This window comes from Camelina sativa, chromosome 20 (assembly GCF_030686135.1).
Source record: "Camelina sativa cultivar CO46 ecotype springtype chromosome 20, ASM3068613v1".
Classification (NCBI taxonomy): domain Eukaryota; kingdom Viridiplantae; phylum Streptophyta; class Magnoliopsida; order Brassicales; family Brassicaceae; genus Camelina; species Camelina sativa.
This window is the reverse complement of record NC_141899.1, coordinates 35,366,429-35,621,742: the sequence shown is the minus strand read 5'-3', so window position 1 is coordinate 35,621,742 and position 255,314 is coordinate 35,366,429. Positions and strand designations below refer to the sequence as shown.

General features: G+C 36.1%; 32 protein-coding genes, 5 long non-coding RNA genes and 10 pseudogenes across 55 annotated transcripts in view; 19 read left to right on the top strand and 28 right to left on the bottom strand.

The window, feature by feature from the left end:
- LOC104772961 (uncharacterized) overlaps positions 1-2,605 on the bottom strand; it is a 7,535-nt pseudogene extending 4,930 nt beyond the window's left edge.
- LOC104772022 (uncharacterized) lies at positions 2,433-4,309 on the bottom strand. The gene is made up of 7 exons (XM_010496664.2): positions 4,072-4,309; positions 3,765-3,891; positions 3,555-3,668; positions 3,387-3,452; positions 3,262-3,300; positions 3,044-3,166; positions 2,433-2,963 (listed from the first exon to the last, which is right to left on the bottom strand). The coding sequence occupies exons 1-7, from the start codon at positions 4,251-4,253 to the stop codon at positions 2,697-2,699; spliced, it is 918 nt and encodes a 305-aa protein (XP_010494966.2). The 5' UTR covers positions 4,254-4,309; the 3' UTR covers positions 2,433-2,696.
- A 1,383-nt stretch (positions 4,310-5,692) lies between these two features.
- On the bottom strand, positions 5,693-7,168 carry LOC147919907 (uncharacterized). Its single transcript, XM_087504165.1, has 2 exons — positions 6,691-7,168; positions 5,693-6,261 (listed from the first exon to the last, which is right to left on the bottom strand). The coding sequence occupies exons 1-2, from the start codon at positions 7,166-7,168 to the stop codon at positions 5,693-5,695; spliced, it is 1,047 nt and encodes a 348-aa protein (XP_087360291.1).
- Positions 7,169-12,438: 5,270 nt separating this feature from the next.
- Positions 12,439-14,269, bottom strand: LOC104772021 (uncharacterized). 2 transcript variants are annotated; one of them, XM_087505286.1, is made up of 8 exons: positions 13,985-14,254; positions 13,723-13,849; positions 13,528-13,641; positions 13,360-13,425; positions 13,242-13,280; positions 13,026-13,148; positions 12,646-12,941; positions 12,439-12,521 (listed from the first exon to the last, which is right to left on the bottom strand). In XM_087505286.1, exons 1-7 carry the CDS (start codon positions 14,167-14,169, stop codon positions 12,651-12,653), a joined length of 945 nt encoding a protein of 314 aa, XP_087361412.1. In that variant the 5' UTR covers positions 14,170-14,254; the 3' UTR covers positions 12,439-12,521; positions 12,646-12,650. The 2 variants fall into 2 exon arrangements, with proteins under 2 accessions (XP_087361412.1, XP_010494964.2); XM_010496662.3 differs by having other exon boundaries at positions 12,439-12,941; positions 13,985-14,269.
- An 817-nt stretch (positions 14,270-15,086) lies between these two features.
- On the top strand, positions 15,087-16,299 carry LOC147919906 (uncharacterized; annotated as a pseudogene).
- A 5,968-nt stretch (positions 16,300-22,267) lies between these two features.
- Positions 22,268-24,380, bottom strand: LOC104772020 (small ribosomal subunit protein uS19m). Its single transcript, XM_010496661.3, has 5 exons — positions 24,140-24,380; positions 23,525-23,661; positions 23,339-23,407; positions 22,962-23,068; positions 22,268-22,847 (listed from the first exon to the last, which is right to left on the bottom strand). Exons 2-5 carry the CDS (start codon positions 23,643-23,645, stop codon positions 22,491-22,493), a joined length of 654 nt encoding a protein of 217 aa, XP_010494963.2. The 5' UTR covers positions 23,646-23,661; positions 24,140-24,380; the 3' UTR covers positions 22,268-22,490.
- A 147-nt stretch (positions 24,381-24,527) lies between these two features.
- Positions 24,528-26,756, bottom strand: LOC104772019 (deSI-like protein At4g17486). Of its 4 annotated transcripts, none has more exons than XM_010496660.2 (5): positions 26,615-26,756; positions 26,018-26,268; positions 25,231-25,518; positions 25,062-25,139; positions 24,528-24,938 (listed from the first exon to the last, which is right to left on the bottom strand). In XM_010496660.2, exons 2-5 carry the CDS (start codon positions 26,190-26,192, stop codon positions 24,730-24,732), a joined length of 750 nt encoding a protein of 249 aa, XP_010494962.2. In that variant the 5' UTR covers positions 26,193-26,268; positions 26,615-26,756; the 3' UTR covers positions 24,528-24,729. The 4 variants fall into 4 exon arrangements, with proteins under 4 accessions (XP_010494962.2, XP_087362378.1, XP_087362379.1 ...); XM_087506252.1 differs by having other exon boundaries at positions 26,018-26,259; positions 26,615-26,741; XM_087506253.1 differs by having other exon boundaries at positions 26,479-26,626.
- A 2,709-nt stretch (positions 26,757-29,465) lies between these two features.
- Positions 29,466-30,003, top strand: LOC104772959 (thionin-like protein 2; annotated as a pseudogene).
- Positions 30,004-38,513: 8,510 nt separating this feature from the next.
- ADR1-L3 (ADR1-like 3) lies at positions 38,514-42,114 on the bottom strand. Of its 2 annotated transcripts, none has more exons than XR_015592912.1 (5): positions 41,068-41,202; positions 40,379-40,749; positions 39,935-40,295; positions 39,641-39,846; positions 38,514-39,538 (listed from the first exon to the last, which is right to left on the bottom strand). XR_015592912.1 is itself a non-coding variant. In XM_087505055.1 (5 exons), the coding sequence occupies exons 1-5, from the start codon at positions 41,126-41,128 to the stop codon at positions 38,703-38,705; spliced, it is 1,830 nt and encodes a 609-aa protein (XP_087361181.1). In that variant the 5' UTR covers positions 41,129-42,114; the 3' UTR covers positions 38,514-38,702. The 2 variants fall into 2 exon arrangements, 1 of the variants encoding a protein (XP_087361181.1); XM_087505055.1 differs by having other exon boundaries at positions 39,940-40,295; positions 41,068-42,114.
- On the bottom strand, positions 40,992-43,702 carry LOC104772016 (serine/threonine-protein kinase PCRK1). Its single transcript, XM_010496656.3, has 5 exons — positions 43,592-43,702; positions 42,812-43,203; positions 42,462-42,725; positions 42,213-42,335; positions 40,992-42,114 (listed from the first exon to the last, which is right to left on the bottom strand). Exons 1-5 carry the CDS (start codon positions 43,605-43,607, stop codon positions 41,632-41,634), a joined length of 1,278 nt encoding a protein of 425 aa, XP_010494958.2. The 5' UTR covers positions 43,608-43,702; the 3' UTR covers positions 40,992-41,631.
- A 113-nt stretch (positions 43,703-43,815) lies between these two features.
- On the bottom strand, positions 43,816-46,524 carry LOC147919905 (putative disease resistance protein). The gene is made up of 2 exons (XM_087504164.1): positions 43,946-46,524; positions 43,816-43,852 (listed from the first exon to the last, which is right to left on the bottom strand). The coding sequence occupies exons 1-2, from the start codon at positions 46,522-46,524 to the stop codon at positions 43,816-43,818; spliced, it is 2,616 nt and encodes an 871-aa protein (XP_087360290.1).
- Positions 44,034-50,186, top strand: LOC109131396 (putative disease resistance protein At5g47250). 2 transcript variants are annotated; one of them, XM_087505054.1, is made up of 2 exons: positions 46,693-47,043; positions 47,410-50,186. In XM_087505054.1, exon 2 carries the CDS (start codon positions 47,890-47,892, stop codon positions 49,891-49,893), a length of 2,004 nt encoding a protein of 667 aa, XP_087361180.1. In that variant the 5' UTR covers positions 46,693-47,043; positions 47,410-47,889; the 3' UTR covers positions 49,894-50,186. The 2 variants fall into 2 exon arrangements, with proteins under 2 accessions (XP_019097870.2, XP_087361180.1); XM_019242325.2 differs by having other exon boundaries at positions 44,034-50,186.
- A 950-nt stretch (positions 50,187-51,136) lies between these two features.
- LOC104772958 (lysine--tRNA ligase, cytoplasmic-like) lies at positions 51,137-52,271 on the top strand. The gene is made up of 6 exons (XM_087504163.1): positions 51,137-51,238; positions 51,316-51,484; positions 51,579-51,672; positions 51,763-51,848; positions 51,915-52,069; positions 52,185-52,271. The coding sequence occupies exons 1-6, from the start codon at positions 51,137-51,139 to the stop codon at positions 52,269-52,271; spliced, it is 693 nt and encodes a 230-aa protein (XP_087360289.1).
- Positions 52,272-52,384: 113 nt separating this feature from the next.
- LOC147919904 (lysine--tRNA ligase, cytoplasmic-like) lies at positions 52,385-53,688 on the top strand. Its single transcript, XM_087504162.1, has 5 exons — positions 52,385-52,758; positions 52,849-53,005; positions 53,086-53,229; positions 53,336-53,548; positions 53,632-53,688. Exons 1-5 carry the CDS (start codon positions 52,394-52,396, stop codon positions 53,686-53,688), a joined length of 936 nt encoding a protein of 311 aa, XP_087360288.1. The 5' UTR covers positions 52,385-52,393.
- A 1,349-nt stretch (positions 53,689-55,037) lies between these two features.
- Positions 55,038-57,040, top strand: LOC104772957 (F-box/LRR-repeat protein At3g26922 pseudogene; annotated as a pseudogene). The gene is made up of 4 exons (XR_015592316.1): positions 55,038-55,109; positions 55,232-55,386; positions 55,466-56,567; positions 56,657-57,040. The product of XR_015592316.1 is annotated as an F-box/LRR-repeat protein At3g26922 pseudogene (transcript).
- LOC104772015 (nudix hydrolase 8) lies at positions 56,987-59,070 on the bottom strand. Its single transcript, XM_087506076.1, has 6 exons — positions 58,553-59,070; positions 58,163-58,437; positions 58,003-58,068; positions 57,642-57,911; positions 57,410-57,553; positions 56,987-57,335 (listed from the first exon to the last, which is right to left on the bottom strand). The coding sequence occupies exons 1-6, from the start codon at positions 58,671-58,673 to the stop codon at positions 57,111-57,113; spliced, it is 1,101 nt and encodes a 366-aa protein (XP_087362202.1). The 5' UTR covers positions 58,674-59,070; the 3' UTR covers positions 56,987-57,110.
- A 2,133-nt stretch (positions 59,071-61,203) lies between these two features.
- Positions 61,204-62,799, bottom strand: LOC104772013 (uncharacterized). The gene is made up of 3 exons (XR_764992.2): positions 62,355-62,799; positions 61,768-61,914; positions 61,204-61,598 (listed from the first exon to the last, which is right to left on the bottom strand). It is a non-coding gene; the product is annotated as an uncharacterized LOC104772013 (long non-coding RNA).
- A 766-nt stretch (positions 62,800-63,565) lies between these two features.
- LOC104772012 (ethylene-responsive transcription factor 5-like) lies at positions 63,566-64,717 on the bottom strand. Its single transcript, XM_010496652.3, has one exon. It carries the CDS (start codon positions 64,487-64,489, stop codon positions 63,671-63,673), a length of 819 nt encoding a protein of 272 aa, XP_010494954.1. The 5' UTR covers positions 64,490-64,717; the 3' UTR covers positions 63,566-63,670.
- A 4,038-nt stretch (positions 64,718-68,755) lies between these two features.
- On the bottom strand, positions 68,756-71,838 carry LOC147919903 (uncharacterized; annotated as a pseudogene).
- A 5,239-nt stretch (positions 71,839-77,077) lies between these two features.
- On the top strand, positions 77,078-77,494 carry LOC147919902 (uncharacterized). The gene is made up of 2 exons (XM_087504161.1): positions 77,078-77,290; positions 77,339-77,494. The coding sequence occupies exons 1-2, from the start codon at positions 77,078-77,080 to the stop codon at positions 77,492-77,494; spliced, it is 369 nt and encodes a 122-aa protein (XP_087360287.1).
- A 4,112-nt stretch (positions 77,495-81,606) lies between these two features.
- On the top strand, positions 81,607-82,591 carry LOC104772011 (ethylene-responsive transcription factor 2-like). Its single transcript, XM_010496650.3, has one exon. The coding sequence runs from the start codon at positions 81,773-81,775 to the stop codon at positions 82,466-82,468; it is 696 nt and encodes a 231-aa protein (XP_010494952.1). The 5' UTR covers positions 81,607-81,772; the 3' UTR covers positions 82,469-82,591.
- A 247-nt stretch (positions 82,592-82,838) lies between these two features.
- On the top strand, positions 82,839-85,328 carry LOC104772010 (RGG repeats nuclear RNA binding protein C). Its single transcript, XM_010496649.2, has 7 exons — positions 82,839-83,320; positions 83,670-83,970; positions 84,069-84,134; positions 84,218-84,344; positions 84,447-84,605; positions 84,694-84,741; positions 84,945-85,328. Exons 1-7 carry the CDS (start codon positions 83,164-83,166, stop codon positions 85,134-85,136), a joined length of 1,050 nt encoding a protein of 349 aa, XP_010494951.2. The 5' UTR covers positions 82,839-83,163; the 3' UTR covers positions 85,137-85,328.
- Positions 85,329-93,189: 7,861 nt separating this feature from the next.
- On the bottom strand, positions 93,190-93,690 carry LOC147919901 (uncharacterized). The gene has a single exon (XM_087504160.1). It carries the CDS (start codon positions 93,688-93,690, stop codon positions 93,190-93,192), a length of 501 nt encoding a protein of 166 aa, XP_087360286.1.
- A 14,941-nt stretch (positions 93,691-108,631) lies between these two features.
- Positions 108,632-110,856, bottom strand: LOC104772007 (ras-related protein RABD2b). The gene is made up of 8 exons (XM_010496647.2): positions 110,601-110,856; positions 110,083-110,155; positions 109,812-109,859; positions 109,644-109,691; positions 109,469-109,540; positions 109,219-109,374; positions 109,017-109,120; positions 108,632-108,934 (listed from the first exon to the last, which is right to left on the bottom strand). The coding sequence occupies exons 1-8, from the start codon at positions 110,612-110,614 to the stop codon at positions 108,841-108,843; spliced, it is 609 nt and encodes a 202-aa protein (XP_010494949.1). The 5' UTR covers positions 110,615-110,856; the 3' UTR covers positions 108,632-108,840.
- Positions 110,857-111,773: 917 nt separating this feature from the next.
- LOC104772006 (large ribosomal subunit protein bL19cy-like) lies at positions 111,774-114,028 on the top strand. Its single transcript, XM_010496646.3, has 5 exons — positions 111,774-111,892; positions 111,987-112,313; positions 112,832-112,918; positions 113,012-113,145; positions 113,729-114,028. The coding sequence occupies exons 1-5, from the start codon at positions 111,863-111,865 to the stop codon at positions 113,835-113,837; spliced, it is 687 nt and encodes a 228-aa protein (XP_010494948.1). The 5' UTR covers positions 111,774-111,862; the 3' UTR covers positions 113,838-114,028.
- A 632-nt stretch (positions 114,029-114,660) lies between these two features.
- LOC104772955 (vesicle-associated protein 2-1) lies at positions 114,661-117,381 on the top strand. 2 transcript variants are annotated; one of them, XM_087506251.1, is made up of 8 exons: positions 114,661-114,972; positions 115,242-115,326; positions 115,541-115,611; positions 115,743-115,824; positions 115,918-116,033; positions 116,135-116,266; positions 116,782-116,850; positions 116,994-117,381. In XM_087506251.1, the coding sequence occupies exons 2-8, from the start codon at positions 115,266-115,268 to the stop codon at positions 117,123-117,125; spliced, it is 663 nt and encodes a 220-aa protein (XP_087362377.1). In that variant the 5' UTR covers positions 114,661-114,972; positions 115,242-115,265; the 3' UTR covers positions 117,126-117,381. The 2 variants fall into 2 exon arrangements, with proteins under 2 accessions (XP_087362377.1, XP_010495811.2); XM_010497509.3 differs by having other exon boundaries at positions 114,661-115,015.
- A 505-nt stretch (positions 117,382-117,886) lies between these two features.
- Positions 117,887-119,229, bottom strand: LOC147919900 (uncharacterized). Its single transcript, XR_015592106.1, has 3 exons — positions 118,676-119,229; positions 118,428-118,528; positions 117,887-118,323 (listed from the first exon to the last, which is right to left on the bottom strand). It is a non-coding gene; the product is annotated as an uncharacterized LOC147919900 (long non-coding RNA).
- Positions 119,230-119,622: 393 nt separating this feature from the next.
- LOC147919899 (uncharacterized) lies at positions 119,623-122,791 on the bottom strand. The gene is made up of 4 exons (XR_015592104.1): positions 122,489-122,791; positions 121,703-121,769; positions 120,547-120,599; positions 119,623-119,896 (listed from the first exon to the last, which is right to left on the bottom strand). It is a non-coding gene; the product is annotated as an uncharacterized LOC147919899 (long non-coding RNA).
- Positions 120,558-121,631, top strand: LOC104772004 (uncharacterized). Its single transcript, XR_015592105.1, has 4 exons — positions 120,558-120,695; positions 120,797-120,964; positions 121,098-121,228; positions 121,307-121,631. It is a non-coding gene; the product is annotated as an uncharacterized LOC104772004 (long non-coding RNA).
- Positions 122,792-127,423: 4,632 nt separating the features above from the next.
- Positions 127,424-127,957, top strand: LOC109131347 (defensin-like protein 141). The gene is made up of 2 exons (XM_019242214.2): positions 127,424-127,580; positions 127,706-127,957. Exons 1-2 carry the CDS (start codon positions 127,535-127,537, stop codon positions 127,882-127,884), a joined length of 225 nt encoding a protein of 74 aa, XP_019097759.1. The 5' UTR covers positions 127,424-127,534; the 3' UTR covers positions 127,885-127,957.
- Positions 127,958-154,728: 26,771 nt separating this feature from the next.
- Positions 154,729-156,125, bottom strand: LOC147919898 (uncharacterized). Of its 4 annotated transcripts, none has more exons than XR_015593642.1 (6): positions 155,911-156,125; positions 155,700-155,816; positions 155,454-155,562; positions 155,282-155,329; positions 155,137-155,193; positions 154,729-155,038 (listed from the first exon to the last, which is right to left on the bottom strand). It is a non-coding gene; the product is annotated as an uncharacterized LOC147919898 (long non-coding RNA). The 4 variants fall into 4 exon arrangements; XR_015593643.1 differs by having other exon boundaries at positions 155,137-155,197; positions 155,423-155,562; positions 155,911-156,111; XR_015593644.1 differs by having other exon boundaries at positions 155,423-155,562; positions 155,911-156,111.
- A 20,159-nt stretch (positions 156,126-176,284) lies between these two features.
- Positions 176,285-177,676, bottom strand: LOC104772954 (YDG domain-containing protein At5g47160-like; annotated as a pseudogene).
- Positions 177,677-183,153: 5,477 nt separating this feature from the next.
- Positions 183,154-185,539, top strand: LOC147919897 (uncharacterized; annotated as a pseudogene).
- Positions 185,540-187,135: 1,596 nt separating this feature from the next.
- On the bottom strand, positions 187,136-188,732 carry LOC147919896 (uncharacterized protein At3g43530-like). The gene is made up of 4 exons (XM_087504159.1): positions 187,992-188,732; positions 187,742-187,903; positions 187,286-187,660; positions 187,136-187,213 (listed from the first exon to the last, which is right to left on the bottom strand). Exons 1-4 carry the CDS (start codon positions 188,715-188,717, stop codon positions 187,136-187,138), a joined length of 1,341 nt encoding a protein of 446 aa, XP_087360285.1. The 5' UTR covers positions 188,718-188,732.
- A 1,398-nt stretch (positions 188,733-190,130) lies between these two features.
- On the bottom strand, positions 190,131-193,082 carry LOC147919895 (uncharacterized). Its single transcript, XM_087504158.1, has 4 exons — positions 192,282-193,082; positions 191,847-192,026; positions 191,447-191,735; positions 190,131-190,801 (listed from the first exon to the last, which is right to left on the bottom strand). Exons 1-4 carry the CDS (start codon positions 193,080-193,082, stop codon positions 190,131-190,133), a joined length of 1,941 nt encoding a protein of 646 aa, XP_087360284.1.
- An 11,313-nt stretch (positions 193,083-204,395) lies between these two features.
- LOC104772948 (YDG domain-containing protein At5g47160-like) lies at positions 204,396-205,784 on the bottom strand. The gene is made up of 2 exons (XM_010497504.2): positions 205,419-205,784; positions 204,396-205,346 (listed from the first exon to the last, which is right to left on the bottom strand). Exons 1-2 carry the CDS (start codon positions 205,782-205,784, stop codon positions 204,396-204,398), a joined length of 1,317 nt encoding a protein of 438 aa, XP_010495806.2.
- Positions 205,785-207,455: 1,671 nt separating this feature from the next.
- LOC104772947 (YDG domain-containing protein At5g47160 pseudogene) lies at positions 207,456-209,568 on the bottom strand (annotated as a pseudogene). Its single transcript, XR_015592065.1, has one exon. The product of XR_015592065.1 is annotated as a YDG domain-containing protein At5g47160 pseudogene (transcript).
- A 995-nt stretch (positions 209,569-210,563) lies between these two features.
- LOC104772001 (YDG domain-containing protein At5g47160 pseudogene) lies at positions 210,564-212,957 on the bottom strand (annotated as a pseudogene). The gene is made up of 2 exons (XR_015594005.1): positions 212,828-212,957; positions 210,564-212,170 (listed from the first exon to the last, which is right to left on the bottom strand). The product of XR_015594005.1 is annotated as a YDG domain-containing protein At5g47160 pseudogene (transcript).
- Positions 212,958-217,480: 4,523 nt separating this feature from the next.
- On the bottom strand, positions 217,481-219,473 carry LOC104771999 (YDG domain-containing protein At5g47150-like). 3 transcript variants are annotated; one of them, XM_010496636.3, is made up of 3 exons: positions 219,164-219,473; positions 218,840-218,893; positions 217,481-218,420 (listed from the first exon to the last, which is right to left on the bottom strand). In XM_010496636.3, the coding sequence occupies exons 2-3, from the start codon at positions 218,866-218,868 to the stop codon at positions 217,532-217,534; spliced, it is 918 nt and encodes a 305-aa protein (XP_010494938.1). In that variant the 5' UTR covers positions 218,869-218,893; positions 219,164-219,473; the 3' UTR covers positions 217,481-217,531. The 3 variants fall into 3 exon arrangements, with proteins under 3 accessions (XP_010494938.1, XP_010494940.1, XP_010494939.1); XM_010496638.3 differs by having other exon boundaries at positions 218,964-219,332; XM_010496637.3 differs by having other exon boundaries at positions 219,113-219,290.
- A 2,797-nt stretch (positions 219,474-222,270) lies between these two features.
- On the top strand, positions 222,271-223,122 carry LOC147919894 (uncharacterized). The gene has a single exon (XM_087504157.1). It carries the CDS (start codon positions 222,271-222,273, stop codon positions 223,120-223,122), a length of 852 nt encoding a protein of 283 aa, XP_087360283.1.
- Positions 223,123-228,290: 5,168 nt separating this feature from the next.
- On the bottom strand, positions 228,291-231,271 carry LOC104771998 (GATA transcription factor 27). Of its 2 annotated transcripts, none has more exons than XM_010496634.3 (7): positions 230,741-231,271; positions 229,707-230,394; positions 229,557-229,614; positions 229,361-229,464; positions 229,083-229,272; positions 228,877-229,003; positions 228,291-228,790 (listed from the first exon to the last, which is right to left on the bottom strand). In XM_010496634.3, exons 1-7 carry the CDS (start codon positions 230,778-230,780, stop codon positions 228,564-228,566), a joined length of 1,434 nt encoding a protein of 477 aa, XP_010494936.1. In that variant the 5' UTR covers positions 230,781-231,271; the 3' UTR covers positions 228,291-228,563. The 2 variants fall into 2 exon arrangements, with proteins under 2 accessions (XP_010494936.1, XP_010494937.1); XM_010496635.3 differs by having other exon boundaries at positions 228,877-228,997; positions 230,741-231,266.
- A 3,590-nt stretch (positions 231,272-234,861) lies between these two features.
- LOC104771997 (bax inhibitor 1) lies at positions 234,862-236,773 on the bottom strand. The gene is made up of 6 exons (XM_010496633.3): positions 236,459-236,773; positions 235,938-236,081; positions 235,760-235,851; positions 235,462-235,648; positions 235,206-235,361; positions 234,862-235,117 (listed from the first exon to the last, which is right to left on the bottom strand). The coding sequence occupies exons 1-6, from the start codon at positions 236,573-236,575 to the stop codon at positions 235,067-235,069; spliced, it is 747 nt and encodes a 248-aa protein (XP_010494935.1). The 5' UTR covers positions 236,576-236,773; the 3' UTR covers positions 234,862-235,066.
- Positions 236,774-237,236: 463 nt separating this feature from the next.
- LOC104771996 (light-harvesting complex-like protein 3 isotype 2, chloroplastic) lies at positions 237,237-238,915 on the top strand. The gene is made up of 3 exons (XM_010496632.2): positions 237,237-238,013; positions 238,202-238,339; positions 238,426-238,915. The coding sequence occupies exons 1-3, from the start codon at positions 237,614-237,616 to the stop codon at positions 238,677-238,679; spliced, it is 792 nt and encodes a 263-aa protein (XP_010494934.1). The 5' UTR covers positions 237,237-237,613; the 3' UTR covers positions 238,680-238,915.
- A 2,852-nt stretch (positions 238,916-241,767) lies between these two features.
- On the bottom strand, positions 241,768-248,132 carry LOC147919893 (uncharacterized; annotated as a pseudogene).
- Positions 248,133-248,794: 662 nt separating this feature from the next.
- Positions 248,795-251,504, top strand: LOC104771995 (calcineurin B-like protein 9). Of its 2 annotated transcripts, none has more exons than XM_010496631.3 (9): positions 248,795-248,989; positions 249,270-249,491; positions 249,870-249,952; positions 250,292-250,351; positions 250,447-250,555; positions 250,653-250,705; positions 250,842-250,922; positions 251,010-251,122; positions 251,203-251,504. In XM_010496631.3, exons 2-9 carry the CDS (start codon positions 249,413-249,415, stop codon positions 251,264-251,266), a joined length of 642 nt encoding a protein of 213 aa, XP_010494933.1. In that variant the 5' UTR covers positions 248,795-248,989; positions 249,270-249,412; the 3' UTR covers positions 251,267-251,504. The 2 variants fall into 2 exon arrangements, with proteins under 2 accessions (XP_010494933.1, XP_010494932.1); XM_010496630.3 differs by having other exon boundaries at positions 249,263-249,491.
- Positions 251,505-252,032: 528 nt separating this feature from the next.
- On the top strand, positions 252,033-253,793 carry LOC104771994 (uncharacterized). Of its 2 annotated transcripts, XM_010496628.3 has the most exons (4): positions 252,033-252,302; positions 252,676-253,199; positions 253,317-253,596; positions 253,728-253,793. In XM_010496628.3, the coding sequence occupies exons 1-3, from the start codon at positions 252,134-252,136 to the stop codon at positions 253,560-253,562; spliced, it is 939 nt and encodes a 312-aa protein (XP_010494930.1). In that variant the 5' UTR covers positions 252,033-252,133; the 3' UTR covers positions 253,563-253,596; positions 253,728-253,793. The 2 variants fall into 2 exon arrangements, with proteins under 2 accessions (XP_010494930.1, XP_010494929.1); XM_010496627.3 differs by lacking the exon at positions 253,728-253,793 and having other exon boundaries at positions 253,317-253,713.
- A 50-nt stretch (positions 253,794-253,843) lies between these two features.
- LOC104771993 (farnesyl pyrophosphate synthase 2) overlaps positions 253,844-255,314 on the top strand; it is a 2,614-nt gene continuing 1,143 nt past the window's right edge. Inside the window, exons 1-7 of the mRNA XM_010496626.3 lie at positions 253,844-254,263; positions 254,350-254,374; positions 254,474-254,589; positions 254,705-254,791; positions 254,887-255,003; positions 255,103-255,191; positions 255,304-255,314. The exon at positions 255,304-255,314 is cut by the window's right edge and continues 41 nt beyond it. Of these exons, the coding sequence (XP_010494928.1) occupies positions 254,015-254,263; positions 254,350-254,374; positions 254,474-254,589; positions 254,705-254,791; positions 254,887-255,003; positions 255,103-255,191; positions 255,304-255,314 (694 nt within the window). The 5' untranslated portion in view covers positions 253,844-254,014. The remainder of the gene's footprint in view (positions 254,264-254,349; positions 254,375-254,473; positions 254,590-254,704; positions 254,792-254,886; positions 255,004-255,102; positions 255,192-255,303) is intronic.

Below are 255,314 nucleotides of genomic sequence, written 5' to 3'. Positions count from 1 at the left end.
GACTGCTCAGCGACCGGTTCCGTGTCTTCGGTCTCAAGACACAAAGAAGACCAAGGGGAAGAAGACTGCATCAATACCTGTTGAGCCTGTTCCTCGAAGTGGATTGTCTGCAGAGCGCAAAGCCATCCGGTTGGCTATCAAGATCCTGCAAGATGCCTTGGACGATGGTAAGTAGTACTCTCTCTGATTGTATTCTTTTCTGGCATCTTTTATTGATGTTTTTGACTAATCGGTGCCAAACAAGCATGGGGAGATGAGTCTGATTCTGAAGCTTGAGGGGGAGTTGGGACTATGGGGGAACAATTGTTTATTTTTGTTGTTCCCTATTGCAATTTAAGACTTGTTGGTTTTTTGTTTTTAAGACTCGTTTTGGATTTGTTTGACGATCCAATTTATTTTAACAAGTCTTTATCGGTTAACCGTTTGTGTTTTTGAGAGCTGCAATATTTTGATGGTATGGTTGTGTTTTGTTTTGGCTGTTGTTGTCTGTGTATTTTCAGGTTTGATGCAGTGGGTGCTTGGGTGGCAAGATTCAGTCAAAAAGGAGGAGATTGCATCAAAGCTCTGTCGGTGACACGATGCTGTGGAGAGTCCCAGTGGTCTGATTAGCTGACGTGGCATGGAGTGCTGAGTTGGAGGAAGATTGTTGGACAAGATGACAAGCCATGGGATTTGGAAGGAAGAAGCAATCATGATATACTCGAAGATATTGAGAGTATATCTCGATAGGTGAATATGGAAGTAATATTCTTGGGGATCAAGGATATTTCCTTATCAATAGGATGCACAGAGATTTAGGTTAGAAATCAGGTGTGCGAGTATAAAAAGACGAGGGCTAGCCGCAAAAAGGTTAGCACTCGTGGGGTTAAAAGTTGTGAGATTTGTAACCTTCAAGCAATCATAAAAAAGGCTTAGAAGGAGAGTGTGTTAGTTTCTCTTAGATCTACACAGGGTGTTGTGCTAGATAGATAGGAGAGTGAGCTTAGTTTCAAGTCTTGTAAGAAACGTGAGTTTTTGTATAAGATTGAATAAGAAGCGTTTGCTTGACGCAGTTCCAAGTGGGTTTATTTGTTGTGTGTGTCTCTATACCCTTACACATCATTCATCATTAACATACATGAAACTGAAACGTGTAATGTAATAATCATCAAAAAGTACCGATCAATATGTTTTCAAGAACCTGAGATATTGCGAAAATGTTGTATCCTTGACTCAACTCTTTCATTTGCTTCACTTTTTCACATGCTATTTCTGCTTGATAAGCAAGTGGCATGAACATTGAAGTGAGTACTCCATTGCCAATTTCTCTGAACACCATACAAAAAGAAACAAGAATCAGAGATCAAATCAAAACCAAATACATCATCTTGTTCATGCTATATACAAAACAAGAATTAGTAATCACTTTGCACGTCTTATATAACAAAAATACACAACTCTTCTCCATGTCTCGATCTTTAGGTTATCAAAAAGAAGAAAGTGTTGTGGATTGACTTACACGCAATAGCCAGGAGAGCCAGAGAGGTTAATGAGAAGCTGTGTGAAGTTAGCATTTGTATCATCTGAACAATTCAGCTGTGATTCCATGACGCATTATGAACGGAACTGAAACAGAGACGTGAACCATGGCTAAGAATGCAACCACCGCCGCAACACAAGACCACTTTAAACCTTTCTCCATTGTAAACACCAAAAGTACTGCTATAACGGATGCAAGCAAGATGATATTAATGTGGTTTACCAACACTTGCTGTTAGCTGTCAAGAGAAAACTTTATTATTAGGGAGCATATTTAAGAATATATGGAAGTTATGACTAAGAAGAGTATTTAAGGGGAAACAATCATAATTAACCTAAATTAGTTGAGACTAAAGTTATGAGCCCAATCCATTCAAGTCATATTCAATAAGTACTAGTGTTTATGTATTTATGTTTCCAAGAACTTTTGAAATGGACATATATATATATAGGGGCACAAAAAGAACTTCATGTGATTGGAAGTTGCGTCCAAGTAAGAATTAGATGAAAAATGGATGATTTTGATTGGTTTTTATATATCCAGTATGACGTTGTTGACTAGTTTCTATATTCTTGCATGAGCATTTACATTCAGGCAGATCTAGAACAAATTTTTATTAGGTGTAAAAACGTATATGCATTAATATATTAAATTTCATATATAATAAGAAAAAAAAATTAGTTTTAATATAAATGAAGATTTAAAAATATATCCATTTTGCTACGATTAATTATTTTAATTGGAGTATAAAATTTATCATAAAAAACAAGAGAATGGCAACAAAAAATTAATAATAAGTATTTTGCAAATATAATGCAAAGCTTAAGCAAATATAATGCAAAGCTTAAGCAAATATTATGCAAAAAGAGTTTATTTTGCATGAAAAGTATATTTCAATTGGAATGAAGTAAAATTCATAAAAACTATTTAGATATAATAGAAAATATGTAATTATAAGTTTTTAAATCCAAATATGAAGAAGAAATATTGAATGGATGCAAAGAAATATAAGTGAATAGGTGCATAAGTAGTATCATACAACATAAACTAACTTACGCCCCCTTTGACCAACGTACAACCGCCCATCTTTGCATTTGCATTAACTTTTTTTTTGTTGCATTTTCATTAACATCTTTGGTTGCATAGTCATTAACTTCTTTTGTTGCATTTGCATTAACTATATGTTTTGGTGTTTCCTAGTTCTTTCCCGGTTCTGGAGATACGGTACGACGTGTGTGACGACATCTTGATACGCCATATCGAGGTGTCCACCGGGTACACTCACAAACTTCACTTTTCCAGCAGTATCCAATTTTTTTAGACCAATCCAGTCCTCTGTATAGAGCTTTGTCTGTTGAGCAGGGAGAACATGTTTGAAGTCACCATCCGGATAAAACCCGAACCAAGTTGACTCACTTGGAACAATAATCTTATCGTCTTGAAACTGTAAAACAAAATAGAATCATGAAGAAAGGAATCAAAAGATAATTGAAAAGTAGTCATATGGTTTTGAAGAAAACAAACCTTGACAAGAACCAGGTTGTGTAAACTGGCGAACCGGTCTTTGTAAGTTGAGTTTCTTTGGTTTGGTATCTCATTGCTAAGCTTAGGTAGATACTTTGAGCTTTCCAAGTACATTGTTATATCCTGATAAATTAAAAAAAAAATAACTTTTGTGATATATCTGTTAAAATATTATGTTGTTTCATCATTAATTACTTATGGTGAATAGAACGACATACTGTAGGGATTTTGTAATAACCACTAGGAGCAGCATTATTCTGCGCAGAGTCATTAAAGATTTTAATTAATTTGTAATTGAGGATATTTAATTATATGATCAATACAGAGAGAAAGAGAAATATACTTGAGCGAAGTCGCTATAGAGACCTCTCTTGATAATCTCATCAAACTTCTTACAATGTGGAGTGGACTTTAAATCCCCAAAAAAAAGTAAAAAGACAAACAAACGTTGTTGTTACTGTGATTGATTCAAATCAAATCAACTAAGATGAAAAAAAAAAAAAGAGCTTACATGACACATAGGAATAAAAGAAATGCCAGCATGAGGACCAGCCAAAGATATATAGTTGTAAACAGGAGGCCCACCGTCGCAGAACTCGATCAAGCCTCGAGCCACCATGTTTCCCTGTTCCATCATTCATCATCCACATTCATGAAACTGAAACGTGTAATAATCATCAATAACCGATCTTATATGTTATCAAGAAAATGTAACAAGAACCTGAGATCTTGCAACAATGTTGTATCCTTTACTCAACTCTTTCATTTGCTTCACTTTTTCACATGCTATTTCTGCTTGATGTGCAAGTGGCATGAACATTGAAGTGAATACTCCATTGCCAATTTCTCTGGACTCCATACCAAAAAAAAAAAAAAAAAAAAACGAGAATCCGATCAAACCAAATACATCATCTTGTTCATGCTATATATAAAACAAGAAAAAGATGTCACATTGCACATCTTATATATTCTACATGACCCGATTTTATGTATTATCGAATAGAAGAAAGTGTCCTGAATTGACTTACACGCAAAAGCCAGGAGAGCCAGAGAGGTTACGGAGAAGCAATGTGAAGTTAGCATTTATTTTATCAGAACATTCAGCTATGATTCCATGAAGCATTATGAACGGAACTGAAACAGAGACGTCAACCATGGCTAAGAATGCAACCACCACCGCAACACAAGACCACTTTAAACCTTTCTCCATTGTTATTAAAACACCAAATATACGAAAGTTCCGATTGGCGTGTATGTTTTTTCGTCTCCAAGAACTTTTGAGATGGGCATATATATATATAGGGGAATGAATACAAAGAGCGTCATGTGGTTGGATTAGTTGCGGCCAAGTAAAGAATTAGAAAGAATTAGATGAAACAATGGACGGTTTTGATTGGTTTTATATTTCCAGTATGAAATGGACGGTGCTGATTAGTTGATATATATTCCTGCATGAGCGTCAACTTTTTTTAATTGGTTGCATTTTCATTATCAACTTTGATTGCATTTTCAATAACTTCTTCTCTAATGATATTATCTCGTTGCCCCCTTTAGTACGTACGTGATATGTATTTTTAACATATTTACTACGGTAATTTCATATTACATTATTTGCAATATCTCATAGATCCAATCATAGTGTATTCGAACACATTGATCACAACGATCATATAGTGAAGAATACTCCAGAACATGTTGATCACAACGATCATATAGTGAACTAAGTGAAGAGTTAATTTTAAGCTCTCATCATGGCAGTGCAGAACTGTTGTAGTCATGGTTACACAAGAGTCATATTTGAAGGAGAGAACAAAGGAATTGTGGATTTGGTAAATGGTGAAAATCTTAAATTTGGAGCCTACAATTGGATCAGAGAAGTACAAGTTTGGAAGAGAATATTACAAGAGATCAAGTTTGAAGGACAATACTTGGGAACCTCTTTAATCACCTTTTTATAAAATAAGAAAACAAAATTTGTTTACATCATTATAAAATAAAAAAACTCAAACTGCTCTTTTATAAACCAAACAGATCTATAATTTCGTTCTAATTATAAAATCTAAACTCTAACCGCCTTATTTGTAAACGCAAACCGACATATAATTTTGTTATAACTGTAAAATCTAAACCTTCATCACTTCATTTGTAAACCCAAACCGACATATAATTTCATTTTAAATGTAAAATCTAAACCCTCATCACCTCATTTGTAAACCCAAACCGACATATAATTTCGTTCTAATTGTGAAATCTGAACTTAATTCTCATTTATAAACCCAAAGCGATATATAACATCGTTTAATTGTAAAATCTAAACCAACCCAATTTTAACTTTCTTTGATTAAAAGTATACAAAATTTGTTTCCTTAATTTGTTTTAATTTTTAATTTAATTTTGATTTATTTTTAAATGAAATATTAGATAGAAGATTCTGACTGGTTGAAAGGGGAGGAGGTGAATAGAAGCATTCATCTTAGGGGTGAACATAAGTATTTTTGTTTAATTGTCTTCTTATAACAGGTAAATAATTTGCTAAGAATTAAATATCATCTGAAATACAGAATAATAACCTATCATATATATATATATATATATATATATATATATATATATATATATATATATTTGTTCAAACCAAATCTTGATTACTTAAACCGGGTTCGGTACATCGAATAGCAACAAGGAGCGTTTTGCCAACGCATCAGCTTCCTTGTTGAAATCGCGAGAAACAAAAGAGAAAGTAACAGAGCTAAACATAGATGAGATAGCAAGGATATCGAAAAGAATCCCATGGAGTTCCTTAAGAGGAGTTCCCGATTTGATTGCGTCAATGATCATTTTGGAATCAGAGGCAGTTGAGATGTTGTTCATACCCCGCGAGTAGGCATCAAGGAGGGCATGGTAGATAGCACTAGCTTCGGGAACAAGTGCAGATCCGCAGGGAGTCAGAGCGGTCGACCCCAATCGGTTATCTTCCCCTTCGATACTCGTGAAAATCCAGCCTAAACCGGTGTTCTTTGTCTTTTTACTCCAGGCTGCGTCTGTATGACAGCAGGCATCATCTGATCGCATCGGGAGAGTTTGGAGTGGGGGTTTTACCTTGCTTTTGAGTAATTTTGGTTCCTGCGCAAAATTCCACTCTCGGGCTGCCCTTAGGGCTTGGGTTAGAGTCTCCTCCGGGGAAGAGCTTTTTTCCTGAAAGAGAAGCTTATTCCGGGCTGTCCAAATCGTCCATATCACCCAAGGGGATAAAGGTCCGGGTCCAATTCCACAAGGGGGAAGGGTAATGCACTATGTCGATTGTTCTAGCAGACCGCGGAAAGATGATATTGGTGCTTGATCGAAAGGTGCTTTGAATGGGGCCAGTTTCCATATCGTGGATGCGAAACAACAGTGGAGGAATAGGTGGGTAGAGGTCTCCTCAGCTCCACAGAAAGGACATTTGGCATCGGTCTGGATTCCTCGACACTTCAGAATTTCTCCCAGCGGTAAGGCTCCTCGCATGCCCTTCCAGAGGAAGAATTTAGTTTTTGGGGATGTATTCAAATTCCATATTGCATTTGACCAGTTAAAGCTTTGTGGTACATGGGGGGGGGGGGGGGGAGGTGGAGTAGCATCAGGGAGGAGTTTAATGCTTTCATAGTAACCGGATTTAGCTGTGTACTCTCCCGCTTTCGATGGTAGCCACGCGTATCGATCCTTAGCTCCATGTTTGCTTGGTTTCAACTCCAGGATTTGAGGTTCCAGCTCAGGAACCACCTGGCGAATACAGTTAACATCCCATTCCCTGGTAGAGGGGGATAGCAGCTTAGCAACACAAATTTTTTGGTTGGTTTCTGTTGGGGGTCCCATTGGTGTTATAGGTGAGTCGACTGAGATCCATGGATCTTGCCAGAGGGACGTATCTGCTCCATCTCCGATCATACGTCCTAATTGAGTCTTCAGGAGGTCTCTTCCAATGCAAATACCATGCCACCCGTGGGAAGAGTTGGTAGGTGGTGAGCACTGGAGAAAGCTAGATGAATGACAATACTTCCCGAGAAGGATTCTTGATAGGAGGCTAGAGGGGTTAGTCAAAATTCTCCAACTGATTTTTGCTAGAAGTGCGTCATTGAAACTTGACATGTCTCTAAAGCCTGACCCACCCTCTTGTTTTGACTTTGATAGGTGTTTCCACGAGATCCATCACATTTTCTTTCTTTCCATCGTATCATCCCACCAGAATCAGGTTAAGACGGATTAGATATGTTTGTATAAAGAGTTGGGGAGTTTGAAGCATGACATGGTGTAGGTAGGCATTGCCGCAAGGACCGATTTTAGCATTACAAGCTTGCCTGCAGACGATAGGAATCTGGACGACCATCCTTTAGCTCTTTGTCGTATCCTATCCACGATGCTTGTGAAAAGGTCCTTTTTCTTTCGACCAAAAAGTTCAGGCAATCCTAGATACTTGCCTTTCCCTCCTTCTTTATAAATGTTTAAAGCTTGTTTAACTTGTTCTTTCATCTCTGTTGTTGTCTTCGCAGAGAAGGTAATAGAAGATTTCAGGTTGTTTATCACTTGTCCTGATGCCGCTTCATACATGTGGAGGATCCTCTTCAAGTTTAAACACTCAGTCTTCTCAACCTTGTAGTAGAGAACATGGTGTCGTCCGCAAATAACAGGTGATTGAACCGCGGGCTTTTCTTTCCTACTTTGATTCCGGCCAGCTTTCCTTCTTGTTGGGCTTTGTGACACATTCCGGAAAGTACTTCACTACACAAGTTGAAGACAAAAGGGGAGAGGGGATCTCCCTGTCTGATTCCTCTCTGGGGAGAAACCAGTCCTTGAGCTGGGCCATTAAGCAGGTAAGAGTAGGTAACTGTTGTAATACACTGCATTATCCAACCAATCCAGGTTCTGTGAAAGCCCATTTTTTCCATGACAAGTCTACTAAAATCCCATTCCACCCTGTCATATGCTTTACTCATGTTAGTCTTCACTCCCATGTAACAATGTTGTTTTGCTTTCGAAGTGTGTAGGTAGTGGAGGGCTTCATGTGAGATTAGGACATTGTCGACTATGGACCGTTGAGGGACAAAAGCTGACTGGTTAGTTGATATCAGTGAGGGGATAACAGGTTGCAGCCTCCTGGTGAGTAGTTTTGCTATGATCTTGTAGTATACAGAGCACAAAACAATAGGCCTATAATCCTTCATTGTCCTTGGATTTTGATTTTTTGGGATCAACCTGACATGAGTTTCGTTTATTATGGTAGGCAGGAGTCCGGTAGAGAAGAACTTTTGAATCTCGCGGGTGATTAGGTTCCCTACCGTGGACCAGTTAGTCTAGAAGAAGCTTGCAGAGAAGTCATCTGGTCCTGGTGCCTTATCTGTGTGGATTGCAAAGCAGGCCCGTCTTATCTCCTCTGCAGATGGTAGAGTAATGAGCTTTTGATTGTCCTCATCTGTGACTCGTGGGAAGGCAATACCCTCGAGAAGGTTATGTCTTTCTCCCTCTATTGAAGTGAATAGGTTCTCATAGTAATCAGAAATCACTTTTAAGATATTTGTCTCTTTGTAGAAAACTCTTCCCTCTTCATCTTCAATAACTGAGAATTTGTTAATTGCTTTTTTTCCCTTTGTGATCGCATGGAAGTAACCGGTGTTCTTGTCGCCTAGGGTAAGCCGCAGCTGACGACTTCGTTGTTTCCAAAAGGCTTCCTCCTCTAGGTAAGCTTTATTCAGATCTTCAGTCAGGGAAGTGAGGTGCAAAGGGTTGGGATCCAAGCTTGTGAGACCTTTCTCCAGTTTTTGGCGGATCTCCTCTATCGCTTTTTGGCTGTTGCGATTCTTATCCTTGCTCCATTTAATGATAGCAGTTCTACATCTCGTGAGTTTGGTTTCAATAGCCTCGATAGTTTCAGGTTCCCAATGATCTCTAATGAGCTCCGAGACTTCCTCATTACACCCTAAAAGCTTATCATATCTAAACAGTCCTCTTTTTCTTTTGCTTTTGAGGTCAAAATAGGTGATTAGGGGACGGTGGTCCGAACCTTCAAAGCTGAGATACTCACTTCGACTTGTCGGGTAGGTCACAGCCCATTCACTATTCGACATTGCTCTGTCTAGTCGACAAAAGACTAAGTGATCATATCGTTTGCCACGCCATGATAAGCAGTTGCCAGAGTGTCGAAGATCAAAAAGGTCACACTCGGACATAAGGGTTCGAAGATTGATAAATGAGCCTTCAGGTCTTTCCGGTCCTCCCACTTTTTCAGAGGAGTCAATAATATCGTTGAAATCTCCAGTGAGGAACCATGGTTCAGTACGTGTTCTTCCCAATTCAGTGATTTGGTTCCATATGGCTCTTCTTTTGGTTTTCTCTGGTTCACCATAGACAAAGGTAGTTAAAATTTTTTTACCCTCAGCTTCCACCTTGGTGTCCAAAAAATTAACGCTTTCTGCTAACACCTCTGTGTTAACATCCTCTTTCCAGAGTAGTGCTAGCCCCCCCACTACCCGCACTCAGAGGGGAGACTAGTTTAGAGTTCTTGAAGTTTAAGCATTGGAGGATTTCCAGGACTTTTTCATCTTGGTTCTTCGTTTCCGTGAGGAACAAAACATCAGGGGAGATCGACTTATTAATCTCCTTTAGGCGCCGGATTGTTGCAGGGTTCCCCAGCCCACAACAATTCCATCTGGCAAATTTTAAGGAAGAGGTGGGGGTGGATTGTGAAAATCCACCCTGGTCTTCACCATTGCAGGTATTAGTTGGACCTGAGGCTGTTCTTTTGCATTTGAGGGCCCTGCTTCATTATCTATTGATTTCCGGTTTTGTTTGGTTCCATTCTTACTTTTTGGATTGGCAGGGAGGTTTGTGGAAGCAGGTTTACCAACAGAGGTTCTTCTCTTTGGAGAGTTGTGACTAATAGTTTTATTCCTTTTGCTCGATTTTGCCCCCGCCAGGCAAAGTGGGCTCCTACTACCAGGTTTTGCAAGGGGGTGGTCTCCCGCGTCTTTTCTTTGAAAGTAGGGTTACAGTGTCCTGACACACCGCCGGATGAGGGGGAAGGTCCCCAGAGAGTGTGGTCTCCTCATCTTCCCTTGTAGGGGTTGACAAAGTATGATTTGGTTTGGCTGAGGAAGCAGCCTCGATTATACCAGCAGCTGTTTCTGCCATTAGGCCTCTACTCTCGCCTTGAATGACTCTCTGTTTTCTAGCTAAACTTTCAGTTGGATCAGCACAAGAGGTATATTGGACTGTTACCTCTCTTAGTTCTCCCATGACTTCATCAGTAGTAGGAATAGGAGCTACAGGGAGGGGGGGGGGGGGGAGGAAGTAGTCTGAAATCTTTCCAGTGGTGGCCATCTGGACCGAGAGGATTCTAGTGATCATTCCATTCTAATGCCCTTGGAGTGGACCGTTCTCGCCATTGTAGGTTAGAGTTGGAGTTTGGTTTGTGAGCTCTGGGATTGCGGTGTTGATAATCAAAAGGTCTGGATAGGGTACGAGCACTCGGGAAAGTCCTTTGACTAAAGGAGCGGGAATGAGACTCTTTTGCTGAGTGGTAAGTCCTGTTTTCGAGTTTTCGTTTACCATCTCGATGACCGTTATACTGATTTGGTTATGAGTGGTAAACAAGCGATTGGGAGGGATGGGGACCTCTAGAGGAGCTAAAGTTTAAGTTGGACTCCCTTCTCCTATGGTGGTCTTGGGGGTCTTCACGGTCTTTTGGGGCCCTGAAGTTGTCTTCCGGGGTGTAATAGTTTCTGCGAATAGGTGGTTGAGACGGTTGGGCGGAAGCTACAGGTAACGCCTCATCTTCTCTTGATTTACTAAGTCTCGGACAGCTTTTAAGGTCATGAGTGAGTCTGAGACAGTGTTGACAATGATTTTTCAGGTTCTTGTATTCCAGAGTGACAAAATGATAAGGTCTGTTAGCTAGAACTCTTTGGAGATCCTCATCGTATTCGAACTTGACCTGGAAACAGCCACGACCTAAATCAGCTCCCACAGCTTTACCTCGGAGGTTCCAACGGCTAACAAGGAAAGGGAAGAGGGCATAGAGTCTTTGCACTGAAGGATTGGTCAGGCGACCCATCAGAGTTAGGTTATTTTTTGCTATGAGGATGGTGGTATCGAGATATGGTGCTCGTATGTGCTTACGAGGGGGTGGGGAATAACCCCTAGCAATGTTTTTACCTTTCTGGTGGTAAGGAATGCGATTCTCCATGTAAAATCGTAGATGTAGCGGTTTTCAAAGTTTAAACAGGTTTAAACAGGATTTGAAGCAGGGTAAGTTAAGGAAGTAAGTGCAGGAAGCAACGAGATAAGAAAATCTTACTACCTGAGAGCCTCTTAGGGGAGGGGGAGCGTTTCAGAAACAGAGCATAGAAGGGGATGGACGAGGATGTGCGGTTGCGATGTCGTCGGCGGTGAGAAAAAATGAGCGTGAAGAGGAAGGACCATTGTATCTTACCATAGTCAACCTAAGGACCGCTGGTTGTTTCCTTTTAGGGGACTAAAGTAGTAGGTAAGATCCGGTTTTTTCAAAAGTCCATTCTTCTTTGGGTTTGCATGGGGACTCGGGTCTGAGAGAGTTTTTTTCTATACCTATCATATATATAATTTGTTTTTTAAAACAAGAGAGAGAATGTATAAAAAATATATCTATTTTAGGGTTTTTAATTCCTAAATCCACAAAAATTTATAAATTCAAATTTCACCTTGTATAAAGTATAAACTAATTTTAATTATAAAAAAAAAATTCTACAAAATATATATAGAAATTTGCTCCTGTAAAGAATAAAATCTCTAAAATTAATTTTTAACTTGTTTGCTCATATATATATATATATATAGATTCTTTATATATTCAGACCTTATATGTAGATCTACAAACAAAAATTAGCCTTTTTTAACTCCCAAGTCTGCAAATTTGATGTAAAAAACAAAAATCTCTGCAAAATATATATATGAATATAATCCATACCTTATGTAAATTAAATATATATTTTTAACCCCAAAATTATTGGAACTCGTCGATCAAACTTAAGTTACAAGTCTTGTGAGGGATTGAAAATGTGAACTTAATAAATAAATAAAACATATCAAATCCATAACTAGTGAAGTAGTAATAACAGTGAAATTGTAATGGCTCAGTTATCATTAATTAATTAGTCTCGCAAGTCGTACAACTCACGGCACTGAAATGAAATGTGAACAAAAGAGAGAGGTCAACAAGTTCACGTCATTTGTCTAATCTTACAACTTAGATTGGATTTTTTTTTTTTTTTACATTTCTAGATCGAAAGAACACTTGAAATGGACCCATTGATTGACTTCCGTATGCAGACAAATATAAGTTATTGATGACTCTGATTGACTCTCATCCAAAAAAAACAATGGCAAACTTGTCCAATCTTTTGCAACGTCCATGTATGTATTGAAGAGGTTACAAAACTGGTGATGAAGATCGATCTCGTTCACCGTGGCGCTACAGATTAATTTGATAATTCATGTATAATGTATAAGAATAAGAATTCTTGTTCTATAAAATAATCACTAAGTTTTTTAGATATTTTGCATAAGTAAGTATAACGATTGAGGTACATATTTACTCTTTTTAAGGACGCAAGGGTTCTTTGGTCTTGCGGTTGAGTCTTTGTACTGAAGACGGTTTGTTCTGGAGATAAGGTACAACGTATTTGACGACATCTTCATCTGCCATTCTGATGTGTTCACCAGCTACACTCACAAACTTCACTTTTCCAGCAACATCCAATGTTTTCAGACCAATCCAATCCTCTGTATATAGCTTTGTCTGTTGAGCAGAGAGAAGAGGTTTGGATTCGCCATCCGGATAAAACCCGAACCAAGATGAATCTTTTGGAACAATAACCTTATCGTCCTGGAACTGTTAAAACAAACCAGAATCATCAAGAGGGGACTCAAAAGATTAGTTTGAAAAGTATAGTGGTTTTGAATAAAGAGACCAAACCTTGACAAGAACCAGGTTGTGTAAACTGGCAAAACGCTCTTTGTAAGTTGAGTTTCTTTGGTTTGGTATCTCATTATTAAGCCTAGGTAGATACTTAGAGCTTTCGAGGTACTTTTTCATATCCTGATACATCAAAGACAAAGATTGAAAGCAGTTGTTTTCATCACTAAGATATGTATATAATTGGCGATTTTGCTATGGTGTGAGTAGACATACAGTAGGGATTTTGAGATAACCACTAGGAGCAAGATGATCCTGTAAAGTTATTAAAGATGTTTATATTAATATGTGACTGAGGATTTAGTCCTAATAAAGAGAGAAAGAGATGATATACTTGAATGAAGTCGCTATAGATATCTCCCTTGATTAGGTCATCTGCTAACTTACAGAATAAACCAGACTAAACAAAAGAACAAAACAACAACAGAAAAAGACAATTAATTATGTTACTTTGATTGGTTGATTAAAAATCAAATATTTAGAGGAAATAAAAAAATCTTACACCACACATAGGAACAGAGGATATCCCAGCATGAGGACCAGCCAAGGATATGTAGTTGTAAACCGGAGGTCCACCGTCGCAGAACTCGATCAAGCCTCGAGCCACTAGGTTCCCCTGTTCCATCGTTCATCAATCAACATCCATGAAACTCAAAAACGGATATTTTAGGGTTTTCAAGAAAGCGTATCAAGAAACCTGAGATCTTCCGACAATGTTGTATCCTTGACTCAATTCTTTCATTTGCTTCACCTTCTCACACGCTATTTCCGCTTGCCGTGTGAGTGGCATCAACCATGAATCGGCTACTCCATTTCCGATTTCTCTAGATTCCATACCAAAAACAGAAAGAAGAGATATGGACCGTTTTAGATAGCAAGAATATTACACAACTCTTCTACAAGTTCTTTATCTTTCGGTTATCAAAACAACGAATTAACTAGTTTGCGGATTGACTTACACGCAAAAGCCAGGAGAGCCAGAGAGGTTAGTGAGAAGCTGTGTGAAGTTAGCATCTCTATCATTCGAACATTGAGCTGAGATTCCATGAAACATTATAAACGGAACCGAAACAGAGACATGAACCATGGCTAATAATGCAACCGCCACCGCAACACAAGACCGCTTCAAACCTTTATGTCCCATTGAAAAGCGAGAAAGTTGCGGTTGGCGTTTAATGTTTTTTTATGAGAGTAGTCTCCAAGAACATTTGAGATAGGGAGTATATATATATATATATATATATATATATAAAGGAATAGAAAGAAAGAGTGTGATGTGGTTGGAAGTTGCGGTCAAGTAAGAAACAACTAGATGAATTAATGGACGGTGCTGATTTGTTTCTATATCTACAGAATGAAAATATACGGTGCTGACTAGTTGATATCTTCCTGCAGCTGCATTAAATCTCTGCTTGTATGTGCCTATATATGTATTTATCACATATCATCATATACTAGCTAGGGGGGTTTCATATTTTGATCTTTAAAAAAGCTTATAAGACCAATCATACTTGATGTTACCAAAAAAAAAAAATCTAATCATAATTACTATTTAATTTTGTGAATTAACTTTCTTAAAAATATAAATATTTGCAACCCAATCTGGTAATAAAATAAAAATAAAGATATATGTGAATGTGTTGTTTTTTTTTTTTTTTCTGAGAAAGAATGTTAATGTGTGATGTTGAGGGATAAAATGTTACTAATTGTGCTTCTTTCGTTAGCCAATCACCTTTCTCGATCTTATTTTGGTTCCAACTTTCATTGGTAAAAATATCTCCAAAACTATATTCCAAGTAACATATATTTGGGAGTACTGTATTTTGTTACTAATTGTGCTTTGACGTTTGATATCTTCCTATACAGGAATGATTCTGAGAAAGAAGGACTCACGTTTAATCTTGTACTACAATTTAATTATGGTATATCACAGGAACCTAATTCTCATGTTTAATATTAGTGGTGCTAACAAAATAACAAAATAACAAAATAACACGACGAAACATTTAACGATCTGCTCATATCCATGTAAAAAGTATGATGGTGTAGGGTGTGTCTAGGGTTTCAACGGGTGTGGATCAAGATGCAACTATGGAGGATATTCGGGAGAGTGCTCGACCACCGGGAGATCCCCCTGATGTTAGGGGACCATGGGTGCAGAAAGTGATGGGTTGTACTGCGGGGGAGATGCCGAGGCCAGAGATGGTTGTGGATGATGCTTTTGTGACGGAGAGGCTCTCGTTGGAATTTCCAAACGGGGAGGATGGTGAACCGGTGGTTACCATAGGTAAGGAAGTGTTGGAGGCGATGAATGGTTTGTGGAAGAACTGTATGATAGTTAAGGTTTTGGGTCGAAGTGACTCGCTCGCATGGTTGAGTTGGAAGTTGCGGGAGATGTGGAAACCTAGTGGTGCTATGTATGTTATGGATCTCCCTCGTCAGCTTTTCTTGGTTCGATTTGCTGTGGAGGATGATTACTTGGCAGCGCTGATAGGAGGTCTGTGGAGAATTGCGGGAAGCTACCTAATGGTACAAGCGTGGTCTCCGGAGTTTGATCCTTTAAGGGATGAGATTGTAACGACTCTGGTGTGGGTTCGGTTATCGAATCTTCCCTTTTAACTTTTATCATCGATCTATCCTTATTGGTATTGCTGGAGGTTTGGGTAAACCAGTTAAGGTGGATCTAACGACTCTTAACTTTGATAGGGCTTGGTTTGCTCGTGTTTGTGTGGAGATCAATCTGACTAAACTGCTGAAGGGTACAATATTAGTTAATGAGGAGCGGTATTTTGTGGCGTATGAGGGCCTTTTGAATATTTGTTTGTTATCCGGGTTGTATGGACATGGAGTTCATGCTTGTCTTAAGGGAGCTCCAGAGCGTAGTGTGGTCGCTGTTCAGTCTGTGGGTGAAGGACAAAGTGTACATTCTTCCGTGAATCAGTTGGCCCCTGATGATGGTTTTACTCAAGTCCGTTCACGGGGACGGAGAGTGGATCCACAGGCGAAGACGGTGGCTCCTGTGGTGAATGGTCGCAAGGCAAATATGGGAAGTAATTTACGTGAATCACAGAAGGCGACTGATTTGGCTAATATTGCGTTATCTAACAGTTTTGGAAGGTTAACTGCAGATTTGGCAGGTCTACCTTCAAAGGAAATTGTGATATCTCATGGTGATAATAAGGAAAATGAATTGCCTGTTAGGCAGTCGGGAAATGGTAAGTCTGACGTGCATCCGAAAGGCACTCATCTTTGGTTCTGGATCGGGTCTGAATAATAATGGGCCTCAGGAGAGTAAGCCCAAGAAGGGTTTTAAGGCAAAGGGGATGTCGGCTAACGGTACTAGGCCTAAAACAACAACTTCAAATAAGCCCACTAGAGGATTAGTGTTTGGCCCAAAAAAAGGAGAGCTGGATTTGTATGCGAATGGGAAAAGATTGAGAGTCGAAGAGACGAACATAGGGAGACCCGGTGGCTGTTTCGGGAAGGATAGTTACCGGAGTTGTGAGGGTGAAGAGGGGGAGCCTAATGGTGTGAGGGCTGTCTCGAATGCAATGATGCCGATGGAGGATGCTTCGATGAGTGGAGCGGTGGTGTTGAGTGAGGTCCTGCCGGGGATAGAGGTGGACCGCTGTATGTCCTGATGGGTTGCCCCGGTAGTTTCCTTTGCTTGGTGTTATCCGATGATTAATTGTATTTTATGGAATTGTTGGAGGGCAAATAAACCTCAATTCCGACACTCTGTTCGCTATTTGCTGAAGAAGTATTGTACTGATTGTTGTACCCACGATATGTCATCTCGGGCAGTAGGCAAAGGGCCTAGGCCGGGCGCGTCTAATGGGCCAAGAATGTACTACTGGTCGGCCCATCAAGTCCGGAGAAAGGAAGAGAGCGCCAAGATGCTTCGTGTTGGTCAGCTCGCAGCTCGGGCTTGGTCAAAGATTCTCGCATTTAAGAGGATTAATTAGGATACGCAAATCGTGTCCTATTAATTATGCATTAATTAGGTAATAAATTGGTCGGTATAAACATGTAAGGGGGGAGTCTTTTGTAAGGGATCGAACAAATTTTATGAAATAAGCAATACAATACAAATATTCAAACACTCTCAATTCAGTTAGGAACCTCCAACGGCGATAAGCTCCTCCGTATTCAAAATCACTTCAGAAAGAGAGAATTGATCTCGGTTCTCACACTGATGTTTTAGCAGTTTTTGAGACCCATGTTGGTGGCGATAGAGCGGGCAGATATGTCGAGGTCTGGGATTTGAAAATATGTTTCGTGTGGATGCAATTGGCCAAAGCGGGGGTCTTTGGTTGTTGTGGAGGTCGGGTTTTGGTGAAATGGAGGTGGTGGAGTCTTCAGATCAGTTTATTCATGCTCTGGTGGTGAATGGCTCTGAATCTCTGAACCTGGTTGTGGTTTATGCAGCTCCGTCTGCAAGTCGGCGGAGTGGGCTTTGGGAGAAACTTGGTGAGATTGTTCGGAATGCTGTGGGTCCAGTTGTCCTGGGAGGTGATTTCAATACGATCCTGCGACTTGATGAGCGGACTAGAGGCAATGGTAATCTTTCACCGGACTCCTTGGCCTTTGGTGACTGGATTAATGATCACTCTCTTATTGATATGGGGTTTCGGGGAAATCAATTCACCTGGCGGCGAGGGAAAAGAGGGAGTCCTTTCGTGGTTAAACGACTAGACCGTGTCCTTTGTTGTCCGAGTGCTCGTTTGACATGGCAAGAAGCGAGGGTTACTCATCTTCCCTCATTGGCTTCTGACCATGCTCCTTTATATGTTCAGATGACTCCAATGGTTTCTGGAGATGCGAGTCGTAGACCATTTAGGTTTGAAGCGGCTTGGTTAAGCCATCCTGGTTTTCAAGACCTATTGTTGTCCTCTTGGGATCGTAATATCAGTACGAGTGAGGCGTTGCGAAAGCTGCAAAGGGATTTGCATGTGTGGAATAAAGAGGTTTTTGGTGATGTGTTGAAACGGAAAGAAAGTTTGATGCGGGAAATCATGAAAGTCCAACGTGATATTGATCGTGTTCAAACAGATGAGTTATTGATCAAGGAGGAGAACTTACTCAAAGAGTTTGAAACGGTGCTAGAACATGAAGAGATGTTGTGGTTCCAGAAGTCGAGAGAGAAGTATATCAAACATGGAGATAGAAACACCAAATTTTTCCATACTTCTACTATAATTAGAAGGAGGAGGAATTGCATTGAGATGTTGAAGAGTGACTCTGGGGAATGGGTGACGGATGCTCAAGATCTTGAGCAGCTCGCTGTGGATTACTTTAGTCGACTGTATTCTTTGGAGGATGTGGATCAATCTGAAGAACAACTGTCACAGGATGGTTTTGTTCAGCTTTCACAGGTTGAGCAGTCTGCTCTTAATAAGCCTTTCTCCGAGTTTGAAGTCGAGCAGGCTTTAAGATGCATGAAAGGGTTTAAAGCCGCTGGACCTGATGGGTTTCAACCCATCTTTTATCAACAGTCCTGGGAGGTAGTGGGGGAGTCAGTAACTCATTTTATTCTTGAGTTTTTCAAGACAGGTGTGTTGCCTCCAGAAACGAATGATGTGCTTGTTGTACTTATTCCTAAGGTGGGGAAGCCAGAGCGGATCACCCACTTTAGACCAATAAGTCTATGTAATGTGTTGTTCAAAATAATCACTAAAGCAATGGTGGGAAGTTGAAGTTGGTTATGACGAAGCTAATAGGACCGGCGCAGTCAAGCTTTATCCTAGGACGACTGAGCACCGATAACATAGTGGTGGTACAGGAGGCTGTCCATTCTATGCGGTAGAAGAAAGGTAGAAAGGGGTGGATGTTACTGAAGCTTGATCTGGAAAAGGCTTATGATCGCATAAGATGGGATTTTTTGGAGGATACTTTGAGAGCTGCGGGGTTCTCTGAGTTATGGGTGACTTGGATATTGCAGTGTGTAGCCGGACCAACTATGAGAGTGTTATGGAATGGGGAGAAATCGGAGGCTTTCAAATCTTTGAGAGGGCTTCGTCAAGGAGATCCCCTGTCATCATATCTGTTTGTGTTGTGTATGGAGCGGCTTTGCCATATGATTGAGTATGAGATTGAGGAGAAAGCTTGGAAACCAATCAGTCTGTCTAGAGGGGGGCATAAGATTTCTCACATCTGCTTCGCTGATGATCTGATACTTTTTGCGGAAGCATCAGTGAGCCAAGTGCGAGTTATAAGGCGTGTGTTGGAGAGGTTTTGTTTGACATCAGGTCAGAAAGTGAGCTTGGAGAAGTCGAAAATATTTTTCTCTGATAATGTGTCCCGTGAGTTGAGCCAGAGAATCAGTAAGGAGAGTGGTATCAAATCAACACGGGAGCTTGGTAAATATCTAGGAATGCCCATCCTCCAGAAGCACATTAACAAAGATACCTTTGGAGAAGTTCTTGAGAAAGTTTCCAGTAGGTTGAGTGGTTGGAAGGGACGTATGCTCAGTTTTGCTGGCCGAATCACGCTCACTAAAGCTGTCCTCTCTTCCATTCCAGTTCACACCATGAGTTCTATTAAATTACCTGTTTCAACTTTGAACAGGTTGGATAAGTTGTCTCGTGATTTTTTGTGGGGCAGTGATGGGGTAAAGCGAAAGATACACTTGGTGGCTTGGGAAAAGGTTACTCTGCCCAAGGGAGACGGTGGTTTGGGGATTAGATCCACGTGTGAAATGAATAAGGCTTTGGTTGCTAAGTTGGGTTGGAGGCTGCTCCATGATAAGGACAGTTTATGGGCAAAAGTGGTTAGAAGCAAGTATAAAGTTGGTGATGTCAAGGATACTGGTTGGTCTGTGGTGAAGGGTACTTGGTCTTCTATTTGGCGGGTGTTGGTGTTGGTTTGCGAGAGGTGGTTTACCCTGGCTTGCGGTGGGTTATTGGCGAAGGCAGGACGATAAATTTCTAGACAAACAAATGGCTGACGAACCAGTCGTTGGCTGAACTGGCAGTTGCAGAGCTTCCTAGAGGTTCTGAGAAGTTAACAGCTCGTGAGTTATGGTCCGATGGAGTAGGGTGGGATCTTCCAAGAATTATGCCTTACATATTAGAGAATAAGAGACTGGAGCTCGTTGCAGTAGTCATAGATAGTGTTACTGGAGCGCGAGATAGATTGGCTTGGGGTAATACGAAAGATGGAGGTTTCACTGTGGGGTCCGCTTATGCTTTGTTGATTGCGGACCACTCACCACGCCCGATGATGGATAAGTTTGTTAGATGTATTTGGAGAGTCGCTGCTCCTGAACGGATGAGGGTTTTCCTTTGGTTAATCGGGAACCAATCGATCATGAAAGACGCAGGCGGCATTTAAGTAACACAGATGTTTGTCAAGTTTGTAAAGGTGGGGTGGAGACAATTATTCATGTCCTTCGTGATTGTCCTGCAATGTCAGGACTGTGGAGCCGAATAGTACCGGTGAGATGGAGGCAACGTTTCTTTGAGTTGTCGTTGTTGGAGTGGCTGTTTGAGAATCTATGTGGCGCGATTAGGGGAGATGATCATTCTTGGTCTACCATGTTTTCCATGGCCGTTTGGTGGGCTTGGAAGTGGAGATGTGGAAACATTTTTGGAGTAAACAGAGTATGGAGAGACAGAGTCAAATTCATTAAAGATTCTGCGAAGGAGATTTTGGTTGCAGGGGTGAGTTGTTTGCACCATCGAGGAGCATCGGTACGGGTGCAGCAAATGATAAAATGGTCAGCTCCTCGGGCAGGTTGGTTTAAGCTGAATACTGTTGGTGCTTCGAGAGGCGATCGAGGGTTGGCCACAGCTGGAGGGGTGCTACGCAATGAGTTTGGTGATTGGTGTGGCTGTTTTGTGGTCAATATAGGGAGGTGTTCCGCACCGTTAGCAGAGCTATGGAGTGTCTATTATGGACTCTATATCGCCTGGGAACAACGGATCATGAGACTGGAGCTGGAGGTGGATTCTAAGATGGTGGTGGAGTTTTTACAGACATGAATCGGTGAGTCGCATCCGCTTTCCTTCCTGGTACGTTTGTACCATGGCTTTATCTTGAGGGACTGGTTAGTCCGTGTTTCCCATGTGTATAGGGAAGCTAACCGCTTAGCTGATGGGTTAGCGTCCTATGCGTTTTCTATACCGTTAGGTTTTCAAAGACTTGACACTATTCCTATGGTTGTTGAGTCCGTTTTTCAGGATGATTTAACGGGACCTGCGTGTCCGTGTGACATTCTCTTGTAAATTCATTCACTTTAATAATACATAGTTGGGAGAGTTTTCTCCTGGTTTCTTACCAAAAAAAAATAATAATAACAAAATAACAAAATTGATATTTTCAGTTTTATATAATTTAATTTTTAACTAATACAAAATAGAAAAAATTAAGAACAACTACATATGTTAAAGAGATATTTTCATATTTTGATATTTTAAATGTATTTTTCAGCAAATATGTAATTTCAGTTTATTTGAGCAAATTTTCAAAAAATTTAGGTAAATAGGTATATTTTACAAACATCTAAAAAAATCCTAAATATAACATTTTGATAATTAATTTACAGAAGTTAATTTTTTTTGGTTTTGTTGAAAAATACTTGATTACAAAGCTTCTCGGTGGAAAGACATTGCTTATGAAATATTTGAACGCATTCCGTAACCGTCTATAACATCCTTAATTACCCTCTCTCTCTAGCTGAGAATTTGATATTTTATGATCCATTTGTAAATCATAAACTAAAGTGAATTTTCTAGCTTAAACGACATTCGACATATAGAACACGTTGCTCACAGGTCTTTTGAGGTCTTTATTAAAGTAATAATAGCATCAAAGTGTGAACTAAATTAATAAATACCTCCCAAGTCTAGACGACAGTTGCTGAGTCAACATAGCAAATCCGTAACCACAGTACCTGTGAAAAATTGATTATACATCTAATTATTAGTCTCACAAATCTTTGTGCTAATTATTAGTCTCGCAAATCTTATGAATTATGCATTGACATGTGAACTCAAAGAGAGAAGAAGACACAATTTTGTCAGCAAGTTCACACACACCATTTGTCTCTAATTAATCTCACTACCATCCAACATCTTTAGATTGGGTTCTCATTTCAATTTCTATCTTGTTTTACATTTTTAGTGCGAAAGAATACTCGAAATGGACCCATTGACTCACTGTGTATACAGACAATATTCTTGATCGAGACCGCTTCAACAAGCACTAAGTTGACGCATAGTTTGGTTCATGAAGCTCCATAATTGATGTTGGTAAATCGAAATCGAATTCCAAAAAAGAACTTTGGCACTTTGTGGTCCACAAATACAGAGTCGACAACAAAACTGAAGACTTAGTAAAAGACTTCGTCTACACTCATGTCGTAAGCTAATGAGTTTTACCTGTTAAGAATTTATTGACTCGATTCGTTTCTAGCTTTTCAGCACAGTCCTTTCGAGCTGTGTGACCAGTCCAATCCCAAAGAAACTACTTTGCTTTAGCATGCTTCTTAACTTTTCTTGTAAACGCAAACTCTCCGAATTTGTGCCCAACTTTCCCTTCTGTGATCTTACAACGCACATGACTTTTGCCATTGTAGATTCTCACAGACGAATCAACATACTCTGGCAGAATTGTTGATCTCCTTGACCATATTTTCTTGGTCAGAGCTGCATTTTTCTTCTTCATCAGGAACGCATCAACGAATGGATCTTTCCATACAGATCGGTTCACCATCTTATTTCCTTTCGTCTCAGCTTCTTCTATACTCTTCTCATCCAGAGACAATGGTAAACTTGGCCAATCTTTTGCAACGTTCACACGGATGTTAAACCCATTCAGCTCCTAATTAATCAACCCAAAACCACAAAAGGGGAAAGTTAAATCATACAACACAACAATTAACATGATAGGTGTATGTAGTTAGATCCACCATGATTCGTTCTTTAGTTTTCTAACCTGTCCATCCATAGCTGAAATAGCAGATTTGGCAGAATCCTCAGTCATGAAGTTAACAAATCCATAACCTCTAGACCTCCCAGTCACTTTGTTTGTCATGACTCTTGCTGCACAACACAAGATACGACAAGATGCTAGTTAATAACAGAAAGTCGGAAGGATCAAATAGAATGATAGTAAAGTCACGAGGCACACCAAATACCATAATGTAAATGTTCACCAAAATCAATTATTCATGGTATAATGATGATTAAGACGGCCTAAACCCAACCACACATCCAGACATCCTTGAATGGTTTAAGCACTAACTAGCAGCAAGCAAATCCATATTATATGGAAGAAGAGTTAAAAGAAAGATGTCAAGATCAAGGGCTAACCCTCAGTGACTCCATTGAAGCTAGAGAAAGCGTCCTTCAAGGACTGCTCGTCAGTTCCAGGTGATAGACCTGGGACCAAAAATTAACAGTGACCAAAACATTAAAACTGCTAAAGAAGAAGAGAAAGCAAATATACAGCCGCAAATAATAAGAATGAAACAACCTGAGAAGGAAAGCTAAACTTACCACCAATGTAAAGTTTTGTGGACATGTAGCGGAGAGAAGTGAGCATTGATGTAAATGGAACATTTCTGGTTTGAACAACTCCTTGTTTCAAGTGACCGCCTAGTTTTGTGCAGAAAGCCATACTAGAAGATAAATGTCTGCAATAGCATAAGCCCTCTTAAGCTAAGTCTCAAAATGTCTAGACTCCATCCATACACCCAGAAAAATATATATATACCAACAAAGCCATGAAAAAAATTCAACTAGACCTAGACAGACGAAATTAGGACAATCATCAACTAAAATGTACCAAAAGAAGTCGATTTTTTTTTTTTTATAGCTTCATACTCAGTTTCTTGATCTTCAAAAGCTAAAATAACGCACCAAAAAATTAGAGACATTGATGAGGGTAAAGCAAAGAAACAGAACGCTTATAGCACTATAGAAATTTCATGATTCAAAAATGACCTACATTGGTTACAAAATTAAGCAGATCAACCTAATTGTGGCTCACTGACCCGTAACTAATATCACACATCTCTCACTAAAAGCTAATAATATCTTCCTCGATTTTAGCCCATTTTTTCAGATTTCGCAGAAATGATTAAAAAGAGAAAGGAAGCCATTGAAGCATACCAGTTATAGAACGACGACGAAGAAGAACCCTAGAAGAAGACGGTGAACAAAGTTTTACGGCTTTCAGAGCATCGTGTTCGAGGAGGAGGAGACCTGACCACTCACAATTCTATTTTGGACTGTCTGGATCTGACCATAACCCAAACTGGGCCGTTGCTAAGGCCCAATTAATATACTATTCATCGGGTAGCCCAATATTTAACTAGTCTTCGTGTGTGCTTGCTTCACTGACGAATTAGACAGCTTCAGACCCATCAATCACCATAACAACTTGTAAACTGTTGTAGATATGTATCAGTACTACTAATTAATTAATTAGTCTCCTAAATCTTATAAATTATATGATACTGAAATGTTAACTCAGGGAGAGAAGAAGAAGACGGCACAATTTTGTCGACAAGTTCACACCATTTGTCGTCTCTAATCTTACACTACAATCCAACAATCTTGAGATGGGTTCTCATTTAAATTTCACATCTTCTTTTTTTTCTATTTTTACATTTCTAGATCCAAAGAATGAGAATACTCAAAATGGACCCATTGCCTCACTTCTGTTTACAGACAACACAACTTCTTGATGATGATCATGATCAAGATCGCTTCAACAGCAACTCAGGAGATGCATTATCATCATCATCATCTGGTTCTTGGAGGAGCTCACGGGCAAGTCGCACTGGTCTGTCTTGTAGATACGCAATGTCGCTGTTTGGTGCTGTTATCAGATGATGATCCGATCCTTCTCCATCTGTTTCGTACGACACTGAAGATGCGACTGACTCTTCTGATCCATCGTTATCATCTACAATACAATGGAGGTAAGTAAAACACAACTCGTTCTTTCATCAGACATCCAATTAGCCTAATGCAGTTTTGCAACAGTTTTTCTTTTTGCAGGTAATAAGAGAAAACATGATCAACTTACCAGAGAACTCGAGGGCTTCGGGATGATTAACCGACGAGATCTGTATGCTTTCTGGAAGGATACAGTTACAGAAAGAACCTGGAGGAATTCAACCATGTGTTAAAAAAAACAAGAACCAATTAAGAAACTATGAGCTATAAGATACTTATATATAAGAAAGTTATCTTACCAACTCGAGCCATCCGATTAATCCATCCGGGAATAGGCTTTCCTGTTACCTGCAAGCATACTTCTTCTGTGAAATGGTTACAGTTTTTGGCAATCAGATGGTATGTGTCCCCATGATACTTTCTCGAAAGCTTCTCCATGAATGAGCGGAAATCTGTGCGAGACATGCTGGTGGTTCCCAACAAAACAGACCGCCTAAAGATGAAACCTGGACAGCTTCTAGGTTCAACCTCAAATACCCCACTGCTCGAATACTCATGAGCCCCATATCCATATTCGAAACCATGAGCTAGTAGTAGACATAGCAAAGTGAAAGAAAAAAAACTCCACATAAGATAAAGATTTAGCAACAATAATAATAGCTTTAGCAGAAGTATAGTTATCACTCATCAGGAAAGTTCTAACTTATTGAATGAGAGAATGTTTCAGACAATAAGTCAAGAGATTTTGAAAGCTATCCATTCTAGATTCCCAAATCTTGTCCACATTTTCCTTCTAAATCCATTTCTAATAAAGAAACCATATTGTGTAATAAACCATGCATTGTTGCCTAATCAATAGATCAAAACTTGTCAACAACAATTGAGAAGCATATTCTAAGGTTCTCCTATTCAAGATTAGAGTACTTTGCTAACACGATTGATACCTTTTCGTTAAACCAGATATGAATGAAAAGCAAATAGAAAGTACACAGGATTACAATAAAGAACAAGACTATAGAGAAAGGTTTGATGAGGTGAATAAAGTGATATAGAAGAAAAGAGAAGAAGAAGTTGGCAATTAATTACCTTCAATCCCAGAGTGAAATATGCCAAGGCCGAACCAATAGAGATAGTTGTTGACAGGAGTAAGATCATAGACGTTGAGATAGACAGGAGTGAGAACGCCTTCTCCTCCTCCAGTGATGTCTTGTTGCTTCTCCTCACCAGAACATAAGCTTGAGCTCAAACCAAGCACCCGCATTTTTACAACGAACCCAATGTCTCTCTCTCCCAATTCTTCAAATAATCATACTTCTTTCCTAAAATCTCTGCAAAAACTAAAATTAGAAAAGGATGAGAAGCTAAAGTAAAAAACATCCCCGAGCTTTGGTAGGTAGGCCCTAGTGAGAGAGAAGAGATCAACGAATCTGATTCAGAACAAAATCTTTCAAATGAATCTGGAGATTGTTAGATCAAGAGAACCCACTAATCAAAAACCATAATTTAGAGGAAAAGGAACTCAAATCTGAAACCCCAATCATACATACGAGGATGATGAGGATCGTTCCCCAAAAGAACCCTAAACACATAGGTTACAGACGAACAAAATCGAAATCGAGAGAGCTCTTAGTTAGTCTCTCAAGGAAAACAAATCCTTGGAGAGAAAATGAAGAGAGAGCTTACATGAGAATTGGCGAGAGATTGTGGAAGAAGGAAGAAAAAACGTCCGGCTGGCTGATACGAAAAGCGGAAAGGGAAAAACAAAAAACTTGGGAAAAAAGCGTTATTTTGATGAGATATGATCGACATTGCAAAAGTGTGTAATAATCGGATTTTTTAACCGAAAAATTAATTAATTAACTTACTCAAGTCTTTATTAGTAAAAGTGTAAAACTAATTTCCATTCTTGACTACATAAAATTAAACCTTAGTGTCAAGTAAACTTGGCACTAGGTAAGTCTATTTATAGAAAGCACCATTACATTCGGGATCGAGTTCCAGCTCCTACGAATGTAGGAATTTGGCTAATGGGCCGGCCAGTTGTGGCCCAATGGTTGACAAAAAAAAAAAAAAAAATTAAACCTTAGTGTGAAGTGACCTTAGTGCAGTGGCAGGAGGTAAGTCCATTTGTAGAAAACACCAACACACCCGGGATCGAGTCCCGCTCCTACGAATGAAGGAATTTGGCTAATAGGCCGGCCAGTTATGGTCTAATGGTTGACAAAAAAAAAAAAAAAAAAATTAAACCTTAGTAATCAATAAATTATATTTTTAGGGTTCAAAATGATTTCCAACTTGCATTTTCATTTTCTTGTACTTTAGATTTTGCGCTAAACTAAAACACGCGCGGAATGATTATCTTCTTTATTTACGACTTTGCTGTTCTATCATTTTATTTAATAAATTTTCAAATTATGTCAATGATACAATTAATTTTTTTTATAAACAATTTTATATTATATCTTTTAAAAAATAAAAATCACCATCATATTTTCTTATTTCATTGCATTCTAATAACAACTTGAGTAAATCTTAATACACACTATAACAACCGATTAAAAGCTGAAGTAATACCATATTTTTCGTTGCTAAAATAGGTTTTACAATGTTTTTAAGAGCATCAAAAGATTTTTCTAAACTTCAGCTTTTAATCAGTTGTTATAGTTTTACATTATCAATACTCGCTACACCTGAGCTCCTTCTTACAGGGATTCAGTGTTACATTATCAGTGATACGTATTTAGGTATGGGATGGTATTGCTTACACTCGACCGGGGACATGCCAACCATGGAAGCTGCAAATTTACGCAGGAGTCTCTCCCCTCTACACGCTAAAGTCGAAGTTTTCGTCTGTGCTATGCAGTGTATGATTGGTGCCGATAATCACGATGTAGTTTTCTTTACAAACTGTTTGGATTTGGTGAAAACTGTGTCTTCAAGAGTGGCAAGCATTTTTCGTATATCTTGAGGATATTACAATCGACAGGGAGGAGTTTTCAATCTTCTCACTTTCTCTTATTCTACGTAGTGCGAATATAAAAGCAGATTTATTGGCACCCATAGGTTTGTATACCATTTGGCATTCTGTTAAATTTGTAAACAATGTTCGTTTCAATTGGCTCTTTTGAGCTAATTTATTTACGCTGTTGACAAAAAAAAAGCGTTATACCAAGGCTTTATTTATTTACCTATCTTGGAAACTTTTTTTTTCTTCTTTATAGAGACCATTTTTATATTATCTCATATCTTTTCAAATATAAAAATGCTGTTTAGTGTAACTGATTTTCCCTTTACTTAAATCTTAATCATATGACATCCCAACACATGGACTAGCCTAACATATGGCATTCCAACTCATGGACAGAAAAGAAAAAACAACAAATGGAATCGAATGGAATTATAACTTCAAACTAATGACAGATATTACACCAGAACTAGCTCTACTAATATGAACAATTAGCAAAAAACATAAGATAAAATATGACAAAAAAATAGGGAAAGCTCCATTTTTTTCCTACGTTTAAGTACTCTAGCTCCTAGCTCTGTCTTCTATACTCTTTTAATTGCGTTCTGATTCTTCTTGCCCTGGAAGAAGATTAGCTTGTTGCGCACGTAGTTTCTGATATTGGGGGTTTTTAGCTACTTACTACATATGGGTTAATATTGGATTGGATGTAATACAAAACTGGAGAAAGTAATTGAAAAAAGTTCTACAAAGTTGAGATTTCAACACTGTAGAACTTTTTTCAATTACTTTCTCCAGTTAAGTATGTGAAAAAATGTGAAAACGATGATGGTCAACCAAAAAAAATGTGATTCTTTTAAACAAACAAAGCACGAATTTACGGTTTAACCGAACCGAAATGTGATTATGATTTTTAATTGAATAAAGGAACCGAGTCGATTGCGTTTTAAACCAACAGGACCGAAATTGTGATTCTTTAAACCAATAAAAATAGACCGGTCCGTCTTTGTGGGAGAAGAATTTCAGTATCAAAATTTTACTGGGTTGAGTGAGTCATACTCACAACACAACACAACTGGGAGCTATTGCCAAGTCAACAGATTCAGCGGAACTACATAAAACAAACGGCTGTAAGCCTGTAAATTTTAAGTCAATGCATATATATATATATGCCATAAACGGAATAAGATCATCTTCAAATGGGAATTGAATTGTAAAAAAATATATTATCCATTATCGAAATACCTCACCTTATATTCTTGTTGACTGTAGAAAATATTTGTTGGATACAATCCAAGTCCTACATCTGAAGTTTAAAAGAGATTATCATTAATATATAAAGGATTAGGGTCAATCTACTAATTGCCAATTGGTTTTTAGTTAGAAGCCCAAGACAAGCCCAAATTAACAATATTAACCAGTAAAGCAAATCCAGAGTCGTCCATCTATCATCTATGTAAACAAACAATAACAGCTCAGATTACCACTACCACCACTATAGAAGTAACACACAACTTCCTCATCAACTCTTATAAGATTTTATATATACGAAAGGGAAAAATTAAAAAGATGGAGAGCAAAAGAATGGTGATGTTTGTGACAATGCTGATAGTGATCATGGTAATGGGAAACCTTCTAATTCAGACAAAAGCTGATCAAGCTCAAGCTCCATCTCAACTTTCTTCTTTCAAAGATTGTTACCAAGGTTGTGTTTCGGTTTGTATATACGAGAATAAGTACCAAAATCCTTGGACGTGTCCACTTCCGTGTATCGATACCTGTCTTGTACATCTTGTTCCCAAAATGCCAGTGCCTTCTCCTCCTTCACAGATGGTTTCAACAAACGGAATCATTCATAATGATTATTAATGCAAACTCGGTTGTGCTACTTATCACTGTGTTTCCCTTTCTTCTACCCAAAATCAGAGTAAGTTTTATTTATTTATTTATTATGACGAGTACTTTGGTTTATTGACATACATATATGAACATAAGATTATGGTATCTATGGCTTATTTTGTTGTTGTTGTTTGTGGCATGAGCAGATGTATACAAAGTTCCAGACTGTGTGGATTCATGCTCGGACAAGTGCTCCGCCAAGAACTAATAGCCTACTTTTGCCTTTTTATTTTAATAAAGTACCAATGTAAAAATGATATGAACCGTTTAGTTTGTTGTTTGTATCATTACGATGAATTTTTATAAACAATCGATGCATCAACGTTTTATAACACTCTCTTGAGTCTTGAGAAAAATAGAGAGCAAAAGAGTCGCGACGTTGATGAACATTATGATGATGGCAACGGGATACCTTCTGGTTCAGACAGTGAGACAAAGGCTAAGTCTACTAGCCATCTTGAAATTTGTTACTCAAATTGTCATGTGGTGTGTAAATTTCATATGACGTTTCCAGAATCTCTTTTTAGCCCATACAGTCCATTCACATGTCTCATAACTTGTCTTCCACCATCTCCGTCTCTGTTGATGTCCAGATCGGTCACAATTAGTATGTTCAGTTCGGTCAAAGGAGGGTCGAAGTTCTCTTTTATTATATTGATGCCGAGACACAAAAGGACGGATTACAACTCGACTTAAACGAGTTACAAGTATAAACGAGAATAATCGACGAGTTGCTATCTCGTCGATCCTTCGAGCTATTGAGTCTAAACTGTAGATTTCCACTTGGACGAGCTGAGGCTTTCGTACTTGCTATCTCGATTCTTTTCCTTTTTCTCGATCCCCTTTTTCTGCGGACCGTACGTCTCCCTTTATAGGGAATCGTGTCGGTTCGTCTATACGAAAAGACCATAATACCCTCCCTTCCTTTGGAGATTTATCATGGGCTTTTTCTGGGCCAGGCCTGTTGTTTGGGGTGTGGATCCACCCCCAACAGTAGTCCCCCCCGCGGCCTTTAGTTCGTAGTCTTTAGGCGAAGAACAGCCGTGAAGGAGCGAAGGGTCGCGCGTGAAGGAACGGTTCCCAACTTTTGGGGTCGAATCGTTGTGTGCGGTGATCGACGCGCGTGAGATCCGGAAATCGTACCGTTATGGGGCGCGTGTCGTAATGATGACGCTTCCAGATCCTTCGTCCTTCTCCTATAAATATCACTTCTCCATTTCTCTCATTATCTTCTTCTCGCGTTTTTCGGTGCTCATCGTTCAGGTATTCTCCCTCCTTCTTATCTCGTCGTTATTTTGCTTTTAGTGCGTCGTACTTTTACTATGAACTCCCCTCGTTCTCAATCGTCCGATCCATCCGTCGAGAGCCACCTTCGACGAGCGACGACTTCCGAATCTGATGGCTCTAATAGGTCCGTTCGCCGGGAGGGCCGTTCTCGGAGTCCTTCTGATTCGTCTTCGGCGGGTTCAGACATGGCTCGATTTGAAGAATTGAGACGTTGTCTCGTTCCAGGGTCGGTGGTTCCAAGCTCGTCGGGTCTGCCTTGCAGGATTCCTTCCCTGATAGACGAGCCATTGATCAATGACCTATCCTTTCCCGAGTTGGACAACGTTCCTTTGCCAACCGAGAACCTTTTCTCTCATTTCCCTCCGTCAACGTTGAAATCGGGAGCGGCGTCTGATGCAGTTCGCATTGGGAAATTAAACACCGAACCGAGAATTCTGATTCCAGAACCATTTCAGCGTCTCTGGGATGCTCCTTCCAGCTTTATTTGCCTTTCGGAGAAGTACTTCACCGAGTGCGGGCTTACCTTCCCTTTGCCGTCTTTCCTGATGACATATTTTGCTCGTCGTGAGGCGGCCATTCCTCAATTTGCCCCGGCGACCTTTCGAAATGCTGTTGGCCTTTCGATTATGGCCGAAGCTGCGGGGGTTAAGCTTACTTGTGATCATTTGGAAGAGTTGACGTGTCTGAACCCGTCGAGCCGAGACAAAACTCCTGGAATTTACTATGTAGCGTCGGGAAGGAAGACGATGCTCGTCGAGGGTGCTAAGGGCAAAACATATAATTGGAAGGGCTCGTACTTCTTTCTTGAAGTCGGTGAGGGGGTTTTGGAGGATCCGTCGATTCCTTGGTTTTCTGGGTGGAACCCTTCACCCGGTAGCCGACCCTTCTTGCCTAGTATATTTTATTTGCACTATTCTATGGTTGTGCTTAACCCTTCCCCCCCCTCTTTTTTTTTTTTTAGTTGTTGTTCCAAGGTGTTTGCTCCCATACCCTCCTTCGTTCCAAGCCGAGATAGACGCGATCAAAGCTTTCTGCCCTTACGTTTGGCCAGGTACCGAGTTGAAAAAGGGGCGTTCAAGGAAGACCTCCGATCCTCGAAGAAAGACAGGTACATCCTAGTGTAGTTGAACCCCTCTTTTTTTTTGCTGCTCCTTGAGTTCTCCAATTAATTCCGTTGCTTTGTGTTGTAGCCAGGACGATGGGTAAGATGAACTTGAGTGTTCCCAACGCGTCTGCTCGTTATCGCCGAGCTCCGGAGCCGCTGCCTCGTTCCGCTCCCCGTCAAGATGCTCGTCCGGGTGCCAATCCTCCAAGCTCTGGCTCGTCAAAAAGGGTTTCTCCTTCCTCTCGTCGGGTTGTGGACGACCCTTCAAGGATGCGTCCAAGATCCCTTCCTCCGAATCGTCATATTGGTCCAGAGGAGACACTTCCAAGGAAGAAGGTGGTCAGGACTCCTGGTCGCGTCGCCGAGGTGGCGAAAGATTCGCAGAAAAGGAAGGATTGTCCCGAACAAGAGCAGTCTCCCCCATCAAAGAAGTCTAAGTCGGTCGACTTCAGCTGGAACTTTACGCATTCCTCCGGGGCTCATCCTTTTCCGGATGACTCGCGGTCCTGCGCCGAGTTATTTCGGAAGATCCACTTTGGTGAAGGTCGTCTTCCTGCAGTTGAGAAGATGAAAGAGGCCGACGCGGTTACCAGCGTTGCTCAAGCGTCTTTTGAGGTTTGTCGATTAAACCAACTTGCCTTTAATCTTCCTTTACTCGTTTTTTTCTTATGGTTGTCATTTTCTTTCACTTTGATAGTTTATTGCGCGAATCAATCGTCTGGCTTCTCGCTACGAGCGCCGTGTTCAGAACTTGGAAGGGGAGCGTTTTTGGGCGTCGAGTGAGAGGATCGAGCGCCTCGAGGCACAATTGGGGGAGGCGGTGCGGTTCAACCAGAGACTTAGCGACCTTGTGGCCAAACTCGAACATCACCGGAGCGGGTTGATCACAGAACGAGACTCCCTTACGACGAAGCTTGAGGAGGCTGAAGTTGCCTGTAACGGTCTGAAGCTCACCCTTAACTCGGAGACGAGGAGGCTTAGAAATCGACGTGACGAGTATGGGCACCACGAGCGAATCAACGCTTTCCATGAGGTGGTTGGTCGCGTGCAGAGACTCTTATTGAAGCACAAAAGCTATGCCGAAGCGGTTGTAGCGTCGCGGGAGAAGTTTCTTGAGTACAACCAAGCTGTTGGGAACGTCCAGATGCTCGAAACGCTCGTTGCCGGAGGTCGGATTTCTTTGCTCGATGAGGGGATTAAGGACCAAGTCACGGCCGTGATGGGCCAACTGAAGAGCGAGGTTGAAGAGGTCGATCTGCCGGATATTACCGAAGCTGATTTCGACATGTCTCAGATCTTTGTCGGGCCTCTTCCCCCAATTCCGACTTGGATCACTTCCCCAATCAGCGGGAATACCGAGGTCTGTAACGACGAGGGTGGGAGTGACGGATCGGAGAGTGGGGAGATTGGGGGTGAAGATCTGGACGAGCAGGAGAAGGTCGACGATCGTCCTTCTGATGGAGCTGAGGTGCAAGCTGACGACCACCCTTCTCATGGAGCTGAGGAGCAAGCTGCCGAAGGACTTCCTCGTCCGTCAACTCCCGGGCATGAGTCGCCGGTTGTTGGCTTAGTTTCGTGACTCTTCCGTTGTCGCCGTGTCGAGGGGTCGGCTCCCTCATACTATCTTCTGTTTGCCGTATTTTGGGGTCGGCTCCCACGTACATTTATGCGCCGTGTTTAGGGGTCGGCTCCCTTCCGAAACTTTATTCCTGCCCTTGGGGCATTTATTCCTACTCTATTTAATGCCTTATTTTTCGAAACGTTGCTTTTTGTTGTCATTAAATGCGTTTTCTGTTTTGAAACTTGCGCCTGTTGGGACTTGTGCCTTTCGTTCTATAAATAGGCTCTGTGTTTCCCTTTCCTCAGTCCTGTCTTTGTTGAGTTTGTTGTTTGTTTTTCTTGTTGGCAGGAAGGAAGAAGTTACTCTGATGCCGGTGACGACTAGATCAGCATGGTTGCGTAGGGCGCGGGCACAGCTCGGCGTTAGGTTTGACGAGGTGATTCAGTCGGAACTCGACTATTACAATGCTCGCATCCAACGGCTAAGAGCTTACATCATTGCCACCCGTCGTTCGTTCGAACGTTACTATGATTTCTGTCGTGTTGACGGGGTTGTGGAATGTCTTGAACCGTTGATCGACGAAGGGCTTTTCTTCCCGAAGTGGCGATGGGATCGTTTGGTGGAAGAGCGTACCCGGCGCGAAGATTTTTGTGCGGAAGTGGTAGTTCCCACGCTTGAGCAGGGGGACCTTGATACCCTTGGTCGGAGGCCGTTTGAGGAGCGGGAGGAGATCGAAGCTTGTCGTGATCGTATCGACGTGCTTCGTTGTTACCTGAGGCAGTTGGAGAGCACAAACCACTACTTTAGCGAAAGTAGTCGTGCTGAAGGGATCTGCGCGTACCTCGAAGACATGGTTGGACGAGGCATGGCTGTTCCGATGGATCTGCTGAAGGATGTGAAAGAATCATGCCGCTATTGGCAGACGACAATCGGCGGGTTGGAATTTAACGAGCCTTCCAACGCCGATCTAGGAATTGAATGAATTGAATTGAATCGGCGGGTTTGGCTCGTAATGGGGTCGGCGCCCACATCAGGCTGTTGCATCCCCCCTTTTAAATAAGTCAAATTTCATGTTACTTTTGAGAGTTCTACTTTTACACTCTCTTCTTTTTTTTTTTGAAAAAAGTGCGCCTCATGACGGTCGGCTTATCTTTGTTATGCGAGTTAAACTCGGCTTAATATAACCGGGGGCGACCGTTAATAGTCGGCTTACCCTTTAGTGCGAGTGACGACTCGGCTTAAAATAATCAGGGGCGACCGCTAATAGTCGGCTTACCCTGTGTGCGAGTGAGACTCGGCTTAAAAAATACGTCGGAACGTCGGGTCGTTACCGGGCCAGGATAACGACTGAAATAACTTATAAACGATAATTCATTCTTGAAAAAGAAATTTTATATTTTTGGCGGCTGCGTCTCGTAAAACGGGACTGCCTACGTACCCCACGATCAGAAGGGATCAAGCCGATCGTAATTCACACTTACATGCTTATTTAAACTATAGAAAGGACGAGCTGGATATAGCCGAGCTCGCTTGGCGACTTTTAGTAGTAGTAACGCTTGAGATGCATCGAATTCCAAGATCTCGGCACTGGTTTGCCGCCCATTGTTAGTAGTTCGTACACGCCGGGATGGACGACCCTCGACACTATATACGGACCTTCCCAATTTGCCCCCATTTTTCCGGCGTCCGGCTCGGCAGTATTTTCAAAGACCTTACGGAGGACGAGATCGCGTTCGTCGAAATACCGATTGTGGACTTTCTTGTTGTAGTATTTGGCTGCGGCAAGCTGATAGTTCTGGATTCGTAGGAGTGCTTTGTCCCGTTCTTCTTCCAACTCGTCGAGCCTATCCATTTGCATCTGACTGTTGAGTGCGGTGTTGTGGACGAGCATTGTTCGTCGGAGGCATGAACTGCCGACTTCGGCGGGTGCCATTGCTTCCATCCCGTAGGCTAGGGAGAATGGGGTTTGGTTAGTGGACGTCCTTGGTGTTGTTCGGTAGGACCAAAGTACTCCGTCAAGCTCGTCGGCCCAGGCACCCTTCTTGGCGTCCAGCCTTTTCTTAAGACCATCGAGTATGGTTTTGTTGGTAGCTTCGGCCTGGCCGTTGCCTTGTGGATACCGCGGCGTCGACTTGCTTAGTTTGATCCGCCATCTTGCACAGAAATTTTCGAATTGCAGGGAGATGAACTGCGATCCGTTGTGAGTGACTATTTCATATGGGAGACCGTGGCGACAGATTACGTATTTCCAGACGAAGAGTTGGACGTCCCGAGCTTTGATATTTGCGTAAGACTCGGCTTCGACCCATTTGGTGAAATAATCGGTTAGGACAAGTATATATCGCTTTTGTCTGGAAGTTGGTAGTGGGCCAATGATGTTCATCGCCCAACGCATGAAAGGGTAAGGAGCTATTCCGGCTCGTAGGAGTTCAGTTGGCTGATGAATAATGGGGGCATGTCGCTGGCATTTTTCGCACTTGGCGACGAACTTTTCGCAATCAGATATCATAGTTGGCCAATATTGGCCGTGCTTCTTGATTCGTAGTGCTAAGGCTCGGCCGCCTGAGTGATTTCCCCCAGCTCCTTCATGTGTCTCCATCATCACGCGTTCAGTGTCGTCGCCGTGTATGCAAAGCAAAAGGGCTCCTGACGCCGTCCATCGAAGCAAGTGATCTTTCATCAAGGTGTAGTGGGCGGCTTTAGCCTTTAATCTCCGCTTAGCCCATTTGTCTGTTGGCACGTCGCCGTCAGCTAGGTATGCTCGGATTTCAACTCGCCAATCTGTCGCGTCGCTGCCAGACGCAGGTTTGCACCCTCGGTGCGACCTCATCGTTCGATAGGTGGTTCTGATTTCATTGGGCTGGTGGAGTGCGAGACAAGTCTCGGCATGCGTTTCACTTATGCTTGGCGTATCAATGCTTTCTACCGGGATGATTTGTCGCAGATCGGGATCCGATGTCGAAGCGAGTGCTGCCAAAGCATCGGCCGGAGCGTTGTCCCCTCTGGGGATTTTGATGAGCTCGAATTCGTCAAAACGTTTTGACAGAATCTTGACGACATCGAGGTAGGCTGCCATGGGCTCACTTTTAGTGTCGTACTCGCCGCTGAACTGGTTGGTGACAAGCTGAGAGTCGCAAAAAGCTCGTATCCGTTTGATCTGCATTCCGTTAGCGAGCTTAAGCCCGGCGATGAGTGCTTCATACTCGGCGACGTTGTTGGTTGCTTGGAATCGGAGACGGAAGGATTGCTCCAAAATTTCTCCGGTCGGCGAAGTTAGTCGAATCCCTATCCTTGACCCAAGATGAGAGGATGCCCCGTCCACATGTAGGGTCCACCGGTCATCTGACGGGTCAGTGGGTGTTGGTTCGGCTTCCCCAAACGGTAATTCAATCAGAAAGTCAGCGAGTACTTGGGACTTTGCAGCTGGACGAGTTCGATACTCAATGTCGTACTCGCTAAGTTCGATTGCCCATTTTGTTAGTCGGCCCGATTGATTTGGGCTGTGCAGTATGGATCGTAAAGGTTGGTTGGACAGGACAGCGACAGTGTGCGACTGGAAATACGGTCGGAGCTTTCTTGCGGACGTGACGACTGCCAGGGCAACCTTCTCGACTGTCGGGTAACGAGTTTCCGCGTCGTCGAGTGATTTGCTTATATAAAAGATGGGTCGTTGCTCTCCTCGATCGTCTTTAACGAGTACACCGCTGACGGCCGACTCTGAGACCGCGATATAAAAAAATAAGATTTCGCCGAGCTCCGGTTTTGCTAAGATCGGTGGGGTCGATAAATAGTTCTTTAGCTCGTTGAACGCGCTGTGACAGGCCTCGGTCCACTCAAACTTGCCCTTTGTTTTGAGAAGCTGGTAAAATGGTAGACACTTGTCGGTTGATCTGGATATAAAACGGTTTAGAGCAGCGATCCGTCCAGTTAATCGTTGTACTTCTCTGGCGTTCTTTGGTTGTGGTAGATCAATGATCGCCTTAATTTGCTTCGGGTTCGCCTCGATGCCTCGTCTGGTTACCAGGTACCCAAGGAATTCGCCGGATTTGACTGCAAATGTGCATTTGGCCGGGTTAAGCTTCATCCCATACTTATTAAGGGTATCGAAGCATTGTCGCAGATGAGTGATATGATCCTTTGCGTTGCTATCTCGTCGATCCTTCGAGCTATTGAGTCTAAACTGTAGATTTCCACTTGGACGAGCTGAGGCTTTCGTACTTGCTATCTCGATTCTTTTCCTTTTTCTCGATCCCCTTTTTCTGCGGACCGTACGTCTCCCTTTATAGGGAATCGTGTCGATTCGTCTATACGAAAAGACCATAATACCCTCCCTTTATAGGGAATCGTGTCGATTCGTCTATACGAAAAGACCATAATACCCTCCCTTTCTTTGGAGATTTATCATGGGCTTTTTCTGGGCCAGGCCTGTTGTTTGGGGTGTGGATCCACCCTCAACAGTCTCCTTCTTCTGATATAATGGCTCAGATGGTCAAGAATCGTTTGCCTCACCACTGTTACCATAGATAAAATTTTCTCTTGATGATATTGAAATCAAAGATGATGCTCCCGACAGCTATAGAAGAACTTGATCCCCTCTGAGGTAGTTCTCATCCCTCTCCTGCAAAAGTATTCTCGGATTTCCCAATAGATAGTTTCTCATCTCAAATTAAACTCTATTTGACCTACCATCTCCTCTTAGTTCACTGGGATTTATACCAATCTCATGTTACAAAGGGCTCGTTACAGTACTTCAGCTAGTGGTGCATAGTTTCAAATCCTCATGATTTATTATATAAAAACCATAGAAAAGGATGTAAAATCCAAGTATCAAATATTTTTGTCACCAAGATAGAAGAAACAGTCTACCCATATGATTTTTTTTTTTTTTTTTTTGGATAAATAATGATTTACAACATGCTTTCAAAAGCTTGGAGGGGGAATGAAGAACCTACTCCTACTCGTCGGGCCAATCCATGCTGAACCATTTTTCAGTAGCTTCAACGCGAAGTCCTGGAACTGCCTTCTCAACCTCTTTCCACATCCACAAAGCCTCTCTATAGCATGTTACATGGCGTAGAGAAGTCAATGAAACCGCAGAGCTCGGTATGCTTGATAAGCTACATTCTCTCATGTCGATTTTCTCAAGTGTCCTTACCTTTCCTATCTTTTCCGGAAGAGAACTTAGGCTAAGACAGTGTGAGATGTCGACGTACATTAGTCTTGGCAAATCACAGATTTCAACAGGCAGAGATATTAGCTCTGGGCAAGCGTATAGCCTAAGAAGTTGAAGGGCTTTTAGCTTACTCATATTCTTAGGCAATTCCTTGATGTTGGGACAATTTGTTATGCTGATGGACTTGAGAGAGGTTATTCCATAGATGGTAGAAGGTAGTTCCACAAGATCTTCGCAATAATCTATAGTGAGATCAGTCAAATTTGGGAAGATTTGGGCAATGTCTACCGCTGTCTGATCAAAACTGTTATTGATCTTGCAAATAATCAGATACAGCTTCTGGAGGTTTTTCAAGGGTATCGTACTGCTAAAGAGTTCAGGGACATGAACCCTCTCAAGCCAGAGACTCCTCAGATTGGTCAAATTGGTAGAGATGGGGAAGTCATGTAGATGGGCATGCGCTGGAGAGATACCGTTGTTGTTAATCACAAACACCCTAAGCCTTTCCATATTAGCAATGAAAGGAGGCAATACATAGTTGTCTGAAGAGAAGTTTATTATCAGAGCTTCTGCATTGGGGAAATCCATGTTAAACCAGTCCATCTCAGTCATTTCTCCTGTAAAGAAAAAAATAATATTGAAATCCATATTAATAGCTTACGAGTCTAGTGACAAACCGAATTAATTCATTAGAATGTCGTTGTGTAACAAATACTTGCCTGTGTGAATGGAAACCACCCGGGCTTTGTATGGCTCATCATCGCTCCTCTCCCATTCTCTGGGAAGCATTGACTCTCTTTTTGGCATTATTAACCGCTCTCTTCTACTTACTTTCTCACGATTGCTAAGATGAAGTGCTACATCTCTTAAAACATCGTGCTGCGTCACAAATATATCATAGTAGCTAGTGTGCATAGCGATAAACCTGCAACATTATCCATGGTAAACTGGTTAAAAATGGTTACAACTGGAAAAGTGGCTACGAGAGATGAGAACATAAATAGTTCTACAACCATACGTTGGATCTTTCACGAGAGTAAGGAGATTCCTGTTAGCTAAATTAACAAGAACATCAAAGGCAGTTGCGTCCTCGAGATCATGTATCTCCACCAACATGTTGATGAGAACATCAGCAGGGATTTTCTTGCCTTCAGGGAAAGCACCCATATCCAAGAAACACTCTTTGCTTTTAGGATCGAGATTTTCTAGAGTTGCTTCGATTTGAGCAAACACTTTATTCTCATGAGTTTCATCAACAGGTTTACCTCTTGATAACCTCTCCACTGCACTTTCCCAATATTTTTCAGGTTGGTCTTCTAATGAAGCGCCAATGACTTTCAGAGACAAAGGTAGACCTTTACACTCCCCAACAACCTACATAATAGAGGTCCATATGAGTACTGAAAGTACAAAGAATATTACTACTATGGATGTAACACTTGTAGCAGACCCATTACCTGCTTGACCAAAATTTTGCTGAACCCTGAAGGGACTGATTTCTGGTTGAAAGCAGAGAGACAGAACAGAGACGTTGCTACATGATCATTTAGTAACTCTACATTATAGGTGGTTCTAGGATCTGCGAGTTTAGATTGTGAGACCACAAGCGTTATGGTTTCAGGAATATTGAACACCAGCTGATCTAGAGATTCCTTTGTCCAAACGTCATCAAGGATCACTAGCTTCCGTGTATGACCAATGGATTTCGGAAGAGTTGCACCAAAGCCAGCCTCTTGACCAGTAAGAAATCCCCGTATAAGGGCTCTCAGCTCCTCAATATTGGGAGATTTTGACACAGTCAGAAACAAAACTCGGTTCCCGAAATAGCCTGTAAAAGCCGTAAATTAAAGCCTTTTTAGCATCAAAGAGACAGTCTCTCTGACTCTTAACAGAGTCTGATATCAAGAACTCAACAATAGTTCACCGGAGATGAACATGACATAATGGAATATATAGACATAGATGCATGATCATCCAGCTAAACCAACAAAACACGCCATTAAGCAACAAAATATGCCATTAAGCAACAAAACAATCTGCTCAAAAGACTAAAAAGATGGCCCACGCATATTAACAAATGATACTGAATCACATAAATCATTAGGTAAGCAAACACATAACATAAGACTAAAACAAAACTGATTACCTCGGACCTCCTTGTCTCTCACAAGCTCTTTGGCAAGAACGGTTTTCCCTGAACCAATCATCCCTGAGATTACAAGACCAAATGCTTCTAGAAGAAACTTGTCTTTGATTTTAGTAAGAAGGGTGTTTTTGCCTACTCCACCCCTACCACAAACAAGAAAGGGTGACTGAATCCTTTCTTGACTCTTCTATATTCGTGAGATGAAGTTAAATTTTAAGAAATCAACAAGCTCCTATGGTCTTTGGGTTCCATAACTTTCCAAAACAACCTCATTCACCGCCGCCGCCGTCATCACCATTGTTCATCGTCTCTAAAACCCTCTTGTTCTTTCCTCCCCCGTCTCTAGAAGCATTTAGACTATTCAACGGAACTAGCTGCCGGCTGCTGTTCCCTGTAAAAGCTTCCACAGTCTTGGTCACCAGCTCTAACACCTCACTCATCTTGGGACATGCCTTTGGATTCCTAACTAAACTTCAGTTGGCCACAACAGCTAGCTTTTGAACCGATTTGATCAGGTACTTCCCCTCGAGCCTCGGATCTAATATGAGCTTGAACTTCCTTGTGTCAGATAGATAAGGTCTTACCCATTCTAGACGTTTCTGCTTTCCCTTGGGTTTGTTTCTGTCCTCCCGCCCCATCTCTAGAAGCTTTTAGAGTGTTCAACGGATCTAGCTGCGGGCTGCCGTTCCCTGTAGAAGCTTCCACAATCTTGGTCACCATCTCTAACACCTCACTCATCTTGGGACGTGCCTTTGGATTCCTAACCAAACATCTGTTGGCCACAACAGCTAGCTTTTGAACCGATTTGATCGGGTACTTCCCTTCGAGCCTCGGATCTAATATGAGCTTGAACTTCCTTGTGTCCGATAGATAAGGTCTCACCCATTCTAGAAGCTTCTGCTCTCCCTTGGGTTTGCTTCTGTCTATCGGTCGCCTCCCTGTGATAAGCTCATAGAGGAACACTCCATAAGCCCATACATCGCTTTTCGATGTGAGACGGCCGGTTTGAATGTATTCAGGTGCTGCATAATCCATAGTTCCCACAACCTAATAAAGCCGGTTTCCATTGTAACGTGTTAATAGATTAAGATGTGATGTCTTTTCTCAAATCTAGTAACCGAAAATTAGTGAAATGTAGAACTTACAGAAGTGGAAACATGGGTTAGTCCTTCAGATGAACCTAAACTAGCCAAACCAAACTTCAAGAGCTTAGCTATCCAATCCTCATCCAAAAGAATGTTCGAGGACTTGAATTCGCAGAATGTAATCTGAAAGGACATTAGATCAAAGTCAGTAAAGAGAGAGAGAGAGAGAGAGAGAGAGAGAGAGAGAGAGAGAGAGAGAGAGAGAGAGAGAGAGATAAGATCAATAACGTAGCAGAGTAATCACATTACCTGAAAATCCATTTCTTCGTGCAGGTATGCTAAGCCGCGAGCTGCATCTTGGGCGATTCTCACTCTGAGGGCCCAAGTAAGGACTGTGTGTGACCGAGGGGATAAGTGGAATTCAACACTTCGGTTAGGCATGTATTCAAAAACCAAAAGCCGTTGGATTCCACGCTCATCATCATCTTCTGCACAATAGCCAATTAATTTTACCAAGTTTATATGCTCAACAATCCCGATGAAGTTCACTTCTGTAACCCATTCCTTACGCCCCTGCAAAATCCAAGAAATGAGATACTCGAGTTAGCCCCGTGAATAACTGACAAATCTTGATAACAGAACTGGAGCAAAAGACTTACCTGAACCCCTATTTTACCGAGCTGCTTCACCGCGACTTCGATTTTAATTGACGGGTCTTCTAAACTCGTCACTGTTCCCCTGAAGACACAACCAAAACCGCCTTCTCCAATCATAACAGATTGGCTAAAGTTCTTTGTTGCAGACTTGAGATCAGTAATGCTGAACTGTCTGAGATTACTTGCTCTAGTGGACACTGTAGGGTACGAGTTCTTCCTCCCCATGGAAGATTCTGCGCTCGTCCCAGAGACATCCCGAGAGTTAAACACTGACCCGCTTTGATTGACTTCGCGGTCAGAGGAGTTAGAGGTCAGTGAAACCCCTTTCTTGTCCCCACCTGAGAACAAGAAACCCTTCACTGTCGAGAAGAGATTAGAACGGCGAGGGTTCTCCACTGCACGAAACAAATAAACACTGATTATGTAACATATACGCAACCAGAACATCAATACCATATAAATTCATTGGAGCATATCACCGAACAACTATAATCTAACAAGTAATAGCCTTTCCAAAGTTACCCAACATTTAGGATCTCGAAGCTTGAACTAGAAGTAATCGAATTTTCACAAGTTGATTTCTATACATAATACATTAAAACCTACCAGAAACATAAAGAAAGAACTGTGACTTATCAAACAAGCATTAAATTACAACTCACCTTTGAAATTATTTTGTATATAGAAAAAAAAATCAAAGCTTTATAAGAAGAAGATAAAATTCAATCGCCAAAAGAGAAGAATGATCTTTTTGAAATGGGTCATGGTTACAAAAATTCGTACCAGGAGTGTCAATCATACCAGCTGTTGCGTGTGTTCCAGATTGGACCACCGTCTTTCCACTTCCTGTAGTCCCGACCTGGTCAATGTTTTGGATTGGATGTGACTCCGATGTCAGAGTCAGACCATCCATCGTCGGATCTTCAGCCATCTGTGGAAAGTCTATGTACTCCGTCCGTTTGCTACATAGTTCGTACAAAAAAAATGATCAATCAAAATGAGGATCATCATTGCAAAATATTATCAGTTGAGCTTTCAAGTTTTCTATTAATAATAAGATTGAAAAATTAAAGGGAAAAAAAATTAAGATGGTACGTAGTAGAGAACAAAATGTAAGATGAGGAAGAAGATAGATACCTGTTACTGATATGGGAGAAACGTTGTTTCGTAGCTTCATCCTCCAATTCAACCACTTTTATCCATTTCTCATCGATTTTCATTTCAACTTGATTTCCTACAGCACTCTCAGAGTTGAATGGATGTCTTCTAAGCTCTGGACAACGCCTTATCTCGAGATATTCCAAAACTGGGAAGGGTAGAGGAGTCCAGTAGATGCTCTCCAGTTTAGGTAAACCATCTAAGACGAGCTTAGTTAGATTTTGAAAGGGCTGCTCATTCGTATGACCCAGCTTGGTCATAGCTTTCTCTTTGCTAATTACTTCTTCCATTTGCGGACACTCAGATACACTTAGATCACCAAGACACGGGGCTAACAGCAACCATGTCAAGTCTCTAACACATTCACACCCGTGAATAGTCAGTGTGCGTATGTTCTGCAATTGTGGAATTCTCTCAATGTCCCTTTGGATGGTGCTACTCCAATCAGTGGTTATCTCCGGGATATTACATCCCAAAATATCAAGCTCGCGAAGACCAAACATAGCATTCAATGATAAACTTCCTCCATCCGATATTGTAGTTTCAGTGAGATGTAAACGTTGGATAGAACTTGCCAACCCATGGATCCTTAGTAACTTCTGCAAAGCAGAAGATCCTCTCACGGTTAGACTCAACTCTTTCAGGCTCTTCAGAAGTTGTATATCCTCCATTAACTTGAGATCCATAGAAACAGAATGAAATAATCTCAGTACTTGCAAATTCAATAAACTTGCTATCACGTCAATTTCTTGAAGATTAGATGTGTAATCTAAATCCAAGTGTATCAAACTCTTAAGCTCTTTTAAACCAAGGGGCAATCCTTTTATACATGTCCATGATAAGTTGAGATACCGCAGCAACACCAGGCTTGAAACTTCTTCCGGCAATTCACCAAGTTCTTTGTTAAATGATAGATCCAAGACTACAAGACTTGTCATCCTCTGAAAGAAAGTACCCGAGATCAATTTCAAGTGTCTGTTTCTTTGGAACACAAGGGTTGTAAGCTCGGAACACTGGAGAGAATCTGATATATTCTGAATCTGAGTAGATGTCACTGACATTCTTCTAACCATCCCCCAGTCGTTCACCATTGGCATCTGATGTATTCTCTCACCGGCTACCACGACAAAGTGTTCAATCTGCCTCCCGAAGTCAGATGCTATCCACAAGGCCATTTCACGAACCAAACCATGCATCTTTACACAATATCCATTTCCAACCTCCATCAGCAATCGCATCCTAACCAAATCACAGATAATTTCATATCCCTGGATCTCCGCTTTCCCTCTATCTTCATTTGCAAGGATTCCCTCGCATATCCAGTAGTTTATCAGATCTTCTTTTCTTATATCACAAGTTTCTGGAAACAAAGCACAATAAAGGAAGCATAACCTGATATTCTCATCACTCATGTTATCATAGATAGACTTTAAGACGGGAAGAGCCCCATCTTCCATATCTGGAAACTCGGCTGTGGATGAAGCCAAAACATGAATAGAGTAACGCCATTCGCGTACAGTCCTTTTGCGTGACATGGCCACACCAATGACACTGAGAGCAAGGGGCAAACCACGGCATGAACTAGCAACAACTCTTGCGAGCTTAGGTATGTCTTGATGACTTCTCAACGTTTTCTCTCCGACTGTCTCTTGAAACAAATCCCACGATTCTTCTGGGCTCAAACATGTAACTTCTACCTTAGCATCAACCCACTTGCTTTCATCACATGCTTCCCGAGATCGAGTGGTGAGCACGATTTTGCATCCATTTTCTTGGCTGGGAAAAGGAACTCCAATTTCATCAAGATCCAATCCCCTCTGGATGCCGTCCAATAACAACAAAAATCTCTGTCCCTTTAAGGCCATATATATTTTAGCTGCCTTGTCCTCTTTAGTTTCTGTTCCCCATAGTAGGCCTAATCGACCGATGATTGCGTCCTGTATGCTCTCGACAACTTCAGACTTGACAACAACAAAGATGACAAGACCAAATGCTTCTAGAAGAAACTTGTTTTTGATTTTAGTAAGAAGGGTGGTTTTGCCTACTCCAGCCCTACCATAAATACACAAAGCCCCAACATTTTGTTCCTCTAGAAACTGACACGCCCTTTCAAACAAGTTTTGTTGAGAAAGAGTTAGTTGAATCGGGGGCATCTTTATCACAAGAGGCGGAAGAGGTCTGCGAGAGACGACATCTTCAAAAAAAACCTTAGTTCTCAGAGTTTTAACTTGTTCAAGAGTCATGAGTACCTTTTCACTATAACGAAAGGTCGATGCAGGGAGAAGGGAACCATAGTCATACCTTGATAATCTCTGCATTTCAGAGACACTTTCATCAAGTAGACGATTGGCTCTCGGTTCAATCTCTTGGACCATTGAAACCCATTCTTTGACTTCTTGTAGACCTTGTGTGTTCTCGGATAGCCGTTTGGAGTGATCGTTTCTGATTGCGTTGAGGTCTTGCATTTCTTTCTGCAAAGCCTCAAGCTTTTCCTCCAGGTTGTCTAAATACTTTCGCTTCAACAGAGATGGAGATTCAACGGACAAACTATTACCCATTTTTTTTGTGTGTGTGTTTGTGAGTTGAAAAAGCTTTCAAGAGAATCAAGATGGCAGATTTAGCACTCCTGAATCAATCACACTACTTATGAGAAACCAAGAAACACCTAGAGGGAAAAAAAGCTTGAGGCTTTGAAATCGAAACAAGAAGACAATTTTGCCCTTCCTAATTGTTGATGTCAAAAAAAAACCTAAATTCCTCTCGCCGGCATAGATCGGAATTAAAAGTGGTGAAAATGAGCAGCAATTCACCTCGGATTTGGCGGCAAAAAGGAAGAATCCCGATGAACCACTCCCTCCGGAAGCTACATAAGGTCCTAATCCTTCCTTGTGACTGAAGAGATGTTACGGTATGGAGAAGAGAGAACGTCGCCGGCGAACAACAGAACTGAAGATGCGAGAAGAGTGGCAGCTAGTTGCGTACGTCAATGGGAGCAAAAAGAGTGGGAAAATTCCTGATACGATTCCGAATTCGAGAAGATGTGCTTCCTGATCATCATCATCTTCCATCTCTTTTAGGTAAACGTCATCTAATATACTAGAATAGGGAAAAAGGATACATCTTTTCTAAGTTCTAACAACCACACACACACACACAGAGAGTAGACCTTTAATTCTTTCTTTTAGACATGCGCGTGGGATAATAATTATATGAAAGGGACATTTTTTCTTCTCCTCTCTCCATTATTGCCATCATCTCTCTTTTTCTCTCTAATAAGCAAGTCTCATTTTTCACAGTCAAACACCATATAATCCTGAGCACAGAGATCTGTTTTTTTAGATTTTGCTACTCTCAATACCTGAGCGCACAAACAAAATATGAGTTGGTGTTGGCCGGTTGTTGAGCCGTGTTATAAATCTGCTCTGTCTTACTTTTGTGTAAAGGTCGGTCACATTTGGAAACTGAAGAAAAATCTTGTCTTGTTGAGGAGTGCTTTGGATAAGCTTATTGCTGAACGGGATGATGTTTTAAACAGAGTCAATGCTGGGGAGCTTAAGGGTGAGCAGCGGCTTGCTACTGTTGCTAAGTGGCTTTCACTTGTCCAGACCATTGAGACTCACACCTATCTCTTATTTGATCTTGCTTCCTCTCGTACTGCTTCTTCTTCTTCTCCTCCTCAGGATCACCGTCTCTCAACATCTGGCTGCTGGTTCTCTACCTGCGACCTATCCCAAGAGGTATTCAAGAAGTTGACTCAAGTTCAAAGCCTCTCCGGTCAAGGGTTTCAAGATGTGACTGAGCAACCTCCTCCTCCTGTGGTTCAAGTGAGACTTTGCCACCAAACTGTTGGTCTTGATGCCACGCTGGACAAGACTTGGGAAACTCTCAGGAAAGATGACTTTAGAATCTTGGGAATCTACGGTATGGGAGGCGTTGGCAAAACTACCCTCCTCACTCTAATCAACAACAAGTTCGTTGGAGTCAAGAATGAGTTTGATGTTGTTATTTGGGTTGAATCCTCCAAAGATACTGACGTCGACAAGATTCAAGATGCGATTGGGGAAAGGTTACAAATCTGTGACAGTAACTGGTCTACACACTCAAGAACCAAGAAAGCTGGTGAAATAAGCAGGGTTTTAAGACAAATAAAGCCCCGGTTCGTTCTGTTATTAGATGACTTATGGGAGGAAGTGAGTTTAACAGCAATCGGTATTCCTTTGCTGGGGAGAAAATACAAAGTCGTCTTTACCACTCGTTCTAAGGATGTCTGTTCGACTATGAGGGCCAACGAGGACATAGAAGTTCAGTGTCTGGCAGAGAGTGAAGCATGGGATTTGTTCAAGCTCAAGGTCAGATGCGACGGGTTTAATGACCAAGTTTCTGATATCGCTAAAAAGATTGCGGCTAAGTGTTGTGGCTTACCCCTTGCAATTGAAGTCATTGGAAAGACTCTGGCATCTAAAACTAGTGTAGATCAATGGCGTCGTGCACTCGAGACTTTGGAGTCTTATCCGAGTGAGTTTAAAGGTACAGAGGAGGGCATCTTTCAAGTTTTGAAGCTAAGCTATGATAACTTGGAAATAAAAGACGCCAAGTGTTTTCAGTATTGTGCTTTGTTTCCCAAGGCATATTATATCAAACAAGATGAGCTGGTAGAGTATTGGATAGGTGAGGGTTTCATAGATGAAAAAGACGGAAGAGAGAGAGCAAAGCATCGAGGTTATGAGATCATTGATACTCTTGTTGGGGCAGGTTTGTTGTTGGTGGATGGAGGGGAGTCTAATAAGAAAGTTTATATGCATGATATGATCCGTGAGATGGCATTGTTGATAGTGTCTAAAATCAGGGATGGAGAAAGATTTCTCGTGAAAACAGATGCTGGTTTAAGCCAGCTGCCTGATGTCACGGATTGGACAACCGTGACAAAGATGTCTCTCATCAACAATGAGATTAAGAGCATACCAGAAGATCCTGAATTTCCTGACCAGACAAGTCTTGTGACCTTGTTCCTTCAAAACAACAAGTTGGTAGATATCGTTAGTAAGTTCTTTCTGGTAATGTCGACTCTGGTGGTTTTGGATCTATCTTGGAACCTCCAAATCACCGAGTTGCAAGGAATTTCGGAGTTGGTTTCTTTGCGGCTTCTCAACTTAAAAGGGACGAGTATAAAGTATCTGCCAGAAGGTTTAAGAGTCTTGAGTAAATTGATTCACTTGAATTTGGAGTCCACGTCCAATCTTCGAAGCATCGGTCTGATTTCAGAATTAAAAAGGTTGCAGGTTTTAAGATTTTATGGTTCTGCTGCTGCATTAGATTGCTGCTTGCTGAAGATCTTGGATCAGTTGAAGGGTTTACAATTTTTGACCGTTACTGTGAATAACGATTCTGTTTTGAAAGAGTTTTTCAGAAGCAAAAGATTGGCAGGGATGACACATGGTCTATATCTCGAAGGACTTAAAATACCATTTGCAGCCGTTGGTGAGTTGAGTAGTCTTCACAAACTTGAAATGGTAAATTGTGATATCACAGAGTCAGAATGGGAAGGCCACAGAAGAGACCAATATGCTCCATCCACATCATCCAATCAAATCACTCCAATGAATCCATGGTTCAAGGATCTCAGAGCTGTGGTAATAAACTCATGCATACATCTGAAAGATTTGACATGGCTGGTATATGCTCCGAAGCTCGAGTCTCTAAGCGTGGAATCCTCGCCCAAGATGACCGAGTTAATAAACAAAGCGAAAGCTGAAGGTGTTGCTGGAGTGAATCCATTTCAAGAGCTACAAGTCCTTCGTCTACATTATTTGAAGGAACTAAGAAGCATCTATGGGAGTCAAGTCTCTTTTCCAAAACTGAAGCTGAACAAAGTCGAGATAGAAAACTGCCCGAATCTTCATCAACGTCCAGTAGAAGAAAATCGATGATGATCTCATATAAAGCTAGACCGTTGAATGGGTATAGTGGAGGAGCTCAAGAGCGATTTTGTCCTACAGTCACACTTTAGCTCTCATCTTTGTATTGTCCAGTTCTTATTTCTTGTTTGTGTTCCTCTCTACTTGCTTGTTTTGTAAATGTTCGAACTGCTGTGATTTAGTTAAGCTTGCTGGTTTGTAAAAAAGCGTGGATGTCTTCAGTATTGTTAAGTTATTGCTATAACGAACTCAAAGTACTTGTAAAGTTGTAATATATTTTGTAAATTCAACATTTTCATGTGAAACAATCAGTGAGAAGCTTTTGGGATCTCTGACTTCAGTCAAAATGCTATCTTTGCTCTTTTGGTCACCCTTGGATGTAACTTTTATTTTTTTTGGCAGGTGACTTGATTTGTTATTACATTGTTTCTGTACTAATAATATCACATCATCGCTTAGGTTATGTATCCTACTGCTACTGGTAGTAGTTCTTTCTATCGGATATGAGACCTCATCACTGTTGATGTTGAATTGTTCCATTAACCTAACTACAAGAATGAAACAACACTGGTTCAATCGTCCACAGAAATATTTATATATTCAAACATGCGCAAAAGTCGAGAAACCCGTGAAAACAAAAAAATAAGAAGAGAAGTAAGGAGCAATGAAAACGAAGACTTTTTACATCAGAAGGTGGATCAGTTTATAAAGAAAGATCCTATTCAAATGATTTTTAAACAAGGTTCAGATATTAACAAAAGGCAATAAAACCCTCTTACAAGTTCAGATATGAGATAAACCGCACTACCTCCCCCATAAACCCTAGTCGCATCTATCTTTCTCTAGGCTCTCTTTGTATCGATCTTTGTCTATCTGCCTTGATTTTCTCTTTGTGATTGTTATTCTTTTGTGATACGATGAAGAAAACTGATTCTCGTTCTATCGATCTAACTTGTAGTTTTCTTCATCGTATCCTTCTTCTTCGAGTCTGTTTTTTCTTCTTCTCACCGCTATTTCCTCTGTCGTGTTTACGATTACTTGAAACGCTTTACTTTTAAATTCATAAAATTGAAGCAATCGGTGAAAGTTTTCACCTTTTTCCTTGTGGTGTTTTGAATTAGGGTATTAATGATTACTTGAAAAGCAAGCTTTAGTTTTACATTCATAAACTTGAAGCAATCGGTGAAAAAGTTTTCACCTTTTCCTTGTGGGTGTTTTGAATCAGGTTTGGGTATTCAAAGTAAGAAAACTATCCATGGATAATTCTACCTCTGTCAGTGATAAGGCTCTCAAGACATCGAAGAAGAAGGATACGATGAGGCAGAATCCAGTGGCAGCAGATGATGAGGATCCAACGGTACACAAATTAATCATCTGTTTGATAATTCATTAGTTTCATCTTTGTGCAATACTTGAATCAAATTCCTTTAGCAGCAATACTTGGAGAGCAGAATCAAATATATTGAGGCAGAGATGGCTAAAGGGGAGAATCAATACCTTCACAAGTTTTCTGTGTCAATGTCAATTCCTGAGTATATTAGCAAGTATGCTAGCTGTTTAAGCGATGGGGAACATTTTGAAGATGCTCAAGTCTCTCTAGCTGGTATGTTTCAATCACGCTTAATGCCCATTTGCCACTATTAGCCACTTGCTCTTGCACTGAAAAGTAACTATGTTTTTTAAATTACTTTTGTTAGGGCGGATAATGAGCAAACGATCTTCCTCTTCCAAGCTCTTCTTCTATGATCTACACGGTAATGATGTCAAGGTCCAAGTTATGGCTGATGCAAGGTGAATCTTTCTTTACATGATTCTCCTCTTTTTTAACTTATTGCTCTTGAAAATATGGTTTTTTACTTGGGAAGATTTTTCTTGTCCCAGCAAGTCTGGATTGGATGAAGCTGAGTTTTCGAAGCTCCACTCGAATGTTAAGCGTGGTGATTTTGTTGGTGTCATTGGTTTTCCAGGTTTGTGCAACCTCTTTGTTTCTATTATTCATTCATTCATGTAGCCTATCCCTCTTTACATTTCAGGAAAAACAAAGAGGGGAGAGTTGACTATCTTCCCGCAATCATTCACTGTTCTGTCGCATTGCCTCCACATGTTGCCGAGAAAGGCCGATAACGTCAGTTCCAACTGGCATCCTGGTGAACCAAGAAATCCTGAAGAAAATATTCTGAAAGATCCGGTATGTTCAGTTTTTTAAGGGCTATACATATATATATATATATTGCTCAATTTGGATCAATTCCTCTCTGTATTTCATGTTGCTGATGCTACTTTTCTCTGTTTTGCTGTGTCAGGATTCTCGATTTCGCCTGCGTTTTCTTGACATGATGTTGACATTACGGCCAAAGCTAATGTCACTGACTACATCCGCACTTTTCTGAAGAATAAAAAATTCCGAGAGGTTCTATGTTTTCTCATTTTCTTACAACATTTGTTTCACTCCCTTTAAATTGTGGCTTATGGTTCAAGTTTTCTTTTCCTACTGTAGTTTGAGACGCCTATCATGAGCATGAATGCTGGTGGGGCAGCTGCCAGACCCTTTGTGACACATCACAATGATCTGGACATGAATCTGTACATGCGTATCGCACCTGAACTCTTTCTTAAGCAACTTGTTGTCGGTGGATTTGACCGTGTTTTTGAGATAGGAAAGCAATTCAGGAATGAGGGTATTGACATGACACACAATCCGGAGTTCACCACTTGCGAGTTCTATATGGCTTATGCAGACTACTATGACTTGATGGAAATGACCGAGGATATGTTGAGTGGTATGATCAAGGAACTCACAGGTGGTTACAAAATCAAGTATCATGCTAATGGATATGATAAGGAGCCAATTGAAATCGACTTTACTCCTCCATTTAGGTTTGATTTATACCTCAAAAAAATTTCCGTGGGAGCTTATCTGTGGTGGTTAATATAATCTGCATCACTTTTGTTTTGTTTTTTTGGTAGGAGGATTGAGATGATAGGAGAGTTAGAGAAGGTGGCTAACCTCAATATACCAAAAGACTTGGCTAGTGAAGAAGCTAACAAATACCTGGTTGATGCATGTGCGAGGCTTGGTGTCATATGCCCTCCTCCTTTGACAACAGCTCGTCTTTTGGATAAAGTAAAAACTCTTCCCTCCTCCCTCCCTGTCTTCTGAAAAGGTCAAGAATAGGATATTTAAATCTTTAATGTTGTCTGCAGCTTGTTGGAGAATTTCTTGAAGAAATGTGTGTGAACCCAACTTTCATCATCAACCATCCAGTGATCATGAGTCCCTTGGCAAAATGGCATAGATCGAACAATGCTTTGACTGAAAGATTTGAGCTTTTCATCAACAAACATGAAGTAAGTAAAAAGGCTGATGATGATGAATTTGACTTAATCACACTACTTGCTTTCTTTAGAGTTTTGTTTGTTTGACTAGCAAGCATGTTATATATTTGAACCGCAGCTCTGCATTGCCTACACCGAGTTGAACAATCCAGTGGTTCAGCGCCAGCGTTTTGCTAATCAGCTCAAAGATAGACAATCTGGAGACGATGAAGCAATGGTTTTAGATGAGACCTTTTGCAAAGCTTTGGAATATGGATTGCCTCCGACAGGTGGTTGGGGTTTGGGAGTAGACAGACTTGCTAGGCTCTTTACTGACTCCCTGAACATCAAGGTCAGTCTTTTTACTTTAAAGTTTTTTTCTTTTACTGTGAATGATTTTATGACAAAACTCATGATTCTAAACATTGTTTGTAGGAGGTTATCACCTTCCCGTTGATGAGGCCGCAAGACAAGCCAGCATCATCCGCTTGAGGTAGAATTAGCTAAGTGGTAACGCAGTTGCAGTTGGTTATTCCTTCCCGTTGATGAGGCCACAACACAAGCTAGCATCCAAGACAAGCCAGCATCCGCCTAAGATAGAACTATTTGCTGACAAAATGTTGAGTTCCATTTATGTTAACTACGTTGGGATGTTCGATGGGAAGCCTAAAACCACTAAGCCCAACTAAATTGTTCATATCTACATAGAGATATGGTGTTGTTCACTTTTAAATAATTTGCTCAATCCTAAAATTGGTACTTAAAAAGAGTTTTCACTTTTGAGTTTGGCAAGAAAAAACTAGAAGGATTACATACATATACTGATTTCTAGACACACATCCTACTATATTAATTGGGAAGTACAAATATAAAACTAACCTTATTCAATTGCCATTAGAAAATTTTAATTAAGCTTAATTAATTAATTAAATAAATCTAATTAATTTTTTTTTAAAAAAACACTCACAGATAAAATATAAAAAAATCTAGAAAAATATATTTTCTCTCTCTAATAAATTATGGACGAAATTACTAAATATTTTTTTTTAAAAATAAATAAACCAATCAGAATTTTAAAAACTAAGATTTTATATCCAAATATACAATATAATTTGTTTTTAATAACTAAATTTCAAAATTTTTGTTAAAATTTCAAAATATGATTCTCCTATCATCTTTATTTTATTTTATTTACAAAGTGTTTGGAATTTTTATATAATATTTATGATTAATAAAGTACAGAATTTTTTCTGCATTTGTTGTGATTTGAATTTTTAAAAAACGAAAATATATTAATTAATCTATGAAAAATGTATGTTTTAATTTCTACATTGGCGGGATGGTAAAACTAAATTTATATAGATGATAAATTAATAATTTTTATTTGCTCACAATTATAATATTAAAATTACTACTTTATATTTCACAAAATAATGAATCAAATACAAGAAACAAACAATATAAAACTGTAATATAAGTTAATAAAAAAATAGACTAATAGATTTACTGAACAATTAAAAATAAATATTATCTCAAAAAAAAATATTTTTAAAAATATGTAACAATAAATTTTATTATTATATTAGAAATTTTTTAAAAATGTTGATCTGTGCTTAAAACACGGGGTATCTCCTAGTATATTACAAGAGAAAAGTCTCCATACTAAAATGAACACAAAGATGTTACATTTTTAGATGCCCTTCATCAGAAAAAGGAATCTTCCTCTTATACTCCATCCAGCTTCAACATATAGTGCCTTTGTGTCGGGGCTGAAGGAGATCCCAGCTATTTCTCCATACAGATCAATTACTTAAGATGTGAATCAAGTTTGCAAACTTGAAATGGTAAATGATATACTGATATCATCACATAGTCAGGGACAGAATGGGAAGGCAACAGAAGAGAAGAGACCAGTATTCTCTAATTATTCTGGTCCGCGTTTGGTTTAGTCCGGTTTTTACAATTATTTAGTCCGGTTTGGTTCAATCCGGTTAATGATCGGTTCATTCTGAAATTTGCAATAAAATTGGAACAGAAACCTGAAATTTTTTGGAAATTTTACAGAGGATCTTCTTCTCTTCCTCCGCAGCTTCCTCCCTCCTCCGAAGCCCTAGCGTCGGCCATCATAGTTCGATCAGCATTAGTGTATCTAACAAGCAACGCTGCTGTGATCTCTTCAATGAAACGACGGTACGGTCTCTTGTAACGATGTATATATAAAGCTCCCAAACTCAAAAAAACCAAACTCATGTTTTTATTCAATTTCTAGTGTTAAAAGTAAGAGTAAACGAGGTGTTGTGAAGGAGGACAGACTTACTCAACTTCCTGAAGCTCTGATTGTGCAAATACTGTCTCTACTTCCAACAAAAGATGCCGTAGCCACTACTGCTCTGTCTAAACAGTGGCAGTCTCACTGGAAGAAGGTACCTGTCCTCATGTTTGATTCTTGCGATCACAAACGTAAGCTCGGGACATTTTCAAAGGATGTTTGCAAATCTCTGCTATCACATAAAGCTCCAGTGCTACAAAGTTTGCATCTTGAAGTTGATTTGGATACATGTACTGCCATGGATATTGGGATATTGCTTGGAATCGCATTCGGACGCGATGTGCGTAAGCTCTTACTTGACGTGTACCCCAAGATTAGGAGGAAGAATACTAGGCCATTCAGTTTCCCTCCAACCTTGTTGTATACATGTCAAACACTAGAGACCTTGATACTTAGGTTTCATGCCCTTGTCGATGTATCTTCTCAGATTTGTCTCAAGTCCCTCAAGACTCTGCATCTTGATTATATGTATTACAAAGACGACAAATCAGTGCGTAACCTGTTATCTGGATGCCCTTGTCTTGAAACTTTGGTCGTGAGACGAGCTGCTTGTGGCGATGGTATCAAATCTTTCGCTATTGAGGTGCCATCTTTGCAGAGTCTATCAGTTCATGATGAAAATGACGGAGTAGACCACTGGGAATACGTGATTAATGCTCCTTCATTGAAATCCTTGCACGTTGATTTGGAGAAGGGTCCTGAAGTTTGTCTAAGTGAGTCTTCTCTAAAGCTAGTAGAGGCGAAAATTTCATGTGAAACAATCAGTGAGAAACTTTTGGGATCACTAACTTCAGTAAAAATGCTTTCTTTGCTCTTTTGGTCACCCTTGGAGGTAACTTTTTCTTTTTTAACTGACTTGTTTTTTTATTACAGTGTTATTGTACTAATAATATTGCATCATTGGTCGTAGTATCCTACTGGTAGTATCTTCTATCGGTTGGTAGATTTGGAGATATACACAGGTAAACCGGCATGGTGGAATCTACTTATGTTCATGCTCGATACTTCACCTACATTACGAGTCCTCAAGCTCCTCATTGATGTACGCATCTACAAGTTCATTTGTCTACATGGTTTTTGGTTTGATGATCTGATATAAATATATAATGTTACATTGTGTTTCCCCCTCAGCAATGGCATAAGGTTGGAGATCATGTGGTCTGTGAGAAATGGAATCAACCAAAGACTGTTCCTGAATGTTTGTTGCTCCATCTCGAGATATTTGTGTGGGAAGGCTACCAAGGGAAACGCAAAGAAGAGAAAGAGGTAGCGAAATATATACTAAGGAACACAAGTCGTTTGAAAAAGGTAACGTTCTCCAAAACAAATTGTAGTTCGGAAGAGAGACTTGAGATGCTAAAAGAGTTGGAAAGAGTAGTCAAGACTTCGGATTCATGTCAGTTTGAGTTTAAATGAAGAGTCTTTGATTTGGATTCGGCTATTTGTTTTTAATACAATAGATTTTGCAGAGAAACTATTACTAATTTACTATAGTGAAGAGAGTAAAGATTACAACATACATTGCATGAGAATAGGTATGTACAGAATCCAACCATCTTGTTTGGTTCGGTTTGATCCGTCCTATTTATAAGAAATCAGTGTTACAATTGGAGTTGGAAGGATCATGATCATCATCAACAACGTTGTAATAGAGAGAAGAAGGTTTGCCATCGAAAGTAGAGACAAGTCGATGTGGAGAAAGACCGCAGTACCGATGGCTTAACCTCGCCTCGCAGATTTCAATCACTCTCTTAAACATTTTATCTTCTCTGATCATCGGTTGCTCCACAAACTCCACCAATGGCATCCACTGAAAACACACAACAATCATCATAAGTTGAAACCTTTTTAGACTTTTAACTACAAACTTGCTATTACATTTACCTTTGCGGCTTTGATCTCAAGACTATCGATGATAATCTTATCAGAGAGAGGTCTCAACATACATATGAAGAACAGATCAGATTTCTCAAAAGCAACGTTGTGAGCATGTCTGAAAGCTATAACCTCTGAGAACTCTGTATCTACCTAAAGAACACAACACAACAAGGCCAAATATGGTTATGATCTTGGTTTAAAACTCAAGATTTATACTAATGTTCTCTGATTTAATTACCCCAGTTTCCTCCTTCACTTCTCTTACAGCACCAGAGAAAATCTCTTCAGATTCATTAATAAACCCTGTTGGTAACTTCCATAGACCTGTAATCGATGGAGCACAATACTTTTCTTGTACCACAAGCACCTCTTTATGTTGATTTAATACAAAACCTCCAACACCGACTTGATGTGAAGCATTTGCAGGAAGCATACTAGGTTCCTCCTCCGGTATCCAATATGTTAACATCACATATCCTTTCTCTGCATGATGATACTCAAAACCTTCCTGCAAAAATCCACAAAACATCATTAATTTGCATAAACAAATCAACTCTGCTTTATCAGACAAGGTCAAGCACCATTTTCATATTTTTTACCTTTATAGCTATTGGGACTAATTCTGATTGTTCCACAGGTAACTTTAACCAAACTCCTTTCTTCCCCTACAAAATTTCCCCCCAATTGATAAAATTGGTCAAAGATAAATGACTTTTTAGTAAAAATGGGTTTAAGATTTCTACAGGGTTTTTAGTTTACCTTTTTTCTCCAGTCGGAAAGAGAAGCTCGAAGCATAGAAGCGAAAGCGTAAGGATTTGATGGTAAATTTTCATGATCAACGATTACTCCACCATACGCGTCATCATTAGCATCAAGTAATAATCTTTCTTTAACAGAACTAATCAGTGTTCTGCTTTTTAGGTTTACTCCATTGATCTTGTAACCTGAATCTGAAGTTGCAGCTATGCGTTCTCCATAAGCAAATTGGCTCTTTGTGTTGGTATCACTTGAAGATATTGCCCTTGGCCCTTCAACTTCTCATCCAAATGCAGAGGAATTTAAAAATCGTTTTTTAAATTATACAAAAAAAAAAAAATTAAAGAAATAACTTATTGTGAAGAGGAAGTGATTTCTAAGTGTTATTGTTACCTCTGGAGGAACAGAGCTTTGGAGACATTGGAACACGGGAAAATGGTTGTCTGAAACTGTGCATAAAACCCAAATGTGTTCTTCCAATAACAGTAACCTCAGAAAGAGAGATAGAATCCATTGGAGATCAAAGAAGATCTCGAACTTAGATCTATGTGGGAAAAAAAGGTTTACTATAAATGGAAAGCGATTAAAGAACTTAGAAGTTGCTTACAAGCGATTGAGCAGATTAAAATCTTAAATAAGAATGAAATGAAGAAGAAAGAGAAATGTATGTAATGAGAGATTTTTTTTAGGCACACTTATAATGTGTGGTGTAAAGTGAATCGAGTGGTTAAGTGAGAAATGAGAAAAGGAAAGGCAAGAACAGTTTCAATATCTTACATCAAAAGACAAAATACACGTGAATTTCTTCTTGAGCTACGATTTTTATTTTTCAACCGACCAGATATGTTACAAACCCTATTAATATATATGTACATTTTATTCTAATACTACATATAGCTAAAGCTACGTGTGTTTTTTTCATTTGGTTGAATAAAGACATATATAGGCTACGTGTTGTGTCTATCTATTACAATTTACAATAAATAATGTCTTGGGGATTTTATACAGCTTTTAAAAGCAATATAAAATATCTTATACTATAGAATTTCTTTTACATAAAATGTAACAAAACATCCTTTAATAATACATAGTGAAATGGATGTAGTATTATTTTGAAACATTATACTTCTTAATTATAATATTTTCTTAATTATCTAAAATATTCCAAAGCTTTTGGAAATAAACTTACACGATAGTGGAAGGATTTTTAATTCAAATTAAAAGCAAATTGGTGTACGAAAAATACAGGAGAAAAAAAGGAATCAAAAAGTTAGGTATCAGAGAATCTTTAACAGGTTCAAGAGAGTTGTCTGTACGAAGGAATCTTCATGAGTTCAAGGATATGGATAAAACGGATATTATCTCAATGATCCGATCCCTCTCCTTCAAGAAGAGGGTCTCTCTTCTTCAACAGTCAACACTCTTTCATAATCTCGTTCGTTGATTTATAAATAAAGCGTGTATGTAGTATGTACCCTCATGCAGTAATCGACGAGAGTGGGATAATATAGCATCTGGTTGTTGCTCAAGCTTACGTGGATATGGGCCTTGGTGACTTAGATATCTTGTCCTCTCTGTTTTATATTTAGTAAATTAATAATAAATTCATCACAAAAAAAAAAAACTTGAATTTTTGGTTTGTAATCAATGATTGATCATGTTGGGGAAAAGAATAGGGTTCTAAATACTTGTAATCAAGATTGTGTATACAATTTTGTTTCGACATTGGATAACATTGGCCTTACTTCTTTTTTTTTTCCGACAAACCAAATATATTATATCATAGAGAGTTTACAAGATACAAAATATTTTGCTAAATATGTAAAGATTTACTTATTTTATGTAGTTTTTTACCACAAAAAAATGTATGTAAATAAATAATGATGAGATACAATACAGTAGTACTAAGTTTGCGTTATGGACAATGATGACGTTTAAAAAAATGAAATGCAATAATTGGAAATTATGGAAGGATTAGGTATTGTCCACGTAGGATAATTAGGTAACCTGATGAAGTGCATGATGATCCACATTCGTGATAACATTGTGTCTTCCATTGCAATTTAAATAAGTTTAACAACAATATGGGTTTGTTTGGATAATGATGTAATGCCAACCATCATCATTCGTGGTCAGGTAAGGGGAGTTCTTAATTCGTGATAACATTGTTCAGGTAAGGGGAGTTCTTAATTTTTTATGAATTAATTGTGTACTGTTTGGAATATAAGAACTCATGATCTCTTAGATAAAATTTTCTCTTTTATTGGTAGGTTCTTATTTTGGGTCTCTTATTTTTGAAAAAATTGTTTTTTAAAATTTAAAAATTTTAAATAGAATTGAAGTGGTATAAATGTGTAAACATTTAAGATTTTATAAAATTAAAAAATATTACATTTTAATTAATTTTCAAACATACAAAACATAATAAAAACATTAATACATATTACAATAGAAGTGCAATTCATAAATGGAGAAAATGATAATTTTAATACTGATTTGGAAATATTGCATGTAATTAATTTTTAAACCTACAAAACATAAAAGCATATTAAAAATAGAAATACAAATCATAAATGGAGAAAAGATTAATTGTAATCTTGAAAAGATTCATGTAAGGGGAGTTCTTAATTTTTTATGAATTAATTGTGTACTGTTTGGAATATAAGAACTCATGATCTCTTAGATAAAATTTTCTCTTTTATTGGTAGGTTCTTATTTTGGGTCTCTTATTTTTGAAAAAATTGTTTTTTAAAATTTAAAAATTTTAAATAGAATTGAAGTGGTATAAATGTGTAAACATTTAAGATTTTATAAAATTAGAAAATATTACATTTTAATTAATTTTCAAACATACAAAACATAATAAAAACATTAATACATATTACAATAGAAGTGCAATTCATAAATGGAGAAAATGATAATTTTAATACTGATTTGGAAATATTGCATTTAATTAATTTTTAAACCTACAAAACCTAAAAGCATATTAAAAATAGAAATACAAATCATAAATGGAGAAAAGATTAATTGTAATCTTGATAGAGTTGTGCCAAAATTTATGTGTATAACTTATTCAATTTCCATATATTGTCATATGTTGAAGCTTATACAAGGAACAACTAGCATTCACAATCACAACAAAGAGACTTTCTGCAAAACTTTCTGCAAACCACAGACACAATTCAGATTAAACCCCTAAAAGAGAGCTTAATGAGGAATAGGATGGTTGTGAATCATCTCGTACATCTTGGGGGAGTGAAGCTGCTCAAGTTTCTCTACTTTGGTCGGCCAAGTATCAACCCGACCAGATGGATCAGAAGATGGGGTCAATGATGGTACAAGTGTTACGTTAGCTTCCATGAACTTTTGAACCACCAATGCGTACAAAATCTCTTCCAATGTCCTTCTTCTCTCATTTTCCTTCAACTCTGCAATCCTCCTACAAGCCGAAAAACAATTCCCATAATCAAACTCGTATTCAAATCCAAAGCTTTGTGTGTCTTAGCACTAGGTCTCTTACATCAAAACAGATAATAGACCACAACATTGATATAAGAGGAAGAAATACGAAAAGAAACCTAAACACAGTCAAAGCAAGTGATCTATACCTCAGATGGATAATACGTTAGTGACTTGGTCCTAATACTCTCTGGTGTCCACACAGCATAAGGTATATTCGTCTCATGCCAATACAGAGCTTTATCATTCCCAAAGTCATTGAACTTCTCATGCTCTGACATATAAAACCACATATCCTGCATTAAGAAAAAAACACTGGTTGCATTTAGACTCAAAGCTAAATTCATAAACAAAAAAATCATATCTTTAAACCCTAATCCTCTATTCAAACAATGGGTCGTATTCATACACAACTAAAGCACACAGTAGAAATATCTTTACAGAACAAACACTGCGTGTTACATACGATTTGAAACAGAGCATAAATGAGTAAGAAAAAGGTAATTGAATTACCGTAATTCATTCAAGGCCAAATCTTTTCAAATTCATCAAAACCGGAGTTAAAAAGTACTCATCTCGAAAGTAAGGATCAAAACAGAACACATGAACACCAAGAATCCTAATTTTCTAAGAAACATCAAAAACCCCTAAATTTTCGATCCAAAATAAAAAAAAACCCTAATCATCAAACCCTGATCGAGATTGATTCAATCAGTAATGAAATTCAGAAACTTACCCTCTGCTTTCAATTGATTGAATCTCTTCCAGGCGAGTGGACTCCCAATTCACGAAACCCTAATTCCCAAATCGCCTCTCCTACATGCAATCACAGCCGATTCACCATTCAATCAAAATACTGGCATGGGAAACGGCAATGTCCTCTTCGTCCGGCAGCAATCTCTTCTTCTCTGACAGCAATCTCCTCTTCCTCCTCACCCAGACGATTCCACAAAAAAATATTTGTTTTCTCTCAATCGCGAGAGAAAGAGAGAGAGAGAGAGAGAGAGAGAAAGAAAGAAAGAAAAGGAAAGAAATGAGAAGAAAAAAAAGTTTCCAGGTTTTCTATTTTTCGTTCACCCAATAGAATACTGACACGTATGCGTCTCTTATATTACATTTGGGGATACTATATAACAACTCCCCCTAAATTTTTTGTTTTCTTTTCCTTTATTTTTCGGCATAAAAATACTAAGAATCAGGGGTTGAACCCCTTGATAAACAAGGTCTTAGATTTTTCACATGACATACATATTCAAGGTCTAGAACACAAGGCCCATTTATTAGTGTAATCAATGAGATAGTGTAGTGCACTGATAAATGATACAAGGACCCAACGAGATTCTTCGGTTTTTAATTCTTAATGGTCTTCCAAATTTAGATGTCAAATACTAAAAATACGTAAGAGATTTAGCCGTAGAAGAAATATTCTTCTAGATAACAAATGATATGGCTTTTCATATTATTCGTCATGTGTTTTACCAAGTACGCAAAAGTCTACCCACGTGCGACATCATTTTGACCAAGTGTATCCATCATTATTTATCGTAAAGACAAAACTGAATCGACTTGTTCAGACTTGAGACATGTTCACGGTTCTGCATTTATTGTGTCTTCAACTCTCGCCGGTCAATTTCAGGAGTTTGAATACGTCCTTTTTTTTATACTACGAGGTTCTAGCTAGCTGATAAAAATCTTCAATGTCAAATTTGCATTGAATTACACTACTCATAATTCATTATACTACTACTCATAATGAAATTCTTTAATTGTCAATGTCAACTTATAAAATTCTTCAATGTCAAATTACATTAATTCTTCAATTTTAGGAGTATTATTTATAAGTTGAATTACTCCGATTTTTTCTACTACGTACTACTCATAATGAATTATATATGTAAAACTTTATTGTGATTTGTGAAAAAAAAAAAAAGAATGAAAAAATAGAAGTAAGAACAAATTGAATTTTTTTATTTCTTTTTTTTTATGTTTATCGCATGCACTTACGTGTACCATAAGTCCACGTCAGCATACACATCGCCAACAACAAAAAAATCAAACAACGGTCAATTGTGAAAAACCAAACGATGAGTGAGGAGATAACGGCGACAGTAGCGGAAAGTTAAGAAACCCCGTCAAGTCCAAGTCGCTGCATAACGGAAACGTCTCTCCACCGTCACCGTCAACGCCTTGTTCCGTCTTCATCGCTTTCTCGACCACAGTCGTCTCCTCGATAACGTTGTCGTCTCTCTTCCGTTTCTTCTCAGCTTCGTCGGCGGCGCGTGGTAGTTTCCACTTCCCAACCTCAAGAGGGAAGTTCAAAATGGCTTTCGAACCTCGTAATCTAAACGCCGCTTCGTCGTAAGCTCTAGCCGCTTGAATCGCTGTATCGAACGTTCCGAGCCAAACGCGAGAACCGCGTTTGTTCGGGTCTCTAATCTCCGCGGCGAATTTTCCCCACGGTCTTTGTCTCACTCCTCTGTAATGTTTCTTCTCTTCTTCGGTAACCTCCGGTTCAGTAACTTCCGGTTTAGGATCCTCGGCGACGAATTGGAACCACTCGGTTTTAGCTGGAAGCGAGATCTTCAACGGCGGTTTTCGAATTTGCTCCGGTTCTAATTGAGTTTGGTCTGACGGTTTAAAATCGAAATCGGAAACAGAGACTTGGGGGGAGTCGAAGTCGAATATAAAATCGAAGAATCTGGGAGTATCGAGATCGATGATTTCTTCAGGTTTGCATTCAGGGAAGAACATAGAAGACGAGTCGGAGCTAGATTCGGATGCTGCTGGTTCGTGTTTAGCCACGGGAGAGATCTCGTCGAGTAGGTGTTTCTCGATGAACCAAAGTGCAGATACTTCGTTAGGAGTGGCCATTGGTATAATTTTTGAAGTTTCAGGCAATTAATTTAGTAATAATATTCAAAAGCTTTTAATCAGAGAAGAAGATGATTGAAGATATTTGATTTGAGTAGAGAAGAGGGAGTGGAAAGATGTATATATACTACTACAAGAAGAACCGTCAGGGGGTGGGACTTTGTCGTCAAGTGGACTTTTTCAATGGAGTTTTTTTGAATTTAAAAATCAAGGAACAAAGAAGAAGAAGGAGCAAACGAACCATCCTTTTTTATTTTATTTATAATAAAGAGGCATATATGATCAGGTGTAGAAGAGGGCACCACTTGGGTTGCGTGTTTCGTGGACTTTGAGCCGTTGGATCAATATGACTGGATTCGTCTCGTCGACATTGTTTTTTTGTGATCGTTCCGTTTTGCACTTGTTCACTACAACAATCTTTTCGGATTAACAAATGACTTTACATTCTAAAGCTAAGAGAAATATCGTCGTATACTTTAAATGAAAACAAGTATTGTAAGGTATGAATCCATATAGTAAATAACAAAAATGACTTTTAGATCTGTCTGTCTTCGACAAATTTTATTTGCTAATGTGAACACTAAAGTATCACTATTTCTATTTACGTTTAATATTTTGTTAAGCAAATAACATATATGATCGTAATAATTACGTACAGAGTGTACAATTTACATGTTGTTTTCCAAGCGCAGATTTTGCTGCCCCCATCCGCACGTAGGCTTTCTTTACAGTGTGTGAATGTGGTTTTTACTAATACAAGCAGTGGCGGATCCAGGAAAAAAATTTACATGGGGCACAAATAGATACTTACCTTAACAAAAAAAACTTTTAGCAATATTAATATAAGGCCAAAACATAAAAATGATTAAAAATTATAGATGAGAGGCAACCTCCTTTGACATAGTATGTGACATTTTTAACCAAATGTGCTAACATATATTATACACAATAGATCAAACCAAAGAATTATTAAGAATGAGTGTGGGGCACTTGCCCCACCTCCATTACACCTAGATCCGCCACTGCTATCCAGTCTTCCCACTTTCCCGAATATGCTTTTATCGTTTACAGTTTACTGATTCCAAATATATATAATGCTGCAAACAATTCCTTCACAATTTTAATATATGGATTTACGGGCGTACTATAACGGCCTTAATATATTTATTTCTATTGAAATAATCATAGCATTTAACTAAGTTTCCGAATGAAAATTAATCTAACATGCATGCATGAGCCTTTCCTCGTCTTTTCATCCCACTTTATCACTTCTTCGTAGTTTTTGACTAGAACTACCCCAATCTTGCATAATTATATTGTTTTGGGGATAAACGCGCCTGCATCTACGTCTAAGTACTATTACATTTTAGCTTATTATGATATATTGTATATACTTCATTATTTTGTTAACGTTTTTCATTCATTTAATATTTAATAAGTAAATTTTACTGAAATGTTGAATAAAATCGATTTACAAAAAACAAAAAATTCAACACCAAATTCACAGAACAAATAACTCGTTGTAGTTGAAGGACATTTTATATCAACCGGCTAATCTAGCACCGGAATATAAATAGTGTGTTGTACACCTAGCTATATGATTGAAGCCAACATTGTATAATCCTTCCTGAAGATATTTTTTTGCATGGTAAACAAAGAGACGTAAAAACCAAATGTCAATAGTTCAACTAATAAAAATTAAAATTTCTCATGTAATCTATAAGTCATCGGTTCGGATGACACTTGCACGACCCTAAACCTAAATCCGTGCAATTATTAATTAGAAAAATATGATAGTAAACCATTAATGTCAAACCAAACACAACTAGCTAGTTAGCAGTTATGATTAGTTTGATGCATAATGGAGGATTTAGTAAGCAGAACAAGAGAAAGAGTCAAGTCAATGCATGCGGCCTTCAATTGACAGATTATACATATATTATAAAAGATTATAGTGATATATATGTTGGTTTCGTATTTACTCTGCTCGATCTTCATGCCCTGCACCACCTCCACCTGCTCCAATTAATTTTATATCTTATGAATATAAAACATTATTCTGTACGTTATGACCATGCATGCACGTGAAAGATTTTACACGGTGCATTAACTTGTTTGTAGATGAATCAACGAGTCACTAGATTCTAGAAAGCCATGTTATCATTACAAGGAAACAAAATAAGAATTTATCACTTTTAGAAAAGATTGCTTGTTTTTGCCCCAAACAAAAAAGAAAAAGAAAAGATTGATTGTAAGCTTTGTAGCAATCCCTCTCAATTCTAGTCGTTGGCCTTTTTGATTTACAATAAACGTAAAATTTGACAGTTTCTGTATGAATTTGATCATATTATTAAGGAATGAGAAGTTCTGTACTTAATTACAAAAAAGAGTACGTTTAACCAACGAAATTACTTTTCCTTACAAAAAAAAAATGATAAAACAAAGAAAAACCTATATATGACAGTCAACCATATATGTGAACCAATCTGGTCACCATTTACAACAGCTGTTGCTCGAAATCGAGTAATGCCATACAATTTTGTTTTATAGTTTTCTGTCGTTATGGGACAATACATTTTTCGTCAAATAAATGATTAACTACTTTTTCCCTATAACTCTACATTACATTTCAAAGGTCAAGAGAATAATATTCAGTGGAAAATAATAATTTTAATTGATCAATGATGCATAAACAACAACATTCACCAACCAATCTTCAACGTAACCACTACTCTAACATTAAAAAATGGGATAATTGAAATTATTAATAGTGAATCTTGTTTCTTAAAAAAAATACTTATTATTCATTTTGTAAAGAATCTTTGAATTCTCATCTAATGTTATATTATATACTATATATATACAAAAACAAATTATCGTCTTGTGTTGAAGAAAACTCAAACATTGCGGTGGGAACGCACGTGCGGGGTTGTTTGCACATATGGAGTTGAGTTTTGCTACAAATAGAAGAAAATGTTTGAAAAGTCATATAGTCAAACAAGACTAGATTTGGTCAATTTCAAACTTTTTGATTTGCTGACGCATAATGCCTCTCCCCTTCCTTTGATAATTCATTCCTCATATTGTATTGTGTTTTGCTTTTTATCCTCTTTTTTTTTATATATATCTATAATCATTTTACTTTGATTTTATTAGCTTAAAATTGTACGTTTTCTTGTATACTCATAAGTAGTTTAAATTCATATGTTTTATTCTTATGAAACAAATATCCTTTTAACAAAATTTATTCATATGTTGGTTGAAATAAAAGAAAAATTCCCAAAAAAAACATGAACTAATTAAAATTTGCCAGAAACAAACATAGACTTATTTTGTTGCCAGGAAAAAACGCAGACTAATTTTTCGATGATATTAAAAACACCAACTTTTCCGATTTGCCGACTTCACACTATCTTCGTTTAAACCGTCGACGGCGTTAGACGGAATCGGGAATACTGTTAAACGAGGTAATTGAAAGACATTTTTACCCTCGTCTTCTTTTCCCTCAAATCTTTAACAAACCCGAAACCCCCAAATCAATTATCTCTGTATTCGCTCTGGTCGATTAAGCATGTCTGCTCATAGCTCTAGATCTGATGCAAACAACAGCAAAGCAAGTTTCGAGCAGGCGAGTTGGGGTCGTTCTTGTAATTGTGGTAGGCCTACTATCAAGCTGAAGTCTTGGACAGATGAAAATCCGGGAAGAATATTCTACAAATGTGATGTTCATGGCTTCGTTTCATGGGTTGATGTTGAGAAACAATGCAATTGGCAGAAGTTGAGTTTATTGGAAGCACGAGATGAGATCCGTCACTACAAACAAAAGGTAAATGTGTTAAAAGATTCCGTGATTGAAGAGAAGAAGATCATACAGCTTGAAGAGGGGAAGAAACAACTTGAAAAGGAGAAGAAACAGCTTGAAGATGAAGTTAATGTAGCCAAAGAGAGGGAAAAGTTACTTAGGCAGTTCATTGCAATTTCATGGGGAGGTTTCATTCTTGCAATAGCCATAATCATAACAATTTTAAAGTAGTTTGTTAGTTGATGGGAAGATGTTTTGTTGTGTTATTAGTAGTTGTGGTCTTTGTCTAAAGATGATGTTATAATCAAGTGATGTGTAATGATGGCTAAATAAACTGATTCCTTCATAAATAGTTAATCAAGGTTCAAAACAACACTTAACATCTGATACAAGCATCATAATGGTCTTGACACAAAAGAACACATAATGGTCTTGATACAAAAGAAAACATTGAGATATTTGAATTAAGGGTCTTGAGGTCTCCATGAGTCAAAAACAGTGTTAGTCCAAGGTGACATGAAAAATACCGGAGGTCTTGGTGCATCTGATTGACGACCATGGCCCCTGCCACGACCCTTGCCTCGGCTGCCAGTAGGATCTGTTGAAGTAGTAGGTGGAGGTGTTGATGGAGCTGGATCTGTTGGTGTTGATTGGCTTAAAGAAACAGCTCGTATGGTTTGGCTTTGAACTGCCCTTAACCGTTTAGGTTCATTATGTATACTCCATGGATCATTGTCTTCAATCTATAACAAAAGCAAACTCCATTCAACAAAACTCATTCAACAAAAGGAAACTCAACACTACAAAGTCAACAAAAGTAGGATACTTACTTGATTTTTCCTTGGTCTCCCCCTCTTTATTGGAGGATATGAGGGAGCAACTGGTTTGTCACAAGTACTTTTATTGTGTCTAGTTCTCTTGCAATTGGAGCATGTCATGGTTCTCCCGTCTCTTGTTAGCTTGTTAGGATTTTTCGATGACTCATGAGCCTCTTTTATCCTAGCATACTTCTTTGGCCTTCCTCTTTGCTTCCTTTTTCTGGCACTTGAATAGGTCCCTTATCTTGTGGTTTCCACATCCTTTCACCCCTTACAGGTTTAATGTTGTCTGAGTAAGTGTCTTGCCACCAACTTGTCAAAAAGTGTTTATCCACATAGCTGCAACATACAAAGTTAAATCAAATTCAATGAATAACTCATATTAAAGGAAATGAAATGAGAAGAAATACTTACTCATCCGGATCACGGTTGTGTTCAGTGATAATAGTTATTGCATGAGGACAAGGAATTCCTGTGATGTTCCACTGGTTATAACCACAATGGCGCTGACTAATATTCACCTCAAAGCTTGCCTTGCCTTCTTTAACCTCATATAAAGACTCACTGCTTTTTAATACTTGACATAGCTTTGCTGCAGTGCGGTTTGCCTCATACACTGTCATTATGTGTGGTGTAAACTTTGAATGACACTTCTTTGCTTTCTCATACCTCTTACATACACGCTTCATGGTTTGTCTTCTGATATCTTCAAGCATGTCTATAACAGGCATTTTTTGTGACTCCTTAATTGTCTTGTTGAAACTCTCTGACAAGTTGTTGGTTACATCTTGACAAATTGCATTGCTGCTGAAGAAAGATCTACACCAAGTCCTCGGTTCTGTTTTCAGCAAATCTTCATATACTTCCGGATCATAACTTTTCAGAGCTCTTATGTTGTAGTTATAGTCCCCCTCATTTCCACTGAATGCAACAGCCCAGAAATAGTTTTCATATTCAAGCTCGCCATACACCTTCTTCCAATTAGCAAAAATGTGCCTAGCACAATGCCTATGCTCAACATTTGGAAGGTTGTCTGTGACAGCATTTATCAACCCTTTTTGCTTGTCCGAAATAATGGTAAAACCATTACCTAGCCCTAAACCCAAATCATGCTTCAACTTATCAACAAACCAACCCCATGAATCATTATCTTCTACTCTTACTATAGCCCAAGCTATAGGATAAATCCTGTTATCTGCATCTCTTCCAACATCTGCTAATATTTCTCCTTTTCACTCCCACTTCAGAAATGCTCCATCAAGACCAATAATAGGCCTACAACAGCTTTTCCATCTCTTTCTCAGTACCTCAAAACAGACATAAAACTTATCAAATAGTTTCTTACCACCAGCCTGAGGAATTGTGACAATCTCTGTATGTATCTCGTTAGATCGATTTAGTTCAGCTTCATAATCCCAAAGTTTTGAAAACTGTTCTGCCTGAGATTCTATAACCATATCGAGGGCTAATCTTCTTGCTTTCTGATATATCCACTTAGACACTGATAGATTGTACCTCATCATTATTTCATCTTTTATATCAGTCCATCTGATCATAGGCCTTCTTCTTGCTTCATTCCTAAATAGTTTAGCAACAACCCCCTGTTTCAACATCCTAGCTCTTGAATTAATGTTATGGTTATGCACATCAGTATACCTTTTCACCATCACCTTCTGTTTCGGCTTCTCAAGAGAACAAAAAATCTGCCACTTGCATTTCTCATTCCTGCATACAGCTGCCAGCTGTGTATTACCCCATCTACTTAACTTCACATCATAATTGGTTTTTAACACATACCTCAGCAACTGATCCTTGAACTCCTCTCCACTTTGAAATGTCTGTTTCAACCACAAGTATGGAGGTTGATCTTTCACATAATTGGTAATGGAAACTGCTCTTTCTTCTTTATTGAACGCTTCCCATTCATCGTCTGTGTCAAGTGCAAGGTTAGGGTGCTCATCATCAACACATTGTCGCTCAAACTCAACATCATCTTCTAGATCATCAACAACAGCTTCAGCCTCATTCCTGACAGTAGCTTGAGCCTCATTCCTGACAGTAGCTTGAGCCTCATTCCTGACAGTAGCTTCAACCTCATTCACTCCTTCATTAAACAAAGCTGCAAACCTAGGATCATTATTACCTACTTCTTGAACCGGATCTTCACCCTTGTATTCAACCCTTTTATCCTCAGCTACTGACTCAGGTTGTTCCTCACCATCAAATTCTCCATGCTCTCCGCAACCCATTTGATGAATGTATATATCAATCTCACATGTTGATGTCATTGCTTCCATACACATCTGCCTAATCTGGGCATCTTTATCTCCAAAGATAAGCTTTGCTAACCCAATTTCTTCATGTCGAAGCTTATACCATACTTTCTCAACCACCGCACACATCTCATTTTCTTTACAGAACTCATCGAATATGGACCATGTGACATAATCAGGGTCCATAATCATGTCCTCCTTCACTATTCCTCCTCTGTAATCGAAGATATCTTCCTTCACATAACCATATCCACCATAATGCATATTCACTTTCATAATGTCACTGCATTAATAGGGCAAATCATTGTTAGTCTTTGCCACAAAATGAAAAACAACAAAACCTTAAACCCCAATTCGATTTCCCTACTCGATTTCAAATCCGAAACCCATTACCCATTTCTCAATTCGATTTCACAAAATAAAAACCTTAATCACGTTTCTAAACACATACCTCATCTTCTCCAGTGCACTTATATATCTTCCCGAACACAAACGACCTGATTCAGCTCGATTTGGGAGAGAACATTGAAAACGGAAAACGCCCAAATCGATTTAGGAGAACCCTAACCCTAATTTTTCTTTTCTATTTTTTGATTTGGGGGTTTCGGGTTTGTTAAAGATTTGAGGGAAAAGAATACGAGAGTAAAAATGTCTTTTAATTACCTCGTTTAACAGTATTCTTGATTCCATCTAACGCCGTCGACGGTTTAAACGAAGATAGTGTGAGTGTCGGCAAATCGGGAAAGTTGGTGTTTTTAATATCATCAAAAAATTAACATATTTCGTTGCCAGAAAAATTAACAAAAAAAATTAAAATGTCTATGTTTGTTTCTGGCAAATTTTAATTAGTTCATGTTTTTATTGGGAATTTTTCCTTGAAATAAATTAGGTATTGGTTTAAATTAACATATACATTCAGTTGTTAATTCAAAATAATCAAATCTATCTTAGTCAATTTAAAATTATGATGTACTATGGAAGTGAAGAGCTTTTTTATGTCAAAATTTTTATAAACTAAAATAGTTTGACAATCCAAACATAGAAAGTTAGAATATTTGATCTATAAAATGTAAAAAAAAATCTGATTACCATTTTTTTTTTCCTGATCACCAAATTTTAATCCCCTTTATAATAAAACAGAAGTACACAACATTTGTAGATAATATAATTTTAATAAGTTGGTTACAAATAGGTTATAGATTAATGAGAATTTGCTAAAAATACCCCTTTTGATAAACCCCTTTTCAAAAATACCCTCTTTTCTGGCCATTTTTATTTTTGCCCTCTTTTAATTTTTAGTGACCATTTTACCCTTAGATGAAAATTATTTTATTCAATAAAAAGAAAAACAAAATTTTCCCGCCAAAAAATTTCCGACACATTTTCCCGCCAAAAAATTTTCGAAAAAATTTTCCCGCCAAAAAAAATTTTGATAAAAAATTTCGACAAAAAAAATTTCCCGCCAAAATTTTTCCCGCCAAAAAAAATTTACAAGGTTTTTAAAAGGTTTTTAAAAGGTTTTATAAGGTTTCTACCTTATAAAAGCCTTATAAACACCTTGTAAAGGCTTTTACAAGATATTTTAAAGAGTTTTAAAAGGTTTTTTAAACAACTTGTAAACGCTTTTATAAGATTTTTAAAAGGTTTTTAAAAGGTTTTTAAAAGGTTTTAAAAGGTTCTCAAATAGTTTTTAAAAAGATTTTTAAAAGGTTTTTAAACATCTTGTAAACGCTTTTACAATGTTTTTAAAAACCTTGTAAAAGTTTTTATAAGATTTTTAAAAAGGTTTTAAAATGTTTTAAACACCTTGTAAATGCTTTTAAAAAGTTTTTAAAAGCATTTATAAGGTGTTTAAAAACCTTTTAAAAGCATTTACAAGCTTTTTAAAAGCATTTACAAGCTTTTTAAAAGCATTTACAAGCTTTTTAAAAGCATTTACAAGGTTTTTAAAAGCGTTTACAATGTGTTTCAAAACCTTGTAAACGCTTTTAAAAGTTTTTTAAAAATGTTTACAATGTTTTTAAAAGGTATAAATTTTAATATTTTTGGCGGGAAAAATTTTCGATTTTGGCGGGAATTTTTTTTTTTTGGCGGGAAAAAATATTTTTTTTCGGGAAAAATTTTCGATTTTTGGCGGGAAAAAAAAAATTTTGGCGGGAAACTTTTTTGGCGGGAAAATATTTTCGATTTTGCTGACTGTACATTCTTGCTGTCACTCAAAAAGGGTAATTTGGTCATTTTGTATATAAAAAAGGGTAGTTTTAAAAATGGTCAACATGAAGGAGTATTTTTAAAAAGGGGTATGGAAAAAGGGGTATTTTTGGGAATGGGTGGGTGAAACCTTAAAAAGGAGTATTTTTTACAAGTTAAATAGTGGGTGAAACCTTAATCGAAATTTTTTTTACTAGAGCACGTTGTTTCCGATAATCTTAAAGAGAATATTCTAAAGAATCATTTGATATCATCTAACTTACCATATTAATTTTTTATTAAATTATTCATCAAATAAAATCCTTTGATATCTAACTTAATATATTAATTTGTTAATTATCATTATACTTCACCTCTCATTTTTATATATGAGTATATTTTGTGAAAAATTATCATATTACTTATTGTAATTAAATAATAGTTTTATTTCTGGATATACCATAAGTTCAATTTTTAAAAGCAAATATATATTGTTCAATCAATAAAATATTCAAGCTTTAGTAATATTATTCTTTAAAAATAATATCTATTGAATTAAAAACTTTATTGAATAACAGATCAAAATTTGAAAATTTAAATTTAATTTCATATTTTTGTTGAATTTTATAATTTTATATAATATAATAAACTTTAAATATTTTATTTTGAAATATTTTTAAAATATTGAAACTTGATATGAAAATTAGAAACTATAAACACTCTAAATTGATTTGTTATAGTAATGTCAATAATATGTCACTATAACGTGAAATAATTTCAAGAAACCAAGTATATTAAAACAAAAAGTATAACAATAGATTAAATTACCTACTCATAATATAATAACTCGCTTTTAAAAAAACCAAATTTACAAAATTATATCTGATAATGGCATTCAAGTCATGATGTAGAATATACATTGTGGAAGTAACTTCACATACATAAACTAATATAACATCTTAAAATTTTATTTTAAAATATAAAATATACAAAATTTTGTATAAAATAAAATTTAACCGGTGTTATAGTATGGGTACTTATCTAGAATTATTAACAATATAAAACTTACAAAACAAGTGTCTTTTTTTTAAGCCATCATATTTAGCATATGATTTTATTGCATAATATTTTATCCAAATTAAGAAAATAATCACATAAATTATATTTTATATAAAAATTAAAATATAAATATAAATAAAATGAATTTTAATCAGTGCTCTAGCACAAATCTTAATCTAGTTGAAAAAGTATTTTGATTGTAGAGATTTTGTGAATATATTCCAAATTCTAATGATATGACTGAGATATAGTCTAATTAATTACGTTGGCAAATTTTCCCACAATCACATCGACAAATCTGCAAAACTTATATCATCATTTTTTTTGTATTGTTTAAAAAATATGACCGATTCAACCTATTTTCATCGTCCATAGTTTGTACATTACACTAACTATTGCTTATTTTATATGATGACTCTTGTTTATCCATGAATCATGTTTTTGCTAAAATTTAGCTATAGTTTGTTACTTTTTTACACAACATTTATTAAGTTATAAATGAAAAATTATAGTAGCAACATAATATTGAAAATTTGTGAACAACACATTGGTCAAAATCACATTTTTTATAAATGGTGGATCTCATATTTTTATTGGTTAAAAAGATGTAATCTTCTTTATAAGAGGATTCCAAACATGTTGTTATGTAATATGAAAAAATATTATTTACAAAATATGATTACTAATTAGTCTAAAACATAACAAGATTATGAACATAAAACTCAAGATTATTTTAAGCAAATTTATACATGTGTTTCTCTAACTAATCAATCGAATCAAATATTATGAAACTAAGATAATAAAAATTTATATTAATGTGATTTTTCTTTCAGAATTTGTTACAAATACTCTTTTTAAGATATCCTTTTTCAAAAATATCTCATTTTTTGGTCATTTTTATTTTTGCTCTCATTTAATTTTTAATGACTATTTTACCTATATTTGAAAATATCTTAGTCAACAAAATGAAAAACAAATTTTTTTCCGCGAAAACATTTTTTAACATATTTTCTCGCTAAAAAATTTATGACAAAAAATTTTCCGCCAAAAAGTTTTCCACCAAAAAAAAATTACAAGACTTTAAGGTTTTAAACGCTTTAATAATATCTATCAGACATTTATATAAGTAGAAACCTTATAATTTTTTTATAAAAGCCTTATAAAAAATCCTTATAAAACCTTTATAAATAATCTTATAAAAAATATTATTAAAACCTTATAAAAATCTTATAAAAAATTTGTAAATGCTTTATAAAAACCTTATAAAAATCATATAAAAACCTTATTAAAATCTTCTAAAAACCTTATTAAAATCTTGTAAACACATTTACAAAAAAATTATAAGGTATAAATTTCAGATTTTTTGGCTGAAAAATCCGATTTCGTAATTTTGGCGTGAAAATTTCTCATTTTTTTAGCAATATTTTTTTTTTTTTTTTGGTGAATGTACATTTATGAGGGAGTGATGCCGACTTCCGGGAGTCTGGTTATCTCAGCTGTCCAGGCAGAGAAGTGATCAGGAAAGGTCGAGAGGTGTATTTGGCTACGATTTCGATGTTGGGGTCTGTAGGACAGGTTGTTGTGGGTGAGATCCCTGTAGTTCAGGAGTTTCAGGATGTTTTTTGGTTGTTGCAGGGGTTACCACTATCTCGGTCTGACCCCTTCACGATTGAGTTGGAACCAGGGACTACGCCATTGTCCAAGGCACCTTACATGATGGCTCCAGCAGAGATGACAAAATTGAAGAAGCACTTTGAGGACTTATTGGGTCGTATGAAGAGGGATGTCGCTCGCTGGGTCTCGAGGTGTGACATGTGTCAGCTGGTGTAGGCTGAGCATCATGTGTCGAGTGGCCTGTTGCAATGTTAACCCATTCCAGAGTGGAAGTGGGATATGATCACGATGGACTTCGTGGTTGGTCTGCCTTTGTCGCGGATGATGGATGCTATATGGGTGATTGTGGATCGTCTGACCAAGTCTATATATTTTCTGGCCATTAAGAAGACTGATGGAACAACATTTTTTGCTAATAAATATGTGAAAGAGATTGTGAGATTACATGGTGTGCCTGTGTGCATAATGTGAGACAGGGATTCCAAGTTCACTTCCGCGCTCAGGAGGGTGTTTTAGGTAGAGTTGGGCAATAAGGTGCACATGAGTACAAATTACCATCCCCAGACAGATGGGCAGTCAGAGAGGACGATTTAGACTTGTTAAGAATGTGTGTGCTGGACTTGGGTGGTCACTGGGCCTATCACCTGAACCTGGTAGAGTTTGTTTACAACAACAACTATCAGGCGAGTATTGGTATGGCTCCTTATGAGGCGTTGTATGGGAGGCCATATCGCACACATTTATGCTGGAATCAGGTGGGGGGGGGAGAAGCATATTGGATACGAGTTTTGTTCAGGAGACCACAGAGAAGATCCGGGTGCTCAAGCTGAACATGAGGGAGGCTCAGGATCGGAAGAGGAGTTATATTGATCAGAGAAGGAAGGACATTGAGTTACAGGTGGATGATAAAGTGTACCTTAAGATGGCCATGTTGCGGGATCCGAACAGGTCTATCTCAAAGACTAAGTTGAGTACGAGGTATATGGATCTTTTCAGGATTGTGGAGCGGGTGGGACCGGTTGCATACATGTTAGAGTTGCCTGAGGTTTTGCATGCGTTCCACAAGGTCTTCCATGTGTCAATGCTGAGGAAGTGTCTTCACAAGGATGATGAGGTGTTGGCTAAGATTCCTGCAGATCTTCAGCCCAACATGACTCTTGAGGCGAGACTGGTGAGGGTTCTCGAGAGGCGGATCAAAGAACTTTGGCGGAAGAAGATTCTTTTGATGAGAGTCCAGTGGGACTGTTGATATGCTCAAATTGTAATACCCTAATGGTACTAACAGTCTTGCAGTTGTAATACTCTAGGGGTCGAATCCATAAAGACTCTAGATCACTCAATAGATTTATTAATCTTTTAATTATGCTAAATCAAAATATTAATTTAAAAACAATGCAGAAACAGAATTAAAAAATGTTGTAAATTCAGGAAATTAAAAAGCTAGGCCTAGGGAAATTCTCAAGAATTTATGAAATATTAAATCAATAAATTAATAGGATTCAAGCAATTAAAAATCAGATCTAGAACTCTAAGCTTGTATGTAAAATAGATTAGTTCTCACTGCAAATATTATCTAAATTTTAAAACCAGAAAATCCAAATCTCTTTGTAAAATTCAAGGTTAAAAATCAGCTTTAAAAACAAGTTTAGATTGTTCACAAAATCACTAAATCAAATCTCTTTGCAGAAAATAATTTTGCTCATCAAAAGGTTTTATCAGGAAAATCAATTATATTCTCATATCAATTTATTTTTTCTAAGTTGTTAATTATAGGTGATCAATCAAGAATTAATATGAAGAACAACCTAAGATGAAGATCACAAAAGATAATGAATCCTAAAAATAACAGATCTAATAAACCATAAAAACCCTATGAAAACCCTAAACCTAACAGGCGAACTACTCAGACATGTTTAATTAAGAACAAAACATCTTTTCTGAATAATAAGCAATAGATATTAAGAAGTAAGAAGGGAGTTTAAGAATCTTCTCTCTATAGATGAAATCAGATCTATATCTCGCAAAGCTCTCAATATCTCTTCTCTCAAAAAGGTTGCAGACTAAAACTTAGGTCTAAACAATGACCATAAAAATACTATATATACTCTAAAACACGTCTTGGGCCTTAATTGCAAATAAAGGAAACTTGGGCAAATTTTGTAAATCTTTTAAAGCTTGTGGAGAAAACTTCTGATTGGCTTGTGGCAGCTGCATCGATCGATGCTTTGGTTGCATCGGTCGATGCATACTCTTGAACTCGTCTCCCACCTTCGTTGATCAGCCTTAATGCTTTGATTATGCTCCAAATCATCCTTTTTAGCTCATTTGTGTTCCATCTGTGCCAATGAGTACCAAAACCTACAAAGACTCAAAACAACCTAGAAAACAAATCAAAAGACTCAAAAAGCACACTTATACCATGGTTAAAAACCACAAAAACCATGATATATCAACTGTGATGGAGTGTTAGAGGAGACTTGAGAGCCAAAGGTGAGGATAAAGGCAAGGTTCAAGAAGTGGATCGAGAAGCAGGTCGAGACTTGAGCTTGCCTAACCTCAGTCCTAGTGTCGTTATGGTTTACAGACCGTGGCTGGAGCAGACGGAGTATTCCAGCTCATCTCTCTTGATACTTGGTTGCTTAGGGGTGGTTGTTGTGCGACTAAGTACCAAGTTGAGGTGGTGCTTGGGATGCGGGATGTTGGCTTAGTGGCATTGTATCTTATTTTTCATTATGAATTCTTGTTGAGGTTGTAACGATTATGATATTTTATGATTAATAAGATGAATATTGCTCGCAAAGAGAAAAGTGACTATTTCTCAAATTTGTTTTCAGAAGTGTCTATTTTTCAAATTATTTGTTGAAAAAATGTCTATTTTACCAATTAAGTCTTAAATATTTAACAAGAACTGCCAATGGCTCACATCATTTATTCAACAAGGAGTTTAGTAAGACTAGCTAATTTATTCAACAAGGAGTTTAGTAAGATGTTCATGCGATCGTAGGCCTAGAAGCCAAAAACCATGCTAACCAAACCAGAAGGCATCATGTTAACCAACAACCTCTCGTGTTTTTAAAAACATAATGATAAAGCCAATCGTGGTGATAATCTATACGGCAAAATCAATGAAGATCAACTAAGAAAATTTTGAATTAATCTTTACGACTCAAAAACTAGGACCAAAGAGATTCACGTTGGGATTCTACATGTAAAGGTGAAATACATGAATTCTATGGACTATCTAACTTGAAGATTGTATGGACTAAGCGATTGCAATCGACAAGTTTTTAAAATTGGGTTGGACGAGATATAATATTCGGTTTTTATATTATTTTATCACATTCTCAAAACTTTAATTTATATGGTTTCATATTTTCACTTAAGAAAGAATGACCAATTTCTGCGTCGACTTTTGATTTTGATACTATACAAAGTATTTATCCCAATTTGATGATAAATTCTTTATGTAAAATGGCTTCGACTTTATGTTAACTAATGTACAAATCGCACAGTATTAATGTTAAAGAAATTGCATTATATGTAATGTAACTATGTAAGTAAAACTAATATTTAAAACTATTTGTTTTATGTTTGTAAAACACTTTGATCTATATTGGTTAGCTACTTGTTGACATACTTAACCATAACATCATAATTACACTCAAAATCAGCGTAGCTGATGCAACGCATCAAACCATGGTAACCAAAACTCCTCTTGGAATCGATTACAAAATGAAAAAAGTAAAATATATTAGAGAGTTTGAGTGACTATTGACTAAAAGTCTAAAACTATGCTTCCGTGAAAGAGGTCCTCTTTGCAAGTGGACAGAGACAGACGTTAGAGACCTACCATTAAATTTGTCTTTCAGTTTTTTTTTGTTATTGACTTTTAGCCGATAGAAAGGATAAAACGGAAATTCAATAATTATCCATAAAATTCCAGATCATTGGTTTGGTGCACACAAAATATCTAAGGCTATTTCCAATTTCTTTTAGTAAAAAAAATTATATAACATATATGAATTGAACTATAATTTCTGAATTGAGTTTTGCATGAAGACTTTGTCATTATGATTTTATTATTTATTGACTAGAGTTGCACTACTGAATTTCTTAATCACTCATTTAATTAATAATCATGAGTTTTAAAACAAACATTGGAAATTAGGAAAATTCTAAACTAGAAGTTGGTAAATATGAAAGGTGAAAGGGGGAAAAAGGAGCTAAAATCTCATAACACCTTTTCTATCAAAACAAATTTTCAAAACTCCCTCAATGGTAAAAGGACAATATTACTCTTAATGAAGATTGTTTTAGGTTAAATATAATTAAATAAGTAATTGTTCAATGAAAAACACAGTAGCTTAGTGGTTGTGAGCTCCATGCGCACGCGCGCGCGTCCAGGGTTCGAATCCCACTATGCGCGGTACAACTGGTACAACTAGGGTGCAACTGGTACAACTAGGGGATATATGGTACAACTATGCGAGGTGCAACTGGTACAACTATGGTGCAACTGGTACAACTAGGGAATATATGGTACAACCATGCAAGGTGCAACTAGGAGATATATGGTACAACTATTCTTTAAAAATTGTTAGAGGGGTAGTTTCGTCCTTTCATTAAAAAAAAGGGTAGTGAGATTAAGTGGGGGTAATGCAGAGATGAATTTCTGGTATAAAAACACTAGAGATGAATTCTGGAGAAAAAGTTGAGATGTTGTTAATTGGTGTCCAGGAGAAATGTATCCCGATTTGTGCAGACATTTTCAAGTGTCGCATTCATATAAGTATGACCCACCTTGTTAGATTTTTGTTTCACCACCACCATATATATCAACAAGATCTAATCTTAGATTTCATGTAATTAAACTTATAATATACTTGGCAACTATCTAATAAAGTATATATTAGCAGCTTTGGTTATGTATATATGATATTTAATTTATCCTCATAGGAAAAAAGAATTAGTTTAGTGGAGTCGATAGAAGTCTAGTTTTGGTTCAAAAAAATTATGTCAAATTGTCAATTTAACAAAGACTAATGTGAATTAAGACCTTGCTTTCCTATACTAACGAACTAATTAAACACTTTTAGTTGCTTAGTAAAACCGGAACTCAAAGGGACAAAACAAGGGACAAGTTGAGAGAGACAAAACCAAATCAGCATCTTTCTTCTTTCTTCCCTAAATATCATGATGACCAGTAACGTCATCTTGAGTCTTGACCCTTCTTCATCGTGAACTCATATTACGGATAAAGCGCACGTGTTTTTTTATTCATTCATCCACGAACCTTCGTAACTAGTTACGAAAAATCCACAACTTTCATATTTTTTAATTCCCCACTAAAACTATACAGTAATAAACATGTAAAAAGTTTATCTTCCTTTATTAGGTTCATGAACCTCGTATCCTCTATATTAAGCTCTTCCACATTCGAAAACAAAAAAAAAATTAGATATTTGATAAATCAATCAAAACAACACCAAAAACACAAAAAGAAAACTCTAAAGTCTCTCTTGCGAAAATGTATGGACAGTGCAATATAGAATCAGATTACGATTTGTTAGAGATGGTGCGATGTCACTTGCTAGGTGGAGAGAACGAGCTGCGGCTCAATGAGTCGATACCGAGTTCGTGTCTCAGTGAGAGCTGGGGAGATTTGCCGTTGAAAGAGAACGATTCAGAGGACATGTTGGTCTACGGACTCCTCAAGGACGCCTTCCATTTCGACACGTCATCGTCGGACTTGAGCTGTCTCTACGATTTTCCGGCGGTTAAAGTCGAGCCGACTGAGGTTTTGGCGACGGAGAAACCGAAAAAAGCGGTGAAGGTTGCGGCGGAAGCGCCGAAGGGGAAGCATTACAGAGGAGTGAGACAGAGACCGTGGGGGAAGTTCGCGGCGGAGATACGTGATCCGGCGAAAAACGGAGCTAGGGTTTGGTTAGGGACGTTTGAGACGGCGGAAGATGCGGCTTTGGCTTACGATAGAGCTGCTTTTAGGATGCGTGGCTCCCGCGCTTTGTTGAATTTTCCGTTGAGGGTTAACTCCGGTGAACCTGACCCGGTTCGGATCACGTCTAAGAGATCTTCTTCCTCGTCGTCTTCGTCTAATTCGTCTGAAAACGGGAAGATGAAACGGAGGAGAAAAGCAGAGTATCTGACGTCGGAGGTGAAGTGCGAGGCTGGTGAAGAGACACGTGTTGACGAGTTATTGGTTTGATTTAGTGTGAGTTTTGTAGTTGAAAGTTTTGTTATAAAATGTTAAAGAGGCCAAGAAGTAAAGTGTTCCCCTCATGTAAATTACTATGCAATATGAATTTGATTTGTTTTTTTGTTTGTTGAAGTAACACTACTAAACAGAGCCAACTACATAACTAAACCTGAGTGTTAATTTTTCAACCTGGTGTCATTTCTTTAGTTCTTAGTTCTTAATCAGTTTGAGTTTTGTATATTGCCAATAAGTGTAACAAAAAAAATTCATCTATCAGACATGTTGTGAATCGATGGGCTTAACCAATAAGCCCTTAGCCCTTATAGTTATAATTATAAATGGGCTTAACTATTTATAATATAGCCCACGGACAAAAGAAGGGGACCAGAGTACCCTTCCGCAGAGGATAATAACTCAGGAAGGGTTTAGATTAGGTTTTTAAGTCGCGCACATCTCTCTGCCGCAGCATCTCTTAGGGTTTCTTCTCATCTTCTTCTTCTTCATTTGCTCCCTTAGACACAACCCACTGTCCGAATCATTTCTCTTAGTTCGTTTACCTCTTCTTGTTTTTTTCTTCTTTCTTCATTTAGAATCTGTGTATCGAGTCATGGATTACTGATTTCCCCTTTCCTATAAAACCAATCAAAGCAAGCAGTTTCTCCGGTGACTTTGTATTCAACTTCGATCTTTATCAGACCGATAAAATGGCGTCTATGAACCCTTTCGATCTCTTAGGAGATGACGCTGAGGATCCCAGCCTGCTCGCTGCTACTTTGACTCAAAAAGTCGAGAAAGCTGCTGCTGTTCAACCTGCTAAGTCCGCTAAGATGCCAACCAAGCCACTTCCTCCTTCTCAAGCAGGTTAAAGTTCTTTGCTTTATTCTACTCTTATATGTAGTTGACACTGGACTTATTTAGATTCAGCTGTCTAGCGTAGTGTTGGATTGATTCGAAGCTTCTTTATTGTTATCATGAAATGTTTGCTTTTATCATTTGAAGTTTTAGTTTCTTTATCCATTTTTAGTTTTTTCGTCTTCTGCTAGCTTAGCTTTGATTATGGATAGCTTAATCTCGATTTTTAAGTAAAGGTAGCTTTATTGTATTCGGAATATTAACATTTTCTCTTTAGTTCGTAAGTCAAATATATAATGATGTCTTGAAAAGTTATTGAATGAAGTGTGGCCTTGTTTGTCTCTGTTTATGAATATAGTGAGGGAGTCAAGAAATGCTCCTTCAGGGGGTCGTGGTGCTGGTGGACGTGGTGGTGGTTATTCCCGTGGTAGGGGTGGTGGATTTAACCGGGACAACCGGAACAGTGATGCTCCTCCTGCAAATGAGAATGGGTTTTCTGTCGCATTCAGAGCTTCTGAAGATGCTGATGGAGCAAGGCGTGGGGGTATTGTTGGTGGATTCCGTGGTCGTGGAGCTCGCCGTGGATTTGCCAATGGTGAAGGAGGTGATGTTGAACGCCCTAGGAGGACTTATGAGCGCCGTAGCGGGACTGGTCGTGGGTAGGCTTTTTGTTTCCTTCTTCTGTGTCCACTACTTTGGTTACTGCTTTGTTGTTTAACTTCTAATACTTGTGATCTTTTTGTTTTGTTTTGTTTAGTACTGATCTAAAACGTGAGGGTGGTGGTCGTGGAAACTGGGGAACTACTGAAGATGACATTGCTCCGTAAGCATCCTGCTCTTCAGTTTAATTTTCATGTCTTGAACTCTAGGCAGTTTAAAAAACTAATGTCTTTTGGTATATATTAGAGCTACTGAGGAACCCACCACGGAGGTTGAGAAGAGCCCTGTTGCTGAGAAGCAAGGAGGTGAGGATGAAACCGCTGATGCAGCCAAAGAAGCCGAAGAGAAAGCACAGAAAGAAGCTGAAGACAAGGTACATTCATCAATTACAGCTATTGCAACATCTTATGAACTCCTATGTAAAAGTCTGAATGTTTTGCTGATTAGAAAAACTCATTATTGTTTGTTGTAATAGGAGATGACTCTGGAAGAGTATGAGAAAATCCTGGAGGAGAAGAAGAAGGCTCTGCAAGCCACTAAGGTCGAGGAAAGAAAAGTTGACACCAAAGTGTTTGAGTCCATGCAACAGCTTTCTAACAAGAAGACTACTGAGGAGGAAATCTTCGTCAAGCTGGTTAGGAATCTTATATTTGTTGTTCTCTTTCTCGGTTCCCTTTGCTGTAATGGAGCAATAGTTAACCCTTTGTATCTTATTGTTTCAGGGATCTGACAAGGACAAACGCAAAGATACTGCTGAGAAGACCAAAAAGGTCTTACTTTTTTCTTTTTTGCACTCTTTAACATAAATACTGCATGATTAGTTCACTCTGTTTAGTTCTTTATTGAAGCACAAACTGATTTAAGATTAGGAAGACCATGAGATTAAATTGGTTAACCTTTTACCTTTAAGAAGTCAAGATATGGACTTCAATTTGATGAATCTGCTAATCGATGCGTGTTTGTGAATTTGTAGTCCTTGAGCATTAATGAGTTCTTGAAGCCAGCTGATGGAGCAAGAGGTGGATACCGCGGCGGAAGAGGAGGTCGCGGTGGTCGTGGTGGTCGTGATCAGAGAGGTGGTGGTAACGGAGGAGAAAACCAAAGGAGAGGACCTTCTGCTCCGGCGATTGGAGACACTGCTCAGTTCCCGTCGTTGGGCAAGTAGAGCCCCCCCTCACTCTTTGTCCCCCTCAGCCCTTCTCTTCTATCTCTCTGGTTGAATTTTTTGTTCGTAGTTTTATTATTGTTGTTACACTCTGAAAGTCTTTTTCTGCAAAACATGTCCGGTTGTCTTTTTTACGTTATGGAAAAAAATTGTTATGACCTTTTTTTATATTTCGATTTCTCGTATTACAAATTCTGTTATTCAATCAAACTTTTCATCAATGCCCAAATCTTCTAAAGACTTATGTTTTACGCAAAATTGCCTTAATGCTTGCATAAAGGGACTCTACTAAAGCAAGTTATGTGTTTCAAGCATTCAAAATACATCAGAAAAAAATTAGAATTTGAAAAGAGGATAAATGGAAAACCAAAGAAGAGAAAGAGGGGGCGCTGAGTTGTTAATTTGGAGAAGTGATACATGCAATGCAAACAAATGATTATAATGGAGTGATGATCCAAAGAGGATTCAAGATGAGCAGCAGCCTGATTGCTGGTTCACTGGTGGCCCGCGAATCTGGACCGTCGGTGTCTTGGCGGCGCCTCCAGTTGGTTGGCTCGCCACTCTACCTGTCTCTACTTATATGATGCTTATGCTCTGACCTTGTTCCTTTCCTCTCTATCTTCTTGGGGTCTGTACTCGATCTATTTTTCTCTTCTCCTCTTTCGGCTCCCTCAAGTATATTCTTAGCTTTCCCTATAGAAGCTGTTTCAGCTTGACCTAGGTAAAGCTTGTGCATACTGCTGTGTATATCCGTGGACGTCTCTTTACCTCTTGAGAAGAGTTCTTGGCTCTCTAATCGACTTGATGCTCCCTTAGAACTGCTCTCTTGGTACTTGGTTAAAGGAGAGGGCTTGGACGACCGTTCTTAATGTAAAGGTATAGAGGACAACAAATCACTTAAACTGCTTGGAAATGCGCCAAGCAAACGCTTTTATTCAAACTTATAAAAACTCCCTTTTACAAGTTATGAATCTAAGTCTACTCTCTTGTCTATCTATCACAACACCCTGTGTAGATCTAAAAGAGTAAAACACACTCACCTTCAAAGCTCTTTTTGTTTGCTTGAAGGTTTACAAATCTCTCAAACTTTTCCCACGAGTGCTAACTCTTTTTGCGGCTAGCCCTCATCTCTTTAAACCCTTCACTCACGATCTCTAACCTAGATCTTTGTGAATCCCTAACTAAAAGGAAATATTACTTATTCTAAGAAATATCCTCCCTTAACTCTCTCGATCAAATATACCTATATCTTCGTGTATATCTTGATCTTCTTCTTCCTTCCTCTTCACGCTTCTTATCACGACTTCCATAATCTTCTTCCACGTCAGCCCATCTGCCACGTCAGCATATCAGCACTCTGAGACACTTCGCAAGCTCCTATTACCTTCAGAGCTCTGATGCACTTACACTTAATGGCACCCTCTCATTTTTTCACAGCGTGTGCACGTACCTCTGCAGACAGTTTCTGGCAGTCAAGACTTCGGCATAGTTGTTTCTTATCTTCTTTGCTTATCTCGGGATGCACCTGCCATGTAACCCAAATGTTTTTCAGTTCCAAATACTGTGTCCATGTTCTGTGCATAAAATGGATGATTCCTAAAATTAGACTGGTGTGACTCTCAACTGCAGTTAAGTACCCCTTCTGCACTGATACCTTGAGATATATGTTGATCGCTTTGTAGAGTCTGTCATGGCTTTCACGTGCAATGTCGGGCACTACCTCATCAAGAGACACGAATTTGGAAACTTGAATCAATAAGCTCTGCCACCTTCCTGATTGAATGCGGCAATTGATGACTGTTGTTACTAGAAAGATGCGCAGAAGACTGTCTTCTCCAGAGAATTGAAAAACTCTCAAGAACTGTGGCAACCAAGTCGGTATCATAGCGAGCGGTGATGAGAGGATGAGTGTGAACGCAACAAGAGGTCATCAAGAGTTGCCTCCTCGAGTTGCAGACCAGCTTTTCTAATCAACTCAGTCTTTGTTGCGACAGATGCTCCCACTTAACTCGCTATGCTAACAAGTCTCAGCAACAAAACCCTCTGAAACCGACCCTTTATCTGCAGGAACCATATTAACAACACGATTGTGATGGTAACAAAAATTTTCGTTATTGAGGTGACATCTTTGCAGAGTCTATCAATTTTGGGATCTCTAACTGGAGTTAAAATGCTTTCTTTGCTCTTTTGGTCACCCTTGGAGGTACGTAACCTTTATAATATATATATAAATATATATATATATATATAGCTAATTAAAAAGGGTCCTCATATCCATTTGGAAGATGGGAGAGGTTGAGAAAAGCAAGTGTTAAGTATTTTTTTTTAAGTCATGATAAAATCCCCAACTAAATTTTGTATTCATTTAACAAGAAGTCCATGCAACAGCTTTCTAAGAAGAAGACTACCGATGAGGAAATCTTCGTCAAGCTGGTCACAACTCTAATATGTTCTATGATCAGAAGTCTTGAAACTCTGCTCGTGAGACGAACTGCTTGTGGTGATGGTATCAAAAATTTCGTTATTGAGTGTGGTGTCATCTTTATAGAGTCTATCAATTCATGATGAAGATATATATCAATATAAACTAAAAAAACTATATTATAATTTTAGTTATTTCATTGGGGATACGTGATTAATACTCCTTTTTTGACAAAAATAAATAACATTTGACTATAGTTTTAGTTATTTCATTTATTTATTTTGAATAGCAATATAAACTAAAAAAACTATATTATATATTTTTTGATAAATAATATAATTATTACAAGTTATTTAATATTTTATGTTCTTAAACCATTTGAATAGGTCAATATCTTGGATTAATAAAATTAAAGCAATTCTTTTACATAGCCCAAGAACAATTTTTACAAAAGAAAAATAGCACACAAGGGTGAAATTCAGAAAAATAGCATTCATTATATTGGGAAATAAATAAATTAATCATAATGAATAAAAATAAATAAATTTTTAATGAATAAATAATTAAATTATTATATATATAAATATTAAATTATTCTTATAAATCTAAAATTCAAATTGATATTTGTTTACTTCCAAAGACCATTCTAGGAATCTTTTACTAAATATGTAATTTATTACTAAAAATCAATTTACAGTTCCTAAGATTCTAAGAACATTTTTTAGGCTTCCAAACATTTCATATTTATCTGGATAATTTGTTGTTTAGACCTTCAGTTGGTAATGACCCTTCATTTGGAAATTATGATTATATTTGGTCATATAGTTCAACATTAGCTAGTCAAATCTTTGTTATTACGTCGGATCATCACCAACATTGATTGGGAAAATGTATTTAATGTTGAGAAACCACTATATAATAGTGTATGAGATAAGAGAAAACAAAGAGTAGTAGAAGAGAAGTGTTGTGAATTATGACTACAAAACACTTATAAGTTTTGTGTTTTGTAACACTTTGTAAAGAAAACAAGAACTAACAAAGAGAGAAAGAGGGAGAGAGCAGCCGAGAGAGAGAGAGACTTTGAGAGTGTTTTTGATCAAGGAACTTATGTGTGTCATTCTTATTACACAACTCCTATTTATAGTGCATTACAAAAGACATGAGTCACACACTTAGACACTTGGTAATGACAAGTGGAAGTTGGTGTAATATTACAAAGACAAGTGTCCTAACATGTGTCTTGTGATGGATTAATCACAATTCTATTTCATAATACTCCCCCTTGATTATCCATCACCATTGACGAGTTACGTACTACCTCATTAAAAACCTTGTCATGGAAAAACCCATTGGGATAAAAACCATGACAAGGGAAAAAGAGTATAGTAACGTAATCTCCCCCTCGAAAAGATAAGTATAATCTTTCTTCATAAATCTCGTAGATGACGCATTCCAATACTGTGAATATGCTTTCTGAATGTGGTAGTCGGAAGCACCTTTGTGAATAGGTCTGCTGCATTGTCACTTGAGCGGATATGTTGGATATCAACTTCCTTCTTTTGCTCGAGTTCTTGAGTGTAGGAGAAAAATCTGGGAGGTATATGCTTTATTCTATCGCTCTTGATATAACCTTCTTTGATTTGGGCGACACAAGCAGCATTGTCTTCGAATAATGTTGTTGGCTCTTTCTTGGTGATTATTCCACTTGATTCTTGTATGTGGTTAGTCATCGATCTGAGCCATACACATTCTCTCGATGCTTCATGAAGAGCAATTATTTCTGCATGATTTGAGGAAGTGGCGACCAAAGTCTGTTTCTGTGAGCGCCATGAGATTGCAGTTCCTCTAATAGTGAAAACATATCCAGTTTGGGATCGGGATTTATGTGGATCTGATAAATATCCTGCATCTGCAAAACCAACAAGACCAACCGAAGAGTTTCTAGGATAGAATAATCCCAAGTCAATCGTACCTTGAAGATAACGGAGAATATGTTTTATCCCATTCCAATGCCTGCGAGTAGGGGATGAGTTGTATCTTGCAAGTAGATTCGTAGCAAAGGCAATATCCGGTCTAGTGCAATTTGCAAGATACATGAGTCCACCGATAGCACTCATATAAGGTACTTCGGGACCAAGTATTTTCTCGTTATTTTCACAAGGTCTGAATGGATCACTATCGACATTCAGAGATCTATTGACCATTGGAGTACTCAAAGGAGTCGCTTTGTCCATATTAAAGCGCTTTAAAATCTTTTTCGTATAATTTGATTGATGCACAAATATTCCATCTTGGAAATGTTCTATTTGGAGCCCAAGACAAAATTTAGTCTTTCCAAGATCTTTCATTTCAAACTCTTCCTTCATATGAGTTCTTGCATTCATTTCAAACTCTTCCTTCATATGAGTTCTTGCATCATCAATCTCCTTTTGAGTTCCAATTATATTTAGATCATCAACATATACAGCAATGATCACAAATCCCGATGGAGATTTCTTTATGAAGACGCATGGGCATATTTCATTATTAACATACCCTTTCTTCAATAGGTATTCGCTTAAGCGATTATACCACATGCGCCCGGATTGTTTTAATCCGTAAAGTGATCGCTGTAATTTGATCGCACAAATTTCATTAGACTTAGAGTCTAATGCCTCAGGAATCTTAAATCCTTCTGGGATTTTCATGTATATATCATTATCCAATGATCCATATAAATATGTTGTCACTACATCCATAAGGTACATTTCTAAATTCTTAGAAGCCGTTAGACTCATTAAGTACCTGAATGTAATTGCATCCATGACTGGAGAATATGTTTCTTCATAATCAACTCCAGGTCTTTGAGAAAAACCTTGTGCAACAAGTCGGGCTTTATATCTTGTGATTTCATCTTTCTCATTTCTTTTTCGCACAAATACCCACTTGCAACCAACAGGTTTTATATCTTTAGATGCAGTGACAAGAGGTCCAAAGATATTTCTTTTACTGAGGGAGAGCAACTCAAGTTGCATAGCCTTTTTCCATTTCTCCCAATCGGGCCTATGTTGGCATTCTGATACGGACCTTGGATCTGGATCATCTTTTTCATGATCGATCTCTTTAGATACAGAAAAAGAGAATATTCCATCATCATCATCGATTTCATCTCTATACCATAACATCCCATTTTGGGCATAGTTAATAGAAACCTCATATTTTTCTGTATCATCCTGAGGACTTTTCTTTTTATTTGGTTCTTCCTGAACCTTTTCATCTCCCATTTTCTTTTTCTTTCGGGGATTTTTATCTTTAGAGCCCATTGACCTCCCCCTTTTCAATTGAACCTTAGGTTCATTAGCTTTGCTTCCATCAAGTTCCTCTCTAGGAATTTCAACTCTTGATGGTGCATTTGCAGCGGGGATATATGACTTTGTCACCCTTTTTGTATCTATGAATGCATCTGGTAATTGATTTGCCAAACCTTGTATATGTACAATTTTTTGAACATCCAGTTCACGTTGATTTGTAGGGGGATCAATGTATATCAAAGATGGTGTATACCATGTAATATCTTTTGGTACTTGTTTAATTCCCCCCCCCCCCTAACACTGGAAATTTATCTTCATTAAAATGGCAATCGGCAAAACATGCCGTAAACATATCACCAGTTTGCGGTTCAAGATATCGAATTATACTCGGGGATGCATAACCGACGTATACACCCAATCTCCGTTGTGGCCCCATTTTTGTTCTTTGTGGTGGGGCTATAGGCACATAAACCGCACATCCAAAAATACGGAGATAGGATATGTTTGGCTCTTGGCCAGATGCCAATTGTAAAGGGGAATATTTATTATATGCACTTGGTCGTATTTGGACCAATGCCGCAGCATGCAATATAGCATGACCCCATATAGAAATTGGGAGTTTTGTTCTCAATATTAACGGTCTAGCAATGAGTTGTAGCCGTTTAATCAAAGATTCAGCCATGCCATTTTGTGTATGAACATGAGGAACCGGATGCTCCACATCGATTCCTATTGACATACAATAGTCATTGAAAGCTTGTGAAGTGAATTCACCGGTGTTATCAAGCCTGGCTTTCTTTATGGCATAATCAGGGAATTGAACTTTCAACCTGATTATTTGGGCAATGAATTTTGCGAAGGCCGTGTTTCTTGTTGTCAATAGACACACATTTGACCATCTACTAGATGCGTCGATCATTACCATAAAATAACGAAATGGCCCGTATGAAGGGTGGATAGGTCCACATATATCACCATGTATTCTCTCTAAGAACAATGGTGATTCATTCCCAATTTTGGCTGGCGATGGCCGAATTATGAGTTTTCCTTGAGAACATGCATCACATGAAAACTCATCAGATCTTAAAATCTTTTCGTTCTTCAATGGATGACCATTGGAATTTTGCACAATTTTTCGCATCATAACTGAACCAGGATGTCCAAGTCTTTCATGCCATATCTTAAATGTACTAGTAAACTTAGAGTTTACTGTAACATAAGATGCGAAATTATTTATTTTTGTGCAATACAATCCAGAGGATAACATTGGTAATTCTTCCAATATATGTTTCTCCTCAGATGTTATGCAAAGATATTCAATGCCATTCTTATTCAGAGTCTCTATATGATATCCATTTCTTCGGATATCTCTGAAACTAATCAAGTTTCTATGAGACTTGGGGCAATATAATGCATCAATTTCAAATTTTGTTCCCCTTGGCATTGAAAAACTGGCTTTTCCAGAGCCTATAATAATCTTTGCATTACCACATATAGTGCTCACGCTTCTAGTGGAGTCTTTTATTTTGAGAGAGGAGAAATATTTGTTTTCTTTAAGTATTGAATGCGTTGTAGCACTGTCTGCTAGACACATATCTCCATCCTCAATCTCAAAATTTGACATTTTCTGAGATAAAATATTTATAAAATAAACATTAATAAAATAACATAAAGTCTTACAAAAAAAAACTTATCATATATTACAATAAAACTATTATCCAGAAAACATTTTATAAACATAAAGTACATATCAAACTATGACAAAGCATATCATGGCATATAGGCCTTATTCGCATGATTTTCCGTTTTCATTATCAATGAGAAAATCTGCTATATCAAGATGGGGTTCATCGTTTAGGCCATGGTAAGAAGGTCCAGCTTCATCAGAGATGAGGTTGGTCTCAACATTCCTTTCTTTTGCCTGTTGAGATGCTTGATACAGATCGGCCAAATGTTTTGGAATACGACAGGTCTGGTACCAATGTCCTTTCATGCCGCATCAGTAACAAGTACTTTCATCTTGTTTCTTTATAACGCGACCAACATTATTAATTTGAAGATGCTTGTTGGTTTTTCTTGCGTTGAAGTCATTAGGAGAGAAACCTCTTCCTCTTCCTCGTCCACGACCTTCTCCACGACCTCCTCCACGACCATGACCACGGCCTCGACCGCGTCCACGGCCTCGACCGCGTCCGCGTCCACGTCCTCGTCCTTGCCAATTATTATAGCTGGATGTAGCAACATTCACTTCTGAAAGTGGAGCTGATCCAGTTGGACGGGTTTGATGATTTATCATCACGAGCTCATTATTTTGTTCAGCAACATGCAAAACTTGCATTAATTAAGGATATCGAGTATACCCTCTTTCTCGATATTGTTGCTGTAGGAGTACATTTGAAGGATGGAAAGTTTGGAATGTTTTCTTGATCATATCATAATCAGAAACTTCTTCTCCGCAGAGAGCCATCCTTGAAGTGATTCCGAACAAAGCGGAATTGTACTCACTTACACTTTTGTAATCCTGAAACCTCAGGTTTAGCCATTCATGTTTGGCTTTTGGTAAGATCACATACTTTTGGTGGTCAAACCTATCCTTGAGCGCGATCCAAAGATCTGCAAGATTTTCTCTCGTGATGTATTCATTTTTTAAACCATCGTGGAGATGATGACGCAAGAACATCATGGTTCTTGCTTTTTCCTCTTCTAACCCCGTTTCTAACGGATCGATGGTTTTGAGAAGCCCATTCCCTTTTAGATAGAATTTTACATCTAATGCCCATGTCATATAGTTTTTCCCAGAGATATCAAGGGCGGCGAATTCAAGCTTTGCCAAGTTTGACATGATTACTATATAAATAATACAATTTGTTAAATATAAAATTTTATGAAATAGTACTGTAAAATCTTGTTTTTAGCAATAAATATAGACTATAAAACAAAAATATAAGCTATATAATATATTCATAAATTGAAACAATCAATTTAGGAGGCATAGCCTTCCATATAATTCAAATATATAGATCTGAACATATGATCAAGGAGGCAGAGCCTACCATAATGATCAAGAATGTAGATCTAAATGATCAAGGAGGCAGAGCCTACCATTAGATCAAGAAGTATGTATAGATTTTTACTCTATAGATTATACATATGGTAACATGCATGTAAAATAATTAAATTCAAACAATTTGAATAAAACTTAAATCTTACCTCAAACGGATGACGGGTCGAGAGTTGATCGTGCTGATAACGTGTTGAGAAACCACTATATAATAGTGTATGAGACAAGAAGAAAACAAAGAGTAGTAGAAGAGAAGTGTTGTGAATTATGACTACAAAACACTTATAAGTTTTGTGTTTTGTAACACTTTGTAAAGAAAACAAGAACTAACAAAGAGAGAGAGAGGGAGAGAGCAGCCGAGAGAGAGAGAGACTTTGAGAGTGTTTTTGATCAAGGAAATTATGTGTGTCATTCTTATTACATTTAAACTTTATTCCAAGTTCATATGTATATTTGTGTTTTCTTTTGCATAAAATCTAACTAATCCTTTTGAATTTTTTTTGCACAAATATGATCTGATGGCATATGTATTTTATTATCTCAATCTTTTGAGAGTCCAATGTCCTTCTTAACCACTCATCAGTGAGTATATTACTTCATTTTATGATATTGGTGATCCATATTTCTTTGTACAAGGTCTTGATCATTTATTTCAGTTAATATGTTGAATGGACCAACGACGTATTCACTTAGGGGCTGTTATTGGAGAGGTGATTTCTAAATCCATATGGAATTGTAAATTCTAGAAATCAAAATACATAGATTTTGAAATCCGATTGGGAAATCCATTTGTATGGACTGAGACAGCATGAATTATATTATGCTCTATGCCTAGCTCTTGAAGCTCTTCTTGTTAGCGAAGGCACATTATTGTGCAACGCTTGATGGGTTGTGGCTCGAGCAAAGCACTAAAGAGAGAAAGAGAGATGTTAAATCACTAAAAATAACATTAACAGTCTTTTTAGCCTTGACTTACTATTGGCGCTGCACCATTCTCTAGCTTTACTAAAGCAACAAGGTGTTGGGCTCAAGTGATTGAGGATTTTCCACCTCTGCTTGAAGGTGATGGAAGGCTGAAGATATGTTAGTCTATTTGACTTGTTTATCCCTTTACTCTTCACCGTTAGGTTTGGGTATATCCATTTTGATATTTCATTATGTCTATGTATTAGGTCCATTACCTAAAGAAGATGCTGGTGTTAGAAAAGACGGAAAAGACGACCTTTTCTTGTGTTGTTGGTTGGGAAAGAAATGCATTCAGGTAATTTCAATGTAATTTATAAAAAAGGATTCCTTAATTTACACCTATCGTATAATTCTCCATTCCAGTTTCTTTTTCTGTTTATAACTATTATATATTGGTTAACTTGGTTTTATCCTGGTCTTTCCTTGTATTACATTTTAGGACTAAGCTCGAAATTGGTTGTGATTGTAGAACTTTGTATCTTCCATATAAATGTTGAGAGTACCAGTAAATGTTTCCAAATTATATTGTAATTACATGATTCATATTTGCTAGAGCGCTACAGTTTTTAGCTTTAAATATTATTGGTTCCTGATGTTAGTATAGTTTGTTGTTTTGTAGCTTTATGAAAATAATGTATTGATGTTCTGGATCTCAGATATTGAACTTCACTTGAGTTTAGCCATTTAAAGTTCTGATTTCTCCCTTATCCAGGACCAAGATATGACAATTAGACTAGCGAATCTATACTATTAAAAAGGAAGCATTTTTTGTTCTGTAGAAATAAAATTGATAAAATATGACATGAAATGCCCTGGAAAGTATAATAAAGCATAGAAAACGACATGGGTATTAAAGTAATTTTTTTAATCAAAACACACGGATTGTATTGTCACCCTGTTTTTGTTAGTTCTGATTGTGTTTTGTGTGTTCAGAGTAAGAATACTTATTTCAGTCACCAAAAAACATGTGACCTTAAATAAGATATATAAAATGGTAAACGAGCGGCCCATAAAATTGATATCCAATAAGCGACCATTTAGTGGCCTAACTACATTAAATACAATATTCCAAAAACAGCGTTCTTTAAATAACAAATACTTATGTCCCTATAATCACGCGAATTACCAATTTGCATATCTCCAATTTATCACAAAATCAATAAAGGGAATCATCTACCGAAATCATTTAAAATTAAAGCTTTCCTAAATATAGAAAATTAAAGAAAATAACGACACAATGTAAGGAACTATACCAAACTTTAAAAATCACCAACAATATCATTTCAAATGTTACCTAAACTAACAAAAGAAAATTACGCGAAATCTTTGCTACTTACCATATCCCCATATAATCATTTACTCGGAAAATATATGCTAGGTATATTCCAAATACCTAGGTCTTCAACTATAAATATATGGGTCCTCGAAAACAATGTAGCTTACAATAATATACTCGATACCCAGTTAATATATTCTAGAAAAAAGGCTGCAAAACAGTGGAATCAAGAGTCTTACTAACATTAAGCCATTCAAGACAACTTTGAAGATTCAAGTGCGGATCGTCCACTCATGGCGACAGCACACGAGTTTCATTGGATAAACTTTAGAAGTGATCTTAGCAGATGTCGAGGTGACCTTATATTCGTAAATATAAATCTTTTATCTATGTACTTTATATTTGTTTAAAACATAGATGATTACGATTAATCCCAATAATTTACTATGTGATTGTATGAAATGGCAATGTTTTTGACATGGACAGTTCTATGTTGTTATATCAACAGTGACTTTCAAATAGTGGTTAAGGTGCTAATCTTTGGTAAAGATGGGAAACCACAAAAGCAAACTATGAATGTGGTGTTCAAAAAAGTTTTTCAAAACATATAAGCAATTTATGGACTCAGAGTCTCTTACATTACTTAGGTATGCATTTTTTTTAACTATTATAATATGTATAGAACACATGAGTTTACTTTCTATTGCTTTAGTTTATTCTCGCTTATCTTATTTATAGATAGCTACTGGTCAAGGTGTCAGTGATGGTTAATGGTGGCTTATGCCTCTTACATGAAACCAATTTGTCTAAGATTATGTATGACGAGGTTGCGATTTAGATTTCAGGGTTGTGATCATACTATAAAATATTCTTTCTAATTTACATCTCCTAGAAAACCAGACAATATGAAAATTTACTTAACTTGATCAACGATGGCGAGCCTTGCTTTGGGCGTGGATCGAAGCTATCTATCTGACTTTGGATACTTTGATTATTTGCAAGAAAAATGGATTTATAAAACAAGAATTAACACCCGATATAAAACCCAAAACCAGATTAAATATAAACTAAATATTGAAATTGCTTAACTTGGACTATAATAACACACATAGTGTTATACTTACTGGATTCTGTAAATTATTGATGAACTTGGATGTTTATTGATGTCTCTGGTTGATTTGATATTGTGTGGAAGACGAAGGTTAAGAAATTGCCTCTTCAATACACTTATTTTTCCTTTTCTGTTTTTGGTCGTTGAGTCACAGAAGTTGTTTTTTTCAATTTTTTCTTTCAATGAGTTTATAGAAAAAAATAAAATTGCCTTTCTTTTGTTAAATTTCTCGGGCATGGTAAATGGTATGTTACTTTGAAGGTGGAGTTTATAACCAATAAATTCAAACTATAAGATTGATCAGTGTTATTTCTCCATGGATGGCCATTGTTAACTCTATGTTTTATAATGTTCTACACTAACTTGGAGGAGGATCAAAAATACAACGTTGCAAGTAGTTTTCGAGTTGCACCCACGCGTACATAGTATGGAACTATAGACTGATAAAAGTCAACTATTTAAGTATATACATGAAGGAGAAAGTTATGATTTTATTGTTAAACACGAACATAAAAATTGGTTACGTTGTATAATTCTTTTTACGAACAAATTAATTTAAACTATAAAATAGTATAGATTTTATACTATTATAAAATAGTATAGATTTTATACTATTAATTTAAACTATAAAATAGTATAGCCGTATTATGGGCTGGAGCCTGGAGATAAAACAGTCTATAAAGACATGAAGAGTTGAATACTCGTCGTAGTAATTGGTCATCTAAAATTAACGTAAGCTTCTAATATTGTATAGATTTGTCATTACAAATTATAATATATATTGTTTACTAATATTAATTAATACAATTACAACTACTATACCACATTCACCACACATTTTCTACTCGCCTTTATTATCCATAAACGAATTATAAAAAAATAACAGTTTTATTCTTTAAAATTACAGTTTCACTAAACAATCAACTTACTTTTTGAAAGCAATCCCGCACATACGTGCGGATCTGAATCTAGTACAATTTTAAACTGAAAGCAATTATGTATAGTACAATTATGTATAGCAATTATTCAATGTTAAAAGGAAGACATGTGCAGGTACAATGTTTTCTTTATACTGAAAGCAATTATGAATAGTACTAAAAAAAATTGAATAATTGGATCTTCTTGCAGGGCCGTATATACAAAGGTAAAGAGCCTCCCCAATTTGTTGCCCTTTTTCAACCTACGGTGGTCCTAAAGGTATTTGTATGTTGTTTCAAGATGAGGATGAAGTGATTTTAGTCGCAAGAGAAAATACAATGATTCATATGGTTTACATGGACATTTTAGGGTGGTTTGAGCTCTAGGTACAGAAACAGTGTGGGAGAGACAAGGTCGACAGACGAAACTTACACGCCAGAATCAATTGCACTTATTCAAGTATCTAGAACTGGAGTTCACATAATAATGGTATGTAATTTGAATTGGTACCTTAAATTTTAGTTTTCTTATTTTTTTGAAATATTGTTGTTTGAATAAGGGTGTGTAGTGTTATTATTCAGCTTTGTATAGAGGTGACTTAGGCTAACATAATATTCTTTGATTTGTTATATTGACTTGTAATTGTGTTGCAATACCTCCATCAGGTGGCAACATTTTTAAACTCTTATGAATGCTCCTTCTGCAGTCTGGTACTTCCATGTTCCTATGGCATGGAAATCAAAGTGTGCATGAACAGCTGAAACTGGCTGCTAAAGTTGCTGAGTTCTTGAAGGTTAGTGAACTAGAGAACTAGAGTGTGTGCAATGATCTGTCTCAGGTTTGACTTTTTGTAACCATCTTTCCAATCAGTTTCTAATGTTATAGTGTTATTGGTTGGGTCTATCTATATTGTTGTAGTGAGAGGATTTGTGGGAGACTATGTGATTCTTTGATGGCATTTTGGTGACTTCTAGTGCACAACAGGATTAACTGAACGAGTAAGTATGTATTTGTATCATATGTTTTGAGTCAGAGACCAAATGATTGTTCTTTGTATATTGTAATGTTTTGACATATAAATTCGTAGATAGTTCATGAAGTTCATATACTACAGTGGTAGTGATGAACGATACTTCTCATAATTTTTCAACATCATATAGGCTTCTTTCTGACTTAATATATTGTAAGAGTTAAGATAAAGAACAAGTAGGGTAGTTAACGCTGCACCGTTGTCTTTGACAACATTTGCAGAATCGATATTAAAAAAATTGTATGACATTTTTTTGTGGATCTGCTACTTTATCTGCAGGAAACATGGGGGAAATTATCATGCATTTGGGAAGATGCTGGATGTATGGGACATTCAGCCTCTTTGCAAGCAGGTATATATTGGTATTCTATTATTTTTTATAACTTTTATACATGCTATGACTCGTGATCATAAATCTGATATGTTTCTCAAATCATGACATGACATCTTCTGTGGCAGTGGTCTGTGATCTTATCTTAAGTGCATGTTTTTTTCCTCTGCTTTCAATAATATTATAGTGTTGGTGCTTGCGTTATAATTGTATCAAAGTGTTGTTACTTGCGTTTTAATTGTTGTAGTACTAGTATTAGTTGTGGTAGCTTGCGTTTTGATTGATCATAAATCTGATATACATGCCATGATCGTGATTATAAATCTGATGTTTCTCAAATCATAATATCTTCTGTGGCAGTGGTCTGTGATCTCATCTTAAGTACCTGTTTTTTTTCCTCCGCTTTCAATAATATCATCGTGTTGTTGCTGCGTTTTGATTGATCATAGTGTATCATTATGTTGTTACTTGCGTTTTAACTATTGTAGTACTAGATTAGTTGTGGTTGCTTGCGTTTTGATTGATCATAAAAATCTGATATACATGTCATGATCACGATCATAAATCTGATATGTTTCTCAAATCATGACATCTTCTGTGGCAGTGGTCTGTGATCTTATCTTAAGTACATGTTTTTTCCCTTCCTCCCCTTTTCAATAAATATCATAGTGTTGTTCTCACGTTTTTATTGATCATAGTGTATCATTGTGTTGCTACTTGCGTTTTAATTATTGTAGTACTAGAACTAGTTGTGATTGCTTGCGTTTTGATTGATTATAAATCTAATATGTTTCTCAAATCATGTCATCTTCTGTGGCAGTGGTATGTGATTTCATCTTTAAGTACATGTTTTTTGTTTCCTCCGTTTTCAATAGTATCATCGTGTTGGTGCTTCCGTTTTGATTGATCATAGTGTATCTTGTTAGTTGCATTTTAATTGCTGTAGTACTATAATTAGTTGTGGTTGCTTGGTTTTTGATTGATATAGTGTTGTTGCTTGCATTTTTGATTGATCATAATGCAAACATTTTGTGGAAATTTTCAACATTAGAAAAGACAGGTTTGATTTCTAGAAAATTTCAATTAAGCTATAACACATCACATACACGAAGAAAAGAACATTTTCACTTAACCCAAACCATGAAAAGTTCTGTATGGGAGATACTTACATTGCCTTGCAGGTTTGGAATTCTTTTCTGTCTTCTGCATATACTCCTCTACTTGACAGCTTCTTCAATAATATATATGTATGAAAATATATATTAAGGATGAAGCTGGAACAGCAGCTGTTAAAACAGTTAAACTAGATGCTGTTCGTGGAGGCCGTAATGTCCAACACCGGGAAATTCAGGGCCATGAATCTGACAAATTCTTGTCTTTTTCTTCATTTCTTCATCTACTTCTGATTCCTCCATCTTCTCATTACCAATTCAATCACTTTCTGCAGTAAGGCCTAATCTCTGCTGCTCCTCTCTAATCCGAGTAACCAATGTTGCTTCCTCTGCTCGTCTCATCAACATATCTGACCAAATTTCTCCAGGCCTCTATCCATGTTCCTTCCCATTAATCCTGAAATGTCCCGACATACTCTTATCTCTGAGTGTAGATACGAATCTCTATCTCTCATACCTTCCCTCTGAGAAATACTATCCTTCTGATACAAGCCAGTCTTCTATCCCTAACATCTACAGGCCTCGATTTCAGCTCTTCTGAAGTCGGACTTAACTTCTTCTGCAGGTGTTTTAAGTGCCAATCAACCTTGTAGTCATGTTTTAAAGCATCAAACTCAGCCAAGTCATCTACACTCATCTCTGATCCATATGGCTTTGAAATCAAAGCAAACAACAACTAAGGTTTCAGCTCCAAAATCGAAGTCCAATAAACAACTAATTTCAGTTTAAAATTAAAACGCACTACACAATACTTAGATAACTAAAGAAGCTAATCAGTCACACCTCTGGTTCCTGTAAAATGCTTACCTTCCTTCCCTTGGCCTTTGGGTATCAGTGTGACTTGCACCAGTGATTCATATATCCCAACGAGACTTCCTTCTTTGACATTTATAGGACCGGACTCTGTTTCAACGTCTGCTCCATCTGACATCCTAACAATCTCAGCCACCTCTCCACCTAGTTGATCACTGAAGCTCACTCTCACTTTCTTCATCCTCTTGCCGCACCTACTATTGATATGGTATTCTCTAAGCTAGCAATGATCTAATGTATATGATCAAACATTGCATTGGTAAATCTACGTCGGTCTCACCTCTGGTTCCTGTAAAAGATTTATCTCCCTTCCCTTTGCCTTTGGTTATCAGTGTGATTTGCATCAGTGATTCATATTTCCCAACGAGGCTTCCTTCTTTGACATTTATAGGACTAGGCTCTGTTTCCACGTTTGCTCTGTCTGACATCCCAATAACCTCAGCCAGCGCTCTCCTCCTAGTTACGGAACCTCAGTCTCTCTTTCTTCATCCTCTTAGCCACACCTGCTTCAGATGGGAGAGGTTCCTCATATATATCTAAGTATTTTTTTCAAGTCATGATAAAATCCGCAACTAAATTTTGTAGTTAGTTGTTGTTCATTTAACACATCTTCTTAGTCTCCTTGTGTTTTTGTTTATGGCAGAAATATAAAAATGACCAAATCTTTGACCAGCTGTTGTTATTATACAAAAGGAGACAAAGAAATCTGACACATTTATCAGACAAAAGATATTCGCAGAATAAATAAAACACATTCCCATAATACGTAAGCATGATAAAATGATTAGTGAAAGAAAAGAGAGCGCAGTTTTATAGAGTGGTGGATATGGGATTTTGCGCTAGATCATAGCGAACTTCTTTTTGCTTTCAGAAGCTTTGCGTTTGTGGAGGAATCGCATCTTTGAACTTGCTCGGAGCTGCTTAGCGATGCTGAGTCTTGTTGATGGCAAATAATTAGGATTGGCGGTAGTAACGATATCAGACGGAAACCTTTCCTGTGAGGCCAATCTACATAAAGACCAACTACAACCATCACCATTCATATATATCTATATACGGCTAAGTAGTAATTGATATATACACGAGAGAGAATAATCAAAATAATTAAATATTGGACACCTTGATGGCGGAGACTGGGGCAAGTTTTCCTGCTGTAATATTAAAAATCAAATCAGTAAAAAAATTATAAAAATCCCTATAGATTATTAGATCACAACTTATTCAATTCCGACTTGCAAAATTATTATATAACCAACCTGAGTATCAAATTTATCAGAATCGCAAACCTGATGGTTTCCCTCATACACAGGAGGCACTTTTATTTTATCATCTGGAACACACACAACAGTCGGTTTTCCAGTCCGTTTTCCAGTCCGTCTAAGTGAACGCGTTCGGCCAGTGGCATATCTTGTTGGACCTCAATTTATTTAAGCTCAGTGGGCTTAATAAATTTGGAGTGTGTGAATAGATAATGGACCACATAGAAGTGGTTGGGCTCAAGTTGGAGCTCCAATAAGCCATTGGTTGTGTCAAAAATAAGAGAAGATATCGATCTCTTTATCACGTCTCCTGAAGACTCGGTCTTCTTCGTTCTCAACTCCATGAGAAACGGGATTAAGGAGAGCACTACACAACTGTTGCTGGATTTGTGGATTGAGTGGGTTTGATTTGTTGAGAAAACAAAGTCAATTAAGTCGATCACAAAGACCTCTATATAAACACACGTTCAAGTCTCATTACGGAAAAAAAAAAAGCCGATCACCGATCGAGAAGATAAAAAAAAAGACTTAGAACAGAAACATCCAGCAATCTCTCTCTCACAAAGTAAGTGTCATTTCGAGAGTATCGTAGAGAGAAGTTCGTATAGAGCCGGTGTTTGAGTGATTAGTAAACCCGGTTGTGTATGGTTGTATCCTGGGACTCTTGTAACCATTAATCCCGTCGCACTGCGGGGGTTTCAAAGAGTTAAGGAAAGAGATTTCGGTCTCGCCTCCATTCTTCCCTTAACGTTTGTGTTGTTATCTCTTATTCAATACCTCTTATGTAGTGTGGCAAATTTCTAGCTCCTACATATCTCCCATCTATGTGCGGATAACCTTTGAAGTCAGCAAATTGGCGTCCGCCAGGACGTTTGTGTTGAAATCGGGGCATAACTAGCTGCGCCTCCTAAACAACTCCGCCCGGGAACCCTAGTATACCGTGTATATATACACAAAACTAATTTATATATATATTTATATTTTAACAAACCAACTAAATTATATCTTCTAGGTTTATAATTTTCAACTAACAATCTGGCCCATACATACGGAATATTATTTATACCCGAACTATTTTCGGGTTGAGAAGAGCCTTGTTGCTGAGTAGCAAAGAGGTGAGGATGAAACCGCTGATGCAACCAAAGAAGCCGAAGAGCATGCACAGAAAGAAGCTGAAGACAAGTTACAGTCATCACTTACAGCTATTGCAACATCTTATGAACTCTCCTATGTAAAGTTTGAATGTTTGCTATATTACACAACTCCTATGTTTGAGTCCATGCAACAGCTGGTCACAACTCTTATATGTTCTATGATCACAAGTCTTGAAACGCTGCTCGTGAGACGAACTGCTAGTGCCTAGTGGTGATGGTATCAAAAATTTCGTTATTGAGGTTTGCAGAGTCTATCAATTCATGATGAAAATGACGGAGTAAAGCATTGGGGGGATACGTGATTAATACTCCTTCTTTGAAAAACTTGCACATAGCACATTGATATATATGGAGAAGGGTCCTGAAGTTTGTTTAACTGAGACGACTCTTCTTAATCTGGTAGAGGCGAAAATTTAAATTTCATGTGAATCAATCAATGAGAAGCTTTTGGAATCTCCAACTTCAGTGTGCAAATATTTCAAAGGAGTATTAATCACGTATTCCTTGAAGTTTGTTTAAGCGAGACGACTTCTCTGAAAGTTTTTTCTTAATTTCAAAAATAAATAATGGTTTTACTTATTTCATTTATTTATTTTTAATAACAATATAAACTAAAAAACTATACTATATATTTTTCTGATAAATAATATAATTATTACAAGTTATTTAATATTTTGTGTTCTTAAACCATTTGAATAGGTCAATATCTTGGACTAATAAAATTAGAGCAATTCTTTTAGATAGCCCAAGAACAATTTGTATAAAAGAAAAATAGCACACAAGGGTGAAATTCAGAATATTGGAAAATTATTAAATTAATATATTTTATTTTATATATAAATATTAAATTATTCTTAAAAATATAAAATTCAATTTTTGTTTCTTTTCAAAAACCGTTCTAAGAATCCTTTACTAAATATGTCATTCATTATTAAAAATTAGTTTACTGTTCCTAAGATTCTAAGAATATTTCTTTTAGTCTTCCAAACATTTCATATTTATTTGGAGTCGGAGAAATTGTTGTTTAGACATTCAGTTGGTAATCACCCTTAATTTGGAAGTTATGATTCTATTTGGTCATTAGTCAATATTAGTCAACTATATTATATATTCTTTTGATAAATAATATAACTTGACTCAAACAAGCCAATGCGAAGGTAAATTGTTTACAAAGGTAACTAATTGCGGAAATGAACGAACACGTCGTGCCAAATTATTCGATTTACCATTCTGAGAGCGAGGGAGGTAAACAAGATATTACAAGATAAATAATATAACGGTTACAAGTTAAATAATATGTTATGTTCTTAAAGCATTTGAATAGGTCAATATCTTGGACTAATAAAATTAGAGCAATTCTTTTAGATAGCCCAAGAACAATTTTTACAAAAAAAAAAATAGCACACAGGGGTGAAATTCAGAATAATAGCATTCATTATAAAGTATTGGAAAATTACTAAATTAAACTTATTGAATAAAAATTTAATTATTTTTATATATAAATATTAAATTATTCTTAAAAATCTAAAATTCAAAAACCGTTCTAGGAATCTTTTACTAAATATGTCATTCATTATTAAATATTAATTAACTGTTCCTAAGATTAACATTTTTTTTAGTCTTCCAAACATTTCATATTTATTTGGAGAAATTGTTGTTTAGACTTTCATTTGGTAATGACCCTTCATTTGGAAGTTATGATTATTGATAGGGATGTTAAAAAGGGTTTTTAAGCCCTGTTCAGCCCTGGCCCTGTATACATTAAGCCTTTTAAAACTCTGAGTATAAAACAAGCCCTGTAAAATTAATTTTAAAGGGCTCAACCCTCTTCAGCCCTGGCCCTGTAACTTTTTTTTCATTTTATTTCAAAACTCAAATTCAACAGTTCTAAAACTACAAAAACTCATCAATATCCAAAACTCATGCTATGTAAAACATTTCTAAAAACTCATCATTTGTAAGAAGCTCCGCTTCAGATATACTTCAAATATACTTCAAATATACTTCAATACAAAGAAGCTCCGCTTCAGATTCAAATATACTTCAAATATACTTCAAATATACTTCAATACAAAGAAGCTCCGCTTCAGATTCTTCCATTTGCCCCTGGATTGATTAAGCTGAACAAAGAGACAAAGCGACGAGCTTTAGTAAAGATGTTTGCTAAAGTAAACCAAACATCTAGAGATGTTTGCTCTTATACGAACCTATTCAATTGAAAGAGGCATAAAAGAGCTAACCTCATCATGTGTTAGACTCTCCAACTCCTGCTACTTTTGTATCATTATTATCTTCATCATCAAAGTAATCTTCAATGTCTCCTAAATTATCATACAAGTTAGTCAAACAATTAAAACATTCTCGCAAAGATGACTTGAACAATTTAAAACATTGAAAGTTTACCTTCAAAGTCAGCAAATCCACGCAACCAGTTTCTAGTGCAAACTAATGCTTGAACATTTTTGGGAAGAAGTCGGTTCCTGTAAGGATTCAACACTCTACCTCCAACACTGAAAGATGACTCTGATGCTACAGTGGTGATTGGAATGCTGAGAACATCAGATGCCATGGAAGCTAAATCGCCATATCTATGCTGATTATCTTTCCAGAAACTTAACACTTCCATGTCGGTAAAAGTCTTCATCTCTAGTCTAGGTTCATCCAAATAGATCTCCAAATTTGATTTGGAGCTTCTTGAACTAGACTTGAGGCCACTTTCAAGATCAAACAGATCCTATGATATGAAATACAAACAAATTAGTTACAAACTTACAATGATGTGTGAATATGATAATGAACTTATAATCTTAAACATATAAATATACTAGAAACCACAACCAAACAGCAAACTAGAAACCACAACCAAAGACGCATGTATTCTCAATGTAGACCATCATAATATGACTATGAACTTTCTTAAACAGAAGAGAGGCTGTTAAGAGTGAGAGTGTGAGACTAATAAACTTGGTGAATAGCATACCGATCCAACCTCTGCTCAACACTTCAAGTATTCAAGACTTCAAGTTTTAGCTGCTCCAAAGCTTTCTCCTAGAATTACAAACCACAAAATTCAATGGCCGAAGAAGTTCTCTGAACTAAGCATAATAACTAATAATTAATTACATGCTCAGTGCTCACATTCACATACTTTATCACTAATCCTGATGAAATACAGAGCCTTAGCAAGATGAGCTTCACGCACTTCACTTTCACCCAAATTCTCTTATGCGTCAGCAATCCTAAACAAAGAAATAGGAAACGAAAATGTCATAAAACATCAAACACACTAAATCATCGAAGCTACAAAGAAACATAGAGATTCCCAAATCAAACACAATTCGAGAGTTTCCTTACACCAAACCGTAATCAACAACTAAAACAATACTCGATTTTTCAACAATAATCATCATCATCATCATCATCATCATCATCATCATCATCATCATCATCACATCACATAGTTTTGGCGAAAAATTGTGGATTTATATATTTGCTTGAAAATTACGGATTTGCGCTTTGGTGGAAAAATTACGGTTTGCATTTTTGGTGATGAGGATGATGATGGTGATAGTGATGGTAGTATGATGATGATGATAATATGATGATGGTAGTATGAAGATGATGATAGTATGATGATGATGATGATGATAATATGATGATTATGGTAGTGATGATGATGATATTTGGTTGATAATGAAGAAATTAATGGGTTATTGGGTTAACTCCTGAATTAATTATAATCAAACTCATTTGAGTCACATTTGATTCATTAATTCATTTAACTATCAACTCATTTCACCCATCAACTCATTAGAGTTAAAATTTTCAACTCATTAGAATTCATGAGTTGACTCATAAATCGTGGTCCATTTTAAGACCCTTTATAGAAGGTAACATTACGCTGGATGAGAAATCCCAGGTGAAAAATATCACTGAATATGTCATGCACTTCAAGTTCCTCTCTAGGATAAATTATTTTTTACTAGTGGTTGTCTTTTTAAATTGTTTATTAACAATCTCTTCGGTTCCATTCAAATTTTAAATTCCACTTTGTAGATATGTATTGTGGGCGTATGTTTTGAAAATTTGTCAAGAAAAGAGTCAGAAGAAATACTCAATGGTAAGACCCTAATTTTTAACTGTTTGTTGTATAATTGAAATTAAAATTAAAATTTGTTATTTATTTGATCATGAATTCATGTGTTTTTCCAAATGTCTTGCAAAGAAGACGATTCTGACAGAGAGATAGCTTTCTTAGTTCTTTTACAACCAATGATAGAGGAGTACGTGTAAGGTTATCAAAATCTTCCCAAATGATTGTATTTTTGTTTTGTTTTGCTTGTGAGCCGTTTTGATGATTTGTTTTATTTTGCTCTCAAAACACAATTAAATTCTAACTTTGATTTCTTCTGTTTTTTGATAGGCAAAAGGAACGACTTAGTTATGAAGTTACAGACCAATGATGCTCCTGGAAATGAGAATGGATATTCTAGAGGGTATATACCTTCTGAAGATGCTGATGGAGCAAGGCGAGGTGGTATTGTTGGGTGGATTCCGTGGTCGGGGACGTCGCCGTAGCGGGACAGGTCATGGGTAAGCTTTCTAGCATCCTGGTCTCTGACAACCAAATGTTTTAAGCTTATGGTAAGGATTCTCAAGATTTCCTTATTACCGTTCGAGAATAACCATATGTTTCAATGCATAAAGGGACTTTACTAAAGTAATATATGGGATTAAAGCATTCGAAATACATCAGAAAAAGAATCTGAAAAGAAAATAAATGAAAACCAAAGAAGAAAAAGAGGGGGGAGTTGTTAATTTGGAGAAGTCATACATGCAATGCAAACAAATGAATATAAAGGAGTGATGATGATCCAAAGAGGATTGGTGACTAATCAAAATCAAGATGAGCAGCAGCCTGATTGCTGGTTCACTGGTTGCCCGCGAATCTGGACCGTAGGTGGCTTGGCACCTCCAGCTGGTTGGCTCGCCATTCTGCAAAAGAACATCACCAAAACCAGTTTAAGCAAACGGTTAAGGAGTTCTTCACAAGTAAAATTAAGATGTAACTTCTAACCTTGTCTTAATTGCGGAAGTCATGGCCATGAAAGCATCTTCCACATTGGTTGCAGTTTTAGCACTTGTTTCCAAGAATGGGATCCCAAGTTCATCTGCAAAAGCCTGTGAAACAAGGAGAAGAGACAACAACAACAATGTTATCATCTTTCAGACAAGGTTTACGTGGATAGAGAAGGTCACTTGGTTGGTTATAGTGTTACCTTAGCAGTCTCAGTGGATACAACTTTCTGTGATGTGAGATCGTTCTTGTTCCCAACCAGTAGCTTGTTCACATTTTCGCTAGCGTAACGGTCAATTTCATTCAGCCATTGTTTGACGTTGTTGAAGCTCTCTTGGTCAGTGACATCATAAGTGACCTGTAAGAGATTAGTAAACTGTGAGGGAGAAGAAGCAAAGCATGTATTAATTAACAAGAAGGTGACTGGCTAATTAGAGTTGAGAGCATTATACAATGATTCCATGAGCTCCTCTGTAGTAGCTGCTAGTGATTGTCCTGAAACGTTCTTGGCCTGCTGTATCCCACTGCATACACAGGCGATTACCAACAACAAGATTATTATATGTTCCATCCAAAGTTTAACCGGTTATGATTGATTGTATATCTATCTAACTCAAGAACACTTACGATCTGAAGCTTGATGGTCTTTCCGTCTTGTTCGACTGTGCGGATTTTCTGCAACACATCACAAGTAAAGATTAAGAGACATGTAAATGATGTTTTCGTTTCATGTAATACAAAAATGAGTGACGTGCAACAATAGATATATATATATATATATATGTATATGCTTACAAAGTCAACACCAATGGTGCTTATGTAGCTATCCAGGTAAGAATCGTCCTGTACACATAAAATTTCAACATATCAGGGAAGTAAACAACACAAAGAAGCAACAATGAGAAACTCTAAGCCAAAAATAATCCAATGGAGTTATGAATTTTGATTGAACACTCGAAGATGTGATCTACAAAGACCCATAATTTGTTAAATGTGAGAAAGCAACAACCCAAACCATAGATGATAAAAAAAAAAATCTTAAAAGAGTTGTGGCGAAATTACTTACTGCAAATCTAAGAAGCAAGCAGGATTTTCCGACGCCAGAATCACCGATAAGCAAAAGCTTGAACAGATAGTCACTGCAACAAAAAGAGAATAAAAAACATGAATATCTCAATGAAGCACCTAAACTAAGAAAATATTATCCTTTACCATGTTTCACTCTGTATGTCACAATTACAAACGCAAGTAAATGAATCCTATATGCGAAATACATGAATTACAGGCAAAACTGTGTCACAACCGAAGATAATCAAAAGAGAAATTGCAGATCTCGATCGTGTATCACTGGATCTAACTAACCTAGATAAAAAGATCCATGGACCCGAGAATTCAAAAACCTAGAATCAATCAGAACCTAAAACGAGCAAAATTGGGAAGATTCGATTAACCTAATCTACCCAAACAAACAAAGATCCAAAGCAAAATCACCAAAACACATGTAAAAGCGAGTCGATCCGAAAGCAACAACAGATACATAAACAAAAAAAAAAAAAAAAAAAAGTGAGAAGAGAAGGTACTTACTATTCAGGATTCATTATAAAGATCGATCTTCCAACCAGAGAATCTCCGGCGATTAGTTTTCAGCGATCGTCGTTCGTCGTGTACAAAACAAATAACGCGAGAGAGAGAGAGAGAGAGAGAAGAGAGACGTAAATATTTGTTTTGTAATATTTGTTTTATTTCTTTATTGGCTTTGGGTTAATATATACTTTATTTATTTATTTATTTTGTGCTCTTTTCTTTTTTGTTTCTTTTTTTATTTGTTAATGACGCTGTTAAAGAAAATAATAGACGGACCCACCCTTTTCAACATTATAAATACGTTTTTTTTTAAATAATAATGTTCGAATGCTGGGTGACGTGGCATAGCCAAACTCAGAGAGATACGTGGAACTAGACAAAATAACCAATCTTGTTTTCTTTCTTTCCTTTTTGATTCTATACAATCGGAGAATAAACTACATTTAGGACACCTTAAATTTCGAATCTAATTAACTTTTAAGATATAATTATATGCTAATTATTTTTTTTTGTTAAGCTTTTTTTTTTTTTTTAAAGCACCTTTAAGAAAAATAGTTTCGTTTCACATAATTCACAAACAAAGAAAGATGAGACCTTTGATTATATTTTTTGATATTAAGATAGATAAATTTAAATATAATACTAGCTTGACATCGCCTTGCGGTGTAAGTAAGTCAATGATAACGTGAACATGTAGTAGACGACTTGTAAGTTGTAAATAATATACAACAAACATAAACATTATATATTTTTCAACTCCCAACAGAAAATTTATTTTCCATTTATAGTTAGAATAAAATAAATAATGATATATATACCTCTAAAATATTCTTTGTATTATATATATCGTTTTATGGTAACAAAATTACTAATTATTGGTAATGACTAATGAGAAATAGTGCACAGTGTAATTGTATCATCATAATTTCGTACCACTAATTTTGTATTATTTTTAATCTGAATGATTGTAATGTACCATCATCTCTTACTGTTCTCTACAGTTCATAGTTAGGGAAGGACCAAATCATATGATTGGAAATTGGGGACTAAGCAACAGCATATTATTATGAAATTTATTAGCTTTGGTAATCGTCGGTTAAATCGCTTTTCAGTTGAATATGGGCTTAATTTGTATAGGCCCATAAAATTAGTAATTGGCCCATAAATCGAATCACACGCGCGGATAAGAGACTTTCTGATTCACATTGCCACGATAAGGCTCACACCACTCTCTCTGCTTTTGAGTTTGGGTTTGTGCAAACATGGCGACGAGCTCTCATCTTCTTCCTCAGGTTCCTCTTTCCTCTCTCCCACGCGCAATCACAGTTTCATATATATGCTTCTTTTGAGTCCTCCGTATTTTATCTACCCTTTTTATGGATGCAGGCATTGCATATGATACCGAGAATCCCTAGCTCCTCGTCGAAGAATTTTGGGGTTTCTTCATTTCTACCACGAGCTTCATCGGTCAGCTCAAAGCTTTCAGTTTCTCGGGGTTTTCTCAGTCACTCCGGTTCAAATTTTGGTTTCCCCATCGATTCCAAGAAGAGAAGAGAGTTTATTGCTAAAGCTGAAGAGAGTACTGAAGGCGAAACTGAGCCAGTTGTGGAGAATGCTGTTGAAACTGTAGCGGAAGGAGAAGGAGAAGCCACTGTGGAGGAGGAAGCTAAACCACCAAGGAAGACTAGAGTCAAGCTCGGAGATGTCATGGGGGTAAGTTCATTTTCACTCTGCAAGATTATTTAGGGTTTTGTGTTTTGGTTCTGATTTTGGAAAATTTCGAAGCTCCGGTAGCAATAGTGCTGAGTTTGTTAATCTGATGGGTTTTTGTAAAAAACTATGTGCTGAGTTTGTTAATCTGATTATACATTACTGAGCCTGTAGTAAAGAGAGTGATGTGTTTGTTTTTTTGGCTCTTTGTTCTCTATTAGCTATAGGGTTTTGTTTTGCTGCTGAAATTAGATAATTTCAAGTTCATTTCACTAGTGGCAATAGTAATTATCAAATGTGTTTCTGTAAGAATATGTGTGGTGTTTGTATTAGTATAGTGATGACCTTCAATTTGTGTATATCTATAGGTAGTCATTATCATGTAAAGATCTAATCTTATCTGATTCAAGCATTTCTGTAGTTGAGAGTAATGTATTTGTTTTGACTCTAGTTCTTTAATCATCAGTTATCTTTCAGGCATTGGAGAAATGAAATGTTGATTTGCTTTTTCGTTTCTGTAGATACTAAACAAGAAAGCTATTGAGGTTTCAGAGAAAGTAAGACCGGTTCCTGAGCTTAGGACTGGGGACATTGTAGAAATCAAACTGGTAAAAATCCTTGTCTCTGTATAATCTGATTCAATTATGCATTTAACTTCTGTAAGATTTTGAGTTGTTGACATGGTAGGTTTGATTGTACAGGAGGTTCCTGAGAACAGACGTAGGCTATCTATCTACAAAGGTATAATAATGTCTAGACAAAATGCAGGCATCCACACTACTATTCGTATCAGGAGGATAATTGCAGGCATTGGTGTTGAAATCGTCTTTCCTATGTAAGTTTCTTCTTCCTACCCTCGTGAATCATACACAGTTGCAAAAATGGTAGATATGTTAAGCAGATATGACATTTGCAAAAATGATAGGAGTAGATTGGACTTTGGCCAGTTGGTTGTTTGGGAGCCTTTTTAAAATAGGAGAGATTAGAGAATCCAAAACAAACCTTAACTGTTACTTGGTCAGTTGGTCTTTGATAGTCAACCAAACCCTTAACAGTTACTGGAATGTGGTCATAGTGCTCTGCTGTTCGATTCTTGAGAAATAAAGTGTGGTTTCGATTCTGAAGCTCACCGTAAATGCATCATCAGCGTTATTCATGTACTGTGTACTGGAAGTTTTAGCATTTTACATCACCAAGCTGAGGATTACCTTGATGATATATGCTTAGACCAGGATCCAGATTTTTTTATTTACAACGGCGAAAGTGTGTTAGCCTCTACTCTAGTCTAAATCAATCCAATAGTAGTGATCCTAAGATACTAGTCTAAATGAACTTTGCAGTTACATTAGCTGAATCTATAGAGTGAATTAAGTTGCTTTTAGTATATCTGATGTGATTTATGAATTCAATGTAAACAGATACTCTCCAAACATAAAGGAGATAAAAGTGGTAAGCCACAGGAAAGTGAGAAGAGCAAGACTATACTATCTGAGGGACAAACTACCTCGTCTCTCAACTTTTAAATGATCACCAAAAAAACCCAACACCAGTCTCCTCTTGTGTTGTCTTCAACCTCTAAAGGTAGCTAATCTCCTCCTTTTTCACATAATACTCTCTTTCTTTTTGTAATAATTGTTTGTTTGTTGGATTTTCATGTAATTTACAGTGAAAGTGGTTTAAGAAAAAGTAAATCAATGTTGATTGTGTTTGATTCGTAAGTAAGAATTTAGTATTCTCTTTCAGAAGTAATATGACTGATTTAATCAATTTCAGACAACCTTTCAAATCATCTAAAATTACTGTATTCACTTTTTCAAACGGTAACTTCTATAAACTCTTTTTGGATTCAGTATTGTTCTTATTTGAATATTAATGATCTATCCAGCTATAAAAACAGGGAAACAATTAAAAAAAGACGAAGAATATTCGTGTAAGTTGATGATTGAGTAATTTTTATATCGTGTATGTTTCCTATGGTATTGGATTGACTTTAAAACCACCACCACTGTTTCAGTTTTCTTCGTCGTGATTCTTCTTCTACTATCTCCCCATTCCCTAATTAATACTTATGACATGTCTTGATATTTAATTACTACTCGACAAATTTAAATCATTAATGAGACACGGCAAAGAAATTACACACACTAAAATGAATCTCAAACGTGAGAGAAATGAAAATGGCCTACCACCTCTGAAAGCTCTCATTCATTATTAGCATTTTTTTAACCTACTAGTAGTATAGTGGAGTATATTCAAACTAAGCAAACCAATCATAATCTACCACGTCATCCTTCCTTTTTTAATTTTCCAGCCTGTCGCTTTAAAACTTTTTTTTTTATTTTTCTTTCTTGTCAATGCACAATGCACAACTGTTATCACACGTGTCACATTTTGCCTCTCTTTCTTTCTTCTTCTCGCTTGCCCGCACTTCCCGGAGACGACGCCGGAGGGAAATCGTACGGAAACTTTGCTTCGACTTCACGTGTGGCTGGCCGCTCCACGAAGCGCTCTCTCTTTTTCTCTCTCTAGAAAACTTCGTTTTACCACCCAATCGATCGAAACAAGAGAGAAGGTGAATTCTGGTTTTGGTGGAGAGAGAGCGATTCTCGGAAGAGGCAGATAAAGAAATAAGGCGCAGCTTCTTCCTCCTCCTCCTCACGCGGTTGGACCTGTGACTTTTTTTTATTTTTTGGGGTCTTCTTCAGGTTTGATCCGTCTTTTTTTGCTCTCTTTCCTTTCTCCTTTTCTTCTTTTTTACTTTTTTTTTTTTTTTTTCTTTCTTCTGAGACCTTTTCCTGGGGGGGGAAATAAAGAAATGAGAAAATTCTGAAATTAGGGGCTTCGATTTTGATGTGTAAAAGTTTTTCAAAATAGAGAGATTTGATTGTGGAACCTTTTTTTTTTTTTTTTTTTTGTGTTTGTGCGTCGTAGCTTAAAGCAGCAACAACAACAAAGATGTCTGGTGTTGGCGAGAATCAGCTTATCTCCATTCAACCTGATGAACTCAAATTTCTCTGTAAGCATTCTCTCATGCATTATCTCACTCAGCTCTCTCCTTCTCTTAGAGATTTCGATATTGTGAACATCAAAGTTTTGAGCTCTGAGGTTTCTGACTTTTAGATAATGTTAGTTGTTGAAGGTTGATGATTGATTCTCTGGGTTGTTATTTCTAAGAATATATTCTTGTTCTGTGACATTGAAATGGGGAATATTTGATATTGTTGTTACAGTTGAACTCGAGAAGCAAAGCTACTGTGATCTTAAAGTTGCCAATAAAACTGAGCACTATGTTGCTTTCAAGGTATATACAATTCTCCATCAAACCACCAACCTTCTGTACATCCTTGCTTTCTTTTATGATCATATTAGTTGTTTCCTCTTGTGGTACAATATACAAATGACATCTTTCATTTTCGTCACCAAATCAATCAGGTCAAAACTACATCTCCAAAGAAGTATTTTGTAAGACCCAACACTGGTGTCATTCAGCCTTGGGACTCTTGCATCATTAGAGGTACCATTCATTCATTCTCTCTCTTTATTCATCCGCAGTTTAATAACTTGATGATACATGGAGATAGTAATTAAGAGATCTTTGAAATTTTAGTTACTCTACAAGCGCAACGAGAGTATCCTCCAGATATGCAGTGCAAAGACAAATTTCTCCTCCAAAGTACCATTGTACCTCCACACACTGATGTCGATGAACTTCCACAGGACACAGTAAGACATCCCAGTTTTACAACCTTTTTGATTATAGAATCTTGTTTCAACATTTTTGGGGAAACAAATTTGATATTAAATTTTGACATGCTTGTATTCAGTTCACCAAGGACAGTGGAAAGACATTAACAGAGTGTAAGCTCAAAGTCTCTTATATCTCCCCGTCTACTACCCAAAGATCCTCTGAATCCGGAGCAACAAATGGTGATGGACAGGGCTCAGAAACCATCTCTGTGAGTAACACCATCACCCACCCCACACTATATAATTTAATCTGCCTATGGTAATGACTTACTGAGAATCTGTTTGAATCATTATCATTTTGCTAGCTTGTTAAAACTGTAGCAGAAAACCCTTCTAGTAAGATATACTATGAACCTATTGCATAGACAGAGACACCTTATGAAAATTGAAAAAGTCCTTTTCTTTTGTGATACCTGTGTGCAAGAATTGTTATTCAGATCCCATTTCTAGTATTCACACTTGTGGATATCAAGCAATAGTAAGTTAGAAATTGTAATGAGGGACTGTGTTGATTGGTTGGGACAGTGAAACTGAAACACACGCTGCTTTTTGAAGCCTTCTTTTTTTTTTTCTCTATAAATATACCTTTCTTCATCGTGTGGTTAATAAATATACCTCAGAGAATCTCACAAGTAGTGACCACATTCCTTGCTTAAAGAGAGATTAATTTGTGTCGTGTTTAATCACCACTCTCACAATTATACCCATCAATATGTATGAACAGACTATACAGCGGCTGAAGGAAGAGCGAGATGCAGCCGTTAAGCAAACACAACAGCTGCAACATGAATTGGTACGCCTTCCATGAACCTTTCTCTGATATCTTAGCATTGGTTTATGCTTGCTCTCATTGCCATTCAGACAAAATCATGTGAACATAACAATGGATAATAGCAAAGGATAAACTGCCTTACAATGTTGTTAATAAAATCGCAGGAGATGGTGAAGAGACGGAGAAACCAGAGGAACGGCGGAAATGGGCTATCCTTAAAGTTGGCAGCTATGGTTGGACTCATCGGACTCATCATCGGTTTCATCCTAAAACTCACTTTAGCTTCTCCCACATAACAACCCTCAGCTTATCCACGTCGCCTACCATCTCAGCATATGTAACTGCGGATCCAAAACAATTTCACACATTTTCGGGTATCTTACTCTGTTGATCTTCTAAATTTGCGTTATTTCTATCCCTCTCTCTTAATATTCTTCTACGTGTTTCTTCCATCAAATTTTTTTCTTTTTCAGTTTATATTGTATGTACATTTTTGACCCAACAGACCCTTTCAATCATTCGAGTTTACTTCTCCACCTTTTCAATCCTAAATCCTTTGCATTGTTGACCGCTTTGTGGAGAAGGAAACCTATTGCAATTATTTTGTTATCAGTTAAAAAATAATTACCTGTCCTCGAAAACGAAGTATTGTCTTTAAAATTAATTAGCCCTCAGGTCTTTAAAATGAAAACTTGATCAGATGAACTTTTGTTTTTCCTTCTGTATTAAACACACAGAAATACGAATATACGTAGGAATACTTGTGATCCATTATAAATACCGAATGTTAGTGATCAAACTTGAAGAAAAATAAATATCTCTCACATGAAACAATGTTATTTGGGAGACTTGGGGATTGCGTAACCGTGATCAAAGAAAGCTTTCCTAGGGAGCTAGGGACTAATCGAGCGAGAGAGAGAGAAACCAAATCTATTTTTAATGTTTGGTAAGGGGATGATCAGGTAGGTCTGTAGAGTTATCTTGTATATTGGTGTCCATACATAATTCTAATATATAACACAAAGGAATATACAATTTTGTTTGCTGTCACAGCAGCTTAAAGGTCAACAAGAACCCATGAATATTGGAAGATTAAATGTTGTCTAGGCAACATTCATGTTATCTGAAGCCAGCGCATAATGTAATATGTTATTAACAATGAAAGGAATAAACCAAAAAAAATAAACAGTACATGCGTTGGCTTCAGCCGCAACGCATCAATCACTTTCCTCTTCTTGTTCTTCTTCCCACCTTCAGCCGAAATCACCACATTTTTGCTATTTTCAGTTAACATCAACTGTTTGTGTTTTAAAAAAAGAAAAATGGTGTTAATAAAATTCGAAAATAAATAAATAAATGTATATAGTAATAGAATCACATTAGAAAAAGAAAAAAAATAGTCTCGTGCTTCTTTATGTAAACGCAGGCGAAGAAGCCGATGATGTTGAGCTGCTTCCTCCATTTTCAGCTTCAATTTCATATGGAATAAAGCTTCTGTATGACAACAAAACATGTGTTATTTGTAATTTATTAAAAACGATCGATTCAAAGTGGTGGTCGTTAAAAAAAAAAAAGCTTTGGTCGACGTACGTACGTACCACGTTTGTTATTTGTCCCGGTAATGTTGTTTTGCTGTATCAAAATGCATGGCAGCCTTCTCCCTGTAAACTTTCTCCTCTTGTTCAATGGGCACTAGCCTCTAAACAAGACCAACAAAAACAAAATGTAAATAATGAGGTGATATATTGAAGGAACACTCATTGCAATTGAGGATAATGGATACAGAGTTCATAATTATAAAAAGTAAGATCAATTAGACTTATGCATGGACTCGGATGATAGATACCTTGTTTAGCCGGTCAATCGATTGTTGGAGACCATGTATCGGATTGCTGCTGTGTTTCCCAGCGAGCAAATTCACAACCATAGTAACCGGCGATGGATAAACGGCCACTCTGATCTCATCTAGCTACCAAAATCCAAAGAAGATTATTATCACGTCAAACAGTTAGGGTAAATTTCTAGCTACGACAATAATCAGCGAGATGACGCACAGCACAAACCAGACGGAACTAGCCAGAGCCGTGCGAACATAAACTGTGGAGGCGGTAAAAAAAAATTGTTCTGATTCATAAAAAAATTTAATATCAAGAACGGTAAATGCCAGTCATACTGTATAACAAAAGAAACAACAAACTTTAGAAACAAAAAAGGTCTAAACTGAAAATTTTCTTCTCTTCTTCCCTACAAAATCATTAACCAAACTTTCAAAATCAATCATTAATTAGGTGCTTCTATAGACTTCAAGTATAGAAATAGTAACAGCACACAACTCAATGAGAGAGCGAGAGAGATGAGAATTGTTCTGTTTCGTGTGATCAATTTAGAAACTGCATGCAGAAAAATAATATATATATATTTTTAAAAATTATATAATCTGAACATTTATTCAGTTTATAATATTTATTCAGTTTATAATGTTTACCCTTATTTATAATATTTATTCAATTTTTCTTTTTATCTATTGACATAATTATGTGAGCAGTGAGCCTAACAATTAGAAACTATACGGTTGTAGTAAACATTAAGGGCTTACGTAAAAGTGTAAAACTAAAGCTCATCGATTTTTTTTTTAAAATATGAGGCCGTAGGCCAAAATTTCTTTTGTTTCTACTGAAGCACGGCTCTGGAACTAGCTAGAGCTAGGGTTTCTAAATCTAGAGTTGTATATATACCAAAAACGATTGGGTTTTTAATAAGTTCAACCGGAGAAAAAATGTAAAAGAATTATAATTTGTTAAAGAAGATCAAGATATGTTAAACCGAAAAAAAATATATCTATACTATTAATTGGAGAGCACACTTAGGAATACAAAAAAAACAAAAAAACAAGTATGCCATACAATGCCCCCACGTTGGAAAAAAAGGAAGAACAAAGAAAAAACTAAATCGAGGGCAAACTGGTAATCCTAATGAGTAAAAACTCGCGGATCTTACATGATCCGGGCTAAACTTATTCGGATCGTGGATAGATAAGAGAGTTTCCAAACAATGACTTCTTAGAAACCTGTAAGCAAAAATAATAATTAAGATAATATAAATATCAACATTTTAAGGAAATAAATACAAAGATCATTACCCGTAATCAATACCATAGCTATTATTACGGAGCATTACTCAGAAATCCTACCTAACAAACGAGTCAATATAAAAACTATCCATATTTAAATTCGAATTCAAAATAAATCATTCAGTTAAAATCTCGAATATTTAATCAGACTCAATCATCTCCCATAATTAATTACAAAAATATTGATCGATCCTGTAACTTAGGAAACTAATAAAGTTAACAATTTCATCGTTTAAAATTTCTACTAATTAAAATCTTAACAATAAAAAATAAACCGATCAATATTAAATCCTACTTGAACATCCAAAAATTATTTAGCAAAAAAAAAAAACATCCAAAAATTATCATACGAAATATACCAATAATTGATTTCGCAAATAAAAAAGATATCAATCATTTGAAAATATTTTTAATATCATACCAAAACGTATTGTTCCTCAATTCATTGCGAACGATTAGGAAATCTAAGAAAATATTATCCTTAACTGATTCAAATCAAAAAATATATATGGTAAAGATTTAATTACCTACTTAATCATGAAATGCTATAAATACATGCTATTCATGAAGGCTGAATTATATAATACCTTTGTACTTTCTTCACTTTGTTTACGGCTTCAATCGAAAATGGTTGAGCTTCCTGCAATAACAGATTTTAATGGAGAATTCAAGTTAAAATCATTCATACTTGGAAGCAGTACACCACTTACTCCAAATAAATCATAGAAATCATTTGGTACGATGCTTCAGTAAGCTTATATTAGTAGTTTGTTTTATTTATCATATTCGTTTTTCATTAGTTATTAGTTTATATGTTTCTTTATATGTACTTTGCAGGGAACCCTGATTCATGCCACTGTTAAAACAACAACTCATCAAGTTTCAGAGAGTTATTGTTCCTGGACAGTGGAGAATAAGCAACTTAATGATAAAATCAATCAGGATGAGAGTGATGAGAAAGATGATGTGATGATCACAAAGACCAAGGCCGAATCACTTAATGAGGTACTAATATATTTAAAGCTTTATCTTTTTAAATAATCGAAATAAGTTCCTAATCAGATCTTATATTCCTAATCAAAAATTTACAATAATTTGATTGCAAAGACCTATCTTTTCTTGGTGTGTGTTGAAAAAGAAAATTTGTGGGATGGTAAGGACTCCTACATGGTTTCCAAGGTACTTTTAAAGGATGGCCTTCTAGCAGAAGAAGTCATTGATGATTCAGCTGAAATGGTGAAACCAACTACCATTTTCTCTGGTGATCAGGTTCTAATACTATCTTATATTCTCTGATGATCTGGTCATTGTCTATAAGCTAAACAATTGAATTTTGCCTAATATCAGGTTTCACTCGCCTTGACTTATTTACAAGAGACTTATGTGTCAAGCACTTCCACATCTAAAGATGATGTGATGATGACAAAAAACAAGGGCGAAACAAAAACGCTGATGGGAGTTAGGTTGAGAAGAAGTGATCTGGTTTTAGGTTTTGATGGTGAAGTTTGGTTATTTTATTTGATTTCTTGCGTTAAATTTCATTTCTAAGACTATTCTTTGGTTTCTTTGTTGAGTTTTATTTTGTAATGCAATGTCATAAATAAACAGATGAATAATTTTCCTACTCTTTTTCTTTGTTTTTCAATTAAGTTTCACCATCAGTTTTTCATCCTACTTATGCCTATATAGCTAATATGAACCACATGAGTCTAATAATATTCGATTATAGTAATAGTAACTAACCTGTTGAGATGATGGGTGCTCTCCTGTTTCGGATTTTTCCATCTTTTACTTCAGTATAACAGACCGGCTGTAAAATGAATCAAACCGTAAAAGTATTATTATTATATGTATAATTACAGTGAACAAGAAAAATTGTTTGAAAACTCAAGTTTCTGAGTTTAACCAATGTAAACATACAATTAGATGGTTCATTGGTTTTACCATATCCTATAGTATACTTTCATGTTTCAAATGCATTTACTAGATTAAAATATAGTTGAACTGAACGCAAAAAAAACTCAAAATTCTTTCCTATGAGGTTTTGAATGCACAAGGTGAAACAATGGCGTGGAAAATAGAAACAACCATCATGTAGCCATTACATAAAGAGCATACAAATTTTATTCAATATCAATCAAGGACGTAAAGTAATTTGACGGGCCAATAGCAACATATAAATCTATTTACAAACTTATTAACTATGAAATTCTTTTACTTATGTGAATTCATATACTGAGTTTCAGCTACAATTTAGCTTTGTCTGTGTTTCTTTTTCAATTGCTAAGGTCGCTGAAACCCACCAAAAGTGAAACAACAAAACCCACAAATCTAATTCAGCAAAACTACAATAAACCCATGAATTAAAAAAATTTATAGAAATTTTCCAAATTTGTAGAAAACAAAAAGGCTAAAACTTGAATCTTTGAATTGAAGAAAGTAATGCATGGGAAATAGAGATGAAATTGAAGGATCAATAACAAATAAAAATCGAACAAGGGTTGTGTATGCTCGGATTACAAGCAGTACCTTGAGCACGTACAATAGTGCTAGCCTGAGACTTATCTTCAGAAGCACCAGATCTAGGCCGCATACGAGGTGCCGGAAAAAGGGTTGCTCGGAGTAGGAACTGTTGAAATCTCATCTTTGATCAATCATGTGTCAAGAGAATCAAGCATGAGAAGAAGAGAGTTAGTAAGAATAATTGCAGAAGAAATCATTGAAAGAAGAAGAATCAGCGAAGAGGAGGAAGACGAAGAGAAGAACAAAGCGTGGTTTTTGTGTCAACGAAGAAAGGAAGAGGTCAGATGGGCCAGAAGCAAGTCAATGCCCAATTAAGATTGGGTTTTGTTAGTTAAGGCAAAAACAAAGTCAATGTCTAAAAGTAGTAAGTGTTTTTACAAATCCGTTATTTGTTCAAACCCGTTAGTAATTGAGTTTCATACAAATTGTTGAAAACAGAAACCTACAAGTCCTACACTATGAAAGTTGGTATTCGTTTAATCAATAAAGCAATAGGTCATAAGGTTCATGGCGTTATAATTGTTTTAGAAACAATTTTAAATATATTTGAAGTTTCTAAATTTCAACTGATTTGTTTTTGAAATAATTCATTTTACTAAGTTCATATACTTCTATAGTTACGCGACGAGACAGGTCGGGGCGGATTTCCCAGGGCGGGACGGGTTTCCTGTTCCAAAATAGATATGTCTTGATTATATACGTAAAATAACTCAAACTAAATCTGAATCCAAATCCAATTTAACACTTTAATCAAATTGTTAAAAATATTTGGATTAGTTTATAAAATACACAAAACATCATTTGACATTTTAATATAAATTATTTAAATTTTGTATTTTAAATATAATCCCGCACGTATGTGCGGGTCCGAATCTAGTATATTATTTTGTTGAAGCCCAAAATAATATTTCATGTGATTTTAATTTTCACGAGATTTTAAATAATTTTTATGTAAAGAAATCATTTCAAATCTTCTAGAATCTTAGGGAGGTGTATTTAACTTGATATTTTAAGTAATTTGTGTAAAATATACAAATCTATGTTATTCAATCATGGATTTTAAAAATTCCATTAAAATCCACTGTTATTGAACTGATGATTTAAAAATCTACTTTAAAATCCACTGTTATTCAAAACAATTTGTGGATTTGGATTTTAATAAATTTTAGGGATTCTGGAAGATTTGAGAAGATTTGTTTAGTTAAAAATACAAAAATCCAAATCTCATGGTTTTATGTGATATTTGGATTTAGATATCATATCAACTTCCTTAAAATCTATCAAAATTCTAAATTTTCTAAATCCCATAAAATCTTGCAAAATCATAGTTTCAATACACTCCCTAAATCATTAAAATCCAGATCCACAAACAGAATTTTTAAAATATATGATTGAATAACATATAATTTATAAATTTTAAACAAATCGTTTAAAATATCAACTTGCATACATCCAACCCCAAAATTCAAAGTCTTTTTAATCTTTTACATGTTGTATGTTTTGCGGGAAACAGCGTTGGTCAGAACAGAACTAACAAATCACCAAAAACAAAATTGTTTGAGATTCAGACGCTAACGGCTAACCTGCGCTCCTGCAGTAATTAATTACTCAAAATTAACCCCTCTAACAAGTGGATTTACCTCTTTGGATTGTTACTGCTCCTTTTTACTTTATACCAAACTAGATTACCTTTTTTTTTTTTTTTTTTTTCTTTTTACTTTGGAAAGGGATTACCTCTTTTTTTTTTTGGTCAACGATTATATTGTAAGAAAATATGAATTATAAATTGGTTGGGAAATTTGGATACAATTTCTTTTTTTTTTTGGACAAAGGATACAATTTCTTTAAGTGATACTAGATTAGTACCCACAGTACACCGCGGAAAAATTATTTATAACTAAAATATTTAAATTATAAATTGTATTTGTTAGTTAAATATGTTATAATTATATAATAATTGTTAAATAAACCATATAATACCATAATATAATTTATTTTTTACATAATATTTATTTAATCAATTTAATTAGATATATCTATTTTATGATACCGACAGTGTTAACAAAATAATGAAATGATGTTTTACCCATGTGTAACATCCGTGAACTGGAATCCCGGTTTGGGATGTGCATCGATCGATGCTGTAGGAGCATCGGTCGATGCTGGCTCAATTTCGTGCGTTTTGATTTAAGTCAAACGCTGCATTTTGGGCAAAAGGGAAGGGAAAACCCTTAAGTCGTTCTTTTTGTCTCATTAGACGACTTTAACCGTTTTTGAGAAACAAAAGGAAGAGAGAACTGTTCTTGAACGTTTGTGGTGATTTCTGGAGATTTGTGGCGTTTCTTGGTGAGATATGTAGCTGGGATCGTTGTAGGAGCTTCCTAGAGGCTTATTCTTGTTTGTTAGAGGTTCAGATTCTTCTGTGGCAAAGGTAAGTGCATTACCATGGCTTATCTAAGCTAGAGAACTCTTTAATCTGCTTGTTTTGTGATGTTAGGCTTGTTAGATCGTTGCTATGGATGTTAGGAAGCTTTCTTGTGGCTTGGGATCGAGTTTTGTGGTTGTAGGAACGAAGATCCAGCGAGAAGCTTCGGGGAAAACACGATGCTCGACGTTGCGTCGATCGATGCATATCCTGCGTCGGTCGATGCAAGTGCGAGGACGGCGCGTAAAACTCTAGGGTTTTCGTGTTACGTCGAGCATGCGTCGGTCGATGTAGATTGGGTGTCGGTCGATGCAAGTTACACTTGCATCGGTCGATGCATCCCCATGTGGCGTCGGTCGATGCTTGTTGGTGTCGGTCGATGCACAGTCCTGGTTTGTTATTGTTGATTGTTGATTGTTGTTTGATGGTTAGAGATGACTCTATTGCTTGTGTGTATAGCCCAGTAGATGGGAGGATTGTCTTACTGAGTGTTTATTAAATACTTATGCATTGCAATGTGTGTTTGTGGTGCAAGTAAACGCAAAGTGTGATCGTGGAATCAAGGCAATGAAGAGGAGGATGTTCTAGGGACTCGGTTTTATGTTGTCTGGCATTGCTAGGTTGCTAGAGTTGGGTCATTAGAACATTGCTAGGTTGCTGGTTCTATGATTTATGTTATTTGATTATTGGATATTGCTGATGTTATGAATATTAGTTATTATATTAACTGGATATTGGTATTGTTATTCCGCTGTTGGTTGTGGTTGTGGTTAGGTGGCTAGTGGGTATGAGACCACTAGTTGTAGTTATTTATATTATTATTTATTATTTATTATTTAAAAAAAAAAGGTTGGTCGATTCACCATGTAACACCAAATTAATGATATTTTCTAATTTATATAAATATCGACAAAACCCGTCCCGCTATATAACCCGTCCCAAGATATTTTAACTCACACTATATCATCTTAATTTTTAATATTTACTGTGTATCTACGGTATAATATTTATCATATATAACTTTTTAAAAGTTCTAAATAGTTTTTCATATTTAACCTTTTAAAAATCTGTAAAATAAAGAACCAGAATAAACCAAATAAAATTTTTTAAAGTTTGAATGCCTGATAAATCAAGATTTCTACTCATTTGTATTCAGAATCATTTTGGTCTCTTTATAGTATGACTCTGAACCATTGCCCAATTTTTTTAGATGATGTGGGATATTGTATCTGTATTTTTTTATTCATCTATTGAGTAATATATGTTCGTTTTTAAAATTTTGTATTACATCATATGCAGGAAAAAATCACAATTTTTATTAACTAAATGTATTATAGAATAATTCAAGATAATTTAAATATAAATTCAAATAAAAATGAAAGAGAATCATATACAGTAAAACCTCTATAAATTAATACTCTATAAATTAATAAACACTATAAATTAATAAATTTTGCTGGTCCCAAGTCGGGCCAGTGTAAAAATTAACAAAATTCGATAAGATAATAAGATAATAATTTTTTTGAAATTCTCATGTAAAATATGGTCCCAATAATATCATAAATTAATAATCATGTAAATTTATACATATATATATATATATACTGATATAATAATGTATTTTTATCTTAAAGCTCATTTCTCTAGAACAGTTGTAATGTTGTATTTTCAAACTATAACTCTATCTCTAAAATATTCTATAACATGTCATAAAAATAGTTAAATTTTTTAAGTTTTCAGTTTTTAGATATTCATCATTTACAATTTGATAATTTGAAAGACTATTAAAATAGGACAATTGATATTATTATTCATGAAATTGAATTTATGTATGTATGTGTATAAGTCAATTTGTCTATAGTATTTGTAATTAATTGTCAATAATGTTTTTTTAAATATTACAAGTTCAATTCCTAAACCATAAAATTACAACATCCAAAAATATAATCTTATTTTGCTAAAATATTCTCAATTCATAATTTTAAAAAATTAAAAAATAAAAATATATCTATAAATTAATAATTATTAATTTGCAATAGAAAATAATTATTATTAATTTATAGATAAATTAATATCACTATAAATTAATAAAATATCTTGGTCCCAACATTATTAATTTATAGAGGTTTTACTGTATTTATGTTTGAATGAGGTACAAAAATTTCTTTAATTTTGAGTATAGAATCTCTTTTTTTTTTTTTTTTGACAATAATAGATTAGCTCAATTTTTTTTTTAAATCTTACCTATAATTAATTTTGAAGTTTTGGTAACTAATATTAAAGTCAATGCATTAAATGTAAAAACTTTCCAAAAAGTTTTTTTTTGAACAAAAACTGCTGCAAAAATACTAGTATAGATATAATAGAGATTATTTACTCTTTGAGCTAATCTATTGTTGTCAAACAAAAAAGAAAAAAAAAAGAGATTCTATACTCTAAATGAAAAGATTTTTTAAATTACTTACCAAAATTCATCAATAAAATCTTCAGAAATCCGTATTCTTTTATTTTCTGATATCATATATATATATATATATCCCTGTGCCCTGTGATATTTATTTTTGACCCAGGACCACTACTATTGCCATTATATTTGTAATTCAAAAACTCTAAATTATCACACAAAAATGACCAAATTCATCGTTTGTGCTTTCTTCATCATTTTTATTCTAGGTTTGTTTTTAATATATTGTATCATATCATGCTCTAAATCTCTTTTAAAAATCATGTGTTTTTTATTTTTCGTAAACAAAAAAGAAACTGATAATTTTTATGTTATTATGATTATATTTGTGTAGGGATGATGGTGAATGAGATTGAAGGACAAGGACAATGCAACGAGGTTTTAGAAGAAATAGATTGTGGTGCTGGGAACTGTAGCGCTCTATGCCTACAGAAACGGCAGGGCTTGGGTCGATGCGTCGATCCAGAAGGCAACTCCACCCTCAAATGCTATTGTTATTATCCTTGCGTCTAAAGTTTTTTAATTTTATTTTATATCATCTGATCTATATCTTTCACTTATAATAAATTTAAAACTAATTAATAAATCGTGTTTACTTGCTATCCATTTTAGATAGATGAAATATGACTAACTGTTCTCCACCTTCTCAAACTACAATCTAGAAACTGAAAATGTGAATCCTAAATCAACTAAAAAAACAGTTTACCAGAAGATAAAAATTAACAAAAAACTTTCATCATACAAAAACTAACAAAAATTTTGGTATCATAGATTAAATAATTGAAAATAGTCTAACAACAAATTTATGTGTTGTACATTGGATATCAAGACTAAACAATTTTGGAGCTCCATCTAATAGATGATAGCTATAAGAACGACAACCTCATTAGATTGACAAATATCAACTAAATTAATCCCCGATACAGGAGGTTCTCGTTCCGAAAACATAGTGTAAATCCGTTTTTCATCATTGTTGTATCTGTTTGTGTATAAATGATATATATTTTTTTTTTTTGTTAAAAGGCTTTCAATTAATATTAATAGTTGCCCAATTGGCTATTTCCGGATTTAGACCCATCAAAATCCCCTTAGGGCCTAAACCGGGTACATCAAACCAAACAAAATTTACAGAAAACAGAACCGACTCGGTTTCCTGAACCAGTTCAGGAAACCGTAATCTGCAAATGAAGAACTCATTGCAGCCGCCGTTCAAGATTTGCGGATTCACACCGGATCAGGACTTCCGGTGTGCCTGAACGTCGTGAGTCGAACGGAGATGGTGATCCAGGATCCGTTGCCATTCCGCCACCGTAGAGCCGTGGGCGAGGAGGAAGAAGATGACCGAGCTTACCTTTGTCGAGGAGATCGATGCTTAGCCGTGAGAGAGAAATAGCGGTAGGGAGTAGATCCGCAAACCTTCGACGGTGGCTTAGCTCCGCCTTGCCGCAGACGACCTCCCCCATCGAACAACGGCGCAGCGAAACCTCCAGAATCTCCGGCATGCAGATCTAACCGCCGTTCTCACTCGTACCTCGCCGTGGATCTCCTTCTTCTGCACCGCGTCGCTACACCGGCGGTGGAGCTCTCACCAACAGTGTCGCGCAGAAGCTTCTCCTCTCCACTTCTCCCTTGATTCTGATCTGAGAAAGTTGCCTAGTTGATGCGCCGGTTCACGGATGAAGCACCATGAGCCACAGGGTCCTCTTCGTCGCCGGAATCAACGGAGGACCCGACCGACGGCGCACGGGATTGTGTATAAATGATATTGTTATTAGAGGTTTAAATTTGTAATTTAAAACTATCAAGAAAGAATAAATAACTAAGTTCAAATTGAGTATAATTTTAAAAATAAAGTTGATTTTAAATTAGTTAATTGCATTTTATATAAATCATCATATAATAAAGTTTACTTAAGACCATACTAGGGATCGATTTTTGTTAAATTTTTATGTAAAACATTTGGTATTCTTTACTATAGAGTTGTATTAGTGAATTGTATGATTATTACTCACCATAAAATATTGAATTATTTAGATTAGATTTAATATTACTAAAATTATTTACATGTAAATATTAATGAGTCAATAAGTGTGAATACTAAGCTATTGTTGATGGGCCAGATTTTTCTTTTATATTTTTGTTTTATATTTTTTATCTTGTAAGAGATAGGGAAAAAAGGAAACAATGAAATACCTGAATCGCTCTATTAACAGTGTCGTGTATACCAGAAAAAAAAAAAAAAAAAAAAAAAGCGTTATCAGGTTTGAACAACTGAGTTGTTATAATGTTCTTTAGCACGAGAGGGAATTGGAAATTATTCTTTGATTATTGAGGAAGGAAGCGTAGCAGGCATGTCTTAGGGCTTTGAACAAAAAAAACATGGAATGACAAAAAAAGGTTTCTCTTCTACTCATGAAATCAATTGAAGAAGACGATTACCGGGCAGCTGAATACCCGTCAGATGTTATTCCTTTATATCACAATACAAAAATAGAGGTTCTTTTAGATATGTCTTGTCAAACTATTTAGCCTTCATCATGTTCATGAAATAAGTAGCATAATCTTCAAATGCATAACACCGATTGTATTTGAACCCACAGTACACCGCATGATTTTTGTTTATTGTGTTTTTGATATATATTTAATTTTTTCTTATTTTTGTTGGTGTTTTAATTTAATTTAATGTTTTTTTAATCTAACATTAATTAAAATAAAACTCGTATATTGGTTGTCCAAACTGGAGGAAAGTTTTTTACAAAAATCATTTCCGACAATAGCAATCTAGAAGAACGAGCTAAACAATCAGTCTTCACATTGGACGTCTTTGGGATTTTGGAAAGGGTGAAAGGAGGCAAGGAGGCACTAAGCACCTGTAACTCATTAAGAAGCATAGAGAAAGCCGGCCACTCCTTCGGAGCTTGCACCATTGATATTAACTCTGCAGAATCCGTCTCGAACCTCTGACAATCAATGCCTCTGGAAAGGATACACTACATCGCCCATAATAATGCTTCCAGCTCCGAATGAAGTGGGGACGCACTGCAACGTTGACATCTGGCACCCATAACTAAAGTCTGATTCTCACCATCACCACACCACCATCCTAAACCTGAATTTGGTTCCGTAGATTTCCACGAACCATCAACTTGACAACGAATTATCATCTCTGGAGTATGCAAAGGTTCCGTCGAACCGGGGCCATCCCTTGCGGCTATTTGGGCTTCCGCCCACCACAATTGTTCGCGTAAAACCTGATTAATGATATCTATTGGCTCTGATTGTAACCCTTGGAAAACTTTTTTATTCCTATCCTTCCATAAGAATCAGACCAGCCACGGTATCGAACTGTGAGTAGCTCCTAAAGCCATAGGGGTAACCCTTTACCATATATAAAATCTAGATTTGAATAGATCGAACCAAAAGGGAACTTGTCCGTGTGTAATCCATCAAAAACCCTCTCCCAAACCTGACGGGAATGAGGACACTCAAATAAAGTATGATTAATAGACTCTGCCGCTAGATCACATCTCTTGCATACCGTATCACAATTAACTCCCCGAGAAGCTAATCGCATCGTCACCGGAAGAGAGCCAGATGCAATATGCCAGAAAAAGTGTTTGATTTTAGGTGGTACCAGAAGATTACAAGCCTGAGCCTTCAGGACATTACAGTTAGGACCAAATTCAAATTCAGCCTTCATAGCTTGAGCTACCTTATAACCTGACTTAACCGAGTAACGACCAGATTGTGTATAATGTCACACCAATCGATCTGGCTTAAAAGATTTGCTAATAGGCAAACTCTTAATAGTTTGAATATCCTCTGGTTCCATAAATTCCGTTTGCAGGTCGAGGATGCTGATCAGGAATCCAAGGATCACGCCAAACCGAAATGTTAGACCCTGACCCAACCGTCCATCAGACACCTTTTTCCACTAAACGTTTTGTTGAAAAAATACTTCTCCACCCAAAGGAGGGTGAATAAGGTTTTTTTTGCCATCAACGGATGTTTGTTTCTAAAGTACCGACCTCTAAACACTTGAGCAAACAAAGAATTCAGAAACTGTATTAAACGCCAATACTGTTTAGCCAATAAAGCATCATTGAAGGTCTCCAAATCCCAAAATCCCAAACCTCCCTCCGATTTATCTCTACACATTTTATCCCAAGCCACCCAGTGAAGCCCCCAATCTTTCCCATCAGAGCTCCACCAGAAATTTGAAATTGCACTCGTCAATTTGGTCGTTAAGACTTGAGAGAGTTTGAAGCAAGACATAACATGCGTAGGAAGAGCCAAAGCCACCGACTTTAGTAATACTTCCTTCCCTCCCTTAGATAAAAATTTTGCTGTACAACCATTCACCCAGTCATTCAACCTATCTCGAACGTAACCGAAGACTTGAACTCTTGATCCTCCGAGACTCTCAGGAATTCCCAAATAGGAACCCATACCCCCTTCCTTGGAGATTCCAATGATAGATTTTACCCTGTCCTTGACCTCTGATGATGTGATCGCAGGACGCGACCTCAGCCAAGAAGACCAAGACACGCCGGACGCGACCAGGGCAACCTCTTCAGACGTGGCCAAGGTTCCAACGATCCTCCCCGGAGCCACCACACGTTCCAAGAGCTCAGCAAAGGCGGCCAAACAGCAGCTCAACCTATTTGTCCGAACCTACGTCCGACACCAGCCACCCAACGAAGACTCCGAAGGCTCAGTCCGCTTAGTCTTCACTCTTACCCAAGAGTGAGGACGGTCAAGTCGTTAAGCGAGGAAGTGTACTCTTTTTCCTCACTCCGGGTTTGTCCCAATGGGTTTACCGGAGGAGGTTTTAACGAGGCATGGAGCTAAAACGCAAAACGCCTAAAGGCTAAGTTGCTTCACGCGCAAAGCCAAGGCGGTTATCTCTCTTTCCCTCTTGTTTTTGGTTTAATTTTGAACTTGAGAATATTCTCTTTTGATCCTATGTTTGTGAACGTTGGAGAGTGTTTGTGGCTAAGCGTGTTAGTCAAAAGGTGGCGATGTGTTCTCTTTGTAAAGGGGACACGTCAAAAGGACGATGTGCGGATCAAGATGAATCCGCGTGTCCTTAAGCCCCTATCTTGACCTAGCTATTTAAACTCTCCTTAAGCCCTTGTTCCTCCTTAGACTTGTATGAAAATAAAACTTTTCCTCAAGAGAGATTCTTGAAACTTGTCTCACTCTTCTCTTTCTTCAATCCGGGATTGAACCTTGAGAAAACCCTAACAAGTCGCGAACCGGGTTCGCCCTTGTTAGCGACCGTATCAAGAGGAGAGCCAAACCTCTTGTGTCGTCAAACGATCCATCCGTATTTTCTCTCATCACGTCTCCATCTGTCCTCTTTCATCTTTCTCGAGTCCCCTCGAATCACCTCAAGTCTTTCCCGCTATCGTTTCCCTCGAAGACGTCCACCCGCTCGTCCCGCATCCGTACTGTCCGATTGAACCGTTCGCGGCTTCCCGGAGTATCTCCTGAACGACTCGTTTGAATTCCTTCAAACTCCGTTTCCCTCGTTTGACTCTCCCCTAGATCCGAAGTCCAGAACCTCGGCCGTGAGAAGTTTCACAGACTGAAAGTTGGCCGAGAGCTCAAGCCGCGTCCGTACCACGAACGTACCGTGACCGTGTCCTCGGGTCACATCAGCTTGGTATCAGAGCTTCAAAGCTCCTACGAGGTTGTTTCTTTCCAGAACTCTCTGTTCCTTTAAAGTTTCAATCTTTGAGTTTAAAGCTTGCATCTTTTAGCTCCATAGGACTCGCTTGTTCTTTTTGGTTTAATTTGGTGCATGCTTAGGATTGTCTTTCGTCCGCTTAGGTTGTTAGAATTCGCATTTGTTCTTCGTGTTCATATCTCTGTTCCTTTGTGTTCTTGCGAGCTCACTTTTAGATCCATAAAGCTAGTTTCGCGATTAGTTTTTGTGTTTCCGGTCTTAGGCATAAAGCACTTCTTGTCGCGTAGCACTTTTACTTTTGCTTTTGCTTTATTTGTTTTAGTCATAGGATTGCATGTGTCATAGCTGTCCTCAATCATTGTTAGTAAAACGAATCTTTGTGTGGTCCTCTTGAGCGTGTGAGACTCACGTGTGGTATTCTTTTTTTTTTTGCGAGGTTTAAATTCAAACCTATACCGCGGAGCCACGCCACGTCACCGACAACCAGTCCGTACGATGGCCGAAGAAATTCCACCAGCGCCACCAGAGATTGGTGTCACCCTCGCCGCATTACGAACCGGCCTAGAACAACTAGCTGATCGCCTCACGAGGATTGAACTTATGAATCCTCCTCGCGAAGATCCGTTACCCTCAGGGCGACCACGACGCGAGCCGGCGAGTGATCTGTCCGATGAGGACTTTGAACCGATGCCTAGACGACGACACCGCTATGATGATCAAGACGACGAAGGTCCGAGACGTTATGAGCCGAACCACAAGATGGTCCCACCAACGTTCGCAGGCAAGTCAGACCCCGAGGCCTATCTTGAATGGGAAAGTCGCATGGACCACTTATACTCGTGCCATGCCTATCCGGAGCTACGAAAGGTCCAATATGCGGTGGCATAATTCACCGATCACGCCCTTACCTGGTGGGATCGACTGGAAGCTGAACAACGACGCAACCGCGACCAACCTATCACTGTTTGGGAGGTCTTGAAAGCAGAGATGCGAAGGCGCTACGTGCCTCCCTACTACCACCGCGAGCTCCAGAAGAAGTTTCGGCGACTAACGCAAGGCGCACGGAACGTGGAGGAGTATTACGAAGAATTTGAACACTTGCGCAACCGGTTGCAAGTCGATGACTCCGAAGAGTCACTCATGGCTCAGTTCTTGGACGGATTGCAAGAACGCATTGCACGCAAGGTCGAGCGCCAACCCTATCAAACCTTTGAGGAGTTATTGCATCTTTCGGTGCAAATTGAGACTCAAATCAAGAAGAAGAGCGCCTCTGCGCCTCGTGGCCGAACTCAAGGAGCTACCAATTGGACTCCTAACGCGTCGCCATCAAATCGATTGCCGGAAAAACCAAAGGCGACCAGCGCGGACTCAAGGTTCAAACCTAGGGAGCCGGCCACCAATGAGCGCCAAGATCCGCGACGCAACACCACCGACGTCTGGAGCCGCGACATTGTATGTTTCAAGTGTCAAGGGAGAGGCCATTACGCTCGTGATTGTCCGAACGCACGGACGATGATACTGACTGAGGCTGGCGAGATCGAGTCCGACGATGAGGCCACTGAAGAAATGGTGCGAGGAGAAACTGAGCTGGAAGAAGCTGTTGCGGAACCCGAGGTCGGAGAACTGCTCATGATACGCCGCATCCTGAACGCCGGTGTAGCCACGGATGACGCCAACCAACGTGACAACATTTTCCACACGAGATGCACTGTAAGTGGTCGCGTTTGTGGCTTGATCATAGATGGAGGTTCTTGCACTAATGTGGCAAGTTCCAGTCTTGTCAAGAAACTTTCTCTTGAAACCACAAACCACCCTCGCCCTTATCGCTTGAGATGGTTAAATGATAAGACCGTGATCCAAGTAAAGGAACAAGTCACGGTCCCATTCAGTATCGGTCCGTATAAGGATCAAGTTCTTTGTGATGTGGTGCCTATGCAAGCTAGCCACCTCTTATTGGGGCGCCCATGGCAGTTTGATAAGCGCACCACACACTGCGGCCATACTAACCAATAATTTTTCGTTCATGACAACAAACGTATTTGCTTGAAACCCTTGAGCTCCACGCAAGTACATGAAATGCAAGACAAGTTGTCTAAAGACTCGAACGATAAAAAGAATTTCCTGATTCAATATGGTGATGTTAGAAAGTCCCTTAAGGACTCAGCCCAAGTGATTTTGATGTTGTTTCGAGATGCATTGCTTTCAGGTCTTGATGGTTCACTAGAAGCCTTACCGGAGGTCATACGCGGCGTCCTCAAGCGATTCGCCGATGTGTTCCCCGAAGAACTCCCCGAAGGCCTACCACCGATCAGAGGTATCGAACATCAGATCGATCTAGTCCCAGGAGCGCAGCTTCCCAACCGGCCAGCCTACCGTGTCAACCCCGAAGAGGCGAAGGAGCTTGAGCGACAAGTCAAAGAGCTCATGGCTCAAGGTTACGTCCGAGAGAGTTTGAGTCCGTGTGCTGTACCAGTGCTACTAGTCCCGAAGAAGGACGGATCATGGCGGATGTGCGTTGACTGTCGAGCCGTCAACAACATCACTATCAAATACCGCCACCCCATTCCACGCCTCGATGACATGCTAGACGAGCTTAGCGGCGCCAGTGTCTTCTCAAAGATCGATCTGAAGAGCGACTACCATCAAGTTCGGATGAAGGAGGGTGACGAGTGGAAGACGGCCTTCAAGAGAAAACAGGGTTTGTACGAATGGCTGGTAATGCCATTCGGTCTTTCTAACGCCCCCTCTACCTTTATGCGTCTTATGAACCACGTTTTGAGATCGTTTATCAATAAATTCGTAGTGGTTTATTTTGATGATATATTGGTATATAGCTCTAGTTTGACTGATCATGTAAAACACCTAGAGGCTGTCTTGTTTACCCTCCGCGAAGAGCAACTCTACGCAAACTTGAAAAAGTGCGTGTTTGCTGCTGATGAATAGGTCTTTTTAGGCTTTGTTGTGAGTTCGCAGGGCCTCAAGGTCGATGGAGAGAAGATACGCGCAATAGAGGAGTGGCCCACACCAACGAGCATCACTCAAGTCCGGTCGTTCCACGGCCTAGCCAGTTTTTACCGGAAGTTTGTGCGAGATTTCAGTACGATCGCCGCGCCTCTCACCTCCGTGATCAAGAAGAACAGCGAGTTTTGATGGGGAGAGGAACAAGACAAGGCGTTCACCGAGCTCAAGAAACGCCTCACGCAAGCACCCTTGCTTACATTGCCCGACTTCAACAAAACTTTTGAGGTTGAGTGCGATGCGTCGGGAGTTGGAGTCGGAGCTGTCCTGACTCAAGGAGGCAAACCGGTGGCGTACTTTAGTGAGAAGCTTAGTGGAGCTACGCTTAATTACCCTACGTATGACAAGGAGTTATACGCCCTCGTTCGTGCCATGGAGGTTTGGCAACATTATCTATTGGCGAGAGAGTTTGTGATTCATACTGATCACAAAACCCTCAAGCACCTCCGCGGCCAGACCAACCTCAAGAGACGTCATGCGAAATGGTTGGAGTTCATTGAGTCGTTCCCATACGTCATTAAGTACAAGAAGGGCAAGGAGAACGTAGTCGCCGACGCCTTGTCAAGACGGCATGCACTAATCACTACAATGGATGCGCGCGTATTGGGTTTTGAAAGCATCAAAGATGCTTATGCTGGAGATGCTGAGTTTGGAGATTGCTTCCAGAACCATGGGAAAGGAATCTACACCGAGTTCTACATTCACGAGGGTTTCCTGTTCAGAGGTCGAAGGCTGTGTATACCAAATCGTTCTATCCGGGAGTTGCTAGTGCGGGAAGCCCATAGTGGAGGTTTAGCGGGTCATTTTGGCATCACCAAGACCTTGGCCGTGCTCAAGGAGCATTTTTACTGGCCGAAGATGCGAAGTATGGTAGAGAAGCACGTCGGCCGTTGCATAGCTTGTCGCACCTCCAAGTCGACAACTCACCCGCATGGCCTCTACATGCCTTTGCCCGTGTCCACCGCACCATGGATCGATCTCTCCATGGATTTCATCCTCGGCCTACCCCTTTTGGCGCATAAAGATAGTATCATGGTGGTTGTTGATAGGTTCTCGAAGATGGCTCACTTCATTCCATGCAATAAGAACAATGATGCTGTGCAATTGGCGAACTTGTTCTTTAGTCAGGTCGTAAGGCTTCATGGCATTCCGCGCACCATCATATCCGATCGGGATCCCAAGTTCCTTGGTCACTTCTGGCGAACTATTTGGCGCAAGCTCGGGACGAAGTTACTGTACTCCACCGCGGCTCACCCTCAGACCGACGACCAAACGGAGGTCGTCAACAGATCAATAGGCGCCTTATTCCGCACAGCTATCGCCAGCAACAAAGGCTCCTGGCTCGAGTGCATTCCGATCATCGAGTTTGCATACAACCAAGCGGTGCATTCAGCTACGAAAAGGTCGCCATTCGAGGTCGCATACGGATTCAAGCCTTTGACGCCCCTGGATCTCCTCCCTATACCACCGAATGAAGCCGAGAATCAAGACGGAGTCGCACGAGCAGAAATGGTCAAGGCTTTGCATGAGGAGGTCCGAGCCAACATAGAGCGAAGGAACGAGCAGTATGCACGCTTCCTCAACCGAGGACGTAAACCGATGCTGTTCAAACCTGGTGATTGGGTCTGGTTACACTTAAGGCCGGAGAGGTTCCAGCAGAAACGCAAGGACAAGCTCAGCCCGCGAGGAGATGGCCCATTCCGAGTCATCGAGAAGATCAACGATAACGCCTACCGACTTGAGCTTCCAGGTGAGTTTGGTACATCCACCTCATTCAATGTCACTGACCTCGTTCCGTTTGATGTAGGTGAAGACGAAGATGTTATGGGGACAAAACCTTTTCAAGGGGGAGGGAATGATGTGATCGCAGGACGCGACCTCAGCCAAGAAGACCAAGACACGCCGGACGCGACCAGGGCAACCTCTTCAGACGTGGCCAAGGTTCCAACGATCCTCCCCGGAGCCACCACACGTTCCAAGAGCTCAGCAAAGGCGGCCAAACAGCAGCTCAACCTATTTGTCCGAACCTACGTCCGACACCAGCCACCCAACGAAGACTCCGAAGGCTCAGTCCGCTTAGTCTTCACTCTTACCCAAGAGTGAGGACGGTCAAGTCGTTAAGCGAGGAAGTGTACTCTTTTTCCTCACTCCGGGTTTGTCCCAATGGGTTTACCGGAGGAGGTTTTAACGAGGCATGGAGCTAAAACGCAAAACGCCTAAAGGCTAAGTTGCTTCACGCGCAAGGCCAACGCGGTTATCTCTCTTTCCCTCTTGTTTTTGGTTTAATTTTGAACTTGAGAATATTCTCTTTTGATCCTATGTTTGTGAACGTTGGAGAGTGTTTGTGGCTAAGCGTGTTAGTCAAAAGGTGGCGATGTGTTCTCTTTGTAAAGGGGACACGTCAAAAGGACGATGTGCGGATCATGATGAATCCGCGTGTCCTTAAGCCCCTATCTAGACCTAGCTATTTAAACTCTCCTTAAGCCCTTGTTCCTCCTTAGACTTGTATGAAAATAAAACTTTTCCTCAAGAGAGATTCTTGAAACTTGTCTCACTCTTCTCTTTCTTCAATCCGGGATTGAACCTTGAGAAAACCCTAACAAGTCGCGAACCGGGTTCGCCCTTGTTAGCGACCGTATCAAGAGGAGAGCCAAACCTCTTGTGTCGTCAAACGATCCATCCGTATTTTCTCTCATCACGTCTCCATCTGTCCTCTTTCATCTTTCTCGAGTCCCCTCGAATCACCTCAAGTCTTTCCCGCTATCGTTTCCCTCGAAGACGTCCACCCGCTCGTCCCGCATCCGTACTGTCCGATTGAACCGTTCGCGGCTTCCCGGAGTATCTCCTGAACGGCTCGTTTGAATTCCTTCAAACTCCGTTTCCCTCGTTTGACTCTCCCCTAGATCCGAAGTCCAGAACCTCGGCCGTGAGAAGTTTCACCGACTGAAAGTTGGCCGAGAGCTCAAGCCGCGTCCGTACCACGAACGTACCGTGACCGTGTCCTCGGGTCACATCATCTGAAGTCACCTTTTTACCAAACATAATAGAGGACTTATCCAAATTTACCTCCTGACCGGATGCTTTACCATTGTTGCCTATGACATTCATGACAGTTGAACATTGTTCTTCATCCGCTTTACAGAAAAACAGACTATCATCCGCAAACAGCAAATGAGAAATAGGGGCAAATCACGGGCAATCTTAATACCCAAATTTGTTTCATCCCTCTCTGCCTTTTTGATATTAGCTATCAAAACCTCAGTACAAAGAATAAACAAGTAAGGGGATAAAGGATCCTCCTGTCGCAAGCCCCGTTTTGGCGAAATGGAACCACGGGGTTGACCATTAAGCAGCACTTGATAGGAAATCGAACTCAGACACCACATTATCCAAGAATAAAAATATGTTTACTATAATTAAAACAAGAAATAGTTTACTATAATTAAAAGAATAAAACTGAACTCATAATTTTTATTGTATAGTATAAAACAATACACGATTTTTGTTTACTATAGTTAAAATTTCATAGTATTTATTTTGTCATGTCGATATATTTTGTAGTTTGTATAGTAAATATATATATATTTGTAACTCAATAAAGAGTTTTAGTGTTGGTGTAATTGTTAAAACCCGCCATGTTACACTCGTTCTGCAACGGATTTAATCTTTTTAAACCTGCATAAAACCATCCTATAGTACATATGTACATACCTGCAGGGTTAACTTTTAAAACTAAATTTGCTATTAAGTTTATAATATATTACGTATGTACAATATTATGTTTGTATATGTATTTTTTAGGAATGTGTTTAACTTTCATAATCCAACCTCATACTAGTTTAAAAATTGAGTTGTTTTTTATCTCATTAATATGGGTTTTTTAAATAATAATTTACTCATATAAGATAAATAAATAAAGTTAAAACTGAAATGCGCTATTTAATTTTCATGTTTCCGTATCATACCTATTATACTGGTTTAGTTTCATCCGGTTTGTGAATTTTAAAATGATGGTTTCACTCCTAGATTTGGACCTGCACATACAAATTTATCTAATATAGTATTTCTAAGCCGAACTTATATCAATTGAGTATTTAGTTTATTTTTGGTTTTGTTTCATTTTGATTTGTTAATGTTTAAATATTTGAAATATTAGTGCTTTCACCAGTGTTTAAATTTGAAAACAATCCAGCGGTCGAACCGGATTAATAGTCGTTAAGATTTCTATTAATTTTGTGAACTTCAAACTGGATAAAACCTGTTAAAAACTATTGAAATCCGTTTGAGATAACCAAAAATATATAAAGGTGGAAGTAATTTGTGTAGTGTTCCATTGTGTTCCCTTTTTTCCTATACATGTTCCCAAATTTGTATTGCATAAGTACATTCCTCATATGAGACAAATTTTATATTCTGATTAGAAATGTGATGGAGCAAAGACAAAATTTCCAAATTCTGTTTAAGACAAACAAAGATATCATTTATAGCATATTTATATATCATATGATATAATAATAGTATTCGCATATAAATTATCTTATTTTATTCTTATTGTTTTATATTTGGTTCATCTATATATAGTAGATTATGTTTACTTTTTCAAAATTTCTTTTAATTATTATAAAAATACATTAATGTCTTTTATTATTGATATTGAACACTTTTATGCTAGATAAATTGAGAAAAAAACATATTACAGTTAGGATTGCAAGCATTAACATCCCATCCGTAACAATTTTTTGAGAATAAAAAAAGATGTATTTGATTTTATGAAAAGGTTATTTGGCTAAAAGTAAAACAATATGGCTAGATATAATAATTAATTATAATATGTTTTATACTATCAAATATTACTTTAAACAATTATAATTTGAAATAGTTAATTAAAAATAAGGAAAACAACCCGTTTATAAGTAGTTATTATAAAACTATTTATTTTTTCAGTTCTAGTTAAAATGTAGAAAGAATTACTCAAATGTTATCCAAAAGTTAGTTTATTACTCATATCTATAAATCTTTTAAATATTACTTAAATGTTTAGTGTCTTCGGTGTAATTACAATTTACCCCTTAGATTTAGTTTTTCGATTTTGAGTAAAAAAATAGAAAAAAATACACATCAGCAAATTAAAAATACACATCATTTTCGATTTTCCACATCACTAAACATTTTTTTTTCATTAAACCCTACAAAATATCTTAACCTTGAGTAGTCATCATCTCAGCCTCCCTCACCCCCATTATAAATTGGAGACTTTGTCTTCTTCATTCTTCACAAATCTCTTTCGTCCCTCACTGTTAAACCCTAGATCTTTTTCTTCTTTCTCAAAATCTTTCGATGGCGTCCGCAGATGTTGAGTTCCGGTGCTTCGTTGGAGGTCTAGCCTGGGCCACCGATGATAGAGCTCTTGAGACAGCCTTCTCTCAATACGGCGACGTTGTTGATTCCAAGGTCTATTACACGCCGAGATCGGACTCCGAGTGATCATCTTCGACAGATCTGTTCCGATCTTGTGTTTCTCTGTGATAGGCTGAGAGTGCCAGTAGCTCTTATGAAGAGGAAGTTGAGGACTAAAGGTAGAAGAGCAAGGCAATGGGGAAAAGTCAAGAGTGGCTGAAGTAGTCTAAACCTTGGAATCCAGTAGAGGGTTTTAAATAAATTAGCATTGTTGTGTCTTTTACCAATGCACTGTCGTTTAAGAAGCAACCCTAATAAGGGAAGTTGTATTTAATGAAGGTACTTATATTTAGGGTATCCTATCACAATATTAATCAAAAACATTTCTATCTTCTTATCTTACTCTCCGCCGTTAGGCGCATTATCACTCTCTCTCTCTCTCTCTCTCTCTTCCTTCACTGTTCCTATATCGAGTTAAGGGTTCGACCTTAACAAGTGGTGCTTTCATTGAGAGGGTTTTCCCCATGGCTCCCCAACAAATGGATACCGGGAAAAACATCCAAACCGAAGCAAGCGAACTCGAGTTATCCTCCCAAACTTCACCGCCATCTCCTTCGTTAGAACAGCGAATCAACCAACACGATACTGACCTCGCGTTCATCAAGGAAATGCTTCACAAGATCCTTCGCAACCAAACCCTTGGTGTCATCACCGAGTCTTCGGTTCCTCCAGGGTTTAACAGCCCAGCTCCGGTGGTTCAGAATCAGCTGGCAACGACTCCGATGATGGGATCTACCAGTCAACCGACAGTAGGGATTCTTCCCAACCCGGAACAGGAATCTCACCTCAAGCCCGCGACTTTACGGTTCTCGGCTCCACCTCCGGACCAATAGACCTTGTCGCAGTGTTACACGGCGGAGTTTCCTAACCGACAGATGGAGCTTCCGGTTTTCAAAGGTAAAAGTCCTGATGATTGGTTGTTTAGGTTGGAAAAGTGTTTTGCTAGTCGAGGAACCCCTGAATACGCCAAAATAGACCTAGCTATCTCTTGTCTTACTGGATCCGCGGACACCTGGTGGCGTATGGCTTATGGTAGGCAGAGGATTGGTAGTTGAAAGGACTTTATGGAGAAATTTAAGGTTTGATTCAAACCAAGTAGAGGGTTGTCAGCTCTGGATCAGTTGATGAGTATCCACCAACGGGGAAGTGTCGACGAGTATCGTGAGCAGTTCGAGGAGTTAGCAGTGGAGTTGCCTCATGTTTATGATGATGTGTTGGAATCCGCATTCCTGCGTGGTCTAAGAAAAAGCATTTGAGATCAAGTGGTTCGCTGCAGGCCATTTGATTTAGTAGAGATTGTGGATACTGCCAAGATGATTGAGCACCAGGAGAGTGAAAACACTAGTTTGCAACCGAGACAGACAGTGAGATCCTTCTACTCTCCTACTCACGGTCAAACTGCAAACTCTTCCAGACCAGTGGATCATTCCCAAGGGAAGCGCCCTATGGAAACCAACAAGGATTTCAAGAAAAACACTGGGGGACAAGAAGTGCGAAACCCTAATCCGTGCAGACACTGTGGTGATAGATGGTTCCCGGGTCACCATTGTAAAACGCAGCAGAAGTTGAAATATTTGGAAGTAGCGGAAGAAGAAGAGCAATACTGTGACGCGGTAGAAGTTCAGCAGCATCAAGAGGTGTTGGACGACGATGCTGAGGAACTACAAGAGTATGAGGTTCTTTCCCTCAGTTCAATGTCTGGGCTCACTGATGAGAAGTCGATGCGTATGATGGGTAAGCTTGTTGATCGTGATGTGGTAGTGTTAATAGACTCGGGTGCTACCAGGAGTTTTGTTGACTATGGGTTAGTACAAGAACTAGGACTAACCATAGCAACTACAAGACCTTTCGGCGTTAGAGTTGGTGGAGGAAGGATACTAAAAGGTAAAGGTCGTGTCTCTGGTACATTGTTAGGCATACAAGGGGTCGAAATCATGGAGGAATTGTTGGTGATCGAGTTAGGTAGCACCGACGTGGTGTTAGGCTACTCGTGGTTGGCAACCTTGGGGGACACTAGGATTAACTGGCTCAACAGAACTCTGAGTTGGAAGATAGGACCACGTTGGGTTACCATTGTTGGGGATCTTGCACTCAGTAAAGAACCCATATCCCTCCGCTCTATGGAGAGAGTTATTCAACACAAAGAGGAGGCATATCTCTTGGAATTGACCACCATGTTTGAAGGAAAATAACCACTGGACAAGAAGATTCCTGAAGTTGCAGCAGTTCAGGATTTGGTGAAGGAGTTTCAATCAGTTTTCGAGATGCCAAACAGCTTACCACCAAATCCGCATGAGAAGCAGCGATGTGGAGAAGACAGCTTTCAAGACTCACCAAGGTCATTACGAATTCCTGGTGATGCCTTTCGGCTTGACAAATGCTCCTTCCACGTTCCAAAGTATCATGAACGACCTTTTTAGACCCTATCTCCGAAGGTTTGTATTGGTCTTCTTTGATGACATTCTGGTTTACAGCCCGAGCTTGCAAGAGCATCTGAAACACCTCAAGATAGTACTCAGTCTGATGCAGCAGAACCAGTTTTACGCCAATGCGAAGAAATGTTCTTTCGGGAATGCAGAAGTTTCTTACTTGGGACATAAAATCTCAGCTGACGGAGTTGCTGCAGACCCTGACAAAGTCGAAGCAATGCTGTCATGGCCTACTCCAAAGAACATAACAGAATTAAGAGGGTTTTTGGGGTTGACCGGTTACTACCGTTGCTTTGTGCGCAACTATGGGCAAATAGCGCGTCCCTTAACTGAACTTCTCAAGAAAGGGGGATTCTTATGGTCCGTTGAAGCGACATCAGCTTTTCACCAGTTGAAGCAGGCAGTCACTAGTCTTCCTGTTCTAGCTTTACCGGGCTTCAACCAAGAATTTACCATCGAAACTGACGCATCTGGTATAGGCATAGGTGCGGTGTTATCCCAGAATAAGAGACCAATCTCTTTTCTCAGTCAAGCTTTCTCTAGTAAGGGACGTGTCAAGTCAGTCTACGAAAGGGAACTGCTAGCTATAGTCATTGCAGTTAGCAAGTGGAAGCACTACCTTACTGGCTCTGAATTTGTGATAAAAACTGATCAACGGAGCCTGAGGCATCTATTGGAGCAGAAGTCAGTTTCCTCAGTTCAGCAAAGATGGGCAGCTAAGTTGATTGGGTTGAACTATCGTATTGAATACAAGCCAGGTGTGGAAAATTGTGTCGCAGATGCCTTATCCATAAGACCTGTAGAGGAGGAGCTACATCAGTTGTCTCTAAGTGCTCTGTTAACTCTGGATAAAGAAGAGTTGCTTAAAGAGGTAAAAGCAAATGAAGAATTGGGAGCTATTTTGAAGGCGCTTGAGAACAAATCAACAAATCATCCGGGTTACAGCATCGAGAGGGGGTTGTTGTTTAAGAATGGTTGCCTGGTGATTCCAACCGGATCTCCCTTCATTCCAAAGCTTTTGGAGCAGTTTCATGCCAGTGCAGTGGGAGGGCATGAAGGAGCCTTAAAGACGTTTAAGCGCCTTACTCAGGAAGTCTTTTGGCGAGGAATGCGTAAGGATGTAGTGGATTACATTCGCAAATGCCAGGTTTGTCAGGAAAACAAGTATTCCACCTTGTCACCTGCTGGGTTGCTTTCACCATTACCGATCCTTACTCAAGTATGGACTGACGTGAGCCTCGACTTTGTAGAAGGGTTGCCTAAGTCAAGAGGTTTCAACTCGATCTTGGTGGTTGTGGACAGGCTAAGTAAGTTCGCTCATTTCATAGCCTTGAAACCTCCTTTTACCGCCAAGATGGTTGCAGAGGCTTTCATAAGGGAGGTGGTGAAACTACATGGTTTTCCAGAGAGGTTGGTATCTGACCGTGATCACATCTTCCTCAGTAATTTCTGGTCGGAGATATTCAAGTTGCAAGGAACTGAATTGAACCGCAGCACAACTTATCATCCTCAATCAGATGGTCAGACAGAGGTGGTGAACAGGTGTCTAGAAACGTATCTTCGTTGTTTCACGAGTAGGAGGCCAACCGGTTGGGCACAGTGGTTACCTTGGGCAGAGTTCTGGTACAATACCTCATATCACTCAGCAATTCAGAACACTCCCTTCTTTGCAGTATATGGTCGTGAACCTCCTAAACTCATACGCTATGGTGATACCCCAACGCCTAATGCTATGGTAGAGGACTTGCTCAAGGATCATGATAGCTTGTTGGTAGAATTGAGGGAAAATATGGAACTTGCGCAGCACCGTATGCAGAAAGAGGCAAACAAACATCGCAGACAGGTGGATTTGGAAGTTGGAGAATGGGACTACTTGAAATAGCGACCTTACAGACAGAGTTCCCTGGTTCAGAGGAGAAATGAGAAGCTGTCCCAGAGGTTCTTTGGTCCGTATAAGATATTGCAGAAAGTTAGGAGAGTCGCATACAAATTGGAACTGCCTGCTCACAGCAACATTCATCCGGTTTTCCATGTCTCTCAGCTCAAGTTGGCAGTTCCGGCACCGTATCATGCTCAAGAGTTGCCTCCAATCTTAACTCTTGACCTCGAGTGGGCAACTGAACCAGTGACACTATTAGACATACGCAGGTCAGCCCAGGGTACAGAGACTGAAGTGTTAGTGAAATGGAAGGGGTTACAAGCTGGCGAATCAACGTGGGAAACACTTACTAGTTTGATGGAGCAGTTTCCAAACTTTGATCTTGAGGACAAGATCAGTCTTCTGCGGGGGAGTATTGATAGGCTGAGAGTGCCAGTAGCTCTTATGAAGAGGAAGTTGAGGACTAAAAGTAGAAAAACAAGGCAATGGGGAAAAGTCAAGAGTGGCTGAAGTAGTCTAAACCTTGGAATCCAGTAGAGGGTTTTAAATAAATTAGCATTGTTGTGTCTTTTACCAATGCACTGTCATTTAAGAAGCAACCCTAATAAGGGAAGTTGTATTTAATGAAGGTACCTATGTTTAGGGTATCCTATCACAATAGTAATCAAAAACATTTCTATCTTCTTATCTTAGTCTTCGCCGTTAGGCGCATTATCACTCTCTCTCTCTCTCTTCCTTCACTGTTCCTATATCGATTTAAGGGTTCGACCTTAACACTCTATTACTTGAGTCGATTACTCTGTTACTATTCGTTCGTTCTTTGTTACTACTACTACTGTTACTTGTGAAAGCTTGTGAGAGGCTCTTTCTCTTTTGAAACTAGGAATTTGGGAAGTGTGACTTTTTAAGTAATTTTGCTAAAACCATTGTTTGTCAAAATACAGATTAAAGTGTCAAGTGGGAAGCCTTTCACTGTTAATGCAACAAGAACAGGTTTTTATCCAGCGGGGAAACAGCAACTTCTGTGTCACTCCTTGGTTGAGCTGCTGCAACAGATTAGCCGGCCTTTTGATGCGGTAAGCGGTTGGAATGATAAGCAGTCATTTTTTATCTTAAAAACTGTTCTGCTATGAAGTAAGAACTAGTACACTAAAGTATTGATCACAATTGTTCCCATTGCCTTAGATCCGGACATGTTGGAAGTTGGGAATGGAGGGATGACATACGAGGAGTATCGAGGTCATTTTAGCATTTGGGCTTTGATGAAAGCGTGTAACTAGTTTCATGGCTTCTTCATTTTCGTTGATGTCCTCGACTTCATCTCATCCTTGTAGCTCTCTTGCAGGCACCACTTTTGATTGGTTGTGATGTAAGAAATATGACCGAGGAAACTTTTGAGATTTTGAGCAATAAGGAAGTTATCGCTGTTAACCAAGGTGAATTCTAATATTTATTGACTTGTTAGCTTCACTGTATACATGATCGTCCACATAATTCATTGGCAAAGAACGAGAATCTGAGAACATTTCTGGTTGCAGACCCACTTGGTGTTCAAGGAAGGAAAATTTAAGCCAATGGAGATGATAATTGTCAGCAGGTTTGAATTGGGAGCCACAGAATTACCAGACTCATAGAAAAAGCAGAAACACAAATTTGTGATAACTGTTTCATTGCAGGTGTGGTCTGGACCTTTAACTGGTGACCGTATGGTAATCGCTCTCTGGAACCGTTGCTCTGAGCCTGCAACCATTACAGCATCATGGGGGTTGAATATAAAACGCGGGCCATAAAAAATGAAGAATATGGCTTTGTGATTGTTAATGTGGTTACGTGGGAGTTTAGTGATGTGATGATTTATGAGACTTCTTCCAATTTTGTTTAATTAATTTAATCACTTGTGTACAGTTTGTTAAATACAAATATTCGAATCGTAGCCATTTAAACTGAAAATTATACTTAATTTCCTGTATAGAAAATGGGAATTGTTGTAAAATGTAGGGATTTTTAAGCAATTTCCTTCTCTTTTTCTTTTTTCTTTTGCTAAGAGTCAACCCTTACTTTTTTTTGCTGGGTGAAAGTTTCATTATTTTCCTTGGAGAAGAGAGGAGAAGATTAAATTAAATTAAATTTAAATTTATTAATATTGAGCTAAAATTGAAAACTAATGAAAACGATATAATAAAGATGATTCATAAGCATATTTCGGAACTAGAACATGCGTAATAAATTTATAAAGTTATTTTTTTTCATAATATATTATACAAAATAATTAAAAAATTGAACTCAAAATTTAAATTAAAAAAAAAAATCCGACGAAGTAAGTAAGTGATGGCTGAGTTATTGACTTACACGGCTGACTTATGAAATATTAGTAAATTTATATTATTATAACTCAATATTTAAATATACAATTGAAATATGAATATTATAATTATTATAACCAATAAAAAGTAATAATTATAGAGAAAGATTGATTTTTATACATTCTCACCAGAATGTGTTAAACATACAACACATGACATTTTGGGGTTAGGGTTAGGGTTAGGGTTTAGGGTTTGAGATGTAGGGTTCAGATGAGTAACATTATTTGTTTTTTGGTTTTGGTTCTAATGTGTTTTAATGTGTTTGGTTTAAGGTGGTAAATGGATATACTAATATTATTACCATTTGAATATATTTTAAAAAATCAAAATTTTTTTTGGTTATTTCCGGTTATGGGTCGGTAAGATTAATATATAATCATAAATAACTCAAAATATATTGTAATTAAGTATATTACCCTAAGATAACCAAAAGTAAGCCGAATATAACCGAAATTAACCAAACATACCAATTCAAAAATACCAAATTGGAAAAATTATTTTTTTCGGTTCGGTTTGGTTTGGTCGGTTATATAGTCATTCTAATTTGAGGGTTGGCTGAGTTATGGTAAAGTTATGGCTGAGTTATGCAACGGATATATTAATTTATTATATACCTTCTCGAGAATACAAAAAGTGTTGTTGGGGAGACACAAACAATAATTATGTTTATTGTTAAGAACCACACGCGTAATAAATGGGATTTTAGCGATTTTTTATTTAAAAGAAATTCAAAATTTGAATTTGAATTTTAAATTTTTTTTTTTAATAAAAGTATTTCTCAAACAATTGATTGATATGGCTGAGTTATATTATAACTCAAAAATTAAAATATAGAATGAAAAATGAATATTACAATCATTATAAGCAATAAAAAGTAATAATTATAGACAAAGATTGATTTTTACACAGTCTGATCAAAATGAGTAAACATTCAAAACATGACATTTAGGGGTTAGGGTTAGGGTTAGGGTTAGGGTTTGAGGTTTAGGGTTCATATTTCCAACATTATGGGTTTTAATATAACAGTTTGGTTTTGGTTATATTGTGTTTGGTTTAAGGTGGTAATTTGGATATACTAATATGATAACCATTTGAAAATTTAAAAATTTTTGAAATTACTTTTCGGTTATGGATCGGTTAGATGAATAAATAACCATAAATAATCCAAATGTTATCCAAATTAGGTCGATTAACTTAATATAACTGATAGCAAGCCGAATATAACCGTAATTAACCGAAAATAATGGAAAAAATAGTTTCCGGTTCGGTTCGGTTTGGTTGGTTATTTAGTCATTCTAATTTGAGGGTTGGCTGAGTTATGGTAAAGTTATGGCTGAGTTATCGTTTAGGGTCTTCTCAATAATATGAAAACGTATTCTTCTTTCTTTCCTGGATCTTTTGTTCTGTCAAATTCCTAATAAGTATTAAAACGTCTCTCGATGTCACAAAAAGTGTTGTTAGGAAAGCGCAAAAAATCACTAATTCTGTGCCTGCTCAAATCCACACGCATAATAAATTCATAAAGTGAGCTTTTTATCACAAATAATATTTGGGTCTTTTGTTCTGTCAGATTCCTAATAAGTATTAAAAGTCTCTCGATGTCACAAAAAGTGTTGTTAGGGAAGCGCGAAAAATCACTAATTCTGTGCCTGCTCAAATCCACACGCACAATAAATTCATAAAGTGAGCTTTTATCACAAGATATTATTGCAAATAATTATTATTCGAATTTAGAATTTTATTTTTCTAAAAGTATTTCTCCAACAATTATTATTCGAATTTAGAATTTTATAGAATTTTATTTAAATAATTATTATTCGAATTTAGAATTTTATTTAAATAATTATTATTCAAATTTAGAATTTTATTTTTCTAAAAGTATTTCTCCAACAATTGAATATTAAAATTATTATAACTCAAAATTTAAATTTAGAATGGAAATATGTCTATTATTAAGTTAATTGATGGTTTCACGCCAAAATACCGCTTTACGGCTGAGTTATAAACATTACGGGAAAACGAAAGGTCATGTGACGGCTGAGTTATAATCATTATGGGAAAAAGAAAGGTCTTGTGACGGCTGAGTTATAGTGAGTTATGGCTGAGTTATCACAAGAAACAATCTGAAAGTAAATGGATGATATATATGACTTTACGGCTGAGTTATAATATTTACGGGAAAACGAAAGGTCATGTGACGGCTGAGTTATAGTTAGTTATGGCTGAGTTATCACAAGAAAAATCTGAAAGTAAATAGATGATATAGGCTATGACTGGTAACATGTGTTACTATTGACTTAAGTTGAGTTATGGACTTAACTCAAATTTTATTCAAAAATGTTAACAATCACTAACAAAACTAATTTTTTTGAAGTTGAGTTTGAATAATCATGTGTTATGGTTGATGTACAAGTTTGAGGTATATCCTTTGTAAAATTGTTAACTCAAAAGATTATTCAACATCATGGAAATTTTCATGAGTTAAAGATGTGGTAAGTTGAGTTATCAATTTTTTTTAATTAAAAAAACAAAAATTCAATTATATAATACAAAAAATTGTTTTTTCGTTTTTATTTAATTCATATATCAAGAAAAATAATTTTACTGTTTTTCTTTTATTTAATAACTTTTTATTTAGTTATTTTATTTCTCCTAAATTATTATTTTTTATTATCATTTGAAATGAAAATAGACATAGACCTAAATTTTATTCAAAAATGTTACCATTCACTAAGAAAACTAATTTTTTTGAAGTTGAGTTTGAATAATCACGTGTTATGGTTGATGTACAAGATTGAGTTATATCCTTTGTAAAATTGTTAACTCAAAAGAGTATTCAACATCATGGAAATTTTCATGAGTTAAAGATGTTGTAAGTTGAGTTATCTATTTTTTTAATTAAAAAAACGAAAATTCAGTTACATAATACAAAAAAATTATTTTTTTTTGTTTTTATTTTATTCATATATCAAGAAAAATAATTTTTACTTTTTTTCTTTTATTTAATAACTTTTTTAATTAGTTATGAAGCCACTCGACTAAAAGGTACTGACGTAACTTTATTTCTCCTAAATTATAATTTTTTATTATCATTTGAAATGAAAATAGACATAGACCTATATTTTATTCAAAAATGTTACCAATCACTAACAAAACTAATTTTTTTGAAGTTGAGTTTGAATAATCATCTGTTATGGTTAATGTACAAGTTTGAGATATATCTTTTGTAAAATTGTTAACTCAAAAGATTATTCAACATTATGGAAATTTTCATGAGTTAAAGATGTGGTAAGTTGAGTTATCTATTTTTTTTTTAATTAAAAAACGAAAATTCAGTTATATAATACAAAAAATTATTTTTTCGTTTTTATTTGATTCATATATCAAGAAAAATAATTTTTACTGTTTTTCTTTTATTTAATAACTTTTTTAATTAGTTATTTTATTTCCCCTAAATTATTATTTTTTATTATCATTTGAAATGAAAATAGACATAGACCTAAATTTTATTCAAAAATGTTACCAATCACTAACAAAACTATTTTTTTTGAAGTTGAGTTTGAATAATCATGTGTTATGGTTGATGTACAAGTTTGAGGTATATCCTTTGTAAAATTGTTAACTCAAAAGATTATTCAACATTATGGAAATTTTCATGAGTTAAAGATGTGGTAAGTTGAGTTATCTATTTTTTTAATTAAAAAAACAAAAATTCAGTTATATAATACAAAAGAATTATTTTTTTCGTTTTTATTTAATTCATATATCAAGAAAAATAATTTTTACTGTTTTTCTTTTATTTAATTACTTTTTTAATTAGTTATTTTATTTCTCCTAAATTATAATTTTTTATTATCATTTGAAATGAAAATAGACATAGACCTAAATTTTATTCAAAAATGTTACCAATCACTAACAAAACTAATTTTTTTGAAGTTGAGTTTGAATAATCACGTGTTATGGTTGATGTACAAGATTGAGTTATATCCTTTGTAAAATTGTTAACTCAAAAGATTATTCAACATCATGGAAATTTTCATGAGTTAAAGATGTGGTAAGTTGAGTTATCTATTTTTTTTAATTAAAAAAACAAAAATTCAGTTACATAATACAAAAAAATTATTTTTTTTTCGTTTTTATTTAATTCATATATCAAGAAAAGTTATTTTTACTGTTTTTCTTTTATTTAATTACTTTTTTAATTAGTTATTTAATTTCTCCTAAATTATAATTTTTTATTATCATTTGAAATGAAAATAGACATAGACCTAAATTTTATTCAAAAATGTTACCAATCACTAACAAAACTAATTTTTTTGAAGTTGAGTTTGAATAATCATGTGTTATGGTTGATGTACAAGTTTGAGGTATATCTTTTGTAAAATTGTTAACTCAAAAGATTATTCAACATCATGGAAATTTTCATGAGTTAAAGATGTGGTAAGTTGAGTTATCTATTTTTTTTTTAATTAAAAAAACGAAAATTCAGTTATATAATACAAAAAATTATCTTTTCGTTTTTATTTAATTCATATATCAAGAAAAATAATTTTTATTGTTTTTCTTTTATTTAATAACTTTTTTAATTAGTTATTTTATTTCTCCTAAATTATTATTTTTTATTATCATTTGAAATAAAAATAGACATAGACCTAAATTTTATTCAAAAATGTTACCAATCACTAACAAAACTAATTTTTTTGAAGTTGAGTTTGAATAATCATGTGTTATGGTTGATGTACAAGATTGAGTTATATCCTTTGTAAAATTGTTAACTCTAATGATTATTCAACATCATGGAAATTTTCATGAGTTAAAGATGTGGTAAGTTGAGTTATCTATTTTTTTAATTAAAAAAAACCAAAATTCAGTTATATAATACAAAAAATTATTTTTTCGTTTTTATTTAATTCATATATCAAGAAAAATTATTTTTACTGTTTTTTTATTTAATAACTTTTTTAATTAGTTATTTTATTTCTCCTAAATTATTATTTTTTATTATCATTTGAAATGAAAATAGACATAGACCTAAATTTTATTCAAAAATGTTACCATTCACTAAGAAAACTAATTTTTTTGATGTTGAGTTTGAATAATCACGTGTTATGATTGATGTACAAGATTGAGTTATATCCTTTGTAAAATTGTTAACTCAAAGGATTATTCAACATCATGGAAATTTTCATTAGTTAAAGATGTGGTAAGTTGAGTTATCTATTTTTTTTAATTAAAAAAACGAAAATTCAGTTACATAATACAAAAAAATTATTTTTTTTTCGTTTTTATTTAATTCATATATCAAGAAAAATTATTTTTACTGTTTTTCTTTTATTTAGTTACTTTTTTAATTAGTTATTTTATTTCTCCTAAATTATAATTTTTTATTATCATTTGAAATGAAAATAGACATAGACCTAAATTTTATTCAAAAATGTTACCAATCACTAACAAAACTAATTTTTTTGAAGTTGAGTTTGAATAATCATGTGTTATGGTTGATGTACAAGTTTGAGGTATATCTTTTGTAAAATTGTTAACTCAAAAGATTATTCAACATCATGGAAATTTTCATGAGTTAAAGATGTGGTAAGTTGAGTTATCTATTTTTTTTTGGCTGAGTTACTAGAATATTGCATAAAAGCTTCCTTATTACAAAAGTAACATACAATTGTTTGTTATTACTAGACTAACCCATTATACCTATACTACCCCTGAAACTAGTGTTGGGAAAAAACGTAATTACGGCTAATGCCATTAGAAAAAAAAAAACATTGGAAGTTGGGACTAAGTCTACCGATCCTTTGATTGTAGATTTATACACGTGGACTGATTAAAGGTGTACGTCAGATATTTTTGGTACACTTAGTTGCAGTGCTGGTACACTTTGCCGTCGACTTAGATGGTACACTTAGTTGTAGTGTTGGTATACTTATCGGTGGACGTATATGTGTATCAAAAAGTAAGTGTACCAAAAATATCTGATGTACACCTTCAACAGTCAATATGACCCAAAAGATATTTATGGTAGACTAATGGCCTGTTGCGACAGATTTATTCGACAGCCTTCTCTCGTTTCAGATATTTTTGGTATACTTGTTTGTTTTTTTGAAATAGTTTTCGGAGTGTGATGGTAGGTTTCTTGTCCGTGGTAGATTTAGTAAGCATTTTTGACAGCTGTAAAGTCTTACCAGAATAACACGAATTTGTTTGAGCTGTCAAAGACAGTCTAGCGTTGCGATAGACTTATTGGAGGTAGATCTAAACACGTTTGCTGTTCTTCCGATCTATGGTGTTCATGTAATAACGTTTGTAGCAGATTCATCAATCGTATTCTGTTTGTCGGCCGGAGCAAACGTCTTTTTCCTACTCTGTTTCGTTAATCTTTCCTCTGGGTTCATCCATGGAAGAGCTAGATATCTGTTCGAAAATCTATATAACTCACTTTTTATAGGTTTTTAATTTAGAAATCAGATGTTGAGATGAAAATCTATAATAGTTGAGTAAAAAACCCACAAGTGAAACCAAAAAAATAGACATAAGTCGTGAAAAAATAAAGTGAGGCAGGGAAAATTAGGGTTTTCAGTTGTATGTTATAGGTAGAAGACAAGGATATTCTGGTAATTTTGGGTTCATTAAACCTAAATCTTACAGTCGCTCCCACTCTGAAACACTTTTTACTTCACACATGTAATATAGCATTTCTGGCGTGGAACTCAGTGACTATTATTTCTTGCGCAGTCATCTGAATCACAATTGATATTTATGAATCAAAAATTAGAAAACTCTTGATCACCAGCCTACCAATCATTGCAATTTTGATCCTTATCTGTGGAAGCATATAGTTTAATAAATGAGTTTCATCATACACCACATCTTGACAACATATATTTGTTTAATCATACTGAGCATATCTCTTCAACTAACCTTTTTTCTGGAAAAATATCTCTTCAATTAACCATGTCTCTCTATCTCTCTCTGTCTCTACCTTTGCATTAACGAAAATTAAAGCAGGTTAGTAAGAAACTGAAGGGATCGTCATAGAAAGTAAGAGTCATATTTGTTATCTTACCTCATCACTCATCAGAGAAGCGTTTGAATATCTAAGAGGCCACCCTTCCTAATTTCGTCTCCCATCAAATATGGAAGGTTAATTAATGCCATATGTTTGAAGATAATAAAACCCATGGAGCAATTCTTCTAAGGTTTTTACCAAGAATATGTGGATAGGAAAAATGTCGAACCTCAAAGACTTGTTGTTAGGCTTAAATTTGGTAAAGATAATGCTCACTTGTGTGCAGATCAGAAATCACTCCAAAAGAATGTCATGGCTTGAAAGTTAAACCCCATGACCTGCAAATAAATGAATTACATGGAGCTCATGTAGCTTAGCAAAAGCTGGGGATAAAGAAAAATCAAACCAGACATGAGGAATATACTTAAATTAATGATACTGAATTATGAGACGGTCATATATACACATATCTGACCTTCTCAATGTTCTCCATCATATATAACACCCATCACCTCGAGCCTTAACCTTGGCAAGTTTGCTAATCTCTTTAGGATGATCCACAAAGTACTACATGTGCTCCTTAAGTTTAGACCTGAAGGTACAACAAAATTCGCTAAAATCATAATCACAGAGACTTAAAGAAGGAAGGTTTTGTTTCCACATTCTGATAGTAGAGCTTAAAGTACCCAAACTCTCTGTTCAAGCTGTTGGCTTGAGCAGTGGTAGCCTTACCACCACCATATTTCTTGCTAAAATCCTCCTTTACTCTCTCAAGGAAGGCCATTGGAACCTACCTCCCAACAGATGCAACAGCAAGAATACAATAAAGATGACCTTTTGGCATGTCGATGGACAAATATGATACACAATTCGCGGCAGTTACAGAGGCTGACGTCTCACCCAAACCACCTGCAACCTGGATCCGCGACAGCCAACAAAATCCAAAGGATTGAGCCATTAACCACCCTGACAAAACAGTACTCCCCACCACTCGCCCTTTGGCTTCCGCTGTAGCCACGGCGACCAGTTGAACGGATGAGCCGAGAAGCCCCGAAGATAACCCACCGGCGTCCTCAAACCAGGGGCCTTTACTCCGGATCTTCTGCGCCATTAAACCGGAGCCACCACTACACCAAAGAGAGAGAGCCACACCACAACTGTCGGTATAAGAGGTCACTTGCTCACTTTTGGATCTTCTCTGCAAATCCTCAGCCTTCAATTAAGCGCAGAATGCAAAAGAAAAAAGAGGAAGAACGAGATCTACTTTTTTGTGAACAGGAGGAGAGAGAAGAGAGAGAAGAGAGAGAAAGAGGGAACGATTGTCCCTCGAAAACTTTAAAACATGCTATGGTAGAAACTGTACATAAGCGGAGCTTTCACCCGTCGATCTGTCCGAAAATGTGACCGCTCTTTTGCTTCTCCGGTAGGCCTTCATGCTTCAATGCGCTTTTGGCTTTTTTTATGGATTTCAAAGCAGAGAATAAAATAAAAACTAGATCTGAAACTTTGTTCTTGAGAGACAAAGTGAATCAACTTAGAAGGAATCAATATGATGATTTTTGTCCACCCAAATTTAAGATAATCCAAAGAAAAAGTAATCGATCATTCACGTATTTTGTGTTTCTTTCTCTCCAAAATCAAAGACAATTTAAAAGTAAGAGCATAAGATCTCGAGAACAAGAGCATCAAATCTCAAGTTTTTTTTTCTGACCAAATTTAATTATAAATGGCATAAATCGTAATAAAACACACAACTCAGGTATAGAAGTAGTTTGCAAACTTTTATGTGTTATTCTAGTAAGTCGAAAATCTCAACGTGTTAGTCTAGTAATAAACCTACTTTTATGTAATATTCTAGGTAATTTCCCTTTTTTTTTAATTAAAAAAACGAAAATTCAGTTATATAATACAAAAAATTATTTTTTCATTTTTATTTAATTCATATATCAAGAAAAATAATTTTTACTGTTTTTCTTTTATTTAATAACTTTTTTAATTAGTTATTTTATTTCTCCTAAATTATTATTTTTTATTATTATTTGAAATGAATATACACATAGACCTAAATTTTATTCAAAAATGTTACCAATCACTAACAAAACTAATTTTTTTGAAGTTGAGTTTGAATAATCACATGTTATGGTTGATGTACAAGATTGAGTTATATCCTTTGTAAAATTGTTAACTCAAAAGATTATTCAACATCATGGAAATTTTCATGAGTTAAAGATGTGGTAAGTTGAGTTATCTATTTTTTTTAATTAAAAAACGAATATTCAGTTATATAATACAAATTTTTTTTTTGTTTTTATTTAATTCATATATCAAGAAAAATTATTTTTACTGATTTTCTTTTATTTAATTACTTTTTAATTAGTTATTTTATTTCTCCTAAATTATAATTTTTTATTATCATTTGAAATGAAAATAGACATAGACCTAAATTTTATTCAAAAATGTTACCAATCACTAACAAAACTAATTTTTTTGAAGTTGAGTTTGAATAATCATGTGTTATGGTTGATGTACAAGTTTGAGGTATATCTTTTGTAAAATTGTTAACTCAAAAGATTATTCAACCTCATGGAAATTTCATGAGTTAAAGATGTGGTAAGTTAAGTTATCTATTTTTTTAATTAAAAAAACGAAAATTCAGTTATATAATACAAAAAAATATTTTTTTGTTTTTATTTAATTCATATATCAAGAAAAATAATTTTTACTGTTTTTCTTTTATTTAATAACTGTTTTAATTAGTTATTTTATTTCTCCTAAATTATTATTTTTTATTATTATTTGAAATGAAAATACACATAGAACTAAATTTTATTCAAAAATGTTTCCAATCACTAACAAAACTAATTTTTTTGAAGTTGAGTTTGAATAATCATGTGTTATGGTTGATGTACAAGATTGAGTTATATCCTTTGTAAAATTGTTAACTCAAAAGATTATTCAACATCATGGAAATTTTCATGAGTTAAAGATGTGGTAAGTTGAGTTATCTATTTTTTTTAAATAAAAAACGAAAATTCAGTTATATAATACAAAAAATTATTTTTTCGTTTTTATTTAATTCATATATCAAGAAAAATTAATTTTACTGTTTTTCTTTTATTTAATTACTTTTTTAATAAGGTTATTTTATTTCTCCTAAATTATTATTTTTTATTATTATTTGAAATGAAAATAGACATAGACCTAAATTTTATTCAAAAATGTTACCAATCACTAACAAAACTAATTTTTTTGAAGTTGAGTTTGAATAATCATGTGTTATGGTTGATGTACAAGTTTGAGGTATATCTTTTGTAAAATTGTTAACTCAAAAGATTATTCAACATCATGCAAATTTTCATGAGTTAAAGATGTGGTAAGTTGAGTTATCTATTTTTTTTTAATTAAAAAAACGAAAATTCAGTTATATAATACAAGAAATTATTTTTTTTATTTTATTTAATTCATATATCAAGAAAAATTGTTTTTACTGTTTTTCTTTTATTTAATAACTTTTTTAATTAGTTATTTTATTTCTCCTAAATTATTATTTTTTATTATCATTTGAAATGAAAATACACATAGACCTAAATTTTATTCAAAAATGTTACCAATCACTAACAAAACTAATTTTTTTGAAGTTGAGTTTGAATAATCATGTGTTATGGTTGATGAACAAGTTTGAGATATATCTTTTGTAAAATTGTTAACTCAAAAGATTATTCAACATCATGGAAATTTTCATGAGTTAAAGATGTGGTAAGTTGAGTTATCTATTCTTTTTTCATTAAAAAAACGAAAATTCAGTTATATAATACAAAAAATTATTTTTTCGTTTTTATTTAATTCATATATCATGAAAAATTATTTTTATTGTTTTTCTTTTATTTAATAACTTTTTTAATTAGTTATTTTATTTCTCATAAATTATTATTTTTTATTATCATTTGAAATGAAAATAGACATAGACCTAAATTTTATTCAAAAATGTTACCAATCACTAACAAAACTAATTTTTTTGAAGTTGAGTTTGAATAATCATGTGTTATGGTTGATATACAAGTTTGAGGTATATCCTTTGTAAAATTGTTAACTCAAAAGATTATTCAACATCATGGAAATTTCATGAGTTAAAGATGTGGTAAGTTGAGTTATCTATTTTTTTTTAATTAAAAAAAATTCAGATATATAATACAAAAAATTATTTTTTCGTTTTTATTTAATTCATATATCAAGAAAAATAATTTTTACTGTTTTTCTTTTATTTAATTACTTTTTTAATTAGTTATTTTATTTCTCCTAAATTATTATTTGAAATGAAAATAGACATAGACCTAAATTTTATTCAAAAATATTACCAATCACTAACAAAACTAATTTTTTTGAACTTGAGTTTGAATAATCATGTGTTATGGTTGATGTACAAGTTTGAGATATATCTTTTGTAAAATTGTTAACTTAAAAGATTATTCAACATCATGGAAATTTTCATGAATTAAAGATGTGGTAAGTTGAGTTATCTATTCTTTTTTAATTAAAAAAACGAAAATTCAGTTATATAATACAAAAAATTATTTTTTTGTTTTTATTTAATTCATATATCAAGAAAAATTGTTTTTACTGTTTTTCTTTTATTTAATAACTTTTTTAATTAGTTATTTTATTTCTCCTAAATTATTATTTTTTATTATCATTTGAAATGAAAATACACATAGACCTAAATTTTATTCAAAAATGTTACCAATCACTAACAAAACTAATTTTTTTTTAAGTTGAGTTTGAATAATCATGTGTTATGGTTGATGTACAAGTTTGAGATATATCTTTTGTAAAATTGGTAACTCAAAAGATTATTCAACATCATGGAAATTTTCATGAGTTAAAGATGTGGTAAGTTGAGTTATCTATTTTTTTTTTCATTAAAAAAACGAAAATTCAGTTATATAATACAAAAAATTATTTTTTCGTTTTTATTTAATTCATATATCAAGAAAAATTATTTTTATTGTTTTTCTTTTATTTAATAACTTTTTTAATTAGTTATTTTATTTCTCCTAAATTATTATTTTTTATTATCATTTGAAATGAAAATAGACATAGACCTAAATTTTATTCAAAAATGTTACCAATCACTAACAAAACTAATTTTTTTGAAGTTGAGTTTGAATAATCATATGTTATGGTTGATATACAAGTTTGAGGTATATCCTTTGTAAAATTGTTAACTCAAAAGATTATTCAACATCATGGAAATTTCATGAGTTAAAGATGTGGTAAGTTGAGTTATCTATTTTTTTTTAATTAAAAAAAATTCAGTTATATAATACAAAAAATTATTTTTTCGTTTTTATTTAATTCATATATCAAGAAAAATAATTTTTACTGTTTTTCTTTTATTTAATTACTTTTTTAATTAGTTATTTTATTTCTCCTAAATTATTATTTTTTATTATTATTTGAAATGAAAATAGACATAGACCTAAATTTTATTCAAAAATATTACCAATCACTAACAAAACTAATTTTTTTGAACTTGAGTTTGAATAATCATGTGTTATGGTTGATGTACAAGTTTGAGATATATCTTTTGTAAAATTGTTAACTCAAAAGATTATTCAACATCATGGAAATTTTCATGAGTTAAAGATGTGGTAAGTTGAGTTATCTATTTTTTTTTTCATTAAAAAAACGAAAATTCAGTTATATAATACAAAAAATTATTTTTTCGTTTTTATTTAATTCATATATCAAGAAAAATTATTTTTATTGTTTTTCTTTTATTTAATAACTTTTTTAATTAGTTATTTTATTTCTCCTAAATTATTATTTTTTATTATCATTTGAAATGAAAATAGACTTAGACCTAAATTTTATTCAAAAATGTTTCCAATCACTAACAAAACTAATTTTTTTGAAGTTGAGTTTGAATAATCATGTGTTATGGTTGATGTACAAGATTGAGTTATATCCTTTGTAAAATTGTTAACTCAAAAGATTATTCAACATCATGGAAATTTTCATGAGTTAAAGATGTGGTAAGTTGAGTTATCTATTTTTTTTAAATAAAAAACGAAAATTCAGTTATATAATACAAAAAATTATTTTTTCGTTTTTATTTAATTCATATATCAAGAAAAATTAATTTTACTGTTTTTCTTTTATTTAATTACTTTTTTAATAAGGTTATTTTATTTCTCCTAAATTATTATTTTTTATTATTATTTGAAATGAAAATAGACATAGACCTAAATTTTATTCAAAAATGTTACCAATCACTAACAAAACTAATTTTTTTGAAGTTGAGTTTGAATAATCATGTGTTATGGTTGATGTACAAGTTTGAGGTTAATCTTTTGTAAAATTGTTAACTCAAAAGATTATTCAACATCATGCAAATTTTCATGAGTTAAAGATGTGGTAAGTTGAGTTATCTATTTTTTTTTAATTAAAAAAACGAAAATTCAGTTATATAATACAAGAAATTATTTTTTTTATTTATTTAATTCATATATCAAGAAAAATTGTTTTTACTGTTTTTCTTTTATTTAATAACTTTTTTAATTAGTTATCTTATTTCTCCTAAATTATTATTTTTTATTATCATTTGAAATGAAAATACACATAGACCTAAATTTTATTCAAAAATGTTACCAATCACTAACAAAACTAATTTTTTTGAAGTTGAGTTTGAATAATCATGTGTTATGGTTGATGAACAAGTTTGAGATATATCTTTTGTAAAATTGTTAACTCAAAAGATTATTCAACATCATGGAAATTTTCATGAGTTAAAGATGTGGTAAGTTGAGTTATCTATTCTTTTTTCATTAAAAAAACGAAAATTCAGTTATATAATACAAAAAATTATTTTTTCGTTTTTATTTAATTCATATATCAAGAAAAATTATTTTTATTGTTTTTCTTTTATTTAATAACTTTTTTAATTAGTTATTTTATTTCTCCTAAATTATTATTTTTTATTATCATTTGAAATGAAAATAGACATAGACCTAAATTTTATTCAAAAATGTTACCAATCACTAACAAAACTAATTTTTTTGAAGTTGAGTTTGAATAATCATGTGTTATGGTTGATATACAAGTTTGAGGTATATCCTTTGTAAAATTGTTAACTCAAAAGATTATTCAACATCATGGAAATTTCATGAGTTAAAGATGTGGTAAGTTGAGTTATCTATTTTTTTTTAATTAAAAAAAATTCAGTTATATAATACAAAAAATTATTTTTTCGTTTTTATTTAATTCATATATCAAGAAAAATAATTTTTACTGTTTTTCTTTTATTTAATTACTTTTTTAATTAGTTATTTTATTTCTCCTAAATTATTATTTGAAATGAAAATAGACATAGACCTAAATTTTATTCAAAAATATTACCAATCACTAACAAAACTAATTTTTTTGAACTTGAGTTTGAATAATCATGTGTTATGGTTGATGTACAAGTTTGAGATATATCTTTTGTAAAATTGTTAACTTAAAAGATTATTTAACATCATGGAAATTTTCATGAATTAAAGATGTGGTAAGTTGAGTTATCTATTCTTTTTTAATTAAAAAAACGAAAATTCAGTTATATAATACAAAAAATTATTTTTTTGTTTTTATTTAATTCATATATCAAGAAAAATTGTTTTTACTGTTTTTCTTTTATTTAATAACTTTTTTAATTAGTTATTTTATTTCTCCTAAATTATTATTTTTTATTATCATTTGAAATGAAAATACACATAGACCTAAATTTTATTCAAAAATGTTACCAATCACTAACAAAACTAATTTTTTTTAAGTTGAGTTTGAATAATCATGTGTTATGGTTGATGTACAAGTTTGAGATATATCTTTTGTAAAATTGTTAACTCAAAAGATTATTCAACATCATGGAAATTTTCATGAGTTAAAGATGTGGTAAGTTGAGTTATCTATTTTTTTTTTCATTAAAAAAACGAAAATTCAGTTATATAATACAAAAAAATATTTTTTCGTTTTTATTTAATTCATATATCAAGAAAAATTATTTTTATTGTTTTTCTTTTATTTAATAACTTTTTTAATTAGTTATTTTATTTCTCCTAAATTATTATTTTTATTATCATTTGAAATGAAAATAGACATAGACCTAAATTTTATTCAAAAATGTTACCAATCACTAACAAAACTAATTTTTTTGAAGTTGAGTTTGAATAATCATATGTTATGGTTGATATACAAGTTTGAGGTATATCCTTTGTAAAATTGTTAACTCAAAAGATTATTCAACATCATGGAAATTTCATGAGTTAAAGATGTGGTAAGTTGAGTTATCTATTTTTTTTTAATTAAAAAAAATTCAGTTATATAATACAAAAATTTATTTTTTCGTTTTTATTTAATTCATATATCAAGAAAAATAATTTTTACTGTTTTTCTTTTATTTAATTACTTTTTTAATTAGTTATTTTATTTCTCCTAAATTATTATTTTTTATTATTATTTGAAATGAAAATAGACATAGACCTAAATTTTATTCAAAAATATTACCAATCACTAACAAAACTAATTTTTTTGAACTTGAGTTTGAATAATCATGTGTTATGGTTGATGTACAAGTTTGAGATATATCTTTTGTAAAATTGTTAACTTAAAAGATTATTCAACATCATGGAAATTTTCATGAATTAAAGATGTGGTAAGTTGAGTTATCTATTCTTTTTTAATTAAAAAAACGAAAATTCAGTTATATAATACAAAAAATTATTTTTTTCTTTTTATTTAATTCATATATCAAGAAAAATTGTTTTTACTGTTTTTCTTTTATTTAATAACTTTTTTAATTAGTTATTTTATTTCTCCTAAATTATTATTTTTTATTATCATTTGAAATGAAAATACACATAGACCTAAATTTTATTCAAAAATGTTACCAATCACTAACAAAACTAATTTTTTTTTAAGTTGAGTTTGAATAATCATGTGTTATGGTTGATGTACAAGTTTGAGATATATCTTTTGTAAAATTGTTAACTCAAAAGATTATTCAACATCATGGAAATTTTCATGAGTTAAAGATGTGGTAAGTTGAGTTATCTATTTTTTTTTCATTAAAAAAACGAAAATTCAGTTATATAATACAAAAAATTATTTTTTCGTTTTTATTTAATTCATATATCAAGAAAAATTATTTTTATTGTTTTTTTTTTATTTAATAACTTTTTTAATTAGTTATTTTATTTCTCCTAAATTATTATTTTTTATTATCATTTGAAATGAAAATAGACTTAGACCTAAATTTAATTCAAAAATGTTACCAATCACTAACAAAACTAATTTTTTTGAAGTTGAGTTTGAATAATCATGTGTTATGGTTGATGTACAAGTTTGAGGTATATCTTTTGTAAAATTGTTAACTCAAAAGATTATTCAACCTCATGGAAATTTCATGAGTTAAAGATGTGGTAAGTTAAGTTATCTATTTTTTTTTAATTAAAAAAACGAAAATTCAGTTATATAATACAAAAAATTATTTTTTCGTTTTTATTTAATTCATATATCAAGAAAAATAATTTTTACTGTTTTTCTTTTATTTAATTACTTTTTTAATTAGTTATTTTATTTCTCCTAAATTATTATTTTTTATTATTATTTGAAATGAAAATAGACATCTACCTAAATTTTATTCAAAAATGTTACCAATCACTAACAAAACTAATTTTTTTGAAGTTGAGTTTGAATAATCATGTGTTATGGTTGATGTACAAGTTTGACGTATATCTTTTGTAAAATTGTTAACTTAAAAGATTATTCAACATCATGGAAATTTTCATGAGTTAAAGATGTGGTAAGTTGAGTTATCTATTCTTTTTTAATTAAAAAACGAAAATTCAGTTATATAATACAAAAAATTATTTTTTTCGTTTTTATTTAATTCATATATCAAGAAAAATAATTTTTACTGTTTTTCTTTTATTTAATAACTTTTTTAATTAGTTATTTTATTTCTCCTAAATTATTATTTTTTATTATCATTTGAAATGAAAATAGACATAGACCTAAATTTTATTCAAAAATGTTACCAATCACTAACAAAACTAATTTTTTTGAAGTTGAGTTTGAATAATCATGTGTTATGGTTGATGTACAAGTTTGAGGTATATCCTTTGTAAAATTGTTAACTCAAAAGATTATTCAACATCATGGAAATTTCATGAGTTAAAGATGTGGTAAGTTGAGTTATCTATTTTTTTAAGTAAAAAAACGAAAATTCAGTTATATAATACGAAAAATTATTTTTTCGTTTTTATTTAATTCATATATCAAGAAAAATAATTTTTACTGTTTTTCTTTTATTTAATAACTTTTTTAATTAGTTATTTTATTTCTCCTAAATTATTATTTTTTATTATTATTTGAAATGAAAATAGACATAGACCTAAATTTTATTCAAAAATGTTACCAATCACTAACAAAACTAATTTTTTTTTAAGTTGAGTTTGAATAATCATGTGTTATGGTTGATGTACAAGTTTGAGATATATCTTTTGTAAAATTGTTAACTCAAAAGATTATTCAACATCATGGAAATTTTCATGAGTTAAAGATGTGGTAAGTTGAGTTATCTATTTTTTTTTTCATTAAAAAAACGAAAATTCAGTTATATAATACAAAAAATTATTTTTTCGTTTTTATTTAATTCATATATCAAGAAAAATTATTTTTATTGTTTTTCTTTTATTTAATAACTTTTTTAATTAGTTATTTTATTTCTCCTAAATTATTATTTTTTATTATCATTTGAAATGAAAATAGACTTAGACCTAAATTTAATTCAAAAATGTTACCAATCACTAACAAAACTAATTTTTTTGAAGTTGAGTTTGAATAATCATGTGTTATGGTTGATGTACAAGTTTGAGGTATATCTTTTGTAAAATTGTTAACTCAAAAGATTATTCAACCTCATGGAAATTTCATGAGTTAAAGATGTGGTAAGTTAAGTTATCTATTTTTTTTTAATTAAAAAAACGAAAATTCAGTTATATAATACAAAAAATTATTTTTTCGTTTTTATTTAATTCATATATCAAGAAAAATAATTTTTACTGTTTTTCTTTTATTTAATTACTTTTTTAATTAGTTATTTTATTTCTCCTAAATTATTATTTTTTATTATTATTTGAAATGAAAATAGACATCTACCTAAATTTTATTCAAAAATGTTACCAATCACTAACAAAACTAATTTTTTTGAAGTTGAGTTTGAATAATCATGTGTTATGGTTGATGTACAAGTTTGACGTATATCTTTTGTAAAATTGTTAACTTAAAAGATTATTCAACATCATGGAAATTTTCATGAGTTAAAGATGTGGTAAGTTGAGTTATCTATTCTTTTTTAATTAAAAAACGAAAATTCAGTTATATAATACAAAAAATTATTTTTTCGTTTTTATTTAATTCATATATCAAGAAAAATAATTTTTACTGTTTTTCTTTTATTTAATAACTTTTTTAATTAGTTATTTTATTTCTCCTAAATTATTATTTTTTATTATCATTTGAAATGAAAATAGACATAGACCTAAATTTTATTCAAAAATGTTACCAATCACTAACAAAACTAATTTTTTTGAAGTTGAGTTTGAATAATCATGTGTTATGGTTGATGTACAAGTTTGAGGTATATCCTTTGTAAAATTGTTAACTCAAAAGATTATTCAACATCATGGAAATTTCATGAGTTAAAGATGTGGTAAGTTGAGTTATCTATTTTTTTAAGTAAAAAAACGAAAATTCAGTTATATAATACGAAAAATTATTTTTTCGTTTTTATTTAATTCATATATCAAGAAAAATAATTTTTCCAGTTTTTCTTTTATTTAATAACTTTTTAATTAGTTATTTTATTTCTCCTAAATTATTATTTTTTATTATTATTTGAAATGAAAATAGACATAGACCTAAATTTTATTCAAAAATGTTACCAATCACTAACAAAACTAACTTTTTTGAAGTTGAGTTTGAATAATCATGTGTTATGGTTGATGTACAAGTTTGAGGTATATCTTTTGTAAAATTGTTAACTTAAAAGATTATTCAACATCATGGAAATTTTGATGAGTTAAAGATGTGGTAAATTGAGTTATCTATTTTTTTTTAATTAAAAAAACGAAAATTCAGTTATATAATACAAAAAATTATTTTTTTCGTTTTTATTTAATTCATATATCAAGAAAAATTATTTTTACTGTTTTTCTTTTATTTAATAACTTTTTTAATTAGTTATTTTATTCTCTTAAATTATTATTTTTTATTATCATTTGAAATGAAAATAGAAATAGACCTAAATTTTATTCAAAAATGTTACCAATCACTAACAAAACTAATTTTTTTGAAGTTGAGTTTGAATAATCATGTGTTATGGTTGATGTACAAGTTTGAGGTATATCCTTTGTAAAATTGTTAACTCAAAAGATTATTCAACATCATGGAAATTTTCATGAGTTAAAGATGTGGTAAGTTGAGTTATCTATTTTTTTAATTAAAAAAAACAAAAATTCAGTTATATAATACAGAAAAATTATTTTTTTGTTTTTATTTAATTTATATATCAAGAAAAATAATTTTTACTGTTTTTTTTATTTAATGACTTTTTAATTAGTTATTTTATTTCTCTTAAATTATTATTTTTTATTATTATTTGAAATGAAAATAGACATCTACCTAAATTTTATTCAAAAATGTTACCAATCACTAACAAAACTAATTTTTTTGAAGTTGAGTTTGAATAATCATGTGTTATGGTTGATGTACAAGTTTGACGTATATCTTTTGTAAAATTGTTAACTTAAAAGATTATTCAACATCATGGAAATTTTCATGAGTTAAAGATGTGGTAAGTTGAGTTATCTATTCTTTTTTAATTAAAAAACGAAAATTCAGTTATATAATACAAAAAATTATTTTTTCGTTTTTATTTAATTCATATATCAAGAAAAATAATTTTTACTGTTTTTCTTTTATTTAATAACTTTTTTAATTAGTTATTTTATTTCTCCTAAATTATTATTTTTTATTATCATTTGAAATGAAAATAGACATAGACCTAAATTTTATTCAAAAATGTTACCAATCACTAACAAAACTAATTTTTTTGAAGTTGAGTTTGAATAATCATGTGTTATGGTTGATGTACAAGTTTGAGGTATATCCTTTGTAAAATTGTTAACTCAAAAGATTATTCAACATCATGGAAATTTCATGAGTTAAAGATGTGGTAAGTTGAGTTATCTATTTTTTTAAGTAAAAAAACGAAAATTCAGTTATATAATACGAAAAATTATTTTTTCGTTTTTATTTAATTCATATATCAAGAAAAATAATTTTTACTGTTTTTCTTTTATTTAATAACTTTTTTAATTAGTTATTTTATTTCTCCTAAATTATTATTTTTTATTATTATTTGAAATGAAAATAGACATAGACCTAAATTTTATTCAAAAATGTTACCAATCACTAACAAAACTAATTTTTTTTTAAGTTGAGTTTGAATAATCATGTGTTATGGTTGATGTACAAGTTTGAGATATATCTTTTGTAAAATTGTTAACTCAAAAGATTATTCAACATCATGGAAATTTTCATGAGTTAAAGATGTGGTAAGTTGAGTTATCTATTTTTTTTATTAAAGAAAACAAAAATTCAGTTATATAATACAAAAAATTATTTTTTTCATTTTTATTTAATTCATATATCAAGAAAACCAATTTTTACTGTTTTTCTTTTTATTTAATAACTTTTTTAATTAGTTATTTTATTTCTCCTAAATTAATATTTTTTATTATCATTTGAAATGAAAATAGACATAGACCTAAGTATGATAAGATTTTAAATATTATGGCATGCATGTAGTTAATTTTTTAATTTGCAATGTAACAAAGAAGTTTAGTTAACAATGTAACTCAGCCACAACATGAAAAACATTACAGTAATTAAAAAGCAAAAAAAATTGCTGCCAAACTCAGCCGCTTCATCAACTGAAAATATGTAACTCAGCCGTATCATTTGATAAGTCAGCCGTAACTGAATAACATTCTAGTAATTAATCTTTTCCTAACAAGTCAACCGTCAAACGGCTGAGTTGTCGATAAGTCAGCCTATGACGGCTGAGTTATAGTTTTTTTACCATAACTCAGCCGTAACAACATTTCATAAGTCAGCCGTTTTTTCATAACTCAGCCAGGCGGAAAATGTTAACTCAGCCGTGTCGTTGTGATAACTCAGCCAAAATTTTGACAACTCAACCAAAATTTTGACAACTCAACCATCAGGTGAAAACTCAGCCGTAACTACAGCTGAGTTATGCGCATAACTCAGCCAGATTTAATAAGTCAGCTGTAACCCTTGGCTGACTGATGCGCATAACTCAGCCAGATTTTAATAAGTCAGCCGTCCGCTCTTACTTAAATGTTTTTCCGATAACTCAGCCGCAACATACCTATAAATCAGCCGCAACATACTCTGTAACGCGTTACGGCTGAGTTACGGTTACACGTCAGCGATTTCTGACGTGGCGTCTGACGTGGCAATAGCATTTTTGTAATTACGTTTTTCCGGTAGCATAAAACAGGGGCACGCTCGGTATTTTGAAAATACCCGAAACATTCTAGTAATAAAAAAGTTTTTTGTAGATTGTGGTAATATTACCTAAAATGAGTAACATTTGAGTAATTCACCCTAAAATGTAACATATTTTAGTCTATTACTTTTTTGGGATAAGAATATATAGTTTAGATTAGATTATTCTAGTAAATTTTTAATACATTTAATAAAATAGAGTAGTTTGTTATGGATATTCCGATTTTGGTAGAAATTCTTCCAACTATTTTTATGAATTATCACAATAATAGCAATCATGGTTGTGTAAATGAGTAAATCTAATAAATGTTTATTTTAAAAGTTAAAAATTGGATTTGAAAAAGAAATATTTAGCATATTCGTGTGAATCAATATTTCCTCATTTTAATAGATTTTCTTTTTAAAGAAATTTATGAATCAAATTTTATTTAATACCAATAAATTGTTAAACTAATCAAAATCGATTTCATATTAAATATCCAGGAAAATTTCTCTAAAAAAAGACCAGACAATTATTCAGCTTTCTTGATCTACAAATTCCTCCAACATCAAATGATTTCAACAACGATAATTTGTTTATTGAATTGACATTTTTGTAAAGTAAGCTATATTTCCATTTCTTCTCTTTCCCTAATGAACTATTTTTGTAAAATTACAGTCGAGAGCTTCCCTTACTTTTTACTCTCCAGAAGATTGATTCAGCATGGTTCTAGTTCGAACTGTTCATCAATACTTTTCTGCCAATAAAAAATCAAGTTAAAACGTATCTCCTATATATTAATAGAGAAGCACACTCATAAAAAAGCTGATGTGTCGCCGCCAGAAAGCTTTGTGTACCTTTAAGCAAAATATCCTTAAATTTTTTACTTAATTACATTAACATGCCATTATATTTTCAAAAAAAAAAATTAACTGAATAATAATTAGATATGTTACCATTTCTCACACAAATTTAAATATCACATATTAAAACTAATTTAAAAATTACATACTATTTTAAGGCAAAACTTCATTAAAATTTACTTACAAATATAAAAGTCAAAGTTATATTGATTTTAATAAATTAATATTTATATTGATTTCTTAAAATAAATATAAGTAAAATATTCTAAAAAGGGTATAAAAACATATCACTTAATATAAAGTTAATAAAAATAAAGAACATATATATAACTTATTAAACATATAACTTATTAACAAAATCATATAAAAACAAAATGTTATTTTTATGTTAGTATTATTACCATAATAATTTAAATAACAAGCTTTCAATAGTTATTAGAATTGATTATAAGAAGAAGTATATTTCCTCTGAATTATCTCCTACCAACTCATTAAAAGAAATTTAATTTCCAATAAATAGAGATTTATATATATTTATAAATAAAAATAAAAATGACAACAAATTAGGGGATATCATGATGTGTGATTATTTATATATGTAAACTAATTAATCTCAACATTTAGTATGATTATTCATTAAAAATGGAAATATTGATAGCCGAATAGGAATATACGTTCTAATTGTACATTAATCTATTTGCTATTAAAAATGAATGAGACAATAACCATTATCATTATAAATAAACTTAGTACCCAAAAAAAATCATAATATATTTAAAATGAGTGATTATTAGATAATGCAAAAATTTTAGAGTTACTTGATTAACCATCAATATAAATTTGATTTTTAAAGCACACAAAAATATATATATATTGCCATAAATTGTAACATTTTATAAATGTATTCTTTACCACGTTCACATATTTCCCAGGTGAAATGTATTCTTACACGAATATGTTGATTTTGGAATTTCATTAATTTTTTCATAATGGTTTTTTTGGTAATAATCTGTCATTTATAGAAAATATTAACAAACCGACTACCACAAAAGATTTAAATAGCCTAACATATAATAAAATTAAATAATTAAACTACCGAGTAATTTAGTATATATTGTTATGATTAAATAAGAAACATGCAAAATTGTTATGATTACAAAATAAAACATAAGAGATATGAATTTGATTTTTAAACCACGCAAAAGACATGTTGCAATAAATAGTAACATTTTATCAATATTTTGTCTACCATAAATCTTACACATTCAAAGATTTCATGGGTGAAACGTATTTTTACACGAAAAAACGTAGCTTTGAATAAATACTTAAAAAACTTTAGTTACATATTATGGTTGACACAAACAGATATTGGTTCTAGGATAATAATTTTATTTATAATAATTTTCTTTAAATCAATTATCCCGCACGTAGTGCAGGTTGTTACCTAGTAAGAGAATAATAAAATAACATGAATTAGGTCATATTGAGTGAAAATTTATACATGATTGGCATAATATGTTTGAAACGACCGACCTTTTTTTTTCTAAAAAAAAATTAATAAATAATAAATATAATATAATAAAATAAACTACAACTAGTGGTTCCATACCCACTAGCCACCTAACCACAAACACATTCAACAGCAGAATTAACCAACCAATATTCAATAATAATCCAATAATAAAATATAACCATATTCCAACATAATCAATATCCAAAACAACAGGAATCATAGAACCAGCAACCTAGCAATGTTCTAATGACCCAACTCTAGCAACCTAGCTATGCCAGACAACATCCAATCGAGTCCCTAGAACATCCTCCTCTTCATTGCCTTTGATTCCACGATCACACTTTGCCTTTACCTGCACACCACAAACAACAATTGAGATGCGTAAGTATTATCACAAATACTTAGTGAGGCAATCCTCCCATCTACTGGGCTATACACACAAGCAACAATGATTCCAAAGTTCCAAAACAAGCAGCAAACAAACACACAAACCAGGAAATCAAACATCGTCTCGCTGGAAGGGAGGTGTCGACCGACACCAGCCTAGTGTCGACCGACACTGGCTCAATGGTGTCGACCGACACTACCCCACAGTGTCGTTCGATGCCTGACTTGCTGGTGTCGACCGACACCAAGTGGTGTCGACCGATACTCCCTCTGCAACTGCGATCCGCGCAAAGTCGAGAGTCGAATCTCGCTCCCAATCTCCTCCAAATCGTCCAATACTCAGAACCCAAGCCTTATACCTCCGTAAGAACCTGTGTCAACCAATTCCCAGCAAGAAAACACAAACAAGCAACAACAAGCAAGAACAAGGGAATCAAAGGCTTAGATTAGCCATGGTCATACACTCACCTCTTTGAAGGAAGATTTAGACCAAAAGAAACGAATCCAACACTCCCAGCAACCCTCCAACACGTTCCTAGCCTTGGATCTTCAATCCCACAGCAAGATCTCACCAAAAACGCCTTGAAATCTCACAAACTCTCTCAAGAACCTTGGGAACTGTTTTTCTCCTTTCTTTTTCTCTCAAACGGCGCAAGACAACCAAAAACATGACCCTAGGTCGTTTTCTTTCTTTTAAACCTCGGTCCAATGGTTTCCTTAAACCAAACCGAACCAAATCGATCAAAAATCCAATCTGGTCGAACCGGAAATAAGTGGTGTCGACGGACACCACCTTGTGTCCATCGACACCCATCCCCAAAAACCAATTTTTGGTTCGCGGATGTTACAATATTGGAAAAATGAAATTTTTTTTTTCCAACCTGATTTATCATACACATAATTAGAGTATTATTTTTAAATGTCTTAGATGAAATATAAATAGATCCTTACCACTTGTTGATTCTTTGGAGATCCTGGATTTAGGAATGCTGATTATAAACTTATCAATTGCTCTTGATAATATCTTCATCTCTGAGTACCTGACATACCGCTGACTTAATATAATTTGACATATTAATTTACACTCCACAAAAATTATGTTAATAAGGTTAGAATAAGCTTACCTTTGTTTAAACTTGTAAATTGTTCGGTCAGATAAAACTTGAGAACACCTTCTACATTGATAATATTGAATCTAAATAAATAAAAACAGAAGCCGCTAAATATATACTGTATGTAAGAAGAAAAAATGAATAAGAATTATGCTAGACATTTGTTTTTAAAAGTTTACAAAAATACTATTTGTTTAAAAGTTTATTTGAAAAACTTACAGTACATATTCCCAAAATATTTGCAGTTTCACTCCAAATACTGCAGTATATGACTTGGAGGTATGAAAATATTTTAATCTTGAAATTGACTTTTTTCGGGCACTTTCAATTTTATATCGAGGGCTGCTTTTCTTTGGAAGAAGTATTGTGTGTTGTTCTAATAGTACTTTATTACTATCTTGTTACGCTTAAGTTGGATTAATTATTATTTTCCTAAAATTATGGCTGAATATTTTCTAATATCACGATTTTTAAGCTATACAATATTAATTTTTCAGTTTCAATTAGTATTAATTTCTCCACACCTATAAATACATGATTTTATTATGAAAATATTTAACTACGATTATTTTTATAGTTAATGATATATAGAATTAGGAAAAATCAATAAATTTGTTAATAGATTTAATTTATATGAAATATTATCTTTACTTTTTTGACTTAGTTGTTTTAGAAAGTACTAAATATATGGGATAAAGATGTTTATTTTTTTTTTTAATATGCAGAGAATTGGGTCTGTTTGGCAACATAGATATATGATATAGTTTTTTTTTTTTTTCTATTTTTGTACTCCCCAATTAATAGTATAGATACTTAGATTCAAAGAAACATGATTTAAATCTTGACCATTGGAGGAGAAGGAAATGAAACGGTTATGATTGGTTGCAAATAACAAAGCAAGTACAGTAAAACCTCTATAAATTAGTAAGGTCGGGACCATGAAATTTTATTAATTTCTAGAGGTTTAAATTTATTGATTAATTTTTTGATAAATTAATAAAATATTAATCTATGAAGATATTTTTTTATTTTCATGGTTTTGAAAATTTTCTATCAAACAAAAGATACTTTTGTCATAATTCATATCTTTATAGTATTTTTTTAATTTATAGTCTTCGCTATCGTGATAGGATTGATAACAATAGGTAACTAGATTATCCCAGTGAAAATGATAAATGTTCAGAAGTTCAGAGTTCAGAAGAAATTGCTGTTATTATCTTTGATGGTGTGATGTATACGAAGAAGATCTTGCAAAAACAATTATCGCGTCTAGGACTCTCCATATTTTTTGGATGCGATTTGAGAAGACAACACCAAAAGTTTTTAATGCAATGAGAAAGATTTTAGAGATGAACTCCAACAAGAATGCAAATTCAAAAAAATAGGCAAACAACAAAAAAATCGTATTTCACTAAATTTTCTTATATATATATATAATTTATATTATTATTGATTTATAATATCAGTGAGACCATATTTTTACATAGGATTTCCAAAAAAAACATTATCATATTATTTTATCGAATTGTGCTATTTTTTACAACGGCCCAACTCGGGACCAAAAAAATTATTAATTTAGTGCGAGTATTAATTTAAAGAGGATTAATTTGTAGAGGTTTTATTGTATAGTTTCCTTTGTGTTTTGTTTGTTTGTTTTTTGTATTGTGAAAACATCAAACAATTTATTTATGTATACAATAACTTATAATCACATTTTTATACATTTTAAGATCTGTTTTGATATTTTTAAAGAGTTACATAAGAAAACAATTAAAAAATTAGAGATACCAATAAATCCTAATATTAGTTTAATTTGGTAAAGTAAATGAGTTGCGAAATTTTGTCACAAACATTAATTTTGTAGATAGAGAGAAATGAAAAAAGGTTAAGGTATCATAATAGAGTTGAATTATGGGTAAACAATAACCCCTATAGCCGACACTAGTTGTACCAGATCCGATCCGATCTGATTCTTTTCAGGTTTTGTTCAAACCGGTTAGGCATTTGATTCAATTCAGAAAGATTGAGATTTATGTATGGTTACCTAACCGGACCCGACAGACCCGATTAATCGATCGGTTATCCAATTAACTCGATTAAATAAAAATTATACGAAAGTATAGCAAAATACCAAAATTAAATCGGTTTTAACTGACTTAACCAGTTTTAACAGGCGAAACCCTACCAATCGGTTCAATACAAAAGAATTTCAATAACCAAAAAAAACTGAAACCCGACCAGACCCAACCTGAAGATCCGTACTCGTAGGTATGTGTATCACAGTTGGAGTCACTCAATAAATTTCTCAACAATATTAATAAAAAAAGGTGAGAGAAGAAAATCGTTTCTCATTTATGAACCTATGTGAACCTCTTTGGAGACTCCTTTCACACATATCATGACCTGATTGGTTTTTTTTTTCTTATAATTTGAATTAAATAATAGTTAAATTATATTAAAAGTATTAAAATAATATATTTGAGAGACTCATAGAATTTCTACCAAAATTGATGTTCTAAAGAAGTACTATCTTACCAAAAACCAAAAGACAAAGTTTCATATCACTCTAACATTTCAAAAGTCTATTGAAGGTTGACCAACTATTCTGCTAAGCTTAAACTTGAAAATAGTGTTACCTTGAGGCCTTTTCTCTTCCCAGTACTTGTCAACCATATATAACCGATCATACACATAATCCTTTCCTCTATGATCCAATCTCTTTTTGCCTAGGATCACTCGCACCGGAGTCTTTTCCTTAATGTTATTAGCCAAAGCCAAATTTCCTCCAACAAGCTTCTGATCTTTGACTACTTTATGATCCCTTCTCTTCACATTACCTCCTTGACCACAATAGATCATCACACTGTTAACGAATCTATCGTCGTAATCATTACCTTTAGATGAAACAATGCTAGTAGCTAGTTCTGTGGTTCCTTTCTTCATGTAATCAATCCCACCCATCATGTCGAAGTGAAGACCGATTACATTGAGTTCTGCTTTGAATTGAAATTTGTCTCCAACCTCGACTCCAGGGATTGGTCCAATCATCTTTTCACAGTTCACTTGCATCCCCATTTCACTGAGAATAGTACGAGTTTGGTAATGTATCCTACTTTTGGCAGTCTTGGATTCACCTCTTCGTATTGCATTGTCACAATCGAGCTCATCAAACACAAGTTTGAAATGATGTAACACCTTGTGAACTTTCTCGCGTGGGCTTAGATCTTTGAATATCTGGTTTTGTTGTATAGTCGGAATGACTCTAAGTCGATACAACTATCTTTCGTCTTTGTGTTGAGTTGGTTTATAAGCATCGATTCTTTTTCTAACCGCAACTGCATCACTCAACTTCTTCTTCGCCGGTGAGTATCCATGTTTCTGCACATCATTAGCTCTTGCTCTTAATGTAGTTGCATTACACAAATTCTTCTTTGCTAGGGAATATTTATATTTTGGCACAATTCTGGCTACCAAAGGATCCTTGTGAAAGTTACCAAAATGAAGTCTTCTTTTGCTTTGAGAAAGCTTAATACTTTCCTTAGCTCTTAGAGGTATCTGCAAACCTTTAGATAACTTCTGAAAGTTAACATGTGAAGTCATTAGCCTAATACCTTCCTCTTCGCTTAGAGGTTTCACTTTACTTTCAGAAAGTAAAGGAACTTTCCTCTTAGCTGGAGGAAATTTCTCATTGCCAACATCACCATTGCCTGCTACATTGAAGCCAGCTTTCTTCATAATCAAATCAAACGATTCGGCTTCCTTAGGGCTATGGTAATTGTGATGACTAACACCAACACGATTTATATCTTCATGACCATCTAAATCCTCTTTTGTCTCACTTATAAGAGCAACTCCATCACTACCAATCTCACTTCTCTCATTTTTAACAATAAATTGTGGAAAATCTCTAACCGAAGAGACCTTTCGTCGCTTATAAGAAGAGGAGATCCTTTGAATCATCATCATCCTAAAATGTGCACAAAATCAATTGTTTGGTAAACAAAGATGAAACCCTTATAACAAATTTCTATCCCCATACATAAACCATAAGAAATCAAGAAAATATGAAGTTTTTAACTCATGTTTAAACATATATAATTCCAGGAAAATGACATGTGTAACAAGAATTATATAAATTGAAATCTAACAATAAAATCAAGAAAGTGACATGTGTAACAATGCAAACACAATAAATATTGAACTCTAACAATAACACAAGGGAACAACTGTAACACTCTATACCCTGCTACTCTAGCGGATGAGCATGACTTCTTTCCGATATTTTTAAATGCTTACCACAATGGAAGCTTGTCTAGACTTTTGGCATGCATGAGTAAACATGTTTATTCCGTAAGGATGATCATATCTACTCACATGAACCAAAACATTCGTCTAGTCCCAACGAACATAACTCACAATAAAAGATAGATAAACCACTTACACCACATAATCTAGCAATTTAACAAATCACAAAATCTAGCATGCAAAGTTCCTTGCAATCATTGTCAAACACGTATTAATTAAGTAGCATCAATCAATCTAGCTATCTAACTCGACCTTAGTGTTCCTAGAACAACATAATTAGAAGCATATGCAAGGGTCTACATTCCTACCTCGACATTGGTGTGGCAGACATTCTAGGGTTAGCAACAACACGAGCGGGATCACCCGATCCAATATTAACTTCCACACACTCAATCATCCTTTGTAGATCTAAGGTTTTACAGAGAGGTTAAGCTAAGATCTAGGGTTTTAAGGAACTAGCGGTTTCAAATAGGCTTACCTTACAATTTAAGGTTAGGATATCCTTTCCCTCTAACTCTGATTGCCTTTCTATCTCCTTATGGCAGAAACAACAGATTGACGACGGTGACTAGGGCTCGGGCGTGGGTGGTAGGGTTTTAGATAGAGCTCTTTCTTTATAGTTTTTAACTTGTTACTAAAGTTAAAATTAAGGGGGTTAGCTATCTATTTATAAGGATACTAATAGATTAGGGTTTTCCTTTTTTAACGGGGTTTAAAGTTTTCTTTTAACAAAGGGTTTGTTAAACAATTATTGATTTTCACCAAGGTGTCTTAACGGGTTGGCAAAGAGTTGTTTTTTTTTTAAACTGAGCCTTTTTTTTTCCTTTAAACAAACCGGGCTTACCTACTTATTTGGACCCGGAACGTTACAAATACGAAAACGATGGAGATGGAAATTTGTAAATTTGAACCGTTATTGTGTGTAAAATCATGGAGATTGTGAAAATACGAACCTGGATTAGAGCAGCTGAACAAAGTGAAAGACTAGATTTTTACAACACCTGATCTCTCTCCATCTCTCTCGATCCGATTGAATGGAACTATGAGAAGTTGTGCGTTTTGTGCGCTCAAAGTAAATTCACTCGTAGCTTTGTATCTCAAAGTGTAAGAGTTGGTTTATATATTAGAGTTTCGGTTTAGTTAAATCAACTGTGTGTGTTTACGGAGTTTCGGTTCAGTTTCGTGTGTTCCGAGATGTATCTCGCTCGTGTTTTGGCGGCTTTGTATCAATCAGTTATAGTTTTAATGTAACTTCAATATAATATTGTCTCAAAATCTAATTTAAGAATTAAGAAATCATTCAAGAATTTTGTTAAAAACCAAAAGTAACATTTATGAAATTCAGAAACATAAAAGGATACGTAGGCATTAGAAACACCATTGTTGTTAAATTTGGGTTTATCTTGGACTTCTAACTAAAAACTAATTGGCAATTAGTAGATTAATCCTAACCCTTTATAAATTAATGATAGTTCCTTCAAACTTCAGATGTGGGACTTGGATTGTATCCCAACAATCTCCCTTTCAAACCAAAGACCACATGTGGGATATTAACACGCCTCCTCGAGATGATAATTCCATCTCGAACCGATCTTACTTGGACCGATAATAAACTCCTTCTTGGGCCCCCATTACTTGGGTTAACAAGAGGCATGTCCGTATCCACTTTTCTAGGTCCACCAGAATTTTAACCTTGGGCTCTGATACCATGTTAAATTTGGGCTTATCTTGGGCTTCTAACTAAAAACCAATTGGCAATTAGTTGATTGACCCTAACCCTTTATATATTAATGATAGTCCCTTCAAACTTCAGATGTGCGACTTGGATTGTATCCCAACAATTAAAGAACGCATAAAGTAAACAACACAGAGAGTTTGTTAACGGGGTTCAGATTTCCTACATCCCCGGGACCAAGTCCAGAACAAATCCACTAGAACAAGATTACAATTACAATCATAATTGTATATGATATCGAACACTAGTGGGGCGACGCTACACACCTTGTGTGCATCTCTCTAGAATACCCTAAGGCGCGCACCTCTTCATGAAACGCTCTCTTGGTATTTATAACAATTGCTCAACCCTAAAGTTGACAACTTTCCTATTCTAAACCGGTAAACTAACATATTTAGATAACTCCTATCTTCAAGCTTATGCCAACATTTTCCCTCTTAAGCTTGAAATCCTTTTATTCCAAATCTCTCATGCCAATGAGATCCCTCATTTCTTTAAACTCGTTTCTTCCAAGCGCTTTAGTCAAGATATCTACCTTACCCTCAGTTTTGGGAACATGCTCGACTTGCACTTACCCATTCTCCACACATTCTCTTATATCTCTGCAAAGATCGTCATTTTATTTCATGTTTGATTGATCCCCTTTTGATGTCATCAAACACTATCTTCATCGCCTTCATTCTCCCATGCTTATATCAAACAAAGTTCAACTTCTGAACCAACTTAAATACCCACAAACATCAATAGAGACTTTACCTTAGTCTTTCTAGTCTTTGTGACTGCAGTGGACACATCTTAGATTGATCCCAATCAGCTTCTCATATAGAGTAATTTTTCATAGGATTTTCTTTTCAAATAAGCTTGATATCTCCTTGCAATTTTCCTTTGAAAACTTATAACTGAACTTATGATAATCACTGAGAAGAATCTCTTCTCCTTTTCATCCAAAAGAAAGATCAAATACTTCAACCTTAATGATGCATATCATGTCGTGAAGTTTTTCTTTTTTTCCAACAGCTCTACTTTTCCTCTTTTAATCTCTTCAACCACACAATCCTCTTGATGAACTTTGTAAATCAGACATACCTGTTTACAAGACAGAAAAAGTTTTCTTCTCTTCTGAAATTATGCTCTTTGAACAAGAGGAAGACGGCTGTGGAAATTTGTGATGATCTTATTCATGTGTAGCCTTTACATTATATAGCAAACCTAGATGCAAGAAAAGGAAACTAAGAATATACAGACTCTATAGACATGTTAGTCGAATATACACAGAGTAAATGAGATATGATAGAGAAGAATAATAACTTTTTGTTTCTTTGTTTTCCAGGATATGGGAGAAGTGCCAAGAGTGATAAACCAACCACTAAGAGAACGTCGAGTCAGACAACACCTCGCATAATCAGAGTTGCACCACCCATGAAGTTTTAAATCACAGTCTGAGTTTAAGAAAATACCTTGCCCAGCATTGCCTTTCAAATAGTGAACGACCCGCAACGCCGCTGTCCAGTGATCAACGCGTGGTTGTTGCATAAACTGTGCAAGAATGTGGACACTGTAAGCAAGGTCCGGACGTGTCGCTGCAAGATATATCAACCTCTCAACAAGACGTCTATAGCGTTGAGGATCAACTAAGAGAGCACTCTTGCTTAGAGCCAGATTATGTTGTTGTTCCATAGGAGATTCAGCTGGTTTGGATCCAAGTAAGACAGCTTCACTTATAATATCCAATGCGTATTTTCTTTGGCTGAGGAAGAGTCCTTCACGTCGCCTAGCCACTTCAATTCCCAAAAAAAATTTTAGGGACCCAAGATCTTTCATGTGGAAGCATTCACCCAAATATCGTTTAAACGCAGCGATTGCAATATGATCATTACCCCCAATGATCAAATCATCGACGTAGACTAAGATATAAATCTCACTTCCTGTACTGTGTCGCAAAGAGAATAGAGAGTAGTCGGAGTATGACTAGATAAAACCGTATTTTGTCAAAGCTGTACTCAATTTAGCAAACCAGCACCGTGGTGATTGCTTAAGCCCATAAAGAGATTTCTTAAGCCAACAAACAAGAGTCTTGTCCTCCGTGCGAAAACCAGATGGTGGTGTCATATACACCTCTTCGTCAAGATCGCCATGTAAAAAGGCGTTGTGTACATCCATCTGATGTAACTCCCAACCTCGAACCGAAGCCACACTAAGAAACACACGAACAATAGTCATTTTAATGACCAGAGAAAAAGTGTCTTTGTACTCTACTCCTTCAATCTGCTTATTCCCAAGTGCTACTAAACGGGCTTTGTATCTTTCGATATTTCCATCAGCACGATATTTGATTCGGATGACCCATTGACTACTGATGACATGTTTCCCAGGAGCCAAATGCGTTAGATCCCATGTTTGATTATCCTCAAGAGCATCGACCTCCATACGCATAGCATCTCTCCACACTTTCTCAGCAACGGCATCCCGAAAAAATCTGGGTTCAACACCAGCTGTAATGGAGGCTAAGAAAGCTCGATGTGAGAGAGAAAAATTTTCATAAGCAACATATTCAGATATTGGATAGATGCAGTAGAATGGTTCTGTTTCAATATCGAATGAATCAATCTCCACACCATGAAAACCATCGATAGGAATTGTATGTAGCACATAGTCTTGCAACTTAGTTGGCTTGCGTTTTTCCCTGCACCCACGACCCAACTCTGCAACTCTGTTTTCATTATCTAACTCTTGACAACAGGGGTAGTGATAGGAGTAAACGTCTCAGAAGTCCTTAAAATTTTTTGAAAAATCTCCTATCTCCCTCTCTATTCTTCATACCCCCACCTTATTCAATAATACTCGATGAGACGATTTTACCCTTTTTGTTTTACTGAATTAGATTAATTTTTTTAAATAAAAAAAACAAAAACTCTCAAACCCAGCTTCTTTCGACCCGAGAAACTCACCCGACCTCTCTCAACCCAGCTGCCGGCGATTCTTCCGTCGTCGGAGCTCCTACTGCTGTCGTTCTTCACCAAATCAAGTTGCATCAAGTTGTTCTTCAAAATGCAGGTGCGTTACTTCACTTTAGAGTTGCTTTTGGTTGAATTTGTTTTTGATTTGTAAATATAGAAATTCAATTGGATTTAGATCGAAGAAAGCTTAGCACATTGGGTGTTTTACAAAGGTTTATGGGTCGATTGAGCTATCTATTAGATAAGAAAGGGATTTGGCTTTCGATTTCAGTGAATTAACTCGATTAGAACTCGTGTACCATTCGATTCGATTTTGATAGGAGAGAGAAGGTGGTGAAACTGGTAATACTGATATTTTTAGTAAAACTAGTAAAACTAGTAGTAGTACTAATTATGATTTTTTTATATTGGTTGGTTTGGCAGGATACAATATGCGAGAACGTCAGCCTACATTTTAAATATGAAGGACGCATGTATAGTATAATGTTTAAGAGGAATATAACATTGTTGATGTTAAAAGCAAGGATACAGAGGAAGCTTGGGTTTGTTGAAAGTAACGTTCAGTTGCAGCTGAGCTACAAGCCACTACTGGTAGAAACATTGGAGCATTGTGAGCTTAATGATGATGAGGATGTTAATGTTTATCTAGACTCCGTTAATTATGAGAAGCGAAGATGTATGTTGTTTGTGAATGTCATCCCTTCTGAGCCTCAGCCTGAGCAAGTTCCCATAGTGCCCATAGTGCCCACAGTGCCCACAGTGCCCATAGGGGACCAAAGTTCTGTTGGTATGAACTATGAAAACCAACATGCGAAGGATGGTGAAATCGGACCTAACGCCATTGTTGTCTACGTAGGCAAAGAAAAGGCTGTAGAGGGTGATTCTAATAAAGAGGGTGAAGCTGAATCACGTGATGAAGGTGATGAATATACTGAGCCACGCCCTGTTGTAGAACCGTGTAAGTATATTGAACCATGGGATGACGGTTTGGATCTGACTAAACTTCAAGAATTTCCAAACAAGAAGGCATTGCAAGATGTGGTGGATAGAGCTTCATTCGCTAACTGTTTTAGTTTTGAAATAGTAAAGTCGGACAAGGTGCGTTATGTGGTCAAATGTCCTAAAGAAGGATGTAACTGGGGTTTACGAGGTGGTAGGATTCGAGGTACAGATATTTTCTCGATTAGAAGGCACAACAAGATGCATACATGCTCTCGGGCTAGTCAAAGTTCAAGCAATAGTAAGAGGCAAGGCACTCCACAATTAGTTGCTTCTCTTTTACATGGTGATTATCCAGGGCAAATGGAAACTCCACCTCCGAAAATTATCATGGATCTTGTCAAGACAAAATTAGGTGTTGATATATCATATTCCACGGCGTTGAGAGGGAAAAATCAAGCTGTTACTGATTTGAAAGGTAGCCCAGAAGAAAGCTACAAGATGCTGTGATGTTATCTGCACATGTTAGAGAAGGTTAATCATGGTACAAGATCATATGTGCATTGCGATGAGAATAATAAATTCATGTACTTGTTCATAGCTTTGGGAGCTAGCATTGAAGGATTTAAAGTCATGAGGAAAGTTATAACTATGGATGCAACTTTTCTAAAGAACGGATATAAGGGTGTTCTTGTTTTTGCGTCGGCTCAAGATCCTAACCGTCACCATTATCCCTTGGCGTTTGGTGTTCTTGATGGTGAGAATGATGCAAGTTGGAATTGGTTTTTGGAGATGTTGAAAACCGTTGTTGGGAATTCTTCTGAAATAGTATTTATGACTGACAGAAATACAAGTCTCATAAAAGCTATAGCTAATGTGTATCCTCTGGCTCATCATGGTTTTTGTATATGGCATTTATCCCAAAATGTGAAAGGTTATGCTCGTAACGTGAACAAATACGTTGTTGCATGGAGATTCATGGAGTGTAGTAGGTTTTACACAGTGGCTGAGTTCAACATTGCTTACGCATCTTTTACGACAAGATATCCTTCTGCTGCCAAGTATCTTGAAGAATCTACCCAGAAAGAAAGATGGGCACGATGTGTTTTTCCAGGAGATAGATACAACCTAGACACAAGCAACTGTGTTGAATCGTTGAACAGTGTATTCAAAGATGCAAGGAGGTACTCCTTGATACCCATGCTTGATGCAATACTTAAAAAATTCTCTGAATGGTTTAATGAACATCGAAAAGATGCTGTGTCTGGATCAGTCGCAAATAAATTGGTGCCTTTAGTGGAGAACTACTTACATGATTTATGGGCAACTGCTGAGAAACTAAAGGTGATAGAGCTAAATGGTTTCGAGCTTGAATACAATGTCATTGACAGTGACGGAAAGCCTTATTTGGTGAAGTTGCGATTGAGAAGTTGCAGTTGTAGGTTTTTCAATATACAAAAGTATCCTTGTGTGCATGCATTGGCGTCTTTCATTACATACCAAAAATATGGAGGTAAGGATTTCGAGTTACATGAGTTGTGTTCTAAGTATTATTGGACGGAGCTGTGGGCAATTGCATATTGCAGGACAATTTATTTAGTACCTGATAAGTCTCGATGGGATGTCCTAGATGACGTCCAAGATATGGAGATCATACCTCCGAATCGGAAAATAAGAGGGGGAAGAAAGAAAACAAAAAGGTATGCATCTGCTGGGGAAAAACGACCAAAAACTCGACCTAGGACGCAGAATAAAAGGCGCCGGAGACAAGGACTCCAATGGTTGTTATTTGGAGATAATGTTCATGTTTGATTCACCTCTTCATGTATCAATTGTGTTTGGTTTGATACTTAATGTAAAACTTGGTTTGAAACTTAATTTGAAGTCTATTAATATTTTCTTCTTTCAAAATATGTGTATATGAGAGAGTAGAACTGGCAGAACTGGCAGAACTAAGATAAAACTGGTAAAAATAATAAAATTGGTACTACCTAAAATCAATACATATTATATAATACATATTGTATAGTATAAATGTTCTACATAGGTTTCTACTATAAATGAATAATTTTCGAAAATATACCAATTTTAATTTATTTATTGAAGAATCTCAACAAGTGTTTCCTTACACTTTTAATGTCACTTTGTAAATAATTACCAAGTAAGCATGAAAAAAGTTATAGAATTATAAGTTTTAACTTATGAAGTTGCAAAAAGCTTGTAATTGTATGTTAGTTAAGTTTAATCAACTGTAAAACTAAAAAAAGTAATGCTAAGGTTTAGTAAAACTAATTAAACTGAGAAACCTCTAAAGTACAACTATTTGCAAGTTTAGTGCAACCGCATTACTCGGTAAAACTGTGTGTGAACACACAGTGTGAACGCACACATCTTTTACACGTGGCCAGAATTGCGTTTTTTCTTTCTTTTTTGACGATAGCATTGCGTTTTTCTTTCTTTCTTTCTTATTTTATCTTCACTCCAGCTCATTCTCCATTCTCAGCCATTCATTCATTTTCTTCTTCGAAACCTAAAGTACACCGAGTCCTCCTTCTCTCATCTTCAAAGTCGAAGATCCTAGATCTATTTCTCTCCTTCTCAAACTATGGAACAATTTGAGGCCAACCCATACTATGCTGATCAGAAGAAGGCGAGGAAGTTACAAGCATGGCGAGAAGCCATAGCCGATGGTGATTTTGGCATGCCTCAAATTTGCCCATGTGGCAAACGAATCGTCAATGAGATCTCTCCAACAGAAATAGAGAAAAAGAGATGGTTTACTTGCGTTAAGTATAAGGTAAATTAAATTTAATCAAATACAATTGAGATACCTGATTTTGTTAACTGTTCGTTGATATAATTTGCAGGATGATGGATTGCATAGGCGGAAAAATTGGGCTGATGCAATTGAAGAAGAAACCCAAACCTTAAGGAAAGATGTTGATAACCATTGGGAGAGATTGAAGGAATTTGAACCCAATCATACTAAGATCTATAATTTGCAGATGGAGCTTAAGGAGAAGAGTGACGAGATTGCCAAACTAAAGGAGGAGTTGGCGTTGCTTACCACTCGAGTCGATCTCCTGGATAGGTTGTGTTTCGATTGATATTATCTGAGTCGATCTCATTCTACGTTGGTTTAAAACTTGTTGAATCAGATTCTGTTTCTTATCTTTTCCTTGAATTCTCTTGTTGAATCAGTTTCTTATCTTTCATGTGACTTCTCTTGTTTAATCATGATGTTCTATGTGACTTCTAGGATTATGCCTCCTTCTTGAATTGAATCATGTTCTATATTTTTCTTATATGAATTCTCTAGTTTTTGTTTAGTTTTACCAAAAATACGAACGGAAAATCCAAGAAAATAACGTAGTTTTACATAGTTTAACTAGTAATACCATTACCAATCGCAAATCCAACAAAATAACGAAGTTTTACATAGTTTTACTAGTACTACGATGACAAATCAAAGAAAATAACATAGTTTTACTACTTCTTAGACCTTTTCCTCTTCGTCCCTCTCCCTCCTTCTTGCGAAGTACTCGGTTGCTCATCAGCTACAGGCGCCTGACATGAAACCAAATTTTGTTAACACCTTCTAGTATTATCAAGTATTATTATAGTATTACGAAGTATTACCTTTGGTTTCTCTTGCTCTTTCACATATACTTCCAACGGTTCGATCCTTTTTTCAAGCCCATCAATCTTCGCCGAAATGTTATCGAACTGGGTTTTCATATCCTGCTTCATGGTCCTTAGAAGATCCACCAACTCAATAGTATCTTCTCTCGGTTGTTCATTGGCGACTATTTCCTCATTCGCATCGTTTTGTCCTGAACGAGTAGCCACATCGGCTGTGTACATCTCCTCCAAAAGTACAGGTAGTCCTCTACGAAGGCGCCACATCCAATTGGCAACAACGACATCATGGATATCCTCTTCCTCAGCTTCTTCCATGATTAAATCGAGAAGAGGAATTTCTTCATCATTATGAGGGATCACACTAGCAATTGCCTGTGTAAACGACCTACTTTAGATACATTACAAACCAATTTATTCAAATGATTAATAATGGCAATTGCTAGGATAACTAACCGTTGTTGTACCAAGTGTATCACCAATATTCTTTAGAGGAAAACCTTTCTGACCGGTCCTCTTAAATTTCCTCTTGCACATCCTAGGACAACTTGCATCCGCCTCAGGAATTTGGTCAACGTAAGTGTTCGCCAAAATTGGAACTGCCTCAAATAGTAAAAACTACACAACACAAGGAAAAAAACTAAAATCAGCTTCACTTATAAGAAATATCAACAATGAGAAAACTTCAAATTTTAAACTAACTAACCTCCAATGGAATACAGAAACCTGGAACAGGCCATAACGCATTCTCTTTAACCACGACCCCATTAAAATGACTCATTGTATGGGAAATCTCTTCTAGCATGTTCTCGAATGATAATCTCCCCCAAGGAAAAGACACACAAAAACCTAGATCATTCACTGCGCTTACAACAAAATCATCGATACCCATTGCATCTCTCCCCGAGTCTTTTGTATAGCCTGCAATGATGCTTCCTAAAAAGTAGAGAACCGCCATCTTCAACCTATCACGAGTACGATCTGGTTGCATTACCAATAGGTGTCTCCTCACATCTTCAAGTGTAATCTTTTTTTTTCGTAAAAAATATTTCCTTCGAAACACGGTACCGCCGGCTTCCTTGTAATCAAGTGGATAGCACCGACAATCTAATCCAGACATCAAAGCATGTTCTCTCAGACCATACCGGATTGGAACACCATTCACAACAAACCATGCTTCCTTCTTTTTTTCGATTTTAGCCGTTCGAAGTAAGAGCATCCACATTCCCATAAGCTTGTGGTTTGGTTCCCTTGGCATGTGAAAAATGTGCTTGAATTGTGGATGATTCTCAAACCAATCCCTCTCAGAACTAGTCAGTGGATGCTCTAATTTATCCAGCGTTTTCAAAGTTTCAAAAATATGACACCTAGTCGATAGCTTGATTTTCTTGTTGTACTGGCTAGGCTCGAAGTGCATTCCTAAAGGTTTCATCGCTTCTGTTTCCTCCGATTCCTGCAACAATATCAGTTTTATATGAGTTATACCAATTATACAACAACTAGTTCTACCAGTTCTACTAGTTCTACACCACCTAGTTGTACCAGTTCTACTAGTTCTACACCCAAAAGTTGCACCAGTTCTACTAGTTCTACACCCAATAGTTGCACAAGTTCTACTAGTTCTACACCAATAGTTGCACCAGTTCTACTTGATCAATTTCAAATTCCAATGAGTTTTCAAATTCCGAACGAATGACACAGACTTGTTGTACTTACACTTGCATCGTTGTCCTCCTCGTGCTCCATCTCACTTTCGCTTGTACTCCTTCTCGAGTTACCTGCCGAGTTCGAACTTCCCTCCTTATCTTCTTCTTCTTCTTCTTCTTCTCCTTCATCGTCTTTTTCTTCCGATTCTTCTCCTTCATCATTTTCTTCTTCCCCTTCATCGTCTTTTTCTTCCCCTTCTTCACAATCTTCTCCTTCATCGTCTTTTTCTTCCGATTCTTCTCCTTCATCATTTTCTTCTTCCCCTTCATCGTCTTTTTCTTCCCCTTCTTCACCTTCTTCTCCTTCATCGTTTTCTTCTTCCCCTTCATCGTCTTTTTCTACCCCTTCTTCACCTTCTTCTCCTTCATCGTTTTCTTCTTCCACTTCATCTTTTTCTTCTTCCCCTTCATCGTTTCCTTCTTCCCCTTCATCGTTTCCTTCTTCTTCTCCATCGCTTGATTCCACAGAAGTAGATCTCTCGTTATCTCCTCCTTCTTCATCATCTTCTTCTCCATTACTTGATTCCGGAGTAGCGGATTTTGCTTTCTCTACTTCGTTCGCATTTTCTCTTCCGACCACCGGATTGGGTTCCTCCAAAACTCGACTTTCACTTTCTTCCGCCACCGTACTCAAAGCTCTCTCTCCTCCTACTGTCGCCGGACTCAAACCCGACACACCTACTTCCGGCGAATCGGATTTTGCTTTCGAACCACCATCTCCTTCTGAGATCTTCTTCTCTTTCAAACGCTCACTCCTCCTCCTCACAAGACCCCCCCTTGTTTTCACCATCTTCTTACTCTATTTTTGGTTGATTGAATGAAAACGAGAAAACCCTAGTTCTACAGTTTTACCCAAATCGATTCGAATTTCCCGAAGAAAGAGAAGAGTGACGAGAGAGAGAGCAGTTTTAATTTGAGTCTCGTTTTAATTTACAGTTTTTTTTTTAAAAAAAAAACGATTCAGTTTTTTTTTGGGTTTTAGATCCGATTCAGTTTTTTGGTGGATACTACCCAGGTATTTTTTGTAAATATCTAATTTTTCTATGGACAAGAGTGTAAAACAACACATTCTCGATTTAAAAAAAAATCAAAAATAAATGCCAAAAAAGAGAGGGACTTTTGAGATTGTCAGAAATGTTTTAGGGAGTTCTGAGACGAAAACTTGTAGTGATAGGAGCTGAGCTTTCTCTCACAGGAGAGACACCAGAACGATCAGGAATCACAACAACTTCACCATGTTGATCTGCTGAGATCAAGTTGTCGACAGTGGATGTCTCTGCAACCGGTGATGTCTCGACAACCTCCGCAACCGGTGATGTTTTGACAACCTCTGCAACCGGTGATGTTTCTGCAACTGGAAACGATGAAGTCTCTGCAGCTGGTATATCCTCGATTTCAAAATCATTAAACAAATCCCAATCAATGACATCACCAGGTTCTCTATCGCCAAGTGACGGAATTTGGAACGGAAATATGTCTTCAACAAACACAACATCTCGAGAGGAAAAAATTTGTTTTGTGTCGAGATCAAATAAATTCCAACCTTTTTTACCATATGGATATCCAACAAAAATGCAACGCCGACTTCTAGAGCTGAATTTATCACCATTCTTTTTCTGATTATGTGTGAAGGCCAAACAACCAAAAACACGCAGATTGTCATACGACGGAGGCGAACCATAGAGAAGCTCATATGGCGTTTTTCCATTCAAAACGCTTGACGGAGTTCTGTTGATGAGATATGCTGCAGTGAGAATCGTTTCTCCCCAAAATTTAACAGGTAGAGAGGATTGAAAAAGGAAAGCACGGGCTACATTTCAAATGTGACGATGCTTACGCTCAACTCTTCCATTTTGTTATGGAGTTCCAACACAATATGTCTGATGTAAAATTCCTTTTTCTCGAAACTCAGCTGAGAGACATGTGAATTCTGTGTCGTTATCACTTCTTGCTATCTTGATATTTTTCTCAAATTTTCGCAAAACAAATGCTATGAAATTTCTAAGAGTTTGACCGAATTGTGTTTTATCATGAAGAAGATAAACCCACAAGCCACGAGAATGATCGTCGACGATTATGACAACCCGTCCTGCGGACCCCACTAGCCTCACTGCTAGCCGCCCCAATGGACCCCAAGCTGGCCCTGCAGGGCATCGATCCTAATCCCTCACAGGGCAAATGGAACTATTCATCCAAATCCACAGTAGGTTATTGGTGCGCCAGGCATTCCTCGAACCCTGGTCCCCACCCTTTAACAACCTTCCCACAGGACAAGTTGTCACCAATTGACCTGCAGATCCAGCTTGGGGTCCGTTGGGGCAGCTAGCAGTGAGGCTGGTGGGGTCCGCGGGACGGGTTGTCACAACGATTGTCAAAAAATAGTAAGAGTTGCACATCGTTGGAGTTCGTTAAGGCCCCCACAAGTCACAATGGATCATATCAAAAATCCCATTACTTTTATTATCACTTGAATGAAAAACATCACGACATTGTTTGGCTTGAAGACAAGTATCACAAGTCGAAAAATCTTTAACTCTAGTACCAATAGAAGGAAGCAAATCAAAAACTCGGTTTGACGGGTGTCCTAGCCGTTGATGCCAAACATCTTCATCTCCGTTTTTATTCATACGTAAAGCAGCAAAAGTTATCACACGCTGAAAGAAATACAAGCCATCTCGAAGCTCACCCGTGCCACTGAGGCTCTTCGTCAAACGGTCCTGAATAACACAACCCTTGTTAGCTATCTGCATAACACAATCTAACTATGCAATCAGCTGTGATACTGAGATCAAGTTGCATCTCAACTCTGGAACTAGCAACACATTCTGTAGACTAAACTCAGCATCGAACCTAACTGTTCCCTTTTTCCGTGAGACAGTTTTATTTCCATTTGGCAAACCAATTGCACACGGCAATATATTCTTCAGATCAATCAAAAATTCATTATTTCCAAGCATATGATTCGATGCACATGTATCTAAAACCCAGTCAAGAGATTCGAGGTTACCGTTTAGGCGAGGTGCAGTTCCTTGTTTCTAAACATCCAAGAGCTTGATCAATGCATTCCACTATTCATTATTGAGACCAGTGTACCCAGATTTCTCTGCAGCAGCACTTGCTTCACCTGCCTCTTGTACCACTACTGCATTTGCGTGAACAGCTCCTCCACGTCCACATCCTTTGGCTCCATGACCTCCTTGTCAAGATTTTTCCATCCACCATTCTGGATATCCAATTGTTTGAAAACAGGTTTCGGCTGTGTGACCAGTTTTCTTGCAACTTACACATACAAGCTTGCTCTTATCTTCAAAGCCACCACTTGTTCTGCCTGTCCTTGCCACAAATGCCACTTGTGTGTTTTGTTGTTCTCTTCCGCGCATCACGGTCTGAACATGTTCCACCGATTTGATCTTAGCATAGACCTGGTTCATTGTGGGAAGAGGATCAGTATTGATTATAGCAGAGCGTACACCTCCATACACCGTTTCGTCCAAGCCAAGAAGAAACTGATGCACTTTTTCATCTTCATGCTTCTTCTCTACTTCAGCTCCGAGGTTACACTTGCAGCCACCACACCGACAAACCAAAATCTTATCATAATTCATCAGGTCTTCCCAAAGGATCTGCAATTTCCCATAGTACTCAATAATAGTCAGGCTTCCTTGCCTTAGATTTGCAAGTTTAGCCTTAATTTCTTGGATTCGCGGACCATTCCCTTCAGAGAATCGATCTTTGATTTCTTGCCACAGCTCCAATGGATCTTCTTTATTTGCAAGAGTGCAACGCACCTTTGGTTCAATCGTATTAAGTATCCACAAGGTCACCTTGGAATTTGCATACACCCAATCTTCATACTCATCAGAGTCTTCTCTAGGTCTCATGATTGTCCCATCAACGAAACCATATTTCTTCTTTACGCGCAGAGCAGTTCGCACTGCCTGTGCCCATTCATCAAAGTTATCGCCATTAAATTGAACTTTAGTGATAACTGCACCTAGATTTTCATTTGCAGCCAATTGATATTTTGGCGCAATAGTTTTTGTAGTGTTCAAGGTCTTTTCCACAGTCGTCTCAGATTTCAGATCTGCCATTTTTGATTGGCTCTGATACCATGAACAAGAGGAAGACGGCTGTGGAAATTTGTGATGATCTTATTCATGTGTAGCCTTTACATTATATAGCAAACCTAGATGCAGGAAAAGGAAACTAAGAATATACAGACTCTATAAACATGGTAGTCGAATATACACAGAGTAAATGAGATATGAGCGAGAAGAATAATAAGGTGTGCTACACTTAACACTCTCCAGTCTAGCCAATATATTTCTCCACAACTTCTTGTCTTGAGACAACTAAAATTCTGCCATTTTCATTACGTTTGATGCAGAGCACAATGGAGTAGCAAACCAACCCAGAGAATTATGAAATTTTGTGGGTATATCAACAACAGTCGTATGAAGACAAAGGAAAACACAGATCACGATTTGCATTCACGGTTTGAAAGTTACTGCCACTTTCCCAGAACTGATCCGGAATGATGCAACCTGCAAGCAGTTCAACTTTGAGAGCAATTTCCCACTAAACCACAAGGAATCAGATGACGATCTTTATATTATTTGAACGATCTCACTCTCAAGTTTTCAGAACACCTTTCAGACTTAAAAACCGACATCTGTAACCAAAGGAAATCAAGTACAAAGTATCAACCTGTTTGACTTGACTTTATACTCTTTTATGGATTTCTCTCAACATCGTTTCAATCCAGCACGAAGTATCTCTTTGAGTTAACACTCTCCTTCATGAGGTGACATGAACATCAATAAACCAGATATTACAATTAAGGACAAGTTGCTCCACCTCAATCAATTAAGGACAAGTTGCTCCACCTCAAATCTAATGCCTATTTCTTTCCTTCCTTTGTTAAACCTCTTCAATCATAAAACTTGTTCCATGTCTCATAAAGCTTTTAACCTTTGCCACTTAAATGTTGAAACTCATTTCTCCTTAACCATGTCAGACCCAATATTAAAGAACGCTCAGTTCCATCCAACCTCAGTTTGCCAACCAAACATTACATGTTTCCATTTATTCCATACAAATATGTCTCGGAAACACACGTATAAAACCACAACTAACCGTTAAACTCACGATCCCACTGTTGAATCTGTAGCCAGTAGTACCGTGAAGCTCCCCACAAAATCTCAGCTCGATCAGGAAAGTTTTGGACTACCAATCGCTGTTCCAAGGAGACAACCTCGAATCCGATTTCTAGGGCTGCAGGGTCGGACTGTTTCAGATATTTCTTGCGCAGGAGCAACCCGCATACCTTTTTGAATATAGCTCCGATCGGACTTCCGTCAGTTTCTACGAGCTCATGGCTTGGTAGTGAACGCGATGGTGGTTTTAGATTGATAAACCGATGTCAAATCTGGAGTCCGACGAGCCTTCAAAGTCGCCTCTTCAAACTGCTCTTATTTCCTTCTTAACTCTTTTCTTGTTCTTCTTTTCTCCACCTTTCAGTTACTCCGGCGTTGCTCCTCCACCACCACCGAGGCTTTCCACAGCCATGACGTCTACTTCTCTCCCCTATCTACACATCTCATTCTCTCTCTCTCTCTATCTTCTTTTCTCCTCATGTCTCTCTTTTCTCCTCCTCTCTCTTTCCAATAACAACACAACAAGAGCATGTCTACTTTTCAAAGTGGCCCACACATATAGAATTTGGGATGTTACAATAACTCTTCTACTTGTCTCTGCCTCAAAGCTTCTTATCCTACAATAGAACCAGATGTAACTTCAGTCATTGCTTCTGCATTCTTTGGGGACGGTTCTTCACCAAATATTTGACAATTCTTTGCGCGTCGTGAGTTTAACCAAACACCAATATGCAACAGAAGTACTTTTGTCTGTCATGATGACATAAACACAAACAAGACCCTCCTTCTCTGATCTTAAGCCGACTTCTCATACAGTTCCAAAAAAGAAACAAAGAAAAAAAAAACGCTTTTCACCGGCGTAAGAAAAATCCAGTGAGTATTCATCACTACAACATCTTTTTCATCATCCTTCTCTTGTAACTGAAAGCTCATCTTTGTAATTCGGTTTTTGTCTCCTCTTAAGATACTCTGATGTCTGAACTCTAAATCACCTTTTTCTATTTTCTTCAATTCCACAAACACTCAACAAACGCCTCATCCTCTTTCGTGTTTTTTTTTTGTTCACACATCCAGGATCTAACCTATTAGAGATTATAGACTCAAGTCGGTTTTCTGCTCTGCTACCAAATAAAGAACGCATAAAGTAAACAACACAGAGAGTTTGTTAACGGGGTTTGGATTTCCTACATCCTCGGGACCAAGTCCAGAACAAATCCACTAGAACAAGATTACAATTACAATCATAATTGTATATGATATCGAACACTAGTGGGGGGATGCCACACACCTTGTGTGCATCTCTCTAGAATACCCTAAGGCGCGCACCTCTTCATGAAACGCTCTCTTCGTATTTATAACAATTGCTCAACCCTAGAGTTGACAACTTTCCTATTCTAAACCGGTAAACTAACATATTTAGATAACTCCTAAATATAACTAATCCTAATTCCATAACTCTGTAGGATTAATATAGCTTGCACCTCAAGCTATCTTCAAGCTTATGCCAACAATTGTTTCATATTACAAGTTTCTCACAAAAAATTGGTTTGATATTACAAGTAGCTACCTCACCTAAGTTGATTTGATATTACGAGTACCTCACCTAAGTTGTAAGTACTATCTTCCCAAAAAAACCAAAAAACCAAAAAAAAACAAAGTTTCATCTCACTCTAACCCTTTGAAAAGTCAAGAGAATGTTGACCAGCTACTCTACTAAGCTTAAACTTGTACATGATGTTACCGTGAGGTCCTTTCTTCGTCCAGTACTTGTCAACAATGTATAGACCATCATACACATAATCCTTTCCTCTATGGTCCAATCTCTCTTTGCCAAGTATCACTCGCACTGGAGTCTTTATCTTCATGCTATTAGCTAAAGCCAAGTTTCCCGCAACAAGCTTCTGATCTTTGATTACTTATACACCCTTGTGACCTCCTTTACCACAGTAAAACATCACATCTGAACCACATCTATCGGTGTAACCACTACCTTCCGATGAAACAATGCTTGTAGCTAGTTTCATGTTCCCTTGCTCCATGTAATCAATCCCACCCCTCATGTTAAAGTAAAGACCTATTATGTTGAGCTCTGCTTTGAATTGATACTCATCTCCAACCTCGATTCCAGGGACTGGTCCAATCATCTTTTCCTCGTTCAGTTGCATCCCCCTTTCCATGAGAACCTTCCGAGTCCTGAGATGTGCCCTGCTCGCTGCAGTTTTTGATTCACCTCATCGTGGTACCCTGTCACGATCAAACTCATCATGCACAAGTCTGAAAAGACGCAACACCTTGAGAACTTTCTCCCGTGGGCTAAGATCTTTGGTAATCTGGTTTTGTTGTATAACCCAGGGGATGACTCCAAGTTTATTTGACTGGCTTTCATCTCTGTGTTGAGATGGTTTGTTCTATGTTGACTTGAGTTCATTTGTGGTTTCTACATGTCAGAACGCAGTTTTGCCATCTCAGAAAGATGCTTCTTTGGTACGGTTCTTTGGAGCAGAGTAGTAATGTGAATATGACAAAGAATAGTAAGAGGCCGAGGAGGAGATTCGTTGATGGAAGAGTAAGTAATGGAAAAATAGAATTGATGTATAATGGTTCTGGTTATCTTCAATTAGATGATAATACAGAGAGTAATAGATCATCATTACGGCCATTGAGAATACAGCCTGCTAAAAAACAAGGACAAACTATCTCCAAAGGGCACAATAACTATAAACTCATGCTTAACTTGCAGCTTGGAGTTAGATAACCAAAACTATTTTTGTTTTTCGTTTTGTATTTGTTTGTTTTGCTTTGTTTGACGTTGAGTGTTGTTTTCATTGTGAAGACATTTTGTAGAGAATAGAATGCTTGATATCTTACAATGATACATAGTGTGACTTATATACAAGAGCAGAGATGTCTCTTCTAGGTTAAGTATTAACTATACATTCCTAATATACAGATATCAGATATTCTCGAGAATCATATCATATCAGATCATATCGCTTACACGCCCCCTCAAGATGAAGGGTCTTGACCACGCCAATCTTGTTATGGAGATCAATGAACCAAAGCGGTGGAGTGGCTTTGTAAGTGCATCCGCCAATTGATCCTTTGTGTTGACATGAGCTACACATAAGGCACCTTGTTGTATGTGGCCACGTATGAAGTGATAGTCGATGGCTATGTGCTTCATTCTCGAGTGGAAAACAGGGTTGGCACACAGAAATGTTGCACCGACATTGTCACAATACACAACCGGTGAAGACGGTATAGTGATCCCAAGTTCGGTTAAGAGGTTGCATATCCAACGGAGTTCCGCTGTGGTGTTGGCAACAGCCCTGTACTCCGCTTCGGTTGAGGAGCGTGCAACACCCGTTTGCTTCTTGGCAGACCAGGAGATCGGATGAGAGCCAAGGTAAATGATGTATGCGTTGGTGGAAACGTAGTCATCAGTATCTCCAGCCCAGTCAGTGTCAGAAAAGGCATGAAGTGCTAATTGATTACGAGAGGAGAAGAAGATGCCATGAGTTGTCGTTCCAGCCAAATAACGCAAGACACGTTTGGCAGCCTGCCAGTGGACCTCATTCGGACGGTGCATGAACTGTGACAGTCGATTAACAGCAAAGGCAATGTCCAACCGTGTGAAATCAAGATACTGCAGGCTTCCAACGAGTTTTTGATACATATTCGGATCAGACAGAGCAATACCCATGGCAAGTGTCAACTTCGGAGAGGTTGCCATTGGCGTTGCAACCGGCTTAGCATTCATCATATTATTCTTGTGTAGGAGATCCAAGATGTACTTGCGCTGGGAGAGATGTAGTCCGGCAGATGTGCGATGCGCTTCTAGGCCAAGGAAGTAATTTAAGTCCTCTGGATCCTTGACTGAAAAACGGTCCGCAAGAAGATCCAAAATACGACGAACATCGACCTTGCTATTACCAGTGACTAAGATGTCATCGACATACAAGAGAAGGTACACAAACGACGAAACTTGATGGAGAACAAATAGTGATGTGTCGGCTAAGGAGTTTTTGAATCCAATGCTAAGAAGAAAGGTTCTGAGTTTTGTGTACCACGCACGAGGCGCTTGTTTGAGGCTGTAAATTGCTTTTCAGAGATGACACACGTAATCGTGTTTATCAGCATCAACAAAGCCAGGTGGTTGCTCCATGTATACCTCATCCTCTAGCGTTCCTTGGAGAAAGGCGTTGTTGACATCTAGCTGTTGAATTGGCCATGAGTGAGAGGCCGCGACATCGAGAACAAGATGGAGTGTCGTGGCTTTGATGACTGGACTGAATGTGTCATTATAATCGCGTCCAAGCTCCTGTGTGTAACCTTTAGCGACAAGACGTGCTTTGCACCTGTTAAGAGACCCATTAAGATTGAATTTATTTTTGAAAATCCACTTACAGCCGATCACGTTGTAGTTGGGTTGAGGTGGAACCAAATCAAAGGTTCGATGATGTGCAAAAGCATCAATTTCATGGGACATCTTACCTCGCCATCGTCGATCTTTTAACGCCTAGTTCACGGTGTTAGGTACAGGTGGAATGGTGGAGGAGAGAGCAGCGTTGTAGTTGGATTTTATCTTTGGTTTGGTGATGTTGTTTTTACTTCGAGTTTGCATTGGGTGTGTATTTGTGGTTGGCTGTGGTGGTGGTGGAGGGTTCGGTTGTGGTTGTGGTGCAGGAGGTGGTTGTGGTTGTGAAGGAGTGGGTGATCGATCGGGAGTAAAAGACGGAGAGGAGGATGGAGATGATGTATGATGATGGGCTTCTGATGTGGATTGTGGTGATGTCGAATTGGAGGTGTTGTGGGCCGTTGTTGGGCTTGTGGCTGGGTTCGGAGAAATGGGCGAGGGAGTAGATGAGGGAGACGCTGTCGTTTCATGTGTCAGATTTTCTATGGTTCTCACAGTTGATCTCGACGGGGAGTCGAGTGCACGGTACGGTGAGGCTCTGCAGCTGTGGATCCTGATTCCGATGGCAAGACTGAGGGGACGACGGTGGCAGTCGGTGTAGCGATGGGAATTTTAGTAACAGGAGCGAGGAAGGGTTGCGAGGGTGGAACGAGAGAAGAATCAGATGTTGACGAAGAGGAAGAATGTTGGAAAGGAAATGTGGATTCGTCGAATTGAACATGACGGGAGACGTAGATTTGACCGGAGGATGGTTGCAGACATAGATAGGCGCTTTGCGTCAGAGAGTAGCCAAGGAGGACACATGGAGTGGAGTGATCTTCCAATTTATGTGATGTGTATGGTCGCAACCAGGGAAAACAGAGGCATCCAAAAGTTCGGAGTTTTGAGTAGTTTGGAGCTTCACCGAAGAGAATGTGGTAGGGAGACATCATGTTCAGAACCGGAGTGGGGAGACGGTTAACAAGATAGGTGGCAGTGGCAATGGCATAAGTCCAGTACGATTTTGGCATTCTGGCATGAGTGAGCATTGAGAGAGCTGTCTCGACGAGGTGGCAGTATTTCCGTTCGGAAATTCCATTGTGCTCCGGCGTATGAGGAGGAGAGGTGGGATGAGAGATACCGGCGGTGATGAGGAATGAGCGAAGAGCGACGAACTCGCCTCCATTGTCGGAGAATAAGGTACCAATCTTTGTCTGAAACCAGTTTTCTTACAAGCGCTTTGAAGGCAATAAAGGTCTCTCGAACTTGAGATTTTAATTTGAGTGGGTACAGTCATGTATATCGACTGTAGTGATCGATGAGAACTAGATGGTATTTATATCCATCAATAGATTAAATGGGAGAGGACCATAAGTCTGTGAATATATATTGCAGAGGTCTGGTAGAGTGAATTGAGGAGGTTGAGAAAGGAAGCTTATGTGTTTTATTGATTGCACAATATGAGCATAAAGAAGAGGAAGATACAGATTGTGTGTATGGTAAGGCATCATTTGAAAGTACAGTTTTTAGAATAGGAAAAGAAAGATGACCAAGACGAGAATGCTAATCAGCTATAGATGGTTTGGTAGGCTTGGAAGCAAAGAAAGCAGATAGGGTGGAGGAAGAGACTGGCCACTCATAAAGATCATCTCTAGTCTTGCCTTCGAGTAACAGGACACCCGAGCTGAGATCCTTCACCTGAAAATGTGCAGGATAAAAATGAACAGAAACTTGGTTAGCGTTACATAGGCGATAAACAGAGATGAGGTTCTTTTTAATATTGGGGACACATAAAACACGGTTGAGAGTAAGATTGCAAGAGGAGGAGGGAAGGGTTAGGGTAAGTGAACCAGTATGCGTTATTGGAAGACCGGTTCCATCGCCGATGAGAATACCATCGCTACCATTGTAGGGTTGATGAAGTGCGAGATTGCTGAGATCACTCGTCATGTGATGTGTAGAACCGCTGTCCATGAGCCATGAATCGGGAGAGGATGGAGCTGTGAAAGCCACGTTTTCACGTGGTTGCCAAGGACGAGGAGAGGGGAGTAGACCTTGCTGTGGATACGCATGACGTTGGAGTTGAGAGCACCTTTTAGCACTGTGGCCAAACACACCACAAAGTTGACATTTACCTTGATATCCACGAGTCTGATTTGCGGGCTTATAAGCAGATTGACGAGACTGATGCCAAGAGTTGGTGCGACTACGGTTGGATCGACCTTGGGAGTGCTGATTGCGAGCTGTCGCAATGTTTGCAGAAGCGGGAAGATGAGAAGGACTAGAGACGGAGAGAGCAAGAAGTTTGGCTTCCTTGTTGAGTAGTTTCTCATGGATTTCAGTGATAGAAGGAGACGTTTCACGTCCTTCAACCTGATCAACCACTGATTTGTATTCTTCAGATAACCCTTTGAAGATGACATCGATCTGTTCATCATGATCCATTGGTTTGCCAAGAAGAGCAAGTTGATCAAACCTGGTGGTGAGATTTTGAATGTAGTCATCAATGGATTTGTCACCTTTGGATTGTTGCTGAAGTTGGATACGAATCTGCTGAACATGGCCTCGACTTGGTTTAGTGTAAGTGTCGGTGACAATCTTCCACATCTCAGCTGCGGTTTTGGATTTAGAGACAAGAGGCTGAATAGAGGGAGAGAGCGTGCCGAGGAGGCCACTGTAGACGAGTTTGTCCTGGCAGCGCCAGATCGTGTAAGCAGGATTCGTTGTTTCACGACCATTGGTGGTGATGGTGGCATCAGGAGGAACAGAAGAGCCATCAACGTGACCAGCAAGATCATGTCCATCGAGGAGGGAGTGAACCTGAAGACTCCAGGTGATGTAGTTCATGGAAGTGAGTTTGGTGATATTGCCCATATTAATGTTAAGAAGAGATTGAGATAGATCAACGACTTCAGCATTGGTTGCCATTGAAAAAGAAAGAGAAAGACAAACGAAGAAGAAAGATAGAACAGAGAAGAGCGGCGCTGGAAAAATTTATATGGCTCTTGATACCATGTAGAGAATAGAATGCTTGATATCTTACAATGATACAGAGTGTGACTTATATACAAGAGCAGAGATGTCTCTTCTAGGTTAAACATTAACTATACATTCCTAATATACAGATATCAGATATTCTCGAGAATCAGATCATATCAGATCATATCGCTTACACATTCTGTAGGAAGACCAGCACCAGCACTATGTCTCATGATCTAAAGGCTTCCGCGTACGATCCAAAGGAAAACTTTGGACGAAATTCCAATCTGAAGGATCAAAATACACTCTTCCACACCATTTTTGTTAGTTCAAATGAAAGGATTATTGTCCTATTCAGGTTGTAACCTCTCTTACTTTTGATTTCTTTTCTTGTGGTCTTGAGAAAACATATAAAAATATTTTGTTTCATGTAAGACTCTCCGGAAACTATCTAATGTGGACGCAACAGATTATAAGTTATCGATTTGTGGGAATGATGTCATCAGGGAGCTATCATCTGCAAGAAAAAGTGGAAGCTTTTTGTAGTTGACCAATGTTCGCTACATGATCAAGACTATGAAGAAGGCATAAATTAAAGTAAGAGCTGCATTTTAACCGCTTAATTCTGATTATTATAACTCACTCATGTGTTTGTTTTTTTCCCTTAACAGGTTCTTATGAAGATGCCTCTGGCTTTCTACAATCATGACAGGCAATGTGAAAACACTTTTGCGTGTAATTGATTGGCACTGCACAGAAAAATGTCCATACCCTTATTGTATTCATGTCTCTGCATTGTTGTTGTTAATATTTTCAGTTGGATGTACTGATGAGAAAATACTTTCTTCTGCATGTTCGAATTATGATAATGGGTAATCTATTTTGTACTGGTCACTTCATCCATAGGCGGTTTGACATCAAAGGATCCTCTCATGGTCGTCTTACTACTAAACCAGAGTCTGAAATCGAAATATGACGCTCAAAAATAAAAAATTTGTATTCCGATTGCAAAGAATGGTCCAAGAATTATGCAGGTTATTGATTCATTACTTACATCTCTTTTCACTTCTTTCATTAGTAAACCCAAAAATTCGAGTGTTTGATTTCTACCAGGCAAGTGGACAAAGACTGTGAAGTCATTGAACAAAAGAGACTCGTAGAATAAAGTTTCTCAGTTGGTCTGATAAAGACATAAACTGCCTGAACGAGGTTTGACCATTGGATTACTACAGCTGTTGTAAACTTTGATAAAGACACATAATGTAACCTCTGGAAACTTCTGGCAAAAAGATTTGTAAAAAGTTTTTGAACAAAGATGGAGGCTATTGGCGGTCAAATTAAACACGAATACATTTCTCAACAAAAAGGCTACGTAAACTAATGTCAGGCTCACTAGAAACTAAATTATATGTCCTTAGACTTTTATTATATAGTATGTAAATGTTGTAAAGTTCAATTTTTGACTCATATATGATCATTTTCACTTGGAAAGACAAAATATATCACAACAAGAGTTGAATAAAAATGTATTTACCATAGCATCGTAATACAAGCAAAAAAAAAACATTAGACTATTACAATAATAAGAAAAATTAGACAACAAAAAAAAACTAAAAACAAAAATATTAGCATTAAATATTGTCAATAACTATATTAATAATGAGTTTTGATTACAAACAAACAACATACAAAAATTATAATTTTTGAAAACACAAAACAAAAAAAAAATACTTTTTAGAAAGAAAAAAAAATATATAGCCCGTGGCGTAGCGCGGGTACCAACCTAGTAAATTATAATAAGTCTTTGGACCTAAGAAATGTTGTACCCAGACCCGATTCAAGTAATTATTGGACCCTGTGATATATTGAAGCTTTTCGAAAGTTGGACCCTTATTTTACAGTTGTCTTAAATTTTAGGCCATGAAAATGCAAAGAAAAAATAGTTAAATAAGCGGGATCCGGTGCACTGGCACACCCAACACACCCCTATAGCCGACACTAGTTTTACCAGATCCGATCCGATCTGATTTTTTAAGGTTTTGTTCAAACCGGTTAGGCATTTGATTCAATTCAGAGAGATTGAGATTTATGTACGGTTACCTAACCTGACCCGACAGACCCGATTAATCGATTGGTTATCCAAATTACCTTGATTAAACAAAGATTATACGAAAGTATAGCATAATACCAGCATAATACCAAAATTAAATCGGTTTTAACTTATTTAACCAGTTTTAACACTACAAAAAACAAGGGGTTTAACGTCGGTTTATATGAAGCCTAACGTCGGTTTAAAACTGACTTAAATATTATGACGTCAGTTTTGTAACCGACGTGTTAAGGGGCGACGCTAACATTTTTTACTTTGGTTTTAAAAGTGACGCTAAATTTAACGTCACAAACTTGCGTCAGTTTTAAACTTATGTTTACGTCAATTTGCTAGGTTATAACCGATTTTAACAGGAGAAACCCAACAAATCTTTTCAATGCAAAAGAAATTCAATAACCAAAAAAACATGAAATCCGACCCGACCCAACCCGAAGATCCGAACTCGCAGGTCTGTGTATCACAGTGGGAGTCACTCAAGAAATTTCTCAACAATATTATAAAAAAAAGGAGAGAGAAAAAAATAGGTTCTCATTTATGAACCCATGAGAACCTCTTTTGAGACTCCCTCCTTTCACACATCATGATCTGATTGGTTTTCTTTTTTTTTTCTCTTATAATTTGAATTAAATAATAGTTAAATTATATTAAGAATATTAAAATAATATATTTGAGAGACTCATAAAGTTTCTACCAAAGTTGATGTTCTAAAGAAGTATTATCTTACCGAAAACCAAAAGACAAAGTTTAATATCACACTAACATTTCAAAAATCTATTGAAGGTTGACCAACAATTCTGCTAAGCTTAAACTTGAAAATAGTGTTACCTTGAGGCCTTTTCTCTTCCCAGTACTTGTCAACCATATATAACCCATCATATACATAATCCTTTCCTCTATGATCCAATCTCTTTTTGCCTAGGATCACTCGCACCGGAGTCTTTTCCTTAATGTTATTAGCTAAAGCCAAATTTCCTCCAACAAGCTTCTGATCTTTGATTGTTTTTTGATCCCTACTCTTCACATTACCTCCTTGACCACAGTAGATCATCACACCGTTAACGAATCTATCGTCATAATCATTACCTTCAGATGAAACAATGCTAGTAGCTAGTTCCATGGTTCCTTTCTTCATGTAATCAATCCCACCCATTATGTCGAAGTGAAGACCGATTACATTGAGTTCTGCTTTGAATTGAAATTTGTCTCCAACCTCGACTCCAGGGATTGGTCCAATCATCTTTTCACAGTTCACTTGCATCCCCATTTTACTGAGAATAGTACGAGTTTGGTAATGTATCCTACTTTTGGCAGTCTTGGATTCACCTCTTCGTATTGCATTGTCACAATCGAGCTCATCAAACACAAGTTTGAAATGACGTAACACCTTGTGAACTTCCTCGCGTGGGCTAAGATCTTTGAATATCTGGTTTTGTTGTATAGTCGGAATGACTCTAATTCGATTCAATTGTCTTTCGTCTTTGTGTTGAGTTGGTTTATAAGCATCGACTCTTAGTCTAACCGCAACTGCATTACTCAACTTCTTCTTCACCGATGAGTATCCATGTTTCTGCGCATCATTAGCTCTTGCTCTTAATGTAGTTGCATTACACAAATTCTTCTTCGCCGGTGAATATTTATATTTTGGCACAATTCTAGCTACCAAAGGATCCTTGAGGAAGTTACCAAAATGAAGTCTTGTTTGAGAAGTCATTAGCTTAATACTTTCCTCAGTTCTTAGAGGTATCCTCAAACCTTTGGATAACTTCTGAAAGTTAACATGGGAAGCCATTAGCCTAATACCTTCCTCTTCGCTTAGAGGTTTCACTTTACTTTCAGAAAGTAAAGGAACCTTCCTCTTAGCTGGAGGAAATTTCCCATTGCCAACATTACCATTGCCTGCTACATTGAAGCCAGCTTTCTTCATAATCGAATCCAAAGATTCGACTTCCTTAGGGCTATGGTAATTGTGATGAATAACACCAACACGATTGCTATCTTCATGACCATCTAAATCCTCTTTTGTCTCACTTATAAGAGCAACTCCATCACTACCAATCTCACTTCTCTCATTTTTAACAATAAATTGTGGAAAATCTCTAACCGAAGAGACCTTTCGTCGCTTATAAGAAGAGGAGATCCTTTGAATCATCATCTTCCTACAATGTGCACAAAATCAACTGTTTGGTAAACAAAGATGAAACCCTTATAAAAATTTCTATCCCCACACATAAACCATAAGAAATCAAGAAAATATGAAGTTTTTAACTCATGTTTAAACATATATAATTCCAAGAAAATGAACATGTGTAACAAGAATTATATAAATATTGAAATCTAATAATAAAATCAAGAAAGTGACATGTGTAACAATGCAAACACAATAAATATTGAACTCTAACAATAACACAAGGGAACAACTATAACACTCTATACCCTGCTACTCTAGCGGATGAGCATGACTTGTCTCCGATATTTTTAAATGCTTACCACAATGGAAGCTTGTCTAGACTTTTGGCATGCATGAGTAATCATGTTTATTCAGTAAGGATGATCATATGATTCATATCTAATCACATGAACCTAAACATTCGTCTAGTCCCAACGAACATAACTCACAATGAAAGATAGATAAACCACTTACACCACATAATCTAGCAATTTAACAAATCACAAAATCTAGCATGCAAAGTTCCTTGCAATTATTGACAAACACGTATTAAGTAGCATCAATCAATCTAGCTATCTAACTCGACCTTAGTGTTCCTAGAACAACATAATTAGAAGCATATGCAAGGGTCTACAATCCTACCTCGACATTGGTGTGGCAGACATTCTAGGGTTAGCAACAATACGAGCGGGATCTTTCCTCCTTCCATCACCCGATCCAATATTAACTTCCACACACTCAATCATCCTTTGTAGATCTAAGGTTTTACAGAGAGATTAAGCTAAGATCTAGGGTTTTAAGGAACTAGCGGTTTCAAATAGGCTTACCTTACAATTTAAGGTTAGGATATCCTTTCTCTCTAACTCTGATTGCCTTTCTATCTCCTTATGGCAGAAACAACAGATTGACGACGGTGGCTAGGGCTCGGGCGTGGGTGGTAGGGTTTTAGATAGAGCTCTTTCTTTATAGTCTTTAACTTGTTACTAAAGGTAAAATTAAGGGGGTTAGCTATCTATTTATAAGGATACTAATAGATTAGGGTTTTCCTTTTTTTAACGGGGTTTAAAGTTTTCTTTTAACTAAAGGGTTTGTTAAACAGTTATTGATTTTCACTAAGGGGTCTTAACGGGTTGGCAAAGATTTGTTTTTTTTTTAACTGAGCCTTTTTTTTTCCTTTAAACAAACCGGGCTTACCTACTTATTTGGACCCGGAACGTTACAAATACGAAAACGATGGAGATGGAAATTTTTAAATTTGAACCGTTATTGTGTGTAAAATCATGGAGATTGTGAAAATACGAACCTGGATTAGAGCAGCTTAACAAAGTGAAAGACTAGATTTTTACAACACCTTATCTCTCTCCATCTCTCTCGATCCGATTGAACGGAACTATGAGAAGTTGTGCGTTTTGTGCGCTCAAAGTAGATTCACTCGTAGCTTTGTATCTCAAAGTGTAAGAGTTGGTTTATTTATTAGAGTTTCGGTTTAGTTAAATCAACTGTATGTGTTTACGGAGTTTCGGTTCAGTTTCGTGTGTTCCGAGATGTATCTCGCTCGTGTTTTGGCGGCTTTCTATCAATCAGTTAAAGTTTAATGTGACTTCAATATAATATTGTCTCAAAATCTAATTTAAGAATTAAGAAATCATTCAAGAGTTTGTTAAAAACCAAAAGTAACATTTATGAAATTCAGAAACACAAAAGGATATGTAGGCATTAGAAGCATCATTGTTTCATATTACAAGTTTCTCACATAAAATTGGTTTGATATTACAAGTAGCTACGTCACCTAAGTTGATTTGATATTACAAGTACCTCACCTAAGTTGTAAGTACAATCTTCTTAAAAAACAAAAAACCAAAAAACAAAGTTTCATCTCGCACTAACCCTTTGAAAAGTCAAGAGAATGTTGACCAGCAACTCTACTAAGCTTAAACTTGTACATGATGTTACCGTGAGGTCCTTTCTCTGTCCAGTACTTGTCAACCATGTCTAGACCATCATACACATAATCCTTTCCTCTATGGTCCAATCTCTCTTTGCCAAGTATCACTCGCACTGGAGTCTTTATCTCCATGCTATTAGCTAAAGCCAAGTTTCCCGCAACAAGCTTCTGATCTTTGATTACTTTAACACCCTTGTGACCTCCTTCACCACAGTAAAACATCACATCAGAACCACAACTGTCGGTGTAACCACTACCTTCCGATGAAACAATGCTCGTAGCTAGTTTCTTGTTCCCTTCCTCCATGTAATCAATCCCACCCCTCATGTTAAAGTGAAGACCTATTATGTTGAGCTCTGCTTTGAATTGATACTCATCTCCAACCTCGATTCCAGGGACTGGTCCAATCATCTTTTTCTCGTTCAGTTGCATCCCCCTTTCCATGAGAACCTTCCGAGTCCTGAGATGTGCCCTGCTCGCTGCAGTTTTTGATTCACCTCGTCGTGGTACCCTGTCACGATCAAACTCATCATGCACAAGTCTGAAAAGACGCAACACCTTGAGAACTTTCTCCCGTGGGCTAAGATCTTTGGTAATCCGGTTTTGTTGTATAACCCGGGGGATGACTCCAAGTTTATTTGACCAGCTTTCATCTCTGTGTTGATTTGGTTTAGAAGCATTTGCTCTTAGTCTTACCGCAGCTGCATTACTCACCTTCTTCTTAGCCAGTGGTGATTTCGCCACAGCTCTGGCTACCAAAGGATACCTCTGAAAGTTGCCAAAAGAAGGTCTTCTTTTGCTTTGGGAAGCCATTAGCCTAATACCTTCTTCAGAGCTTAGAGGTTTCACTTTACTTTCAGAAAATAAAGGAACCTTCCTCTTAGCGGCTTGATGAAATTTCCCATTGCCAATATTACCATTACCTGCTACATTGAAGCCAGCCTTCTTCATAATGGAATCAAATGATTCGACTTCCTTAGGCATATGGTAATCGTGACAAGCAACATCAACACATTCGCTATCTCCATAACCATTCGAATCCTCTTTTGTGTAACTTATGACAGAAGGGGAGATCGTTTGAGTCATCATCCTGCACACAACATCAACTGTCTAGTAATCGCTAAGTATTTTTTTATTTCCAAACTCAAGAGACACTCATAAAAAAAGTAAAAATAAAAAGACAACAACCTAGGTTAAATCTTCAACATACTGCAAAAGTCCATATCAAACCCTAATTAAGATCCAGGTATTTAGATGAAAAAATTCAACTACAAAACAAGAAATTCCAAGAACAAAGATTATACTTGAGTTTCAGACTAATCGAAAACATGCCTCAGTTTGAGAAACCAAAAGAAAAAATGTAACGAAATATTTTTTTTATGCACAAAAAAACGAACAGAAATGTATGAAAACTAGCAAATACAGTGTATTAAACACAGTAAAAAAAAGAAAGAAAAAGAAGTGAAGGGAACAAACAAAAGGATTCAATGAACCTGAAGACGAGTGATTATTATGGTAATTGTTTTGTTGTTATCTTCCTTATGTTTTACTACGGGGATTCTTCTAGTTGTAATATATAAATCTCGGCTCGAAAAAACAAAAGTTAACAATACTTAGGATGGGCGGCGGTGTTTGTTTAATTCTTACAGTATTTTTGTCTTCAACCACTAATCCTAGTTTTTGGCGATCGATGAGTATCTCTAGTGAATTTCACGATAGAGATTTTGAGTTTCTCACAAAAAAAAAAAAAAACTACTTCTCAAATTTTGGTGTTTTGAATCTATCTTCTTGTTCTCTTTTACGTTTTCTTTTTAATTCTCTTCTTTTATTATTTTTTGGGGCAAAAGAAACAGAGTTTTATAAGGTTCAAAGGTTGTGAAGGTACGTTTGCAACCGTAAGTTTATAGAATAAACCTATTCACTCAACCATTGCAATGGTTAAGAAGATAACCGCTGAATTAACAACACTATATTCAGTAGTAAAATGGATTTAATAACACGTTCACACAAACTTTAAAAAATATTAAATTTTTATAAAAAAAATAACAAAAACAAAAAACGTTTTTGTAAATAATTTTAAAATATTTCAACTTAATAAGTAATGATTTTATTAATTAGGGTATCCACCAAGCTTGTTAAACAAGTTTAAACCAGTATTAGTAGGATTTCTTACTCTAATACAATGACCGCCTGGGCTAAACCCTCTATTACATCCTACTAATATTGGTTTAAACTTGTTATAGTCCCTCACATCTGTGGAAAATTCTATCAGGTTGCTAAAAACCGTCTAACAGGTATAACTGGTGGACTTGATTCAAAACTTTGTTTTATGGAATTTCTCAAAAGGTCGCTGGCAAAAGATTATAATAGTCTTTGGTAACAAAACTATGCCAAATTGTTGAGATTAAAGTTGACTTTATTAATTATAGGCCTGAAGGAAGTAGGAACACAAGTGAAACAAAACTCGTTACAGGGAACGAGAGAAATCAAAAAGCCACAAAATTTCGAAGCAAACATATAAACAAAAGAGAAGAACGTTTATGACCTGTGAGGATCACAACATTATTTTACAATTTTACTTGGCCAATTTTCACATATACATCCTTACTCACTGAAGATAAGTGTTACCTTTCCTCCTTAAATTAATTGTGTGTGTGTATGTGTGTTGGTTTACGGAGCTTCAGTTCAGTTTCGTTAATTGTGTGTGGTGTTGGTGTGTGTTGGTTTACGGAGCTTCAGTTCAGTTTCGTGTGTTTTCGTTTTTTGGCGGCTTTGTTGTATCAGTTAAAGTTCTATGTACCGTCAATATAATTACAAAAATCAGAAACAGAACTATCATTCATTATGTAAAACATCAGAAGCATCATTGTATTTGTACAACAAGATCCTGAACCTACTGCAAAAAGAAAGAAAAGAAAATTCCCAAACCACACTACGGTCTGATATTACAGGTCCCTTGACCTACTACATAAGTAATCTTCACACTAATCGTTTGAAAAAGTCACAAGAAGGTTGACCAGCTATTCTACTAAGCTTAAACTTGTACATGATGTTACCGTGAGGTCCTTTCTCTGTCCAGTATTTGTCAACCATGTATAGACCATCATACACATAATCCTTTCCTCTATGGTCCGCTCTCTCTTTGCCAAGTATCACTCGCACTGAAGTCTTTCTCTCCATGCTATTGGCTAAAGCCAAGTTTCCCGCAACAAGCTTCTGATCTTTGATTACTTTAACACCCTTGTGACCTCCTTCACCACAGTAAAACATCACATCAGAACCACAACTGTCGGTGTAACCACTACCTTCCGATGAAACAATGCTTGTAGCTACTTTCATGTTCCCATCATCCATGTAATCAATCCCACCCCTCATGTTAAAGTGAAGACCTATTATGTTGAGCTCTGCTTTGAATTGATACTCATCTCCAACCTCGATTCCAGGGACTGGTCCAATCATCTTTTTCTCGTTCAGTTGCATCCCCCTTTCCATGAGAACCTTCCGAGTCCTGAGATTCGCTTCAGTCTTTGATTCACCTCGTCGTGGTACGTTGTCACGATCGAACTCATCATGCACAAGTTTGAAAATACGCAACACCTTGAGAACTTTCTCGCGTGGGCTAAGATCTTTGGTAATCCGGTTTTGTCGTATAATCGAGATGACTCCATGATGATTTGACTGTCTTTCATCTCTGTGTTGAATTGGTTTATGAGCATTGGTCATTGATCTTAACACAGCTGCATTACTCAACTTCTTCTTAGCCAGTGGCGAGTGTCTATGTTTCTGCACAGCATTGGCTCTTAATCTTGAAGCAGTTGCATTACTCAACGTCTTATTCACCGGTGAGTGTCTAGGTATCTGCAAACGTTTGGATAACTTAACATGGGAAGCCATTAGCCTAATACCTTCCTCTTCGCTTAGAGGTTTCACTTTATTTTGAGAAAGTAAAGGAACCTTCCTCTTAGCTGGAGGAAATTTCCCATTGCCAACATTACCATTGAAGCCAGCTTTCTTCATAATCGAATCCAAAGATTCGACTTCCTTAGGCCTATGGTAATCCTGAAGAGCAACACTGCCAGCACATTTTCCATCTTCATAACCATTCTTCAGATCCTCTTTTGTCTCACTTTCGACAGCAACATCATCATCACTTCCAATCTCACTTGTCTCATTCTTAACAGTAAAGCGTGGAAAATCTCTAACAGCAGAGACCTTTTCTCGCTTATAAGAAGGGGAGGTCCTGTGATGAGCAACACATTTGGTATCATCTCCATATCCATCCAAATCCTCCTCTTTGGTCTCACGTATGACTGCGACATGAGCACCACCAAACTCATCTTTAGCAGTAAAAGGAGGAAAATCTCTAACAGCAGCGACCTTTCGTCGCTTTAAAGCAGGGGAGGTCCTTTGAATCATCATCATCATCCTACAAAATCAACTGTTTTTGGTAAACAACTAAAAGCACTATGTGATTCCACAAACTCCTTAAAAAGAAACAATCAAAGAAGAAACCATCAAAATCTTTCCCTAATAATCCCCACACGTAAGAATTCAAGAGAAAGATGAAGTTTTAAACTCAGAATCAAGCATAAAATTCCAAGAAAACGACATGGGTAACAAGAATAGAATATACAAGTAGTGTGAACACAATAAGTATTGTGTGATCCCTAACAACAAGACAAAGGGTAAATACGAAGATGACGGAAAGGGAAAAATTTTGAAATTCGAACCGTTATCAAGTGTAAAAATCATCAAAATTGTAAAAAAAAAATTACGAACCCTGGATCTTAACAAAGTCAAAGACTCGATTTTTACAGCCTAATATCAAAACCCTAACTTCGATGAAATTTACAAACAAACATAAACAAAATTCAAGAAAATGGCAGAACAAGGAACGCCTAAAGGGTTCAAAAAGTCGAAAAATGCATTGAATTTTACAGTAAAAATGGGAAATTGAAATCAAAGACCGCCATGCGAGTAGGAGGAACAAGGTTGAAGAACACACACAAAAAAAAAAACAATTATGAAGCGTCGAACACAATTAGGAATTAAAAAAAAAAGCAAGGAAATAAGAAAGATTCACCGAACCGAGAAGCAGAGAATCTCGCGAGGAAGACAAGTAACAACAATATTGATTCGTCTTCTTCTTATTAATTGGTTCTGGATTCTTCTTGATGATAATCTCTGAGGCTCCGTAAACGACGAAGTGACTAAACAGTATTACTTAGGAGAGGCGGTTTCAACTATAAATTATGTGTTTTGGATTTTAAACCTCTCTGTTTATTTTATCGGAGCCACAAACAACGTCATTAATTTTCAGTTGTACATTTTAAAGCGAATTATAAGCAACTAAATTACTACGTCATGATTAGAAAATTTTTAATGTTTACGTTATATACCAAATGAGTGAGAGTAGTGGTGTTTTAAGTTCTCTCTATAGCATTTAATTTTTGTTTCTCATCTACTTTATTACTAGTACTAGTTACAAAAACTCATTACTCTATGGAATTAAAATAGAATAATGGAGACCAGAAAATGGAATTTTGGAATTAAAAAAAAAAAAAAAAAAATTTGCAAAAATATTTTTTTTTTAATATATAGTTTTGCAAAAATATTATTTCTTGTTGCTCGTTCTATATTCAAAATGACTAAATTATATACCTTAAACTCCAAATATTGAATTCTACCTCTCAAAACTATACCCATCAATGTAAAATTAGGAATCTAAATCTTAAAAGAAATTATAATAATCAATCTAACACATTATAATTGTATAAAAGAAAATAAAAATGAAAATGGTAAAAAAAAAAGTTTTTTGAAAAATAGTGTTGATATAATTTAGAAAGTCTTGATTTATTCATTAACATAAGGTGAGTATTTTTACATGATGAGATTTCTTATGTGATAGAACCGTATCACATGTCAATATTCTAAGTATATTCTAATACCCTCCCGCAGGTTGGTGATCCAGAATTCTGAATACCAATTTAGACAATAAATTTTCAAACATAAAAAAAACTAGGTTTAGTATGTGTAGAAGATAAAAAAAAGTGGCAGCTTGTTAAGCAGCCGCAAAGTAGAAAAAGTATAGCGGCGGCTTGTGGCTTTCATGGAAAACAACGACAACAACGGCTTGTAGAAATGGTGGTAAATAGACGTGAGGCGGCTAGTGAAGTGGCAGCAAAGTAGAAGTAAAGTGGCGGCTAGGTTTAATAGAAAACTAGTAGAATCTTTAGAAAATAGTATAATAAGATAACGGAAGCGACACCAGCTTGAGCAATAGGTTAATGATTTTACAACGAAAATCATCCAGTTTCGGATGAGCATCCAGTAGCTCTAGTTTCGGAAATGAAGAACGGGAACGAAAAAAAATAAGGGCCTTTCTAGCTCTAGTTTCGGATGAGCATCCAGTAGGAATTGAACCTACGAATTCGCCAGTTATGTTTCTTTCAATTCAATCTAATTTTTTCTGGCTCGGCTATACTATCCAGCCGAGCCATTCTAACCCAGGATGGATGACCCGAGAGAAGATCTCGTCCACCAAGCGGGATAGCCAGATCATGAATTAGTAACTGCATCCAATCTCCAAAAAAACCAATTTTTTATTTTAATTGTACAAAAGAAAAAGATAGAAAAACTAGGGATATTGTGTGATTTGTTTAGTTGGGATCCATAGAAGTCCAACCAAAGAGGTGAATAGGGTCCCAAATAACGAGTCTGTTAGGATGCCTCAGCTGCATACATCGCTGCACTTCCACTTGACAGTCATTCAATGAAAAAACTGAAAAATGCAAAATTTTCGCCTGCTCCCTCCCCGTGTCCACGTCGTCGAAGAAAGGGTCTTTTGCCCCGATTTACCGTCGTAGGGAGCGATTTTAGAAAATAAATTAGGTCACAAGAGTTTTCAAAGTATATTTTAATATATCCTAACAATTTTCAAAAGAAAATTTAATGTGTTTAAAGCGATGAAATGTTTGGGGTTTAAAATTTTAGTTTCTGTTTTAAAATTGACAAAACCCATCAAAATCTAAATTTTCTATCTTTTTTAGGAGAAGTACTTTTCTTTTAAGTTTGATAGGTTATAAAGGCCACAGATGTTTAACAGATTTTGAGAGGCTTTTAGATTATAGATTTTAGTTTTTAGTTTTTTTTATTTGAGAAAGAAATAAAAAATAATAAATGAAATTTTGAGAAAAAGATCTGGTAAAGGAACTTCTCAATACCCCATTGAAATTGGAAATTTGTTCCTCAAAATCTTTAATGGCAAAAAATAAGGGTTTTTGGAAACACTAAGACCAAAAACCATTTGGAAAAACATATCCATTGAAGGCTGAAGTAAAATTTTAGACAAAACCTAAAACTAAAAATAACTTCAAAAAATTTCAAGTTTGACGGGTTTTAAATTTTGGATTTTGCAAAAAAAAAACTAGGAAACACATTCACACTACAAAAGTGAGTTCTCTAGAACTTTTTGGGATGTGTATTCAAACTAGTATTTTAAGTGATTTGTGTAAAATATACAAATTATATGTTCAATCATTGATTTTAAAAACTCAATGAAATCTACCTTAAAGTCTATTAATTACTATTGAAAATAATTTTTGAATTTGATATTTAATGATTTTAGAAGATTTGAGAGGATTTTTAAACTTAAAATACAGAAAACTAAATTTAATTGTTTTAGGTGAGATTTTAAAAATTGTTACAATAAATCGTATCAACTTCTTTAAAACCATCAAAATAATATTAAACACTCATGAAAACTCAAATCACTTATAATACTAATTTGAATGTAAAGTTATTAGGTTTATCTAAATGAACACAAAAAGAAAATTGAAAGATAAAGAGGTAGACATTACCTTATGTAAACACTCTTAAGTTGTGATGTTTTAATGTAAAGTTGTTGATCTTCTTCAATTGTCAAAAAATCGTCTCTTGCTTGCATAAAGCATGATATGTTTTACCTACCTAGCTAAAAATAAAATATATATCAAAATTTGGTGGAAAATAAGAAATATTTAAAAACACAAAAATCATAAGTTTTTAATTTTAAAAAACAAACATAAATAACTAGAGTAGAACTAGGCCTGGACAAAAAAAACCGGATTTGAAAACCCGAACTGGAACCAACCCAAAAATATAGATCCGAATCCAAAACTGGAACCGGTAGAATAACTTATTGGGTCCTAATCTCCTAAACCCGAAGAACCAGAACCGAAACCGGAATCAAGAACCGAATGGAAATCAGGTAATCAGATAAAATTTGGGTAATCGGGTTAAATTTCGGGTAATCAGGTACAAAATACTAACCCTAAAGATATCAGACTTTTTCACGTAATCATGTACAAAATACCGACCCAAACCCAGTAAGACCCAAACCGGCCCGAATCCGGTAAAACCCCAACCGATCCGAACCGACCTGAATCTGGTAAAACCCCAACCGTATATGAACTGATATTTTCTGTTTACCCTATTGGGTCATAAACTTCTCTACCTGGAAAACCCGAACCCGATCGGTTCCTACCCGAGTGCCAAGAGCTAAGTAGAACTGAACCAAATTCATATCCATTTAGATCAAAATTTTAATATAAATCTCAATATATTTTGTAAAACTATTAATATAATATGGGTTTAATACAACTAAAAGATCTAAATATTTGGTGCAAGTCTAAGATTTAGAGGTTAATGATGCAGCCTAGCGAAAGTTCCAGAATATTGCAAACAAAACCGTCTCTCTTGGATCCGAATGTTAAAGGGAGAGCTGCATCGTTGAATTGTTGCTTGCAGGAACTGTTCACTATAATCGCATATGTTGAAGGGAATTGAAAATCGTTTAGATCAAATATATATATGTTATGTTATAAACGTTTTAAAAAAAAAACGAAATCTCTTCGGATCCAACCCATCTGAATGTCCAAATTTTCAGAACGAATCAAAACATATCCCGAATCGAATCTCCGATCCGGAATAATAACTTTCACCCCTAGTTTTAACCCTTTTAACACACTACCCTATCACAGAGGTCGATAAACCGACTGTATTTTGGTAGTTGAGATGAGAACGAAAAAACAAAAGCTAGCAACTTACCCGACTCGTTAGAAGAAAATATTTATCAACCTATTACGATTGATTAGCTCCAAAGATACAACAACCTCCTGTTAAAAAGAGCAACTAAGCAAATATAACCATACGTATCTCAAACCTTTTGAGGATTAAGCTCCAGCCAAACTAAATTTGATATCGTAAAGAAGAACAAGAGAGGTGTGAGAGATTTCGAATTCTCTGTGCTTAATTTACTGCTCTCTCAAAATCTTGTGAGGTGAATGATTTATAGAGTTCATGCAAAACCTCTTTTTATAGTGGGGAAAACAAATCTCGATATATAGCACTAAATATTCGCAGTTATTATCAATTTACCTTTTCCTAGGGTTTTCTCAACTTAATGCGATATTATTTCCCTTTTCTTTTTGTAAAGGATATTGGTTTTCCATTAAATTATAGAAACTATTTTACATATTTAACTCGAATAAAGTAGATAATTTATTCTCCAAGCAAATCATGCTTTTGTATTCAAATTTGGAAGTTTACTCAATCGATAAGGAAAATATTTTTTATATATTTTATTTATATATATCAGCATATATATGGGGAAAGGAATATATGTATGATTTTTTTCTTGTAAGTAAAAAACTTCCAAAACGGGTATAAGTTGTCTGTTAAGAAATGTAAATTTCCATTTTCTAACTCATTCTCTTTATTATTTCATTGACCATGCAAATATATCAAGTCAAGTCAATGGAGGTTGACCAGGAATCCTACAAAGCTTGAACTTATAGACAAGCTTACCTCTAGCCTCTCTCTCTTCGCCATACTGTTCAACCAAATACAAACCATCGTACACGTATCGCTTCCCTTTACGATCCCACCTCTCTTCTCCACGGATAACTCTCACTTCAGTTTTATGGCTCATACTGTTAGCCAACGCCAAGTTCCCTTTGGTCAGTTTCTGATTTTCAGTCTTCTTTTCCTTGCTCATTACGTTACCTCCTTCACCTGTGTAAAACATCACACCAGAGTTGAACGTATCGATGTAGCCGTACCCTTCTGAGGCTACGATGCTTGTGGCGAGCCTAAGATCTCCTATTTTCAAGTAATCGATCCCATGCATGGTCTTAGAGTGAAGCCCTACGACACGGAGCTCGGTTTTGTACTGAAACTCATCCCCGACGTTGATTCCTGGAACTGATCCGATTCTTTTCTCAGTGTTTAATTGCTTCCCCATATTCTCCAGGACATTGAGCGTCTTGATGTCGATTCTGCTTGTTGCATCCAACTGATCACCACCGCGCCTGGCCTTTTTGTCTTGATCCAACTGTCTGTACACTTTTTGGAAGAGGCTCAATACCTCAAGCACTCTCTCACGAGGAGTAGGATCAGAATCAGATGATCTTCTAGTCTCCATCTCTCGTCTGTGAGATGAACTAGAAGCTGCAACATGATGACCAGCTGGTTGTTGTTTTGATTCGGGAGCTGCAACCCTTGGATGATTGTCAGAAACATCATCATCATCACCAAGTCTTGGAATCTTACAAGGATCAATGTGAGTTCCACAGCCCGATGGGAAATCTCGAGTGGCAAAGACAACAGATCGCTTCTGAGAACTACTAGACATATTCCTGTAGACAACAAAACAATCACAAAGTGCAAATCATCATACAGTTGTATATATGAATGAAACTCACAGATTGCTAAATGAATAAACAAAAACAATCACAAAAATCATCTCTTTGGAGGTTTGGAGTAATCAAATCATCATACAGATCTACGATCTCCTAAGAAGTCTAAAACTATATATCAAACACACAACCATGAAGCGAAATGCATAAACTTTTCGTAGATTTCAAGTTTGCCATACAAAAGTGAAGAACTTTATAACACAGAGATTGAATCCAAGACTCTATTTTGACGGATCTATCAAACAGAGATGGTATCATACAGAGAAGTGTAGTCACTGAGTTAGTTATTACCAAACGATCTTCATGTGTGGTCATCAGATCAATATTGAGAGCATTGAAGAAAAGAAAAAAACACTAACCTCGCTGGTGATGATCTCTCTCTCTCCATGAGCTTCAAGATGCGATTTTTCCAACTGATTTCAAATCAAAATTACCATAAGATTGTTCTCAGAAACCCAAAAGACGAAAAAATGAGATTCTCACCTAAAATCAAAGCAAAATCAGAGCATGGAGTTTCGAAAAGCATAAAGATTTCATTTTTTTCTCAGGGAACAAACAAAAGCGTTTGGTTGAAATCGAGAGCGACGAACTCAGACAAGATCGTAAAATCGATGAACGAAACAACAACGCACCAGAGAGAGATAGAGAGCGAGAAGGAAATGAGTGATCGAGATGAGTTCTACCTCGTCTGTATTTTCCGACGAAATCGAGCAGTGTAATTAGTTACTACACCTCATCATCTCATATCTTCTCTCCGGCTCCGGCGAAACGAAGATTTTAGAGAGAGACTTCTTTTTCTTTGTGTTGGGTTTATTTGACTAAGAGAGTTCAGTTTTATATAGAAATGGAAATGTAGAATACAGAGTTTTCTCTTATTATTATGGTCATGGATGGGCCAATGCCATTAATTTCATGGGATCATTTTTAGACAATAATCCAAAACTTCTTAATTTGAGTTTTTAATTCTAAAGTTATGATAACTTTAGTGGGGGTTATCGGTTTGAGATTTGAATAGAGTTTTAAACATTTTAAAAGTTATGTAGAATATGTTTTTATTAGATCAAGATTTTGTTAAACTCTATTAAAGATTAGTGTCATTAGTTTGTGATTGGTAAAAAGTCATTTAGAATCTTAACAAATTTGGGTTATTGGATTTAGACTTTTATGAAGTCATTAGAAGTTTTGTGTTATTCAATTAAAACAAAAGAATCTATGATTGTTAATGAGTTTAATTATTATGTTATTGATTCATGATTTTAGACACTTCCTTTACAATATAAAGTCATGAAAAGTATCACAAAAAATACAGAAATTATTTGGAATACTTTACAAGATGTTAGAAAACTAATCAACAAAACTTTCTAGCAATCTTTAACAATCTTTCATTTATTAACTTTTAATGATTTTATTGAACTATTCAAAAATCTTCATAAATTAGAATCCAATATCATCCCTTTAATTAGTAAAATATATATAATGCATGCCAGTAAATAATACACTGCATTTATTTGAAGATAACAAAAAAAAAGAGTAGTGTATTACCACAAAAACGTATACGTATAGAAAAGAGTGTTCTACTAATATTAGAAGTTGAAAACATCTTACAATTTTTTTAATAAAAATAAAAATAAAAATGCAATAGTATAAAAGATGCTTTCACACTTACATTCACAATAAAAGGAAAGGAAAAAAAAAACAGAAGCAAATCCTCTTATGTAATATTATTATGATTTTTTCTATAAAATAAGTCTCCATAGAATTTAGAAACTGTAATAAGCCTATCTAAAGATAAGTTAATAGTTGATTTGTTATAACACCTACTTCTTTAAATGTCTTTCGTGTGTTATTAGTTAATAAGGTTCACCTATTAACAGTAAACACAATATCAATTGCTTTAGCTAGGTTTTTGTGTCACAATAGCCACAATGTTACATCCCTCTAGGACTTCACCGGTTTCAGTTTTTTAGTTATATACCGACTATTTCTTCTTCATTGACTTTGATTCTTAAAAAAAAAAATATTGATTCTTGCTCAAGAAACGAGAAAGAGAACTGGAAGTTGAAACCATATTTTACTTTGGTTCTGGTTTACTTTGTATCTATAAAAAAAAAATTAATATGAATTATGGTTTTGGGATTGCTGACCATAATTTTTTTTAAACTAACTTAGATTAAAAAAAAGGTAAAATTTTGGAAAAAAAGTCAAACAAAAGCATGAATTATTTAAAAATGGTGAAAAACATGAATTTTGTTGGTGATGAAGTAAATGTGTAATTGTTACTGATTTAGTCAATCGGTTTTTCGCCGAAGGGGTTTTTGATAAAAGTTTAAATAGTATGCATATCTGTCTAATTCTAAAGGTGGCAAAGCCAACCCGAATGATAGAATTGTGTCCTATTAGTCTGTGTCATGTGGGGTATAAAATTATTTCGAAAATCTTGTGCCAGCGGTTTAAAACGGTTCTACCGGATCTTATTTCGGAAACTCAATCGGCTTTTGTTCCAGGCCGACTAATTTCCGATAATATCTTGATTGCTCAGGAGATGTTTCATGGTTTACGAACTAATCCGTCTTGTAAGAAGAAATTTATGGCTGTAAAAACAGATATGAGCAAGGCGTATGATAGGGTAGAGTGGGCTTTTGTTGAGGCACTACTTCGAAAAATAGGGTTCGCGGAGACATGGATCTCTTGTTTTTGTGTTACATCGGTTGAGTATAAAGTTCTTCTTAATGGCCAACCAAATGGATTGATTATTCCTGAGCAGGGGCTACGGCAAGGAGATCCGTTATCTCCTTATTTGTTTATTTTATGTACAGAAGTTTTAGTTGCTAATATCCAGAAAGAAGAGATGGGTAAGTTGATCACTGGGATTAAGGTGGCCAACAAATGTCCACCAATCACGCACCTGTTATTTGCGGATGATAGTTTATTTTTTCGTAAGGTTGAAAAGGAACAATGTGGAGCTATCTTGGATATTTTAAAGCAGTACGAGGCCGTCTCAGGACAGAAAATTAATTTTGCAAAGTCTTCGGTACAGTTTGGTCATACGGTTGATGAGGGGGTTCGAGCGGAGATGCAGGGGGTTCTTGGGATAACCAATTTTGGGCGGTATGGGTTCATATCTGGGTTTACCTGAGAGTTTAGGTGGGTCTAAAACACAAGTCTTCTCTTTAGTTCGGGATAAACTCCAAAATCGGACAAATGGTTGGACGGCAAAGTTACTATCAAAAAGAGGGAAAGAGGTGATGATTAAGTCCGTTGCGACTGCTGTTCCGACTTTTGTGATGTTTTGCTTTTGGATACCGACAACGATCACGTCTAAACTTACTAGTGCAGTGGCGAATTTTTTGTGGAGTACAAATGGTCAGTCAGGGGGTATGCATTTGCTTGCATGGGAGAAATTATGTTGCAGTAAGCAATTAGGCGGTTTGGGTTTAGGAATGTGGACGATTTTAATTCGGCTTTGCTGGCTAAGCAATTATGGTGGCTGATTGAGTTTCCAGACTCACTGTTTGCCAGGATTTTCAAAGGTAAGTACTATCGGAACTCCAATCCAATGGAACCGATTAGGTCATACTCTCCCTCGTATGGGTGGAAGAGTATTGTATCCGCTAGATCTTTGGTACACAAATGGCTCATTAAAAGAGTGGGCTCCAGGGAAACCATTTCTATATGGACTGATCCCTAGATCCCGGCTCAATCCCCAAGACCAGCTTTAAGTAAGGGTCCTTTTGCGGACCCTTCTCTCCAACTAACTCATTTCATTGATCATCAAACAAATTTCTGGCGCATGGATCTGCTTCATGAGCATTTTGATCCGATGGATGTTGACTTGATAGGGGCTTTACCCTTAGGGAGTTGTCCATCGGCAGACTCCTTAGGGTGGCATTTTACAAAGTCTGGAAAATATACAGTTAAGTCTGGATATCATACGGCACGCCGGGAAGCATCCCAGACTTTTCAGGTTCTAGGGTGCGGTCTAGAGATTACCCCTCTTTTGGCCAGTGTTTGGCAGGTTAAATGCTCACCTAAAATACAACATTTTATGTGGCAAGTTTTGTCTGGCTGTCTTTCTGTCTCATCTAATTTGAGACGGCGGGGCGTAGCACGTGATTTGTGTTGTGCACGGTGTGGGGCTGATGACGAAACAATAAATCATGCTATTTTTGTTTGTCCACCAGCTCGGCAAGTGTGGGCCTTATCTTATGTTCCGGTGTGGCCAATTTCTTTTCCCACGGACTCTTTGTATGCAAACATGGATCATTTTTTAGGCTCACAAAACTCAGGTTCTCAAGCATCCGTTTTCCCCTGGGTTATGTGGTATATTTGGAAAGCCCGGAATGCACGGGTTTTTGAAAATAAGGATGAGCAGCCTGGGGAGATTTTCAGGGTAGCAGAAGGTGAGGCGTTATCTTGGCAGCAGGCACAGGAAGAGGGTCAGAGTGAGGATTTCCCCTCTGGTCCCGTCGTTTCTAACCCTTGGGTGAGGGAGGCTGCAGCTCCTCTTTCTACCTTTTACTCGGGTCATCGGTGTTTTGTTGATGGATCTTGGAAGGCCGGTGACACATTTGCAGGTGCAGGATGGATCTGTACGGTGTCTCAGGATTCGTCGCACATTATGGGAGCTACCAATTTCCGATGAAGTCTCTCCCCTTTACATGCTGAAGTAGAAGCTTTCATCTGGGCTATGCGTTGCATTATTGGACATGACTACCGGGACGTGGCTTCTAAACTGACTGTTCAGACTTGGTGAAGATGGTGTCTTCTCCTCAAGACTGGCCGGCTTTCTCGACATACCTCGCCGATATCAAGATTGACAGGGAGGAGTTTACTTCTTTCTCTTTATCTTTTATTTCTAGAAATTTGAAAGTACGTGCGGACGCTTTAGCGCATAAGGCGCGTATAAGTCCGTACTATGTTTTGTATGTAAACAACTTTCCACCTTATTGTCTCTCATGAGCTAATCTTTTGTTTTCAGAAAAATAAAAAAAAATAAAAAAATAAAAAAAATAGATCATGAATTTTTGTTAACTTTACCAAATAGTGCACGATGTTAATGGAATTCGCTATTAAGTCGTTAAATTGATTTTTAATTCAAGTAAATCACCAAATTTATTCTTACTATTTAACAAAATCTATTAACAGGTATAGTAAAACCTCTATAAATTAATAAAGTAGGAATCATGAAATTTTATTAATTTATAGGGGTTTTAATTTATCGATAAATTAATAAAATTTTAAATTATGAAGAGATTTTTTCATTTTCATAATTTTGAAAATTTTCTATTACAAAATAAAATACTTTTGTTATGATTCACATTTTTATAGAATTTTTTTAATTTATATTCTTGGCTATCGGATTTGATACTAATAGTTTTGCTTAATTATCCATGTGAAAATGATAAATGTTAGAAGTTTAGAATTTAGAAAAAAATTGCTAGTACTATATATCTTTCATGGTAATGATGAAATCAAAAAAGATATTGCGATGTCTTTAGAACTATTTAAAAAATAATTATCGCATCTAGAACTATACATAATTTTTGTATGTAATTTGAGAAGACAACACCAAAAGTTTTTAATATATTGAAAAATATTATAGATGAGTTCTAACTAGAATGCAAATTCAGGAATACACAAACAATAATAAAGTCATATTTCACTAAATTTTCTTAGATATATATATATATATATTTTTTTATATCATTATTAATTTATGATATTGTTGAGACCATATTTTTACATAGGATTTCTAAAAAAATTATTATCTTATTATTTTATCGAATTATGTCATTTTTTACACTAGCCCAACTCGGAACCGGAAAATTTTATTAATTTATAGCGAGTATTAAAAAGTCAAATTCGTTATATAATTCAAATTCGTGTTTTTAAATAATTCAACAGAAAATTCAAGGTTTATTTGGAAAGTCAATATAAATTTGATATTATATCCACCACAAGTAAAGTTCATATTTCTTTCACCATATTTGTATGTTTTGTTTGTTTACAAAAGATTAATAAGAATTTCACACATAGAAACATTGATCCTCATCAGAATAACATATATATAGATATATATAGATATATATATACATATATATATATATATATATGTGGTAATAGAACAAAATTGAAGAAATGGTGGTGTTTTTGACAAAATTAGTTTGGTTTAATGAGAGAAAATGACACAATTTATTTGTTTTATATCAAGGTGAGTATTTATAATCTTTTTCTTCTAGGATTAATCACTGATTGTATAATTTCCATAATTTTGGTTTTATATCAAGGCTTTGATACCATTTATGTGACAACCCGTCCCGTTGACCCCACTAGCCCACCGCTAGCTTGCCCCCATAGGCCCGAAGCTGGCCCTGCAGGGCATCGATCCTAACCCTTCACTGGGCAAATGGAACTATTCATCCAAATCCACAGTAGGTTATTGGTGCGCCAGGCGTTCCTCAAACCCTGGTCCCCACCCTTTAACAACCTTCCCACAGGACAAGTTGCCACCAATTGACCTGCAGATCAATTGGTGGCAACTTGTCCTGTGGGATTATGTGACAACCCGTCCCGCGGACCCCACTAGCCCACCGCTAGCTATCCCAACGGACCGTCCGTGGACCCCACTAGCCCACCGCTAGCCGGCCCAACAGACCCCAAGCTGGCCCTGCAGGGCATCGATCCTAACCCCTCACCGGGCAAATGGAACTATTCATCCAAATCCACAGTAGGTTATTGGTGCGCCAGGCGTTCCTCGAACCCTGGTCCCCACCCTTTAACAACCTTCCCACAGGACAAGCTGTCACAAATTGATCTGTGGATGTGGATTACAAACAAGAAGGCCAGCCTTTCAATAATCTACGTCCCCACATCTCTCCCAAAGCAACCAAATAAACAAAGCTAACTCCAAAAAACCAACTACTGATTAAAAAAACTCACAGTTCATCAACACTAGGGTGATAAATTTTAGTAATGAAACCAACACAAGGAGATTTGTAAGGATAAGCATCTGGAAGCTCAACTCTTATCTTCCACACACCTCTTTGATAGAGACCTATCACATCAACACACACATAAAAACCATCAATAATTGCAAAAACCCTATCTCAATCATTTCATAAGTAATCATCAGAATCAGAAAATCAAAAAAGCAGTAAAGTAAATACACACAGAAGTGTCTGATTAAGAAGACTAATACAATCAAACGAAACTTCAATAAAAAAAATAGGTGTGTTTTGTCAAATTGTAAATCTTACTGTCTTTGGGACCATTGAATTCAACATAGAACTCTTGCATACCATCGTTGATGTCTCCACTTTATAATCGCTCATCATTCTGTTAAACAAGATCAATCCAACCCTCAAAATCATCAATAAGAAACCGACATTAGAAAAAATAAATTGAAATTGAATTAAAAGAAAAAAAAATTACAGTTTCATCATTTCCATTTCTCTGTGTTTGCTTGGTGAAGGCATTTTTTTTATCTTTCCTCTTGAGTTTTCTGGGTTTTTTTTGTCTTCATTGCTTGGTTATAAGGTTCTTATGATGAAGGTGGAAGCTCATCAGAAAATTGGCTGAGCTCGCTAGAAAATCAGAGGAGGCGGAGGAGGAAAAGAAGAAGCTCACCGCCTAAAAGTCAATTACAAAACAAAAGAGGAAGCTTCGCACCAGATTTTGATTTTGATTTTGCGATTGGAAAAGAGGAAGCTTTGTTTCTCCATGTCCAGGGCAAAAGAAATCGATCAGAGAAGTTTATTTAAAAAAAAAAAGAAAAAAATCGGAGGAGTTGAGTTTGTGACGGAGGTAATCGGAGAAAGAGGAGATAATTGGGATGAGAAAAGGAGTTCACGGAGGTGACAAAAAAAAAAGAAAAAAAAAAGAAGAACCTGAAATTTTATTGAATAAAAGAGAAACAAAAAATCAAAAGAAGTTAAGCTTCTCTCTCTTAACTCTCTCGGATCCTTCAGAGAGAGAAAGCTTTGTATATTTTGTTTAGCCGATTAACATCGGAGATCTTCCGATTGTATGTCGATTTAGTTTTTTGTCTTAGGTTTTCCGGCTTTGTCCGGATCTAGTTCCGACGTTTTGTCAGTTTAGTTTCCGAATTTATTTCGGAATTAGATCTTTTTGTTTAAAACCTTTTGCTCGCTCTTCAGATCAGCGTGTTTATGTATTCTTAACTGAGTTTTACAACAAGATGAAAAGAAGAAGAAAAAGACATTTATGAAAGGGAAAGATGAAGATGTTGATGCAGTCGCTGCATTAGTTCAGTAATACAAGAAGTAGTTCAACAAAGCAGATAACATGGAGCTGAAATAAGGGAATCAGCTAAGGCGAAAGTTATGAAGACTAGAAGCTTGGAGAAGAGTCTAGAAACATGAAAAGTTTCCTTTTGAGTAGAAAAGGAAACATGAAAAAGACTTTCCTATTCCATAAAAGAAAAGGAAATTTGTAAAGAGATTTGGTAATTCCTATTAGGATTAGAATAGGAATTTAAGCTTGTATAGCCACGACCTATTGTGTATAAATAGGGAGCCTAAGCCTTTGTAGAGGTTAGCACAAAAGAGAAAGAGAATTCTTAGACATTAAGGTTATGTGGGTTCTTGTAGGAAAGCATAACTCTTAAGGGGACTAAGGGGTTTGTCTTGAGAGGTTCGTGGATTGTGTATAGATCCATGAACATGAGAGATTAGATAATTGATTGAGTGAAACTTGTAAGTTTACTAAACAGATTATCTAATAAAGAAGTTTTATTTTGAAGAAACCCTGTCTTAGTTTGTGATTCAGTTTGTGTCTCAGTTTCCATACATATCAATAGCTCTTGCGTTTTCACAGCGCTTTCATATTGAGGAAGTGTTGAAATCAGAAAGTTATTTGACTGATCTTTGTTGTGCTGTGCTTGAGTCTTTGTCCAATTGATGGTAATATCCTCATTCAACCATAGACGAGTTCTATTGAGTGAAGGTTCTCTTTGGCCGTGTTGATTCAAGTTGCTGCGATTGGGAGAAGTGGAGTATGAAGATTTGGAGTCCTTGTCGTGTTAGATAGTTCTCTAAAGAATACTTCAGTTTCAATCGATCGAGTTTAAATTCCGGTGAACAAAGCAATTTCAGTCATTAACTTCTGAAAATTGTTAGCAAAAGGTGATCAGTACAAATTGAAGGCTTTCTACAATAGAAAATCTGTACAGAAGTTTGAAGAATCCGCCGGCGGTGAAATTTTCCGGTGAAGACAGAAGTTGTCTTGAGTCGGTGGCAATGCAGTGTGTGGAACACATATTTCTTCAGAAGTTACCACGTTGCTATACACGTGTTGTTTTACCTTTCAATGTTTATCTTCTGTATTGCAATTGTGGCTTGTTGAGCCTAAAAATTTGTACTTTAATGTTTGCCCGTTTTGGGCTTTTAATATAAAACGTTGACAAAAAAAAAAAAAGAGAAACAAAAAATAAAATTGTAAATTAGTTTTAATTCAGAGGTCAAAATAGTCAAATTGTACACTTTCTTAATCTAAGAGAATTTTTCTAGAACGACAATTATTTAGGATCGGAGGGAGTAACATATAAATGAATGATACAACATAAACATAATATTAACAAATAATAAAATAAATAAAAATTCTCCGCGCTGGTAGCGCGGGTTATTATCTAGTTTTATGTATATATACGTATTAGATATATAGAAACTATGTACTTAGATAGAGAATTCATTGCTTTATTTCTGTATTTGGGTATCAAAATGCTACTAAATATTTTCTCATCCTACACAAAATAAAAGCACAAATTTAAACTCTTTAAAAAAAAAAAAAAGATAAAAGAAATCGAAACTTTCTTGTTCTTGGAGTTTAGTAAGAACAATAAGACATATGTATCAACATATACATATAAGACCATCAGGCAGAGCCCTTACATAAAAATCCTTCCTTTTCTATCTGCAAATTGCAATTTCTAGTGCAGAAAAATCTCATTTGGCCAAAGAGCTTAAAGAGCAAAAGTGTTTTCCCTTCAAGAGAGAGAGAGATCATGTAAAGTCTTAGTCTTTGTTCTGAGAAACACCAATGAGTTTGAGAAACTTTTATCTTCTTTCATATCATGTGAAGAAGCTCTGCTTGAGGGAATGATCCATTCGACGGCACATCAAGAAGAAGATCTTGATCAGAAATATCATTATCTTCATAGCTAAACACTAGAGATCCACCACAGCTCATAGGGTTAAAGGAAGAGACACTATTCTCTAAAATCTCTTCAGTTTTGATGTGGTTTGATCTAATCTTCATCACTTCTTTGGGGCTTCTCATCACAACCCTTGTCTCTGAAGGATACAAAACCTCAATATAATCAGAAACAGACAGATTTTATCGCAGAAACTTATGGATTGACGCAAGATTCTTAATTGACCTGAGAAGTTTTGGTTTAAGCTTTCACAAGGTCTTTCAATGGTTACAAGACTATTATTATTTGATGGACTCAGGTTTGAGACCCTTGATGGTGTAGTGACAGAGTCTTCAATCTCTTTTCTCTGTTCCTGAAGCAAAGAGATTAAGTGAACAAAGTCCAAAAGTATAGAAACTATTTGTTTCAAGAAAAGAGTATATGTTGAAAACCTTGAGCATGTAATAGCTTTCCAACAAATGGGATTTGTTAGGATCGGATAATGCAAGCTTTGCAAGTGTCTTCATGTCTTCAAGTTTTGATCCAGATAAAGAAGATGTCTCAAAAACACCATCTGCTACAAGTTGTTGAAACAAGGAGAAGTTCTCTTTGAATTGAGAACTCTCAAACATGCTTCTGAGGCTGGCAAAAGAGAAAGCAGGAAGTATAAGAAGTAACTCGAATAAGCCACTGAAATCTGTAAAATACTGAAGTCATTGAGTTAAATTACCTATCAGGACGATCAACAGAGTCAACTTGAGGAAGTAATTTCATCAGTTTTTTCTGTTCTTCCTCAGTGAATTTTTCTATGAACTCATCGAAGTTGAAAACATCCTGCAGAGATATGTTCCCAAGTCAACTTAAGGCAACAAATTGATTTTTGAAGAAAGTTAAGGCAACAGTTGTTGGGATGCAAATGAAGTTACCTTTAAATCTATGCTACAGAGTAGTAAACTATGTCTTCCTAAGACTTGAGATTTGCTCCTGCAAAAAAAAAAAAAAAACGTCGTTCATGCTTACTGAAATCAGAATCTCCAAGAGCAATCTTCGATCTTTAATGTCCACAAGTTATTTACCTCTTCAGTTGCTCCTGCTTTATTGCTTTGCCACCAAACTTAGCAGAATGAACTGATGAGGACTTGCTGCTCTCAACTAAGAATGAGCTAGCTTCAGATTCCTCTTCTCGAGCACCCGAGCTGTGAGGATCTCTCATAAGAACACTCCCATGTCCTAACAACATTGGTGTTTCATTCTCAAAAAGTAAATCACATTCTGAAGAACCAGAGAGACAAGAAGACTGCTGTTCTTGTAGAATAGTATAGAGATCCTTTGTGAGCTTTTCAACAGAAGAAGCAGCCTTTGGACGGCCCACACCTGTCCTCCTCTTACAAGGAAAAGTCGTTTCCCACGCATTAGATTGTGCACAGCTCTCAGAGTTTGATACAACCGAACCTGAACTCGATCTATTGCTAGCATCTTCGTCCAGAGCCTTCCTCTTGAAACCGGTACTGAATTCCAAGTTTGCTCTTTTAACTGTGAAATTTTCTTGATATGATTTCCTCTTTGGAATCTTTTTGTTCAAAGACATTCCTTTAATCATCACCCTTTGATGACCTCTACGATCATCAATCTCTATCTCATCACCTTCAGCACGAGAATGAAGAGGTGTGTAGTTCACTAATGTTCCCTTAGTTCTCCACCTCGAACCACACGCATTGCACAACACCGGCTTCTCTGGTGGCCCGTTTCGCCATAGAGGTGTGCCTGTTTACAGAAATGTTCCCAATGATCAAACACTCAATAGCAACAACAAGAACAATGAATCATACTTTCAAGACCAAACAATCCTAATATATTGAGTCTCAGACACAAACAATGAGTTCAGTATTCATTTGGTAAACAATTCAAAGCGCAATAAGAGTGATCAAAAGCAACAAAGGACCCTACATACAACGTGGTCTTGTGATCATAATAAACACAGGACACAAACCAAACCAAATCATTTTCAAATGCTCAATCTTGTTTATGTCTCCAAAGAAACGTTTGCATTACTCACAGTTCTTGAATAGTCAAAGAACATAAATCGAGAATTGAAGAAACAAGAACTCACTTGTAACTCCACAGTGATAGCAAGGCCCTTGCTTACCCATCTTTTTCTTTTTTCACTTTTTCAAAAATTAAACAATTTCAGAGAATTTGTGAAATTGAGTTTTAAGGTTGTTTACTAATTTCAGCTATACAAAGACTGGGTTTTGGAAAGCTTCTCTACGAAGAAAAAAAAAACCCAGAAGGAAAAAAAAAAAGTTTTTATGTTTGCAGAAGAAAGCCAAATAAAAACCCAGAAAACAAAACACAAAAAGTGTTTCTTAAAAAAAAAAAAAAAAAAAACCTCAACCAAGAACAGCCCAGATAATATTCAAAAATCCGAAATCAAGAAGAAGGTTTTTTATTTATGGGTTTTTTTTTTTTGCTTTGAGCTTAATCAGTCTAATGCAAGAAAAACAAAAAAAAGTTCCAATAGAAAAGAGAAGAGACTTATTGAGAGAGGAATCTAACAAATGGCTGTGAAAAAGGGAAAGAGAGAGAAAGTGTGGTGTGAAGGTTTACAGAGAGGGTGTGATTTTTTTTGCATTTTTGTGTTAAATGTGAGAAAAAATGGCTTTTTAAATTAATTAATTTGGTCTGTAATTTGTATATAATGAAAGGTAATGTTTAAGCTTCTTCTCCTGACTTAGCTTTTTCATTTAATGTTTTACAGATTTTTTTTCTAATTACTTAGTTACCTAAAGTGATTTTTTCCCCATCTGGTTAATGTAGTAATTAAAAATACTATATATAATAAGTTAACTAATATTAGCTGATTTATATTAATTGTGTTTCTTCCATGTGTCCAAAAACCTCTGTGAAAATGCTATGAAAGTAATATATATTTCCATATTGTTATTTTAACTAAATATTAAGTAAGATATACAATCTTTCAATAATTTAAGAGAGAACACCTCTAATGGTTAGAAAGTGAGGGGCTGGAGGAATATCATTTGCTTGTGCCTTATGGTTCCTTCCTGTTGACTATAGACTTTTTCCTTCTTGTTTTTTTTTTTTTTTTTTATTATTTCTTTCTTTCCATATATATTCCAAAAGAAGATTAACTCGTTTTTAATTGTGACAATAACAATCATGAGAAAAAAAATGTAGATTAAAAAAGTAGAAATTTTTACCTTTCTCTAAAAGTATTTGTATTGTATTACAGGTGTATATTTGCAACAATATATTAAAAGTAAACTTGGAGTTTTCTGTTAATTTCCAATTACAGGACAATCTCATTTCTCTGTTTTACATTAGGTAAGTATCAAAATTAGTTTTTTTGTCCACTTTTTAAAGTTTCAAGATTAAATAGTTGATGTAGTGAATAATTGATATTGTCTTTTTAATAAAGATAAGACTAGGTTAATAAGATTAGGTTTAACTTGTTCTAAAGTATGCGATGGCATGACGTTTGTAAAATTAATAAATTAATAATATCAAAGAAAAGAAAACAAAATTAAATGGTTTGTGAAGTCACCGGCCGTAATGACGACGACGACGATGATCATGGACACAACTCTTTTTCTCTTCTGCACCGTTTGTTTTGTGTTAAAAGTATTTTGTAATGATGGGTCCCACCATTTGTGGTTTTCTGAATGTGATAAGTGAACTAATTTTATTTTTTTGGGGTACATTTCTCGGTGTCTACGCGTATTTTAATATTCCAAATCTCTCTTTTTTTTAACTATATGATTTTTTTTTTCTTATTAAAATATAATGCAATCATCAATGACCAAGATCCACATAATTTTGAGGTTTGGTGAAATTGTAGCATGTTACTCACGATCGATGAGATGTATCTAACCCAAAAAAAATTAGGTTTTTTTTTATTTGGAGGAAAAAAGCAAATTGAAGGAAACTCTGATTATTGTTACGTAACTCCAAATATAATGTGGAGTCTCAATCAAATAATAGTACTTTTGGCAAGATAAATATATGTAAACAATATATTATTACATCGTTAAATAGTTTTTAAAACTGTAGTAATAAACTTTAGACGTCAATACATAGGATTGTCCTATTAATGATTTTTTAAAAAAAAACAGTGTTACTAGTTAAATACATTTTTGTTAGAAAAGTTGTTATCAGCAAATGATAAAAGAAATACCAAATAACTGGGGGAAAATATTAACATGTAATTGGATTGATTTCACATGTAGATTATTTTTTATACCAAGGATTTATTTAGATAGATATAATATATAACACATCAATTCATATATATATAAAAAAGCTATATTGAAAAGATAAATATATGTTTTAAAAACCAAATGCTTACAGAAATAAAGTATACAAACAAAACAACGCAATACACAGTATACAAATCACATGATTAAATTGTCCAACACGTTGTAAAATTTTAATTTGCTATGCTCATCGCCTCATCTGAACAAAAAAAATAGTCACACTTCAGTCATACAATTTCTATGCTTTCTATATATAATACCATGTTGTAATTACAGGGTAAAAAGGAATAGAAATGGTGTAAACCTCGTGAGTAAATTGGACTGCCTGCTAATTCTTTTACGAAAATTTTGGTGAAATAATGTGATGATGATAGAATCGGACGGTGCAGATGAGGCGATGTGACTAATGGTAATGGATGGGATAAGGTAAACAATAACAAAAGGTAATGCACGAGTAGTAGTGCTTAAATAAAAACAAAGTACACTATATCATTTGATATGAGAGATGATCTGCTTATAATTCGTACAATCATGCTAATAAAACACACAACCACTACATCACAAAATGACAACTATTAGATAAAATGTTCATCTTAAAATAATAGTTACCAAATTCTTTCTTCTTTCTAAAAATAAAAGTTGCAAAATTCTTTCTTCTTCCTACGGACAATTGTTTACCAAGAAAAAGAAAGATCTCCAACTAGAGTTTTTGGTATTTCATTTACTTGAAAACTCTCCAACTAGAGTGATACTGGTGGTATCACTTGCTATCTATCATTGGTGATTAGACTCGTTCCATTCATCTTGGGTAACCCTCTAATTGAAAAATAGATTCTCGTTTGAACCATACCTTGATACTGGCCAGTGGCCACCATAAACATACGAAGAATCAGGTTCCATAAAATTGTCACTTTTCCTACTTGTGATTCTTAGCTTACTGCGGATTAAGAAGCCAAAATAAAGGTGCAACACGCCTAAATATATCTAAAGACTAAGAAAAGCTTGAGAGATGAAAAGAAAAAAACCAAGTTTAGGCCATCTACAGTGTGAAGGTAGTATTTATGCAAATTCTTTAAGTGGAGAAATATGTGTCGTCACCGAAAGGGAGTCCTGACTCCTGACTAGTGAAAACACCAGAGTGACATAACTCGACCATGTAATTAAGTCACCATAATGCTTTCAGGTATTGAACACTCACTCTAGTTACTTTCATTGCCACCACTTTCAGTTCCACTATGATCTTCATCTGCCAAGTTGTTGTTGGTGCGGGATTCAGTACCCCCGACATACCGAACTAAACCAGAAATACTAATTGATTATTTAACCGGGAATCCGGTTAAAGACTTAATTAGGTCATGAGAAGTCGATTTGGACGAGGCCCAGTCTTGGAGGTAAAGAAACTAACTTCCACTTCGGTTCGGCGGCCGACTCGAGCAATAAGGCAGTTTTCTATATCTCACTTCGTCCGATAAGGAAAGTTAATATATTTAGCGGTCTACAAATATGTATAAATAAGGAGAAACTTCTCTATTGTAAATCATCCAGAATTGAATACAATAATCGAGTTCTCCTCTTGTTCTTAGCAATAAACCCTAATTCCTTTGAGTTCTTCTTCTTTACTTCTAATTCCAAGGTTTAGATCTACTTTCTAGAGAGATAGTTTCATTGAATTTGTTTCCCCCTTAAACAAATTCATTGTAGTTTCTACAGTTGTCCAACCACAGAGACGATGCTCGTATCACATTTCTTAACCTATCGTGAAAACACCAACGTGACATAACAACTCGACCATGTAATTAAAACACCGTAATGCTTTCAGGTACAGTTTTAGATTCTCGTATGAAACGTACTAAACAAATTGAGGAATCAAGTTCATGAATTTCCGATTTTCCTAAATAGTTCATTAAAAGCTTACGATATATGAAAGAGAGTAAAACCAAGTTAGAAACCACTTCGGCCATTTACAGTCTTAAGTTAACATTTTATAAGGAAGAGAAACAAACAAATCCTTTCAAGTGGAGAAACGTGTATTGTCACAAAAAGAGTGTCCTGACAAGTAAAACACCATAGCGGCTTAACATGATGACAATGTAAAGCCCCATTACAATGCTTTCAGGTAACTAACCACTCGCTCTATATACTTTCATTGCTGCCATTTTTCTGTCTTAGTATCTCCTTTTCTTCTTCTTCTCTTCTTTATCGGCAGAGTTCTTCAACTGCGTTAAATAAATAAAAAAGCCCATCAATGGAGGTTTACTAACAGATAAATGCCATTTTTTTATATCAGGCGACATATGAACTTACCATAATAATGAGAATCCGAACAAATACAGCTACAAAGTCAGTGAAGAGGGTCAATGAGTGTTTCACGTAGTCCATGTCGCCAAGGTGCGCCTTCTCTATAATCTCTTGCGTATCCACCACCATGTATCCCACAAAGATCAAGAGTCCAAAGTACAGCTGCGACAAGAGAGAATCACAACAAGTGTGAGATGTCTGAGAAAGTAAGATGCCTCTTAACATAAAGAACAAATTTTCAAAAAGGAGATGCTTGGATTACCTCAAACTTGAAGATAGAAGCAGAGCCACCGAAGATAGAAGAGGCAAACTGAAGCCACATAAGCATGGACAAGCCAGATGAAAGCAGTCCTCCAAGGTAGAGATACTCCCTGCGTCTTGCTAGCATTGCCGCTGCTGAGAAACAGACAAACGCTATCGCAGTTCCAACAAAGGCAGTGATGAGGATGCTGGATAAACCAAAAAGAAAGATATAAATGTCAGATCTTGCTTAAGCATCACAGATAATTAACATGAAACAGTTAGCATCCAAATATCCAATATCAACAACAATAAAGTACCTTGGGTCAACATCAATTGCCACTTTGATCAAGGGACCAACCGAAGCACCTTCAAGAACAGCAGAAACAAAGAGAAGAGAAAGCCTCTTTTGCTGCATATTATAAAGAAACACCAATGTCAGGGTATTGAAACTTCAACACAATTCGAGAGACAACAAACAAAAATTAGCCCACTTACTTGTTCATAAGGAGGACATGAAAGCAGCCAAATCATAGTTCCAACACATCCAATAGTAGTAAGAAGACCACCAATATTGAAGAGCACATGGAGGTAAGCTCCAAAGGCAGACGCAACAAGAGCACAGCATAATGTCAAATACACCTACAAATTCAACCACATACATAACACAAGATGAGCAACATTACTCGTAACATGTGAGTATACAAAATCAAATCCCCTCTAGGAAATGCGTATGAATCATGAGAATCGAACAATGAACAAACGACCTCAACCGTATAAACCTAAACCCTCCACTTTGAATCATTCCCAACAGATTCATGGAAAGACGCAATTAGAAACCCTAGAAACATACGGAAAGTACCAATCGCAACGATTCGTTCAAATCCTAGAAATTGAGATGCAATCACGATAGCCAGAACGATCAATTGAACGAGAACGAGAACGAAACGAAACTCAAATCAAACAAAACCTCGGTAAGGGAGCGAGATTGAATCGAACCGGAAACGAAGAAAACTTACCCGCTTGAGATGATTCTGAACGGAAGGAGAAATCTGACGGAAGTTTTTAAGAGAATCATAGCTCCAGCTTCTGCTACCTGGTTGAGGAGATTCGAAGAAGGACGAGAACGCATCCATTGTTTTCTTTTTCTTTAGACTTGAGAGAGAGATCGAAATCGATAATGAAAATTAGTTACTACTGAAAAGTCGATAATGTGATTTATAGGGCTAATGATCGGGACAGAACTTGACAATAATACCCTTGCTGATTTTTGTGTAAAAAACTACACGTGTAAGGGAAATAAACATGAGAAAGGGTAGTTCTGGAAAGGTCTTGAAACATTGAGATCGTCGTCGTCCCATTAAAAAAGAGTTGAGACTTTGCCGCGAAGCAAATGAAATATCTAAAAATCGTCATCGAACCAATGAGAGTCCTCCACATCGGATTATTCTTGAATTACATATTCTAAAAATCTTATAGACGTTATTATTTTAATGTCAAAGAAATTTCTAGACTTTATCACGTTAAACAAATTAGCAAAGAATTTTAGCCGTTAGGTCTTTTAACAAAAAAAAATTATAGTGTTTATGGCTTAGGAATCATTCTATTTCAGTTTTATGTTAAAGTGTTTTGGATAATATAGCTTATAATTTATAGAGATGACAAATTGAAAATCTCCTAATCTATTTACATATCTGTTTACTTACAAAGACTTTTCTTTGTCTTTTCTCTATTACTATTATTCTTGGTATTAAAAAAATATTAAAGACTCTGACTGTAGAAAATAAAATAAAAAGTAGTACACTATTACAGAAAAGACCAAGGACATTTCATTTTTAATTCGTCTAGTCATTTCGTAAACCACGCGTCGATATAGACGGAGAGAGTGTCGTTTAAACCACGAGTCGGTTTTGAATTCTTGTTCTATTTGGGCCGAACGCTAAAAGCCCATTCCAGAGTCTCGTTATCGATGATTCCCAAAACATCACGTAGTTTCCTTTTAACTGAATTAAAAAAATGAAAACGACATACATTCCAAGTTTCTAACGATAACAACATCTCTCTCTCACTTCCCTTCTAACTTCTAAGCTTCATCTCAAACCACACATTCAAAAACTAACTCTGAAGAAGAAAAAAAAAAACTTCAGAGCGGAGGAGAGAGAAGAGAGAGATCTATGTCTATATCCATGGCGTTGTTCTCTCCACCAATCTCATCATCACTTCAAAACCCTAATCTCATCCCCAAGATTCCCTCCTCTCTCCTCTTCTCGTCCACCAGACGTTTCTCTCTCGTCTCCGTCGTCCCTCGAGCTTCCTCCGACAATGGTACGACTTCACCAGTCTCCACCACCGTCGCGGAGATCCCAAAACCTGAGGCTGTGGCTGTAGAGGAAGCTCCGGTGAAATCTCCGGCTGAAAGCTCCTCCGCTTCTGAAAACGACGCCTTCGAGACTGATCCGACCAAAACGACGACGGTAATCAAATTCGAGAATGCGAAGTGGGTTAATGGAACTTGGGATCTGAAACAGTTCGAGAAAGATGGCAAAACAGATTGGGACTCTGTTATCGTTTCTGGTTAGATCCTCCTCACAACTTGAATACAATTCTTTCACTTTTTTGTTACGATTTAGGTAGAGTTTGTGATACTGGAGTTTGGAATGAGCCAAAAAAAACATGATCTTTGTTTATGTTCTGTTACTAGGAAAGGTTCTGCTTTGGTTGGTAAGAAGATGAGTGATTATTGTGTGATTATGTGTTTGTAGAGGCAAAGAGGAGAAAATGGCTTGAAGATAACCCGGAAACAACTAGTAACGACGAGCCTGTACTCTTTGATACTTCGATTATTCCATGGTGGGCATGGATGAAGAGATACCATCTACCTGAAGCTGAGCTACTCAATGGTGATTTTTCAAAAAACACTTGGGAGTTAGACATTTGCAACATCAAGTGGTTTTATTTAATGTTTTTGTTCTTGGTGGTGGTGTAGGTCGTGCTGCGATGATAGGGTTCTTTATGGCTTACTTTGTTGATAGCCTTACCGGAGTAGGACTTGTTGATCAAATGGGGAACTTCTTCTGCAAAACACTCTTGTTTGTGTCTGTAGCTGGAGTTCTGTTCATCCGAAAGAACGAAGATTTTGACAAACTCAAGGATCTGTTCGATGAGACAACGTTATATGACAAGCAATGGCAAGCTGCATGGAAAGAGCCTGATTCAACGACAGTGTCTTCAAAGAAGTGAACAAGCCTCTTACATCTTTTGTTTTCCGCATTCCAAAATCTGTGAAATCAGTTCAAGTTTCTCTCTACTGAACTACTGATCTTCCTCAGATTTGTAATCTTTCTGCTTTGAAAAAAATCTCTATGAAGTAGTCCACAAAGAAAAATGTATTCGAAAATTAAGGAAAAGGTCTTTGACTTTGTAAAGCAGACCTATTCTGACTTGATAAGTTGATCAATTGGAGATTTTTTATGCTTTCTACTGTTAGCACATTCATAAATTCATAGGGTTTTCAGATGGATGTTTGTGAAGAAGTGTCTCATCTAGAAGTAATTGTTGCGAGTTAGAGACAATTCATGCATTAATCTTGAAAAACCATTAGTAGAAATATAATCAAAATTATTATATCTTTATCGAAATCAAACTTCATTATCTAAAATCAACTACAATTCTAGAAATGTTCATAGAATTTGGGTTTCATTGTGTGAACGTCCTTTACAGTCTTAAGACATTATTGCTCTGCTCTTATTACCGCAACTACTTTGACTCGGTTTCATGTACATTGTACATAAGGAGTTAAGGACCATTTTAGCTTCAACTGTTGTCACTTGTCACTTGTCAGGACCATCGTCCATCGGCCCAACTTTATTAGAAACCTTTGGAAAATATATGTTTGGTCCTTCGGTGAAACATAATTATTTATTTATTTATTTTTTTATGAAAAAAAAAAAAGAAATTGAAACAGATTTTTTCTCTAGAGGAGAAAATAAATATAAATATTATTTTTTTAGGTATAAAATATCAAAAGTTAGTGCGAAGATTTTGAAATATACTTAGGGGGTGGTATTGGACAGTGGATTGTGAGAGAATTTAATTGAATAGAATTGAAGTCATAATTTACAGATTTTTAGAGATGGTAAAAGATTCTCAAATCTTTCTTTATCATTCCACAGATTATAGTTGATAACATTTTAATGGAAAGAGTAGAATTCTTTTAGAATTGAGACCTTTCTCTCTCTCCTTATGGCCACCATCATTTTTCTTCACTATCCTAATTATCGATCCCATCCAGGCTTCTTATTCATCCCTCCACCACCAGCCTATTCCTTCACAACCGGCGGATCTCTCCATTGCCTTTCCTCAGCTAAAGCCTGGATCCAATCTCGATACACAGATGCGGTGTTCGAGTTGTGTTTTGCGATGATATCGGTCTCTTTAGAGATCTCATACTGTTGAGATAATCGTTGCCTCCGGCGTCCATTTTCTTGATCTGGATCTCGGACCATGAATCCCTGGTGACGGATCTGACGAAAGAGATGTGAACACGGTGCTTCCCTGAGCATTCCACACATACCTTGTTCTAATAATGAGTTAGCGTCATGAGTAATTGATGAATATTTGTTTTTTTTTATCTATCCAAATCTGACCTTAAAAGGTCGGAATCTATTCTTCACATTTTACACTAACATTTCTCTTGAATTCTCGCTAAATAATAATGTCTTATAAAATAAGATAACATCCAATAACACTTGAATTTAATAGACTTAAAAAAACAACAACTTGAATAACACTGAAATCAAAAGGATTTTTAAAAAGGTTTAATCGAATTTTAACAGTGGAATTCATCATTCTATTAAATTCTTTCACATTCCGGTGTCCAATACCCCCACTTAGATATAAACATCATATATAATCCCGATTTTTTTGGGTCCATATTGATATTTTTTCTTCTTTCAATTTTTTAAACTTTATTTGTCAACTCTTTTCGCATACCCGACTTGATATATCTCCCTCAACATTTCTTGTTTACTGTATTCATAATTAGGAATGTCCTCTTAACTCATATATTCATGATATATGTGACACTATTGCAAGTGCAAAAAGGATTATTGTGTTGTTTAAGGATACCGTTCCTATTATATAACCAATTCTAAAGAAATTTGGGATACAAAATAAACAATATTTTAAAAATCATAAAATTTCTTTCTAAAGCTTAATATTAAAATTTAGGAAATTAAAATTCTTGAAAAATTAACAATAATGTAACAAAAATTTGAGCAATAACTTTATTATGTATTTATCTCTTATTATTCTAATATTTGTTTCTACTTCTACAAAATTACATATCTTTTTGCATAAACAATAGTATTACATAAATCTACCAATTAGATGCTGCACTGCATCTGGTGTAAAGATTATGTATCATCGTTTCCCTGTCATTTTCCTGTTGTTGGAAAATCTAATACAAATATATATAGCTTTGATTGGAATAAAGAAAAAATACGACCATTTTATTTAGTATTCTAAATCCACAATATATAAAGTACTTATAAATCATGCATGTTTCAAATTTATATAACATGCATGATTATGGATATATATAAGCAATGCTAATCTATTTTCTTAGTTAGGCCATCATTAAATAAGATTACATTATTAAATTTTGTATGGCGTACCTGGTTTCAAATTTAAGATAATATGCATGATCTGATCATGTCTTAAGGATATATAAAAGTAATTATACTATAGTCTATTTTCTTATTTAGACCGACATTATACTATTGGAATTTTGTATGGCGTACGTGATTGATTAGACCACTAAAATGAGACCAAAAATATTCTATTTTTTCGTTTATCCCAAAAGGTATATGACCCATATTGAAATTATTATGAAAACACACTCTATGAATCTTAAAATTATAGATAAATACAGCTAGTCCCCTAGCTAGTTGGTTTATCATAATAAATTTTACTTTATTATGAGATCTTGAAGATTAAGAGAGCTTGACATCTGTATGGATTATGAAAATGAAAGAACCAAATTGAAAAATATTATAATATGTATTACAAATAAAATATCATTCTTAGTATATTCTTTTAAATATATTTTAAATTATGACTCTAAAATAATTAATTAACTCTCCACACAATTCTTTGTTTATTAAGTTAAGTTGGTTTATTATAATAAATTTATTTTATTGTCAAACTTATTATTTTTCAAGTCATCATCTTTGGCGGTCAAAAGAAATAGAGCATTTGTGTAGGTTTAGTACTAAATTATCAAGGGATTTGTGTGATTTTTTTTTTTCCACAAATTAAAATATATAGATTAAGGCAAATCGTTACATAGAGTGTTTCTTAGCCATGGTGGCTTTGTTACAGAGTCAGAATAATAAACAGAAGACGTACAACCAAATTTTGCTAGACTATCTGCAGCTCTATTACACTCTCTTTTTGTAAAGACAAAGGAAACTTTCTTCATTTTACTTGACCAGAACTTTATATCCAGCAGTAAATTTGTTAATGAGGCATTCTGTGTCTGACCAGTAACCAACTTGATTAACACCTCACAATCTCCTTCAAAAACCATGGTTTGATATCCTCTTATCCAAGCTTGTTGAATTGCAACTAAAAGACCTTTAGTCTCAGCTTCTAACGGTGATCCTCCATTATTCATTCTTGTAGCTCCCCATACTTTAGCTTCTCCTTGGTGATCCCTAAAAATCCATCCACTGTTGCCTGTTGTGTATTGCTATCATAGCTAGCGTCAAAATTGCATTTTATTGCCGGATATGGTGGTGGTACCAGGATGTGTTTATTGTTCGTGGTAAAGGACTCCTTCGTATGGATAGACTATTGTTATTGATCCATTCTCTTGTATCTGATTTCGCCTGCAAAACCGTTTTGGTCGCACTTTCACGAAAGTTATTAAAGACCTGGTTGTTTCGTGCCTTCCAGATGCGCCACAATAGAATAAAGGGCAGAGTAGCATCGAAATTATTATTACTCCCTGTAGAGAATGAAATTAGTTGTGTGATTGTATCTTCCACTGTTGTAGGGATGTTATTAATGTTTAAAGAAGAAGTTGCAGAAAATCTCCATGCTGATTGTGCAAACGGGCACGAGAATAATGCATGGTGAATTGATTCCTCTGTTCGATGGCATCTTGGACATAGAATATCGATATTCATGCCTCGTGTTCTAAGTCTTGCTCTAGTTGGTAAAGCTCGTGAAATTATACGCCAGAGGAAGTGTTTGATCTTTGGTAGAAGTGGTAGTTTCCAAATTTTGTTTTTCAACTCAACCGATCCGTATGGTATGTTTGGTACTGCCCCAGGGTCAAAGGGAAAATGTGTATTAAACCAGTATCCTGATTTAACCGAGTAACTACCTGATCGTGTATAGTTCCATATGAATTTATCCGACTGTTCTTCACATGAGAGATGAATATTCTGAATGATGGAAATATCCTCTGGTTGAACTAGGGAGTTTAATTTTTGCTCATCCCATATGCGAGTCAAGCCAGTGGTTTTAATGACCGTATTTAACTGAATGGTAGAGTGAGGGGTTAACGTGTTTACTGGTCGTGGAGGATGTGTATTGATGAAGTTATCGACCCCCAAACGGATTGTTTCCCCGTTCCCTACAATGAAGCGGGAACCTTTCTTTAGCAGATCTATGCCAATTAAGATTGAAGACCAGCCATATGACTGATTTTTCCTTGGACGAGCATCTAGAACAGAGTCTTCTCTATAATATCTGTTTTTCATAATACGTGCAAACAGTGAGTTCGGATATTGAATCAAGCGCCAAGCTTGTTTAGCTAAGAGGGCATCGTTGAATTTTGATAGGTCTTGGAATCCTAAACCTCCTTCCTTTTTCGGTTTTTGCAGCTTGTTCCAAGCAATCCATGGAATGCTTCGATGTGATGTACTCTTTTCCCAACAAAATTGCATTAGAATAGATTCAATTTCCGATGTGATTCCCAAAGGCAATTTGAAACAAGACATAGCATAGACCGGCATGGATAATGCTACTGAGTTCAACATGATATCTTTACCAGCTGGTGATAACTTTTTTGCAGACCATCCTGATGTTCGTTGCTTCACTCGATCGACAATATACTCAAACATCTCCTTCTTCTTGCGTCCAAATTGTTCCGGAAGCCCGAGGTATTTTCCCCCTCCTCCATGGTTTGGGATGCCTAAAATTGTTTTTACCCGAGTTTGAGTATTTTGAAAAACTCTGCTTCCAAAGGTGATCATCGATTTTGTCGGATTGATTTGTTGACCAGAGTAATATTCATAAACATCAAAGGCGTCTTTTAAGGCTTGGGAATTCTTTTTATTTGCTCGACAAAAGAACAAGCAATCATCGGCAAACTGGAGGTGAGTAATACTTGGGGATCCATTGCCTATGCTAATGCCAGTGAGAGAACCTTCTCTTTCGGCGGATGAGATTAAATGACTTAGGATGTCAGAACAGAGGATAAAAAGATATGGTGAAAGTGGATCCCCTTGTCTAATGCCTCTTGTTGGTTTGAAATGTCCATAGGGAGCCCCATTTATTAGAACAGAGTAATTCACCGATGTTACCACAACCATGATCCATTTTATCCATTTGTCACAGAAACCAAAAAGTTGTAATGTTGTTTCAAGGAAGTTCCATTCTACACGGTCATAGGCTTTGCTGACATCAGTCTTTACGGCCATATAGTTTTGTGATACTCGTTTTCTGACTTTTAGAGAATGCATAACTTCATGTGCAATCATCACATTATCCTGAATAATTCTCCCTGGAATGAATGCAGCTTGTGCATCAGAGACAATGTCATTTAGGTGTGATTTCAGCCGTTGAACCAGACATTTCGAAACTATTTTGTATAGTACATTGCATAATGCAATGGGTCGATAATCCGACAATGTTTGAGGATTCTCAATCTTTGGTATTATGCAAATGTTTGTGTGATTGATACTAGGTTTCATAACTGAGGTATCGAAAAAGAGTAGGGCTTCTTGAATGACTTGTGGACCAACCGTGTCCCAACATGATTTATAAAACCTTGCTGTGAGACCGTCAGGGCCTGGTGCACGGTCATCACCAATCGAGCATACAGCATCATATATCTCTGCTGCCGTGAAAGGTTTGGTAAGATTCTCATTAGCCTCGACCGTTACTTTTGCTTCAAAATCAGAGAAGACTGAAGGTGATACGTGGTGATTTGAGGTCGAGAATATATTTGTAAAGAAGTCCTGAGCATGTTGTCCAATCTCGTTATCTCCTCGATAAATATTTCCATGTGAATCAGCGATCGATGTAATCCAGTTTTTAGCAAACCTTGTTTTGGCACAAGCATGGAAAAAACTTGTGTTTTGATCCCCTGCAGACATCCACTGATTTCTACTTTTTTGCTGCCAATGTTTCTCTTCATCACCATAGGCTTTTGTGAGATCATCATGTAGTTGTGGGATTGTTTTTCGTATGATGGGATTCAAGCTTTCCATAGCATAGTTTAAGCGAGCTTGAGTTGTTATTATCCTTTCCTCAGAATTAAGTTTCACTTCCCGTTTGAGATTTTCCATGCTCTGTCTACAATGCTTAATGCGTTCAGTGATTGGGATGTCATGACGTGAATCATTAGTTAACCATCCCTCTTTGACCACCTCGTGGAAATTAGGCACATCTAAGAGTCTCTTGTCAAACTGAAAGATCCATCGTTTGTGTCTTACTAGAAGATGGAGATCTAGTAAGATTGGTTTATGATCTGAACCTGCAAATTCCTGGAAGTGAACCTCCGCATTTGGAAAAGTAGCAGCCCCAGCTGAATTGAATAGTGCCTTGTCCAGACAACATTGAACTGTATGGTTATGTCGTTCCCCCACCCATGAAAACATATTTCCCCTTGATCACACATACTGAAGATCACAAGTTGAAATCATGTTTCTGAAATCACGAAATGTCCATTCTGCTCTTGGAGGACCTCCAATCTTTTCCCGGTTTGACAAGATTTCATTAAAGTCCCCAATTAATTTCCAAGCGATATCACGGGATATTGCTAAGTGTGTAAAACGTTCCCACAACTCATAACGTTCAGATGGGTTTGGGTGGCCATACACACAAGACAAGTTAAAGTCAATATTATTATGAGAGACCATTACATCAATAAGACGTTCGTCCTTTGAAACCAAGGACAAACTCACACTGTTTTTCCAAAATAAAGCTAAACCACCACTCCTACCTTGGGGGGGGGGGGGTTGGGTTATAAAGTTAGAAAATCCTAGATCACACTTTAGCTTAGATATTACATCAGAGTTATTTAGAGTTTCAGATAAGAAGAGAATATCACACTTAGTAGAAATACAAAGTTTTTTTAAACGAGAAGAGGTTAAAGATGGCCTGATGCCTTGTCAATTCCATGAGAGGATCTTCATGGGGGAATGTATGGGGGTACCGGGCCCCCCGCGCCTCCGTCGAATCCATTTGCAGAGCACGAGCCCACTGAGACAGTACGTTGAGACTTGTGGCGAAGTTGGTTCAGGACCACCAACTCCTGTGCAGCTTCTGCTCTGTTGAAGTGTGTCTCAAATTGTACCCGTTTACGCTTCAAAAAGACAAACTCAGACTGAGCATTATCAGTGTTGTCATCAAGTAGAGTCGTCTGTTGGAGACCATTAGCCTGAATTGCATTCTTAGCTTTAAGATAACGCAGACGTTCAGTCGTAAGATCATTGTCAATGAATGCGTTTAGCATATTCCCAGATGCCTTCCTTTGTCCTCCAAAATCTTGACCCGTAGCAGTTGCTGGTGGAGGCATTTGGAGACCCGGGATGAGACTGGCTGGGTCAATGGATGGAAGAGTATTTGTTTCAGACATAGTTTTGTCGTCTCCGTTATTGTTATCCCCATCACTATCATCTTCAGAACCGGCAGATGCACCATCATCAAAACCAAGTGGACACTCCTTAACATCATGCTTTAGAGTAGGCCTGGGCAAAATATCCGACCCGAAATATTCGTATTGGAACCGAACCGAAAAACCCCGGTTCGGATCGGGTATGGATCTTTTCCAATATAGTAATTGGATCTTAATTGTACATACTTTTGGGTATTGGGTATTACCCGATCCGAACCGATACCCAATTAGTACCCATGTATATCCGAACCTTGTTTATCATTTCACATATGTACCCAATTAGTACAATGCTTCACCACATTGAAGATGCCTACAATGCTTCACCATATGCAACCGATTTTTTCTTTAATTCTTGTTGTTTATTTCAATGATTTCAATACCTACTTCTAGCTTTTATAAGACTTTTGAATTTGATTTTGAGTGTTACTACTCTACTACTTGTTTATGTTTTGGATATTATGTTTTCTCTTGCTTGTTTTGCTTGTCTTTAGTTTCTAACTTTGATTTAGTTATTTTGATATGATTTTTTAGTTATAACTTCATAAAAATTAATATATATATTCAATTTATATATCAGGTATTTTAGTTATATATGGGTATTTTGATTCTAAATGGATAAAAAATACTTATACCGAACCGAACCCAAAACATATCAGATATATTTCGGTATTCCGAAAAAATACTCGAACCGATCCGAACCAGAACCGAAATTTTCATAATACCTATATGATTCTATAAATTATAAACCCAAATTACCCAAAACCCGAATTACCCGAACCGAACCCGAACCGATACCCGAATGCCCACCCCTACTTTAGAGATCCACATTTGGTACAGAAATTTCGTAGACGTTCATAACGAAACTTGATAACCGTATTCTCATCAGCAATGAACTAAATGTTTCTTTGAAAGCGTAAAGGGTCATCAATATTCCAATCTATTCTAACACGAACCGCCCCTATCTGAATTTGGTTCTCATCATAGTCTACTTCAGTGACATAACCAATCTTATTCCCTACCCACCTAGCCGTAACATTTGTTAAGCAAAGAGTTGGGATACCTTGGATTTGTACCCAAAAGGGTATTATCTTCATGTTAGGGTCGCTGATTTTGGGGTACCATCGGTGGGTTGTGACCATCCAGTCATTGAAGGACCACGGTCCCCGCTTTAGCACCAAATTCAGCGAATCTTCGGATTGGAATCGGAATTGGGCTCTACCCCCCTCCAATATACGACCCACGCATTCATCGGGAAAACCCCAGACCCGCGGCATATTCCTGATTAAAGCACGAAGATTTTGTTTGCGAGGATTGACTGGGGTGACGACCAGAGTATGACGATTGACGGAGATAGCACGGTTTAAGAATTCCGGCGGAAGCGAAACTGGGGCATCGTCAATACCCAAGTCAAGATCTTGTACTGATTTGCGAATGTAATCACTCATCGTTGTTATCGCAATTTCGGTGGGAAAAGGAGAAAGAGTGAAGATTGGAAGAAAACGAGGGAAGAAGGAGAATTTATAGATGATCCATGGCGGTTTCAATTGAAAGGGGGAGGAAAATAACTGTCATCGTTAATTGACAGAGAAAAACTGCCGAAATTGATCCCCAACCCACAAGCAAAGAATTTAACGGACGGAAACAAACTCCAAATCAAAAGTTTGATCGGAGACAAGAAGTTCAACACAGGAAGAACACGATCGTCTAGACGATCGCCTTGAGAGAGCATTTTTGACAAACCTCCCAAGATTAGTGTGTGATTTATTTATCTGAGCCCTAAAACCAACATATGTTATCTATACAATCTCAAAATGTGATAGATAGTTGAATTCCCAATCTCGTTAAAGCTAATAAAACAATTTTTATTTTTACAAATATGATGTTAGGATTTTAGGCTTTTTAATTTACTTTAACAGTTAAATAAAAATTAGATTTTAAATTTTTAATACTTTTAGATTTAATCTAAGTTGCATGTGTAACTTAATAATTTAATATTATAATTGCACATTTAGAATTAGGATTGTCAAAAAAGATTAACATTATCACCTAACAAATTTGACATCGAACTACTAATGTTAATTTTAACATACCCTACAAATATCCTATAAGAATTCATAAAGTTTATATTATCAAGATAATTTCTTTTACAAATATAAGTTTATATTATAAAGACAAAATTTCTAGTGTGAAAAATACACATTAAAAATATTACAGTATTGTAAGAAAACTTGTAAAAATGATTTTGTTTCTTAACCAATAAAAAAAGGAAACTTAAAAGTTCAAAAGTAAAAATGTCAAACAACAATTATGGTTTTTTTTGTTCCCACTCTGTAATAAAAAATGGGGGTAGGTAGAAAAAAGAGGTAAAAAATAAAATTACAATAAGGATCATTCACACGTGCGACGCTCATCTTATATATAAGAAACTGTCTTCATAATTTTCACAACCGGCCTCTGAAGAAACCAAAAAAAAAAGCCCAGCAAAGTCTGAAGTTAATCTCAACCGTCCGATCAATTCATCTTACCATCGTCATAGATCCTCTTCTCCTTCGTCTCTCTCTCTCGTTTCTCAAAAATCAAAATCCCTTCCTTTCTCCCTGTCACCGAGCCGGCGAGCCCGTTCTCTCGGTGGTAACTGGTAAGTGCTCTATTCGATTTTTCTCTCTTTGTTTCTTTAATTCCGGATTTATTCGTTTAATTTCTGGGTTCGGAGGTTCTCGAGCCGCGCCTACATTACCTCTTTAATTTCCGATTACTATTCAAATTTATTTTTCTTAATCTGATTTGAAATTTTTGTATCTCGTTCGATTCGATTTTGCCGCATCGCTGGTACCTTTGTTTTATAATTCTAGGGTTTATACTTCTTCAATGGTTAATCGGGTTCTGTTTTTTTTTGGCCCCCTTGAATAAGTTTGCAGATTCTAAAGATGGTTATGATGATGGCAAGTAAAACCAGAGATCAAGCTTTTTTACATTCTCAAAAATTATAGAACTAGCGATTCTATTCAACATTAAGCAAGCTTCGTCTTCTTGTTTTTTTACTACTCAAAAATTCTGTTAAATGGGTTGTTTCCATTCCACGGTTGCGAGAGAATTCCCAGGACACGAGAACCCTGTGAAGCTAGCTTCTGAGACTGCTTGTAAGTTTACTTGCACTATACGTTTCTTTTTTTTTTCTCTTCCTTTGCTCAAGTCTTTAAGAGCATGAGATTATCATTGTTTGCTGATATGTGAATCTGTTTTTGCCTTCTTTGAATCCGAAAAAATCTGAAGAAAGTGGTTTGTATTAGCTTATTGTGCAACTTCGTTTAACTCAGAGATTGTTTCTTGTGTCATCACATAATGATATTTCAATAGTTTCTAGTTTACTTCCACGTTCGAATTGAATCTTGATCCGAGAAAGTTTTCAAGAAGCGTCTCTTTTCCATTGTTTATTGCTGCAATATACATTTTGTTTTACGATTTGACATCATCTCACAGAGCTGCTTATCATATCTCTTTGTTTTTTTTTCTTCTAGTTAGTGTAAGTGAAGTTGAAGCATTGTATGAATTGTTCAAGAGCATAAGCAGCTCGGTTGTGGACGATGGCTTGATAAACAAGGTATTCATTATCGATAGATATCCTTTGATTCTTTCGCACCTCATGGGAGAATCTTGAAATCGTGATGTACTGTACAGTGACATGATATATTCATTGCACTATTATCCAATCCATATGCCATAGTCAACTTTCTTGACTTTCTCCAATTTTTAATTCTGTAATTATTGAATCTCCATGCTGAGCTGTGGGATCCTTATTGCTCATCAAGTCTCTGTGTTGATAGTTGACTTGAATTTTAATTCTTTTTTAATATCTTGGTTTGGTTTTGAAGATTGAAGTTTCCTTGGCCCACTTTTGGATATTGTTACTTATTTCTCGACCAACTTGTATGTAATGCAGGAAGAGTTTCAACTTGCTTTGTTCAAGAACAGAAAGAAGGAAAATTTGTTTGCCAATAGGGTAAATCCTTAAGTTTCTCTGTCCTTAATAACTTTGTAGTTAACCTTAAAGTTTGCTTCTATAGATGTACTAAATGGTGATGCCCACTTTTGCAGATATTTGATTTGTTTGATGTTAAACGAAAAGGCGTCATTGATTTTGGAGACTTTGTGAGATCACTCAATGTTTTCCATCCTAATGCTTCTCTAGAGGAGAAAACAGACTGTAAGTTGACCCAGAAACGAGTTTACATCTGTCGTTGATTCTCTAAAGCCTCCTTCTTGTTATTTTTATTCACGTTGGTCTGTGTTTATTATCTCAGTTACCTTTAGGCTTTACGACATGGACTGCACAGGCTTCATTGAGCGCCAAGAGGTGAAAAATTGTCCACTATCTTCACATCTCATTCCACAACGATCTATGTTTCAACATATGGAGTTTCAAAGACTTTTTTTAAGCTTTTCAGTGCATCATTTATAGGAAATCATATTTGTGTATGCCATTTTGGCAGGTGAAGCAAATGCTGATTGCCCTTCTCTGCGAATCTGAAATGAAACTGGCCGATGATACAATAGAGCTAATACTTGATCAGGTTTACTTCTTGTCTATTACAACTTTGATTACTTATGAAAACAAAGACTCTTTCGGAAAACTTGAGCCTTTTCCTTTTTGCGAACAGACATTTGAGGACGCAGATGTGGATCGGGATGGAAAGATTGACAAGACAGAATGGAGCAATTTCGTTATCAAAAACCCATCTTTGCTTAAAATCATGACTCTTCCGTATCTCAGGTACGTCTTCTTGCTATATGATACTATGATCTATTTTGGTGCCGTTTCCAAAGTTTGAGGACTGAAAACTCAATTTTTAGGGATATAACAACGACGTTTCCGAGTTTTGTCTTTCACTCGGAGGTGGACGAGATTGCAACTTGAAGAAACAAGGGAAAGCTGGTTTATAACAAAGTCGTAGGTTGGACCAGACCAAGAACAAGAACAAGATTGATTTCAAAAAATGTTATGTAGCAGGATCGAGAGCTTTATTTCCTTGGAATTTTAGTCTATAGGTTTCAATTTCATGTAATGCATTGCTTTTGGCTCTCTTTCTTAACAGTTTTGAATATTAAGTTGACTTGTCTACGAAAGATTAATACAAATCACAAGTTCTGATTAATGATTTGATTTTGTTCATGATTATTTCAATTTTTTTTGTTCATGTAACGAGAAATGAAATTGAAATGCTTAAACAGTGAAATGTCCTTATGAATCATTTTATTCATTCATTGAAAACTTAAGAAAATCTTGAGATGAAACTAAAATTGAAATCAAACAAACCTAAATTTTAGTGTCGCCAATAAATTTTCTTGATTTTTTTTTCCAAATTTTAAATGTTACTATAATATTTAAAATAGTATTTATATATCATATTAATAAAATAAAATTTCGTGTCTATTTAAGATACATGTTTTTTTAAATTTACAAAACAGAACCGAATCTAAAGTGATAAACCAACTGAAATTGCATCAAACCGAATCGATAATAAATTGGATTTTGCAGATAATAAACCGACAAGAGAGATAGTAGTTTGATTGGGAAGAAAGGCCCAATAAAGCCCAACAGGCCTAATTTGTTTAGGTGCCAAATGAATACCGCCAAAAGTCTTCTCACGTGATAAGCACGTGAACCAGACTTATTTACAGCATTCGGGTCGGTCGAGTCTATTTTCAGCTTTCGGGTCGGTCGGAGAAAAGCATTGGAGAGAAGAAGAAGAAGAAGAAGAAGAAGAAGAAGAAGAAGAAGAAGATGGAGGGAATAACAATGAAAGAAACGGCGGCGGAAGAAATCACGGCGAGGCTTTCGTCTCTCGAGAACCTCTACTTCCCACGTGCCGTCCAAACTACCGCCGCGTCGTCCGACCAACGCAAATCCATCCTCCTCGACCTCCTCCGTCGTGATCCCGCCGTTTTTCTCGGTAAGTTCCATAACCTTGTTCAAATTCCCCATCCTAATGCGTGGAAATTTATGATTACATATGAGTTTTGCCTTCTTAGTGTGGTACTGCTGTTTTAGACTTAAACCCTATCGGTATATTTCTTGTTTGTTTTTTTCAATTCAGAGCGTTATGGATATAATAGATGAGTTAACTTGAGTTTGGTTCTTTGAAATCTTGGTGATACTATCGATTTTAGTACCAATTTCGTCATGGCTGTTTAAAATCTTGTAGGAGGATGAGTTTTAGCTTCATTATTATCTAAGCATTGAGTGTGTATAGTGCGTTTTTGAGATTGAAACCTTATCGAAATTTGATTTTGGGAACTGAAACTAACTTGTTTGTTTTGCTTCAGAACGATATGGATCGGAGCTTAATGTAGATGAACTGCTCGAGTTTGATGATTTGAAACATGACTATGAGGTTGATTGGCACTTGAAAAACCTGCGGAAGAAGATAAGTCCGACCTCAGAAGAGCTTAAATCGAGGTCTGTAGCTGTAAGGAATAGAAGATTAGCTTACTTGAATAAACTTGTATCTGAAGGACAGTATTTCTCTGAGGATGCTATGAGAGATAGGGAGCCGTATCTACACCATGAGTATGTCGGGAAATTTCAGGATGTGATGGGAAGGAACATGGCTAGGCCTGGAGAGCGTTGGTCAGAGACGTTGATGAGACGGGCAGAGGAAGCTACGTTGGTTACTCGGATTAGAGAGGAGCAGCAGAGGTTAGGTGTTGCAGAGAGTGATTGGGTTGGCAATGAGAAGATGGAGGAATCAGAAGAAGAAGAGGAGGAGGAGGAAGAGGAGGAAGAAGAGGAATCAGAAGAAGATGAAGAAGCGAAGAATCCTACAGAAGCTAGCTCGAGCCTTGAAGAGGTAACTTTTTTGTTTTGCTTTTGCTATGTGTTAGGTTCCAAAATCACAAACATCTCATTTTTGATTTGTTGTGGTGCAAAACCCTTGTTCACATCTTTGCTTGTCGAATGTTTTCAGGTTACGAATGGCAATGGAACATTGCATGATAGAGAACAGAACAATAACAAGGCAACAGTCTTACCGCCAGAGGAGATGCAAGATATGATGGATCAGTTCACATCAATCATGCAACAGAAGTTCTTATCGGGAGAAGACCATCAACATTTGGATTACACAAAGATAGACAATGACGAGACTCTAGATGATCATTGGCTTCGTGAGATTGGCCTTGACGCTGAAGAAAAGTACTTTGGTGAAGACTAATGGACAAAGTGAAATAATACCATACTCAGTCTATGTAAGATATGATCTCTCCTCTCTCTGTCTCTTTACTTGCAACAATGAGTTACCATGAAAGCTTGTATTTCTTACAAGTCAGTCTCATGATAAAAGAGAGTGATTTCATTTCTTCTTCTTTCCCTTTCCCAGAATTCTACGATTTGATTGCAAACGACATCGTTCTACCGAGAATGGCTCATTAAACCTAATCTTTATTAAGGCCCATTACAATAAATAAAATAGATAAAAAAATAATAGAAAAAGAAAACTACTATATCTATATATCTCTGTTTCTTTGGCTCGACATGACAAATGTGAAACTGGGAGAGCAAGTCAGTCCGATTTGTTGGGGGTAGGAAGGAATAGGATGGATGATGGATGGCAAAAGTAGTAAATAAGGAAGAAACAGAAGGGGTGTTTGGTTGGAAAAAGGACGAATGAGTGTGAGTTGGAGTAGTTGTTGTAGGAATCTGGGGAAGACAATAAAGGCTCTTCATTTACATTTGCATCTGAGGCCTCGTGGGAGCAGTCTCTATCGTCGTCATATCCAAAGCTCTTCTCCTTCTTCTTATTCAATGGCCGATCTCAAGTCAACGTTTCTCAACGTTTATTCCGTTCTCAAGTCCGACCTCCTTAATGACCCTGCCTTCGAATTCACCGATGAATCTCGTCTCTGGGTTGAACGGGTATCTACTCTTCTCCCCTTATCTCATCAGAATCAGATTGATCCTTTATCCGATCCCCTTATGATGTTTTCTCTCTTTCTTTGCAGATGCTGGACTACAATGTACGTGGAGGTGAGAAACTAGCTTACACAGCCTCTCTCTGTCTCTCTCGTTTTCATCGATTCTTTTTCTCCAGTTCTCACACTTTACCTTCTTCTTCCTCTTCTCCAGGGAAACTCAACCGTGGTCTCTCCGTTGTTGACAGCTTCAAACTTTTGAAGGAAGGCAAAGATTTGACTGAGCAAGAGGTTTTCCTCTCGTCTGCTCTCGGTTGGTGCATCGAATGGGTATAAGAAGAAGAAAAAGATTCTATTACCTATTTGGTTTGAATATCTCTTAGATAGATAGATTGATAAATATCCTCCTTTATGTCTCTATCACTCATGTTCATCATCTTTGCAGCTCCAAGCTTATTTCCTTGTGCTTGATGACATTATGGATAACTCTGTCACCCGCCGTGGTCAACCTTGCTGGTTCAGAGTCCCTAAGGTAATGTTTTCGTATTTTTTTCTCACGATGCAAGGTTTTAAGTCCACCAGAGTACTTGTTACGTGTAGCTTATAGAACTTGACACAACGTTACAGGTTGGTATGGTTGCCATCAACGATGGGATTCTACTTCGTAATCACATCCACAGGATTCTCAAAAAGCACTTCCGGGACAAGCCTTACTATGTTGACCTCGTTGATTTGTTTAATGAGGTAATCTGTTTTTTTGGCAGATCTACTACACTCTTTCCACAAACTGTGAAGCATTCGAAATATTTTCCTGAGTCTTTATTCCTTTTGTTGTCTGTCTAGGTTGAGTTGCAAACAGCTTGCGGCCAGATGATAGATTTGATCACCACCTTTGAAGGCGAAAAGGATTTGTCCAAGTACTCATTGTCAATGTGAGTCAAGTTTGGGCATTTTTCAAAATACTATAGATGGTTTGTTCTGATGGTTGATGAGATAAACAGGCAGTGAGTGTTCTGACCCGATGAAATGGTTTTTAACATGCAGCCACCGGCGTA

Excerpts from the sequence above, each read along its gene's own strand:
- LOC104772011 (XM_010496650.3), top strand. The coding sequence starts at position 81,773 with ATGTATGGACAGTGCAATATAGAATCAGATTACGATTTGTTAGAGATG.
- LOC147919902 (XM_087504161.1), top strand. The coding sequence starts at position 77,078 with ATGAGGGAGGCTCAGGATCGGAAGAGGAGTTATATTGATCAGAGAAGG. Across the intron at positions 77,291-77,338 it reads ACATGTTAGAGTTGCCTGAG|TGTCTTCACAAGGATGATGA; the intron begins GTTTTGCATGCG and ends ATGCTGAGGAAG.
- LOC104771996 (XM_010496632.2), top strand. The coding sequence starts at position 237,614 with ATGTCTATATCCATGGCGTTGTTCTCTCCACCAATCTCATCATCACTT. Across the intron at positions 238,014-238,201 it reads GGACTCTGTTATCGTTTCTG|AGGCAAAGAGGAGAAAATGG; the intron begins GTTAGATCCTCC and ends ATGTGTTTGTAG. Across the intron at positions 238,340-238,425 it reads TGAAGCTGAGCTACTCAATG|GTCGTGCTGCGATGATAGGG; the intron begins GTGATTTTTCAA and ends GTGGTGGTGTAG.
- LOC147919894 (XM_087504157.1), top strand. The coding sequence starts at position 222,271 with ATGGATCTGCTTCATGAGCATTTTGATCCGATGGATGTTGACTTGATA.
- LOC147919907 (XM_087504165.1), bottom strand. The coding sequence starts at position 7,168 with ATGTCAAGTTTCAATGACGCACTTCTAGCAAAAATCAGTTGGAGAATT. Across the intron at positions 6,262-6,690 it reads AGAGTACACAGCTAAATCCG|CCCGGAATAAGCTTCTCTTT; the intron begins GTTACTATGAAA and ends CGATTTGGACAG.
- LOC147919905 (XM_087504164.1), bottom strand. The coding sequence starts at position 46,524 with ATGGGTAATAGTTTGTCCGTTGAATCTCCATCTCTGTTGAAGCGAAAG. Across the intron at positions 43,853-43,945 it reads TTCTCCCATATCAGTAACAG|AAAACTTGAAAGCTCAACTG; the intron begins GTATCTATCTTC and ends TATTATTAATAG.
- LOC104772019 (XM_010496660.2), bottom strand. The coding sequence starts at position 26,192 with ATGCGGGTGCTTGGTTTGAGCTCAAGCTTATGTTCTGGTGAGGAGAAG. Across the intron at positions 25,519-26,017 it reads ATTTCACTCTGGGATTGAAG|CTCATGGTTTCGAATATGGA; the intron begins GTAATTAATTGC and ends GTCTACTACTAG. Across the intron at positions 24,939-25,061 it reads CGAAGCCCTCGAGTTCTCTG|ATGATAACGATGGATCAGAA; the intron begins GTAAGTTGATCA and ends ATTGTATTGTAG.
- LOC104772020 (XM_010496661.3), bottom strand. The coding sequence starts at position 23,645 with ATGGCTTTCTGCACAAAACTAGGCGGTCACTTGAAACAAGGAGTTGTT. Across the intron at positions 23,069-23,338 it reads CTTCAATGGAGTCACTGAGG|CAAGAGTCATGACAAACAAA; the intron begins GTTAGCCCTTGA and ends TGTGTTGTGCAG. Across the intron at positions 22,848-22,961 it reads TTTCAGCTATGGATGGACAG|GAGCTGAATGGGTTTAACAT; the intron begins GTTAGAAAACTA and ends TTGATTAATTAG.
- LOC147919904 (XM_087504162.1), top strand. The coding sequence starts at position 52,394 with ATGAGCATGAATGCTGGTGGGGCAGCTGCCAGACCCTTTGTGACACAT. Across the intron at positions 52,759-52,848 it reads GACTTTACTCCTCCATTTAG|GAGGATTGAGATGATAGGAG; the intron begins GTTTGATTTATA and ends TTTTTTTGGTAG. Across the intron at positions 53,549-53,631 it reads CTGACTCCCTGAACATCAAG|GAGGTTATCACCTTCCCGTT; the intron begins GTCAGTCTTTTT and ends CATTGTTTGTAG.
- LOC104772021 (XM_010496662.3), bottom strand. The coding sequence starts at position 14,169 with ATGGGACATAAAGGTTTGAAGCGGTCTTGTGTTGCGGTGGCGGTTGCA. Across the intron at positions 13,642-13,722 it reads ACATTGTCGGAAGATCTCAG|GGGAACCTAGTGGCTCGAGG; the intron begins GTTTCTTGATAC and ends ACGATGGAACAG. Across the intron at positions 13,281-13,359 it reads TCTATAGCGACTTCATTCAA|GATCATCTTGCTCCTAGTGG; the intron begins GTATATCATCTC and ends ATAACTTTACAG.
- LOC104772948 (XM_010497504.2), bottom strand. The coding sequence starts at position 205,784 with ATGATGATTCAAAGGATCTCCTCTTCTTATAAGCGACGAAAGGTCTCT. Across the intron at positions 205,347-205,418 it reads AGGAAGGTATTAGGCTAATG|CTAATGACTTCTCAAACAAG; the intron begins GCTTCCCATGTT and ends GAAAGTATTAAG.
- LOC147919895 (XM_087504158.1), bottom strand. The coding sequence starts at position 193,082 with ATGGCAGATCTGAAATCTGAGACGACTGTGGAAAAGACCTTGAACACT. Across the intron at positions 192,027-192,281 it reads TTGAAGATAAGAGCAAGCTT|AAACAAGGAACTGCACCTCG; the intron begins GTATGTGTAAGT and ends TTGGATGTTTAG. Across the intron at positions 191,736-191,846 it reads TCTCACGGAAAAAGGGAACA|ATAGCTAACAAGGGTTGTGT; the intron begins GTTAGGTTCGAT and ends TGTGTTATGCAG.
- LOC104771998 (XM_010496634.3), bottom strand. The coding sequence starts at position 230,780 with ATGGGTAAGCAAGGGCCTTGCTATCACTGTGGAGTTACAA. Across the intron at positions 229,465-229,556 it reads TCTGTAGCATAGATTTAAAG|GATGTTTTCAACTTCGATGA; the intron begins GTAACTTCATTT and ends ATATCTCTGCAG. Across the intron at positions 229,273-229,360 it reads TCTGTTGATCGTCCTGATAG|CCTCAGAAGCATGTTTGAGA; the intron begins GTAATTTAACTC and ends CTCTTTTGCCAG.
- LOC147919896 (XM_087504159.1), bottom strand. The coding sequence starts at position 188,717 with ATGAAACCTTTAGGAATGCACTTCGAGCCTAGCCAGTACAACAAGAAA. Across the intron at positions 187,661-187,741 it reads ATACACTTGGTACAACAACG|GCAATTGCTAGTGTGATCCC; the intron begins GTTAGTTATCCT and ends TCGTTTACACAG. Across the intron at positions 187,214-187,285 it reads AAGAGCAAGAGAAACCAAAG|GCGCCTGTAGCTGATGAGCA; the intron begins GTAATACTTCGT and ends GTTTCATGTCAG.
- LOC104772958 (XM_087504163.1), top strand. The coding sequence starts at position 51,137 with ATGGATAATTCTACCTCTGTCAGTGATAAGGCTCTCAAGACATCGAAG. Across the intron at positions 51,239-51,315 it reads CAGATGATGAGGATCCAACG|CAATACTTGGAGAGCAGAAT; the intron begins GTACACAAATTA and ends TTCCTTTAGCAG. Across the intron at positions 52,070-52,184 it reads AAAATATTCTGAAAGATCCG|GATTCTCGATTTCGCCTGCG; the intron begins GTATGTTCAGTT and ends TTGCTGTGTCAG.
- LOC104771999 (XM_010496636.3), bottom strand. The coding sequence starts at position 218,868 with ATGGAGAGAGAGAGATCATCACCAGCGAG. Across the intron at positions 218,421-218,839 it reads GAGAGATCATCACCAGCGAG|GAATATGTCTAGTAGTTCTC; the intron begins GTTAGTGTTTTT and ends TGTTGTCTACAG.
- ADR1-L3 (XM_087505055.1), bottom strand. The coding sequence starts at position 41,128 with ATGATTGGTTCAGGGAAAACCGTTCTTGCCAAAGAGCTTGTGAGAGAC. Across the intron at positions 40,750-41,067 it reads GAGAGACAAGGAGGTCCGAG|GCTATTTCGGGAACCGAGTT; the intron begins GTAATCAGTTTT and ends CGGCTTTTACAG. Across the intron at positions 39,539-39,640 it reads GGTGGTTTCCATTCACACAG|GAGAAATGACTGAGATGGAC; the intron begins GCAAGTATTTGT and ends TTTTCTTTACAG.
- LOC104772010 (XM_010496649.2), top strand. The coding sequence starts at position 83,164 with ATGGCGTCTATGAACCCTTTCGATCTCTTAGGAGATGACGCTGAGGAT. Across the intron at positions 83,971-84,068 it reads CGTAGCGGGACTGGTCGTGG|TACTGATCTAAAACGTGAGG; the intron begins GTAGGCTTTTTG and ends TGTTTTGTTTAG. Across the intron at positions 84,135-84,217 it reads ACTGAAGATGACATTGCTCC|AGCTACTGAGGAACCCACCA; the intron begins GTAAGCATCCTG and ends GGTATATATTAG.
- LOC109131396 (XM_019242325.2), top strand. The coding sequence starts at position 47,344 with ATGAGTTGGTGTTGGCCGGTTGTTGAGCCGTGTTATAAATCTGCTCTG.
- LOC104771997 (XM_010496633.3), bottom strand. The coding sequence starts at position 236,575 with ATGGATGCGTTCTCGTCCTTCTTCGAATCTCCTCAACCAGGTAGCAGA. Across the intron at positions 236,082-236,458 it reads TTCAGAATCATCTCAAGCGG|GTGTATTTGACATTATGCTG; the intron begins GTAAGTTTTCTT and ends TTGAATTTGTAG. Across the intron at positions 235,118-235,205 it reads TTCGGATTCTCATTATTATG|TTGAAGAACTCTGCCGATAA; the intron begins GTAAGTTCATAT and ends TATTTAACGCAG.
- LOC109131347 (XM_019242214.2), top strand. The coding sequence starts at position 127,535 with ATGACCAAATTCATCGTTTGTGCTTTCTTCATCATTTTTATTCTAG. Across the intron at positions 127,581-127,705 it reads CTTCATCATTTTTATTCTAG|GGATGATGGTGAATGAGATT; the intron begins GTTTGTTTTTAA and ends ATATTTGTGTAG.
- LOC147919901 (XM_087504160.1), bottom strand. The coding sequence starts at position 93,690 with ATGTCAAACTTGGCAAAGCTTGAATTCGCCGCCCTTGATATCTCTGGG.
- LOC104772012 (XM_010496652.3), bottom strand. The coding sequence starts at position 64,489 with ATGGCCACTCCTAACGAAGTATCTGCACTTTGGTTCATCGAGAAACAC.
- LOC104772015 (XM_087506076.1), bottom strand. The coding sequence starts at position 58,673 with ATGGATTCTATCTCTCTTTCTGAGGTTACTGTTATTGGAAGAACACAT. Across the intron at positions 57,554-57,641 it reads AAGTGAAGGAGGAAACTGGG|GTAGATACAGAGTTCTCAGA; the intron begins GTAATTAAATCA and ends TGTGTTCTTTAG. Across the intron at positions 57,336-57,409 it reads TTGAGATCAAAGCCGCAAAG|TGGATGCCATTGGTGGAGTT; the intron begins GTAAATGTAATA and ends GTGTGTTTTCAG.
- LOC104772016 (XM_010496656.3), bottom strand. Across the intron at positions 42,726-42,811 it reads TCGGTAAAATAGGGGTTCAG|GGGCGTAAGGAATGGGTTAC; the intron begins GTAAGTCTTTTG and ends TGGATTTTGCAG. Across the intron at positions 42,336-42,461 it reads ACGAAGAAATGGATTTTCAG|ATTACATTCTGCGAATTCAA; the intron begins GTAATGTGATTA and ends ATGTCCTTTCAG.
- LOC104772006 (XM_010496646.3), top strand. The coding sequence starts at position 111,863 with ATGGCGACGAGCTCTCATCTTCTTCCTCAG. Across the intron at positions 111,893-111,986 it reads GCTCTCATCTTCTTCCTCAG|GCATTGCATATGATACCGAG; the intron begins GTTCCTCTTTCC and ends TTATGGATGCAG. Across the intron at positions 112,919-113,011 it reads ACATTGTAGAAATCAAACTG|GAGGTTCCTGAGAACAGACG; the intron begins GTAAAAATCCTT and ends TTGATTGTACAG.
- LOC104771995 (XM_010496631.3), top strand. The coding sequence starts at position 249,413 with ATGGGTTGTTTCCATTCCACGGTTGCGAGAGAATTCCCAGGACACGAG. Across the intron at positions 250,556-250,652 it reads TCTAGAGGAGAAAACAGACT|TTACCTTTAGGCTTTACGAC; the intron begins GTAAGTTGACCC and ends TTATTATCTCAG. Across the intron at positions 250,706-250,841 it reads GCTTCATTGAGCGCCAAGAG|GTGAAGCAAATGCTGATTGC; the intron begins GTGAAAAATTGT and ends CCATTTTGGCAG.
- LOC104772007 (XM_010496647.2), bottom strand. Across the intron at positions 109,692-109,811 it reads GCACCATTGGTGTTGACTTT|AAAATCCGCACAGTCGAACA; the intron begins GTAAGCATATAC and ends GATGTGTTGCAG. Across the intron at positions 109,121-109,218 it reads TATCCACTGAGACTGCTAAG|GCTTTTGCAGATGAACTTGG; the intron begins GTAACACTATAA and ends CTTGTTTCACAG.
- LOC104772955 (XM_087506251.1), top strand. The coding sequence starts at position 115,266 with ATGTCTGGTGTTGGCGAGAATCAGCTTATCTCCATTCAACCTGATGAA. Across the intron at positions 116,034-116,134 it reads ATGAACTTCCACAGGACACA|TTCACCAAGGACAGTGGAAA; the intron begins GTAAGACATCCC and ends GCTTGTATTCAG. Across the intron at positions 116,267-116,781 it reads AGGGCTCAGAAACCATCTCT|ACTATACAGCGGCTGAAGGA; the intron begins GTGAGTAACACC and ends ATGTATGAACAG.
- LOC104772022 (XM_010496664.2), bottom strand. The coding sequence starts at position 4,253 with ATGGAGAAAGGTTTAAAGTGGTCTTGTGTTGCGGTGGTGGTTGCATTC. Across the intron at positions 3,669-3,764 it reads ACATTGTTGCAAGATCTCAG|GGAAACATGGTGGCTCGAGG; the intron begins GTTCTTGTTACA and ends ATGATGGAACAG. Across the intron at positions 2,964-3,043 it reads ACAACCTGGTTCTTGTCAAG|TTTCAAGACGATAAGATTAT; the intron begins GTTTGTTTTCTT and ends TTTGTTTTACAG.
- LOC104771994 (XM_010496628.3), top strand. The coding sequence starts at position 252,134 with ATGGAGGGAATAACAATGAAAGAAACGGCGGCGGAAGAAATCACGGCG. Across the intron at positions 252,303-252,675 it reads TGATCCCGCCGTTTTTCTCG|AACGATATGGATCGGAGCTT; the intron begins GTAAGTTCCATA and ends GTTTTGCTTCAG. Across the intron at positions 253,200-253,316 it reads CTAGCTCGAGCCTTGAAGAG|GTTACGAATGGCAATGGAAC; the intron begins GTAACTTTTTTG and ends GAATGTTTTCAG.